Source organism: Ammospiza caudacuta, chromosome 19 (genome assembly GCF_027887145.1).
Source record: "Ammospiza caudacuta isolate bAmmCau1 chromosome 19, bAmmCau1.pri, whole genome shotgun sequence".
NCBI lineage: Eukaryota > Metazoa > Chordata > Aves > Passeriformes > Passerellidae > Ammospiza > Ammospiza caudacuta.
Genome location: NC_080611.1, coordinates 6,145,925 through 6,430,129, shown reverse-complemented (window position 1 = coordinate 6,430,129; position 284,205 = coordinate 6,145,925). Strand labels below are relative to the sequence as shown.

General features: G+C 44.5%; 9 protein-coding genes across 10 annotated transcripts; 5 read left to right on the top strand and 4 right to left on the bottom strand.

The window, feature by feature from the left end:
- Positions 1-5,852: 5,852 nt before the first annotated feature.
- LOC131565991 (myosin-1B) lies at positions 5,853-21,360 on the top strand. The gene is made up of 38 exons (XM_058817132.1): positions 5,853-6,056; positions 6,143-6,286; positions 6,378-6,534; positions 6,847-6,874; positions 6,972-7,086; positions 7,166-7,258; positions 7,357-7,420; positions 7,505-7,603; positions 7,709-7,812; positions 7,899-8,037; positions 9,198-9,316; positions 9,418-9,567; positions 10,196-10,366; positions 10,783-11,092; positions 11,719-11,795; positions 12,093-12,180; positions 12,267-12,384; positions 12,600-12,723; positions 12,806-12,942; positions 13,717-13,972; positions 14,501-14,743; positions 14,845-15,021; positions 15,107-15,252; positions 15,340-15,430; positions 15,521-15,910; positions 16,264-16,390; positions 16,937-17,055; positions 17,370-17,566; positions 17,956-18,139; positions 18,226-18,391; positions 18,563-18,687; positions 18,876-19,184; positions 19,286-19,489; positions 19,903-20,028; positions 20,124-20,294; positions 20,386-20,490; positions 20,758-20,853; positions 21,062-21,360. The coding sequence occupies exons 1-38, from the start codon at positions 5,853-5,855 to the stop codon at positions 21,212-21,214; spliced, it is 5,826 nt and encodes a 1,941-aa protein (XP_058673115.1). The 3' UTR covers positions 21,215-21,360.
- An 8,894-nt stretch (positions 21,361-30,254) lies between these two features.
- LOC131566291 (myosin-13) lies at positions 30,255-61,334 on the top strand. The gene is made up of 40 exons (XM_058817529.1): positions 30,255-30,458; positions 30,555-30,698; positions 30,790-30,946; positions 31,483-31,510; positions 31,601-31,712; positions 35,340-35,432; positions 35,529-35,592; positions 35,682-35,780; positions 35,876-35,979; positions 36,870-37,008; positions 37,424-37,542; positions 37,641-37,790; positions 37,874-38,044; positions 38,377-38,686; positions 39,757-39,836; positions 40,364-40,451; positions 41,125-41,242; positions 41,776-41,899; positions 42,335-42,471; positions 43,149-43,404; positions 43,992-44,234; positions 44,894-45,070; positions 45,704-45,849; positions 45,935-46,025; positions 46,782-47,171; positions 47,264-47,390; positions 47,774-47,892; positions 48,856-49,052; positions 49,530-49,713; positions 50,545-50,710; positions 51,461-51,585; positions 53,046-53,354; positions 53,444-53,647; positions 54,901-55,026; positions 56,089-56,259; positions 56,811-56,915; positions 56,990-57,085; positions 58,031-58,197; positions 60,775-61,004; positions 61,117-61,334. The coding sequence occupies exons 1-40, from the start codon at positions 30,255-30,257 to the stop codon at positions 61,332-61,334; spliced, it is 6,288 nt and encodes a 2,095-aa protein (XP_058673512.1).
- Positions 61,335-71,240: 9,906 nt separating this feature from the next.
- Positions 71,241-152,466, top strand: GAS7 (growth arrest specific 7). 2 transcript variants are annotated; one of them, XM_058817554.1, is made up of 14 exons: positions 71,241-71,452; positions 103,730-103,853; positions 113,827-113,898; positions 114,948-115,033; positions 118,235-118,288; positions 126,383-126,472; positions 128,976-129,091; positions 132,937-133,011; positions 135,566-135,644; positions 137,225-137,353; positions 139,648-139,771; positions 141,931-142,010; positions 143,274-143,372; positions 144,015-152,466. In XM_058817554.1, the coding sequence occupies exons 1-14, from the start codon at positions 71,270-71,272 to the stop codon at positions 144,126-144,128; spliced, it is 1,425 nt and encodes a 474-aa protein (XP_058673537.1). In that variant the 5' UTR covers positions 71,241-71,269; the 3' UTR covers positions 144,129-152,466. The 2 variants fall into 2 exon arrangements, with proteins under 2 accessions (XP_058673537.1, XP_058673539.1); XM_058817556.1 differs by having other exon boundaries at positions 71,270-71,452; positions 103,733-103,853.
- Positions 152,467-160,321: 7,855 nt separating this feature from the next.
- On the bottom strand, positions 160,322-181,680 carry GLP2R (glucagon like peptide 2 receptor). Its single transcript, XM_058817440.1, has 13 exons — positions 181,582-181,680; positions 177,267-177,360; positions 176,870-176,974; positions 175,725-175,846; positions 172,627-172,733; positions 171,890-172,046; positions 170,912-171,071; positions 170,721-170,781; positions 168,670-168,739; positions 168,074-168,162; positions 166,843-166,981; positions 161,973-162,014; positions 160,322-160,630 (listed from the first exon to the last, which is right to left on the bottom strand). The coding sequence occupies exons 1-13, from the start codon at positions 181,678-181,680 to the stop codon at positions 160,322-160,324; spliced, it is 1,554 nt and encodes a 517-aa protein (XP_058673423.1).
- Positions 181,681-184,431: 2,751 nt separating this feature from the next.
- GSG1L2 (GSG1 like 2) lies at positions 184,432-191,242 on the top strand. The gene is made up of 5 exons (XM_058817408.1): positions 184,432-184,741; positions 186,574-186,621; positions 189,813-189,965; positions 190,170-190,281; positions 190,987-191,242. The coding sequence occupies exons 1-5, from the start codon at positions 184,432-184,434 to the stop codon at positions 191,240-191,242; spliced, it is 879 nt and encodes a 292-aa protein (XP_058673391.1).
- A 3,842-nt stretch (positions 191,243-195,084) lies between these two features.
- On the bottom strand, positions 195,085-202,019 carry DHRS7C (dehydrogenase/reductase 7C). Its single transcript, XM_058817217.1, has 7 exons — positions 201,867-202,019; positions 201,231-201,386; positions 198,501-198,613; positions 197,060-197,270; positions 196,725-196,817; positions 196,276-196,431; positions 195,085-195,353 (listed from the first exon to the last, which is right to left on the bottom strand). The coding sequence occupies exons 2-7, from the start codon at positions 201,382-201,384 to the stop codon at positions 195,145-195,147; spliced, it is 936 nt and encodes a 311-aa protein (XP_058673200.1). The 5' UTR covers positions 201,385-201,386; positions 201,867-202,019; the 3' UTR covers positions 195,085-195,144.
- A 2,395-nt stretch (positions 202,020-204,414) lies between these two features.
- BLOC1S3 (biogenesis of lysosomal organelles complex 1 subunit 3) lies at positions 204,415-205,466 on the top strand. The gene has a single exon (XM_058817451.1). It carries the CDS (start codon positions 204,551-204,553, stop codon positions 205,019-205,021), a length of 471 nt encoding a protein of 156 aa, XP_058673434.1. The 5' UTR covers positions 204,415-204,550; the 3' UTR covers positions 205,022-205,466.
- A 319-nt stretch (positions 205,467-205,785) lies between these two features.
- Positions 205,786-208,619, bottom strand: CCDC61 (coiled-coil domain containing 61). The gene is made up of 14 exons (XM_058817432.1): positions 208,568-208,619; positions 207,968-208,128; positions 207,805-207,887; positions 207,552-207,709; positions 207,357-207,485; positions 207,187-207,262; positions 207,023-207,105; positions 206,823-206,935; positions 206,652-206,730; positions 206,481-206,545; positions 206,320-206,389; positions 206,187-206,250; positions 206,031-206,097; positions 205,786-205,943 (listed from the first exon to the last, which is right to left on the bottom strand). Exons 1-14 carry the CDS (start codon positions 208,585-208,587, stop codon positions 205,846-205,848), a joined length of 1,266 nt encoding a protein of 421 aa, XP_058673415.1. The 5' UTR covers positions 208,588-208,619; the 3' UTR covers positions 205,786-205,845.
- Positions 208,620-209,640: 1,021 nt separating this feature from the next.
- LOC131566207 (ADP-ribosylhydrolase ARH1-like) lies at positions 209,641-213,554 on the bottom strand. The gene is made up of 6 exons (XM_058817431.1): positions 213,337-213,554; positions 212,369-212,467; positions 212,185-212,290; positions 211,338-211,417; positions 211,084-211,267; positions 209,641-210,228 (listed from the first exon to the last, which is right to left on the bottom strand). Exons 1-6 carry the CDS (start codon positions 213,527-213,529, stop codon positions 209,853-209,855), a joined length of 1,038 nt encoding a protein of 345 aa, XP_058673414.1. The 5' UTR covers positions 213,530-213,554; the 3' UTR covers positions 209,641-209,852.
- Positions 213,555-284,205: the final 70,651 nt, after the last annotated feature.

Below are 284,205 nucleotides of genomic sequence, written 5' to 3'. Positions count from 1 at the left end.
ATATTGGTTTTTTCATTAAGATTAAAAGTATGGGAAACCCAAATTTCATTCCAAATAGTGACAAGCAGTCAAACCAACATGGTGAAGAAGTGGCATGAAGAGATATCCCCACTCCCTTTCTCTGAAATAATTCTATTTCATGCATAGCACAAAATTATATCCATTCACATGAAGGATGAGTGAGAAGAATCCACATTTAAAATATTATAAGAAAAGAAAGAATAGCTAGGACTGAGGACTCTATTTATAATTTCAATGAAACCTTCCACTGCCTTTCTAGGTTCAACCTTTCTGCTCTGTCCACAACCTACCTAACTGTTCTGTCTGTTTATTGTCATTCTCAACATACTGTGCCTGCTCATTTTCCTAAGAATTGATTATTAGCCCACAATACTGTATTTTGCATTGAGCTCAACTAGACAGCCAACATTTATATGCTGATTGGAAATGTAAGATAAAGTAAAACATTGGTTGGGTAAGGTATCTAAATATTGAGCATACTTTACAGATAGGTAAGTAAATTAGATAGTTTAGGAACACATTCAATGTGTCTAAGGGCCTGGTAAATTAGAAGCAAAGCTGGATAGGTTCTCCTGCTGCTGATAAACTTGTTTTTGCCAGACACAGAGTGGGATACTGACATGGTTGGTATTTTGTGTCAAGCTTTAGCAGCTCTCTCAAACTTGCTGTTTATTTAAAGGCAATCCTAAACATCTTTGGGCATCCCACCAGAACTGTCAGTTCCAACTCACCTTCTTATGTCCCTTTTGGATATCCTTTCTAATCTTTACCCAGTCTACAAGCGCAGTAAAACCACTGCTTTAATATTATAAACATTCATAATTAAATATTAAAATAACATTTGAGCAGCAGATGACAGCTGGAGCTGGGAAGGGACACTACTCCATCCATTGTAGAAATGACAGTTTAGGATCCACCACTATCTCTGGGATTTTTGATGCTCCCCCGAACTCTTTGGGCCCCTGCTGCACACTCTGTATGAGCAGGACCTGTCTTCCTTGTGACTCTGGGTATGTCAAACACTGCCCAGCTGCATGGCCCAGCACAGGATGTGTCAGTGTGCTTCTAAGTGCCCTGCTCTTCTAAGGGCTCATCAGAGACCTCCACTAACACATCTCTGGCTTGTTCCCACTGCATTTCAGAAAGGGTGGCGGGGCGAATGAGGGAACTGCGCTTGAGCTGGGCTGCAAAAAGCTCTCTTCTGCTCTTCTAGCACGTTGCATTTCTCCTCCATCCATAGTTTTTTGCTGTGCCAGAACCCTTGTGTGGACAGATCCTGGCTGGAGGTGGGGCCCCACAACACTCCTGCCCACCACAAATGCCACAAAACGGGTGGAAATGCTCCTGGAGCCAGCTTCAGGAGATGCAGGATCCAAAGGGGGCTCTGCCAACACAGCACAGGAGGGAGAACTTTGTTCTGCTAATGCAGATAATAATAGTAGTAATAGTAGTAGTAGTAGTAGTAGTAGTAGTAGTAGTAATAATAATAATAATAATAATAATAATAATAATAATAGGATTATTATTATTATTACTATTTGTATTTGTATTTCCCCATGTGGCTGCTTACCTACATCCAGCTCCTTCTGCTGCAAAAGCAGGGCATGGGAGGGCAGCTGTGGGAGGTAGGGAGGGGAATAGTGAGAGCAAGACATGGTTGGGCACAACAGGAGGGATGGGAAGCCTCCACCAGGGCCCTGAATTGTAACTATGCCGAGCATTATGGACCCTCCAGGCAGGTGCAAAAGGAATCTGTTTATTGCAAAAGCCAGGCCTATTCAAGCAATTTACTCCAAACATGAAAGTGATGTCTGTCAATCTCCTTCCCACACCCAGGATTACAGTGCCATCACAGAGACACAGACAGCTGAGAGACGAGGAGGAAGGAATTACCTCACTTTCTTATCCAGACCTCTGAGTAGGAGATGCTAAGAGAGACAAGAGCACAACTGGTACAGTAATTGGGGAGGCAATATGCTGTGGGACAGGTGAAATTGCTGAGATGTGACTCACTTCAGATTTCCTTGTTTGTAGTAGGAACTGTATTTTGGAAAGTGAAGACCAATACATGAAAAGAAACTAACAAAAAACCAACCAAACAAAACCCCCAAAACACAAACAAAAAACCCCAGCAAACCAACCAGCCAAAAACATCACACTGAAAAAAAACCAACCCAAAACCAACCCCCCCCCCACGCAAACCCTGAAAAAATCCAGATCTGTTGCATGGGAAGGAAATTGCTTCTCAGTAAAGTGAATGGTTCCAGTGCTCTCTTCACCACTCTGATCCTTGTGAACATAGAACATGACCCCTCTTAATCTGGGTGAGGAATATCACAGACATCAGAACAGTAGATTGGTTTTTTACACAAACTACACGAGGTTCAAATCTCTCTTAAAATAATTGCCTGTCTTCCAGAGCAGCATAGGGTATGAGGTATAGTTTAGAGGATATGAGTTTATTAAATCTTTCCTGGCACACTTATCTTGCAAAAGTAATGCTGAATGACTATCCTATGTTGAGACAGCAGCCATCTCTCCTGATTCCAATGGGGCATATGTCTTAAGTTCAGTACAACACTTCCATAGTGCTGTTCACATGATCTTTGTAAACCTTCAGCTCCAAAAACAAGAATTTGATTCCTGTGCTTTTTGTCTGGATTTAATTGATGACCTTGGGCTTTGAAGCTTTTATCTTTAGGCTAAACTAGTTCTGCTCTTTTATTGCTTCTTTTGTCCATGGTGGCTTGATGTTATCCCACTGGAATCACATCCTGATTTATTTCACAGAATCACAGAATCAGCTAGGTTGGAAAAGACCTATCCTTTGAGATCATTGAATACAACATGACCTAACACCACCTTATCAACTAAACCATGGCACTGAGTGCCACATTGTCTTTTCTTAAACAGCTCCAGGGACTTCCTCTTCTTTATTCAAATATCCTTCCTTATCACTACATTCACACTTATTCTTGCCCCCATTCACTTGCTTTGACTTTGCTCCATTCTAGTCCTTGGTCATTCTTATAATCTCCTGATTCTCACTTCTGTGACTTCTGTCCCTTTTCAGGGGCTTCCTCCTGTACTGGAATTTTTTTCCTCTAGCAGTATCCCTGCCTCTCAGTAGGACCCCTCCTGCTTTTCCTGAGGACTCCGAGTGCTTGCAGCAGGCAGGAGCCTGTGACTTCTCTCCATCCCTACATGTTTCCTACGAGACACACTGGCTCTTACTCTTCACTTTTTCTGTGCGAGTCAGCATCTGATGGATTACAGAACCAATGAAGGCCCTTTCATCTTCTTTAGCACACCCTCCCACTTCCCCCCCCCTTCTCAGGCTTTCTTGTCAAATTATTTATAGGACATTGATTCACAGACCTGTTATGTCTAATTATATCCATTCACTTCTAATCTGAATTGCAATTCTGTTAGGAGTTAAGATTGCCAGAAATGTTTTGACCTAAGAAAGAGGAGGTGGTGGCTACATATGCAGATCAGATCCTATAAAAGTACCCTGGGATCTGTGTGTCTTGTCCTTTCTCAGAAATCTCTAAGGTAAGAGTTTCAGGGCTTGGGACTAGGGAGGTTGGGAATGAAGGGAAACTTGCTCTGCATTCCACAAGTTCCAGTGCATTCCTACGGATGCTCACACTCGTTCAATGGGGGTCTGCCAGTGTCAGCTGGGATTTTCAGTCTGCTTTCCAACCATCCATTTGTTTTCAGTCTCTAAATGTTGTCTGGGGTGCAGCAGTAGGAAGAAAGTTACTTATTCTGTTTCTTAATACTGTTCATCTTCCAATCTGCAAGCCTTTGTCTCACAAAAGGTAAGATCTTGATTTATTCACTTTTTAGGGACAGGTAGAGCTGCTGTAAGGCAGGGTTTCTATGCATGTATGATGGAAATCCTGGTTGTCACTGTATTTGTGTCCATTGTAGAAATACAGTATGAGAATTGGGCTGGATTGATATTATTTTTGTCACAAGATTCTTAAAGAGAGTGATCTTTAAAGTACTGATCACCGTGGCATTGCCTACACTCTCTCCAGGGATCTCTAGCAGATACCAGATCCTGGAGAAACTGTCCTGAGGGGAAAAATACTAACAAAAAAAACCCCATCAGAAAGTACTTTCCAATTATTTGGGGTGTTTTTTTGCATTTATCTCAAATATCAAGGGTCACTGGCACTGACTGTGAAGCAACAGGAAAAGAAATATGTATTTGAATAATGTTAATATGTTCTTTTTCACATGGAAGCTTGAGGAATGTGGTTAGAATTTTGTGTATCAAAACATCCAAGTGCTAAAAGCAAGAATTTCAGTCTGAGCTTCCTTATAGGCTTGTTTCTGCCTCTGAAAATATTGCATAATTGTGACAAAATTATATAAGCAAATATTTGTAATCATAAAGAACTGAATAAATGATGATACCTATTTGGATTACTGGAATAAGAGATATGGAACAGCATCTAAATTCAGTTTTAAATATTTGCACTGAGGAAAAGAAATTCTTTGTGTTTACTTTCTATGGTAATTTATGTTAATTTTGTCAAATATTGTGACTAGAACATATCCCTCAAAATTATAAAATGTCAACAAGCAATCCTGAGAGGAATATAACCAGCATGCTTTGAATCAGTGAAGGACAATTAGCATAGCATAAATTTCAGGAAATGTCAAACAAAACAAGAAAAAGCAGGAAATGTCAAACAAAACAAGCAAAAGAAAATAGTTTAGTACTTTAAAAAGTCAAACTACTAACATATTACATATATATATATAAATGTATATTTACCTAAAATAAACATTATAGTTTTTGATAGTATCATAAGGATATATTGTGAGAAAATAATCCAGTGTCTATGAAATAACACAATGTACAATATAGGTATTGTGTTCAAATATAAACTAATATATTGTAATATATAATAGCATTATATATATACGGACACCGTATATACTAAGATATATATTATAGCAATCTTATTCCTCCTAGGAATAGTTGGCATTATTCCTGTTATTCCTGTTAGGAATCTTGTAAGAAAATGTGAGATAATATAAGCAGTGTTAAAATTGCTGGTGGAAATCTGGCACAATTTTTCAACCTTCTGTGATTATTTTGTGGAATGGTCTCATTTGAGTTATAAAATATTAATCAAGTGGAAAAGCATGTTAGAGACAAAACCAGCCAGGAAGTTGCACCCATTCACTTGAATTGACAACAAAAATTTGTGTGATGAAGTTTGCCTTTGACCAAGAAGACAAAGTAATTTCTTTTTGTTGTTGTAAAGATTATTCATCCTAATATCTAATCTAAACTCATCCAATTTCAGTTGTGAGCCATTCCGCTTTGTTCTGTTGCTCCAAGCCCTTGTCTAAAGTTCTCCTTCAAGTCTCTTGGAACTCCTTTAGGTAATGAAAGGTTGCTGGAAGGTCTCCTTGGAGTCTTCTCCAGACTGAACTACCCCAGTTCACCCACCCTATTTCCAGAGCAGAGGGGCTTTACCCCTTGGAGCATCTCCATGGCCTCCTCTGGATTCACTCCAAGAGCTCCATGTCTCTCCTCTGCTGGGACACCAAATACAAAAACACAGAAAGCACTCTTCTGTAAATGTCCAGTAGGAATAACAATCTGACCAGAGAAAAATAATAGTAATAGAAAAAAAATTGTAGAAGAGAACTCTGAATTAGCAGAAAAAGAGAAGGCAATTTAGTTGACATCTAAAGAATAGCAAACAAATGTGCTATAGGAGTGTTTGTTCCATCAGACACTATTTTAATACATTCTCTATCCTCACAGACACTTGCTGCATTACGTGTTGTAAGCAGCAGCCATGTCTACAGACGCGGAGATGGCCATCTTTGGGGAGGCGGCTCCTTACCTCCGAAAGTCAGAGAAGGAGAGAATTGAGGCCCAGAACAAACCTTTTGATGCCAAGTCATCTGTCTTTGTGGTACATGCAAAGGAATCCTATGTGAAGAGCACAATCCAGAGTAGAGAACCAGGAAAAATCACTGTCAAGACTGAAGGGGGAGAGGTGAGTCAAAAACAAGGCCGAAGGTAAATATTATCTGAACACTGAGCTTTTCAGAGACACATGTGGATCTTTTGTTTCCTTGAAAGACCCTGACTGTGAAAGAAGATCAAATCTTCTCCATGAACCCTCCCAAGTATGACAAAATCGAGGACATGGCCATGATGACCCACCTGCACGAACCCGCTGTGCTGTACAACCTCAAAGAGCGTTACGCAGCCTGGATGATCTACGTAAGTGGCAGCAGCAGCTTCCTCTGGGCAGCCTCAGGAGCTGCTGGGCCAGGCTCAGGGCAAGGCAACGTGCTGTGTCCCTTCCTTGCAGACCTACTCGGGTCTCTTCTGCGTCACTGTCAACCCCTACAAGTGGCTGCCGGTGTACAACCCCGAGGTGGTGTTGGCCTACCGAGGCAAGAAGCGCCAGGAGGCCCCTCCACACATCTTCTCCATCTCTGACAACGCCTATCAGTTCATGCTGACTGGTGAGTGGCTCTGTCTGCCTCAGGGGCCCTGGGCCACTAAATTATCTGAAGGGATCCCCTGTCTCAGCAAAGTAAAGAGAATTTTTCAAAACTTTCTTGGATCTGACACACACATCTATTGGAGTTTACTATCGTCATAGCATTGTTTCTAGTGTTTTAAATTAAAGGCTCCTCTGTACTCAGTGATGTGCTTTGGAAGGGAAAGCCTGGTGTGCTTTGACATCAGGCAAAACATTAGACTTACCTGACTATGTTTCATTCTTCCTCTGTTGTTCACTGAGTTTTATGTACTGTGTTTCTCCTTGTTCACAGATCGGGAGAACCAGTCCATCCTGATCACGTAGGTACCCCCCTGCGCGGGTCCCTGCGGGGCTGCCCGGTGCCAGGGCCCCTCCTCCCTGACCACGCACCCTCTGCTTCTCTCTTGGCTTTGGCAGCGGAGAATCCGGGGCCGGGAAGACTGTGAACACCAAGCGTGTCATCCAGTACTTTGCAACAATTGCAGCCAGTGGAGACAAGAAAAAGGAGGAGCAGCCCTCAGGCAAAATGCAGGTGAGGTCCCAGGGCTGGAAGCCTGCAACTACTCAATTTCTTGATGAACTAGATCATGACGAGAAGACTTCTATTCTAGGGGACGCTTGAGGATCAAATCATCAGTGCCAACCCACTGCTGGAGGCCTTTGGAAACGCCAAGACTGTGAGGAACGACAACTCCTCACGCTTTGTGAGTTATTAATTGGTACAACTGTCAACACCAATTGGAATATTCTTGCTGTCCAGATTGGTAAAATAAATCTCATTTGACTTTCCTGCTGCTTTCAGGGTAAATTCATCAGAATCCATTTTGGTGCCACAGGCAAACTGGCTTCTGCTGATATTGAAACATGTAAGACACCTTTCTGGCCTGATCCCCCTTCCCTCCAGCCTTCCCCACTTCTTGTGCTTGACTGTGTCTTACCTTCCTTGCCAGATCTGCTGGAGAAGTCCAGAGTCACTTTCCAGCTCAAGGCGGAAAGGAGCTACCACATCTTTTATCAGATCATGTCCAACAGGAAGCCAGAGCTAATTGGTAGGAAAGATCACTAACTCCTCCATGCAAATGTCATGGAACAACTTTGAATTCTTTTCTGTGACAATTACATTTGACATGGCTCGGTTTTGTTCTTCTTTTCAGAGATGTTACTGATCACCACCAACCCCTATGACTACTTGTACGTGAGTCAAGGTGAGATCACAGTTCCCAGCATTAACGACCAGGAAGAGCTGATGGCCACTGATGTGAGTAGCCAAAGTTTTCTCATGTGAAGTTTCATTTCTCTGTCCTTTAACAGCTGGGGTACTCACCTTAATAACTCTTTTGTCAGAGTGCCATTGACATCCTGGGCTTCAGTGCTGATGAGAAAACAGCCATCTACAAGCTGACAGGGGCTGTCATGCACTATGGGAACCTGAAGTTCAAGCAGAAGCAACGAGAGGAGCAGGCAGAGCCTGATGGCACCGAAGGTACCAGCACAACCCATCCCAGAGCACAGGAGATAGTGAACACTCACTGAGTTGAAGGCAGCATGTGAGGGTCAGAATGATTGACTCAGCCTGTGCATTTCCCCAGTGCCAGTATTGTAGAATAGCTAGAGGACTTTGCTGGAGGAACATGACACAGTGGAACCTGTAGAATATTTTGAACAAAGCAAAAATTTTATCTAGTAACTCCTAAAGCATGCTTCTGCCTTCTGTCAGAGTAGGAGTCAGGCAACAGTAAAGCAAACTTTGCTGCAGCCTTGAATGGAAGCTTCCCAGACTTGGCGCAGAACCTGGAACAGCTCCCAAGTACTAATGAATAATTATATAATTACAGCAGAGTAGCCTATATACAATCACAGTGTCCATATACATACATATATATCTACAAAACTGAAATTTTCTTCTTGTTTCATTTTTCTAGTTATGTATGTGCCTTAAATGTCTTGTTGGAAATAACACATAAAAGCAGCTCAAAATTAGCATCTGTGTATAAATCTTACATAATGAGTTTTGGCCTTCTCACATTGAAGAACTCTGTAAATAGTATTGGTGTTTGCTATCAGCCTTACTGTGGGACAAGACAGGCAGCAAATTGGAAAGTGATGACAGAGTATATGCTGTGCTGTGGTGCTTGTGTTTGTTAACCTAGCTGCAGATAAAATGGGAGCTGGAAAAGACTTAATGTGTTTGATATTTATCCTTAGGGACAATATAATTCCACTATGGAAGTTGTACAGGATATCCTATTCATACTTTTGACATTATACCTCACTAATCCACCTCTGTCTCTCCAATGACAGGAGAGTTTCACTGGCTACAATTTTCAGTGCAGTGTACTTGAATATCAACCACTTTCCTATTCTGTTTATTCAGAAATTGCAACTGTTTGATCTGCCATTTTCATGGCCCTTGGTCCTTTTGTCTGTCTAGTCTCCTGCATGTTCCCTGTAGAAGTATTGAAATAATATTTACCTTTATTAATCATATAGATTAAATCAGAAAAAATTAGCAAGTCAAGAAAAACGAAAATATTTTAAAAGGACATGGTAACGTATATGAGGCTCCTGTAGAAATCTGAATTACTGTAAGACCCTTTCACTGGAGAGCTAATATCTGATCCTGCTCTATGCTTGTTTTCTTAGTTGCTGACAAGGCTGCCTACCTGATGGGTCTGAACTCAGCAGACCTGCTCAAGGCTCTCTGCTACCCCCGAGTCAAGGTGGGGAACGAATACGTGACCAAGGGCCAAACTGTGCAGCAGGTAAGAGACAAGTGAAAATAGAAAAAAAAAAATTACTTGAATTAAAAATTTTGAACTCCTCTTCTGCTGCATATGGTGGCTTTCCTTTAATCTTTCCTTAGGTATACAACTCAGTGGGTGCCCTGGCTAAATCTGTGTTTGAGAAGATGTTCCTGTGGATGGTTGTTCGTATCAACCAACAGCTGGACACGAAGCAGCCCAGGCAGTACTTCATTGGTGTCCTGGACATTGCTGGCTTTGAGATCTTTGATGTAAGAGGACAATTTCCATAAAGCGTTCCTGGAAGAGGCATTAGGAAATTGGAATAATTTGGGGGGTTGGGGTTTGCTTTATTTCAGTTATGGGTTATTTCTATTTATTGGATAATCCTGCTTTTCCTCGAGGAACAGTACCCTTCTGGTTCTCATTGCATGTAGTATCCCACAGGGCTGTATTTATTTGTAGATGTTTGTTGTTGCATACAGAAATGAAAATTACATTGAAAACTGCTGAACAATTGATAAATAATAAGAGAGAGGCTTTGAGGAAGTTAAAATATGCCTTTTTAAAGGAAGATTTTGTTAATACTGAAGCCAGATTCCCTCTGAATACTTGGGAATAGAGAGGTAATGTAAAGAAATTCAAATTAAAAGCTGGACTTGGACTAAGCTCTGCAGATCTATTCAGAGCTCAGAAATATGTTGAGACAGTGCCAGGGCCCAAGAGGTTAGATCTATTAGAGAATGGAATATGCCGGTCGCCTGTCCAGTTCCAGCACTAGAAATGCAAGATTCCAGTCATGGAGCCCTTAGTGGGATAAGAATAAAGCCTATTGGAAGACAGAAGTGAACTGAAATTGGAACTGAAATTCACAAGAAAGTAAATCTTTGCCTTCTGCAGTTCAACAGCCTGGAGCAGCTGTGCATCAACTTCACCAATGAGAAACTGCAACAGTTCTTCAACCACCACATGTTCGTGCTGGAGCAGGAGGAGTACAAGAAGGAGGGCATTGAATGGGAGTTCATTGACTTTGGCATGGACCTGGCTGCCTGCATTGAGCTCATTGAGAAGGTTATTGACCCCCACATACTTAATAGTTTTTCAGTTATAAAATCTCTATTTTAATGTTTCTTGAGAAATTTTCTGTCTCGTTTTAAAGAAAGAGCATATAGGAAGTTTAAACTCTTCCTTATATCTGAATGCTACTACTTTCATTCATTTTGCTTTCCACTTTCACCAAACAAATACAAAATTATTTTCTACATGCTAGATCTTTATTACATCCCAACCCTGAATCTTATAAGGGAGCTTGTTTTTGTATAACTGATGGCATATCCACTAACAAAATGCCCTTTCTGAGAAACATAAGATTACACATACTGAGGAGGATTTTTCAGTATAACTTTTATCTTCCATTCCTCTTTCTTACATACATTGCCTCTGTTTCTTCCTTCCACATTTTCGTCACATGTTGCTATTCCTCCTAGCCCATGGGCATCTTCTCCATCCTGGAAGAGGAGTGCATGTTCCCCAAGGCAACTGACACCTCTTTCAAGAACAAGCTCTATGACCAGCACCTGGGCAAGTCCAACAACTTCCAGAAGCCCAAGCCAGGCAAAGGCAAGGCTGAGGCCCACTTCTCCCTGGTGCACTATGCTGGCACAGTGGATTACAACATCTCTGGGTGGCTGGAGAAGAACAAGGACCCTCTGAATGAAACTGTTGTGGGGTTGTATCAGAAGTCATCCCTGAAGACCCTGGCCTTGCTCTTTGCATCTGCTGGTGGGGCAGAAGCAGGTGATTTCTTTGAAATCAGTTCTACTGTAATTTACAGAAAACGATATTAAAATGTTGTAACAATATTTCGCAATGATATTTACATTTCTAAAATTGAAAACCCAAAACCTCATAATCTAGTCTAATAAAGGATATTACTCCTCCCTAGAGACCTTAAAAGATCTGTAGGTTTTAGAATGAGACAGCTGTACTAGCACATTAACCCAGTCTAGCTGAGAAGTCAGATTTTTGCAATACGGGCCATTCTCAAATAATTCAGTGAATACAATCAAATGTGTCAACATGCTGTTAAGTTTATGCATACCCTTAGATGTAAGTCTATATAAACACTGCATTTGGTGTAATTACTAGCTATTAGTTTAGTGCCTCAAATATCTTTCTATGTAAAATATTATGTTTTGTTTCCCACCTGCATTTTCGAAATTTCAGTTGGAAGTTATTAGATTTCCTTCCACAGTCATCTGAAAAATTCAAGTATCCTTTTGTAACTTTAACCACAGTCTGAGTTTGCAAATTTTGATCATATTATTATTTTTGCTAGAGTTTTAAAGATGAACATACAAGGTTTTCCAGATTCTGTGTGCTTTTGTTGTTCACTTCTTTATAAAAAATTTTTTACTTTTTAGAGAGCAGTGGTGGTGGTGGCAAGAAGGGCGCCAAGAAGAAGGGTTCTTCCTTCCAGACTGTCTCAGCTCTCTTCCGGGTACTGTAGAATAATCATTCTAAAGTTACTGTATTCTTTTCATGAAAAGAAAATCAAAAAATTCAGAAATGCTTTAGATTTATCTAATATATCTTTGTGTTCAGAAACGATAAAATCACTTGCTTCTGGTAAAGAGGAATTCTTACTGAATCTTGGGAAGTATTCTTTCAGAACTGCCCAAAAGTTCTGTAAAAAAAAATATTGATCACGCTTTTATTGCAGTGTTTTTATTTCCACCTAGTATTGAGATTGTGTAAGTGACACTTCTAAACCCGACACTTTGTTCTTGCTCCTAAGGAAAATTTAAACAAGCTGATGAGCAATTTGAGAAGCACACATCCCCATTTTGTGCGCTGTCTTATTCCTAATGAAACAAAAACACCTGGTAAGTTGTTAAAGTTCAAAGGTGTGATATATCTGATCTTCTCTGTGCAGTAAAATGATATACAATTTAATTCTGTGATTTATTAGGTGCCATGGAGCACGAGCTGGTGCTGCACCAGCTGCGCTGTAACGGCGTGCTGGAAGGGATCAGGATCTGCAGGAAAGGGTTTCCCAGCAGAATCCTCTATGCTGACTTCAAACAGAGGTCAGATTATGTTTTATCACCCTCCACCATATCAAAAAATGCTAAATCATTTGATTTTCCTAAATGTTTTAAGTACTGTGGAAGCTATCTTTAGGTATACAAAAGTCATTTGCCCAAGTGAGTCATCCAGGTTGTTTCTATAGCTATTGAGAAAAAAAAAAACAGACATTTTCAAAGGGCTATTATTTATTCCTTATCGTCCTCTGATTCCACAGATACAAGGTGCTTAATGCCAGTGCCATCCCTGAGGGACAGTTCATCGATAGCAAGAAGGCTTCTGAGAAGCTCCTTGGGTCAATCGATGTGGATCACACCCAGTATAAATTTGGACACACCAAGGTACAACCCCCCCATTCACTGCCTGCCTGGGCTTTGCTCTCTCCATCTGACAGTGATGTGCTGCAATATTGTCTCTCTCAAGGTGTTCTTCAAAGCTGGGCTGCTGGGGCTCCTGGAGGAGATGAGAGATGAGAAACTGGCAGAGCTCATCACCCGCACCCAGGCCATGTGCAGGGGTTACCTGATGAGGGTGGAGTTCAAGAAAATGATGGAGAGGAGGTAGATATTGACTTGGATTGCTGGGCCAATCCTTATCAGATACTAATGGCATGAACAAAACTGAAAATAAGCTGCTTCACAAATAATCTCATTTATTTCTCATTAATTCAGTTTGTCAATATGAAAGTATATCCTGAAAACAGAGGAAGTAGAATAAAATCCCAACTTAGGGAAACAATTTTTTTTAATACTTTGTTGCTGAAGTTTTTAAATGGCTCTATTATATGTATGTCGAACAAATCAATATCGAGTCTAAGCTAAATATTGTAGGACACTGCTAAATAAAATGAGAGAAAGACATATTTCTATCATAAGAGAAGCATCCTCTTCCCTTTGATAAATTTCATAAAAGTGATTAAGACAACTTACAGAAGTGCTCCTTTTCATTGGCCATAAAAATGAGCCAAACACCTGGACTCCAAAACCATCCATACTGGTTGATAGTCTACATAAAACGAGGAGATTTTCAGTGGAAATCTATATATATAGTATATAAAATGTGATCTAAATATTATTAAAAATGTATATGGAATAATACATGATAAATATTTTACACATAGAGATATACAGAACTATATATGATACACATATACTATACACAGATTATATATATATATATATTTATATATATGTATATACATATTTATATATATATATATCTATATATAACTAAAAAGTATCAAACTTCCTGATATACATACTAATATATACTGTTAAATATGTTTTATAGACTTTAAAATATTTACCAAAATATATTTTGTTACTACTTTTCAGGGAGTCCATCTTCTGCATCCAGTACAACGTTCGCTCATTCATGAATGTCAAACACTGGCCATGGATGAAGCTCTTCTTCAAGATCAAGCCCTTGCTAAAGAGTGCAGAGTCTGAGAAGGAGATGGCCAATATGAAGGAAGAGTTTGAGAAAACCAAGGAGGAGCTTGCAAAGTCTGAGGCAAAGCGGAAGGAACTGGAAGAGAAAATGGTGGCCCTGGTGCAGGAGAAAAATGACCTGCAGCTCCAAGTGCAGGCTGTGAGTATTGCTAAAGTTTTTTGACTTGTGATGTTCTATATAAAATCATCCCAAATGTCTCAGTAAAGATATATTATCCCAAAATAGCAATTATTTTAAAAACATACACATATTTATAAAATGGGAAGAAAAACCACATAGAATTGCTACCTTAATCTTTATAGAGCTTTATATACTATACAATTTTGATATGTTATCAACTGACCAGTTAAGGTTGTCTGGAGGTCCAATTAACACATTTTGTTTGGAGAATCCCAAGTGAATTCAGATGGAGTAGGAAGAGCTGAGAGTGTCAGGTATTTATCGGGCATTTATGGTCCCTGTCTCTTCAGGAAAAATGGTGATGAAAGTTCACTGCTTCCCTTCTTCCCTGAAAATAAGAATGTAGCAACAAGAATGTCCTTAAAACTGTAATTTCAAGCAAGTAGCTGGATTAATCTGATGGCATTTAGATGTCTACAGCCTAAAAGTACAACCAAGCCATCAGCCCCAGGTTGAAAACCTGTTTTGTTTAAATGAATCATGTAGGAAGCTGATGGTTTGGCCGATGCAGAGGAAAGGTGTGACCAGCTCATCAAAACCAAAATCCAGCTGGAAGCCAAAATAAAGGAGCTGACAGAGAGAGCAGAAGAAGAAGAAGAGATGAATGCTGAGCTGACAGCCAAGAAGAGGAAGCTGGAGGATGAATGTTCAGAGCTGAAGAAAGATATTGATGACCTTGAGCTAACACTGGCCAAGGTGGAGAAGGAAAAACATGCCACTGAAAACAAGGTATGAGGTAGAACCTGTCACTCGCACACTGGAAAAGACTTGTCTTGTTAGAAAATGTTAAGCACCATTTTCTGTCTGTGCTTGATCCCTTCTTCTCAAAGGTGAAAAACCTGACTGAGGAGATGGCAGCCCTGGATGAGACGATTGTGAAGCTGACAAAGGAGAAGAAAGCCCTCCAAGAGGCGCATCAGCAGACCCTGGATGACCTGCAGGCAGAGGAAGACAAAGTCAATACTCTGACCAAAGCCAAGACCAAGCTGGAACAGCAAGTGGATGATGTAAGCACACAGATATAGAACAGGAAGAGGACAGGTATGGAGTCCAAGCTGGCTGGCAGAGCCCTGATGGTCTTGCTGTGTTTAGCTGGAAGGGTCCCTGGAGCAAGAGAAGAAACTGCGCATGGACCTGGAGAGAGCAAAGAGGAAACTGGAAGGTGACCTGAAGCTGGCCCAGGACAGCATCATGGATTTGGAGAATGATAAGCAGCAGCTGGATGAGAAACTGAAGAAGTAAGTGTGGCTCTGGGGCACCTGAGTGCTGGGCTGCAGCTCTTGTCTTGTTTCTTTGTGCTCTAACATGGTTCACTTGTCCCAAAGGAAAGACTTTGAAATCAGCCAGATCCAGGGCAAGATCGAGGATGAACAAGCCCTGGGCATGCAATTTCAGAAGAAGATCAAGGAGCTGCAGGCAAGTCTTTGTTCCTTTTGCCCTGCCTTGCTCAGGCTCAGCTCAGGCAGGAGGAGGGCACAGCTGTGAAGGGTCCCTGCTGTTCTGCAGGCCCGCATTGAGGAGCTGGAGGAGGAGATTGAGGCAGAGCGAACCTCTCGCGCTAAAGCAGAGAAGCATCGCGCTGACCTGTCCAGGGAGCTGGAGGAGATCAGCGAGCGCCTGGAAGAAGCAGGAGGGGCCACAGCAGCTCAGGTGGAGATGAACAAGAAGCGTGAGGCAGAGTTCCAGAAGATGCGCCGTGACCTGGAAGAGGCCACGCTGCAGCACGAAGCCACGGCTTCTGCCCTGCGCAAGAAGCACGCGGACAGCACAGCTGAGCTGGGCGAGCAGATCGACAACCTGCAACGAGTGAAGCAGAAGCTGGAGAAGGAGAAGAGTGAGCTGAAGATGGAGATTGATGACTTGGCCAGCAACATGGAGTCTGTCTCCAAAGCCAAGGTACATAAATATTTCTTCTCATTAATCCGAACAAAATCAGATATTTATATTTTAACATAGAAATTTTAGCTGGCCGTATTTTAGAATAAACTATTGCACTTTGCAACTTCAATGTGTGTTTAAACATTTCAGTATTATTTAAATCATTTGATCATACCATTTCATCTGCCCTCCAATGGGCATGGAATATACAGGTGTTGGAACTGGGGACACAAACTTCATAGAAGTATATATCAATTAACTGACAAATTTGGGCTTCTGAATCATTCTTTCTTCATTTATAAGACTTCATATTCTCACAAATTATGGGTTGAACCATTAAATATATTTCCTTCTGTTCCTCATGAAAACAGGCAAATCTGGAGAAGATGTGTCGTTCCCTGGAAGATCAACTCAGTGAGATTAAGACAAAGGAGGAGGAACAGCAGCGCATAATTAATGACATTAGTGCTCAAAGAGCTCGGCTACAAACAGAATCTGGTAAGACATTCGTGTTTTTAAGAGAATACTGTATATTATATGAGTTCTTAAAAAAAAAAAAGAATAAAACTCAGCTGGAGTCTTGGAGGACTGGACATGGACTAAGTTGAACCTGAGCCAAAAATGTGGTTTGTGATGAAGCTGGCCAATAGAACCCTGAGTGAATCCTGAGTTGCGTTAGGAGAGCATTGCCAATGGGTTAGCGGAGAATGATCGTTCCCCCTACTCATCACATGAGGCCTTGCTGGGATTGCTTGGCCTTGTTAAACCTCCTGAGATTCCCATGGGCCATAATCCCTCTGGATGGCAGTGTGGTACTCATTCTGTAAACTCAAGGCTTAATGGAAACATAGAGTAAGGCTAGTGGGATTTAGCATGACCTGTCATTTCTAGCCTCTAAGAAATGGTGGTATCTGTGATTAGGAATCCAAGAAAGAAGTAAAAGTTTGTTTGACTCAAAATATTTACATATGGGCATTTCTTATCAAAATTAAAATTTTTACGTAAGTCATAACAAATTTCTTTTACTCATCTGAACACTCCCAGGTGAATTTTCACGCCAGGTAGATGAGAAAGATGCTCTGATTTCTCAACTCTCAAGAGGAAAACAGGCTTTCACCCAACAGATTGAGGAACTGAAGAGGCATCTAGAGGAAGAAATAAAGGTAAGAAGGCTCTCCAAATTCTGAGTTGTCCATTGGACTCCTTCTTTCTTGGAGGAGCTTTGGATATGAATGAAATTACAGAATCAGAAAGATGAAAGGGAGGGAAAAAACCACATAAGTAATACAGAGCAAGCCTTGCCATACTAGTTTTGTTCCTTCTTCCTTGCAGTTTATATGTTAATTGTTTTGCAGATTCCCAGACCTCTGATTTTCATTCAGTAGCTTGCCATTACTCATAGCAGAATCAGTGCATTTCTGCCAGGAGATCTCCAGGATATTTCCATTAATTGTTCACACTGCTGTTCTTCCCACAGGCCAAGAACGCCCTGGCACACGCCCTGCAGTCCGCTCGCCACGACTGTGACTTGCTCCGGGAGCAATATGAGGAGGAGCAGGAGGCCAAGGGGGAGCTGCAGAGAGCCCTGTCCAAGGCCAACAGTGAAGTGGCCCAGTGGAGAACCAAATACGAGACGGACGCGATTCAGCGCACGGAGGAGCTCGAGGAGGCCAAGTACGTGGGGAAGCAGAATGGGAAATGATGGGAGAAGACTGAAAATGGTCACGGGAAATTTGAATCTCTGAGAATGGCTTAAGACAAGAATGGGAGGGAAGCCAGGGTATATTGTCTTTGTAAAAAAAGGGGAGAGAGGGAGGAAGAGAAAAAGAGAGAGATTGGAAGGGAAAACATAGGCTTTAGGACTAGATGTACTAAGACAGGCCTAATCCTCCATAAGTGAAAAGACACAGAAGTGATAGATCTTGTTGGCTGCATGCACGCATGGATAATAAAAAACATTGTGGAAAGCATTTGGATCAAAACCTCCAAAGTGAAAAACTCATGACAGTAAATAACTGACATCATTCCAAGCTCTAACGTGCAACTGTGCTTGTCTATCCCAGGAAGAAGCTTGCCCAGCGCCTGCAGGATGCAGAGGAGCATGTTGAGGCTGTCAATGCCAAATGTGCCTCTCTGGAGAAGACAAAGCAGAGGCTGCAGAATGAAGTGGAGGACCTGATGATTGACGTGGAGAGATCCAATGCTGCCTGTGCTGCTCTGGATAAGAAGCAGAAGAACTTTGACAAGGTCTTTTGGCCTCCAGCACCAGCACTCCTGGCCAGAGCAGGGCCCTGTGATGGCCACAGCCCTACTCACCCCCCATTTCTCTTCAGATCCTGGCAGAATGGAAGCAGAAGTATGAGGAAACGCAGGCTGAGCTGGAGGCCTCACAGAAGGAGTCGCGCTCTCTGAGCACGGAGCTGTTCAAGATGAAGAATGCCTATGAGGAGTCCTTGGACCACCTGGAAACAATGAAGCGGGAGAACAAGAACTTGCAGCGTAAGTCCCTGGCCCTCTGCTCCTCCCTGGCCTTTCTCACTATCAGCCATTCCCACCATTGTTCATGGCTCTGTGCCTGCAGGTCTGCAGAGATGCCTGTCCCCTTGGTGGGACAGAGCCCTTCCCACTCTGCTCTGTGCCTGACCATGCCATTGATCTTTGTTCCCACAGAGGAGATTTCCGACCTCACGGAGCAGATTGCGGAGGGAGGAAAGGCCATTCATGAGCTGGAGAAAGTGAAGAAGCAGATTGAGCAGGAGAAATCTGAAATCCAGGCTGCTCTGGAGGAAGCTGAGGTACACAGCAGTATTTCTTGCTGTCTTACATGTCTTGGATCTCTGTCTTGCTTATCTCATTCTGAGACAAAAGTAGAGAAGTGATCTTATAAAAGTAGAGATATTATCTAAACATAGCACTCTTTTTACTTAGAACTTCAGGTTCAACACTTGTTACATGAAAAGTATTCTTATTTTTTCTTGACCAGGCCTCCCTGGAACATGAGGAGGGGAAGATCCTGCGCCTGCAGCTTGAGCTCAACCAGGTGAAAGCTGAGATTGACAGGAAGATAGCAGAGAAAGATGAGGAGATCGAACAAATGAAGAGAAACCACCAGAGGGTTGTGGAGTCCATGCAGAGCACCCTGGATGCTGAGATCAGGAGCAGGAATGAAGCCCTGAGACTGAAGAAGAAGATGGAGGGAGACCTGAACGAAATAGAAATCCAGCTGAGCCATGCCAACCGCCAGGCTGCAGAGGCACAGAAGAACCTGAGGAACACTCAGGGAGTGCTCAAGGTCTGTTCAACAGAAATTACCTACAGAGAAATATCTTGGTTAATACTTTCAGTCCACAGGAGCTCTAAATCTGCTTATAATTTCTTTCAATGGCTCTATAGGACACCCAGATCCATCTGGATGATGCTCTCAGGTCTCAGGAGGACCTGAAGGAGCAGGTGGCCATGGTGGAGCGCAGAGCAAACCTGCTGCAGGCTGAAGTTGAGGAGCTCCGGGCAGCCCTGGAGCAGACAGAGCGATCGAGGAAAATGGCTGAGCAGGAATTAATGGACGCCAGTGAGCGCGTGCAGCTCCTCCATAGCCAGGTGAGGTCATTTGGTGAACATTTTCATGCTTTATTCCAGTCACCACTGGTTGATCAACTTGGAGGAAGATGGTCCTCTTTTCTGGAGTATTCATCATGTTACTAAAAAAAATATTTGCTGAAAAAAATGTGTGCACTGGTGACTTTTCCCTTACTCTGTTTTTATTACTTTCCTGTGCTAGCCTTGGTGAATGAGATGTGGCACAGAGTATGTTTCTAAGACATTTTCAAATTCGTGAAAAATGGAGAAAGAAAGAAACCAAAATGTCTTTTCCCCAATGAAAAGAAATTTTACTAGAAAATTTCTGGTATTGCTTTTCCATTTATTTATGTCTTCATTTATTGATAATCCTGTAATGTTCTTGATTTCAAATAATGAACTTACGAAAACAAACCTCTGATGCTGCTCAACAGAACACCAGCCTGATCAACACCAAGAAGAAGCTGGAAACGGACATTTCCCAGATCCAGAGTGAAATGGAGGATACCATCCAGGAAGCCCGCAATGCTGAGGAGAAGGCCAAGAAGGCCATCACAGATGTGAGTTGGACACTCCTGGCATTGCTGATGGTGAATGTACTCTGCCCAAAATATCTCCAGCCCCAAAATGGCTTTGACCTTTTTTCTCTGATCAGGCGGCCATGATGGCAGAAGAGCTGAAGAAGGAGCAGGACACCAGTGCCCACCTGGAGAGGATGAAGAAGAACCTGGACCAGACAGTGAAGGACCTGCAGCACCGTCTGGATGAGGCCGAGCAGCTGGCACTGAAGGGAGGGAAGAAGCAGATCCAGAAGCTGGAGGCCAGGGTGTGTAGGGCTGGGGCTGTGCCTGAGGGAGCGTGTCCCTCCTTGGAGAGACATTGGCAGGGCAGCTGCAGGGCTGGGCTTGTCCTTGCAGGTGCGGGAGCTGGAAGGGGAGGTTGATGCTGAGCAGAAGCGCAGCGCTGAAGCCGTGAAGGGTGTGCGCAAGTACGAGCGCAGGGTGAAGGAACTCACCTACCAGGTAAGGCAGCAATCTTCTTCGTGTTGGTACACTCTTATTCCTGAATCTCAAAACGTAGCCCTGAAAGATTTCTCTCTGTCCTGAGTCTCACATACAAAAAGGAGAATAATGTAAGCACCCAAAGATTACTACCTTTCCAGTCATTTTAACAATATACAGCTTATCATGTCTGTCTTACTGGGCAGCAAAATCAAATAGAAATGTTACTCTTTATTTCATGTAGAGGAGGCTAAAAGAGAGGTTTCTCTGTCTTGTCATTCCCTTTAGTCTGAGGAAGACAGGAAAAATGTTCTCAGGCTGCAGGATCTGGTGGATAAACTGCAAACTAAGGTGAAAGCTTACAAGAGACAAGCTGAGGAGGCTGTAAGTATTATTGTGTTCAGTCAGTCCTTATCCAGCTGAAAGTGGATTCTGTGTTGGTGTTTTCCCCTGTGTAGCTCTGTTTGAACCCAGCTCAACATTGTGGTAGTAGGTCTCTGCTTCGTTTCGCTTTCTTTATTTCATATTTTCACCTAGCAGCTTTACAGTGTAATTGTTTTAACACCTGTTTTATGCTTCCTCCTATGTCCAGGAGGAGCTGTCCAATGTGAACCTGTCCAAGTTCCGCAAGATCCAGCACGAGCTGGAGGAGGCCGAGGAGCGGGCTGACATTGCAGAGTCACAGGTCAACAAGCTCCGAGCCAAGAGCAGGGAGATCAGCAAGAAGGCAGAAAGCGAAGAGTAAATGCCTCTAGTGCTGTAAAGTGAGAGAATTGCACAAAATGTGCCGTTCTATCACTTTTATTTGTAGTCACTGCTTTGTCCTTCATTAATCTGTAGATGAATAATGCCTGCATAATAAAAATTGTAGAGCTTATGCCATGTAAATAATGAGAAGTTGAGTGTTGCATTTTCATCATTATCCTGAATTCTACTAAGGTTTACATTTTTCCTTTCTTATTTTAAACTTATTTATTCAATTAAAAATCTTGCTTCAGGTATTTCAAAGTGTTTCAGCCACTTTTAAAGTGGTCCAATCAGACATCATGCTTTGTTCTCACCAGGAAATTTCATCGCATACTTCCTTAGCTGAGAAAATAACTTTTTTCTCTGAAACAGAATGCAATTATCCTTTATAACTGTTGCTTTAGGGATAAAATAGATATTATCTCAAATGTTCTGGCCAAGCAATAAGAACTTACTACATCTTCCTTCTTACTCTCACTTAATCTTTTAAAAACTTATTACACCTTCCTTCCTACTCCCACTTAATCTTTGATTTTTCTTTTAATTCTTGTGTCTTCTTTGCAAGATCATACTTCAAGTTAAATTTGTTCAATCCTTCAAGCCACTTTGAAACATAATTTAGAAGACTTTTAATGCTAAAATGAGATCTACTTTCAACTTTTGTTCATGAAATTGATGTGCAAACCAACATTCCCAGGGCAGCATAGCCAGCAACCTCATAGTCAATTGGTCATTGTCTATATTCTGTTTCCAAAACTACCCTGAACTTTCTAAACTGGTCAGGCAGACACTTACCTCCTATGAAGTAAGGAGTCCTGATAACTTTGTCCAATGTGGCCTCACTCAAAATGTGGATTTTCATCCTTTGTGGATATCAGCAAACATCAGAGAAATCCAAATCTCTTAAAATCCACATTGATCGTCCAGTGTTTCATGCTAATGTGCCCCAAACTGATCTATTAACAAGAGCCTGGGTTACTCTTATCTCCTGGCATGGGTTGTACTGTCAGGGACACCTTCCACTAGACCAGGCTGGTCCAAGACTCATCCATCCTGGCCTTGAACACTTGCAGGGATGGGACAGCCACAGTTTCTCTGGGCAGCCTGTGCCAAGGCCTCAGCACTCACACAGGTGCTTCCTAATATCCCATCTAAACCTACTCTCTTTCAGTGGCAAGCCATTGCCCTGTGTCCTGTCCCTCCATCCCTTGTCCTCAGTCCCTCTCCAGCTTTCCTGGAGCTCCTTCAGGCCCTGGAAGGGGCTCTTAGGTCTCCATGGAGCCTTCCCTTCTCCAGGTGAGCACCCCCAGCTCTCCCAGCCTGGCTCCAGCCCTTGGGGCACCTCCATGGCCTCCTCTGGGCTCTCTCCAGCAGCTCCAGCTCCTCCCTGTGCTGGGGCAGCTCTGCAGGTGGGGTCTGACCTGAGCACAGGGGCAGAGGGGCAGAATCCCCCTCCCCTCCCTGCTGCCCACCCTGGGGGCTCAGCCCAGCACAGAGGGGATTTCTGGGCTCCAGTACCCATGGCCATGTTGGGCTTCTTGTCAACCAATACTCCCAAGTGCTTCTCCTCAGGGCTGCTGTGGGTCCATTCCTCACCCAGCCTGTAGATGTGCCTGGGCAGGCAGTCAATGCCTTCACATGTGTGTACATATACATACAAATACAAATATCCATATTTATACATGCCCAGTGACCCAGCTCTGCACCTGGCTGCTGGCAGGATGGCAGGGGAAAGGTGAGGCTGGTGTGGGCCCTCAGAAGGCAGGAGGGAGGAGCAGCCTTGCTGTGACAGAAGTTCATTCCTCCACACTGCATTTGCTGCCAGACAGCTCCAGCAAAGCACAGTGTTGATGTCCCAGACACAGAATATATTTCACAAAAAGCAGAGGGGTCCTTAGCAGCAGGCAAGGCCCTCCTGGTGCCCTGGTAATCCCTGCTGAGGGATGTTTCATAACCTGCTAGCAGGCTCTGTGCAGAAGGACAGAAGGGTTTAGGGGACATTACTGAGTAGGGCTGTGAGGTTCATCAAGGACAAAGAGCATCCCAGGAGGTATGGCCCTAATGCAATAAATACATGAATAGAGCTGCTGCACTGAGCTTCCCCTGGGAAGGTCCTGGGATTTGCTTTAGATCAAGCCACTTTGGACACACAGACACCATCCCCAGGGGGACTTACATTTCTGCAGCAGGATTATCAGCCTGTCCTTGTCCAGGATCACTTCTCAAAATTATCTTAAATAACATCACAGACACAGACTTAGCTATACCTTCTCACATGCCTCACAGATATTCATTAAGAGAGTACCATCTGCTGCTCCCACCTATACACATATTTTTTGATTTCCCAATAGGTTTGTGGAATGCTACTTCCCTTTACAAATGCTCTCATGCTCAATATGTTTATTTATCACTGTGTCCTCAAATTCCAATCATTATTAGCTTCTACTTTTTCCTAGTATTGGCGCTAGGTCTAGCAGGCCACCATTCCCTGAAACACTTTTCAAAAATCAGAATTTTACTAGACAACTTCCAGATCTCCAGAAGCAAGACAGCTTTAGCGAGAGCTCACACACTACAGCCAACAGCCCAGATGTTGCATTTCCTTGCTTTTAGGGAAACTTTGGGTAAGTACCCTGCACTCTTGGCCACCTATAAATGACTATTTTTGTTTTCTATTTTGCAACTGGCAGGATGGACAATCCTCATAATTTAATTAGCTGAAAAATTCTAGTATGGAACTCAAGCCATTTTTATCTGAACACAGATTTTTTCTGCTGCTACTAGATAAAAATCCCAAATATGCAGTATAATTTGCTTTTGTGCAAGGAGACAGTACAGATATGAAATCAGCTGTAAGTGGGAACAAACAATATGCTTTATTTCAATTGCTTCTGCCTCTACTTCTGTTTTTGCTACCGGAATGTCTTGGATAAAAAAAATATAAAAATTGGTTTGCTAGCTTCAGAATGGCAAGGTAAAAATAATAGCCTGGTAATTAATTTTTTTCAGTTTGGTTGCCTCCAAAAGGGCATAAGGAAGAAGAAGATCTATCATTTAAGGTGAAATTGCCCTGCAATCCACAGGATAATAAATAGTTCTTGTCAGTAACTTGCACAGAATATGGATTGCTGCCAACTTTGCAACTGCTGAAACAACCTGAAGATGTGATCATGCCACTGCTTTATGCTGGGGGAGGAAAAAGAGAGAAATTTAGAATGGACATCCCCTTTCCCCTAAAATATACAGTATAAATCATTGGCTATTCTGCAGTGTTCAGTAGTTAGCTGAAAGATATCTTCAGTGCCCATGTTCCAGTGTTATAAAAGAAGCTTTTCTAGGCTGGGGGTAAGTGACAGCTGTGAAAAAAAAAAAGCTTGCAAATATATTTTTAGAAAGGAATCCCTCAAAGATTGTCATTAATTCAATTTGGCCTTGGTGCAGTGTAAACTCATGTTCAGTGGTGCAGAAATCAGCATGAAATATACACTTTTGACAAGTTTGGGTTATCTTCCTGTTCCCTTTACACAAATTAATCTTTGTACTTTCATTAGAAAAGAGTATCACTTAAAGACAGGCTCAAAAAATCAAAGTACATATTTTCAAACTTCAATACATTTGTTTCTATTAAATGCAGGAAGGTGTACAGCTCTCTGATTATATACAGTTTTTCTGGCAACACTGATCATTTGAGCCTAAAAGTCATCAGGTCTAACCTGAGAAGAGCTGTGGAGGAATTCTTGCTCTTTGTCCATTTGGGCTGAAGACCAAAAAGCTTTCAATAAAACAGGACACCACCAAAATAAAATGTGGGGTTACCATGGCAGTAAATCTCAGTGAGTCATGTTATGCACCTTGGGAATGGTGTCTCTTCTCCTCCTTTTCTCCAAAACCAGTCCCCTACAACTTTGCAAACACATAATTCAAACCACAGGGAACAGGCTTTATCCCATGAATGAGCATGAATAATGCTCATCATAGAATGTTTTTGTGGTTTTCAGAGACCTGCATGAACAGTGAAGGATAAAATCCAAACTTACAGAATTTTTAATGAAGATCAATGATCTTAAAGGCCGGGCAACTTTGCATCCGATGTAATGGAAGGCTCCTACACAAAAAAAAATTACATTTTCAGAAGCTTTTTGAATTGATGGGGGACACAAGAAGATAGTTGGCCCTCTCCCCCTTTCAGTCTACCTGGTGTGCTGCAGCAAAAGCAACAGAATAACCTGTTAAGAGGGAGTGATAAAAGGTCTGAAAGGTGATGGTATCAGGAGCAAATGCACATGTGCCTGAAGGCCCAGGGAAAGGGGGTTGGGTATGAAATGTGAGAAGAGCTGTACTAGTTTAGACCAAAATGTCCATCTGTCCCCAAAGTATCAGATAGTTGCAGATACAGCAGCTGATCTGTCAGGGGTTTGGACACCTCGTACGGAAGCCTTGCTTCCCTGGCCACTTGTACTGGGAAAATGATCTAAATTATCCCTTCATGAGCATCCACTGGAAAAGCTGCTGGGTAACTGTCACAGGATCAAAGATTTTAGTGCTGGAACAGGTGTGATGTGAAGCCTAAGTCCTGCCAGAAAACAAACACTCTGCCATCCACCAAAAGCAAAGAATTCCTGAGATAGCCAAATGAACAAATCTGTCAGATTGTGCTTGGCATGCTACCCAACCTTCCAGCTCCCAAGACAGGCTGACATTTATGGAGCACACAGTTTGAAAAAGCCAGAATTATGAGAGCTCCTGAAGATGTTTGTAATCGACCAACTTTAGCAAATAGGAGAATATGTATAATTCCAGGAATAACAATTTACAGAAACCATGCAGATGAATCTGCTGGTACAACACATGTTTAGAGACTGGCACAATAAATGTGTGGTCCTTCCCTCGCCAGACAAATTGCTGTAATGTGGGAGACCCAAACCAGGTCTTGAGATTGTTAAAATGTAAAAAGTGCCTGCAATTCTGCTGTTGCAACCAAATTTAAAAGCTAATTTCAATGTTTGATACACAGCACTTGGCCGAAGAAAAATACAATAGTGATATTATCTCCACATCTGCGTGGTGTCATTGCCATTTCAGAAAGCATCTGTGCTCACACTTCAGGTCAGACTGGCAAAGACTCTGGTTTAAAACAAAAAAAGTAATAAAAACACTGAAAGACTTTCTAGAAAGGACTCAAAAAAATCAAGGGAAAAGGCCTAAGTGCGATTCCTCTCAACACTGCAGGAATCCATTTTCTCTTGCAGAATCCAATACAGATGCCTTTTGTTCCCAGTGTAACTAAATCATGGACACCCTGAAGATAACCCAAAGCAAACAGCCAGCAGAGCTGTGTAAATGCACCAAAGATGTTCCCCAGACTGAGCAATGTGAAACAATGACAACAATCCATCTGACAATCCATCTCTTCCCACAGAGGAAGCTGGGTCATTCACTAAGAGGTGGTTAGATTTCATGGCCACTGAAGTTTAAGTAATTTTCTGATGAAAGTTCCTTCTGCCTTAAAATAAAGAAAAACGAGGTAACGATGACAAATCTACTTTGCCACCGCATCTCCTGTACAAAATCATCTTGTGGTAAGAGTGTTTTCCAAAGATGTGAGAGACCCTCAAGACTGTTACTTTTTACACTTTCAAATGCCTTCACCAAGCAGTGTGGCTGAGCAGGTTTGGTTCAAACCAGCTCCTCTCTTACCATTTGTCAGGCAGGGTTTTGTCCCAGCATGTTCTCAATTATTCCTCCCTTTCTTACTGGCCCAAAAACCAGTCAAAACCAGTCCTTAAACAGCTAATCTGAAAGAAGCAGACAATCCCTTCCACCTTCCTTTACAGAGCAGCTTACAGTCATTGTGGTTTGACATCCAGCCTGCTCCATGACAGCCTGTGCAGGACAGTGGGGTGGCACAAAAATCAGGCACCTTTCTGCAGGCTGGCCTTGAGCATGCCTTGCAAACCCACAGAAAAGTATAAAAAGTTTGCCTCAATAAATCCCTCTTTTTATCTAGCAGCATATGTAGACAAACAGGGAGGATAGAAGGGCATCCATTAATGTTATATCCTTAATGAAGGAATTGTGCACAATTAGAAAAAACCCATCCTGCTGATTAAGGCAAACCCTTGCAGTGCAGAGCCAAGTGTTGCCTTATCTGGCTTTATCAGAGCTGTCTTTGGGTTCCTCCATCCTCCATCCTGGCACAGATCAATGTGAAAAGGACAGGTCAGTGCAGCTGACTCCATACAACCTTAAACGAATCCTGTCCCTGTGTAATTAGCAGAGAGATCAGAGCTACAACACGTTTACAACTAAAGAGTAAATTATTATTGACCAAAAATAGAGCTCTGGAGCGCTGTGTGGGCAGGAGATAAGGTATAAAGAGCTGCAGCTGAAGGCAACTTTGTGATTTGCTACCTCAGCATCTCACGGTAAGTGCCATCCTCTTGCTTCATGCTCTGACCATGACCATCTCCACAGATCCCAAAAAAGGTGGAATATGGGTTTTCTTCTCAGTCCCCACCTCTAACATTCCAGGCCATGCTTTACATGCAGAGTCCAGGTGATACCACTCAAACCACTCCAAAGTGGTGCACAAGCAGAAGCAGGAGAGTCACAGCCTGCCAGTCCTTGGAAGGGCCTTCTACCAACGTTGCTACCTCCCAAGTCCTGTGTAAGGCACAGGAGGACTAACTCTGAGGGCAGTTGAAATTGAATGGGATTAAATATTTAAAGCAGCTAATTTTTTCCTGGACATCAGATTTGTTTCAAGCAGCTCACAGAAATGTGGGGAGGAACACAAGACTATGTGGAATTTTGCTCTAGGTCAGGATTTTTAAGGCACTGTGTGCAGTTCAGCTGTCTGGAGAGGCTGCACAGGGTGTAGGAATGTTTGATACGGCATAAGCTCAGGACAATGGACTGGTTTTGATGGACAATGGACTGGTTTTGATGTAACTCTCTCTGTCCTTTCTTTAACCATTCCACACAGGTTCTGAAAACAGATTTCCTCGTGGGATCTCTGAAGGTAGGGGATTAACAAATAACACAAATACCTTTGCTGACTCATCCTGAGCAATAGGTAAAGCTCACCCAAACAATGGAAAGGGGAGATGCAAAAGACAGTAGAACTAGGATCACTGGAAAGGATGTATGGTGTTTTAATCAACGTGAGCAATAGTCACAGTTCTTGGCAGGAATACTCCATGTATTGGGAAAGAAAACTTACAGATGCTCAAACTTAGTCAAGAGGGCATGGTAGACAGAGATAGGAATGGCTTTTTGTGGTGTAATCTTGAATTCTGGGATTTATAGATTGTTAAAATTCATCCCCTGCCCTCTGCACAGTTGCTGGAAGCCTGAGGTTGTGTTCGGAGAGGAGGCTCAAAGTAACACTCAAGGAGTAGTTTTCTCTGGGATGAAGTTCTAGAAAATCATTTACTGACTTTGGTTTATCACACAGGTAATGAAATCCAGATTAAGTTCAGAATGATTTTGTCTCCTGCCTGATAGACAGATCTGTTCATGTCCAACGAGTAACCTTTACAGAGGTTTTTGGGGAGGGTCAGAGACTGGGAGTGTGCAGCAGAGCACAGGAGGAACCATCCACGCATCTGCCTTCTATCCTAAAACCAAAAAGTGCTCACTGAAATTGGAGCTGAAAGGGATGGACGCACAGGCTATTCTCCTAGGGGATGCCGCCTTGTCTGTTCAAGAATGTGCAAAGATCTAAATTTTACACTATTTCCTATCAAAGACATTCACTAGTTTAACAGATTGTGCCCTTTTTTCAGGGCACAATCAGGAATTTTCTGATTTGCCTTGTATGATGGCATTTTCTGATTTCACTTTTTCACAGACACTGTGAAGTACCTTCTCTCTTTCTTTCCTACTGCTTCTCTTGAGCCTCACAGACACAAGATCACATAGGCACAAACTCTGGGCTCTGTATACACAGAATACTACTTTCAAAGTAAGCTAAAGGTTCTGGATTTTGTGCTTTTGAAATTCCTGGCTGTTAAAAGCTCTTGCATGAGTCAGTCCCTCAAAGGTGCAGATCCTGCAGGGTGCAGATCACGTAGAAGACAGCTTTTGCTGAGAGAGATCTGCACTTCTACAACAACATGTCCAGAAGTAGCATTACAAATGTGTTGAAGAATTTTACTTGGTATTTCAAAAAATGCAAAATAAAACTGAGCATAAATCAGTTTTCTGAAATATTTCTACTAGACAAATCCTTAAAAATGTCTGGTACGTATGAATTGTCTTTTAGTGATTCATAACTAATATAACACGTTCAAGCTATAATATGTTCAAGCTATAATTGGGATTCTTTGAAATGTTATGTCACATACTTCTTTACCTAAATACTATGTTATTTAGTTAACACTGTTCTTAATTATTATCTGTAATATACAAGATATTCCTTTATAGGCCAATTTTGCAACATAACAGGAAAAGAGGTTTTATATTTGGTTCACCCAATAATCAGGTTTGGCTTAAGATAGGTGATGACTGACATTCCAAATTTGTTCCAGTGCTTGGTATGGACAGAAACTAGTTGAACTTCCCATGCTTGGTATTAAAACATCAAAACCAGAGGGTGCTAACATACCTCCACCTGGAAATCACATGTGAGAGCCACTTTACGTGACTCACAGAGCTTACTTTCGTCCAAATTTTCAGCATAATCTCAGTGGCTTTGTGAATGTGGCTTTGAGAAGGATGTGGCTGTGCAGTGAGTAGAAGGTGAAGATAGAGCAGGACCAGCTTTTGAAGACTTCTAGCTTGATATTTTCTCTGCCCTCACTTGGTCACATAGGCCTATTTAAGGATGATGTCTTCAAAGACAATCCGGCTACAACAGGAATTTTCTTTATTAGCACTTTTTCAGTGGATAAAAAAAATTGGGGCAGAAGTTAAGTGCCTCATTAGTCCTCCTCTTCCTATTAGTCATTGAGCATGACCATCGTCCAGATAAATGTAAATTACAAATGCACAAACTTTCTGCAACTTTTCTGCATTCCTCCAGAGCAGCTGCAGCCATGAGCTCAGATGCAGAGATGGCCATCTTTGGAGAAGCTGCTCCCTACCTAAGGAAGCCAGAGAAGGAGAGAATTGAAGCCCAGAATCGCCCATTTGATGCTAAGACAGCCTGTTTTGTAGTAGATGACAAGCAAATGTATGTGAAGGGCACCATACAGAGCAAAGAAGGTGACAAAGTCACCGTTAAAAAATGTGATGACACAGTAAGTGATACCATTGTTATTCCTATGGGATCACCCAGTACAGACAGTTCCCCATTTTAGATTTCTCCTGTTGTTCCCTTCTCTTTTTCTTGCTAGACTGTGACTGTAAAGGATGATGAAGTCTTTCCCATGAACCCTCCCAAATTTGACAAAATCGAGGACATGGCCATGATGACCCACCTGCACGAACCCGCTGTGCTGTACAACCTCAAAGAGCGTTACGCAGCCTGGATGATCTACGTAAGTGGCAGCAGCAGCTTCCTCTGGGCAGCCTCAGGAGCTGCTGGGCCAGGCTCAGGGCAAGGTAACGTGCTGTGTCCCTTCCTTGCAGACCTACTCGGGTCTCTTCTGCGTCACTGTCAACCCCTACAAGTGGCTGCCAGTGTACAACCCCGAGGTGGTCACTGGCTACCGCGGCAAGAAGCGCCAGGAAGCCCCTCCACACATCTTCTCCATCTCTGACAATGCCTATCAGTTCATGCTGACTGGTGAGTTACTTGGCAAGAGTGGAAAACCTTGATAAAAATAGGGCTGACTATTTGGTCAAGGAATTTTTGGTTCTTCTCAGTGGTGCCATAGTCCTACAGCACAACGCAAGATCACACCATGAAAATCTTGATGGTTTCAAATCATCAGATAATAAAGGAAAAGCTGTAGCTGGCTCTATGGCTTTGTGCCTCCTCTCTTCATAAGGAATTTAAAAGAGGAACACAGCAAATAATCTGATTATAATTAAACAGTATTTAAGCCACGATCTATGTGTAAAAGAAAAGAAATAGTAAGTGGGAAGCCTTGTAAAGAATCACTGCTTGAAGTTAAATTTTGGGCTACTTCATCCCTGTCTGTACCCAAAAGAAAAGTCCAGATCCAAACTAATGTGTATTAATGCATCACTTACCTTAGTTTGTATGAAGGTGATAAATACTGGTATAACACAGTTCTTTCCCTTGAAGTCAGTTGTATCTGGGGAACCAACATCCTCCACATCTCATTTGAGCAGCTCTTTCTGTGATTTTGTTTTCAGATCGTCACAACCAGTCAATCCTTATCACGTGAGTATGTTCTGGTACGAGTGACAAAGCTGACAGAAAAGTGATTATGTTTCCTGTTTCCCGTAATAATTAATAGTTTTGTTCCAACAGCGGAGAATCCGGTGCAGGGAAGACTGTGAACACCAAGCGTGTCATCCAGTACTTTGCAACAATTGCAGTCACTGGTGAGAAGAAGAAAGATCCACAGCCCGGCAAAATGCAGGTATGACATCAGCTCCCCCTTCTAGTATTTGCCAACACTGAGGAGGAAGTACCAATGTGCATTTTGGGGCTGCAGTAATATCTAAAGGCAGGAAGTGCTGTGCAGCTGAGATCACAGTCAGGATGCACAACCCAAGCACACCTATGCTCATTTATCCCTGATGACCAGCCTCAAATCTGCTGAATTCTTATAAAACCATTTTGTCCATGTAGGAAAGCCTCTATTTACACAGGGGAGTCTTTACCAGGGAAGGGGAGATAATGTTAGACAGCAGCCTTCTCTGTGCTGGTTGTCCATCTACATGTCTATCCTTCAGTGTCCTTGGAGATCCACAGCACCTGAGTGCTGAAGGTGAAAAGAGAGCAGCTGTAGGTACACAGGAATTGGGGCTGGGCTGTGTGTGGCACAGTTTGAGGTCACTGGGGCTGTGTGTGGCACAGTTTGGGGTCACTGGGCTGTGTGTGGCACAGTTTGGGGTCACTGGGATGGGGCTGTGTGTGGCACAGTTTGGGGTCACTGGCAGTGGGGCTGTGTGTGGCACAGTTTGGGGTCACTGGCAGTGGGGCTGTGTGTGGCACAGTTTGGGGTCACTGGGGCTGTGTGTGGCACAGTTTGGGGTCACTGGCAGTGGGGCTGTGTGTGGCACAGTTTGGGGTCACTGGGGCTGTGTGTGGCACAGTTTGGGGTGATTTGGGCTGTGTGTGGCACAGTTTGGGGTCACTGGCAGTGGGGCTGTGGCCCGGCCTCATCCCCAGTGGGTGCAGCTGTGAGCAGCAGGTGAGCAGCACTGACAGCAATGAGCCAGGGAGTGCCCAGGGGTGCTGAGCAACCACCACAGGGAGCAGAGGGCACACAGGGGCAGTGCAGGAACACAAGGCTAAAGAACAGGAAGGACAGATACTTGAAGCCTTCTGAAACGATTTGATGTCACTCTGTATGGACAAATGCTTCTGAAATTGAATGGTGACACTCTGTGTATCGTGGCCATCTCAACTACCACACCTGCTGTGACAAGAAGTCAGTTCCCATTGGCACATGGCTGTGCTATTCCTGGCCCTTGGCTCATTCCTGTTGGCAGGGAAGTGCAGGAGGTCTGCACTCGAGTGGCTGTGCTGAAGTTAAGCATCATTTCACTTGCATCAGGCAGTAGCTTCCACTGGCTGGTTTTTCTGTCTGTGGTCAACAGAATAGCCCAGAGGGACAGCATGGGAAAAGGGCTGGATTTGGGACAGCTGGAACCACTTCCCTGACAGTCAGAAAGTCACCTCAGAAAGGATCCTTGCAGGAAAAAAAGTGCATGCCTCGATGTCCCTTTGCTGAGCAGCACAGCTGTTGCAATCTGAGCCCACTGCTGCATTTGCAAGGCACAAACTTCATTCCCCATCACAGAACAAGCAACAAACACCCTTGTGGCACAAGTGTGTGCCAACACAGCCTGTGAGATGCTCATCAAAGCGTGGGACATGTGTCAGCATGTTATTTGAGTCCCCAGGGGCATAGTGGAGCTTAAGGAGATTCCAAGGCTGAATATTCTTTCACTCAGAGGCAGGTGTCTGTGATTGATGGGTTGTTGTGGCCAAGGCAAGTTCATCACAGGCACTCTTTCCATCAGCACCATGTTAGAATCTCCTGGACTCAGCTTTCATCAGCTGCTCACTATGCCAGACTGATCTCAGAAAAGCTTCAAGACAGCTGAGACATGTACAGGCCATGTGTGATAGAAGGAAAATCACCTGGCTCTCAGACTGGCAGTAATCTGTTCTGCCCTCTTCTGAGTATTCACAGAATATTTTTTAGCATTCCAATCTCTGTGACAATAGTCACAGAGACTATTACAAGAACATTAAATAAAACAGGTTATGGTTCTGTGTAGCACAGCTTTCAGTGGCAGATACAAGCTGAAACCAGATGCCAGGCAATGGTACAGGAGTAAGGGATGTGTCTAACAGCACTTCCTCAAAACATGGTCTCAGCCTCCAGCACTTTGTCACCCAGCCTGTAAACAGGAGTCCAGAATGAACTTATGGAAAGAATTGCCATGTTCTTCCACACTGTTATCCATGTACAGTGCTCCTGTTTTAGTTCCCTGGTTACAGCTGTGCATTCAAAAGAGGCTCGGTGTTGGTGTAGTCAGCTGCACTGACATGTCCCTCTCCTCTCCTCTCCTCTCCTCTCCTCTCCTCTCCTCTCCTCTCCTCTCCTCTCCTCTCCTCTCCTCTCCTCTCCTCTCCTCTCCTCTCCTCTCCTCTCCTCTCCTCTCCTCTCCTCTCCTCTCCTCTCCTCTCCTCTCCTCTCCTCTCCTCTCCTCTCCTCTCCTCTCCTCTCCTCTCCTCTCCTCTCCTCTCCTCTCCTCTCCTCTCCTCTCCTCTCCTCTCCTCTCCTCTCCTCTCCTCTCCTCTCCTCTCCTCTCCTCTCCTCTCCTCTCCTCTCCTCTCCTCTCCTCTCCTCTCCTCTCCTCTCCTCTCCTCTCCTCTCCTCTCCTCTCCTCTCCTCTCCTCTCCTCTCCTCTCCTCTCCTCTCCTCTCTAGAGGACATTATGCTATGGATAAGATATTTTGTTTTAAAAAAGATACAGAGCTTCCTATGCTACTGTGTTGCTTTAATTTTAGAGGTCTGTCCTCACGGCGGATTAACAAAATCTAATTTAAACCTGCTGTGCCATCTGCAGACAGTGCTGGGAACGGCAGTGCCTCACCCCTGTGCTCAGAGCTGCACAGAGATGCAATTACTGCATGCACAGAGATGCAGTAACTGAAAAGGTGCTGCTCACCTTTCATCTGGCATAAACAAATTTATCTTTTTTTCCTTCTTATTCTTGGTTTTCCATATCTTTTTGAAATTATCCCTGGCAACACTTTCATGCCCAGGTTATGTAGGATCAGTCATGACTTTGTTAGAGTCAAACTAGTGACTCTACTTCCTGGACTGTATTGCACCAAAAAGGAGAGAATAATGTCACAGAAGCTTTTTTCCTTCCATAGTTTTGCTCTTACCAAGAGAGATACAGCACAATATCAAAATTTACCTGTTGATCATTCTTTCTGCAGTAATGCAGCAGGGAAAAAAAAAGTAATTGAAGAGTCTCTGTTCTCTGCTTATCTAAATCTGGATTTGAGTGTCAGGCTTTGTCCATGTCTCAGTTTTCAAAGAATGTCAAGAGTTATATTCCTGCATCCAAGAAGGCTGCTGTTGTTTGAATGTAACTGCAAAGTTTTACATTCTCCCTTGGTAGGTGTTTCCTACCAAAGTCTGTACTTCTCAGGCTTGAGCAACCTTCAAAAAACTTTCCAGATTTCTCACATTTTCTTCAGCTGTCAAGACTTTTGTGAACAGGAATGCAGAAACAGCTCTCATACAGGTTTCAAATGCCCTGAACTCCACTGCAGTGACTTTGTATGTGATACACAACATGTGGTATCAGGTATAAGAAACAAGCAAAACACAGATTTGTCTTTCAGCACTCTTCCCTTTGAAACCCATGGAAATATCCGTGAATGTTGGCTGATTAAGAACTCTGTTAATTTTTAGGTTTAAATCATGTGTGACGTGTAAAAATTTTCTGTAATATCCTTTTTGCAATATTTGTTAATTACTAAAGTGATAAAGAAGATTTTCTTCTGTGACTAGGGAACTCTGGAGGATCAGATCATCCAGGCCAACCCACTGCTGGAGGCTTTTGGCAATGCTAAGACTGTGAGGAACGACAACTCCTCACGCTTTGTGAGTTCATTTCAGATTTTTTGGAAGGAAGACATTTAATGCAAGTCTCATTCATTGATCGTCATAACCAATGGTTTGATCTGCTCTGCTTGATAGGGAAAATTCATCCGGATTCACTTTGGACCAACGGGCAAGCTGGCCTCAGCAGATATCGAAACCTGTGAGTGGGAGCAACTCAGTGCAAGCAGAATTGATGCATTTGCAACCTCAAATTTCTCAAGAGACTAACAGCACCTCTCTTTTGGTTAGATCTCCTGGAAAAATCCAGAGTCACTTTTCAGCTGTCCAGCGAAAGAAGCTATCACATTTTTTACCAGATAATGTCCAACAAGAAGCCAGAGCTCATTGGTGAGTGCCAGCAGTGCTGGGCTTGGCTCAGTGAGTGCTTTCTCTTGCCACTGTGACCTCCCCAGTGCCACTAAAGGTCACCCACACACCTGCAGATCTCCTCCTCATCTCCACCAACCCCTATGACTTCCTCTACGTGAGCCAAGGAGAAGTCACGGTTGCCAGCATTGATGACAGCGAGGAGCTGCTGGCGACAGATGTGAGTAGAGCAGATGAGACATAAACTTTAAGGAATTTAGAGATTCTAGAGGAGCTAAGATTTTAGTTAGAGATAAGCTTGATTGGAGTTAATTAAAATAAATGGGTAGGCCTTGATGAAGTTAATTATTAGTAGTTAACTAATAATTGATTGCTTATCAACACAATGTTTGGTTAGCTGGGTTTATAATGAAGAATATATAAACTGCTAAATAGCTTTTAGGAACATAAGACAATTGTAGGCCTCCTCTGTTCTGAAACCAATTGAAGTTGGGGAATGGGAGTTCTACCAAGGGTTCATTTGTCATTGAAAGGGTAGAAAGGTCAGAATGAGGAAGATTTCATTTACTTCCTCATTTTGGGACCCTTCCCCATGGAAGGGACCACGGACCCATTTCAAGGAACAAGCTATGTATGCTTAGTAGCTTTTGAACTAATTACCGTACAAAGCAGGGAATGGGATGTACCAAAGTGATGAATATGTATTTGTATTTTGGGTACTCAATACTTGTATAGATAAAAGGACTCTGTGATCACCTGTAAACTGCAGTGTGTATTTGGGAGTTATCCCACAATAAACATACACCTTCTAACATTAAACTGTTAGAGAATTTTTGTCCATCACAGTTGGATATCGGTACTAGATCAATATCCATATTTCCTTAATAAATCACAGAGCACAGCAGAGCTGAGCAGAGCAGAGCAGAGCACAGCAGCCCTGCAGCCAGCCCAGCTGCAGCCAGGGGGGCCTGGCCAGTCAGACCCAGCACTGCTGGCCGAGTGCCATGGGACTGGGATGGTTCTGGACACAGCACAGGCAGGGACACAAACCCCACCTGCCCCTTGTGCTTCGGCCTTTGTGCTTTCCCAACCTGCCTGTTGCCCCTGCAGAATGCTGTGGACATCCTGGGCTTCAGCCCTGATGAGAAGGTGGGGATATACAAGCTGACAGGGGCTGTCATGCACTATGGGAACATGAAATTCAAGCAGAAGCAGCGGGAGGAGCAGGCGGAGCCGGACGGCACAGAAGGTAGGGCTGATTGCAGAGTTTGCTTGTGAACTGCACCAGCAGAGAGCCAGCAACCCAACCCCACAGAGTGCCCAACTCTCTGAAAATTATTTTCCCTTCCAGAAATTAATTTTTATAAAGATTGTTTCAAGTTTCACAAAGTCTGTAATTTAATTTATGCTCTACAAGGAAACAGAAAGACATGCAACTTAAGCATTGCTGCAGCCCTTTATGCATGGACACAGGATTGTGTTGCAGCTGAGATGTTGCCTTTGGAGCAAGGGGAAAATTCTCCATGACACTAGAGAGAAGCTTCTCTTGATAACACATGAATTTGAGTTGTGCCAAAAGTAGGATCCTTGTAACAGAAACATCCCAGAGGACCAGGACACTTTTCGTTGTCCCTTCTGACCTCGTTTGCTATTTCTGGTCCTAGTGGCTGACAAAGCTGGCTACCTGATGGGTCTGAATTCTGCTGATTTGCTCAAGGCTCTCTGCTATCCCAGGGTGAAAGTCGGGAATGAATATGTAACCAAAGGACAAAATGTCCAACAGGTATACAAACAGCCCATCAGCTTTTCAATTTCTTCAGTGTTCTTTCAAATTTAAAGCTGACTCAACATTTGTTGCTGCCATGGCTGTGCCTCTTACAGGTGTACAATTCAGTGGGTGCATTGGCTAAATCAGTCTATGAGAAGATGTTCCTGTGGATGGTTGTTCGCATCAACCAACAGCTGGACACGAAGCAGCCCAGACAGCATTTCATTGGTGTCCTAGACATTGCTGGCTTTGAGATCTTTGATGTGAGTTACTGCAGGTACACTTGCCCACTGAGGGCTGCTTGAAACTAAATGGCTCTTACTTTTTTGGTATTTTGAATTTTTAGTTCAACAGCCTGGAGCAGCTGTGCATCAACTTCACCAATGAGAAACTGCAACAGTTCTTCAACCACCACATGTTCGTGCTGGAGCAGGAGGAGTACAAGAAGGAGGGCATTGAATGGGAGTTCATTGACTTTGGCATGGACCTGGCTGCCTGCATTGAGCTCATTGAGAAGGTGGAAAAAATATTTTCATTGTAGGAGAATACATTTCTTTTATGATAATTGATTTTACTTCAGTCATTCTTGAGGAAACGATGCATTACTGTTGAATTACCTTTTCACATCAAAATAGGCAGCTTATGAAACCAAAGCTTTTGGTACAACAGTTGTCTCTGCACAAACAATGATTTCCTCAACAATGTAGCTGGGATGGAAGGGAGAATGCCTACACAATGTTCAATTGATGACTTTAACAACTGCCTTTAAACAGTGAGGTGAACAGTGAGGAGCAGTAATGGCTCCCCTCCCCACCACTTACCTCCTTTATGTGTTCATATTTCTCCCAGCCCATGGGCATCTTCTCCATCCTGGAAGAGGAGTGCATGTTCCCCAAGGCAACTGACACCTCTTTCAAGAACAAGCTCTATGACCAGCACCTGGGCAAGTGCAGCAGCTTCCAGAAGCCCAAGCCAGGCAAAGGCAAGGCTGAGGCCCACTTCTCCCTGGTGCACTATGCTGGCACAGTGGACTACAACATCTCTGGGTGGCTTGACAAGAACAAGGACCCCCTGAATGAAACTGTTGTGGGGTTGTACCAGAAATCATCCTTGAAGCTGCTGTCCTTCCTCTTTTCTAACTACGCTGGTGCAGAAGCAGGTAAGTGCCTTTTCAGCGATGGCCAAGAAGGCAAAAATCAACTAAAGCCTCCTTCTGCTTCTCCTCTCAGTGGTATACTCAAGGCTGCCAGCCCCTAAGGTGACCTTGTGTGCATCCAGATATGCCAAAGCTAGGACACCAGCATGCAGAACTGTTGGAAACACCACATTTAAGTGCTGCAGAGAAATAAAGCACAGCAAGTCCAACCCCAAGTGACAGGAGGTGTATGTTTCCTGACTGTGCTGTGAATCACCTGCATGCTTACTCAGCCACTAGACAGGGGCAAAATAAATGTGCAAAGTGCAAGCATTTTAGTCTTTTCACTTCTTAGAGTTTTGTTTCTTGAGGGGAACTGGAAGAACAGAAAGGTGACCATGGCATGATTTCGTATCCAGCTGAGAAGTCCTGGTATTGTAATGGAAAAAGAGACAGAGAATAAATTTAGAAGTCCTGTATAAATCTCGATTTAATTGGCTTCACAGTATAGCAACCATGGAAAGACACTGAGCTGCTTGGACTTGCATTTCTGTGACTAAAATTTGCTTCCTGTTGTAACTCAGAATAGAACTGTACTCTTCACTGGGAATATTGGATTGGGAGATTTTTCTATAGAAGATCTCCCTTTACTAAGTGGATGCCCGGTGCTCAGTCTCACATTTTTAAGGTCTTTCACCTAATTTATAAAAATTAAAGGGATTGTGTAATAGTGAAAGTAATATGTGACCAGAAGCACAGAGTACACTGTTAGGAAACTTAGGTCAGGCCACACTGTTCCATGCAAGCAACCTAAATCTTGCATTTAGATATCTATGTCTATGTCTATGTCTATGTCTATGTCTATATCTATATCTATCTATATGCATCCTGTATTTATATATATATTTATATTTATAAATCAAATGTCCCACACACTGATCAACAACTATCTAGCAGCAGTTCACTAAACTCTCAGGGAGCAGCATGTCAGTATTTAAAATGAAATATTTTATTGGTCCGTGGCCAAAGGAAGATGAGGCCTATGAAATGTACTGCATATTCTAACTGTTCACCTCCCATCTACTTCTTCCAAGGTGACAGTGCTGGTGGTGGTGGCAAGAAGGGTGCTAAGAAGAAGGGGGGCTCTTTCCAGACAGTGTCTGCTGTGTTCAGGGTATGTGAATTTCTTTTTACAACAGCCATGCTTCCTCAAAATGATCTGAGGGCTGGAATACCTATCCTAGAAAAACAGCTGAGAGAGCTGGGGCTGCTCAGCCTGGGGAAGAGAAGATTTCAGTCACATCTTATTCTGGTTTTTCAATATATAAAAGGGGGCTTATCACAAAGACAGAAAATTACCTTTTACCGGGGGCTGTAGTGACAGGGCAAAAGGCAATGATTTCAAACTGGAAGGTAGATTTAAACTGGATATAATTAAAAAAAAATCACTCTGAGGGTGGGGAGGCCCTGGCACAGGGTTCCCAGAGAAGCTGTGGTTGCCCCATCCCTGGAAGTGTTCATGGCCAGGTTGGATGGGGCTTGGAGCAACCTGGGATAGTGGGACAGAGATGCTGGGCTTGATGACCTTTGAAGGCCTCTTCCAAAACAAGCCATTCTGTGATTCCATAACTCCCTGAATTTAAATCAGGATGCAAAAGCTTTGTAACTTGAAGCTGAAGCCCTTGTTTTGTTCTATCCTAGGAGAACCTGAACAAGTTGATGACTAACCTGAGAAGCACCCATCCTCACTTTGTGCGTTGTCTGATTCCCAACGAGACCAAGACACCTGGTAAGTCCACCCTCATGTTCTGAAGACATGGGACTGGCAGGGATTGGCCTGTTAATCTTCCACACCAACTTCCCAAACAGCTCATTCTGCATGTGAATCCTTTTGGGAGTTGGCCTGCAAGACAGTAACAAGGGGAGCTTTTTATGTGTTGTCTACTGTGACTGAAAAAATTTAAGCATTACATGGACCATTTACTCAGTTTTGCTTATGTGTGTATCTGCATCTCTGTTTAATGTGTGTACAGAACTGAGGGTGAAAAAGATGGGTTTGATTACAGCTGATAAAATTGCCTGTTGTGGGCAACAGCATTAGAAAATCCCTTGTCTGGATGGCACTACACTGTTCCATCTTTGCCTGCATCCAGTGAGGAGGCTGATGCTGTTGAAGATTTTTCAGTTGGTCTCCTAAAGCACCACCCTGCCATTTTTTGAGAAATGTGGCCTGATGGCTTTGCACAAGCACTGCTAGCCCTTGTGTTCTCAGTAAAATTCACTGATGCAACTCTCTACAACATATATGAATTGAAGGCATGTTCTGTCTGCACTTCCGGCATCTTTGAGAGCTGCTTGAATTAAAAAGAAAAAAAAAATATAGGAGATAATTCTGAAATGCTAATACACATGAAGATTCCCTGGGATAAAAATGGGATCATGATGGATGTATTTTGTTTAAGGTGCAATGGACCATTACCTGGTGATGCATCAGCTGCGCTGCAATGGGGTTCTGGAAGGAATCCGAATTTGCAGGAAGGGGTTTCCAAGCAGAATCCTTTATGCAGATTTTAAGCAAAGGTAGGTCCTCAGCACACAGCTCAGGTGACATGTCTGATGACACTTTCCCAGCCAGACCAGATTAGTGGCACTGGAGGGAACCAAGGCAATAATTCTGTTCTGAGGTCACCCCAGTGTTCCCCTCTCTGACCAGACCAGAGATTTCTCTAAACATCAGAACCAGAATAATTTCTAAACTGAAGCCAGTGCCTGATGACTCAAAGAGATGCCAAACTTTTGCAGTATAATGAGTAAGGTGCCATTATAGACTACTCTTGGAGTCTTCCAGAGTACAGATACAAAGTCAATCCACAAGAGCCTCCTCACAGTGCTCTGTCTCTGCATTGTGTGCCTTTCCATCATCTTTAAAATGGAGACAACTAAACTTGTTCATGGGGGCTCAGTTGCCATAGATTGCTAAATCAGAGCTGTCTGCTGTTATAGTTAAATACATCTTCCATGCTGCACTGGTGTGAAACAGACCCATGATATAAAATTATTCCTGTTTTCCTCACCCTCTTTGCAACCAGTTCTTGCAACCTGTCTCACCACAGGTACAAGATCCTTAATGCCTCAGCCATTCCAGAAGGCCAATTCATCGACAGCAAAAAGGCTTCAGAAAAGCTTCTTTCTTCCATTGATGTTGACCACAACCAGTATAAATTTGGCCACACCAAGGTAAAGTCCTTGTGGAAGAGTAGGTACAATTAAGCAAAATATTTTGTTTGTTGGAAGTATTTCTTGCATACTAAATCAGCCTTCATGATGATTATAAACAGTCCAACCATTCTGCCCTGGACAGGGACACCTTCCCCTATCCCAGATTTCTCCAAGCCCTGTCCTACCTGGCCTTGGACACTTCCAGAGATGAGCTAAATTTTCCATAAACTACAGTGGAGCAGACATCAAATAACACTGCAATAATATGATTAGCTCACATACAGAGTGACTTGTCGTGAATCATATGAACACTGACAGAAAATTTCTCTAGCACTTAAACCCTTCCTTGCAGACATTTTTTTTTAAACCACCTTGTACTGCCCTGCATCAGCTGTCAATGGCCATGCATCTGCCCAAGCCTCAAGCTGTTTGACCCTTTGTTTTATGTTCCAGGTGTTCTTCAAGGCAGGTCTCCTGGGACTGCTAGAAGAGATGAGAGATGAGAAGCTTGTGAGCCTCATCACTCATACACAAGCTATGTGCAGAGGGTACCTCATGAGAACTGAATTTAAGAAGATGAATGAAAGAAGGTAATGTAAGAAAATGCCAGCAATTGTACTGTGTCAGACCAAAGGTGCATCAATGTAATATATTGTCTCAGGCAAAAAGCTGCCCTTGGGGAAGAACCTTAGAAATTATTGGGGAGCAGAGCAAGTACAAACAATCAGCTCCCTCCTGACAGTCTCACAAATTCTGGCAGGAGCTGTTTAGCATTCAATTCCATAAAAATGCTTCCTTATTTTTCAGAAACTCTTTTTCAGTCTCTGTCTTAAAAATTTCTAATATGGTATTTGCTATTTTGAGTGACCCAAAAAGCATCAAGCAGCTATTTCCACAATCCAGTAACTGCCAGATTTGCAGTCTTAGCAGCAGGACTTCAGCCATATCAGTTTTCACTGTGGTATTTACCTGACCGCTCCTGTTTTCCTTGAGACTGAGGAAAGCCTCAGAGATTCCCAGTCAATATGGCAGAGAAGTCTGTCTGTTTTGTAGTATTCCTTCCTTGTATATTCAGACAATAGATATTATTCAAGATACTGAACAAGCCATTCTGCAGCAAGGGCCAAGAAATGACTCTTTAATAAAAACAAGGGAGATGAGGGAAAAAACTTCTTGGGGTAAATCCTGATGATGTGTGGAAAATAATCAGAATATGTTTTCAGATTGAGTCTCACCACCCTCATTAACTGGTTTCATATGTTTTCAGAGAATCTATTTATATCATCCAGTACAACATTCGTGCATTCATGAATGTCAAACACTGGCCATGGATGAAGCTGTTCTTCAAGATCAAGCCCTTGCTGAAGAGTGCAGAGTCTGAGAAGGAGATGGCCAACATGAAGGAAGAATTTGAGAAAACCAAGGAGGAGCTTGCAAAGTCTGAGGCAAAGAGGAAGGAGCTGGAGGAGAAGATGGTGACCCTGTTGCAGGAGAAAAATGACCTGCAGCTCCAGGTTCAGTCTGTGAGTAACCTCAATTTCCAGATTTACCCCACTTCCTCTTACTCTGCTCTTCTTCTTCTCCTCTTTTCCATTGTCCTCTATAAACAGGCACGTCATGGGGACAAAGCCTCCACTGCTTTGTGTCTGGTCTTGTCCCTTACACCTAAGCAAGCTGCAAAGCAGACACCAAACACTAACACCAGTAAAAATACAGGAGGTTCCAATGCTATCACCAGTGGAAGAATCAGACATTCCACAGTGTATATAATGTGGTGACTGATTCTGGATGAAATACAGGCTATTTCCACATCTGCTGCCACTACAATATGGAGCTTTTCTGTCAGAGGCAGGACTTAAACTGTGGAAACTGCTTTTCTCTGGAATACTCCTGAACAGAGACTAAAATTGCACTTGTCAGGTTCTAAAAGGTAATAAAATATTACATGGCCAAGAGCAGTCAGGTACAAGTGGACTTGTCACTTGTTGCCATGTGCTTTCAAATCAGTTCAGTTTCAAAAAAACCAAGCATTGTTGCACTGACCAAGAGTTTTTAATGTCTTTTGTCATTTTTATGATAAATATAATGTGCCTTCAATGTGTTCTGATAGGAGAGTGAAAATCTAGCTGATGCTGAAGAGAGATGTGAAGGACTCATTAAAAGTAAAATCCAGCTAGAAGCTAAAATTAAAGAGCTAAATGAAAGACTGGAGGATGAAGAGGAGACAAATGCTGAACTGACAGCAAAGAAGAGGAAACTTGAAGATGAGTGCTCAGAGCTGAAAAAAGATATTGATGATCTTGAAATGACTCTGGCCAAAGTGGAAAAGGAGAAGCATGCAACAGAGAATAAGGTGACAGAGGAATCAGGGAATTATTCTCCCCCAGAATGTGCTCCCATTCAGCTTGTCAGTTTTGTGGAAAAATGTAGCCACTTATTCATAGAATAAGTTCTGTGAATAGAAGTGAGATGTGTCCAATGCATAGGAGAGAGGTATTTTCACTTAATCAGCTGACAGAATTTTTTCTATTAAGTATCTTTATCATGTTATCATGGTTTGTTTCAGTTTTAGGGAAAACTCAACATATTTTTGGCTGTGCTTCACACTTGACCATCTCTTTTTAAAGAACATGAATTGCTGAGAAATCACAGCTGTTTTCACAGCAAATATATGCAGGAAAGAGATTCCTTGAGCAAGAGAAACTCAGAGGGCTTTTGTAAATCCCAATGGGAAAAACTTCCAGAGGCAAGGAAAGATCTAGCAGGTTTCACTATAAATTTCGTAGGATAGGAGTGGGGATCAAAAACAACTAAAGCAAGAATTCCTATCGCTGCAGGACCAGAGAGATGAGACTCTCAGGTATGAGATATGCTGCTGCCCTCATGGCAATCAATAGAAACATTTTGCAGAGAACATTTTTACTACATCCATGCAAGGATGCAGTCACTGTGTTCTCACTCTGCCATTTCTCAAGGCATCCCCTCATGGGATGGATGCTGGCTGTCTGACAGGTAAAGAACCTCACTGAAGAGATGGCAGCTCTGGATGAAAACATTTCCAAACTCACCAAGGAGAAGAAGGCCCTCCAGGAAGCCCACCAGCAGACACTGGATGATTTGCAAGTTGAGGAAGACAAAGTCAGCACCCTCACCAAAGCCAAGACCAAACTGGAGCAGCAAGTGGATGATGTAAGTAGAAGGTTTTGGGTTAAATACAACTATAACTATAACTATAACTAACTATAAGTATAAATGCTGTGACAGATTACAGTACACTAGAAATCTGTAGTTTGGAGTATAAGCAACATCTAAAGCAGACAAGTCAGGTCTAATAATTTCAGCCAATAAACCACTGCTAATTTACAGGAAATTGTGGAATCCAGCACAACTTTCATGTTAATCACAGGGCATTTCAGCACTGTAGACTTTTGTGATCTGATTTAACTCATTAGCTGAAACAGGAGACCTGTGACAGTTTGAGGTTGCTGCTGTTATTTATGTGCACATATACTACAGGAAGTTATAAATACTGGGAATTTGTGTATATTTAGCAGTCTATATGCTAGGAACTGCAGCTACTGGGAAAATTTAACTTCTGTTTTTTCAAAAACTGGTGTTTCAATATTTCATATGTGCACAGTCAAGTTGTCGACACCTCTCTCATGGTGAGAATGCAGCACACAAGGAGATGTCCTGGTTATTGTCTGATTATTTGATTATTTTCTCTATTCATCAATTTCCAACTTAGTTAGATTTTTAAATCAAGCATAGTTACTTTAAAGTATAATTTATGTATGTCACAGTATGTTTTATGTATTTTAGCTTGAAGCATCTCTGGAACAAGAGAAGAAGCTGCGAATGGACCTTGAGAGAGCAAAGAGAAAACTGGAGGGTGATCTGAAGATGTCTCAGGATTCCATAATGGATCTGGAAAATGATAAGCAACAAATGGATGAAAGGCTAAAAAAGTATTACACTGACTTATTGTACTCTGAATTCTGAAATTCATGTTTATCTTAACCACACTGAATTTGCCTTCTTGTTCTTTAATAGAAAGGATTTTGAAATTAGCCAGCTGCAAAGTAAAATTGAAGATGAGCAGGCTCAAAGTTCTCAGCTGCAAAAGAAAATTAAGGAGATTCAGGTAAAGTGAAGGAGGTATTAATAATTTTAGTGGCAAGCACAAGTTTCTTAGAATTAACTGGTATTTATTCTTAGACCATTTTACAAAAATATTATCCCTCACATGAATAAAACCATTAATATGGGACTCTGGGTGCTGTTCCCATCTCAGCACCCTATAGTAAAAGAAAAGAAGAAAGGATTTTATCAGAAGGCCAGCAAAGAAAGGAATGGTAATACAATCTTGTGACTGACCAGAGTCCCAATACAGCTGGACCTGTGATTGATCATCAAGTAGAAACAACTCACATGGACCAATCAAAGATGCACCTGCTGCATTCCACAGCAGCAGATAATTATTGTTTTTCTTTTCCTCTGAGGCTTCTCAGGAGAAAAAATCCTGGCAAAAAGATTTTTCATAAAATATGTCTGTGACAAATGACCAATCACGGTTCAGCTCTGTCAAGAGTCTGGAGAGGGTCACGAGTTTTCATGATCATTCTTTGTAGCATTCTGTCTGTATCCTTTCTCTATTCTTTAGTATAGTTTTAGTATAGCATTCTTTTATCTAATATAGTAACATAAAATATTAAATTAACCTTCTAAAAACATAGAGTTAGATTCATCATTCCTGATGAAAAATACCCCAAAAAATACCACAGTACTTCTCTTTAGAAAGAGAAGTATTAATGGATGTGAATGTTTCCTCTTTATTCCTTAGTGATAACTTTACATCTGTCCATCCTAAAGCCCTCTTTTAACCAATTAACTCTCATAGGCTCGGATAGAGGAACTGGAGGAGGAAATCGAGGCAGAACGCGCGATCCGCGCCAAGTCTGAGAAGCAGAGAGTCGACCTGTCCAGGGAGCTGGAGGAGATCAGCGAGCGCCTGGAAGAAGCAGGAGGGGCCACAGCAGCTCAGATTGAGATGAACAAGAAGCGTGAGGCAGAGTTCCAGAAGATGCGCCGTGACCTGGAAGAGGCCACGCTGCAGCACGAAGCCACGGCTGCCGCCCTGCGCAAGAAGCACGCGGACAGCACAGCTGAGCTGGGCGAGCAGATCGACAACCTGCAACGAGTGAAGCAGAAGCTGGAGAAGGAGAAGAGTGAGCTGAAGATGGAGATTGATGACTTGGCCAGCAATGTGGAGTCTGTCTCCAAAGCCAAGGTTGCTGCATGGGAAGGAGTATTTGTCGTTGTTAGCGTTGTTCTTCTGAACAAATGGATGAACTGAGGGATTTGTTTCCTGCCTCTTTGCAGAGTAACCTGGAGAAGATGTGCCGAGCTCTTGAAGACCAGTTCAGTGAAGTCAGAGCCAAAGATGATGAACATGTGCGGCTCATTAATGATCTGAACACACAGAAAACACGCCTACAGACTGAGAATGGTAGGTCCCTTGATCAAATGTAATATTCCAGTGTCAGTCCACTGCCTGAATGCCCGTGTGTTTTGTAACATATTCATCACTCGGGGATCTGAACAAAACTCAGAAAGTAGAATCTCCTCCTGGTGGCAGTCATAGAAACCTGCCCAAGGAAACACAAAACCAAACCAGAAGCAGTGCTGACAGTCAAAATGATCATGTGAGCTTGTGGTCAGTTTGTCTTTTCTTTGATGTCAGCACAGCTTTTCCCATCAGTGGGAATGCAATGACTACTCTCCCTTCAATTTACTATGTTATATCTTGCAATCCCACATGGCTAGCTGCTCTCATAAATTCGTTTTATGTCTCATATCTCTGTGTAAAAAACAAAACCTTTCTCTTGTTAGGTGAACTTACTCGGCAGCTGGAGGAGAAGGAGGCCTTGATTTCTCAGTTAACTCGAGGCAAACATACTTTCACTCAGCAGACTGAAGAGCTGAAGAGACAACTAGAGGAAGAAAATAAGGTGATTTGCTTTAATTTGAATCAGCACAATATTTATTTTAAATTTATTTTAAAAGAAATGAGATTTCTCCTCAGAGAAGGGACATCAGAGTAGTGAAAATTTTGAACTTTGCCTTGGAATACAACACAGTGAGGAGACATTAAAAATTAAATAAGTAAGACAGTTTAAGCCCTTCTCATCATGTATTCTGAAGATCAAAAACATGAGAGAAGTGAAAGAAAGCAGCTCTGTGCCTATAGGCAAAGCAAACAGCAGCAGTCAAAAAAAAGAAAATAGAGCAGCAGTGCTTGCAATTTGTCTGTGGGTGGATTTGTTTTGCCTCTGCTTGAAACACCTGGTGCAGATGTGGTTGAAAGGTGTTATCACCCCAGACAAGATGGGCAAGTGTCACAGACATCTTTCATGAAAAATCCTTTTGCCAGGATTTTTTCTCCTGAGAAGCTGAGAGGCCTCAGAAACAAAATGTAAACAAAAATTAACTGCTGCTGTGGAATGCAACAGGTGGATCTGTGATTGGTCTCATGTGGTTGTTTTTACTTGATGACCAATCACAGCCCGGACATCTCGGACTCTCTGGTCAGTCACATGATTTTATTATCATTCTTTGCTAGCCTTCCAATGCCTCCTTTCTCTTTCTTAACACAGTTTTAGTATATCATTTTCTTTTAATATAATATATATAATAAAATTATAAATCAGCCTTCTGAAACATGGGGTCAAGATTCTCGTCTCTCCCCTCATCCTGGGGACCCTCAAACACCACCACAGACAAGCACCCCACCCTGTTTAACAACATCAAGCCTGAGACACATAATGCCTAATGTTATTCATTTTGCTCCTTCTGTTTCTCTAGCATCTGCAGCACATGGACAGGGAGATATGAATATTTTATCAGACTAGAGGAAAAATACCCAGTCACAAATTATTTACGTTCTGACGACTTGTTTCATTTTTACTGCCAAGGCCAAGAACGCCCTGGCCCATGCCCTGCAGTCTGCTCGCCACGACTGTGACTTGCTCCGGGAGCAATATGAGGAGGAGCAGGAGGCCAAGGGGGAGCTGCAGAGAGCCCTGTCCAAGGCCAACAGTGAAGTGGCCCAGTGGAGAACCAAATACGAGACGGACGCGATTCAGCGCACGGAGGAGCTCGAGGAGGCCAAGTATGTGGAGGAGTGGCTTGGAGCAAGTAGAAGGATATTTAAGCATAATGAAGGCAGAGCTGAAGGAAACCAGAATATATTTGTAGTGGAAATTTGCACAGCAGTGTGCTTGTTAATGTATTGGAAGTGAAAAGGGGGGTAAGTGGATATTTAAAGGAAAAGTAGGGGTGGAGGCTTAGGGGTGTCCACATAAAGGAGGATTCCAGTGCATTGAGTTAATCATAGTAGTTGAAAGAGCACATTCTTTACCCTTTCAGTATTGAAAGCATATTTTTGGTCCATCTCCACATTGGTACCATTCTTATCCTCTCAATCTATGCACCACTTCAGACTGCTGTGCCACCCCCAGGCTCCTGGCACCACAGCATTATATATTGCTCTCTGTGCCCATCTTCCCCATTCCAAACTCCTTCCATGTCCATTTTCTGAGAAGGTCAGAATTTTCTTTTCCTCAGAGCTGAATGTCCCATCCTGCAGGAAGAAGCTGGCCCAGCGCCTGCAGGAATCAGAGGAGCAGATTGAGGCTGTCAATGCAAAGTGTGCTTCACTGGAGAAGACAAAGCAGAAGCTGCAGGGGGAAGTGGATGATCTCATGATTGATGTGGAGAGGTCGCATGCAGTCTGTGCAGCATTCGATAAAAAGCAGAGGAATTTTGATAAGGTTTGTTCAAAAGACCATGCCAGACCTAAACACCATTAGATATTTGATAGGACAAGACAAATTCTGAAATTATCAAAGTTCTGCACTCACATTAAAATAAACTGCATCTTGCCCAAAGCAAAATTATGGTAAGGACCCCATAGTGGGACATATGGCAAAGTCATTGTATAAGTAACCTCAGGTGACCACAGAAAATAATAAATCAGCCTTCTGATAATCTTAAAAACATGAAGTCTTCACAAGGGAGACTCGTCAAGCAGATTGAGTACTCACACGCAAGCTAAGAAGCCCCAGTGCTAGTCTGCCAGCCTCAGACTCATGGAAAGTTCCAGCCTTCAGTGCTCTTACTAACATTTAAAAGAATCTGCACTGTTGGACCAAGTGATGCTGCACAGCCCTGTGTCTTGGCATACCCTTGTGTGAGTGAGAACACTGTGCTAAAAAAGGATCTTACAGCTCTGTGGTATCAAAGTGAGGAGAGAATTGGTAGAGAATGACCTTTCTTGGTGGGCTTGGTCCAGGACTGACTCCTGCAACACAACCCAGCCTCACACATCCTTATTCAGACCAAATACATTATGTTCAGGCTGGTGTCAAACCAAACTCCTTCCTGACAGCTTGGGGCATGCACTAGTGTTGGTTGAAGAGGCAAATTTAAGTAGATCTCACCAAAACAACCAGAGCATGCATCACAGGGAGTTATTGTCACAGGCAGAGAACAGTCCAAAGCAAAAGGCTGTTAAGATAGGCCAGGCCTCTTGCGTTCTTGTCTATAAAGGTGCAGAGAAGGAGTGTGTGTCAGAGTGGGTCATTCTCCTCCTGTCCCTCCAGATCCTGGCTGAATGGAAGCAGAAGTACCAGGAGAGCCAGACTGAGCTGGAGGCTGCCCAGAAGGAGTCGCGCTCCCTCAGCACCGAGATCTTCCGCATGAAGAACGCCTACGAGGAGATGCTCGACCAGGCCGAGACAGTCAGGAGGGAGAACAAGAACCTTCAGCGTGAGTTCATGTGTCTGTCACCTTGGATTCACTGTGAATTTCTGGACTGCCAGAGCTCTGCCTCTTCCCAGGGTTTTGTTCTTCATCATTTTCCCACAAAGGTGGTGACTTCCTTTCCTGTTCAGCTGATCATAAAGTCACCTGCAAGCACACACTTCCACCTCTACAACATCCTGCTCCCTCAGGATGTTCCCCCTTCTTCACACCATCATAATCCTCTGCAGGGATGAGGACCAAGTTAACTGAATAGACAGAAATTATGATGATACTCATTTTTTTTTCAGATTGCTTCACTCACTCACTGCTTCTAGAAAAAATCAGTCTGTCTCCTGATTATTGGAGGACCATGCAGCCGTGCCACAATGGGTTGGCATTTAATAAGCAAACTAATTATAGAAAGGAAATACAACTCAGATCCTTTTTGTGAACTGAGTGATCACTGGGAATTATCTGAGCATAAAGAGATCAATCAAACATGACTGTCTCTGGAGATGTAATTTCACTACCCAGAGGAAGCTGACATTGTTTTCTGAGCTCACTCAGTTGGTCCCTCTCATTTTCAAATTGCACACTGAGCTGGGATGTGCAGGTTATCAGAAATAAAGATTGCACATAAGATGTATTATTTTTCTCACTGTTACATCCCTTTACACCAGAGTCTCTTTTGTCATTCCCACTGCCAAAGAGCAATTGCAGGTGCCACTGATCACACTGTCTGAGAGGAGCTGAGTATGTGTTTTCTGGTTGCAGAGGAAATTTCTGACCTGACTGAACAGATTGCTGAGTCTGGAAAAGCAAATCATGGGCTGGAGAAAGCAAAGAAGCAAATTGAGCAAGAAAAGTGTGACCTACAAGCAGCATTAGAAGAAGCAGAGGCAAGTGTCCTCAGTCAGGGGCCTGCTTTTAAAGAAATTGCGAACAGAGAAAATTTGGGGATGTATTTTATATTCCTGCTTATCCTGAAACTGTCCCAGAATTGCAGTAAGCAGCACAGACAGACCAAAAAGCACAGGGGCTGCTCCCCTGCCATACCAAAGGGGCATTCCTTGTTGTGCTATCATGCACAAAACCCCTTCAGGCCCTGGCTAAAATTGAGCTCATTTGGCACCATTTATTTGCATTTGCTTCCATGGAAGGCTGTAGAAAAGTCTCTGAAATTTAAAAACTCCTAACAGTTTTGTTTCTAGCCTTCTGCTCTGTATCTTCCCTGACTGCCTCTTGGAAAAGATTTTATTATTTCTGTATGACCACATCTGATACTCCACAAAATATCTTTGTGAGCACAGAATTAGCTTGTACAGGATCCCTAGAAGTCTTTAGTCAACTTCCTGGTCAAAGAAGGGCAACTTTGACCTTACATTAGGTTGCTCAAATCCTTGTCTAATTGGTTTTCATAATTTTCAAGGATGGAGATTTCAGGCTATTGCTGGACAACATTTTCCAGTACAACATCATTCTCAGAGTTAAAGATTTTTACCCCTGTATGCAGCTAGGATTTCCCTTGTATTGACTTTTAACAGACCTTTTGTCTTTTTGCTGTTCACCACCAAGAAGATCTTCACTTGATTTTCTCTTTAACTCCTCTTAGGCAGAAAAAGAAGAATAAAACAATCTTTAGATCTCACTAAATGGGTGGGCAGTAGGAGCAAAAGTTATTGTGGTCATGTAATCCATCTACTCCAATTTATGCATCTAAATATAATCAGTCTAATCCTGAATTAATCAACATTGGCTTATTCTAGAAACCAAAAGGAGAGTCAGGCACCTCTGGAAAATATGTTCTAAAAAGGGATGCCAGGGCTGCATCAGCTGTTTTATTCTCTGCATGTGCTTACTTCTGTCCAGTGGGTGGAAAGACCCAGCCTCAGGATTTTCACTGCTACTACAACTGAAGCTGGATGGCACCAGAGGGAATGGAATGAGTTCCAGAGGGAAAGGTTGTGTGAAAAGGCAAATTGGCCACACAGTCACTGGGATGGGACAAGGCAGAAATCAGCATGGAGATGTAAGAGAAGGCAAGCTGCTTCTGAGCAGGAGGCTTGGCTGTCCTATTTTATATTTCCTCATGATCTGTTGTCTCTCCAGTATCACCACAGCCTTCAGTGCCCAGACCTTGTGGTGTCTGAAGCATTTTCCTAAGGAATATTATTCCTAAATTACCATTGAATATCCAGCTGGGGTACAGTGAGTATGGAATAGGAGTCAGATTTTTCAGTGCTTGGTCTTTAAAGGTCCATGTTAGGGTCCTTCCTGCTGCAAAGGGTCACATTTCTGCATGGGCATTTCCCAGCAATGGACACTACAGAAACAAATTGTAATATTTCAACCCTCACAGGGCTCTTTAGAGCATGAAGAGGGGAAAATCTTACGTGTTCAGCTGGAGCTGAACCAGGTGAAGTCAGACGTTGACAGAAGGACTGCAGAGAAAGATGAGGAGATTCAACAGCTGAAGAGGAATCACCAGAGGGTATTAGAGTCCATGCAAACCATGCTGGACGCCGAGGTCAGGAGCAGAAATGATGCTCTGAGGCTGAAAAAGAAGATGGAAGGAGACCTGAACGACATGGAAATCCAGCTGAGCCATGCCAACTGTCAGGTAGCAGAGACACAGAAGCACCTCAAAGCTCTGCAAGGGCAGCTCAAGGTAGGCACCACAAGGCTGCTGCCCCCTGAGTCTTTCCCATTGCCTCTGCTCGCCTCTGGGTCTCACATTTGGTGCTCTCACCTTTCAAGGACTCCCAGCTCCATTTAGACGATGCCCTGAGGGAGAATGATGACCTGAAGGAGCAGCTGGCTATAGTAGAGCGCAGGAATGGTCTGATGACAACTGAGATGGAGGAGATGAGAGCTGCCATGGAGCAGACGGAGCGAGCCCGTAAGGTGTCAGAGCAGGAGCTCACAGACGCCAGCGAGAGGGTGCAGCTGCTGCACTCACAGGTATTTGGCACCTCCTGGCACCACAGGAGATTTCTATAGGCCTGTGGGAGTGGCACGAACACAAACTCACAAATGGGAGTGGCACAAACACACTCACCTGCTGTGTGAATCTCAGAGAGTAGTTGATAATTGCAGCCCCGAGATGTGCAGGGCGTCTCTGTTTTGGCCTGCGCGTCCAAAGAAGGAGTCAGAGCTCTTCAGTTTTTCGGTCTTGAAGTTGTTTATTAATTTTTATCTATAAAATTTTCCTTCTGCCCAGCCGAGGTCTGCTCAGCAGGGCAGCCACAGGCGCTCTGTGTTGTCCTTCTATACTACAAACTACGTATAACATATTTACACTTAATTCCCAATACCCATCACCTATGTTAGACAGTGCACTTCTACTCTAAACCAATCCCAAAGTGCCAACTGCAGAAAATGGAGAAGAAGAAGAAGAAGAAGAAGAAGAAGAAGAAGAAGAAGAAGAAGAAGAAGAAGAAGAAGAAAAAGAAGAAGAAGAAGAAGAAGAAGAAGAAGAAGAAGAAGAAGAAGAAGAAGAAGAAAAAGAAGAAGAAGAAGAAGAAGAAGAAAAAGAAGAAGAAGAAGAAGAAGAAGAAGAAGAAGAAGAAGAAGAAGAAGAAGAAGAAGAAGAAGAAGAAGAAGAAGAAGAAGAAGAAGAAGAAGAAGAAGAAGAAGAAGAAGAAGAAGAAAGGCTGGACACACCCAAGTTCCTCCATCTTGTCCCCATAACCCCCCTACAAAAAATCCTAAAATCTACATTTTCACCCTGTGATAATTTTATTATTATACTATTTAAACCTGTGTGACTTTCAGGTCCTCATTCAAACTGTTAACTTGCTCCAGGGGTCATAATCAAATCCCCAGGTGCTCTGGGCTGTGTGCCAGGGTCTCTGTGCCCCCCGGCGGGGTCCTCGGCAACTCTGGACACCCAGAGGGATGTACTGAGTTCTGAAATGTGGAACAGTGGGAGCTGGAGGATGAGGTGGGGCTGGATCAGCTGGGGCAGGGACCAGCAGGTGCCTGGCAGGGCTCCCAACCCCACTCTGGGCTCCCTGGCTCAGGGGGCACCAGAAATGCAGCCCCTGTATGAACCATGCTCACGTGGCTCTCTGCTTCTGATTCCCTCAAATGTGGAATGCACGGGGACTAGGATCAATTAAATATTCTAGGACTCTGAATTTTTAGGCAGCAGCTCATCCCACACTAATTAGTAAAGAGGGAGGGAATGACCTGTCTGCTGATTGCCCCAACAGAACACGAGCCTCATCAACACCAAGAAGAGACTGGAAGTGGACATAACTCACTTACAGACTGAAGTTGAAGACAGCATTCAGGAAGCCAGGAATGCAGAGGAGAAAGCAAAGAAAGCAATCACAGATGTGAGTCCTCTTGCTCTTCCATTTTGTGCTACCACAGTTACTTTTCCACTCTAGAAAGGCAGCAGTCAGATGCAGGAGATCCAATTCTTCAGCAGAAAATATCTGTGACACACAGTCCCTGCCTCATGCAGACCTTGCCCTACCAGGGGTCACAGAAGACCCCTCCAGAAAGGGTCCTCATGTCCTACTAGCTGTCTGTATTGAAGAGGAATTCTCTCTCCCCTTCCCCATACCCATTCACTTTTGCTTCCAGAGTAAATGTAGTAGGCAGAACAGATGGTGGCAAAATTGTAATAGAAAAAGAGTAGTTTGAAACAAAGGCCTGTTCAGACACAGCACAGAAAAGCAGAAATTAAGAATAAAATCATACACAATTCTATACAAATGCTAGATGTAAGAAAGAAAAAGAGAGAATATAAATAGTTCATTTAAATGAGGCTACAGGTTCCACGTTATCAGAAATAACAGCACCTGGGACCATCTAGGAAAGGTATAGGAAAATTAAACTGAGAAGAATGGTGACACTATTGCATTAAGCCCTGGTGCACCAGGGTTTGGTCCTGCCTGCCCACCAGCAGCAGTGCTGCAGGATCCCTGACTTCTCTGCTGGGCCACATCTATCAACCCAGCTTCTGAGCACCTCAGCAGGCAAAAACTTTTCACTGCAGTTTGAGGTACTCAGGGTCATCTCACTGGCAAAAATTGCTTAGATGTCTGACTCTGGCAAATTTCAGATAGCCAGACACTCAAAGTCATGAGGAAGCCCAGAGATGCAGGGTGCTAGCTGATAACACCTCAATTTTGACTGACTTAAAACGTAGAACATTGGTACCAACGCATTTGCACGCCTTGATTATTTTTTTCTTTGTGTCAACCCTGTCTGTTTTCTGAGGTGAAGCAGTTTTAGAAACACAGACTTTGAGAAAGAGTGATCCTGTTTGTCGCAGCCATGGGCACTGAGAATGCGCAGAGTCCCTCACCAGTGTGAGGCTGGGGGTTTTTCTCATGCACCCAGAACTGCTGGGATGGAAATATTTGTAACACAACTGTGACCACAACCAGGCGGCCATGATGGCAGAAGAGCTGAAGAAGGAGCAGGACACCAGTGCCCACCTGGAGAGGATGAAGAAGAACCTGGAACAGACAGTGAAGGACCTGCAGCTTCGTCTGGATGAGGCCGAGCAGCTGGCACTGAAGGGAGGGAAGAAACAACTCCAGAAGCTGGAGGCCAGGGTATGGTGAAGATTTGGGTAGATTAAGGTGAAGTTTCTAACTGGGCCCTTCGTTGGTGGAACCTCTTGGGAGGGTGGAAACAGGGAGAGCCCCAGGTATCCCCAGCAGGTTTGGTGAGAGCTGTGATAGATATGCCACCTTACATCTCTAGTTCAATGCCTGTGGAAGCTGGACAAGTGGAAAAGGAATAGACAGCAGCCAGGTTTCCATGCTGTCCCCAAACAGTATTTGCCACTGCCACTCCCAAAGATAACAAATGAAAGACAAAAAATAAAACAGATTTTTCCTATTTACCTGGTGAACATTCATAGAACCCACCCTCACCTGTGTCCATTTACTCCTCTCTGACAGATTTAAGCCTGATTTTCACTACAAATTCTCTAGGTATGCACAGCTGAGTTCCTTTTATAAACAACTATTGGTTCACACACTTTGTCATCACCAACATAACACAGGGAGCATATTTTAGCTAATCTAGACCCAAGAAGCAGCTGCAGGGCAGCAGGATCAGCAGCCATTCTTGCCATCTTCACCATGATCCTGTGTTCCAGATTCACGAGTTGGAAAATGAGCTTCACTCTGAGCAGAAACGAGGAATAGAATCCCTGAAAGGAGCTCGCAAGTACGAACGGAGGCTGAAGGAGCTCACCTACCAGGTACATCCTCCCCCCTGCCACGTGGGCCACCTCAGTTCAGCTGCCAAGGCTGACTCCTTTTTCACTTCCTACAGTCTGAAGAAGATAAGAAAAATATTCTTCGGCTCCAGGACTTGGTGGACAAGCTGCAGTTGAAAGTGAAAGCCTACAAGAAACAGGCTGAGGAAGCTGTGAGTGGAGGACTGTTTTCAATGGGGCCTGGGTGGAGATTTCTGAAAGCTGGGATCCCTAGATCATTAAATTATTGAATACTGAATTTGACAGGGCAGCGAAGGCCACACTGCCTTTGAATATTCTTAATTATGGCTCACAGCAGAGCGGGTGTAGCTGTAGTTCTCCTGGAACTGGTGCACTTTTGGAGCTGCACAAGCCAATTTTCCCACCTGGAACAGAGTGGGGTAATTGTTCTGCCACCCAGGTGGACATGCTGTGGGTGATACTGGATATAAACACAGAGTACTGGCAATGAGGCCAGCACAGGTGTCAGTGGTGGCAGGGTATCACTGCCTGGGGTCTCTGTACAAATCACCAATGGGACAGGACTGCTGGGAACGTGCCTTGAGCTGTTTCATTTTCCAGCATCGCTCTCATTACATGGGTATGACAATGGGAAGATGCCACCAGCTCACATCCCAGCCAGCAGACTAAGAACTTAATGTTACAACTTACTTTAAAGGTTTTTTGACCAATCACACAAAGCAAAAGCACATTGACAGTAGTTCTATCCAACCACCATAAGCACAGGTACCTCTGGTTAAAAAATGCTTGCTTATTTCAAATACAATACCTGCTTGTGAGCCTTAAAACACAATGTACAGAGCTCCATTATTAAGCTTAGAAATTCCTATTATCTCACTAGATAAACTTTTCTGCAGCTTAGGGAGTTAATACACAGACCATTGTTCTATTTGTCCTTACTTTTCTACTTATATAATTTTTCTGCTGACCAATCTCATGGCTACTGCTTAGCTCTAACCACAGTTCTGCTGTCTCTGAGGCCTGCCTTTTGCAGCTTTCCCAAAACCCTCTGATTTTATGGATTCCCACAGTTCCCCCTCTCTGGGGATTCCCACAGCAGGGCAGTGACATTTGTGCCAATGCTGTCTGATTTTCAGGAGGAGCAGGCAAACCTCAATCTCTCGCGGTGCCGCAAGGCGCAGCACGAGCTGGAGGAGGCGAAGGAACGAGCTGACATTGCTGAAGGGCAGGTGAACAAGCTGAGAGCCAAAAGCAGGGACATGGAAGGCCAGGTGAGTTGGAGGCTGCAGAGAAGGACCTTCTTGTGCTGGTGGTCACTGCTCAAACGGCCACAGCTGCATTCTTCCCACTCTTTTACTGGAGTGTCCTCATAAAGAAAGGCCAGGAATTGTCACTGTCTTGGTTTGGAAAGATAGGTGTCTGCTAAGGAAGGCAGGAGCTTCCCCTGAAATGGAAAATGTAAACCCCTTCCCTCCAAATTGCTATAAATTTGAAATTAGGGGCTCTCAGGCGAAAATATGGGAGTAGGAATAACAGTTCTTTATTAGGGAAGGAAATAAAAGGATAAAATAAAGAATGCAGTAACCAAACCAACACTGCCAGAGTCAGAACCCAGCCTGACACCCTGTGGGTCAGGGTGTTCGCAGCAGTCCCATTGGAATTGTGGCTCAGCCCTCCTGCAGTGTCAGGGCTGGTTCTGCTGGAGCAGGGATCCTGTAGAGAAGGATGTATTCTTCCTCTGAAGATCCAGGGGCAGAAGCAGCTGCTGCTTCTCTGGGGAATGCAGTGGAGAAGCTGTGCTGGTGTTCCAGAATCTCCAGATTCTATCCAGGTAGGAATGCTTGGCTCTTCCCTCTGGGCTCACATCTCCCAATGGGATGCTGTAGTTCTTATCAGCCATGCAGGGACATTCAATAGCTGTTATCAGCAGATGTCTGCCCTGAGAGAGGATTGGGTGTGGAAGAGATAAGGAAAACTGCCCAGTGAGCAGAAGACAGCTGCCATACAGATGCCATACAAATAGAATACATCTTGTCTTGCAATCTGGGACAGTCACTTACTCAAAGCCACTGCATTTTGCAAGTTCTTTTGGAATCAGACCAGATACAATCAACCCTAAGAATCCAGGTCTTTCAGCACAATTGGGAGATATTACTTCTTCATTACAAAATGGCAGAACAATTGCAACAGCCACAGACTTGAAACAAGACCACAAATAACTCAGTTGCTCCAGTACCCTCTACATTATTTTCCTTTTTCTGTACTTAGAAATCAGAGAAATGAGGTTCCTGACCTGAGCTGCGGCAGGCTCCCTCCTGATAAAGACTTCTGTGGATCCAGCAGATATCCATTACTTTCTTCAAGTAACCCGGTGTGCTTGTGTGTAACTGATATATTTAGCCAGCCTTAAGGTGAAGAAATCTTATATATATATATATATATATATATATATATATATATATATGTATACTTATATATATATATAAAATAAACCTGGGTGATGCTTTAGTGACTATATGGACTGTTGATTCACTATGAGATTGACAAGTATCTTTCTGTGCATCTCTGTGTGTCCGTGTGTCCCTGTGTCTGTCCGTTTGTGTCTGTCTGTCCTTGTCTGTCTGTGTCTCAGCATCCGTGCCCGTATCCCAGTCTGTCTGTTCCTGTCTGTGTGTCCCTGCCTCACAGTCTGTCTGTCCATGTCTGTCTGTCCATGTCCTCGTGTCCAACTGTCCGTGTCTGTCAGTCTGTCTGTGTCTGTCTCAGTCTCTGTGTGTGTGTGTCTGTGTCCGTGTGTCCATGTGTCCGTGTGTCCTTCTGATGTGTGTCCATGTGATGTGTCCATGCGTCCCTTTGATGTCTGTGTATGCCTCTGTCCGTGTGTCTGTCTCACTGTCTGTGTCCATCTGTCCCTCTGTTTCCATGTGTACGTGTGTCCGTTTCCCGCTGTCTCTGTGTCTTTATGTGTGTCCCTCTGTGTCCATGTGTCTGTGTCCATGTGCCCGTGTGTCCGTCCGTGTGTCCATGTGTCCATGTCCCGCTGTCCGCGTGTCCTTCTGTGTGTCCCTCTGTGTCCGTGTGTCCATGTATCCGTGTGTCCGTGTCCCGCTGTCCGTGTGTCCTTCTGTCCGTGTGTCTGTGTGTCTCTGTCCGTGTCCCGCTGTCCGTGTGTCCTTCTGTCCATGCGTCCGTGTGTCCCTCTGTGTCCGTGTGTCCTTCTGTCCGTGTGTCCGTCTGTGTGTTCCTATGCGTCCGTGTGTCCATGTGTCCGTGTCCCGCTGTCCGTGTGCCCTTCTGTCCGTGTGTCCGTGTCCGTGTGTCTGTCTGTCCGTGTCCCTCTTGTCCCTCTGCGCGCTCCGTGCCCGCGGGCGGGCGGGAGCGCTGCCAGGCGCAGCTGCGCCGGTGCGGCGCGAGGGGGCGCTGTGGAACCGCCGGCCCGCGGGGGGTGCGGGGTCCGGGGGAATACGGGGGGTACGGGGGGTACGGGGTGTGCAGGGGTCCGGGGGGTACAGGGTTTACGGGGGGTACGGGGTGTGCAGGGGTCCGGGGGGTACAGGGTTTACGGGGGGTACGGGGTGTGCAGGGGTCCGGGGGGTACAGGGTTTACGGGGGGTACGGGGTGTGCAGGGGGGTACAGGGTTTACGGGGGGTACGGGGTGTGCAGGGGGGTACAGGGTTTACGGGGGGTACGGGGTGTGCAGGGGGGTACAGGGTTTACGGGGGGTACGGGGTGCGCAGGGTGTGCGGGGGGTACAGAACGTGAGAGGTGCGGGGGGTACAGGGTGTGCAGAGGGTACAGTGTATGCGGGGTGCAGGGGATTGGGATGTGCGGGGGGTACAGGGGACCGGGGTGTGCGGACTGAGCGGTTCTGTTTCCAAGAGGTGCGGCGTGCAGGGTGTGGGGTGTGTGCGGGGTGTGGGGGATCGGGGTGTGCGAGGGGTACCGGGGCTACAGGGGGTGCGGAGGGTACAGGGTGTGCGAGGGGTACAGGGTGTGCAGAGGCTACACGGTGTGCGGGGTGCAGGGGATACAGGATGTGCGGACTGAGGGGTTCGGGTTGTGTGTACTGAAGGGTTCGGGGTGCAAGAGGTGCGGTGTGCAGGGTGCGGGTGTGTGCGGGGTGTGGGGGATCGGGGTGTGCGGGGGGTACAGGATGTGCGGACTGAGGGGTTCGGGCTGTGCGGACTGAGGGGTTCGGTGTGCAAGAGGTGCGGTGTGCAGGGTGCGGGGGATGCGAGGTGCGGTTCGTGCGGGATGCCCCAGACACGCGGTTGCTGAGCCGCTCCTTGTCCCCGAGAGGACAGAGCATCCCCGCCGTGCTGGGAGCGCACCGCCAGCCCCAGGGGCTCCCCGTGGCGTCTGAGACGCTCCTGCACCGGGACAGGATCCCACGCTGCCGGCAGGTGCGCCAGGGTAGTGCCAGGGAAGTGCCAGGGTAGTGCCAGGGCACAGGCCGTGCTGGCTCCTGGCCGTGCTCATGCTGGGCTGTGCCCCGTGGCTGGGCTCAGCCCGGTGGCCCAAGTGACAGCCACAGCAGCAGTGGCTCTGGCTGCTCTCCTCACTCCCAGTGCTGTCTCCAGGCGCCAGTGCCATCACCCACACCTGCTGGTCACCCCAGCCAAGGCTCCTGCCTCCTCCCATGCACATCCAGCACTCTGTGTCCCTTCCTCTCATGACATTCCTTTCTCTTCTTCCGTGTATTTATCTGTTAAATTGCTGCCATACGTTGTTTTCCATTTAGATTTCTGTCGTCTTCTGTCCTGTGTTTTATACCCTGTCATCACAGCTGGCTGTCACCCATGCCTCCTGACTGGCCATTCATCCTCTCATCCACATTTGGGCTCCTTTGTGCCAGTCAGAACTCCCTGGCACGTTGTTTGCTGCTGCCCCTTGGACAGGGCCCTGCCATCAAGCAATGATCTGTTTGTCAAGCTGACAAAAATCATCTCATTGTTTCATTCCCCAGCTCCATGGCTACCTGACATCTGTGCAAACCCAGGGCAGCACAGGGAATATTTCTGAGTCTGCTCTGAGGTGCCCTGACCCCCAGGGCAGCACTGACTTTGACCCTCATTCATGGAGAAAGTTTCCCAGACTTCAAGATAGACTGGAATCCACAAAATTGTGAAATAGATTATAAAGAGCAGTGTAAGTGTATCACCGAGTGAGAAATTGAGGCTTTTGGATTTTTAGTGTGTTGTGGATGGAAGCAAGATGGAGGGCACAGGGTGTCACCCTGGGTTTCTTCTTCATGCTTCTCCTTCCTTCTTCTCCATGGGTTTGGGAGGCATTTTGTAGTTGGGTGGAAAAATCCATATTGCAGCTCTTTGAGATCAGTTTTTGGGTTAAAAGTGAAAATAATCCAGGTGTCACTTCTTAATTGGATAGTTTAATCTTAAAAGACCTGGTACCAAGAGATTGTTGGCCATTTTGTGCCTTCTAATGTAGAGCTGCCAAACTCATGTTTGTGAGACTGTTTTACTGATAAGAAATAATAAACACCTGAGTCTGAACATGAATTACTGTCTCAAGTGCCTTCAATACAGACCCAGAGACACCCACAACTGGTTCCAGCCATCCCCAGCTCTGGCTGGCCCATCCTGCAGTGTGGCAGGAGCTGCTGTCAGAGATGCTCAGCCTGCTCACAAACAGCATTCCCTGTGTCCATCCTGGGGTGGATGGGTGTGCTCAGCTCACAAACAGCATTCCCTATGTCCATCCTGGGGTGGATGGGTGTGCTCAGCTGCTCACAAACAGCATTCCCTGTGTCCATCCTGGGGTGGATGGGTGTGCTCAGCTCACAAACAGCATTCCCTGTGTCCAGCCCCGGGTGCAGGTCCTGCCCTCGCCGTCTCACATGACACACACACGATGATGATGCTCTCACAGCACAGCTGGGCACGTTAGCACTGCCTCTGCCCTGGCCAACAAACACTGCTGTGATAAGCACAGGGCTGGCTGGCAAATCAGCAGATTATCAGGGTTTAGCCTTTTGTTAAACACCAACCTGTTTGTGCATAAAGGAAGAAAAAACTGCAGGCAGGAGAAACAGCTCCTGCATGGGGGTTTGGTTCTGCAGGAGTGTTCTTGGGGCTATTTTTTGCTCTGCTGTGATGAAGGCTGAAAACATATTTATAAAGCCTTTGTCTGAGTAATGCTTTGCATTCCCAGAAGTTTCCTGATGTGCTTCGTAGTCCTCATAAGACTTCCAGAGCCCTCTGAGTCCTTTGCTTGTCCCTCAAAAAAAATGTGGAAAGCTGGAAAGAAGTTGAAATGAGATAACTGCTAAGTTTATAAAATGAACTTTATTTATTTCTTTAAGAACAAGTAATGTACTATTTTTCATTTAGTCAAACCGGAAGTGACACGAAATATAAATATCTCCTCTACTAGGAAATTAAAAAAGGACTCTTTATTTTAGAACAGTAACAAAGTAGCTGATTAAGGGAGATGGAGCTGTGTCCCATATCAATGTATCCAAAGGATAATTCTTGCTAGTTTGCCTGGATAATTCTTGCAACTTTGCCTATCTGCAAAGGAGGGTTTTTAATCAAAGGGAGGATTAAAATGCTGATTTAAAACCACACCATGCACACACGGAGCTCATCCCCTCTAGGCATGGTGCCTGCTCCTCCTTTGAGGTCCTGGGGGAATGGAGAGAAGTGGGATTCATTCCAGGGCCCTACAAGATTCTCTTTCAGGCCTGTAGGAAAAGAGTAACTCGTGCTGAGAGTTAACAGCCCCTTGCTTAAATCTGTGACTGACATAAGAACTTTCTGCAGAAAACCCCAATTTTCAGGTTGAAATGCTGCTCCCATGTGCCACTCTTGATCTGTACTTGTATTAGCATCAGCACAAGAGGACTCAGGGTTTGACCCTTTCCAAGCCCATGATAAATTTGGTTTAATTCACCTCATATATTTACTCTGTGATAAATACAACCTCTTTATCTTTTCAACCTGTGACAAAACAACTCCATGCATTAGGACAGAGTGGAGACTGACTGCAGAGTGCAGCCCTGCAGTAAAGGCCTTGGGATTCTGGTGGAAAACAAGCTGGACCTGTGTCAGCAGCACTCCCCTGCAGCAGCAACACCCACCAGTCACGGGACTGCATCAGCAAGTGGTCAGCAAGTGCAGGGATGTGGTCACTCCCTCTGCCTGCCTCGGGGCAGGCTGCTTCTGCAGCACCCTGTGCAGCTCTCACACACACACAGCCCATGGTGAGGGGGATGCTGACACGCTGGAGAGGCTCCAGCACAGCCCCGGGACCAGCAGGAGTCTGTGCTGGGTGAGGAGAGGAGGTGGGAATTTAGGGAAGGCTGGGGGATCGCACTGCAGAGATGCTGCTGCAAGGGGGGGATAAAATTCCAACACATCCAAGCTTTTCCTGCAAGTGCACAGTGAAAGGACAAGAGGCAATGGGCTCATGTTGCCAGCCAGAAAAATCCTTTCCCAACAAAGGGAGCACCTCATTTACCAGGAGAGTGCTGCAGCCTTGGGACAGGCTGCCCAAGGAGGTTTTAGAATCTCCATGGGATTTCCAGGATACATGTGGTCAAGACCCTGGAGTGACTTTAGCCAGCTTGGAAGTTAGCCCTGCTTGGAGCAGGAGATGGGATTTCAATGCACATTCTTCACTGACCCAGCTGAACTCACTAACCTAGCAGGAAGGAAGTTGCACTCTGCAGCTTGAGGACTGATCAATTCACTGGAAAGGTCGAGAAGCACAGACCTGATACCTAGAGAAACTTCAAAATCTGAGAATAAAATTACTAATTAAATTCTAGTCCAATTGAAAACTTGTGTTTATTGTGTTTATTTTGTTGTATGTATGGTTTACACACCTGGAATTTCCTTATAATTACATTATGAAGATATGTCCATTTGTTTTAAACTTTCTTGATCATTTTAATTTTCGTTCCTCAGACAGTTTCCTTTCTGCAATATAAGAACCCTGCAATCTTTTCTTTCTACAGCAGTGCCACAAACTAGAACCTTCCCCACTAGTTGGAGAAGCGCAATTGATCTTCAGAAACTCTTCCTTCTGCTTTCAATCTGCCTACAAGAGACTGCCTGATAAAATCCTCTGGTTGTTTCCTTCCTTTCAGCTCTTTCCTGAGTACCCAAACCTGACTAGATATTTGAAGCAGAGATTGTTGTGATTTTTTTGATACCCAGATAGTCCCTACAGCCTTCACAGAGTTTTTGGGCAGCTCCAGGTCCAGGTGAAGCTTGCAGGGGGTCAGGAATAGTGACCCTACAAGACAAGGGACTGGAGACAATAATCTGTGGGGGCTCAGGAGAATATAGGAGATGGAAGAGTCACCAGTAAGATCCTCTTTGGAAAATGCAGTGAGGAGAAGCTGGTCACAGTGAGCAGGGCTCAGAGGCAAGCAGTGGATGTGTGATGTCCTCTGACAGAGACAGTTTGCTGCCAACCTGCTGTTGGCAAATGTGTATCAGCAAAAGCAGGTTTTAAAGATTAAAGCTGTCAAGGGAAAACTAAGGCTGAGTTTTTCCAAGAATTTATGGGATTGGATCCTCATCTTCAATAGTCCTCAGGACGAACTTGCCTAATTCTTGCCTAATTCTTCAAGACTTTCCTGTATGAGTCATTGTTCATGGCAGAATAGCAGCTTTATCCACAGATGGCTGTAGAACAGAGGCACCATTGAGAGGCAAACACTGAGACATCTATGTCCTGCAGATACAGGCACACACACACACATCAACAGCTTCATCCACAGAAAGCAGTCAGTCCTGCTCAGTGTGTTCAGGCAGAATCTCCACTCTTTCATGACACAAGAAATCCCTGATGGAATTCAAGTAATGAGCAATTCATGCTGAAGAGGAAAGCTTAGTGTCGTGGAAATATCAATGTCCAGGCTAGCACACCCAGAGGGAGTTTGGCCAGAGGGCTGCCTGCCTGGATTGTTCTCCTTAGCTGGCCAGAAGCCTGGTTCTCCATGGGCTCAAAAGCGAAGATCACTCTGGGATCCAGCAAGCTGCTGCAGATTATCTGGCAAGCCCAAATTGTAGCACTAAGACTGATACCAAGCCAGAGAGAAGGACATTTGAAGGAAAGTTTGGGTGCTTTCATCAGAGTCCTCTTGAGGTGTTTTCCTTTTTTTCAAGTGGTTCTCCATGTAATCTTGGACAAGCCCCTTAGTCCCTCATGCCCACATCTCCATGTGCAGGTAAATTTCAGAGTCATGGTTCAGGTTTGGACTCCAGTGCAGCTCTTAGGGGATGAAGGTCACTGTGGGTGGGTTGAGCCTATGGCTGTGGGCCAGCACAATCCTCAGATGAAACAAACAAGGGACAGGCTCCAAAATACCATGCCTGCACTGGAAACCCTTGCTACAGAATGTTATGCATGCCAAGAGTTTGCATGGCCTAAAAAAAATGACTAGCCTCAATAATGGAGATGAATGGGGAATGATGTGACACCACCTCTAACTGGGGAAGACATGAGCTACCATTTTCTGGAAATGAAGAGCGTGTTTTCAGAAAGGTCTCTCTCTACCTGTCCTTTTCCCTAGATTTCTGCTGTTTGATATTGCTGGAGACAAGATAATAAACCAGACAGATCCAGAGTTATTTGTCTAATGTTGTTGTCTAAGTTAGAAGCTGAGATCCATGTAGTCACAGCTTATTGTTACTAATACTGCAATTATATGACTGATAGACAGTGCCTTTCTTCCTTTCAATGACTTTTCCACTTAGCATGAAATAGTTAAACATTGAATAAACCCAAAACCATTAAACATTTAATGGCCTAGTGTTTATAGAGCTGGAAGAAGAGAGGACAAAGCTACAGCAGTGTCTGCTTCAGCAAATAAAGGTGGTCTAAAATGAGGCCTGTCCTCCGTTTGTGGGCACACTGACCACCATGAAGTGCCCTGGATGCACTGAATGTTTAGTTTGCAGCAAGAGAAACAGCAGCAAGACAGAGGGAAACTCTGATTTTAAATCCTGCAGCCATCTAATAGAAACACACAGCTGAGACTGAGACTTTTCAGATCCCCAAGAAGTGAGAGGTGAACACTGAACTGCTGGAGAGAAGGTCTGGCATCACTGTTTCAAACAGGGGTTTGTGACAACTGGCTGCTGCTGGCACCTAACTCCGAGGCAAAGTGTCAGAGTTATGAGTCACATTTCTAGGCCCAATTACTGCCTGTCATGCAGCAGGGTGGGGCCTGCCCTGCCTCTCAGTAGGAAATATGTTGACTGGAATTAGGCTGATGTTATCGGAACAGTTTGTTATTCTCAGCCTGCTTCCAAGAAAGGAAGTGAATGGAAGCAGTCATCTCTCCAGGTGAATTATTCTGGCAGAAACATCCAGTTGATTCCCATGTGAATCACCACAAGCTGTTGTTCATGTAATACCCCTGTCCATTTATAGACAGAGAATACACTTGTTTATGTCTGATTCTAAAATAGTAGATACAGCTCTGGGCACTACTTGGACAAAGATGACTAAACCTGCCTTGGAACATCACAAAATTTTACTACAACCACAGCCAGGCAGGGCACTGCACATCTGACTTCATTTTCAGGGCTGAACTTGTACAAAGGGAATTCCAAGGTCAGCAGAGCCATCTGAAAAACTTCTAAAAGCAGAAACCAAAGGTAAAGCCAAGCTGTATCCTTTGGTTTTTTAAAAAATTCATGTTTGAATCACATATTTGATCAGATGAACATGACTCATAAATCCAAGTCCTCTGCTGAGAATGTTTGAAGTCCTGGATGCCTGAATTTCCAAATGTGATTCTCATGAGTGTCTGGTCTAGGACATTCATTCTCTGTAAGTCAATGACCAAAATGAGACTGTAGACCAGATGAAGTTTTGTTCTGAGCCCCTGGATCTGTTCTGGTATTTTGGCTGTTTAAAGCACTGAGAATGGCCCCTTCCACCAAAAACTTTTAAGCATTTTAACAACTGAAAATATCTTCTATGTACACGCTCAGAACATTTGCTCTCCAAAACCAGAATTAATTTCTGTAGTCTCCTAGATATCAAAGGTCATTTAAAGATCCAGTGCTACATGTAGCTTCTTTTTAGTCTCTTTCTTTCCTGGTTCCCAGCCTCAGGAGATGTGGTGGTGCTGCCTCTTGAAAGCAGGTATGGCCAATCAATTATTCATGGAAATCTCCAATCCATCTTGGTTATAAAGCTCTCCCATATACCTGTGCTAACCCATTCTCATTGGAGCTCTGCAGAATCTATTCTGAGAAGACAGCTGGAGTCATTTAGATCTTTTTCACAGGCTAGACAGATTGTCAAATACTACTTTGAACAAAAAGAAAAAAAAATTGACCATTCTGCTCCTACAGCTGTCAGGTGTGAGCCTTCTTCTGGTACTCCCAGGACGTTCTTAGGTCCCTCTTCAGGAAATCTGCCCATCTGCACAGGGCTTGTTGCAGTGATGGCCCTTTAAGGCCCAAGAACAAGATGTGAAATCATGGAATGAGCTCTCTCTCTCTCTCTGACTGGATGACCACAGTGGAGGTTTTCTGCAGTGTTATGTGAAGTTGGCTCTTTCTCATTCCTAGACAGCATTTCTTGACACTAGGATTTGTTCTGGGATGGCTTCTCTACCTCATCATAACCCTGGCTCTGATATGCTAGATAAAAAAGATGCCTATGCTAAGAAATAATTCTCCTCACACACCAAGCTTATCCCCTTTTAACATCCTTCACAATACAGATATTACATGATGCAGAAGCAAGCACAGGTCCAGCCAAGCCTTTGGCAAGAGCTGCTCTCTGCTGAGGAGGCAAAGCCATCCTGCAAGCTGAGGAGAAGGACAAAACACAGCTCAAGAGAGCCCAACCTGGTCATTATCTCCAACATAAAATGAGGATTATTTATGGAACTGTTCAAGAGATATTTACCTCCAGTGACTAAAAGGTTTTCTGCTTACAGACTGGACATTTGTACACAAACCAAAGGCAAGTCATAGTAACAGGTTTAGAAAGAAAATTTAAAATAAAAATTAGGCAAGTGTTTACATTTGGGTTTGCCTGCTAAAAAGCTAAAGTTTGTAAAGGCTTCAGGGAGGAGACAACCCCAGGACTGACTGCTAGAGGCTTTCCCATCAAGAGAGTTGCTGCAAAGAAGAACAGAAGCCTGCAAAAATATTAGAAAGGGAGAGAGTGAGAAAAAGCAAGTTGAAAGTAGAGGAAAAAAATATCAAAAATAAACCAAAGAAAATACTGAAGCATTCTGTCAACATCAAACATAAGAAAAGCAATATTCAAACCAAAATAAATTATTTTACGTGAATGCTTTAAACTATGTGGATATGAGTTGCAACATAGCAAAGCTGGGTGTGTATATGCTTTAGAAAAAGAGAGGATTTTGTTTTGATTTCAGTTCTTGCCATCTATAAATGGCATTGTTAGAGAATACTGCTGATAGATGTACCTGGAGGTGTGCCATGATATCAGGTCTGTGCAGTTTTGCCAAGCAAGGCACAGCTGCTGTGATAATACCACATAATAGATCATAGATCAGTAGTTATCAGCTTAAATACATATCAAAAGGGGATGATTTTAAGCAATTCATCACAATCCAGAGAATCAAAAATAGAACTGTGAAAAAAGGCTGAAAATTGTTGAAAGAATCCTAATAAAACATCCTGCAGAGCTCAGCTCCGATCTGTGCTAAATGAAGGACAGCTACATTGAAAGCCACCTTCTGAAAGGTCCAGGAGAAAGGCCACAAACCAGGGTGCCACACAGAGGTGCTCACACATGTGAAATTCACACACGAGCGGCAGTCACACACACATGAAGCAAGGTGTGCACTCAGACAGGTGTGTCACATAAGGTCTTTATCTCACACCCTGGATCGTGTGTGACAAATGCACACGCACAGTGAGTGTCCCACATCAGAGGGGTCTCACACTCACACAGACAGCATTCTCTCCAAACACACACAGTGTCTGACTCAGGGTGATAGTGTTGGCGTTGGACACGCACGGTGGTTCACCCACCATCTCACACAGGCGCTGCACACACACACAGGTGACAAACACACAGCGTCACAAACGCTTCAGGCACACTCAGTGTCACATTTGCTGCCTGTCACTGACACACACAAGTGTCCTGTTGTCACAAACACGGCTGCCTCTCACAGACCTACAGGTAGGCATCACTAATGCACCCACGGGGTGACACAGCATTTGTCCCACACACACACACACACACAGAGACCCACACAGAGGGGTGTGGAGCACACAAGCAGAGAGTCCCTCAGAGCAGTGTCTGTCACACGCAGATACACAGAAGGGTGTGGAGCACACAGAGCGTCCCTCGGAACGGTGTCTGTCACACACAGCCATACAGAAGGGGTGTGGAGCACACAGGCAGAACACAGAGTCCCTCAGAACAGTGTCTGTCGCACACAGTCACACAGAGGGGTGTGGAGCACACAGAGCATCCCTCGGAACAGTGTCTGTCGCACACAGAGGGGTGTGGAGCACACAAGCCGTACAGAAGGGGTGTGGAGCACACAGGCAGAACACAGAGAGTCCGTCGGAACAGTGTGTCACAGAGATACACAGAAGAGGAGTGTGGAGCACACAGAGCATCCCTCGGAACAGTGTCTGTCACACAGATACACAGAGGGGTGCGGAGCACACACAGTCCCTCGGAACAGTGTCTGTCACACAGATACACAGAGGGGTGCGGAGCACACAGAGCATCCCTCGGAACAGTGTCTGTCACACAGATACACAGAGCGGTGCGCAGCACACACAGTCCCTCGGAACAGTGTCTGTCACACAGATACACAGAGCGGTGCGCAGCACACACAGTCCCTCGGAACAGTGTCTGTCACACAGATACACAGAGGGGTGCGGAGCACACACAGTCCCTCGGAACAGTGTCTGTCACACAGATACACAGAGGGGTGTGGAGCACACAGAGTCCCTCGGAACGGTCCCTGTCGCACACAGCGGTGCTCCCCGTGCCCTCTCCCCCACGCTGTCCCCCCGTCTCGCCCCTCGGGTCACTCACTCGCGCTCCCTCTCGCTGTCCCGTCCCGCCGACACGGGCGCCGCACGCACCGCCCGCCCCGCGGCCCGCGCACCGCTCCTCCCGCCGCTCCCTCCCTCCCCTCTCCCGCTCTCCCCCTCCTCCCGGCACTCCTCCTCCCTCCCTCGCCCTCCTCCCCTCGCCCAGCCCGTCCCGCCTCTCCCGCCCCACCCCGAGCCGGCGGTGCCCGTGGGCGCCCGGCGCCGGCGCTGCTCGGCTGCCGCTGCCCGCGCTGCCCGCGCCTGGCGCCCGCCGGGCCGGAGCGGGGCCCCCTCAGCCGAGCGGGGCGGGCGCGGAGCGGCGGCGGCGGCGGGCGCGTCCCGCAGGGATGTCGGGGACCCGCTGCCAGGCGCTGTACCCCTTCTCCGGGGAGCGGCACCGGCAAGGGCTGCGCTTCGCGGCGGGCGAGCTGATCACGGTGCTGCAGGTGCCAGACGGCGGCTGGTGGGAAGGGCAGAAGGAGGACGGGCTGCGCGGATGGTTCCCGGCCAGCTACGTCCAGCTGCTGGAGGTAGGACCGGGGCCGGGGCCGGGGCTGCGCCGGGCGGGAGGGGCCGGCCCGGGGATGTCCCGCGGGGGAACCGGCGGTCCCGGGGGCACACGGAGCCATGGAGGTCCTGCCGTTGGATCCCCCTCGGCATCTCTGAGCCCCGGGCAGGTGTCCCGGGACACGGAGCCATGGCCGTGCTGCTGTTGGATCCCCCTTCACCATCGCTGAGCCCCGGGCAGGTGTCCCGGCACACGGAGCCATGGCCGTGCTGCTGTTGGATCCCCCTTCACCATCGCTGAGCCCCGGGCAGGTGTCCCGGCACACGGAGCCATGGCCGTGCTGCTGTCGGATCCCCCTCAGCATCGCTGAGCCCTGGGCAGGTGTCCCGGCACCTCGGGCTGAGGCTGCCGGGTGCTGTCGGATCCCCCCTCAGCATCGCTGTGCCCCAGACAGGTGTCCCGGGGCCACACGGGGCCATGCCCGTGCTGCTGTCGGATCCCCCTCAGCATCGCCGAGCCCCGGGCAGGTGTCCCGGCACCCCGAACTGAGGCTGCCGGGTGCTGTAGGAATCCGCTTGCCCGGCCTCTCTCAGGCAGCCGGAGCGTTCGGTGCTGTGCCTGTAGCCATGGAGAGCAGAGCTGAGGTGTGTGACGAGCTGCGGGTGCTCCGGACGCTTGGCTTCTCACAGTGGCTGAACAGCAGCAGGGGTCGGTGGCTGCGGTGATGCAGCCCCTGTCCGTCCCTCACAAGGGTCGATGTTGGGCAAGCCCCACTCCTTCTCATTTCCTTTCACTGAACGTGTCGTGGCTTTATGTTGTGGAAGAGGTGATTCGGGTCTAGAATGATGGAATCACAGAATGGGTTGGTTTGGAAGGGACCTTAAAGATCGTCCCATTACACCCACTCTCACATGAGCATCCCCTTCCACTAGACCAGGTTGCTGCAAGTCCCATCCAGCCTGGCCTTGGACACTTCCAGGAAAAGCCACAGGTTTTCTGGGCATCACCACCCTTGCAAAGGAGAATTTCTTCCTAATGTCTAATGTAAATCTGCCCTTCTTCAGCTTGAAGCCATTCCCCCTTCACTCCATGCCCCTCTCCAATGTCCTTCCCCAGTACCTGTAGGTACTGGAAGACTCTCTAAGTTCTCCCTGGAGCCATCTCTTCTCTCCCTCCGTTGCAGGAGTTCCCCAGCCAGCTGCAGACACCTCACTGCCCTCCCTACCTGCGGCATGGCTCAGGGAGCCCCAGCAGGGTTAAGGCTGCTTGTGCAGACCCATGGACTTTCTGTAGGATACTGAAAAGTTCTGTCAGCTTCATTCATTTTCAGGGCCCTGACAGCTGGGATGACAGTTGGATTCCCACCTCAGGACTGCTTGTGCCTGAATGTGTTTATGGCTTTCAGTCCGTGCAAACAAGGCTCCATGTGAGGGTAAAAAATATGTTAATGAAGAGTTCCTTTACAATTTCTGCATGTGAATTCTGAAACATCTCATACACTAAAGCAGGAATTTGCCATGACCCCATCAGTCCTCTCCTTGATGGCCATGCCCTGTTGTAATTTGGACCTTACACTGAGGCTGGGGGCATGGCAGTGGTGTTGGGAAGCATCTCCCTATGGTGACTGGGCTGAAGCCATTCACAGCTCATTTCTCAGGTCAGCCTCTGCTTGTCCTCCCCTTCCAAGGGGAATCAGCCAGCAAGGCAGGCAATGCCCATCCCCAGTTTTCCATGCACACCTCCCAAGGAATCCAGAGAAGCAGGAAGCAGAGTCCTGAGCAAAACCTGCCCACCAGCTGCATGTAGAGTAATGCTCTATGAGCAAAGGATTCTATGCAAAAGGACATTTTGCCCACAAATCTGGTGCTGCCTTTTCATTTCTCTTGTCCAAATCCATGATGCTTCCATTGATTTCCTGTTTCTTATTATTTTTCCTGGAAAGACAGGAAAGTAGAGGCAAGAGTTGCCCACGCAGTGCTACAAGAGTGAGGCCGTGGACTTTCCCGTGCAACTGACACACTTGGGATTTCTTTCGTTAGTTTCAGAATGTGAGAGTCCTATTGTTTGTCAGTTTTGCCACCTACAAGATCATTTTTTGAGAAACGTGAATGTTTGTGGTTTCACAAATTGCTAAATGTTTACACATCTAGGAATCTGGGAGTTGCTTGAGGAAAAATGTATCATGAGATGTGGAAGATTCTGCTCAGCAGAGGCAGTGGGGAATTGCTTCAAAATACCGTAGCTTTGCTTTCCTGTCAGAAACTCTTGTTTCTCTGCTTAAGTTTGAGCAAGTTTCACCATGCTCAGATTGGTGCCCACTGCCCCTAAATGTGCCTTTCTGACCCTTGGCTTGTGTATCACCGATAGCTTAGGTGGAGACCACTTGTCCACACAGCCTGTCCCCCTTTCTCTTGGAGAAAGAAAGAAAGAAAGAAAGAAAGAAAGAAAGAAAGAAAGAAAGAAAGAAAGAAAGAAAGAAAGAAAGAAAGAAAGAAAGAAAGAAAGAAAGAAAGAAAGAAAGAAAGAAAGAAAGAAAGAAAGAAAGAAAGAAAGAAAGAAAGAAAGAAAGAAAGAAAGAAAGAAAGAAAGAAAGAAAGAAAGAAAGAAAGAAAGAAAGAAAGAAAGAAAGAAAGAAAGAAAGAAAGAAAGAAAGAAAGAAAGAAAGAAAGAAAGAAAGAAGAAAGAAAAAGAAAGAAAGAAAGAAGAAAGAAAGAAAGAAAGAAAGAGAAAGAAAGAAAGAAAGAAAGAAAGAAAGAAAGAAAGAAAGAAAGAAAGAAAGAAAGAAAGAAAGAAAGAAAGAAAGAAAGAAAGAAAGAAAGAGAAAAATGGCAAGGGCTGATTGTGTTCACTCTAGATCATGTTTTCCTTTTCTCCAGAGGTGGTACCTAATAAGGACTATGAGCTGGAGTTAAAAAATTCATCAAATGAGAGCCAATGAACCAAATCCATGGGACCACAGGTACTTGGCACACATCAGGGTGGATGTGTGAGAAGGAAGCTCTGTGTGTGTCTGTCTCTCATGGCTCTGTCTCTCTGTTCAGGTAGCCTTTCCCTTCTCTGTGGGTAGCTTATCCCTTGTGTGCAGCGTGCTCAGGGTCCTGATCTAACTGAAAGATACCACAACAGGAATTCTGTCCTTCTCTGTTCTCTGATCCGAGTCCCTGCCCAGCCACACTGACATGGGAACTGGTGTCAGGGAGGTGGTGACAGTGCCTGTCCAGATGGGGCCATGGACATCAGTCCCCTTCCTGTACCAGCCAGCCCTTCCATAGGCTTTGGGTGGCCCTGGCCTGCAGGTCTCAGCAAGGTTCAGTGCTCTGTCCTCAGCTGAACCTGACCGCACATTGTTTGAAGAGGAAGATGTTGCTCTCTCCCTCTGCCCTCATTTCCCTGTGCCCAGTTTACCCCAGCAACTACTGGTGCTCTCTCTGGAGCCTTTTCTGGAACGTGGCTTCCAGGAAACAAAGCCCTGTGCCAGAGATGGATGTTCCTGAGGCATTGTTGCGTTTGCTGCCTCCTGTGTTCTTTTGCTAGCAAAAATGTCTTTTCAATTCATTCATCACAGAAGATCAAGGAAAGGACCAAAAAAAGTGGTGAATGTGGGGCAAGAGAGACATAGAGAGGTAAAGAGATAAAGACATTTGGCATTGTTTTCTTTCCTGCTCCTGTGGCTGCTGCAAGCCCACAGTGGAGGCTTAGAGGAAAACAGGGATGGCAGGAAAGCATCCTGCTCAAGGCAGCGATGGAAGCAGTGAGAGCTGGAGGAGCTCATGGTAGGGACAAGCCAGAAATGGCATGTCTCTGTGAGCTCTGGAGAGGATGCTGCTGTCAGGGAGGAAAGAGGGAGCATAAACCAAAAACTGATCAAAAGCAGAGAGCAAAGGGAGAAAGGGAGAAAGGGAGGGTATTGGCTTCATGGGGGGTTCCAGATGGGTTCCCTGAGGCTGGGCTGGTTGGGAGCAGTTGAGGAGGCTGCTGTGGTTTTAATCACAGAATCACTGAGTTGGAAAGGACCTTTGGAGATCAGCTAGTCTGGCTTGCCTGGCTGTGTCTGTTGGGTTTTCAGTGTGTGCAAGGGTGGACACACTGTTCTGGACAATGTATTCCAGTGTCTAACTACCCTCACTGTCTTTTCTTGTGTCCTTTAAAGGAATTTGTGTTGCATTCAAGGGAGTTTCCCTGTTTTAATCTGTGCCCATTGCAGCTCATCCTTTTCCTGAGTATCACTGAGAACAGTCTATATCAGTTTTTTACTGTCCCACACATAGATTTTTATTCACATTGATGACATCCCTCTCAAGCCTTCATGTCTTGATGCTAAACAGTCCCAGTTCTTTCAGCCTGTCTTTGTATGACAGATGCTCCAGACTCTTAATCATCCTCATGGCCCATTGCTGGACTCTCTCCAGCGTGTCCTTGCCTTCCTTATGCTGGAAAACCAAGTGTGGTTCCTTACACTGCTGTAGACAGTAGGTTAATGGAAAAATGGTCCCTAAGCAGTATTTCCTGAGCGTGAGAATCCATGGACTCTAGAGCAATCCTGAAGACTGCTGTCAGTTTGGTTTTGCTTTTGCATCATCCTTCTGCAAGCTGAAGGGCTCAGGGCAGGAGGATGTTGTTGATCCATATCCTATTGAGTAGATACCATCAGCTTCAACCCTCACCTCTCTTTTGGTGATTAATAGCTATGGCAGCTGTGAGACCTGCAAATCTGGGATTTGCTGACCCTTTCCTCCCTCCTGTGTGCTTTATATTTTTGCCTGACCTTTTGACCATTGAGCAGAGCCCTACAGGGCCCCTCGGTACCAGACTGTCACAGCCCCAGGTGAAGCAATTGTCCTTCCCAGCCTGGAGCAAGAGGGACTCTGTGCAGATGCAGGTGAGGAGGTGGTGAGCACAGAGCCAGTGGAGTGTGGTGTGTGATGCACTGAGGGATTTCTCAACAGCTCCTGTTCCTTACCCTGAGGCTGGCTGCCTCCTCACCCCAGCTGCATCAGGGTGCTTGGGATGGTGAGGTGTGTAGAGAGATCTCTACAGCTCCACATGTAAGAGCAACCTGGCACAAGGCTCAGGTGCTCCAGTTTGTGACAACCTTCATGGTGCAGGGCAGCACAGATGTTGAGAAAGTGGGGTAGTGTGTGTTCCAGGAGGTGCTTTGCATGGGACCCTCTGGAGAAACCTCTGTTGCGTCTGCTTTTTCTAGACAAGTGATTTTGGAGTATTGGAGAGATGGATCATTCAGTCACATTTGCAAGTGGTTTCTCTGAAAACCTATTTTTGGCCCTTGGTTTTTTTGTATTTGTAGTTAACTAGAAATCACTTATATAAGCAGCAGCAGCAGCAACATATGCAGATTTGCTGGAAATTGTCAGCACTTTTTATAGCTTCAGTCATCCCACAGATGTAAGGCTCTGTATGAAGCACAGCGTGTGCTTCCAGAATGGATGGAGGTGGCTCTGGAATCTGACTGAGCGAGCTGCCACTGATCTTATCTGTACTCCACAGCTTGATTTACCAGAACTGTGAGGCACTCAGGAAGGAAGGAATGGTGTGCTTCTTCTCCCTGGTGCAGGCTTCACCTGCAGCTGTCAGACAGATGGTTCACTGCTTCCACTGCTGTGTAATCCTCACCTCACCTAAACCAACCTGGGACAAGTGGAGATGTGCAAGCAGCTGAGCCTGGACGTTGTTGCACATCCAGCTGCAGGAAGCATGGCATGGCATGGCACAGATTGCTTCCTTTGTGGTGCCTGGGGAGTCGTAGAGAAAAAGGATGAAAGGAATGCACAGAAATTAAAATTTTATTTTAATTTTGTTTTTAAGAGCCTTTTAAAATAATAAAATTTAAATAAAGAGCCATTTATTTATTTATTTATTTATTTATTTAGTAATAGCAGCGAATGTGTCGAGGATTTCCGTGCTAAACTGCTCTCTGCCATCCTGGGGGCTGTATGATGTCAGTGATAGGTATTAAAAGGGAGGGTGTGTTGGTACCTGTTGCAACAGAGCTTTTCCTGATGCACAAAGGAGAATAAAGTCGTGTGTGCACCTGGATGGCTGTGGGTACCTGAGCCCTGAGCTATTTGTGCATGGTGTCTTTATCTCCTGCACACAGCAATGGCGCTTTGCTTTCTCAGAAGGTTCTTCTACATCCTTGGAGTTTGTTGTCTCACTCTCTCTCATTCTTCCACCTCCCCACTCAAAAATCAGCTTAACATAAAATTCATGAAGAGCCACAAGAACTCTTGTGAGGGGATGTGTGATGATCTCAGGCACAGATGTGGCTGGTGCCACTGCTTTTTTCTGAGGATATTCTGTGGAGCAAGTAACGCTCCAATCTGTTGTCTTGGGTGCTGGGGAAGGAATCTGGTGTTTAATCTGGCGTGATAAGGCTGTGGGTGCTGAGCCCCAAGAGTGGATGGCATCACTGCCAGGCTGGTCTATCTGTCTCCTGTCTCCTGCCCAGGGGTGCTGGTGACACCATCCTGGGTGTTCTGGCCATTCTGCTGCCCCTGGGAGCTGGTGCTGGGGCAGCAGCCAAAGCTGAGGTGGGGATGGCATTTCCCCTGGTGTGGAAGATTGGTTTTCATTCTCTTGGTGCAGGGCTGGCTCCCTAATGAGGGCAGAGGGAGAGGTTTTTGTGGTAGAGATTTGTGTAGTTGGGACCTGCTGTGGGTGGTGTCTCAGGGAAAAGGTGAATTTCCCAAAGTTCAGTGCTCACAGACGCTGAGGCCGGTCTGCTCTGCGTGATTCAACGGCAAACTGTTGTTCAGAGTGCTCATGAGAGAAGTGACAATGAGAATCCTGTGGTATTGCCTTGTGGTTTAGTTTCACACAGGCTTTTTTCTGTCTTTGACTTTCTGTATTTTTGAGAGTTGAAGCTTGTGATCATCTGACCACTGATATTTCTGGCAAATGTGAATGAAATCAAATATAAAAGGGTGAGGAAATTATGTTTTGCTGCCAGAAAAATCGCTCTTTAATCAAGTTCTGAGGGAATTTAAAGCCCCAGGAGAATGTGAAGGGGATGTGAGGCTGCAGTTCACAATCCCTGTTATCCATCCAGCAATAACTGTCTCGCTCTGTTGGAGTAACAGATAAAATGTAAAAACTGAATAGTACCAAAAATAGCCAAACTTTGTGCAGAGAAGGGTCTTAAAGATGGTTGTGATATTTTTTATGAGCTCTTCTGTCCCCTGCAGAAGTTGAGGTGTTGCAGGATCTGGGCTCATGGGTGCTGCTTCTGCAGCAGGTGAGAACAATCACACTGCTGGCCTTACAAAAATTGCATAGGACAGAATTTTTAAAGATGTTTTTCCTTTATCCTTAGCTAAAAGATGAAAAAGTGCCATGGAAGGCTTAAACTGGAATGTCTCTTATGGCCTGTGGATTACAAAAAGAGTCCAAAAACAGTCTCCCTGCAGATGTCTGCCTTCTAGATGGGCAGGATTAAATGAGTTGCTGTGCACCTGCAATTTAAGGGTGGATGTGGAGCAACCATAAAAAATGTGGATCATTTAAAGACTCACTTGAAGATTGCTTTGTTCCCTAAAGAATTTCCAGCTCGTTCTGTGCTCTGAATGGGGCACAAGTCCTGTAGGAAACTACAAGAGTGATTTCTGCACTCAAGTCTCACTTTCCAGCTTGAGTGCAAATTGCACCTTCGGTGCCTTGAGTGTTTTGCCACAAACAGAGGTGCTGAATGTACCACACAGCACTCTATACTGAATGTCATTTAAAAAGACACAGTAGGAATAATGAGAAAATGCCAGATACTTATTTTCTAAAAACAAAGCTTTATTTTCATGTTCAAAATGGAAAATTTGGCTCTGCAATCAAGACCAGAAGATTCTGGCAGCTTTGATAGGATTTAGTTTTCTCTACTTATTTCGCTTTTACTTGTGGGATAATAAATGACCAGGTAGAATTAACTAGTCATTTAACTAACCAGATTAAACCTGTGTTTTATGCTCCATGATTCCTTATCTTCCATGGTTGCTTATGCCCATGAAGCACATTATTTTCAGTATTGTGTCCCAGTACTCATTAGCAGAATCTGAAATGTTTGAGTGTGTTCTCAGGACTTGTTTTTTGTTATTTTGTTATTTTATTTTTGTTATTTTGCTGCCTGCAGACGCCAAGTGCTATCCCAAAGACAGGACATTGTCTGTTTTGGAGAAGCTCCACAATAACAGCAGCAGGTAGTGTCTGTTCTGAAAATATTTGGGTCTGTTGCAGTTGTTTTCATTGTGGCCATGCTACAACTGAGGGCAGGAGGAGTTTCTCACTCTGTGTGTGTTCTTCCTGTTCCCTCCGTTGACAGCAAAGGGAGCCAGCCACTACTAACTTGTGTTTGGGATGTTTGACATAAGGCACTGATGTTTCTGTCTCTGATTTCTGACACCCCCAGGGAACACTCATTGTGGGCAGCTTTCTCAGCATCCAGCACTTGTGGACTGTGCCTTGCTCCCTGTGCAAGGCAGATTGCTGAAATCTCCCAAAAGCTGGGGCTGGGGTGCAGTGGCTGCTCCCTGTGTGTTCATTCCCAGGACCCTGCACAGCTCTGCCTTTGCAGACAGGGACAGACCTGGGGAAACCCGAGAGCAGCATAATGGAATTGATGGTCCCCACACTCTGCTTTGCACACTGGCATCAGTTCATGTCACTTCAAAGTGTCATTTGCCATATTTAATAACCTGTCACACTCCATTTTATTGGTATGAGCCCTTGAGTATGCAGAACAGTGTGAAACCAGGGCCAACAGTTTGCTCAGCCACTGTTTTCCAAGTCTGTGCTTCAATTAGTGTTTGTCTTGAAAAATTTAAGTGTGCTTAAGCGTATTTGGAATTTTTTGTGTTGCTCCACGGTGTAAAGCAGTAGCTGTTGAGAGGAGCTGCCGTGCAGGGCTGGTATGAGGCAGGGCTGTTCACAGGTTTGCCCTGTACCTGCAGGGCAGGTGAGCAGGCTCAGTCTGTAGCACGGGGTGAGGCATGGCAGAGCCCCTTGCATACCTGCCATGGCTGCACAAGTGCACTTGTGATGGAGAGGGAGAGCGGGCTGTACATTTTCCCCAGACTCCCTCCCTGCTGTGGGCTCTCAGTACCTGCTGTGGTGACTGCCCTGGGGAGCAGTGCTTTTACAGGCGTATGGAATAGCAGAGAAAGCTTTTTGCTTGTACTAGTAATCCAGTTTTCCACATCACGCTATCAAAATAGCCTTTGTACTAGCCTAGTACATCTGTGGTTTGCTTTTTTGCTGGCACATTCCAGAAAGGGGTGCCATGGGTTACTCAGGAGCTGCCACTCTGCATTTTGTAGAGTATATCTGGCAGCAGAATAGGCCAGCATCTTTTAACATCCACTTTTGTCAGCATTTGTGAGCAGTCCCCTCAGTGCTCAGCCATCAGCATGAGGCACTTTGGAGTTAATTTTGGCTGACTGACAGATGACTTTGGGCACTAATCTTTGAGCTCCTCAACAGGTGCAGATGCAAAGGTTGAAAACCTTTCTTTGAGACCTGTCTGGCATTTTTCCTGCACTGGTGGTTGGTAAGAGTAGACTGTGCAGGCTGTTCTTGAGCCACAGATATTCCCACTGTGATGCTGGCAGCAAAAGCACCGTGGTCTTCCAGGGTTTGTTTGAGCCCTGGGTTTGTTTACTGCACAGATCTCTCCGGGCTTTCCCAGCTCTGTGGCACTTGGAATGGCCTCTGCTGCCACAGTCTCCAGGAACTAAATCTTCCCAACTTTAACTCCTTGGCTATCACTTCATGTGCCCACATCCATCAGTTCTTTGCCTCTCTTTGCACTGTGGAAAAAGCCCTCAATAACAGGAAATTAGAAGTAATAAGTCTTGGAAAGACCTGGGGTTCTGTATTGTAAAATGGATCAGACCAAGATCCATAAGGAAGGTGTGTGATGTTCCACAGAGTGCTCTGATGAGATATTCCATGATTTTCAGCAAAGAAGGGACACAGCAGATGTGAAAGCTGCAGAGGATCAATGTTGCCAAAGCAGGGGCGAGCTGAAACAGACTCATCACAGACAGAGAAAGCAGGAGCTCCTCTGGGCTGGAAATGGAGCCTGGAATAATCAAACTGTCCCATAAGTACTGAATTTTCATATTTGAAAAATATGAAAACACACTCAGCAAGTCCATCAGGGGGTAAAAAGGAGAAAGGTGTGAGAGTGGGGAGGAGAGGAACAAAAATAAGAGTCTCAAGCTTTTCATGTGGTCTTCCCAAACTTTCCCCTTTGTTTTACTTGGAATCACAGTAAAAACTTCCTTGAAATCTGCTAGCTCAGGGTTAAATGTCATTGTTTACTGCACCTGCAGTGTCCTTCCTGGCAGCTCAGCCCTGCCTGTGGCTCCTGTTCACCCCTCACAGCCCTTCACCAGGGACAGGCCAGGCAGCTCTGAGACTGCTTGAGAAAAATGCAGCAGTGGAATGGAAGCATGGAAGGGGTTAATGTGGAGCAGCTCCCTGGGCTGCTAAAAGAACAGCTTTTGTGGAAGTCTGAGGGAAGGAACAAGGATCTCTGAGCTTGACATTGTTCGGGACATGAAAACTACAACAGGATTTCAGTTATTACCTCCATATGTAATGCTTTGCATTTATTCCCTGTGTGTTTTGTTTGCTGTGTTGTTGCCTGTTCTTTGAGCTCAGAGCTCGTGTAAACAATCATGTATAACCTGAACATATTTACAAGACATTTCTCACCTTCCTGAATTGTCTGAGGAGCGACTGGCATCATCACTCCTCAGCCACATAACCAGACCTTGGTGGCTCACCTTTGGTTTGAGGAAGACTCTTTTTTTTCTGCTCTTTGCCTTCTGGCTTATTTATTTCTCATTTTGTATAGTAGTTTTTTCAGTCCTTGTCTGCTTTTTTTCTCCTGGAAGTCTTCATAGAAAGGAGTTTATGCTGTCACAAGCACACCTGGTCTGACAACAGGTATCAGCACTCCCAAGGGTACCACACAGAGCTGCTCCTGCCACCATGGCTACAACATTGCTATTGAATTTATTGTCATTCTGCTTAGTTTGACTGTGGTCGTCCGTAAGCACTTTCAGAATGTTCTTTTAAATTGGCTGCCTGGATCTGCTTTGTCTTCCTGATCCTTTCTAATTCACTTATTTAGCCCTTTGCTCGTGTTTCCAAATGAAACCCTGTAGTTGCAGTCTGCTGAAATTCTCCTCCTTGAGCCATTTCCACAAAACCACAAAGCCAGACCTGCAGTGACAATCTGGTGCAGTACAGGAGCAGTTCCAGTTGCTACAGAAGTGAAATTTGGTCGTAGAAGAGGCAGAGCTGGAAAGCATTTGGTAGTGGGGTGGATGAAATAATTGGTACAGAGGAGTTAGGAGGAGAAAAATGGAGATGAGGAGTGACAGAGTTTGCAAGGGCTGACAGAGAATGAAGAATTAACAGAGTTTGGATTTGATACAGATATGGCAAGGTGCCATGTAGAAATTGCACAGAAGAGGAATTGTATTTCCTAGGAGTGAGAAAATGCTTAACTCAGAAAGGAACAGACAGAAACTGGTTTGATAGACGTAGTTTGTTTTGTAGCCCTGAAGAACTGTGTGCAGAATTCAGTTTAAAAATGCTGCTGAGGGCTGTGTGTGCAGCACACAGCTGAGCACTTCCAGCCCTGCCCATGTAATGAGCTGCCTGAGCAGCAGATTAGCTTCTACTGTGCCAGCTGCTGTATAATAGGACTAATTCATTACCCAAGGCCAAGTAATCACTCTCAATAGCAAGATTTAGGAGAGCCTATGACTTGTCTCATTGCTCTGCAGACTGCTGATGATCAGTGATAACTGAGACCAAATGAAGACTGGGAATAACCTCAGTCTGTTACAGAATGGAGAATAGAACTTCAGGTGTTTCCAAAAAGAAATCATGTGTAAATCATCTTTTGGACAATAATTTTGCCATGAACCTGAGTCAGTGAACCCCTGTGCACAGTTCCTCTGAGCTGCACTGCCCCAGGGTTTGGGGATCCCTCACCCCAGCTCCCTGCTCTGCTCTTGCCCCGCACCATTTACTGAGGCTGAATATGAATCTTCAGTGAGGGACAAAGCTTTCCCTCAGTGCTTGCCAAAAACATAATCGTGGGCCAGCAACATAATTCATCTCAGGGATGGGACTGTGGCATATTCTGCTGGCAGTGCTGGGGAGGAGGTTTTGCTGGTGCAAATCAGTGTTCCCAGCACACTGTGATCCCTTGGCCAGTGTGCTGTGTGCCTGCTCATGGAACAGGGCATCTTCCAGCATGTCTCTGATACCATCCTTGGGAATCTTGTTGGTTTGGGGGTGGCACTGTCCCATCTCTGAGGTGGGACTCTGCTGGAGGAGGAGAGGAGGTGTGCTGGCCACACTGGAGCCCCACACTGGGGACAGGGAACCCACAGATGGAGACCACCAACCTCAAGTAGCACATGAAAGGGGAAAGGAGCTGAGAATGCTGAATGCTTCAGCCCTGGCTGCATTTTTTTACTCACTTAGGTCAGAGAGCTTGATCACAGATCTCCACCCAGTGATGCTCAGGTCTTTATATCACAGTCTTCTAAGCTTGCCCACAGGGATTTTGGTGACACATGGAATGAAGGTGGCTGCACTGAACAAAGCAGCTTTTTGCTGGGCAAGATGTGAGTCTCTGGAAATGGCTCTTTTGTGATTTTAGAATCAGTAATACACAAGCAGGAATGGCTGTAATCCCTGTGTTAGCACTGTCGGTGCTCTGTGTGTGTGTCCCTGCTGTATGCAATGGTGTTAGAGCTGCAGGGCTGAGCCCTCTCCTCCCTTCTGCTGCCTCCTGCAGCAGGAGCTCCAATGCCCTGCCTGGGGTCAGAGCTGTGCCCTGGCAGCCTCTGAAGAGCCACTCAGAAGCTACAGCCTGTTTCCAGCCCAGAATCAGGCCCTGGAGTGAACAAATCCCAACATTCACTTCTGTGGTAGGGAATTTGCTTTTGCTTTCAGTGCTGGAGCATCCAGTGTTTCCCTGTGGTTAGAGGCAAGTGACCTTGAGAACCTTTTACTCCTCCTTTCCCCATGGCAGGGAAATGCTCTGGGGAGGTTGATGTGACCTGCACATCCCTCCCTGTGCAGGGATGGGATGTTTGCTCCTCAGCACGAAGAGAGAGCCTCATAAAGGTTTCTGCTCTTTTCTTAGCTCTGAGGAGTCACACTTCAGCCACCCTGCACCTTCATCCTCTGGGGCACACCCCTCCTTTGGAAGAGCCAAAATCAATCTGAGCCATCAGTGCTTTACTTGAAACAGCAATGATTGTGGCTGCTGAGCTTTGCTCTGTACCAGGGGGTTCTTGGGGCTGCTCTTTTCAGCGTCTCTGGGGGTACCTGCTTGGGGTGCAAACCTGTAACCCCACAGAAATGCAGCACTGGCACCATCAGACAGCTGCCACAGGGGTTCTGCCTGCCAGGGATGGCACCAGGCTGGATTTGGGCCATGATTTGTCACTGTGGCTCTGTTTGGGTGACACACAGCTCAAAGGGCACACACCCACGAGCTTCTTATGGTTTGAGATGCAGTGCAACTAAAATCCTTCAAAATAATTTTTCCTTTACTAATTTTATACAATTTTTTTACTAATTTATTTACTAATTTTAGTAAATAAGGCTACAGCTTGGCTTTTGATAGCCTGTAGACCCAGGATGTTTCATCCTGCCCTGTGGAGAGCAACAATTGTCTCTATCACATAATGTATAACTACCTCAGCTGCCTTATCAGAATATTCCTATGGAGTACAATTGAATTACTGTTGATCACAATGTAGGACACAATTTTTTCCTCTCTTGTAGGCTTTTTATTTTATTTATGATGTTGCCTTCCTTGGCAACGTCCACAGTTTCTTCTTAAGGCGAGACATTTATTTATAACTAAATAAAATGACTGTGTTTATAAAGGTATAAATTCTTCATTATTGTTCATTTTCCCCCTCTCTGTGCTAGGCTGCAGCTCCAGCAGTAGTAAGGCAATATCTTCAGCGGAAGGAGTTAAATTTGCCACCCCAGAAAAGAGCAGGCCAGATCTGAAAGCTATTCCTGTAACAGAAATTTTGATCTCAGCCCCATTTCCTGTCTAAAAACTTTTCTCTTTCAGTGGAGATCATGAAATGCTACAACTTTTGAAATGTAACATTTCCACTTTTGAAATTTACAACTTTTGTTCAGAGCTTGCTGAGAAAATATCCTTCAGCTCCAGAGGTTCCCTCTGTCAGGAGCCCAGCCTGAGGAATAGCAACCACAAGTTACAGCATAGTTTCAGTTCTCTATGTTATTATAATAATATAATGCACTGAAGTGTGCTGCCATTGTGTAGCAGAGCGGGATTAATTAGGCACTGGATTCAATACATTTAAGCGTGCAAGACAACTCCTAGAGGGAGGCCAAACCCAAGACAACCTCTCAGATTTCCCTCAAATAAAACAGGTATTATTTTTCTTCACATGGTGAGATCCTGCAGCTGTGCAAAATTCACCAAAAAACATTCCTTCTGTAATTCTACCAACTTCTTCCCCTCAGTGCAGTCAGTGACAGGAACGTGGAATGAGCAGCCCAGAGCTGCTGCAGCAGGAGCAGCCCTGCTCTGCTGACCCCTCTGAAGGGCCAGTGAGGGTGGGAAAGGCAGGCACTGCTTTTGGGGGGCTGCAGGTGTGCACGGGCAGTGCCATCCTGCACATCCAAGGCTGCTGGGATGCTTTGTTCCAGTTCAGCAGCAGGCACAGAAATACTGAGAGTTGTGAGAAGAATGTTTGGGCAGGTGTAGACATGGCAATGCTCTGGGCTCCCCTTTAACCCTCTGATGGTGCCTTAACCCCATCTGCACCCAGCAGCAGCCCCAGGAAGGCCTCTTGAGCCTCGCCAAGCACTGGTGCAGCTCTCAGGGCTGGTGTTTTCCTGGGGTGGCTTCTGTGTGTGTGAGCTCCCGAGGCCACCGAGCAGCAGGACCTGTCCAGAGTGGACACTGAGGGAGGGCAGAGGGGGCAGACCCTGCTGGCAGCCCGTGCCTGCCCTGTTCCCCTGTGGCTGCAGTAGCCTGGTCTCCAGGCATGCTGAGTGTGTCCTGTGCTGCTCTGGATGGGGCTGGAGCAGCTGGAGCACACTGGGGAAGGTGGCACAGGTGGCACCAGAGCCTGGGCACTGACAGGGCTGCTCCCACCTCCTGACAGAGGAGTCCAGCCCTTCTGTGCAGGTGATGCAGGAGATGCTGATTTCTCCAGAGGGGATTGGTGTGGGTTTATGCCTGGCAGGAGCTGCCCAGAGCTCGCCAGTGTGTCACACACATCTTTTATGAAAAATCCTTTCCTTAGGATTTTTCTTCTTGAGAATCTGAGAGGCCTCAGGAACAAAATGTAAACAATGATTATCTGCTGCTGTGGAATGCAACAGGTGCATCTGTGATTGGTCTCATGTGGTTGTTTCTAATTAATGGCCAGTCACAGTCAGCTGGCTCAGACTCTGTCTGACACACAAGCTTTTGTTATCATTCTTTCTTTTTCTATTCTTAGCTAGCCTTCTGATGAAACCCTTTCTTCTATTCTTTTAGTGTAGTTTTAATATAATATATATCATAAAATAATAAATCAGCCTTCTGAAACATGGAGTCAGATCCTCATCTCTTCCCTCATCCTAAGACCCCTGTGAAAACCATAACACCAGTGGAAAACTCCCGGGATGGGGTGAGCAGGGGCTCCTCCCTGCCTGGTGGGGGCTGCGTGTGTTTGGTGTCACTGGCTCATTTTTAGCCTCCAGGAGAGGAGGATAAACCAACCTCCTGTGCCAGGTGAGCAGCTCAGGGGCAGAAACTGATGAACATGGCTGCAGTTTCTTCTTCTCTGCATGGAGTCAAGCACTACACACTTCCTCAGGAGCTGCTGTGTGTGCTGTCACCATCCTGCTGCCCCAGGAGCCACCAGAAGTGCCAGCACAGGCTGTCCAGGGGCATGGCAGGTTTCTCATAAGCTCCAAGGATTGTTTGTGCTGCTGTGTTCCAGCATGGACAGGTGAGAAGCCTTGGGGCAGGAACTTCTTAATCCTGCAGACAAGAACAAGCTCATCCTTATTTCAAAAAGACAGAACACTGATTTTTACAGCCAGCTGAGGAAGAGAAACTCCTGAGGTCAGACTCTCCAGTGCTTTTTCAGATGTCCAGGCTGAAGGAGCTGGGTTCTTTTTCTCCCTGGTGATCAGAGAGCTGTGAGCACCTGCTCAGCTGAGCTCTGCAGTCCTGGCTGGAGCAGCTCTGCCTGTGGATGTGCTCAAACAGGCTGGATGGCAGTCCCCACGAGGAACCAAACTGAGATGTAGTTTTTGTGTCTTGCCAAGCTGTTCTTCTCTTGCTAAGTCAGAGAGCAGGAGCCTGAGGGTGTTGTTATCAATCTGGAGCTTGAATTCAGCATCTGTTCTGCATCCTCTTGCTTCTTTCCCGGGCATGAGGCGAAGGTTTGGTGTCCAGGAGGTGGGACCTGCCTGCAAATGCAGGGCTGTGCTCAGCCTCCCCATTCCCTCCTCCACAAACAAAGCTGCTGCAGCAGAGCAGGAAGGTGCAAATATGATTTTTACAGCCCAGAAAGCAGCTCTTGGGTTTGAATTAAAATTTTCCATAAGTTTTGTTGTTTTTTTTTTTTTTTTTTTTCCCCCACTTTGCATCTGCCTGAGCCCAGCCCAAGTGTTCAAGTGTTCAGGCAGCTGGGTGCAGCACCACAGGTGGCACAGAGAGGTTCCCCAGGACTTCACTGGAAGTCTCAGAAGGGAAGTAGCACAAACAGGGACGTGCCCTGAGCTGGACGAGCTCCTGACAGAAGGGACCCTGTAAGAGCTTGGCGCTCTGTGTAACATCCAAAGAGTGTTTCCATGGCTGCTGGATTAGCTGTACCAGAGGCTGTGCTGCAATACTGGCTTTTTCATGCTCTTCACAGGGTAGCAGCTTGTGAACTGGAAATTTGGGATAATTTATTTTTATGTTAAGTGTAGATTAAAAAATTGAATTCTACCCTTTTTCAGAAAAGCATATTACTTAAAAACCCCATGGAGTTAAAAATCCCATCTAAAGTAGTGGAATATAATTGGCAGACTCAACAGAACTTTCTTGTATTCCCTAGTTTTAATATTTTTTTTTTTTTTGCAGTCCCAGGCTTCAGAATACCTCAGCTGCAAATACTACTGTAATTCACATGCAAAAGCTTGCAGAGGTTCATGTGGAGAGGGTTTAGAGGCTAGGAATGATTTCTTTATGGCTCTTTGAGGTGATGGTGTCCAGGTAGTGCAGGGTGGCCAGAAAGCACCTTTGCTGTGCTGGTATTATTAAAGGTTTCATTGTGAATGAAACCTTTAATAATACCAGAAATCAGAATAATCAGAAATAATCAGAAAAAAATCAGAAATAATCAGAAAAATAATCAGAAATAATCAGAAAAAGTGTACCAACCCCACCCCAATTCTTAACTTTCAGCTCCAAGTGTTGATCTTTCCTAAGCAGCATTTTCTTATTAGATCATGAGATTATTTCTATAAGGTTTTATTTTCTTTTTAATACATGATGTCATACTTTAAATAATGTTTCTGTTTTCATATCAAACGTGTCCATTCCAAGCCATGTCCCAGTGGAATGTCAGCATGGTGTAATCTTTGGGAACAGCTGCTGAGGATACATATGTGTGCCTTATACACAGTCACAGTCAGAAAGGCTGAATAGTACCTACATCATTTCTTATAAAGAGTTATTTGCTATTTTTTTAAAGAAATTCAACCTTTACTGGGGCTTTGATACCACCTCCATCCTGAACCTTCCCATCTGCAGGTTAAATTCATTTTCCTCTCTCCTGTGAGGGATGGGAAAATAAACCACCCTTTTCTTTTTGGCATGTCCAAGACACTTCCCTTTCATTCTTTATTCCTGCCCTCTATTAAACTACTTTTTTCTCTTTCTGTTCAGGTCATTTTTTCGTAGATCTCCAGTTTTTACTCTCTTTTGGACTAGATTTTCCATGGATTCTCAGAGAAAATTAGCAAATGCTCTGAGATTTACGAGCCAGTTCTTCAAAAGTCTATCAATCTCAGAGTTCTCCAAGTTATTCTTTCCCTACTGCAGGCTGAAATCTTTGTAGCTGGTATTAACTTGATGATGGAGGGCTTTATTAATAAATGACATTTTGGTGAGTATCCTGAACATGGTCATTCATGGGTAGCTCTCCTCTGCTGCTGAGCTTCCACTGGTTCTTTTACTTGGCCTTCCTCTTAATACACATTTATAAACTATTTCCTGTTGCTGCTAATGTTTCTCTGCTGATTTTATCTACTTCTGCGCCTACACTTCTCTGCTTGTCATAGGAATAACTGGCAGCTTTTTTTAATTTAAAAGCAGTCTAAAAGGTTCCTTCTCTTACATGCACAAAGGCTTCCCATTCCCAGTGACTTCTGATGTTTCTGTATTACAATTACTCAAATTCACTGATGCAGTAACAGGTAATTATATGCTGTAATGGACATAGGAGGAAGACAGATATTGAAATCCCCAATTCCATAAACAAGATTAACTTGCTACGTGTAGAGCTATCAAAACAATAGATTTTCTTTATCTGCTTTGGGAGTGTGGTTTGATGAATGTGGACTATGCAGCAGTGTCTGGACCACGTTGGAAATGCTTGGAAATCCTGTTGGCAGGATAGCCCAGGGATTGAGGTGCCAGGCAGTTTTAAAATGGCCATTTTATTCAGCATCTTTATCTAGTGAGATAGGAGACTGGGAAAAGAGAGGGGGTGGAGGACCCAGTGACATTCATTGTGCTCTTCTGAGGATGCTCAGTTACTGCACAGAGCAAATTAAAATCCATCAATAACTTTGATGGATAACTTTAGTTTCCAGGGATTTCCCCCTGCTGGCTTTTTTCAGGGCTTTTTGCTCCTATTTGCACTTTTTCCAAGCTGAATATTGAATTGATATTTCCTGGGTGTTTCTGCCTGCTCCATTTTTTTTTTCTGCATGCACCTGACCCCTGTGCGGTTGATCCTGTCCCAGCAGCAGGTTTTCTGCTCAACTGCCCCTGCTGCCACTCCCAGCCTTTCCTTGAGGTCTGCCTTTGCCATCCCTCATCTCTGCAGTCCTCCCCACCACTGGCAATGTGCTGCCTTCAGTGTTATTCTATGCTTATGTGGACCAGGACTGAAGGAATTCCCCTGCACAAATGTGGTGACCTGGATATTCTTCTTCTCAGATGAATGGAGTTTCATTAAAAAGAGCCAAACCAGGAAAAGGAGATCTGAGCTTCCTTCAGTGTGTAGAGGGCCAGGAGCAGCAGCTGTGAGGACAAGAAACAGGTTTTTTACCTCAGAGGTAGGCCACTAATTAGAAGGTGAATGTGAACAAACCCTTTAATTTCAGCCAGAGATAAGAGATATTCAGTTCATTGCCTGGTCTGGTGAAATGGCTGCTCACATTAAAGCCCTGGGAAGGTTGCATGTGGGAGAAACACACAGGTGTCCTCTGCTTGTGTCCTCCTCCAAATCAGAAAGGCCAGTGGGAGCAGAACCACTGTGCAGGGATGCTGGAGAGGGACAGCAGCTGCAGAGAGCTGCTGGTGCTGCTGGGTTGATGAGAACCAGCTCAGTTCTTTCAGGATCACAGGGAAGAGTGAAGCAGTCAGTTCCTGCAGAGCTCTGGAGACCCTCTGCTGCTCTGCCCACCTGGGGCTGCTTTACCTGGGTGTCACGCACAGGCTGGCCTTGATCTCAGCCAACAAACAGCTCTGATGTGGCTGCCCACACCTTGCTGTGGGACAGGACTGGGGCAGGCAGGCAGAGATTGCTGTGGTCCTGCCTGAGCAGCCCCCAGAGTGGCTGAGCCCGGTGGAGAAGATTTTCGCTTTTCTGAAGGACATTTCAGTGTCCTGTCAGGGTACAGAGGCAGCCCCACACTGGCATCCTCAGAGAAGGGCCCTGGAGATGCTGCAGGTGCAGGGATTGGTGTCAGTGGGGCTGTCCCTGTCTGCTGAGCCCTGCTGGAGCCTGCATCCCAGCTGAGAGGGGCACCAAGCATTCTGCACTGCCCCCAGAGCCCCTTGGCCTTCCTGTGCCACCCTGTCCTGCCAGCAGGCATGGGCACATCCCCTGCTCTCAGAGCTGCCTGTTTGTCTGCCTGGCTGCTTGTCTGTCTGTCTGTCTGGCCGCAGCAGCAGGCAGGGTGAGCCACGGCTCCTGCAGCCTCCTTCAGGCGTGCCAAGGGCTCAGAATGACCTCCCTCCCGTGCTTTATTTTGTTGTTTGTTAGTTTGCTAGTTTATTAACATTTGTAGCAGCAGCAGAAATGAAAAAATAGAGGTGGTGTGTCTGTGTGAGTGCATTGTGCTGCGGGGTTACAGGCACAACAGCCACATTCCCCACGCCTGAGAGAGATTACAAGGGAGGGCGCAGGAATGTGCATCTGGCAGCACTTTGTGTCTTGGCCATTTCGCTGCTTTCTCTGCATCTGAGGTTCCCAAAGTTTTGGTCATGGAGGGCCATTTAATCCAGGGAACAGATTTCCTCTGCAGGGAAACACCATTCAAGAGGAATTGAGGGTGTTTGTAAGTAAAAGGTTGCTGCTTGAAAAAGTAGTAAAGCAGGGAACTGCCCAACCACAGCAACAGAAGGAAGCAAATTTCATTTTAAAGTAGAGGAAAGTGTAGCTATAATATGCCAAAAGATTGCTCATGGCCTGGGGCCAGGAACAGAATCTGAGCTAACTATTGCAATTTTGTTTTAATTTCATGGGGTTTTAGATAGTAATTATAATAAAATTATCAGAAATGTGGATCATTAAACATAGGGTTCTCAGGCACGTTGTCCAACATTCTTCCTAAAAGAGAGAAGATTAGTTAAAAGCTTTTTAAAAGTGGTTAAATAAATTAATGCCCTATCCCTGGAAGTGTCCAAGGCCAGGTAGGGCAGGGCTTGGACAGTCTGGTCTGGTGGAAGGTGTCCCTGCCCATGGCAGTGAGTTGGAGTGGGATGAGCTTTGATGTCCCTTCCAACCTGAAGCATTCTGTGATTCTGTGATAAATACAGACAACTAACAGGGATTACTCTTTGGGCACTCTCAGAATGTCCTTTTATTAATTTCTCATGAGAAGAATACATGACAAGATCTCCAGAAACTTATCTATGATGCTTTTACTTGCTTTTCTAACTTATAGGTACATTACTTGCTCCAGACTGTTTCTGTAAATACATTTTTGGCAGATGACTGCAGCAAGGTTTGAGGTTGCTGTGCCTTAGCACTGCTCTGCATACTTGTGTGTGCTTGTGGGAGGGAGTCTCTATTTTAAGGGAGAATCCCTTCCTTCCTGAAAGGACACTAATTATTAGTTGTTATCAAGTGATTTTATTGTGTCTGGGAAGCTGCAGAACCCAGCAGTAGAGTGTGGCTTGTTAAAACCCTAGTGATGTGTGAGAAATGAAGCACATGAAGGGATGCCCTGGCACAGATGGGAGAGAGGATGCTGGAGCTGCATTGTTTGGAACTGCTTCCAGCTGCTGGGCTTGCAGAGGATGCAGCAGGAGGATTGCAGCACAGGTAGGGAGAGCACTCAGCCAGGCTGAGCTGCCTGCAGTGCACAGGCTGGAGGCCCCACATTAAAGCATTTGGCTTTATTCCCAGATGTTCCGTTCCTCCAAGCCCAGCTGCACTCACAGGCACAAGAATTCCAGAAGGCAGCCATGCTGCCCAGCTCTTTGTTTGCCCTCAAGCCTGCTGAGGGTGACTTTTCTACCCCCCTTTTTCATGCCACAGCCCAGGGAGGGGGGTCAGACAGCCAATTTCAGTCTGTGGGGAGTTTATTTTTTAACTGCTTCCAGTCACCCTTCCGGGGCAGAGCACCTGGAGCAGGCAGCATGCCCCCAGCTCCCGGGCTGCCTCCCTTGCCTCTGACCATCTCGCTGGTGTGCCACGCTCTGCAGTCACCCAGGGAGGGATTTGTCCCCACGGCAGGCCATTCCAAACTGGAGACAAGCAGTAATGCTGCAGCTGGCTTGGTCTGGGCTTGTGACTCTGTGCTTCTGGGGGTGACTCTGACAGTACAAGGTCTGCTCAACAATGGCCCTGTTGTGCCTGGATGGCAGAACAACACAGCCCTTCAGAGTACTTGGCCCTGGTGCTCTGCCTCATACCAGATGCTGGTGTCAGAGACAGAGTGGCACATCCCTCCTGAGAAGGGTGAGCCTTGTAAAAAACTTCTCTGCTCCAGGTTTCCCACAGCAGAGTCTCAGGCATCCAGTTCTGGGAAGATAATAACTTAATAATTGAGTGGTACAGTGCTAGAAACAGCCCTTAACAAAGGAATCCCTGGGCTTTTACAGCATTACAATCCACATGTCATTGCAGTGGTTGAGTACAGGGTCTCCTGCTGTTCTCTGGCTCCTGCAGAGTCCCTGGGTGACCAAACACGCCCTGCTCAGCCCTGCAGGGCCCTGAGCCCTTGGTCAGGGGAAGGGTCAGTGTCCTCAGTGTCCATTCCCAGCCACTTGCCAGGGGCTTTGGCCATTCCCCCCTCCTGGCACAGCCTGCAGGTCCCAGCTCAGCTCCCCTGGAGCACTGGGGGTTCCACAGAAGGGAGGAGGGCTCCTGCTGCTCCTGGGCTGCCCTGGCACAGCACACATCCAGCCCAGGGCTCTAGGAGGGCTGGCATGTGCCTCACCCCCTGTCTTTCACCTTCCTCTGCCCATTCCTACCCTGCCAAGCCATGGTGTGATAACTCCTGCTTGGGGAAGCCTTAGTGTCCAGGAGAGGCAGCTCCTGACAGCCCGTGGCAGAGCTCTGGGTCTCCATCTCACTGAGGGGATGGGGCTGTGACTCAAGTACTTCATGTCAAACTCTGTCACATCGGAGTGGGCTGAGTTTGCACAGCAGCATGCAGGGCTTTTGCATAGAAACATGAAACTGTGCTCATGGCAGCTCTGGATCTCTTGAGAAATCAGCTTCGTCCCAGCTGGCCACATCCTGTTCTTTTGAGACATTGTGGCAGGGAGACAGCATGGCTTCATTTTCTGATGGCAGAAAAGCAGCAGAGCAGGGCTCTCAGTGTGCCTGGACCTCCAGAGCCCATACCCACTCTGCTGGCTGGCAAAGGAGATTCCAAATGTTAACTCTCTGAACAGCAAGAAACATTGGTGCTGAAAGGAAAACAGAATGGGAGTGTGCTAACTTCTGTATTTCTTTTGGGGAAGAAGGAAAAAGACTACAGCTAATTCAGAAAAACTCCTGGACTCCTTCAGGGGAACTGGCTGCTGGGAGGGTTTGCTCCACGTTTCAGGGGGCAGCTGGTCACAGATATGCTTGGGAATGGGTAAGAGGTGTCAGCCCAGGCCTTCTGGCATTCTTTCACTGGATTTTTCACTTCTGGATTGTTCATGTGCTGACTCCCCACAGGGGTGTCCAAGGCCACTGTTGATGCCAAGATCTGCCCCTTTTCTCTTCAGTGCTTGTTTCTTAGACAGGACAGACTGCAGTCACCATCCAGGGCATGGACAGACAAATGCCATCACCAGCTGCCTATTTAACTGGTTCTTTGAATCTCTTACCCTTCATCCATGGTTTCATCCCTTCCCCATCTTTGTTTCTTCCTCTAACCACCCACCCCTCATCATCCCTTGTCTTGTATAACACCTCTTTCCCTGCATCCCTCTGTCCCTGAGTGGTCTAGAGAACTTTTCCTGTGGCTCTCTGTGATGATTTTCACCCCAGAGCAAGGCCCTGATGGCTCTCACCACAGGGGTGACTGCACAGAGTGCTGTGTTTGTGAGATTAGATTATCTCAGCTCCCATCACTGGCCCTCTGTGTTCTGTTCCTGTTCTCTCTGCTCTGTTTGTGGAGCTGGACCCTTCACAGAATCACAGATCCCCAAAGGATGGAAAAGTCCTCTGAGATCATCAAGTCCCCCATTAACCCAGCACTGAACCATGTCCCTAAAAACCCCACACCTGCTCACTGTCTGGGCACTTCCAGGGACAGTGATTCCACAGCTTGCCTTGGCAGCCTCTCCTAATGCCTCACAACCCTTCTGGTGAAGAAATTTTTCCTGATATTGCAGCAGTCTGTCTACAGGAGCCCTCATTCGCCTTCCAGGGCCGTGCTGTAGAAGCTGCATCCTCATGGCTGCCTGATGTGACCACCCACAGCTTTTTTCCTGTCCAGTGTCAGTATGGCTATCACCTGGCCGTGCATGGCTCAGCTGGATACAGGAGAGGGGCTACTCAAAGGGAATTGGACAGATTTGTTCATTAATGATTTGTCTGTTAGCATAGAAGGGTAAAACAACTGTGTGTTTTCCTGGGGGTGATTCCTGAGCTCCCTATGGTCACTGTGTTCTAGATGGGCTTTCTCAGAGCAGACACTGTTCCCAAGTGGCTGTCCATGCTCTTGGGCACCTGGTGAGAGGGTGGTGCTTCATTTCCCCCTTCTTGGTTGCTCTTTCAGTGCCAGATCTCTGCACAAAGTGCTGAATGCTGTCACCCCCTGAGAGCAGCCAGAGAAAGGAGCACAGGAGAGGGAGCAGAGCTCAGGCAGAGCAAGAGGCAGAGGAGGCTGACAGCCGGGCTGTCCTTTGCAGGCTGCTCTCACCCTCCTGCTCCCTTACCACTCCCCAAATCCCTGCTGTCAAAGGCTTTTTATTGTCTCTTTGCAACCCTCTTCAAATCAGGGCCCCGCTCCCAGTGCTCTTTCTCCACACTGAATCTCAATCCTGCCATTATTTTTATGCTCCCTACTCCTTACACCTGCCTAGCTTCCCTCCTCAGCCATGCCCAGTGATTGCTGTGGCCAGGCACTCCCTGAGTGCTGCTGTGCCAGGGAGTGAGCATCGTCTGTGGCAGGATCTGGAGCAGACCTGTGCCAGGAGCCCCACGTCACCCACCAGGGCCAGGCTCAGCTGCAGCTCCCTGCTGGGACCTTCCCAGTCTGGCACATGGCTCTGTGCACCAGGCACATGTTGGGAAGGGAGGGAGAGGGCTGAGCTGCACTGCAGTTACTCAGATTTTTTCCCTTCTGGTTTGACAGCCCCTATTTTGAAGGGGTCGGGATGGGATTCACAGGTCAGAGGATTTCTCTTCCCACTCATTTTGGTCTCTCACACAGCACTGAGGCAGAAAACATCACCCACTCCATCTCCTTGGGTCATGCACCTTCAGAAACAGCTTGTTTCTCCCTCATTTATGGTACTGATGGAGAAAAATATCCTACTCCCAGAAGGCTCCTTCTCTGCTAACACAGTGCTTTTCATGTGCCTTACATTACAGCAAAGTGCTGGGCACATGCCTGTGCCACAGCCAGGGACCTGGGTGGGTGACAAGGGAGGCTTTTGGCAGCTGTGGGTCTGGCTGGGGACCAGGCAGAGCTGGCTGGGAAGCATGCACACTGTGTTCCAAACCAGACAGAGGAATGCAGAGATGTGGGAGAGCTGGCCACCCTTCTCTCCTGGTCACAGCCACCAGCAGCTGCTGGGAAGGTGGCAGAGATGGCACCAAGGAGACAGAGATGGCATCCAAGGAAACAGAGATGGCATCCAAGGAGACAGCTGTCGTAGACATCTCTTTGTGAAAATCCTTTCTTAAGATTTTTTTCCCCTTCTGAGAAGCTGAAGCCTCAGGAACAAAATGTAAACAATGGTTATCTGCTGCTGTGGAATGCAGCAGGTAGATTTTTGATTGGCCCATCTTAGTTGTTTATAATTAATGGCCAATCAAGGCTGAGCTATCTCGGACAGAGTCCGAGTGAGCTGCCTTTTGTTATCATTCTTTTCTAGTCTATTCTTAGCTAGCCTTCTGAGGAAACCTTTCCTTCTATTTCTTTTTAGTATAATGTAATATATATATATACATATATGTATATAGTTATAATGTAATATATATATATAGTAAAATAATAAATCAAGCCTTCTGAAACACAGAGTCAACATTCTCGTCTCTGCCCTCATCCAAGAACCCCGGTGAACACGGTCACAGACAGCAGCTGCAGGGAGATGCAGGAGTTATTTAGGAAGAAGAAGGAGTGAAGCAGAGTGCCATGGCACAGAGGAACCTTATTAGCACAAGGAGGTTTTTAAAACTGGGAGAAGTGAGAGCTGCCCAGCTAAGGTGGAATGTGGGGATGTGCTGGGCGTAGTTCAGCACGCAGCTCCAGCCTCAGCACTCTGAGATGCTCCAGCTCAGCACAGGAGGGGGACTGGCCTCTGGTGGCACGGGAGGCTGGTGCCCAGAGCAGAGGGATGGCACTGCAGGGCAGGGCCACCCATGGAGGGTGACTTGTCCCCAGCTGAATGTGCCATCCTATTCAGCCCGAGGGGAGCTGTGCTGGTTGCCATGGCAACCAGGACAGATCATATGACCCGTTCCACTTTCTATATATAAGTCTGTTTCACACAGTGTATGTGACTCCATGGAAACCAAATGTTGAGCAAGAAAGATTGCATAAAAATGAACAAAATACAGAATGACTCAAAGTACGAGGCACAGAGAGGCTGTGGGTAGGGCTGAGGGGTTTGGGGGTGCCCCAGGCCTTGTCCTGAGCCAGAGCACAGGCTGGGACAGGCATCAGCTGGAGCCAAACACAGACCCCTCTTTTTTAACTGCACCATACAGCACCCTCCTGTACCTAAAGGGGCTCCAGGACAGCTGGAGAGGGACTTTGGAGTGACAGAGAGCAGGTTTTGATGAGCTTTTAGGGAGAAACTCCTCACTCTGAGGGTAGGCAAGCCCTGGCACAGGTTGCCCAGAGGAGCTGTGGCTGCCCCATCCCTGGCAGTGTCCAAGGCTGCGTTGGACAGGGATTGGAGCAGCCTGGGGTAGTGGAAAGTGTCCCTGCCCATGGCAGGGGTGGAATGAGATGAGCTTTGAGGTCCTTTCCAGCCCAAACCATTCTGTGATTCTGTGGTTCTGCCTTTTCTGCACCAGGGCTGACACACACCTTTCCAAAGCTCAGTGATCACGCAAACTGCAGTTAGAAAGATAAGCTCAGTGCTGTCAGTGCAGAACAAGCTGTTCCCCACAGCACAGAGCCTGCTCTGGGGCAGATTCATCCATTCATGCTGTGTCCTTGCATTGCTCCTTGCAGGGAGTTTCCCCTCCATGGTTTGCCCATTTTTCTGTCACCAGTGATTCTCCAGCACTGCTTGTTTGGGCACTGTGGCTTTCCTTGTGCTGCTGGGCCTGCAAGTGTGACTGTGGCAGCAGCAGGTGGCTGTGCTGATACTGCCCCACAGCCAGAGGCTCCTCTCCATTTGCATGCTCTGCTGAAATAGGATCACAAAATCACAGAAGAATTTAAATTGGAAGGGGCTTTTGGAGGCCTCTAGTCCAGCCCCTTGTTCAGAGTTAGATCAGGTTGCTCAAGGCCTGAACTTGTGGTTTTGGGATTGTTTTGCTTTCCTTTCCCTGGGGCTGTGTGTTGGGAATTGCCCCTGGTGTGAGCTGTGCTGGAGCACTGTGCAAGCCCATACATCTTCAGGGAGCTCAGCCTTGTCAACACACAGATGTTTCCTCCCTAGGATCCCTCTTTGAAGGAGAATGGGGATTTCCTGCAGTTTGAAAATGGGAAGTCATTTTCCTCTATTGAGCAAGGCAGAACTTGCCTCAGGGTCAAGTCATCATGGATTGAACTGATGTGTGTAACTCCCTGTTACCCCACTTTGCTGCATAAAACTCTCGTTGGCTTTTTTCCATCCCTGGAACAGAATCACAGTGCCAAGGGCTTTTCCAAAGGAACAGAATGAGTTGTGCTGCTGCTAACTTGATCAAGAAGATCAGGAAAGAAAAGAAAAAGAGAACAGTCAGAAAGTCAGAAGAGATGGAGTGGGAGAAGCACTCTCCACCTCCCTGCTGCCCTGTTCTGAGCTGGCCCAGCCAGCCAGAAATGTCAGAGCTCTGCCAGGCAGCCCCTGGCTGCTGCTCTTCTCCATGTGAAGCATCAAGGATGTCTGACCCAGCTGTCCTTCTCTTCAGACATGCTTCTAGACTATCAGTGTACAGCAGCACACAGATGGAACAGTATTTATGTCCTGGTCAGGGTTGTGGCCCTCTGGGGTGGCTCTCTGCCCACACAGGTTGTTCTGTCATTGCCATCCCTGGCCCTGTGCCTGTGGATGCAGAGGATGAAGCACAGAGAATGGTCAGGTTTATGTACTCTGATCCAAACAGCAAATCCTTCTGTCTCTTGTCAGTGCTGCTGTGCTGGATTAGGGGAGTTAAACCCACAGATCTGTTGTTATTCCATGTGCTTGCCTCTGCTAACTCTCTCTCTCATCTCTCTTTGGTGCTGAATAGCACCAGTGCCCATTTGTTGCTCATTTCTGTTTGCTCTCTGCTGTGCATTTATCAGGAGAATTCCATCCCTGTGTTTCTGCAGGCAGCAGACAAAAACCATCCCTTGTCACACAGAACAGACCTGTTGGGTGGCTGGCTCTTGTATATTCCCCTGCTACACAGAATTCTGATCCTAGGAAATCTCGTGGGAGAGAAGTGCTTGTGCTGTGTGATTTTGATGTTTTGTGAGACACTTTGATCCCTTTTCCAGCCCCCCCAGCACAGATGGAGGAGGATTTCACTGGGGTCACACATTCGCTGCTCACATTGTTCAGGTTTCCTGTTTCCTCGAGCTGTGTTGCAGACATCCTTTCTGGGTCCAGATCTGCCTGTCCACCACCATGGTGACACCAGCTGGTGACACTTCCAGCAGTGACAGTGAGGGGAGTGGCCTGAACGTTTCTGAGCTCAAAGGCTTTGTGGGAGTTGGAAGATTTAGAAAGCAGAAGGGACTGCAAGCCCACCCAGCCTGAGCTGGGGCAGGGGTGTCAGGCTCCTGCCTTCTTCTCTTTATTGGAATACAGCAGAACTTCTAGAAAGAGGCACTTAATCTTGATGGAGGAACCACAAGAAGTTTACAGCTCCCTGGTAAGCCTTGATACTTATCCTCATGATTGGCAGATTCTTTTCAAGATGAGCTTTTCTTCAGCTTCCAGTCCCTGCCTGCTGCTCTCTCTTTGTTAGCTTGCAATGCTCTCTGCTGACACCTCTCCTCTCCATGCAGACATCCTCTGTTGTGATTTACTGTTCTCAGAAATTATCCTGGCAATAATTCCCCTAAAACAGGAACAAGAAATCAAAGTAACAGCCCAGTGTTGCTGATCTAAGGAAGAGGTGCATCTGCACATGGGTACCTCTAAGCACTTTCCTTGGTCCATGTGGCTGGGAGCAGGGGTGCCCTGCTGGGAGCTGGGTTTGGAGAGCTCTGGAGCCTGTCTGTGGCTGCTGTGCCAGATGTGGAGCTGTGCCAGATGTGGAGCTGGCCTCTTGGAACAGTCTGCCAGTCACCTGTGCAGTCCCATGGCCCTGTCCTTGCTGTGTCCCAGCAGCAGGATTGCTGTCATCACACACCACAGTAACCAAAGCTTCTCCCACAGAGGTGTGCAAACAGGGTCCTGGTTTGGCTGTGCTGGTGAAAGAAGGGGCTGCAGATGGCCTGGCTGGAGCAGGGCTGTGTCTGCTGAGAAAAACAGAGCAAGAAAATCTCTCCTTTTCCTCAGATCTCCTGTTTTGGCAGAAAAGGGACAATGTGCTACCCACGATGGCCTCTCTGGCACTCTCATTGCTGAAAGGATGGCTTGCTGAGTGTGCCTAAATTATGTACTAATACATTATAATTATAATTATAATTATAATTATAATTATAATGCCCAGGCCCATGTGCATCTATCCCAGATCTCATCATCCCCCTCTATCTGTGCCAGAGCATCCTGGGCTCCTGCATGAAGAGAATAGGGCTTGTAGTGATATGGCCAGGGAGAATGGCTTCAAACTGAGAGAGGGTAGGTGCAGATTAAGACATTAAGAAGAAATTCTTCACTGTGGGGGTGCTGAGGCCCTGGCTCAGGCTGCCCAGAGAAGTTGTGGCTGCCCCTGGATCCCTGGAAGTGTCCCAGACCAGGTTGGAGCTTGGGATAGTAGAAGGTGTCTCTACCCATGGCAGGGGGGATGAATGAGATCATCTTTAAGGTCCCTTCCAGTCCAAACCAGCTGGTGATTCTGTGATTCTGTGAGGAAACCTGTTTGAAGTCACGTTTTGTTTCTTCTTCTGTTCCTCCCCTATGGCATTTTCAGTTCCTCTTTCCCCCTAAAGCTGCTGTAGGAGTTGGAGTCCAAGTGTTGTTGGGAGGGGATTGCACTGGGACCAGTTAGGGACTCTAACACAGGAGTGGTCCCAGCATTGAGTGGATTTTCCTCTGCAGCCTCCATGGGGGGATGAGTCCTGCCTGACAGTGAGCTGAGTCACACTCCTGTCTCAAACAAAGGAAAGGAATCCACACATACTCCGTGCTGTCCTGGTTTCAGCTGAGGTACAGTTAGTTTTCTTCCCAGCAGCTGGCACAGTGCTGAGTTTGGATTCAGTGTGAGAATAACATTGATAACACCCTGATGTTTTAGCTGGTGCTCAACCCTAAATGGAGGACTCAGTGTCCTGTGCCAGCAGGAGCTGCAGAAGGAGCCAGGAGGGAGCAAGGCCAGGACTGTCCAAAAGGATATTCCACACCACAGAGCTGGGGGAGCTGTTTGGAGGGGCTGAATGCTGCTCAGGGAAGGGCTGGGTATGGCTGTGTAATTGTCCTGTGCATCACTTGTCTTTCTTGGGTTTTATTCCTCTCACTTTTTGTTTCCTCCTGTTTCTTTGTTATTATCATCATTCTCGTTATTATTATCATTATCTTTTACTTTATTTCAGTGATTAAACTGTTCTCCTCTCACAAACTTCACTTTTTTTTCTGGTGCTCCTCCCTATCCCAGGGGTGGGAGGCAGGGAGTGAGTGGCTGTGTAGTGCTGAGTTGCTGGCTGGAGCTAAACCACAATGCATGCACATAAAAGCAAACTGTTTCCTCATTGTTTGCAAGAGCTTCAGCATTTGGCAGTGCTGAGATTCCCTCTTGTCTGTCATTGATAGAGACTGCTGCGCTCACAGCACTTCTTGATTGGCAAAATCAGAAGCAAAGGTAGAAATATTAGTAACCAAAAAACAGAATTAGCACTGCAAAACATAATGCTTGTGTACTTTTTGAAATGATGCACATTTTGGCAGGGACTACAGCTGAAACACTGTTTCCATCCAACATTTGCTGGTGTTTACTGTATACCATCCCCATCTGTCTCTTAGTTTAAGAATACAGCCATGGCACTCACCTGTGAAAGAGCTCTGCTTTCCCTGCAGTGCAGCAGAGACACATGGAGCACTCTGAAAATGTGACTGAAAGGATCTTGGGGCAATTCAGAGCTTCCCTTGAGCAAACTGCTAATATCTGTTCTGGCAGGGCTCTGGTGCTGACTGTGCAAAGTGGAGGAACACCATGGGCCCCTGAAGTGATCTGAGCTTAATGGTGACCTGCTTGGCACATGGAATCACTGTAGGGTCAAATTAAGGAGAAAGAGCAGTGGAAATGGAGGGACTTCAGTTCCAGAAGGGAAAGAAGGTGTTGGGTACAGAAACAGCAAGAAGCAGCAGAAATGTGTGAAATCTGGATCTTCTGAAACAGAACCCAGGGCTGGATTACCCCAGACTCCTCTTTGTGAGGTTCTCATGCACAGCAGAGATAGTCTGGAGTATCTTTGTTGTTTTCAAGGCCAGATATCCATGAAGGGAATATGAGGGAACCAACCTGCTGCCGAATCCTTCTGGAGCTGGTACACTCCCCCACTGCAGAGTTTACTTTTCTTCAGTGTGCTTTTGCAAACAGTAACAGGGGACCAATAATGCCATGGTGGAGGAGCTGTCCCAGCATTTGTTCCAGTACTCTGTGCCATCCAGCGGAGTTTACTGGGACAGAGTTTGGTTTTGTGGTTCAGGTGATGGTGCCTCTGTAAAATTAATGGTGACAGCACCTCCAGTGCTTTGACCCCCTGGTGTATCCATGGGAAAGTAAAGGAGGGCCAGATGCCTGCCTCTCTTTCTCAGACATTTGATCATTTCATGTTTTGCATTTTTCTGCTCAACCAGAGTCATTTTTCTTGGACAGCTCCACATGCTCTTGGGACATTAAATACAGAGGGGTTCATTTCTGTCCCAAAGGGTGATTTCTCCAGGGCAATGCTGCTTCCTGTTCTGGATGAAGCTAGCACAGATGAAGAGAGAAATGGACTGAAATTCTTTGGGTATATTGGAATCTGTAGAATGCCAAACCACATCATTTCCTTCCAGCTGTGTGTCTGGTTAGACTTTATGTTATCTAGATATTGACTTAATAGGTTGGTTTTTTTTTTCTTTTCTCAGCAGAAACCCAGAAAGGCAACTCCTCAGCCAGGAGAAGACACCTTGAACGGGCACCTTCCCCCAGGCTGGCAGAGCTACATGTCTCCCCAGGGTCGCAGGTACTATGTGAACACCTTCACAAATGGTAAGTGGGGGTGGCTTTCTCTTGGATTTGGGTTCCCCCCAGATGAAGGAAGGAATGATGAATCTGACTCCATGTTCTCAGAAGTCTAGTTTATTATTTTATTGTACATATTATATTAAAGAATGCTATACTAAACTATACTAAAGAATACAGAAAGGATACTTAGAGAAGGCTAAAAAGATAATAACGAAAAGTCATGATTCTCCCCAGATTCTCAACACAGCTTGGCCTTGATTGGCCAATGAATGAAAACAACTGACACCAGAAAATCAATGAAACAATCATCTGTTGTTAAACAATCTCCAAACACATTCCACATGTGAGCACAACACAGGAGAAGCAAATGAGATAAGAATTGTTTTCCTTTTTCTCTGAGGCTTCTCAGCTTCCCAGGAGAAAAATCCTGGGCAAATGGATTTTTCAGAAATGTGAATGGCACAGCTTTCCAGTACATATTTCACCATACCAGCCCAGATCTGTTTCAGGAAGTCATCTTGATAGTTGATTTTGATAACAAAAGTAGCTGCAGAGCAACATGATCCTGACACCATACCTGAAAGAAAATACAAGATTGTGACACTCTGTCGTCTTGATTCTGATCATCAGAAGATATCTGAAACATTGACAAAAGACAGAGGGTGTAGAGTAGAAGTGCCCCTGTCATAAATGTTTTAGAATCTGAAACACTGTTAAAGATACAATTTTTACCACATTCCCTATTTCCTTTGCCTGGAGATATTTATGTCTATATATACACATCCATGTAAAATAGTTTGATAGAACATCAGATACCACTAAAGCACCATTGGGCAAAACAGAAATGATGAAGGTCGCACTCAGCTTGTCCATGGAGACAAGGAAAGAAAAAACACATGTATTGGGACAGCACAGACAAAGCTTCCAGTCTGTATTTGTGTGTTCTATTCCCTGTCATGTTGAGAAGCAGACTGAACTCATGATCTTATCACCTGCTCAAGACCTGTCAAACTTGTACCACCTCCAGTTCACCCGAGACTCTGTGTCGACCTGCTCCTCTCATCGTGAGCTCACAGCAGCATTGCAAAACAGGGTCTTGTGACCAGCAAATACACATTTCTGTAGTAAAGAGAATGCCAGAGTGACAGGAAGGAGAGGACAGCGGGAGCTGACCATGTTCACAGGGAAATTGCAGCCATCAGGAGTGACATTCTGGCATTCCTTTATCTCACAAAGGAGAGCAGTGGGCACTTCATGGTCTGTTCAGGGGCTGATGTGTTTTATTGCAGAAGCTTTTGGCCCAGGACTTTGCCAAGTCATTATTTACTGGAATTTGATGCACTCACATCTTACAGGATGCTCCCTCCAGAAAGTTCATTTCCATTTAACTCTGCCTCCATTTCCAAGCACAATTTGCTCTGGCTGGTGGGCAGCATCCCCTGCACAGCTGGGGAGATCAGCAGGAGTTAGATACCCATACCCACTGCACTTCAAATTCAGGGCAGGATGTGATTCTACTCAGTTCTGAGCCATCACTGGGATGGACCCAGACTCACTGGGTTGAGGCCAGGTAAAACCAGTAAGAGGCAGAATCAGTTTCTCTTGTGATAAGAGCTCCTATCACAGAGACCCTGCCTCAGAAAGGTGAGGGACTGGGACGAAATTTCTCCATAATGTCAGTCAGTTTTGTATTTCCCTCAGAAAAGTGACAAGTAATATAACAAAGGCCAATTGCCATATCCTGCCTGGGAGCTCAGGCCAGCAATCAGGAGATTTCTGATTCCTCTAGGAAGGGAGGATAACTTTGGCACAGGCTGACCAGGGAGGTGGGGGAATCTCTGTCCTTGGAAAATCTCAGAAACTGGCTGGCCAGAGCTGTAGCTGATCTGCTGTTAGCAGTGATCCTGCTCAGAGAAGCTAGGCTGAACACTTCCAGAGGTCACTTCCATCCAGTCTTTCTCAGGAGAATGCCCAACCCACCTGTGGTTGTGCACACAACCATTACAGTGTTGTGTGGTTCTCAGAATAACAGCATGTGAGAGAGGGTGGAAGTGGGGTTTGTTTCTGTGTTCTGAGCCTTGCTGCAGGGATCACTTATTCAAGTTCTGTTCAGATGAGAATCTCTTCACCAGACTAATCCTAAACCCACTTCCATCATTGAAAGGCTCTGGTGAGAGGAGGTGTGGGTCTTCTTATGGGGTGGCACTGTGGCTAAACATTCACCCAGCATCCAGGCAGGGTCTGTGGGAAGGGGACCTGTGTGAAGGAAGGCATTTCATTGATGGGAAAACAGGTCTTAAAAGCAGCAAAGGCAGTTTGAAAGCTCACTAAAGGGAAAAACAAAGCAGCAACCATAGTTAAATTACAGTGAGCTGCTGCAAAACTGTTTGCCAGCTCATCCTCAGAGCATGGTCATCAATGGTCCTTTGTCCTGGGGGAGTTTGTGCTGAAGGGAATCCTGCAGTGATCTGCCCGAGAATCCATTCCAGGCAACATTTCCAGTGATGAATGGCATGTTGACATTGAGAGCACTTATTCAAAAAATAACTTTTAACTGGAGCTGGGAGGGAACACGGTGTTCTCTCCTGCACAGAACAGGCTCAGAATTCACAATCGCCCTGGAATAGGAGGATGCTGTTCAGTAAAGATGCATTTAGGATCAGAGATTTCACCAGAAATAATTAAGTGGCAAAGACAGGCAATGGAACAGTTTACAGATGAAGACATTGGGGCTCTGGAGGATCTGAAGTTGAGTGAGAGCCAGCAGTGTTGTGCTAGTACAAACCAGCCAGCATTTTCCATTGTATAAATAGGAGTGTTGTCTGTGAGGCATGAAGTAAGCCTCCAACTTTACAAGGAAATTATAATGCCTCAGCTGGAATATTTTATCTTGTTTGGACTCTACACTTCAGGAAATATGTGAGTCAGCTGGATAAGGCCCAGAAGAGAGTAGCAAAAGTGATGGAAGATGTGAAAAACATAGCCTGTGGGGGAATGCTGAGAGATTGGGGATGTCTGCCCTTAGAAAGCAAAGATATGGGCAGGGTTGTGGAAGCAGGTTTTAAGTGCATCAGTTGCCATTCAGGAGAATGCTGTTTGCAATGCCTGTCATCGCCAGAAGATTTCAATTTCAACTTCAATTTTCATCTCTAGAACACATTTCAATTGCAACCAGGACAGCTAACCCTTCCAAGCTCTGTTGGGAGTGAAGTGTGGGAGTGCAGAGTTGCCTGGGAGTCTCTATCACCAGAGCAGGTTATGCAAAACCATGAAAATTCATGGTTGGCCTTCTCTGGTATAGTGCAGGGGCAGTAGGACTTCCTGAAATCCCTGCCAGGCCTGTTGGTTTCAGTCTGTAAGGCCTAAACTACACGAAAATATTTATCAATATAGAAACTGACAAACGCCTTCAATGGAAGTTGTTCTTTATTTGTTGTCTTTGTATTTCCCCAGTTTTTACAATCATCATGTTTAACCAGGCTCTTGTCACTCATCTGCTGGTTTGCTTTTTCTGGTTGTCTGAGTCAAAGAATCTTAATATGAGTTCAGAGGAGCTTTTCATTTGCGCTTCTCATTTGCAGCTGTGCTGGATCTTCCCACTGTGTTTTGGGGCAGGTCCTGCCCCTCCATGGACTGTCCTGCCCTGAGCTCTCCAGGGAAAGGCAGGATCAGGCAGGAATGTCTGCAGGCAGCAGCAGAGGGTGGGCTCCACACCGCAGCATCTGTTGGGATGGGAGCAGGGAGGGACACAGCCTTTGAGGAAGGTCATCTGTGTACAAGATTTGGTGTGGTGGAGCTCTGTGCTGCTGCCCAGATGAGCCCTGTGTGTAATTCTGTGCTCTCCTCCTAAAGAAAAGAGGTGTTGGGTCACCTGTCTGTTCAACAACTTGTCTTTCTGACCTTGCCTGGTGCAGCATCTTCTCTACCTCAGTGCACAAGTCTTTTTTTGGCTTAAATTGTTTTATTGCTCTTAGTGCTTGAACTATTCAGAAGTGGTAACACAAGTATCCACTCACATTCCTGAGGAGGGGAAGTGGGATTTTAGGGTCAAGTAAAATCTTCATTCTTCTGAGCCTTCAAAATACAGCAGATGCCTCCCTTCTTGTGAGGCATTACTATTATTGTCACCATTGTTTGCAGTGGTTGATGTCCTTCCACACTGGGATAATCTGCCTTTGTTGTACATCTTGACCCTGAGATGAGCTCAGTTGGTCAGAGCAGGGTGCTAATAATGGCAGGGTTGTGGCTTTGATCCCCATTCACCTTAGAGTCTGACTCCATCATCCTTCTGAGTCCCTTCCAACTCAGATTATTTTGTGATCTTATCTGATTGTTACAGTATTTCCACCATGTGTTGTTGTGTGGTCTGATTTTCATTGTCTTTACAGGAAAAAAAACCACAAGGAATTGGTTCTTAACTAGAAATAAATAGAATATATATGAGACAGTGTTCTTCTGTGGAAAAAAATGTTAGGAAAACCAGTAATGAAGGAATTGGAGTGACCCTGGAACAAACAGATGTGCAGAGGTGACAAACAGCACATTCCTGTCTGTCTCCACTTGATATCCCACCAGATAAACACTCCACATTTATCATCCTTTAAAGCAGGTTCAATCCTGAAACCATTGTAAGGGCCTCTGAGCTAGATATGATCTGCACAGTGAAACCCGGGACAATTTCAGTGCACCCAAGGTTTTCTGAGCATGGCCTTGCCACAGGAGGGATGAGTGTACACCAGTGACAAATACAGCTGGGTAATTCCTTGTGCAACATCCAGAGCCACCCCTGCCATGGCAAAGCACAAGACAGAGTGCCCAGAATGCACAGCCACTACGTGGTTAATGAGTTACTCAGTGCCTGTAGGAGGGGTTTTCAATTGTGTGTGGGTGGTAGATTCAGCAAGAAAATATTTCATTATGCTGAAGAAATTCTCTGATGGGCTGCAGCTGCAATACCTCTTGCATTAGTCAAACAATAGCACTGCAGCTACCTTGCCCATCACATTAAAGATGAGTTGTGTACTTGTGACACCAGTGTTTGTGTGGCTTACTGCCACCTTGCTTTCACAGTTGAGGCCAGCTTTATGTGGTGTGTTCTTATTTCCAGCCTTTTCTTGTCTTTTATGTAAAGTCCTTCCCATTTACTAAACAGCATTTTATCTCCTGGAAAGCAGAACTGCTGCTTTTGTGTTATCTTGATCCTAATTAAAGTTCACATATTCTTATCTTCACAAGCATCATTAGTGAAATGCCACCTGCAACAGTAAGTTCTGGGGCAGTCCTGAAATGTGTGGCTGAAAGAGGTCATTTTCTTAGAAGTTCTCTGAGTTGAGGGGTTTTATTCATGCCTCACCAGCTATGGTCAGCTCCTGCTCCAGCTAAACTTATGAACTGCAGCTCAAAGATTAAGTCATCTGTGGAGACACCAAAGATATGTCAAGCCATTTTTATTACATGTTTTTTCTCATACAGTTAAAATGTTTCAGTGACATTTCCCTCTGATACAGCTAAAGGGTGGTTATAGGAAGTTGCCTTGGTAAAGTGGCCTAAAACCTAGAAAAATAAAGCATGTCTCAGAAAGTGCTGGAAATAGCATTATTATCCCTGCTAAGCCTGCAGTGAAGGGCTCCCTTTTGTCACATGGTGTTTGCAAAAGGAGGGGCATGGGAGATATCCCACTAATCATTTTGAAAGATCAAGTGAGAGCTCTTGTCAGCAGCTTTTCCTGTGCTGTGGAGGTGGTGACAAGCACCTCTCTATTCCACATGGACACAACAATTCAGGAACTCCTGCTTGGTGCCTTCTCCATGGCTCCATAATGAAACTGTGGAGCATTTAGCTCCAGAAATGGAACTACACATGACACCATGCTGAGGTACTAAAATGAAAAGAATATAAACACATTTGTGAGGGATTGTGCTGGTACATAAAGCCCTGGCCTTTGGCTGATGTATGTTCAAACTGGAAAGCAGCTCCTTTGACCTTAGAGTGCTGCTGAATTCATGGAAGAGGGACCAACAATTCATTCTTCAGCAGTCATGGTATGATCACAAAAATGCTTCAGGATATTCTCAGAAGTTTCTTGACTAACACAATTCCCAGAGTGTGTGGCTCTCTGACACATCATGTCATTTCTCATTCTGCCAAACAGGAGTGAACTTGCTCCCCCCAAACACCACAAAGGTTTCCACTTTTCCTCTGGTAGGAAATGTTTCTCCACTTCTGTGGAAACCCTCTCTGGCTCCATTGGCCGCTGGAGCTTGGATCTCATAATTGTTTTTCCTTTTACTACGTCATTGCAGTTTTAACAAGTGGTTTTCTCCTGCCTTGCTGTTCACTAACTCAATTCCACAGAGCCACAGAGTGGTTTGGGTGGGAAGGGACCTTGTGCCAGCTCCCTGCAGGGGACACGTTCCACCAGACCAGATGGCTCCTGGCCCTGGCCTTGGGGATCTCGCAGGGCTGCAGTACTTGTTTTTGTTCACAGCCCTCCTTCAGAGTCTGCAGTTGTCTGCTGGGTCGTCTCTCTCAAGGAAACTGCTGGTTATTCCTTCCCCACACTGCCTAGATGGTCTAATTAGCATGTGGCTGATCAGGGACGACAGAACTTGTTGGTGTTGGTCTGCCAGTGCTAAGTTGCACCCAGAGTGCAAGGCTGCAGCTTGACTGGAACATCCTCTGGGGAAAACTGTGTGGGATGTCAAATCTGGGCCAGTATGGAATCTGTCCTTAAAGCCATGATCACTGTTTTACCACAGGGTTACAAGCAGCCTTCTGATTTTCCAAGCACCAGGACTGTGCTGGTATTCCCAGACAGGACTGTGCCTTCCCTGGATCAGACAGTGCATTATCTCTCAACAAGCCTTCTCTGTGTCTCTGTAAAAAAAAGCCATCCGCCCACTCACTTCTAATCCCCGCTCTCACTTCTAATCATGACTGAGCTGCAGAGAAATCTGTAATGTCACAGTTTTACCTTGGTAAACGTAGTTGCTTCCAGTAGATGGCATTCCAGCCATGCAGTCCTGATCCAGATTAGTTCCTGTCCCTGCTTGAGCTGCCACAATAATCCCTGCACAGAAGGAGGTTTTTTTTTTCCTCCTAATGCTCAAAATAAATGGAGTTAAAATGCTCTTGTTCATTTCCTACCTAATTAAAGATGTTTTTTTCTATTTAATGCATTTTATAGCATTGGGGTTTTTTTCTTTATTTTTCAACGTGCTTAACTCCAAAGCCATTTTATTTTGGAAAATTTGTCAAGACACTGAATGTTTTGGATTGGATTCACAAATCTGCTAACCGCTGGGCACTGCTCTTTCATGTGTGAATTTTTTGCCCTCAGGTTATGTGTCTGGGTCCTCTGTGTGGCACAGGGAAGGAATGAGGCACAGCAGCTCCACAACAGCCAGCAGGCAGAGCAGAGACCAGTTACAAGGAGCAGCTGGTGATTGTCACAGAATCCCAGAACATTCTGAGCTGGAAGGGCCCCCAAGGATCATCGAGTCCAGCTCTGGAGTGAATGGCCCATACAGGGATCAAACCCACAACCTTCATTTATTAGCACCATGCTCTGGCTGACTGAGCCACGGCTCTTTAACCAATTAATTACATTTCATATATATTTGGTGGGTTTTTAGGTGCATTCCTCTGCAGGGTCTCAAAAATGCTGGAGACAGGTATGCTTGTGTGAAACCCCCAAGCCAAATAGGAAGGTAGCTTGTTTTACTGCTAACATCAAAGTCAGTACTGGCAAAAAAAAACATTTTAGTTCACTGACTGCAGTGGGGCTCAGTATCAGGGGGCATCACAGTCCCTTCCCACAGATCTCAGCTCACATTTTTAATTAATCAACATTTTAAAATAAAAAAAATCTACAAGACACCTGTGTCATGGACATATTTTCTGAAAAATACTTTCGCTAGGATTTTTCCCTCCTGAGAAGCTGAGAGGCCTCAGGAACAAAATGTAAACAATGATTATCTGCGGCTGTGGAATGCAACAGGTGCATCTGTGATTGGCCCATGTTGGTTGTTTCTAATTAATGGCCAATCACAGTCCAGGTGTCTCAGACTCTCTGGTCAGTCACAAGATTATGTTATCATTCCTTTCCTTTCCTTGCTAGCTTTCTGATGAAATCCTTTCTTCTATTCTTTTAGTATAGTTTTAGTATAAAATTTTCTTTTAATATGATATATATCATAAAATAATAAATCAGCCTTCTGAAACACGGAGTCAAGATTCTCATCTCTTCTCTCGTCCTGGGACCCCTGTGAACAGCACCACACACCTGGGTACTGTGTTATTTACCTTTGCCTTACAGTAAATGGAAATTAGAATTTATTTAACCATGCACTTGTGGATTGTAAGCCAAGACAAGCTGACTCATAAAAGGCAACTCTTTGCATTTGATTTTGCCTCTGTTTAGTTAAGACACTTCTCAGTTCTTCTTCATTGACCTAGTGTGGAATTTATTTACTTACTACCCAGTTCACAAAAATAAGCTAGAATTTAAATATTCCCTCGTGATTCAGCAAAGCTTCTAGTTCAAGTTTTGCTCTTGTAATGGAAGAAAATGCTCAAAGTATTTTTCTTTGCAGTCAAAAGCATGCTGTGGCTTAGGGAGGGGGTGAGAGGGGAAGGATGAGGAGGGCCAGGGCATGTACAGGTGTGTGGGTGGCACCTGCTTCCATTTGGGATCTGTAATCCTGAGTTCTTTCTGAAATAAGGAACCTCACACAACCCTTGAGGACACTTCTGTGCATATATATACACACATAGACATTTATATGCCTATAAATACATATATGTATATACATATGTGCATGAATCTATGTGTAAAAATAGTTTTTTTATGGTTGTTGAATCATATTAACATCCTGCTTGATGCCTAAATAAGCACTGACCCAGGACAGGAGGCCTTTGTTGCCCTGAGAGAGGTGTTCACTGCCAGCTCTAAAATCCTCAAGGGCTCTCCTCCATCACTTCCTGACCATGTTCATCCAGAATATTGACACAGGTGCAGGATTTCAGGCTTTGGCAGAATTAGATGGTTGCTGATTGGGATTTGGGAAACAGCAGTTTCAAATGAAGCAGCCAAAGTAGTCCTCAGACTTTTTTACTTGCTAATTTTCTTTTTATGACTATTACGACTTGCTAATTTTCTTATTGATGCCATCTGGCAATCAATTTTGTTTAGTTGATTGGGATCTGAGATGTGCATTCAAAAGGAATGGTTCCTTGGGCTTCCTGGCTGAACTTCTCTGGAAGTTGCTGCTCTCACTCCACTGTCTTCTGCTCACAACTTCTAAAAAGTTTGGCACTTAAGTCTTCTGTCTTCAGCATGTGGTCAAAATCAATTTTGCATTTGCTGAGATGAGCAGAATGGTAAAACTACAAAGGCAGCTGAGGGGGGAAAGCAGCAGCAGCAACCTTTGGAGTGTCACAGCTGGTGTGACAAACGCTTGCATATTCCTGCTGCTAAGTGACTTGAGTGGAAAAAAAGGAAATTTTCCAGGAAAATATTTTTTTGGGGGGAAAAACCAGTGCTAAGGCTTGTGTATATGACTGAAAGCACATCTGTGAGTCACTCACAGCTGCCTTCCATGGAGAGAGCAGGGGCAGAGGCACTCTGTCCCCAGGCTGAGGACCAAGGCTGGCACCTGGCAGTGCCCACAGTGGGCTGCAGGCAGTGCCCAGGCTGGGCTGGCCTTCAGTGCAGCTGGAAAGGCAGCCAGTGCAGCCAGGTGAGTGTTCCCAGGCAGTGACCTGGAAGAACCAGTGATGCAGCTTCAGCCTGCTCTGTCTCCACCCAGCCCAGCTGGCAGCTGCGGCAGGAAGAGATGAGGAGAGAGAGGAAGGGCAGGGAGGTGCAGGCATCTTCCTCACAGGGTGAGAACCTGGTTCAGAGGGCAGTGAGGGTCAGACCACTGGTTTATGTGTCATAACTCTGGTATTTGTACCAAAGCCTCCATCAGCCTGACACTGGTGTTTCCCTTCACAGAAACGACGTGGGAGCGGCCAAGCAGTGTGCCAGGCACTCCCAAGAGCCCTGTGTCACAGAAGACTTCTGCAGGTACTGTCTGATACTGTGCCTGGCTGAATCTGCTCCTCCACCATTCAGCAAAGCAAAGGAGAGTGCTGTGATACAGTGGGAGAGGGACTTGATGGACATATAGAATCATGGAATGGTTCAGGTTGGAGGGGACCTTAAAGATCATCTCATTCCACCCACCTGCCATGGCAGAGACAGCTTCCACTCTTCCAGGTGATGGAATATGCTCCAAGCCTGGCCTTGGACACTTCCAGGCAACCAGGGGCAGCCTCAGCTTCTCTGGGCACCCTGTGCCAGGGCCTCACCACCCTCACAGATTGTCTCTTAATCTCTGATCTCAGTCTATCCTCCCACAGCTTAAAGCCATTGCTCCTTGTCCTGTCACTCCAGACTCCTGCCTAATGTCCCTTTCTGGCTCTCCTGTATCCCTGTCAGGCTCTAATGTCTCCTCAGACCCTTCTCTTCTCCAGCCTACATGGTTGTGAGAGTGTAGCAGAGCAAACATGGTGGAGCTTTCCCTCCTAGTAGTTTGTGTGAAGATTGTGCATTTCATTGTGACCAAAGGATTTATAATGTAGTTGAGTATCTTGTTTCAACACTAGTTTGAGCATTATTCATTGCTCAGTATATTAGAAAGAAAAGGCAATTTGTAGTTCCATGCAGGAACCAAAAACATCTTGCAAGGCTTGCTTTCTTTACATGAAAACTCCCTTGGACCAGTACTTTTAGTGGATGCCAGGTGCCCAGCAAGCCACTCTGTCATTCTCCTCCTCAAGTGGATGGGGCTGAAAACTACAACAAAAGGGTTGGGATAAGGGCAGAGAGACATCACTCATTATTATCATGGGCAAAACACACTCCACTCAGTAAAATGTTTAATCTATTACCCATCAAATCACAGTAGGGTGATGCGGAATACAACTAAGCCTTAAACACTGTGATCTATATCTGCAATTCAGTTATGGGATTAATTTTTAAATTTGTGCACGTGGGATTAATTTTTAAATTTAAATCTTAAATTTCATTGGCTATCAGCAGCAAGCCTGCTAACTCTCCCTCTGTTCTTGCAGTGAATGGCTACTACGTCTCTGGGTCCCCTGTGCACCAGCTCGACTCGGGTCACACGAGCCTCCGAAAACCCAGTGGGGACCCCCAGGTAAGTTTTTTTGGGAAAAGCCAAACAGCAGGATCCAAGAGTATATGGGTTTCTAAGTAGTTTAGGAATCCACCCAGGGCAAGAAGTCAAGAGGTCATTTTCTTTTAGAAACTCTCAGATCAGACAGATTTTTGTGTAGTATAGTTAGGCTTTGTGTCCAGCTGGTAAAACAGTAAAAAAAGCCAAGATGCTTTGGAATTTTTGTCCTATCACTCCTTTCTGAAAAATCCACCAGGCCACTTCAGTCACTATTAGCAACCCTATGAATTTTCCTGCCACTCCAGCCTGAACCCTGGGCCTGTGTCCAGCACAGTCCTCTCTTTACATTTGCACATCCGCCCATGTCTGTATCTCATTGTATTTTCCTGCAGCTCCAGCTTTCCCTCCCAAAGACAGTATTCACAAAGAATTCATCCAAAGCTTTTTTCTCAATGACTTCATCCACTCTGGCCTGTCCTTTCACAGCCCCTCCTCAGTGCCTCACCCAGCACATCACCCCGAGTTAACCTACAGGATGCTGGCCTGTGCACCTCCCCTGCCTTTGTCCAAATTTCCAATAAATATCTCTGCACTTTCGCTTGCAACACGTCATATCCCTGGGAAATTCTTCCCCACAGATGTGGGGATGCAGATGCAGCACAGGGCCCTCTTCCAGCTCCTCCCATGAAACTCTTTGCTCCCTGCCAAAACATCCCCATATGACCATGTGACTGCCACAGCTGCTGGATCACACTTCCCCACCCTCTGGCGTTTCCCCCAGTGGTCCCAGACCTGACTTTTCTGTTCCTTTCTCTGTGAAAGTGATGGTTCCTTTCACAGTGCTAAATATCCCTGGGGAAATGCCTGGCTTATTGGTGTGCTGCTGCCATGTGGACCTGGCCTGCCTGGTGCTCTCAGTGTCTCTGACATTCTCTGTTTCTTGGGCTAAGTTTTGTGTTGTCTGACAGTGGTCCCACTTTGCCTTGACCCTCTTTTCTCACATGCTACCTCTTAAGTAGTTCCTTTCACCTAGGTCAGTATCCCTGGTTTAGATTCATGGCATTTCTCATGATACAGTCCAGCTCTTTGGATTCTCTGTTTCTTCTGCATCAAACATCTTGTACTAACTCCCTGTGCTGCTGTTTCTCTGAGCAGTTTGCCTGGGCTGGAGACAGTGAGCACCTAAACTAGGTCAGAAGCATTTCAGAATCTGATGTAGTGCATTACCAGACACCCCTGTCCACATATCTACTGTGACTCCCTCAGAGAACCCAGAGAAACTTGTAGGCTGTGACTTCCTTCAAAAAGTCCCTTGTGAATCTTTTTGCCAAAAAAAAAAAAAATTTCTCAAGGCATCTGACTTCCATGTTTTTGTAGTTGGCATGGAACACAGATTAACTTCTGCAGAATTTCCTTTGTAGCAACATTTGCCACCTTCTGTTTTTACACTGCTGCGTCTTACTCAAATTCACAGACACCTTTATACTCAAATTTACATCTGAGATCCATGAGGAGTCAGAGTCACAGAATGGTTCAGGTGGAAGAGACTAAAGCCCATCCAGTCCCATCTAGACACCTTCTACTGTCCCAGGCTGCTCCAAGCCCTGTCCAGCCCGGCCTTGGGCACTTCCAGGGATCCAGGGGCAGCCACAGCTTCTCTGGGCACCCTGTGCCAGGGCTTCACAGGGAAAAATTTCTTCCTTCTGTCCCATCTAACTCTGCCCTCTGGCAGTGGGAGCCATTCCCCCTTTTTCTATTGCTCCAGGCCTTTGTCCACAATCTCTCTCCAGCTTTTTGTAGACTGACCTCATGTACTGCAAGTTTTCACTGAGGTCTTCCTGGAGCCTTCTCTTCTCCAGGCTCTCTCAGCCTTTGCAGTCCTTGCTCAGCTGACTCAAGCATCAGCCTGTCAGAAATCCCTCTCATGGCTTTTCTCACTCCCTTCATTGCCTCCATGGTACTTTCTTTCCACTGCTCCTTTATTACAGGTTTTTCCAAACTGAACTCCTGGCTTCATCCCTGCTTTGAACCTGCTTTGAATTAGTTCTGAATCCCTGACTGGCTGCTGGTGGCATTAATTCTCAGAACAGCTTGTGTCTACGCCCTCTTGGGAAGCTGCTTTTCCTGGGGGCTGAGGCAGCTTCTGCAGAAGAGTCCTGAGTAAGGAAAGCATCTGACCATAAACCTGTGGTTGCAAGAAGCTGTTCTGCATACCCTCAAAGTCTTTTTGGCCTGTCTCTCTCTCTCCTTGTGTGTCTTGGGCCATCCTAAGCTGCTCTGCTTTGACTGCTTCCTTGTCTGTTCCTGGCACGGGCTGTCTCCCACTGTGGAGCAGCTCCTAAGCTTTGGCCAGGATGCTTTCTTGGGCCTGGGCAGCAGCCACCATGCAAACAAATGCTGGCAAGGTCCCTCCAGCAAGCTCAGCCACATTTCTTGGAAACAGGTCAGGGGGTGGGGGGAAAAGCCACAACTGAGAACAACGCGGAGCTATGCTCTGCTGGGCACTCAGCCAGACCTTGTTTATGGCTTCCTAGAGAGCAGCTAAATGCTGCCCGTTCGAGTTGCCACAACTGCCACCAAGGGGACAGCAGAGCAGCCGTGGAACTGCACGTGTGTGGTGCTGGCACCTTGCTGCTGCTGGGTGTGGAGTCCCAGGACGAGCACCGCGTGGGATTTGGGGTGGGAGTCCCAAATGATGCCAGCAGCAGTCACAGCATCTGAGCCCCACCTGCGACAGGGACGGGGGCACTGGGGCACATTTGTGTCTCTGTCCCCGGGGGGATACGATGCCACCATTCCACAGACAGGTAGGAGCTGCCTGATGGCAGGACACTGTCACCATCAGTGGTGGTGTCCAGCACTGTCCCCAGCAGTGGATGTTCCCATCCCTGTCCCCGTTCTCGCACCCATCAGAGCAAAGTGACACCCATGGGACACCAAGACTGCTGTCCCTGTCCTCGGGGGGGGTGTCACGCCGCCATCCCACGGCGTGGCAGGACACTCTTGGCACCCCCGCCAGCAGTGCCACCGTCCCAGCGGCGGGGGCGGGAGAGGCGGAGCAGCGAGCCGGGGCCTCCCGCAGCTCCCCCTCCCTCCCTGCCTGCCTCCCGGGCCGAGCCGAGCCGAGCCGAGCCGTGCCATGGGACCCGCCTCTCCCCGCCCCGCGCAGCCATGCTGGGCTCCGAGAGCGGCCGCGATGATGCGCTCCGCTTCCCTCCGCAGAGCCCGGGCTCCCCGGCGGCGCCGCGGCGGCAGAGCAAGGAGAGCAGCCTGACGGTGAGAGCGGGGCACGGGGCTGGGGGGGTTCGTGGTGGGCACCGGGGCTGGGGGGGTTCGTGGTGGGCACCGGGGCTGGGGGAGGTTCGTGGTGGGCACCGGGGCTGGGGAACCGCGAGGGGTTCGTGATGGGCACCGGGACCGCGGGGATTCCGTGATGGGCACCAGGACTGGGGGACCGCGGAAGGTTCGTGATGGGCATCGGGGCTGCCCATGAAGAGCACCGGGACTGCAGGACCGCGGGGATTCCGTGATGGGCACCGGGGCTGCGGGGATTCCATGCTGGGCGCCGGGTACCGCGACTGGGGGACCGCGGGGATTCCGTGCTGCGCACCGGGGCTGGCGGTATTCTGTGGTGGGCACTGGGGCTGGGGAGCCGCAGGGATTCCGGGCAGTGGGGATGGGGAACCGCGGGCATCCCATGCTGGGCACCGGCCTTCGCAACCGCGGGGATTCCGTACTGGGCACCGGCGCTGCGGAGGTTCCGTGATGGGCACTGGGTCTGGGGGACCGCGGGGAATCTGGGCAGTGGGAATGGGGAGCCGCGAGCATTCCATGCTGGCCACCGAGGCTGGGGGACCGCGGGGGTTCCGTGATGAGCACCGGGGCTGCGGGGATTCCGTGATGGGCACCGGAGCTGGGCAACCGCGGGGATTCCAGGCAGTGGGAATGGGGGACCGCGGGCGTTCCATGCTGAGCATCAGGCACCGGGGCTGGGGGGACCGCGGGGATCCCGTGCTGGGCACCCCGTGCCGGAGCATCCTGCCCTGAGGATCCCGTGCTGGGCACCCCGTGCCGGAGCATCCTGCCCCCGCGGCGTTTTGGTGTTCAATCGCCGCTAAACCCGCGGAGGGTTTGGGATCTCTGCCCTGTGCTGGGGTTCAGGCACGGTTCTCCGTGGAATAGTGGTGGTTCCAGGATGAGCAGAGGGAATGTGGTGCCTAAAGAGGTGCCTGGCACTCTGACCAGGTGTCCTGAAAAAACTTCCTCATCTGATCATCTCCACAACAGTGTACTGGGAGAAGGACTGAAGAGTTAGAGGAAGGCAGACAGCAAATTTTTTTTTTCCCAATCTGTATTTGAGGTGTCTAGGAGGTTTCTTGTGCCAGAGTGTCCAATTAAAGATTTCTGATGGAAAGTACAGGCAAAGGTTTTATATTTCAGTGTGACGTTAATCTTACATTTACTTTTAGTCTTTATAATTAAGTATAACTGGCTCAATGATGAGACTTTTTACAAGAACATGTAGTGACAGGACAGGGAGCAGTTTAAAATTGAAAGAAAGAAGATTTAGGTTAGTTAGTAGGAAGAAATTCTTCCATATGAGGGTGGGGAGGCCCTGGTACAGCTCTGGCTGCCCCTGGATCCCTGGAAGTGTCCAAGGCCAGGTTGGAAAGGGCTTGAAGCAATTTGGGGTAGTGGAAGGTGTCCCTGCCATGGCAGAGGGGTGAACAAGATGGGCTTTAATGTTCCTTCCAGCCTAAGCCATCCTATGATTCTATGTTATGAATGGAAATGTTCTCAGTTGTATGATGTATCTCACTTTACAGACATTAATAACTTTAGTGTGCTTGGTGACCTCATCTGGAAAACAATTAGCACTTGTGAGCTCTTCAGTGCAGGACAGGTGATTAAAACCAGAAGGGAAATCAAAATAGATGAATGAAAGTGGCTAGTAATAGAAAGTTTTATTCAAATGGAAATCAGAAGAAATGAACAGATAAATTAATTTTCGGCAATAAAAGCTAGGCAATTCTTGCAGCTGCAAGTATTGGCAGGGTATCAAGTCCCTGAGAACAAAAGGAATAATTTAAAATTATACATCCTTGTTAGTGTTACTATGAGGAGGAGATTGTTGTCTGCATTGTCACGTGCAGCCTGCAGATTTATTCATTAGTGGGCTGGGTTGCTGGTGACAGAGACCAGGGCTCAAAAGGAGCACATAGAAGTGCCTGTGACTGAGATGTGAGTCAGCCACTGCCATGCAGGTACAGTGTTCTGGGGCAGGAGGGGGAAATCTTCAACAGTTTTTGAGAAAAAAACACTTCCATCAGTGATTTTAGTTATAAAAATAGGCTGTTACCGATGTTAGTACTGGCAATTGGTTTATTGAGAGTGTGGTGTGCTTTGAAGCAAGTACAAATCTGGACGTTCAGGCGTTTTTGTAGATGTCTGGGAGAATCGGCTGTTCCAGGGCTGCAGTGGCTGGGGCAGGAGACATGTCCCAGCCCTTGAAAGGAGCTCCTGCCTGCTCAGATTGGGGGGTTGAGATAAATCATGGGCTGGGCATTGTGTCCAGAGGGACTAGGCATGGTCACACTGGGTGGGGTGCATGAGAGCAAGAGGAGGAGAGCTTGTTTTCTGCAATCCCTGTTCCTTACAGGGCTGAGGGCTCAGGCTGTTCTCTCAGGATGGTTTTCCATATTTACTGGCCCATGTGCCATCAGGTAACATCTGCAAAGCAAACTGTGTGTTATGTCAGGGTCACTGGCTGTGCATTTCTCCTGCAGAAGCTCAAAGCTTTCAAGTGGGATGAATCAGATAGACAAAAATAAGCTAATTTTAACAGCTGTTTGCTCCAAGCCATTGCTTCCATCAAGGCAGCATTGTGAAAAATGAATCTCATAAGGAGTGTAAACTGTAAAACAGTGGAAGTGTTTTTCACTGTCTCCTAGGAGGTTCTGTGTGCTCAGTGCCACTCAAGCTGACGTGGGGATGTTCTCAGCAGAGCTGCAGGGCATGTCCTTAGCTTGCTGTCAGATGCTTTTCCTTGCTCTGTAGCTGTGCTCAGGCACAACCTCTTCTTGCAGAGGGGAATTCTGTGATCTACTTTGAGGCTTTTGGTCCAGGAAACCTCCCTTCAAAGCAAAATCCTGTGGCACACAAGCTGCAGACATCAGGTGATGTCCAGCCAAGCTGTTGCTGCGTCATCGCCTTCAGCAGAGGAGTGGGAGCATCTTCCTCAGGATGCATCTGCCTCCTCTGCATCCAAGTGGCATTTAGCAGCGCAGCTTCTGGAAACCCTGAAGGCAGGTGGAGCTGGAGTATTTCCCATCTGTGTGCAACCAACCAGAATAATCTGGTGTTTTCTCTTTGGTCAGTGAATGTTACTGACATGGTCTTCCATCTTCTTTGGAGGAGAAACTCCAGCTGGGTATATCAGAGTTATGAAACTGCAGGTGCGTGGTCTTTGCTGGTTTTACAATTAATTTCAAGGTGCACTTGCTGTTTTAAGGCTGGATGGTTTGCTGGCTGATTCCTGAAGCCTCTGGTCTGTGGAAGCTGGAGATATTTACAATAGGTAAAGGAGAGCTAAATGCAGAATGTACAGGGGGATTTCACCTGAGGAACAGATCTGTGTCTTACTTGGAAGAGCAGGAAAGCTGCCTGATTATAAGGTATTTCTGAGTGTGGGTTTTTTTCTTCAAAATTCTCTAGTGCCTTGTTGGGATAGTGCAGGACCTGGAAAATGCTGGTGTTTGGATTGCATGTGCTGGCCACGTCAGTGAACAGTGCTGCAGATGGGAAGAGGGGCAGCCTGTGCACAGGAACTTGGGATTTCCTGCTCTCTGCTCTGTGTCTGGCAAGTGTGACACACACAGGGCTGTGATGAGCACAGGTTCAGCCCAGGTCCCCCCTGTGCCCTGGGGCTGACTATGGTAGATACTGTCACAAAGCCCTGGTTGGACAGGGGCCTGAATTATCTCTGAACCTTTCTACAGATAAACCAAGTGGAGAGGCCTCCTCCACACTTTTGGCAGAATCTTTCCTTTGAAGTAGGAAGGAATCAATGGATTTGTTAACAGTGAGGACTTGAATTGTCTGTTCTTCCCTTCTGTGGTACCATAGCTGCAGCATCACCCTACCAGAGCTAAAACCCAGGGCAAACTCATGGTGTTGAAGCTGCCCAGACACAGCCTAGGCATTTCCGGGCTTCCCTGTCTGGGGAGAGTTCAGACTGCCCAAGCTCTTCTCCAGCCTTTGCATTTGGCTTTTTTTACCCAAATGGTTCCATTTGCCATATGAACTCAATGTTGGATGTTCTACTTTCTGAGTCTCAACTGAAATAGTAAAAAACATACTGAAATGAGGCAATCTGGGACAGCTCTTCTGTGTTTAAGGTGCTGAGAATGTGTAGAAATCAAAAAATAATGTGCATTTTTAAGTTGAAGAGATAAGCAAAAATGTTGCCCTGCTTTAGTCACGTGAGTGTGGCACAATAAGTTCTCCTGCTCTCTGCTCATTTATTTATGTTGTGACTGATGTAATAAACATGTAGTTGATTATTTAAGCTTTGATCAAATTATTCTTGTTTTATTCTTGTTGCTTGGCAATGTCTCATTTACTGGTGAGTGACTTCAAAGCCTGTAGAGACTCTGAAATCCAGGAGATTAATGTGCATGTCCAGCCCAACAAAGTTTGTTGTTCCTGTGCAAATCCTGTGCATTCACCTGGCTCCCTGGGTCTGTTCCTCTTCTGTCACCCTTTTGTGTCTCAGACATAATTAAGAGTCACCTACACCATAAACAGCTCATTTTGTCATTATTGCCAGTGCACTCGTGGGAAATAGGAGCTGGAATATTCAGCTGTTAAGGGTACAATTGCATCTGCTCATGATCAGTACACAGGCAAAAGTATTTTAATCCATTGAGTTTGGCACACAGCTTGTCAAGAGAAATGCGTTTGTGCTGCTTGTTTGATCCCCTCTGTGTGTGTCCTCCACCAAGCTTTGTTTGTCACTGTGTTTTTTTCCTTCTCTGACTCTGATCCTGCTGTCCCCTTTAATCCAGTGGCTCCCAGACAGGTTTTCTGGTGCCACTCCTGGCCCATGGCAGCTGGAAAGACAAGCTGCTGTCCCCTGGCAGGTTTGCTCAGCTCTTCCTTGGGGTTTTGCCCTGCTGCTGTCTTGTCATTAATTTTGCTTTGTTGCAAGCTGACAATAGCCATCATTTTGACAAAGAGGCTGCATAAGAACTTAATATCATGGTGAGGCTGATTATCACCTCACCTGTCCCAGTGGAGCTTGTGGGAATGCAATGCAGGTCATCACACCTTGTTTTCTCTTCGTGCTCTGTGATTCCATCATTATCTGAGAGACCTGCTTTAATTTGTTTTGTTTCTTCCTGGCAATTACAGCTCTAATAGTCACCTTCTGCAAGCTTTTGTTGGGCCTTGCTGGCAAGTCAGCATTATTCAAATATCCACAGTGCCACAGGTCTGGATTTGGAGCTTGCAGGGAGCCTGGACAGCTCTCAGGGATGTGAGCAAAGTGTGATCTCTCAAAATTAGTGAGGGCAGTGCTCCTTTGCATGGAGGGAATGTCACTGTCCATGGGACTGATGGAGCTGTCAGACATGGGGACATCACCCCAGGTGCTTTGGCTGTCCTCACATCACTCAGCTCATCAGTGGCTCCAAGCTGGTGAAGCTGAGTGGGGTTTTTTTCAGCTCCCTTTGCTTTTAGAAGGAAGAAAAGGAGCATTTCAGAAGGGGGAATGCCACCCTGTCACACCACTGCTGCTCAGTGCCAGCCTGGTGCTCCCCTCCTGCTGAGAAATGCTGGGAAATACCAATCCAAGAGCTCTTGTTTGAGTATAAGCAATCTGGGGTAATGAAAGGAAAGAAAGATCACAGGATTACCTGTGTAGTCCTATGGAATTTTTAGTAGTATTTCTAGAGTTTAGAGAATTTTCATGCCCCCTGCTGGGACTTTGTGTAAAAAGATGTAAATTCTGTTAAATTCTGTTTACCATAAAATTTTTGTTTGTGTGTTTGTTTGTTTTTAAGATTGTAAAAGCTTCTGAGTTTATTTTTTGATTCTGGCACCAATTCCCTTTTAAAAGTGATACTAGACCCCAGTGGCCTCATGACTCTTCCCAGACAATTCAGCATCATTTCCAGACAATTCAGCCTTTAGAGAAGTGAAGAATATTTTGATTTATTCCTAGAACTTTGAGAAACACTTGAATTAACCCTGCTTTCATCCCCTGCTGATGTGCACACTCGCTGTTCCACTTGCTGCTGCATTCCTGGAGTTCTGTGCACTGCAGTGAGACACTGTCCCCAGTCCAGCCCTGGCATTTCCAGTGACTCTGTGGTTATTGCTTCAGGACATGGACACTCACTGTCACATCTCTAATCAGCAGCTTCCAACTGACACAGATTCAGCTTTTGTGGAGCAGGCACTGCCTTTAGCAGGGAGTGGGAATTTCCCATGCTGGTTCTCTTTGCAGATTTTTCCAGCTGCAGGATACAATTTCTGTGCCACCCACTATAGACCACCTCCCTGTCCTGGTGTGCAGTGCCACGACACAATGATCCAACTCAGGATATTCTATATTTCTATGGTTCTGTGATGCCCAGACTTCTGTTAAAGGCTGCAGAACACACTTGGGAAGTGCAGTTGGTTAGAGCATGGCCATCCTGCTCTCAGCTGAGCTGGTGCATGACTCTTCTGCTGGGGAATCCAAGGGAACAGGGAAGGTGTTTGCAGTGCTATGCTTGGCACCCTGTAGCCACTGGAGGCCAGCTGTGAAAATTTTCAAAACTCTAGAAATACTATAAAAATTCCATAGTTGGATGGAGGTGCCAGCTCTGGTTGAGATAGCTGGTTCTGGCTGGAGATGCTGGTTCTGGTTGAGGGTTCTGGCTGGAGTGCTGGTTCTGGCTGGAGATGCCAGCTGTGGTTGGAAGTGCCAGCTCTGACTGGACATTGTGCCTCTGGTTGGAGGTGCAGGGTCCCCAGTGCATGGTCACTGCCTGCAGAGCCCAATTTTCTGTCTTTCAGGTCAGTTTGGAGCCTGGTGGGAGCTGGAAGGCAAGACACATGGTTTAGGCTCTAGCTGAGGTGACAGCCAAAGACAGCACAGGTTCAGGGTGCTCAGCCTGCTTTGGGGTGGGCTTGGCAAGCTCTGGCAGGGTGATTTATGTGGAGCAAGCTCCTGCACTGTTACAGGGCAGCTGCTGAAGCTCCAGCCTGGGCAGAGGCAGCAGAACCAGTGTGGGTTTGTAGGAGCAGCTTGTATCAGCTGAAGGCTTTGTCTGCTGTGCTCTGGAGTGGTGGGTTTGTGCTGTGTCAGCAGCCACATCCTTTCTGATCCTCTCTGGATAGCCCAGAGGCAGATTCACTGCATGCCTTTGGGTCTGCCTGTGCAGCTGTGCTAACCCTACCCACAGATTTGTGTGGATTTCCTGTGAGTTAACTGATCCAAAACAAACCCCCACCCCCATACAGATACATCTGTGACATCCCAACCCCAATACCTCTTGATCCCTTGGTGAATCAAGTGCTTTTAGTGTTCCCATGAGCCTGAGAGGGGCTGATTTTAGGGAACCTGCCCAGCAGGGATTTGGGGTGAGCATTACAAACTGGCAGTGAGCTCTGACTCGTGCTGGTGCTTGCTCTGGGAGGCTCAGCTGTGTCCAGGGTTGTTCTGCAGAATGTTCTGCTGTAGCTGTGGTGCTCGTTGCCTTCACTGTGCTGTTAGCAGGCTGCAGTGTTCCACTGGGATAGCTTAATGAGTGCTTGGATTTTCTGATGCTGTTGTTTAATGAGCGTGTGATGAGTCCTGTCTGACTGATCTCTGTGAGCACTGAAGGTTCACTGGCTCCAGAGAGCCCCTGCTCTTTCTACCCAGAGCGTCACTTCCATCTGAAAAGGTCTTAGACACAGATTGAAGGGCTGTGCACTGATAAAATAATCCCTTTTTTTGGCATCCTGTAGGAGACGGCATAGCCAAGGGTGTTTTGCACTGACAGTGCTCTCTGATGCTCACTGTGTTTCACACCAGGGTTTTTAGCACAATTTTCAGGGATTTGGGAGAACTCCCTGTGTGGTGCTTTCCAAATGCAGCAGGTTTTCCTCATGTGCAATGGGTAGTTGATTTCCCTCTGAGCCAACACTCCTGCCTGCAGAGAGCAGCATTCTGGGAATACTTTGCTGTTTCCATGCAACAAGCAGTTTTTCTGCCCTGGCATGCCTTCACTGCGGATTTTCTGATGGATATAACTTTTTATTTATGTATTTCTCATTAACAGCTACATTTCATTACTGTCTAACTCTTTTTTTTTTTCGCTTTTGTATTTTTTTAAACAGATCAACTGTGTGACTTTCCCCCACCCTGACGTAATGCCAGAGCAGCAGTTGCTGAAACCTTCAGAGTGGAGCTACTGTGATTATTTCTGGGTAAGTGGGCAGCCAGCCACATGCCACATGCAGCTCCAGAGCTTCCAAGAAAGTGGAATAAACAGTTTGATTTGTGGTACAAGGTAAAGGAGAATTTGGGCTGAGATACAGTGTGTTCAGGGAGTACCACAGAGACTGGGGATGCCAGGGAAGATCTCCTGGAAACATCTGACCAGTCTGAGATGTGGCTGATCCATCAGAGAAGGAAAGGCATGGGCAGTTCCCAGGAGATGGATTTGCTCAGGAAATAGGGAGGATGTAGGAGAAGCCACATATTTCAAAATAGCTCAGGCAAAAGGGCAGTGCAGGAGGAAGGGAATAGAATCACACAATCCCAGACTGGTTTGGGTTGGAAGGGATCTTAAAACCCTCCCTGTTCCACCCCTGCCATGGCAGGGACACCTTCCACTGTCCCAGGCTGCTCCAGGCTCCATCCACCCTGGCCTTGGGCACTGCCAGGGATCCAGGGGCAGCCACAGCTGCTCTGGGGCTTCCCCATCCTCACAGGGAACAATTCCTTCCCAATATCCCATCTAAGCCTGCCTTCTGGATGTGGGAAGGCATTCCCTGGGTCCTGTCCCTCCATGCCTTGTCCCCAGTCCCTCTCCAGCTCTCCTGGAGCCCCTTTAGGCCCTGCAAGGGGCTCTGAGCTCCCCCCAGAGCCTTCTCCTCTCCAGGCTGAGCAGCCCCCATTTCTCAGCCTGTCTCCAGAGCAGATGTGTTCCAGCTCAGTGGCCTCCTCTGGACTTACCCCAGCTCCATGGATAGCAGAATGGCTGGCAGGGAATGTGATCCCAGTGTTACCAGAGCCTTGAGAGCCAGGGATGCACAAGGAAGCAGGGGTGCCCCTTCTAAAGCAAGTTAAAACCTCTTTGTTAAATTGTACAGCTCCTTCCACGGGGTATTCCAGAGGTCAGACAATGAATGCCTTCTTTGTAGGGTGAGGTCTGTGAAGGACAGGCCAGTTTATAGCTTGAGTAGTTTTAATGCAGCCTGGAGCATGCAGAGTCTTCCATGGCTGGTTCTGTGTGTGCCCCCTTGTGCTCAGGTCTCTTTTCAGGCTCCTGAGTCACATGAAAATGATGCTGTGGTCCTTGGAGTGTGGAGCTGATAGAAAATTATAGAAAATGGTCTTCCAGTGGAAAACTTTCTTTCCACCTGAATGTTTTTCTGGGCAGTGAGAGGAAAACTACAATGGAATGAACAAGTACTACAAAAGGAACCAGCAATGAAGCTTTTAGGAATCTCATGTATATTTTCTGTTCAGCAATGAAGCTTTTAGGAATCTCATGTGTGTTTTCAGTTATTGGTTATTGAAGTGTTTCCCTTTTAATAAAAAGTGTCAGTGTTGGAGGCCCAGCAGAATGTCTCCTTGTGCCTGCTCAGTGCTGATGGCAGGGCGTTGCTAAAATACACTGAAAAAAAAATTACACATATTTGAAAATGGTCACGTTACCACAACATTTATTCAGTTCCTTCCAGTCTTCTGATCCCAGTGGACCCTAAATAATTAATGGTGTACTGACTGATTTTTTTGTACATGTCTCACAAAAGTTCCTGCCTCATTTGGTCCTCCCTGTTCAAGCTCAGCCTGTGCTTGGTTCCATGGCTTGGTCACATCTTGATTTCAATGAAACTCTACTCACAGCTCCTTACTTCTTGCAGACTTTTATCCTCCCATAACTCTGCTTGCAGGAATTTCCTCTTTGGCCTTGTCATGCTCTGCCCACAGCTCAATTCTCCTTCCTCCATCATCTCCACTTCTCCCACTGGCTCAGCCTGCTGGTGCCTGGCAGGGCACCCTGCCAGTCTCCTGCTTTGATTAATCTGGCATTTTCCTCTGGCTGCTTGTGCAGCACGTGGGGGATCAGGGCAGCACTGGGGGAGGTGTTCTCTGAGAGTTTGGGTGTTGGAAGAGGGTAAGAAATGAAATAGGGAAGCAGGGAGAAAACTGTGTTGGTTCTTGAAGCCAGTGGAGCAAGGGTTTGTGTGAGAAACAGGCAGTGAGGGATGGGATGTGCGGTGGCAATCTGTGGGATGGGTTTGCCTTGTTTTACAGCAGATTTATGCAGACTGGCTCGGTTTTCCTCAGTAAAAATCACAGTTGGCAGGCTGCTAAAGGTGTTTTAGGGCTGGAAGGAGCAGCCCTGTCCTCCCCTCTGCCCCAGGAGTGTTCCCTTGTTCCAGGGCTCCTGCTTTGGGCAGGCTGAGCCCTTGGGGCTGACCCTACCCAGGTGTGAAAGGTGCTGGGCAGGAATGACAGCAGGGCTGCTGCTTGGCCCCCACAGCATCCCTTTCTTGCTAAAGATAATTGTAAAACTTCCCTTTTTAAATTTAAGAAAATGAGCAAGAAGGATGTGATGCTATTTCTTTGAGAGGGTCTGAGGTGCTGTAGCCACAGCAGCTCGGAGGGCAGGATTCCTCAGGCACCACTGCTGGGAGCCACATCTCTGTGGGTTTGGCCTCCAAAGGTTTTTGCTGAACTTCCTTTTATTTCTTTCAGGCAGACAAGAAGGACTCACAAGGGAACAACACAGTGTCAGGATTTGAAATTCTTCTTCAAAAGCAGCTTAAAGGGAAACAAATGCAGAAAGAAATGGCAGAGTTTGTTCGAGAAAGGTAATTAGCACTTGGCTATCAAATGAAATCTTTATTGCACTTGTTTTCTCCCCAGTTTAGATATTCCTTAAATATGTTAAGGCTTAAACTGCATAAAAGGTTTGCTACAAGTTCTTACTGAAGATTTAATATTTCTTTAGTGTTCATCCACACTTTCCAGTTCTCACTTGTCTGAGCTGTATTGCACAAAGGCTGTCTGTCAGAGGGAACCAAGAAGGTTTTAAGCAGCACATTCAAGGAAAAAGTATAAACAGGAGAGAAGCAGAGTGGAGGTGATGTTTAAAAGGGAAATATTTTGTCTGAAAAGTACAGAAGCAATTTGTTCACATGCAGCATAGGCACAGTTTCCTAGAGGAAGATTTAAAAAAAAACATCACTTTGAGCTTGGTAATAGAACCACAGGATGGTGTGGGATGGCAGGGACATTAAAGTTCATCTCATTCCAGCCCCTTGCCAGCTGTAAGTGCAGGGACACCTCCCACTGTCCCAGGGACACCTCCCACTGTCCCAGGTGCTCCCAGCCCCAGTGTCCAGCCTGGCCTTGGGCACTGCCAGGGATCCAGGGTGGGCACCCTGTGCCAGGGCCTGCCCACCCTGCCAGGGAACAATTCCCAATTCCCAATATCCCATCCATCCCTGCCCTCTGGCAGTGGGAGCCATTCCCTGTGTCCTGTCCCTCCATCCCTTGTCCCCAGTCCCTCTCCAGCTCTCCTTTAAGCACTGTCAGAGGCTCTGAGCTCTCTCCAGAGCCTTCTCAGGGTGCAGTTCAGTTGGGCAGAACTTGCAGATATTTGCTTCATTTATAATTTGTTTTGTTTCTCCCTCTCACCTCTTTTTTCATGCTAGGGATGTGGCAGAAGTGGGAAAATGCAAAGAAGTGGGAAAATGCAAAGAAATGGTGGCAGATACACTCACATGAGGTTTCTGTAGCCTTTGACATCACATAATCCAAGAGGCAGTTATAGTGGGACCAGAGGTAGAAGAAAGAACAACCTGGAACGTTAAAAGTGCAATTGAGAAATAGGAATGCTAAGGGAGAGGATGGGAAGGCAACCAGAATTATGATAGCAAGGGAAAAGAGGGGGAAGCTGCTTCAAAGGAAGTAATATATAATGAAATTTGACAGAAATAAAAGCAGGAGGCATTCAAGAGGAAAGGAAAGTTGGTGTGAAATTAGAGAGAGCAAGGAGAGCAGCTCTGACACTGTGGGGAGGAGTGGCTGTCCTCAGCAGAGGAAGGAAAAGACCCACTGTGTGCTGGGAACAAAAAAATGTTGGGAATTGAATGTGAACAGAGTCGGGATGGGAGTTACAGAAAGATTATTACATTTTTCATCTGTTTGTAACCAAGGATCAGGAGTGTTCTGTGTGGAAAAGGAGGAGGTTGGTATTGAGCTGGAGGGATTATTCATGGAAACAGCTCAGACCATCAGGGGAACCTCAGCTAAGAGGGATAAAATAAGGTTTTCATGATGACCATCAGGTGCCTTGGGGAGCACGAGACCACATTAATTAAATACTGGGAATTTTTGTGTCCAGAAAAATTCTCTTTGTACAATCAGCCTGCTGGAGGTGAGTTCAGGCAGCTGTTAAAGACAGCCCTTCAATAGGAAGCTGATATAAGACATGATAACCAGACATGATAACCAGATTTCTTCATCAAATATCCAACAAGAGGGAAGCTAACTGCAATTTGGTTTATCAGGTAGATGATTTTACAGGAGCTTCTTGTCTATAGTGATTTCAGACTGAGCAATTACATGTTCATTCAGTTCTGTTTGACGGAGGTGGGGTTTTAAAAGTCAAATAGTCAGCGACTTTGAATTTTAGGAAGACAGACCTCAAGAAAGGGAGGAAAGTAATTAATAAATATACTGAACTGAAAAATCCAGGGTGTTGGTGTGAAAGAAGGTATTACTTTAAATCAAAAGTGAGAGTAAGGTCCAGAATTTGCATTCAGGAAAGGCTCCAAAACACCAAAAAAATCTGCACACTGCCCTGAGAAGCACCAAGTATTGAAATAGTGTTTCCATTAGCAAATTGTTTCCATTATTCACTTTTTAATTAAGCAGTGCTCTGTTTAGAAAATGTAAGTTAAATAGCAGATTATTTAGTTTCTGCCATGTTCAGCAGATCCAAATATGCACCTTTCACTGTTTGTCTGAGCAATTTATGGAAGATTTCTGCAGTCTCTGCACTACAGGAAAAATAATTATGCTTCTGTTGTCTGATAATTCCATTGTTCCCTCCTAATCTGGAAGAACAGTGTAAAAAGACTCAGTCACAGTCTTTCCTCAGTGGGAATTATGGAGCTGTCTGTCAGATATCCTCTACCACCTTCTCTCCCTGTTCCCCCTGTTGTCTTAATCTATTTAGTTCCTTCTTGCATGGCAGTCACATCAGATCATCTTCGCCTCCCTTTGCAGCTCTCTAGTTTTTCTTCATCCACCATAATATGTCATGGCTGAAATTATTTGAGTGTGGGCACAAAAAGTATTCTTTTTATCTCAAATGTGCCCCATAAAAGGGCACTTGCTCAGGCAGCTCCTGCAAAGGGGCCTGCCAGAAATACCCCACCTTCTGAGGCTGTGTGCGTGGACAAATAAAGACACTTCAGAGCAGGTTTTGTGCACAGCTGGCACAGAAAAAGGAGTATTTCTATCTGGGGGACTCACAGTTCTCTCAAAAATGTTCTGTTGAGCGAGCTGGGTTGAAAACCAGTGAACAGACAAGTGTTTGCTGTGCCTGGGAGCATGTGCACCTTGCAGTTTCAGTGGCAGCAGAAGATGGTTCCAGGCAGGATTCCCATCACCTCTGCACCAGCTGTGGGTCGTTCCTCCCTGCTGGGCTGTGTGGCAGCGCCTTTCTGTCACAGACACATTTTATGAAAAATCCTTTCCTGAGGATTTTTCCTCCTGAGAAGCTGTAAGGCCTCAGGAACAAAATGTAAACCGTGATTATCTGCTGCTGTGGAATGCAACAGGTGCATCTGGGATTGGTCTCATTGGGTTGTTTGTAATTAATGGCCAATCACACTCAGCTGGCTCGGACTCTCTGAGACAGAAGCCTTTGTTATCATTCCTTCTTTTTCTATTCTTAGCCAGCCTTCTGATGAAATCCTTTCTTCTATTCTTTTAGTATAGTTTTAATATATATCATAAAATAATAAATCAGCCTTCTGAAGCATGGAGTCAGATCCTCATCTCTTCCCTCATCCTCAGACCCCTGTGAGCACCGTCACACCTTTCCTGCTCTGCTCCCTTGCCCCTGGCAAGCTCAGCTCCTGTCCTGGTGCCTCCAGGTGGGTGAAGACCAGCACAGGGCAGTGGGTGAGAGGAAGGGGCTGCTGCTGCCACATCCCTGCCACGATTGTCACCCATCACAGAGAGCAGGAAGCATTTGCTGTCCCCAAGGAAGGTGCACTTCATCCCCCCAAATCTCATCTGGGTTTTTCCTGGGTGGCTGCACTCCTTCATTTTTGCCTCAAGGATGTGCAGCCTCACATTTCACAGCAGACTGAAGCACGTGCTCCTGGTTTTGCAGACAGCAGAGCAGAAACACTCTGTCCTTGTTGCTGGCTCTCCAGAACTGGAGCTTCTTCAGCTAATTTTGTCTCACATGCCGTCCTGCATATAGCCCTGCTCTTGCCTCTGCATTTTTAGCATATGGGGGGAGAAGACTGCTCATCAAACCAGTGCTGCCAAGCCCTGGAGACTGAAAGGAAAATTCCTGTGGCAAAATCTGTTAAAATGCAGAGAATTTCTTGAAATTATGTGTGTGGGTTTCTGCCTTAAAGCTTACTTACTGCTGTCTTTTTATTTTCTCTCTGTGTGTATGTGAGTGTAGGATAAAGATTGAGGAGGAATATGCTAAGAACCTGTCCAAACTGTCTCAGAATTCCTTGGCTGCTCAGGAAGAAGGGTAAGTGTGTCTCTGTGAATTTCACAGAAGACGAATTTTAATATAAAAGGCATTTCTCCCACACAGGTACAAGTAATTTTCCCCAGCTCTCTCCCTCTGAGTAGAGGTTTATTTAGATTAGCACCCTGGGCATGTTAGGGAAGATGGAATTGCTTCAGAGTTGTTTGTTTGTTTTTTGTTTTTTTTTAGGTTGTTACTGAGAAGTTTTTTAGGAATATGTGTATAAAACGTTGCATTTCCAATCAGGTTTATATGCTGTCCTTGTTGTAGGCAGGACTGGTTTCCTTCCAGGATTAGCATGTATTTCAACTACTTTGGAAATGGAAGAATATATAGAATATATATATATATACTACTGAGAGTAGCTGTGTAAGGTCAATGCTGGTACAATCAGAGCAGCACAGACAAGAGGGAGGATAAAGAAGTCTCTTCTTATCAAGGTTCTGGCACTCCAAGAAAAGCAGCAGACTGCTGCTTATTTCCAACATTTTACACTTGGGAAGTTATTAAGAAGACATTAGGCAGTGCAGTTCAGCCTGAATTGCATTTTTTCAGTATTAATGCAAAGGCACCACTGCTGAAGGATCAGAACTTGGTGGCTCTGTGTGTTTCACCACAAACCCTCCGAGCTCTGAAGGCCAAGCTGGAAATGACTGTCTTCATTTTGGCACTGAAGCTGCATGAGGTGTTTTGCTCAGCTTCCAGGAGGCAAGGACAGAAATTCCAAGAGGATAACTGGGCTGTTACTGCCCTGAGCACCTACACTGGGAATGGTTTCTGTCCTCCTTTCTCCTTAGGGCTGGATGCTCAGCTGATCTAGCAAAGCTAAACCCCTTTCCTCCCACATCTTCCTTCCACTTTCTCCTACCCCCAATGGGAAAAGGAGGGAATGACTGAAAAAATGAAAGGGAAGGAGACAAAGTAGGTGAAAAGAAAATGAATGAGCACTCAAGCCTAAGAAATGTTGAAGTAGAAAACTGGAAAGGACATGGAGCTGAGAGCACTGTCCAGTGATGCTCTCCCAGATAGCAGGGGTAGTGTCAGTGGGAAATGGGCAGTGGGAGAGGACCTCAGGGAAGGAGGAATATTCTCTAGGTGTGTCTGAGTTGTTTAACTGATGAACACCACATTTGAGGACTCAAGGCCTTGCAGCAGCCTCAGAGGTGACAGATCATTAGTTTGAGATTGCAGGTGACAGGTGATTTTTCAGGCTATCAGGAACAGTCAAATCTCATTATCCTTGAAAAGGGGATGGGGAAGAGATAGAAGGAGCCAGGAATTGTAGATCACTCAGCTTTATTTAACCTGTGCAAAGTGGAAGTGTAAACCATCAAACTTCCACTTAAGGGGAAAAATTAGATGCAATTGTTGTATATGCATAGAGAGCCATGCCAAGCCAACCTAAATTCCTTCAGTGATGGAGTAAAAGACTAGGTCAAGCCTCACAGCTCTTAATTTAGTGTTGCTTTTTGTGATGGGAGATTCTCGTAGGCAGACAAGAGAAATGGTGGCCTAAATAAAGCTTAATGTGCAAAAAACTAGGTAGGAAAAACCCACTGCTTACAGAAACTAAACTGCAGAAAGTAACTGTGGAATGAGATCCCAAAGGGTTTGTCCTAAGTCCAGGGTGTTTTAAAATGTTTTTGTAATGAACAACCTGTGATAGAAGAAATTATGGATTTACTGTATCCAGAGATGTGACAGAGCTAGGAGGGTTGGTATGTGTAACTTGAGGAAAAGGTTGCAATTCAGAATTCTTGTGTTAAAATTGAGAAACTAACTGAAAAAAAAAAAAAAAAAACTAAGATGCATTTTAATGAGGACAAAGCAGCGGGTTTTATACTTTCACAGGATGTGAAAGATACAGTTACATAACACTTTGTGGGAGAAGGATCTGGCTATAGTGAATCACAAGCTTATTCATCAACAACTTCATGCTGTTGTCTAAAAAGGCAATCACATTGAAATATGTAGAAGAAAGAGTGTCTGATACAAAATAATCTGTTACCAGTTTAGCCCCTGGAGTTGCACTGTACTGGGGACAGTGTAGTTTTGGTTATGGTGCTTTAAGAGGAGTCTGGGCCGTTGTAAAGGATCTGGAGGAGTGTGCCTCAGCTGCCACTGTCCTGGAAATAATCTGAAAGAAAAAGACAACGGAGAAATTTCCAAGTGCTGAAAAGCTTTTCCACAACTTTTCACCTGAAGTGAAAATCTGCTCTCTGAAGTAGGGTGTAAAGTAGAAGAGGTAGAAAAAACTGCATTGGTGGGAACTTCGTTATGGTGAGGATGAGATGCTGAAGGGTCTTGCTTAGGGAGGCTCTGGTGTCTCTCTAAGTGGAGATTGTCATAAACTGGGTTTGCAAAGATCTGCTGCAAACAATGCCAACACAATTCTGCCTTGGTCACAAAGGTTGGGCGTTTTCTCAGACTTCTATTACCATTTTCCATGATTTTGCTGATCAAGATATGGTACAAAGTGCTGTGCCAGATTTCTCTGACAGATCCACAAGGAGAGGTGGGGAAGGGACTGATCATTGTCCTGCTCTTCCTTCAGCACACTGGGAGAAGCTTGGGCTCAGCTCAAGAAGAGTTTAGCTGATGAAGCAGAGGTTCATCTCAAATTTTCTTCTAAGGTAAATGGTTCTTTCTTTTCCAAATATTTTTTTCCCTGTATTGGTGGGCCTCTCCCTTCAGTGCATGTTAGTGGGGGAAATACACAGGCATGTGGTACAATTTTAGGAGAATTAATAAGTTGGTGAACAAACTTGCTGAAACTCTGTCCAATCTTCCTCCCAAAATCAGTTTATTTAGTCTACCTGCTGAGTAAATCAAAACACATCTAGCTTTAATTTTTCATTAAAAAGTAAAACTGATTTTAGATGTTGTTCACCTGGACTCTGTGTTCCAGCAGTAAATTGAACTGGTGCTTGTACAATTCACTTCTGCAAAGGAAGAAATGAAAAGCAATATTTGGCTTCTCAACAAGAATCTACTCTACTTGTCTGGAAGGAAGAGAACAAGAATTCTGGCTTTTTTTGTACCATTAGCCTTTCTCAAAAGTCTGCTGGGAGCATCACGTTATTTTGGGGTTTTATCTCAAGTGATGCCCAAGGAGATTTCTTTTACAAATTATGGTATTTATCTGGGTTTTTTCTACCACATGTGACATGCTCTTGAATCCTGTTGCATTCTGTTAACCTCTGTGGGTGTTCAAGTTCAATTCAGTGGCAGATATCTCAGCACAACAGCCATGTTCTGGAGGAAAATTATAGCTCTGCACCATTTGTAAGCAATTCAGCGGAGGTTACTCAGGCAACCAGCTGCTGCCTTGGTAACCCACTGCTCTGCCTTAAACTTCGACATCAGGGCTGTAATTAGTGAAATACTTTTTGCTCCCCATTGTCCTCCTGAATTGTTTTCCAAAAGGAAGAAATGCACCTTGGAGTGATATGTGTGTGTAGGCAGGCCAGGTTGAGAGGGGCTTTTCCATTATTTTACTTCTTAAACTCTGCACAAAAACTCCTGCAGCATCCTCCAAATCCTTCCCACTGTTTGTGTGCAAACAACAGTGTGAATGTGGCACTTTAGGGGCAAGGTTTAATGGTGGACCTGGCAGCCCTGGGTTGTGTATTTGCCAGGAAATGCCTGATGAGGGCAGGAATGATGAATCTGACTCTGTGTTCTCAGAAGGCTAATTTATTACTTTATGATACTATATTATATTAAAGAATGCTATACTAACTATACTAAAGGATACAGAAAGGGTACATACTAAATGCTAAAAAGATAATAATGAAAATAGTAATAAAAATAATGAAATAATAATAATGATGATGATAATAATGATAAAAGCTCGTGACTGTTTCCAGAGTCTTGACACAGTTTGGCCCTGATTGGCCAATGGATCAAAACTACTCACAGCAGAATCCAATGAAACAATCACCTGTTGGATAAACATTCTCCAGACACATTCCACATGAGCAAAACACAGGAGAAGCAAATAAGAGATAAGAATTGTTTTCCTTTTCTCTAAGTCTTTTCAGCTTCCCAGGAGAAATATCCTGGGCAAAGGGATTATTTCAGATAATGTAGATGCCACACCTGGGTTGACGATGGGATTTGATGATCTTGGAGGTTTTTTCCAGCTGTGGTTCTGTGCAGAGCCAGGGATTGCTGTCTGGCTCCTCAATTCTTCCTTTATTTTCCTTTCCAGCTCCAGAGCGAGGTGGAGAAGCCCCTGCTGAACTTCAGAGAGAACTTCAAGAAGGACATGAAGAAGTGTGACCACCACATCGCGGACCTGCGGAAGCACCTGGCCAGCCGCTACACGGCTGTGGAGAAGGTGGGAGCAGGAGCAGCCTGCAGGCTTTGAGACACCAAACTGCTGCTTTGAGCAGAGCAGCTGCCCCTTGGAGAGTTTCAGCTCTGTCACAGCTGTTCCTGCTGAGGACTTTCACTGTTTATTGAAATTAGGGTGCTCCTGACGCAGGGAATGATTGGTATCTGACTCTATTGATTCAGAAGGCTGAATAATTGCTTTATTAAACTATATTATATTACATTATACTATACTATACTGTATTGAAGATTACAATTACTATTCTTTAAAAGACTACTATTCTTTAGTATTCTTTGTATACTACAAAGAATACTAAAAGATACTAAAGAAAACTCCTGTCTGAGAAAGCTAGGACACAGCTTTGAGTGATTGGCCAAGGAAAGAAAACAATCCTCAGCAGAATCCAATTGACAAATCACTTCAGGTCACAAACAGTCTTCCTAACACATTCTACATGTGCATAACAGCAGGAGCAGCAAGTGGAGATAAGAATTGTTTTTCTCTTCTGCTCTCTGTGCTTCTCCAGGGAAAAACTCTGAGAGAGGGAATTATGTCTCTCTGCTCAGGGAATGTGAATGCCACAGCTGTTTGCTGTGCTTTGCCCAGCCCCAGAAATAGTTTGGCGTTTAACTGAGATCTGGGAAGTGGGGGGGCAAACATCTCATTGCTGAAGTGGCTTTTTGGTTCATCCTCCCCTTGCCAGCTTGGGGCAATAAATTTGAGGCAAACACTTCTGATTAGTGTGCATCTGTTGTCCTCAAAATGTAGAGCACCTTGCCTTAGAATGGCAGCAGGGTCAGGTCAGAGGCTCACCTGGCTCTGTGGCCAAAAGCAGCTGGACCCTGACCTGGGAAATCACCAGCCCTTCACAAGAAACATCCTCACTGAAAAAACCCACACAGCAGCAGCAGCAGCCAGTAATGGGCTGATGTGACACCAGCCAGGAGGTGGCTGAGGTCGTGGTGGAGGGAGTTAGACCCACAAAATGTGATCTCCCAGCAGCAGCTGGCAGAAATGGGCATGCTTGTGCCTCAGCTGCCAAATTGTATCCTCATGAGTTTGCTTTTGGGTGTAAATTGGAGAGGAAAATACCATTCCCAGTCATCCCCAAAGCTGTTTGTGCTTTCATTAAAGCTCAGCAGGAGTTCCCCAGGGACAGAACTGTGGCAGGATACACAAGGTCCTTAGGCTGAGTGTCTACAAGGAAGGCATTTTTCTGCAGAACACCAAGTTCTTCACACTCCTATCTGCAAAGCAACTCAGTAGCAATACTGGGAGTAGTGAATTAGGAGTAACCCTGGGAAGAAGGAAGAGCTGTGACTGCAGTGCCTGTGGAGCACTCAGCCCTCGCAGATTGCTCTCCTGCAGCTCCCTCTCCAGACTTGCAGGACCCACCAGGGCCTCAGAACTGCACATGGAAAAAATTCCAGGAATGTTTCAGCAGAGCTGTAGCATTTAGGCTGGTGTGACTGTAAAAAACTGCAAAGTTCTAAGAAAATGCAGACATCCAATTTAGTTTGAAACACTGCTACAGTATAAAGAACAAATGTGACACGTTTTATAACAAATCCATGCAAAGCAAGTGATTTTTATCTATCTATCAGCCTGCATGTAACAATGTTTATTTGTTAAGGTACTTTACTAATTTACATGTATAATATATATTTGTACTGATAAATCAGGTTTTAACAGCTTGAAGAACTTCTGAGTAAAGTAGTTCAAGTCACCAGTTGTAACCAGGCCTCAGGTTCTTGATTTCTACTGTTGGCATGAACCTGAGCAAGTTTTTCTGAATTAAAAAGTCCCTAATTAAGTTCCTATTGTTAGCTTGTGATGGCTGTACATTGAGTCCAGAACTTACTTAAAGACAAATTTTGTAAGATACTTGAAATTACTTTAACGATTCAGATCCTAAGAAAAGTGAATAGAAGAGGTGTCCTGGTAATGATGCTGTTTAAGACACTTGAGAGAGGCTCCAGCTCTCTTTTCTTCCAGAAATAATGAGAAAGCTATTAAGAAACAGGAGAGCCTGATGATGCCATTAGTCCTTTGCCTTTCTAAGATTCTGAAGAGTTCAGATGCATTTGTGATTTGTTGGTGGTGACCCCTTTGTGGTCACAGGACACTTTTGTGAACTCCATGGTGTTGTAAGAGCCTGAATCCCTGTTAGGACCCAGTTCCATGCACAGTTGTTGACTCCTCCCTGAGAACCACTTGTGAGAAGGAGTCCTAGGTGGCTGAAAGCAGCTGCCAGATCTTCTTCTCTGTAACTTCTGACTCTTCCTCATTCCTCCAAGGCCCGGAAAGCCTTGACAGAGAGGCAGAAGGATCTGGAAATGAAAACACAGCAGCTAGAGGTGAAACTCAGCAACAAGACAGAAGAGGAAATCAAGAAGGCCAGACGGAAGTCCACCCAGGCAGGTGAGTACCTGTGTCTGTCAGCACACAGCAAGAGCCAGGGGGCATCCATCCATCCATCCATCCATCCATCCATCCATCCATCCATCCATCCATCCATCCATCCATCCATCCATCCATCCATCCATGTGGTGCTTGGTTTTAATGTAAAAACAAAGGCTGTTGTACTTGCAGAGACCCCCTGTGGCAGGGAGGAATGATGAATCTGACTCCATGTTCTCAGAAGGATAATTTATAACTTGATGATACTATATCATATTAAAGAATACTGTACTGTACTGAAGAATACAGAAAGGATACTTACTCAATGCTAAAAAGATAATAATGAAAACTGTTGACTCTTTCCAGAGTCCCAACACAGCTTGGCCTTGATTGGCCAATGAATCAAAACAACTCACACCAGAATCCAATGAAACACTCACCTGTGGGTAAACAATCTCCAAACACATTCCACATGTGAGCAAAACACAGGAGAAGCAAATCAGATAAGAATTGTTTTCCTTTTCTCTGAGGCTTCACAGCTTCCCAGGAGAAAAATCCTGGGCAGAGGGCTTTTTTTCAGAGAATGTGAATGCTACAAAAGTCAAAGTGAACCATGCTACAGATCTGTGTGATGTTAAATCCTCAGAAGAAACAAGCCTAGTTTTTCTGACTCAGATGTCACAAATTATTGATAATTGAGGTGAGAACAGCAGAAGTAGGGTGAGTTATCTGTCTCATGAAGGTGTCCTTAGATTACTGAATGTTTGTGAACTTCCAGAGTCAGATTCAGAGAAGCTTAGCTGAGGGTGTTTCTTCCATAAATCACAGTTCCTTCCTTGGTTCATTCCTAAATCACACTCACCCACAACTTGGTGGGTGCCTATTACACTTACTATTACTGTCTTTTTCCTTGAAAGTGATGTTTTTCGGTTTTTTCCCCTCTGCTACTCAGTGACTAAAATAATTTCTCTTCTGGGAATACCGAGGATATAGTAGTGTGTGCTGTCTTGTACTGAGGATACAGCCAGTTGCTGTGACCTGTGCACGTTTTGCAGAGGCTCAAGTCACATCTGCAGGACCCATCAGGAACTTTGAGATCTGCAAAGCTGATACATGCAGCTCAGTACCTTGGCTGAAAATAAGTTTTAGCTAGGCCTCCCATGTTTCATCCCTCCAACAAGGGATGTTTCTTGGCAGAATGGTCCTTCAGAGTTCTGAGGATTTTAAAACTTCAGGATAGGTGTCTGGGCTTTAAGGAGTCTGGGAAGAGTCCTTGGAAGTGTGACCAAGTGTACAGGCAATCATTTGAGGGGAAAGAAAGGTTATGATTTAACAACAGGAGGTTCTGTAAGAGATGTTCTTTATCACCTGAAAATTCACAGTCTCTCTTTGTTCCTTGTGTCCTTAGAAATTGTTTATAATCAATTTTTATTGAATAAGCAAGGGGGAGCTGAAGATCAGAGAGGGAGAGAGAAATTGAGCCTCATTTAAAGAACAAAGAGAATTTCCTAGCTGCAAAGCAGCAATCTCTGAAAATTGTTTTCCAAATTTGCCACCTGTGTTTCCCCCTTCATCAGTGCAGAGTCCTGTAACAAAGAAAACAATGGAAAGAACTGCAACTTCTGCTGTTATTGCCCTGATCACAGGAGCTGGAGCTCAGCTGGAATTGGGCATCTCCAGAGGCTGGAGAATGCATGAGGCTGCAAATCAGCGTCCCTTCATCCAACAGCTGGGGCCTGCTGCATCCCTCTCCTTTGAGACAGAGAACTCTTGGACAGCAGTCTCACCTACACAGTGCTGCCCTGCAGTTCCATAACTCACCATTGTTGATTTCCCATTTTAATTACTTTATTTTTCAAATACAACTTTCCATCCATGGCTTTTTTTTTAACTGAAGTAGCTTGCCTTTTTTTTTATATATTTCTGGGCATTTTGTAAAATACTACTCTTTATGCTTATGTTTTTCTTTCAAAATCTATTAATTCTCTCCCTAATCACCTGCTTTTTTGCCATATATCAGGTGCATGCATTTAGTTGAAATGTTGGTCTGTGTAGCAGAACTTCTCTGAGCTCCACCAGGATTCATCTTCAAACCCTTGAGGTCTACAAAACCTGACCTGCACTTTCTTTCTGAGCTCTGGCTGGACAAGACTGATGTGTTGTTGTCTCTTCTCTTTCAGGGGATGACCTGATGCGCTGTGTGGATCTTTACAATCAAGCCCAGTCCAAGTGGTTTGAGGAGATGGTGACCACCACTCTGGTGTGTAACATCTAAAGCTACCCTTGCAGAATTGTCATAGCCTCCAGTATTCATCATTCACAGCTAGTTCAGTGTAAAGCTCTGGGGAAAATGGGGTGATAAATCTCACATTGTTTGTCCCACTCTCAGTCCTAAGAAAAGCTCATCAGTAGGGGAGAGAAGAAATAATTGTGTCTTTGCAGAAGGCATTAAACCAGTTCAGGGCTGCTTAGGGGCCAGAACACTCAAATTGTCCTTGAGAAGGATGAAGTAATGCACAAGGAAAACACAGAAAAACACATGATAAATCGCCAAATCCATTTATACATTCATTAATTTTTCTGTTCCACAATTTCACAATTTTCTTTGAAGTCTCCCCAGAGCCATCTCTTCTGCAGACTTAACAGCCCCACTTGTCTCAGCCTGGCTTGCTGCAAGCTGCCTTGGAGCATCCCTGTGGCTTCTTCTGGACTTAACCCAGAAGCTGCACATCCTTCTTGTGCTGCCAAGCCCAGAGCTGGCTCCAGGTGGGATCTCACCAGAGCCTCCCCTAAGGGCCCTCCAGACCCTTTTTTGTATTTGTGGCCCTGCTTTGGACACAGCTTAAGGTCTTTTTTTTTTTTTATATATTTTCATGCCCAAAACTGCATATAGTGCTCAGTGTATTCAGTCCAGAAGGACTAAATGCAGATTTTGGGGTATAATATCAGAATTCAGAAGAAGCGGGAGGCAGAAAATGTCAAGAGGAAAGACAGAAATCATGTGCATTTCCAACTAAAGGTCTCTGGGTTCTGCTTACTGCCATCTGAGCAAGGTGGAAGCTTGTCCCAGCTCATCATCTGGTGAGCTGTGCTCTGACAGGTGTCAGGTTGGAATGGGGGTGTTCTGAGCCATCCCCCCAGTGTGCTTTCTGCTGCCCCAGGGAATCACTGGAATTTCTGTAGCTAGCAATAAAGCACACAAAATTTCCTGCAGGAACAGATTCCCTCTTGCTTGCAGCATCTCTGAAGGCAGTGCCTCCACTGTCTGCCTTGGTTGTCTCAGTTTTGGAGCCTTTTGGAAAGGTTTGACCTTCTTTTCTGTTGCTAGGCTGAGATGACTGCTGTTGCTTGCTGTTTCTTATTCTTTGCAGAGCAGAGGAATGTGCAACCACAGAGTCCAGCTCCAAAGCATGACCCTGGGGCAGTATGGCACCTCCTGGCAGCCTTTTGTGTATCCTCCTTTCTCTGGGCCTCCGAGCTCAGGTTCCAGTAAAAATATGGACTTGTTTTTCTTCATGTCCAGGAGCTTGAGAGACTAGAAGTTGAAAGGGTGGAGATGATTCGGCAGCATCTGTGCCAGTACACACAGCTGCGGCACGAGACAGACATGTTCAACCAAAGTGTAAGTGTGCTTTTGTTTGCTCTCTGTGCCCTTCACTGCCCTCCAGCTGAGCTGAATTGTCCCTCCTGGCCTGCTCTGACTGGCTTTTTCAGAGGATGTGGGGGAAGTGTCTGCAGCAGTGCTGCACAGGGCTCTCTGATCACATTTCATGCAGCTCATTCCTGAGGGAGACACAACCAGCTGAGGTACATTTGGCCAGCATGAGACATTATCAGCTCTTCCAGCATGATGCACTACTCCCCATGAGGTCTTCTGTTTGTGCAGGGAAGATGCTGAATTTCACTATTGGAAAAGGCAGTGTATAAATATATATATTCCTTATTGAAAACTGGCCATTTATCAAATACTGAAGTATGGGGGATCCATGCTGACTCAGTACAGTTGTGTTTGGTGTAAGGTGCAGGAGTCAGAGGCTGCCTGGCTGCTGCCTGGCACAGGAAACCTGTCTCTGCTTCTTCAAGTCTCCCTCTCACAAGGCTGCACGTCCAAACCTGTCCTGTCCATCCAGTCTCGCGTACGTGCAGCTCTCACTTGTCTGCAGATGCAGTGTAGGCATGCCCACAGCTGCTCTGCATGTCAGAGCAATGACTCTCTGCCTGAAGTGTGCCCTTGACATTTGTATTCTTGTTTTCTTCATTTCAGACAGTAGAACTCGTGGATCAGCTGCTTCGGAAAGTGGATCCTGCCAAAGACAGGGAACTGTGGGTAAAAGAACACAAAACCGGAGATATCCGACCTGTGGACATGGAAATATAGACTGATCTGTGGTTGGATGGGATGAGTCCACTGAATTAAGCAGGCTAACGTTTGTTTTTAAGGGTCAGAAGAGCATAGGGAAAAGGTTGTTTCACTACCAGACAGACACCTTGTAATTTATGCCTGTACGGGCTATCTCTGTTCCATTTAGTCATTACAATGGTCCTCGTTGTGCTAAGCCTTAAGCACCAGACATTCCAGGGTGAAAAAAAATCAGATGTGTGCTTCCCACCAGAGGTTCCCAATTGCACGCAGCTTCCAGGAGAAATCTGCTTCCTGGCACAGAACGTGCCCTGTTCTCCAGTGACTTTGTGCTCCACCCCTTGCATGATTATCTCTATCCAGTATGTTAGAACAGCAGGCAGAGAGCCTCTGGCCAGCAGGGAGATAACTGAATATGATGCAGGAGGCAAGGAAGTCCTGATCACCAATCCCAGGTCTGTCACTGACTGCTCTCATGGCCATAGGCAAATCAATTCACTTTCCTGGCTCCCCCATTTATGAAATCTGTGGGTCCTGCAGCAATGTTGTGTGGATGCATTGCTGTCATAGAACAGTCTTTCACCATGGCAGTGAAGTGATGGCCCTTCTCCCAAAATCTGTGGAGAGGATTCGTGTTCTTCCTGTTTAATACTCCCTCTCAGGGATGCATAAACCCATTTTCACGATTTCTGTTGTCGGCCAGTCGGTAAGTTTGAAAGTTTTACCATCACAGTTTTTAATCAGGAAAGACTTGGTTGTACTATACCTACCTCATTAGCTGTCAGAGTGCCCTCAATGACAGAAGGAGGTCGTATTCCAAGGAATAAATGAGATGTTTAAAATTTTTCCTGCTCATGCAAGGTGTTTTTCCACAGAATCTCCTTAAAAACAGTCCTCGAATAGTTTACTTGGCATTCAGGTTTAAATTTCCTTTGTTGGTTTCTTCAGGTGAATATCACAGACTTTAGGTATTTTTAATTACTGGGCTTGTCCCATTAAATTTTGGCTTTTATCTTTTTGGAGCCTGATTTTCAAAGGTGCCATGAATATGTGATACTAGATTGCATTCAATGTAGATGTAGGTGCCCAGCACTTCTGTACCATGTGAGTTTTTCTGTTACTCTTAACTGCAAACCACCAAAAATTCAACACAGCTCTTAGCAAATAGTGTTGTGTAGTTTGGAGACTGTTTTTGAAAAGGTATTTATTTTCTTCTGCTGTTATTTCTGATGGAGTATTCAATGTTGCTGTTAATATATTTTTTCAGCATTTCATACAATGCGAAAGTTCTTCAGATTCTTGCTTTAGATCCAGGAGAAATCTTGATTCTCACCACTGTGGCCTTTACTCAGTGTTTACTGTGGTCTTAGCTACAATATCCCAAACCACACTATTTCATTTGATCCACACTTCTGCTCCATTTTGTCTCACTGTTACTGTCTTTTTCTCCCCAGCCCCAGAACTGCATCCTTCTTTTGTTTTACTGCTATTCCAGATTTTTGTTCACCATCCTCCAAATGCTGGGATTGGATCATTGGGAGTCAATATTCCTCTTTACAAATACAAACTGAGACACAGGAAAGTCTTACCTGGAGCATGTTTGTAACATTGCTGCAGTGGTGATTTTTCTGGTTTATTATTTCTAAATTATTATTGCATTTTTCTATTGGTCGCTTTTTTCCATCCATCTCTTTACTAGCACAGGTTTATTCCTGTCTTGCAAATTCCTTCACAACCCATCCTCTGCTGCCTCATCAACCTTTCCAAACCCTCAGCATCCTTTTGGCAGTGGGAGTGCCATGGCTGCTGCATGCTCAGGGTCACTGATCCTGGTGTGACATTTCTGTGCTGCTCTTCTTCTGCACATTTGGGAATTTGGACTCTATTGGACTCTCTTTGGACTCTTTTGGGCTCTGTTCTTGGTGTTGGCAGAGCTCACTGTGCTGTGAGCCTCTCCTAAGCTCCTGCACAGAGCACTGCAGCACCAGCTGAAGGGTTTGGTTTACTGAGTGTCCTCCCTGGAATCCTCTTCTCCTTCCTTTTTCCCTCAAGCAGGGCAATTGATGATCTCTCCTTTTTAGTTTTTCTACTGATTCACTCTGTCTTATTAATTTTTGGCCCTATCAGTGTGTGCTTCTAACTCTTACCTTGCACTTCAGAGGACAGGCACTTTTTTATTTGTTAAGCCACAAGTGCAGGTTGAACTTGGAAAACTTCAGTGGCCAAAATAATGTGAATACATGAAAGCTGCATTTCAGGTTTCCCCCTGTTCTTGGCTGTATTGTAAATTGGAATGAGCAATCTTGACAATGCCTCAGCACATTCTTGTTTGGATTGCAAAACAAAGCTAGTTGTGCACTTTATACAGTATTCTCCTTAATAAATACCTGAAATAAGTTAGAAATTACACTTTATTTTTCCTCTGTCTTTAAAGATGTTTGTTACTTTACCTCTTTTGGACTGGAAATGCTGTCCATTAGCACAGCATTTATCTGGGGACTGTAATGTGTTTTGGTTCCTCTGCTAAGGTGTATTTATGCTGCTCTAAATTCTTAGTTGCAGGGTTTGTTGTTTTTGGTTGGTTGGGGTTTCTTTTTTTTTTTGCAGGGGGGTTGGTTTTGGGGTTTTTTTTCCCCTTTTGGTTTTATTTTCCAGATAGTTTTCCTGCTTCTAGTTGTCGTTTTTGTTTTTATTTTATTTTTCCTTTTGGTTTTATTTCTAGACAGTTTTCCTGCTTCTAGTTCTTGGTCCATTTTAAATGTTTCAGGGATGTGAGCTGCCCAGAACAGCAATTCTCTTGGTGGAGTCTGTATCTCGTTTTCACTTCCACGAGCAGAGGAGAGCACAGGTACTTGGCTGTTGATCATTCCCAGCCCCAGGAGACTCTGGGTTCTGCTCCACAGGTGAGATGCTTCGCCCACAACACTCCCATCTGTGTTCAGTGCAAGTTTTGCTGTTGCCTATAAACATTTTTCATCTCATTTCTTTCAAAAAATTATATTCCCTCTTGATGTGCCCCTGCAGATCAGAGTTCCCTGGCCCATTCCCTTTTCTCACTGATGGATTTTGGATAGTGATGCCTTCCAGGTCAGGGCATGCTGGAGTTCCCTTGCTTCTAACAGGCAGCATCTTCAGAGAGGGCAGTGTCACACTGAAAGGAGCCGGGGTTCCTGCTCTCACAGGGAACTTTGGGAGTTTCAGGATTGCTCTGTCTTCTACTGGGTTTCAAAAATGCAATGGAGTCTGTCTTCATGCTCATCCTAAACAGCTGCTTCTCCAGAGCAAACTCAGTGTTTTATTGGAATTCCAGCATGTGTGGATGGTGCATGATGCTGCTGCAGTGTAGCTGAGCAATGGAATGCCAAAGGAAGTCTCTTGCCTCCAGCACTGAGCTTGGGCATCATCTCACTTCAGCTGGCACCTCACACTCCTGGTGTGAGCTTTGGCTGGTTGAGTCACTGTGGGGATCAGATTGGCAGGGTTATCTCACATCTCTGCATGCTCTGAGGTCACAGCTAGGTCAGCTCTCAGCTAACACTGTTTGCTTTCACTGCCAGAGGTAGAAAAGGGGGAATTTCTCTCTGCTCCTTAGCAGGTAGCTCTGCTTGCCCAGATCTGTTAGGCCACCCATGTTTTGGGAGTGCTGCCACATCTGTGATCTCCCTCTTGGTCTGAGTGATGCTGTCACACTCTTGTCTGTGCTGGAGGGTTCTCTGGCATTTTCCATTTCAGCCAGAGCCTTTTGGCCCTACTCTGGGCTTCCTGAACCCCATGGCTTCAGATCAGTGCCAGAGCTGGTGAGGTGCTTTTCCAGCTGTACACTCAGCTCCCATACAGAATAAGAACTTTTTATTCATCATCCAGACCCTCCTGCTTGTGTCTCCAAAGCACAGTTGAACATCTTCAAGGTATTCTTTCAGCTTTTTTCCTGCCAGAACTCATTCTGGATCCAGTGCTGTTGGCTGATTCCTGCGGGAGTTGATGAGCTGAGAGCAGTATTTTACCACATGGGTCAAGTGCACTCTTCTCCCATTAACAGCAAGATTCCAGTTTCTTTCTTGGAGCAATATCCCAAAAAGGCCTAATTCTCAGTTTGCCAACCTGCTCCAGGTTCAGTCATCTCTGTAACTCACACCTGTTCATCACTTCTATGGGTTGGACATCTTCTGAAAGACTTTTGTTGCTCCCTTATGGGGACATTGGTTCATTATTGGACACTGGAATTGTAGAAGATAGCTTTAATTTTTTTAAAATTTTAAAATACTGTAACAGCAGTGAAAATCACACAGAAATCCCTGATATGTTTCTAGACTGCCTTTCCCCCTGTGCAGTCACTTCTGAGCTGCTGGGGGGCAGCTGTGCTCCCCCTTATTGCACAGATAAACACTGAAATCACACTTGAGTGCCTGACAGGCAGCATGCAACCTTGTGCACTGCTTCTTTTTCCCTTTATGCAGCTTTTTTTTTTTTTAATTTTGCTTGGATTGGGGTTTTTTCTTTTCCCCTAGTAGGAATTTTCTGTGGGGCATTCACAGGAAACTTCTTTATGCTTGTAGCAGTTGTAGTTTCTCAGGCTTTGTTAGAACTTCCTGGAATTGTCCTTGTTTGTAAAGTCATTATTTAGTATTGACTGCAAGTTAGGCTTCTTATTTAGAACTGGGCATTCTTCACCTGTTCTTTGGAAGTGCTCAGCACTCAGAGATTTCTTGGAATACAGCAGGGAGCTAAGAGGTAAGATTCTTTGAAAATCAGGCTAACAAACAGAAATGCACAAGCCTCTTTATTCCTTACTTATACTCAAGTACATGGATAAAGTAAATAATAAGAAATGAGAAATAATTAACGTGTAGCTGCTCTCTGTGCAGCTGCTGTAGTGGTTTTGTGTGGGGCTGCAGGCAGAACACACCTCTGGGGTCTGGACCCACAGATGATCAGCTGTAAAAGCTCAAATCCATAATTCAGTGACCAAGTGGCTCTGCCCATCCATTTCTTCATCACACGCAGGGACAGAAAGGGCACTGCTTACCCAGGTGGGTCCTTCACTACCAAGCACCTTAAGAAATCCAGACAAGCACTTTGAAGGTCCCCCTGGAATGAGTAGATGTGGCTTCTTGATGTGGTTATTGGATGTTTCCTTCTGAACTGAAAGCAGATTTAGTGTTTCACAGCATCTCCTGTGCTCTGTCCACTAGTGCAGCCTGCTGGGTCTGCTCCCAGAGATGGCAGCAGTGTCCTGAGGCCAGTCCTGCTCACCCTGACAATTACATCTTCAAAAGGCAGTGTCAAAAAGGCAGTTTTCAAAATAATGAGCTTTTCAGTTCACAGCCCTCTCTGGAAAGCCTGCAGGCTGTTTGCTCCCCAGTGTGTGTTGAATTAGCAGAGTGCTGGGGCAGAGGTTGCTGGAGCATTGGCTCTGGGGAGTCGCTGCTGTGTGGACATTGCTGCCATCCTCTCCCAGGGATGGGGAGCAGCCACAGGCATCCAGAGGAGCCTGCTGGTCTCATCTGTCTTAACCAGGTGGGCAGGAGCCACAGATAAATTCAGATTAGAGCAGGAAATGCTTACCTCAGTGGCATCTCTCTCAGACCCTGATGGGCACTGAGCAGTGATGATAAATTCAGATTAAAGCAGAAAACACAGGGCAGGAGGATGGGTACCTCAGTGGCATCTCTCAGACCCTGATGGGCACTGAGTGATGATGATAAATCCAGATTAAAGCAGACACACAGGGCAGGAGGATGGGTACCTCAGTGGCATCTCTCAGACCCTGATGGGCACTGAGTGATGATAAATTCAGATTAAAGCAGACAAAGGGCAGGAGGATGGGTACCTCAGTGGCATCTCTCAGACCCTGATGGGCACTGAGTGATGATAAATTCAGATTAAAGCAGACACAGGGCAGGAGGATGGGTACCTCAGTGGCATCTCTCAGACCCTGATGGGCACTGAGTGATGGTGGGTGAGGAGCCCGTCATTGTCCAGTCCTGCCCAGCACTGGCAGATGAGTGCTGCCTGTGGCTGTGGCTGTTCAGAGCTGCCCAGCTCACACCATGCCAGGCCAGCAGGTGCCAGTGCTGCCCTGGGGAATGGAGAGGGGCCCTGCTTTGGCTGCCCCAGGTCAGGTGTGCTGAGCCTGCTGTGCTTCAGGAGCCTGGAGCACACGGCCCTGCTGATGAGGCGCAGGGGGAATGAAGTCTTTCCTGGCAGCAAATCCTTGTCTTTTCCTGAGAACACTGTTGGAAGGATAACACCCACTGCTTTGTCTTAAAATAGATTTTATTCATATGAGTGGTGCATCATTCAGCTCTTTATTTTCCCCTCTCTGTTGTTACTGTAGCCCTCCATCACTGAAGTACAACACCTTTAGTTTTGAAATTTCATAGAACATACCTGTTATTTCCATGTGCTAACCGAACTTCATGCTTTTGGCTGTTTTCTGAGAAGTTTACGAGCTTTTTTGGAGAGGTTATTTTGGGTTTTATTTTGGAATCTTTTAATCAGCCACCAAGTTTGGAAGTGTAATAACTTCTTCTTGTGCTAGCTGCAGCTTCTTTTTCCTTCCTGAATGTTTTTTTTTTTCTCTGAAGGGACCAACACATAGCACAATTCAACTTAAATTTATAACCCCATGCATTCCTCAAGGCAGAAACCTTTTGTGCCTAATGATGCATCTGAGTCTAAGAATTATACATGGATAAAATATTTTGTAGACCAATTAAAAAAATCTTAATTAACCACATAATAATCACAGAAAAAAAAATATAGATTTGAGACATGCAAATTTAATTCCCTCAACTTACATTAAGTTGAACTATTTCAGGTGTGTCATAAGAGACAAACTCAGTGGATATTCAGAATAAAAGCTTTCCAGGTTCAGTGAGTGGACAGGACTATAATTGTGAATATATGCAGTCTTTTAGGGCTACTGATTTAACAAGTAACTGAGTAATGGCTTGTATCACAACCCTATTAAAATTCTGCTAGTAAATGCCCTTCAAGTGCCTCTTTAAATAGTATCTGCTACAAGCATGTGAAAAATACAGATTTACCCTACAAATTGCCAGATCTCAGGAGCAGCCACAGTGCACAGATCTGTGCAGGATTCTCAGCCCTTTCCTTGCTCTGAATTGTGCACCCTTTTAGGACAGCCCCATCTCCAGGAAAGCTGCCTTTGGCTCTGGGAATTTGCTGTCCAGCTCAGGCACCCTAAGTTCTCAATGCTGAAAATGGAATAGAAAAAATTAGAATTTGAAAGCAACTGCATTGAAACTAATCTTTGGACCCGTGGTCTCAGTAGAATAAGCAGGGAATTCTGCATAAAAATAGTATGCAGTGATGATTTTGCATAATAGAGATGTTACACTTTATTGCATAAAATTAATTAATAATAATTTTAAAAGCCCACAACTTTATTTTTTTTACAGCAGAGAAGGAATGATCTAGTCCTAGAATTCAAAAGCTGAATGTGATTTCAGGGATCTCACATCTGCTAACAAAATAAGCAAAGTCATGTTAATCCCAGAATTTGGCAATGGTTGACCTGAAATCCCTTTTTCCTTTGGAGGTTTTCGATGAAATGGCTGAGGTTATCAGAATTGCCTAAGGAATTTGGATGTCCATATTCTTTTAGGTCAAAAACACTCTTTAGGCACAGCAGCCTCTATCCAGTAGGAAAACAGCAGGTATTGGTGTTGGACAAAATTTCTTTCTCCTCCTTAGATAATTCCCTTGTTTTCTGCAACACAAGCAGTGAGAATTCCCCTGGGCAGTTCTGCAGATGCTGTAGCAGCAGGGATTCCCAGATACCAGGCATACACTAAACCAGAGTTTTCTACCAAAATTAAGTTGCTTATTTGGTCCTTTTTGTGTAAGATTTTCCTAAATACTTCTAAATTTCTAGGAAAGTTGTCTTTTGCCAGTACTAATGACTTGTTTTTACAGATGCTTAACCAAAATTTTATAACCTCCCATAAATTTTGGCTGACTAGACCCCTTAAATAGTTTATTTATCACACAGCCTCTGTCTGGGTTACTAGTAAATCTTGGATCATTGTGGAAATTCTAGAATGGCTTTTGTTCCCTAAGGATAGATGAAGGAATCGCTTACTGAACTTAAGTTGAATGAAGAAAAGATTTAAGGGGCAGATCTTCAGCTTGAATAAACTGGCAGGGTTCAGTGGAAGCTACTTGATGTCAGCTGTGGATCTTGTCCTTCAGTGTTGAAGGCATTTCCTATATGTAATTTTTCTGTCTTACTGTAAAACAATTTCATATGGTTAAACTGTATTTTCCTATATTGTTCTGCAAGTTTATATACACCATAGTGCTCATCTCATCTCCTGTAAAATAAACTGTACAGAGACACATTGAGCATGGAACTGTCTTTACCCAGTTGCTTTTTCTTCTCCCACAGCCCCAGACCTCGTGATCAAAGGCCCTGTGGGGTGCCACATGGACTTTATGATATTTATTAATTACTATTATATTTATTTATTACTGTTATATTAATGCAGCTTGATTTTGTAGCCACATCACTGGGGTGTGATTTTCTTGTGCCTACCCTTTTCAGATCTTCACATGATATTCAGACACGTTTGGTTCCTACAGGTTTTATTTTCAATTTTAGTTATTTTTCTGGAATCAGTTTAAGAAACACGTGTGGTTAAGTGGTTCTTGAAGCAAGCAAGCTGCCCATGAGCAGCCTGAGAGCAGCTGCCATGGAATGGGTGTGTGGTTTTTATGTTTTAAGGGATCTGGAGCTTTTCCCCACCCAGTCAATCCTTTACTTTCATGTTTCACATGCAGCTGGAAGCTCAGTTGGAAACACTGCTGTAAAACCTTGTTAATAATTTTTCTCCTGAGTTAATATGCATGCTGACAGGTTTTCTGACAAAGTCAAAACCAGGCCTGCCAAAATCCTGCCTAACCCAACACCTGCCTGTGCAAGGGGGCTCAGAGCAGCCGGGGGTCACAGTTCTGCAGGGTGTGACATGCATACATCTCAGAAACCTCTGTGGAGATGCTTTCTGGGCATTTTTCCAGTTTTGAGCTCATGTAAAAACTGGTTTCTGCAACCCCCTGCACTCTGTGCTTGTGCATGGAGGTGGGAAGTGGTGGCAGAAAGGAGAATTCACTGAAGGTTAAACATTGAAGAAGTTCCAGGCAGAAGCTTGGTTTTCACAGCAGTGTCTTTACACCTTGTCCAGAATTGCCTAAATCTGTTAAAAAAAAACTTCAGAAGGCTGTTTCAGATTCTGGTGCATGGTGTAGAGCAGCTGGTGAGTACCCTGAGCAAAAAGCCCTTCCTTGTGGAGGACTGACACAACCTGGAAACCCAAATTGGGGAGATGCTGAACAAACCTTTTGCTGCGCTGGTGTAGCGGTGGCAGAGGCGTGCACACTGTTCTAGGAAAGGAGAAGACACTGAAGGTTAAACACTGAAAAAGTTCCAGGTGGAAGCTTGGTTTTCACAGCAGTGTCTTTTAAACCTTGTCCAAAGTTGCCTAAATTTGTTTTAAAAATCTCTCAGATTCTGGTGCATGGTGTAGAGCAGCTGGTGAGTACCCTGAGCAAAAAGCACTTCCTTGTGGAGGAATTTGGCACGACCTGGAAACCCAAATTGGGGAGACACTGAACAAACCATTTGCTGTGCTGGTGTAGTGCCAGTGCCCAGAAGAACATCCCAGTTAAGGACCAGAGCAGGTATTGGCAGTGGCAGGGTGGCAGCCTTGCAATCTGCGATATTTACATACAGAAATCTAAATTTTTAACACCATTCTGCACAGGAAAAGCTGTGCTAGGCTTCTGCTGCCATAAAAATAATGAAAAAATCAGCTTGGATTCCACAATGTAACCGAGCCTTTGACTTCTGAGGTCCATCCAAGAGGAGAAGCAGGAGGTGACTGCACCTGCAGATTTCTCAGGCCTGAGTTTAATGCAGTGCTCCTGGACCCATGGGACACATGCTGTGGTACATTTAGCTGCAACCTGAGAGCAAAAAGCACTTCCTTGTGGAGGACTTTGACACAACCTGGAAACCCAAATTGGGGAGACACTGAACAAACCTTTTGCTGTGCTGGTGTAGTGCCAGTGCCCAGAAGAACATCCCAGTTAAGGACCAGAGCAGGTATTGGCAGTGGCAGGGTGGCAGCCTTGCAATCTGCAATATTTACATACAGAAATCTCAAGGTTTAACACCATTCTGCACAGGAATAGCTGTGCTAGGCTTCTGCTGCCATAATAATGAAAAAATCAGCTTGGATTCTGCAATATAATCAAGCCTTTGACTTCTGAGGTCCATGCAAGAGGAGAAGGAGATGACTGCACCTGCAGATGTCTCAGGCCTGAATTTAAAGCTCCTGGACCCACAGGCCAGCCCTAAGGCAGGTAAGTCCTGGTGGTGCTCCTGGGGGCCCTGACAATGATGTGTTGGATCTGCCTTCATCTGTGCTGGCCACTGGGCACACAGAGAGACAACTCTGCCTTGCAGGGCTTGGGATGGACAGACAGGCAGCCTGCAGAAGGTCAGAGATGTTCATGATATTTGCAGTGTTCATTTCATGAAGGATTCACACATGGCCATTGAAATAGGATACCTATGGATGCTGCTGTGAGTCAATTGAAAAAGTTAAACTGGTTCTACAAGGTGGATGGGCTGAAAGGGTTTTTAAACCTTCAGAAGTCAGTGTGACCTGTGTTCTGCATGAGGCCCTTAGGAGTAAAGCTATGGGTAAAGTTAAAGCAGTTGGTTTAACTCAGATCTTGCAATCTTTCCTGGTTTGCTGCATTACCACCATTTCTGTCATGTGGTTTCAAGGAATACAGTGGAAATTTCTGTATTGATGGTCAAACAGCTCAGGGAATTCTATTTGCACAGCTTATTTTGAACTAACCTTGAGACAAGGGAAGTTCCAGCAGTCATGATCCTCTAGCTTGACTGGAACCACAGAAATCCTCATATTTCTTCCTTGGGGAAGTTCTGTCTCAGTCCTTATACAAATGAAAAAAAATTACAAACATGCACTGATGAAGTATTTATTGTAGGGACAAACAGTCCAAGCTCCGTGGTCTGTGCTGCAGGCTGTTTGCACTGTTGTTTTCACAAGCCCCTGAAAGCAGAGGATGAAAACCTTCAGCTCAGATTTGATTCTGACTTCCTGTTTTATCAAGTACAAAACCAAACACTCGAGTCTCCCAGAGCTACAGAAGAAGTTACATTCTTTTTATTTACAGAGCAATATCTTTTTTTAAATTTTTAATTTTTTTTTGACTTAGCAAATGTTTTGAGACTGTGCCACTTGTCTCTGGTTCTTTGCTGAAAGAGACTGGGGCTGGATTTTTTGTCTCATCTGCTTGGATGTCTTTAAGCTGAGTTCTCTGCTCTCAGGCTTTAGGGGCTCTTCCCACTGCCCTTCCACTTTCTGCAGGTTTGTAAAAGGGAGGAAGACTGGATGGGCACTGTGGTAGAATGTGGAAATGTGGGGGTTAAGTCCAGACACCCTCCTAGCACTGCTCACAGCTCTCAGGGGTCTTTCAGTGGCTCGAGTGCCTGCCAATTGTGTGCAGCTGTGCAGGGTGAACAGCCACCACCCGACACCGCAGGCAGATGTGTGCTCAGTGCCTTCCTGACCTTTGCTGCTTTCTGCTCTTCCTCTCTTGATGAACCAATTCATTTCTCACCTCCCAGGTCTGTGAGAAGTAAAACCCTGGATTAGTCCATATAGCCAAGGGTCCTGGCATGACAGTGACCAGTAAGCACCAGTTCCATAGGGAAGGGTGGGAGAAGAAAGCTTGGTCATGAATTACATGGAATTCATTGAGATTCAGCCCTAGATTGCACTTTGATCCTCTGCTCAGGGACTCTTCCCCAGCAGTGTCAGTGCTGGCCTTCCTGACCTTTGCTGCTTTGTGCTTTTCCTCTCTTGCTGAAACCAATTCATTTCAAATCCAGAGTCTTACTTCTCCCAAGTCCATGAGAAATAAAACTCTGGATTAATCTATGTGGCACCAAATTAGTCCATAAGCACCGGTTCCATAGGGAAGGGTGGGAGAAGAAAGCTTGATCATGAATTACATGGAATTCATTGTGATTTGATCTTCTGCTCGGGGACTCTTCCCCAGCAGAGTCAGTGCTGGAATTAAACAGCACTTGACAGATTTTTTGCTTCTCTACAGATAAAATAGATGGACAGTTCAGTCAGTGATTGATAATTGATCTTCTGTGATACCTTTCTCAAATAAAGCCCAATAAATCCACCCCTTTCCTTCCCTGAAAGGAAAAGGAGAAAGGAAAAAGCTAAAAAATTCTTCCTAGTGCCTTTTTGTTGGCTTTGTTCCTTTCCTTAGTTCTTCTAGGTGGTGTTTTGCATCCTCTTTGCTGAGCCAGTGTGATGCACAAGGAAACAGCCTCTGAGGGCTGGCATGTGGCAGCTGAACTTTAATTTCCTGGAGCTAATTGCCATGCTGAAGCTCACAAGCAGCTGCTTCTCACTGTAGATGTGTGTGGCTCCAGGAATGACTGCAGAGATGTCTAAACAGGAGATGACATTTAGCACAGCAGAGAGTTGGTGAGATTTGAAATGGCAGGTGGGAAAAAAACCAGTCAAAAATCCAGAAGGGTGGTTGCTATGGGAGTTGGGAAAGATGATGTTAGCAAAAAACATCACGGAGAATTTTACAGAATTTTCCTTACAGAATCATAGAATTTTCCTTAATGGGAGCTCAGGCTGATGGGAAAAGGGAAGAAAATTCCAGAAACAAATGAAAAGAAGTGAAAGGAAGGGCCAGTATTACCAATTCCAAGGCATAACTGACAGAGCCTTCCAGAATGGAATGTTTGTGCTTTGCTGTTTGAGCCTTTGAGGCACAGGCTGTGACGAAGCAATGTATTTAACAAAGAATGTAAGTACACATGAATAATTAGCATACAGCTGACATCTCTGGCTGTAGGAGGAGCCACTGTGTCTGGAGGGTTGTGCTCCAGGTGTAGTAAAATATCAGAGATTAATGGCCTGTCTCAAGCAGATTACTGAGATGGAATAAATCCTGTAGATATCAGATCAGTTATCACACCACATCTCATGGCAAAGTTCTTCTGACCCCCACAGGCTATTCTGGGCTTGGAATGTGATTTTTTTTTCTTTTTTTGGTCATGCAAGTTTTGACAGAAAGCAAAATCCTTGGCAAAGACAACTCCAAAGCTGCGGCAGTCAGGTTTGGGCATGGGTTGATTTTGAGGATTAATTAAACAATATTCAATAAGACAATGATAATTGTTTTACTGAATGGATTGACTCAGCAGACTCCCAGGACTGTGGGGAGCCTTTATCTCCCACCAGGCTTTCTCCAGAGGCAGTGGATATCTGGGGAGTAAAGGTGAGAAATTAATGGATAAAAGATCTGTTACTGGGTCTCCATGAGCATAAACCCCTGGGGGAATGTTAAACTTTCTGTTACTTGATAATTAGATACATAATTTACATAAAATACCACTTGTAAACAAACACCAGTTTAGGTCAGGCTGTCTCCTCCTCTTGTTTTGTTAGAACAAGAGATCCTATTTCTTGTCTTTCCTGTGAGAACTGGAAAAACCAGGAAATTCTCCAGACACTGAAGAGTTGGATCTGTAGCCTTAAAAGACAGATTGATTAAAAATACAATACACAGACATTAAGCAGAAAAATCATAAATTATCTTTCTACAGTTGTAAGAATATGCCTTAAGTAAGTGATAAACTGTATTAAATAAGATAGTGAAAAGTCTATAATGCAAACTGAAATAATAATATAAATATAATTTATAGCAAAAAGTTTATAATTCAGGGGTGTGGTTATATGGAATAAGCTAAAGAGTTTAGAAGTTATAATAGAAGCATATGTGTGCCTGTGAGTTAAAAGCCCATTGGATAAAAGTATCCACAGTGCAGCAGAAGTAAGTAAAAATGATAAGTTAGAAAAGTAAAATAAACCCTGTGGCAACTGTCTGTTAGTTGCTTATAGAAGAAAGCAATATATATTACTAATAATTTTATTTCTAATATTACTTCTGTATATATTAGAATATATTAAAAATATAATATATAATATATTAGAAATAATATATACTATCATATATTAGAAGTATAATACTATTTCTAATACTTTGAATTTATTTCTAATATATTATTAGAAAGTTATATAATACCTTATAACAAAAAAACCTTGTAACTACTCTTCAGCTATAGCCAAATTCTTACTCCTCCAAAATCTCACTGATTGATGTTTATCTAAACAATAAATTGTTCTTAACTTAAAAATAGTCCCATCCCTTCATTTCTAGCAGTGACAGTGATGCCTTCCCACATATGTGAATTGTGAGGTTCGCTGCTGTCTTCTAGAAATATTTAGAAAGTAGGAGCTTGTAATAATTCTGTAAAATAAATAATGCTGTATTCTTGCTGTTATCTACTTAGAAAGGCACTTTGTGAAGGAATCCATGTGATGGTTGTTTTTGTCTGGATTAGACCTCAGGCCAACAGGGCTTGCTTATATAACAAGAGTTGATTTTTATAAACTGAAAGAGGTAAAGAGCCCAAACACATAATAGAGAGGAGAAAATGCAGCTAGAGGGACTGCTGTTCAAAACACAGAAATTTGGTTTCTTGACCACATGAAAATCTTTAAAATGCAATTAAAAAGTAAACTATTTCACTGAGATGCCATAAAATCTTACCATTTCATTGTCTTTACCACCTAAGTAAAACACATTTGAAATCTCTTCAGTCTCTTTAATATCTCAAACAATGGTTCTAGAAGAAATCAGTGTGTTTTAAATTGAGGAATACACAAAGTGTGCATGTGTGCTGTCTGCTGTTTCCAGTGGCTGCTGAAGAAATCCATTGCAGTAAAATTCTATATAAGCAAACTTCACATTTGGGTAAAAAACACCTTTTAAAACTGCAGATAAATTATTTTAAAATAGATCAAACATTTACAGTTTATTAATACATCACTGAAATATACAACTTGGTATTCATTAAATAGGTAACAGAGATAGAACTGTAAAAGAAATACTTTTTTAAAGCGCCAGAAATAGGTTCTTGAACTAGTGCTAGTCAATGAATTTATCTGTTCTTTGCAATAAAGGAGTATAAATGCCACAGGTTGCATGGCTAAACCTTTGTAGCCTGATAAATAATCAGAAAAGCATTGCTAAGTTATGGAAGTGGAATCATAGAATATTTACAAACTTGATTGCATTTCATAGGTCTCTGGATGAGTTTGGATGTGAGAAATGAAACTTTCCCATGGCTCTTGTTAAATGGAGGAAGAAGGGCTTCACAATACTCTTGGTGCTGTCACAATCCCGTGTTTTTATCCATTTTGGGTCCCCTGGGAGGAAGGTGGAGGCAGCACTCACCACTGTTTTGTCATTAAGGACACGTGTAGGGCAAACCAGAAGTCACAGTGGCTTGTGTCAAAAAAAAAAAAAGAAAAAACCGTAACAAAAATTCTATCAGAAGATTTCATTTGGGCACATTCCATGGAAGTGTTTTGGGTTTTCATCTCATAATGACATATCCAGCAGTAAACTTTAAGATGATGCTCAAAAATGCAAGGAAAAGGCTTGTTTCTTCCCAAGTTTGTTTTTTGGATTTTTTGTTTTATATATATATATATATATATGTATGTATATATGTATATGCATGTATATATAAATATAAATCTATATATGCATATATATATATATAGATGCATATATATATGTATATGTGTGTGTGTTTGGTCTGGTTTGTTCTAAAATTGGGATGGATTTCTTGAAATGGGCTATGATTTCAGTCTGTGAAGGAAGGAGACTTCCACACACATCTCTCTGTTCATGAGCCACTCCTATGAAAAAGGAAAATTGATTTCTCGTGACGTGACTCAAGCCAGTCCCATATGGATGAAGCTGACAAAATGTGTCTCCAGAGCCTGCTGATTTCCAGAGCTCATCCTGCTTCCTTGGTGTATGCTATGGAAACGTCAGCTCAAAGCAAAAACACTCCATCCAGAAGACCTCTTCTCCCAGGCACACAGCTTAGCAACCTCCATTAATAAATCACATTTTTCTCAGCCCAAGACAACCGGAACACCTGGGACATCAACTGCTCCATCCCAGAGCTCTGCACAGCTGCAGCTGAGAGATGAACACTGCTTTTCCTGCTGGCAGCTGCTGTCCCAGGGGAAATCTCCCTAAATCTCACTTTCCTCAAAGACTTCCTCGGTGGTCTCTGCAGTGGTGACCTCTCCCTCGCTGCTGTCAGACATGCTCATCTGGGGAGGGCCTGCCTTGGCCCCTGGGCTCTGCCTCTTCTGCAGCTGCAGCTCCCAGGGCTTGCTCACCTCCAGGCACAAGTGGTGCCTGCTGCCGAGGTGCTGCTTTTTCCTTTTCTGGGAACATTTCCTGAGGTATTTGATGTTTTCCCCCAGGAAGCAGAGCTTGCAGCCCAAGGGATCTGCCAGCAGGAAACGGGACCACTGTTTCTGCAGCTCTGCTTTCACCTGAGGAGAGGAGAAAATAATCATTGGTAATGGCATGTGAGCACCCGGAGTTCCCTAACACAAACACCAGGTGTAAAATGAGAGTTGTGAAGTGCTGAGCTTCCTGCCCCTTTGGGGTTTTGTAGGAGTGAATATGGGGGTGGGATGGTCAGGATGGATGGACAGGGAGATCTCTGAAGCCAGGGCTTGGAAATTGTGGTTTATTGCAAAGGGACAAGTGCAGGGCCCTGCTGGGAGCTGCCAGCCACAGCTCAGAGCAGAAAAGAGAGGTAAAGAGAGTGGAAAAGAGGTTGGGAGAGTGATGTTCCCATTACAATACCATAAATCTTCTTCTGTGTTGAATATTCTAATTCTCACTAACCAATCTAGTACAATATACAAATCCTATAGCATTTCCATACAGCCTATAAGAATCATTACATTCCCATACTGTGTTACCCTAAAAAACCCTACAAACTCCTCTTTGGGCCCCTTCTGCCAAGCTGTAGGGTCTGCTCTGAGCCTTGGGCCTGTCTGCAAGCAGAGGGTGTTGTTCCATCAAAAGGGGATTACCTTCAGTGGCCACACCATTGTTTTCCAGTTGTTCAGTAACTGAGGTATCTCAAAGCTTGCTTTCATTTCAATCTCTCCTATAGTTTCTATATTCTCAAAATCTTTTGCCAGGCAATCATATTTATAAGGCTTTCCTGTTCTGTCTTCCCCAATAGGGTTTATCTTGCACCTGGTGCTTGTAGGGTGGGAACAGATTTGTTTGCTAAATCAATCTGAAGAGTCCAACCTCTTCACCCTGACTTAGGAAGGTTTTTCCTCTGCAAATGTGATGTGTGTGAGTAGTGGCAATCTGCACCTGGGCTAAATGTCAGGGAGAACAGGCAGATTCAGCTTAGAAAACATTTAAAACTAACTGAGATAGAATAATTTTCCAAGGTAGTTTGGGTCAGGCTGAGAGAGCTGGGGTTGTTCAGCCTGGAGAAGATTCTTTAGATTCTTTAGTACCCCTTCCAGGGCCTACAGAGGGCATGTAAAAAGCTGAGAGACATTTTTACATGTGCAAATAGTGATAGGACAAGGGGGGGGCAATGGTTTTAAACTACAAGAAGACAGAATATTTTGCATTTGAGTCCAAACCTGTGCTAATTCTTGCTGTTCTCTTCACTCAAAACAATATTACAGCTCAAAAGAATGCACACATGCTCTCAATAAGCAGAGCTGCTCAGTGTGTTCGTCCTTCTTGGTGTCATTAATGCATTTTACATTAATTCATTTTACTAAAATGTACTAAAATGAACTAAAAGCATTTTAATAAAATGAACTAAAAGCTTCTCTCACAGCATTGTCTTACCTCTCCATTAGCAAAGCAATAGAGAACTGCTACCAAAAAACCCTGTAAGAGAAAGAGAGTCAGAGCAAAAATCAATGTGCAGGAAATACCTGAGGCTCTAATTTAAAGGTGACAATAATGTTAAAACCATAAATTTCAACAGTGCTCCTTAATGTTCAAAAAAGGAAACTAGTTGTCACATTTATTTATTTCTTATTAATTAATGAAGTACCCAGTCACTTGTTTTTGGGCACTTCCTGGGCAAGTGCAGGGCACATTTTGTGCAGATGCTGAAGAATATAAATTTTATATATATATTTATTTATATATTTATTTATATTTATATTTATTTATGTAAATATATAAATGTATAATAATAGATATATAATTAAAATATATATTTATATATTTTAAATATATATAAATTTAAATAGTTATTTATATTTATATATATTATATTATATATATTATATGTAAATATATATTTCTATAAAGTATATATATGGATATATATGTATATATAAAATTATACATATGTTTATTTATAATATATATGTTTATATAATTTCATTTATATATATATATATATATGTGTAAAATATAATATATTTACAGATTACAAACCCCAGTTTTATCTTCATTTTGCTACCACACAATATTGGGGTTTTTCCCAAATTGCTGTTATACTGTGACTGCTGCTATTTCCACGTGGTAAAATAAAAAATATGCAGCTTGGTTTCTCATATTATTATCTCTATGCTTGTTTGGGTTTGTGAATTATTCTACTGAGAGCTCATTTGGGTTCATTTTACAAATTATTTCTATATTAAGTGATTAGTGTTAGCTCAAAGTTCAGCTACATTGTTATGGCCATTTGGAATAGCTGTTTTTTCTTTGAAACTGATTCAGATAAACACCTTAAAAAACCCTACAGATACAACTTGTTTTAAACCAAAATCCCAAAATTATAATTTCCATTTGCCTGTCTCTGTCTGGGTTTGGTCTCAGGCTAAAGCAGCTTACAGGCTGCATCTCAGCCCCACAGAGATGCAGATTTATTCCCCCTGCTTCAGGAAATTCCCTTTTTTGGTTGTCTAAAGGCATCTGTGACACAAGTTCTGATTAAGAGAATAAATACTCTGAGTCCAAGGCAATATTTATATCACAGCTACAAAAGCTGACAGCATTTGATTGTTCCCACACTCACTTTTTTCCAGAAATATTTCTGCTTTGCTCAGACAAAAGTTTAAAAAGAAATCCACATACACAGAGGCTTCAACATTTTTCATTATACCTAAAATTAACCAACAGCATTCTGAGCCTGCTGCTAATTTTCCAGCAGTCCTGAATTATTTGGAGTCATTAATTCCTTCAGCGTACGTGCAATTTATCTGCCACACCAGTGGAAATGGGGACAGGAGAAACAGCAAACAAAATTGCTTTTTCATGTATTTTATTTCTATCAATTTTCACCTGGGTTAATGTAGGAAGATATAGTTAATTAGAGTTAATAATAGGTGATATTAATAGGTGTTAATAATAGCTGATATTAGTTAATGAGTATATTAATGATAATGGGTGATATTAATGATAATAAGTTACTATAGAGTTAAAAATAGGTGTTATTAATAGGTGATAATAATAGGTGATATTAGTTAACAATAGGTGATATTAATGATAATAGGTGATTATAGAGTTAATAGGTGATATTAATAGGTGATATTTATGTTTTATATATATATCACATAAATATATAATGTAGTCTCATCTAATATTTAAATATTAAAATATTAAAATATATTATATTAAATACAAATTCAGCAGCTTAAAAAGCAACTTTTTATGCAGAACTTCTCCTGCTCCTGGAGGCAGTTCTCTTTTTTGGGGGGTGTAGAAAGTTCTTGACTCTGCTGGGTGGTTTGGGGTTTTTTGTTATGGGTACAAACTGTAAATTTGGCCTCACAGGCACCACAAGCAGAAAGAGGATTTAAATTAAACTCCTGAGCCTGGTGAGAAAGGCAGGGGCTCAGCTGCCTGTGAGGCTCCCTGGGCTGATTTCAGTTTGAAATCCTCTGGGAATCTCCTTTGCTGCTGCAGGGTCAGAGCAGGAGTGACAAGCGCTGTAAAATCCCCCCAGAAGGAGGAAAACTTCACTGATTATTTATATTTGATGTTCACCTCATTAAATCCTGGTTTCTTTAATGCTTACTCATTTTTCTCCCAGTAAATTGATTTTCACACTTAGAAAGCTTCCCGGTGTGTTGTGACTTCTCAAACACCCTTTTTCAGAATTATCCCAGTGTGAATGAAAATTATATTAATGATAATGGGTGAAATTAACGATAATAAGTGATTATAGAGTTAAAGAGAATCAGAAATTCAGAATAAATGCTCATTAGCAGAAACACCAATAAGAAAGGAGACATGCACACCTAAGCCTCAAATTTGCTCTTCAGTTTTAATGACAATTGGAATGTGATAAATTACTCATCAAATAACTGGGATCTCTCCACCAGAAAGCAGTGGTTTTTTTCCAGAGGGAAACAGTTTCCATGCACAAGGGAGCCAAGATGTTTAGATTTCCCCATTTCCTAAAGCAAAGCAGCATCCTACCTACAACAGAACTCTTATTTAGAATTTAATTTTGTGCTCCTTGAAAATGTTTTGAGTTAAACCTTCAGCTGAGATCCCAGGGATAATTGTTTTTCTTTAACAAAACAGTTTAACTGCCTTTTTAAACTACTGAGAAGATTTACAGACTAAACAAATGTAATTGGGTACAGTTTATGTGCTTTTTGGCTAATCCCTTCATAAATAATGCTGCAGCTAAAAAAGAGAATCTGCAATAAACATTGGCTGAGATCTCTGGGTATTTTTTAATGGAGCTTTGCTTCTAAAGCATGACATGCTGCCAAGCTCATGCATGTTTCTCTAAAAGGAATGAAGTTTGTGTTCTTTAGCAAGGATAAGTAAGCAGGTTTATATATCAGATTTCTTTGTAGAAGCCAGTAAATAAAATCTTCACTTAAAATGATTCTGCGCTTTTAAAATAACATCTAGGCACTGCAACCTCTCCAAGTAAGGATATTTCTAACCAAGGAACTTATACTCCAACATTAAGGTCCCTTCCAACCCAAATAATCCTGGGATTTTGTGAACACCATGTCAGCAGGCTCCTCGGGGCTGTGGCTCTCCAGGAATTCTCTGCTGTCACCGGGACATTTTTCCCCTCAAGCTGTGGTGTAAATTTTAAATTACAGCCTCAATAACAGTGCCAGAACACTGATGAATACATACACCAGAGCACAGGTGCATATATGCAAAGGGAAAAACCCAGGATTATGACAAACTGTGGGGAAAGTGCAGCACAAAAAGGCTCAGATGGCCTCAGGCTGCCGAAGAGGGCAGCGCTGTCAGAGCAGTGAATTGCTGAGGAGCAGCCACTGGAGCCAGAGAGATTCCCGGGCCTTGCAGCAAATGAAGATTTGGAAATTGCTGTCCTGGCAGGGCAGGGAGATGTGGGTCCAGGACAACTTTAGCAGGTTCATTAGTAGTCTCTCAAAAATTCATTATTTAGCAGGGCTGCAGCACTCCAGACAGACAGACAGACAGACAGACAGAGATGTCTGTGCCAGTGCCCAGTGCTTGGCAAACTGGAGATGGCTCCATGAGGCACAGCCTGTGCATGAGTGGCCATCTGAGAATCACCCTGAGCTCCAGACCAGCTCACCCTGGGGCCTGGGCTCCTCGGAACTCTGTTTGGTTATGGAATGTGGCTCCTTCAGCCCAGTGCTGCAGCTGAGATCCACAGCCACGCTCCCTCCCTCTCCTCAGCTTCTTCCTGCCCCAACCAAACCAAGGCAGGGGTGTCACGGACATGTTTCATGAAAAATCCTTTTGCTAGGATTTTTCTCCTGAGAAGCTGAGAGGCCTCAGAAATGAAATTGTAAACAATGGTTATCTGCTGCTGTGGAATGCAACAGGTGCATCTGGGACTGGTCTCATGTGGTTGTTTTTAATTAATGGCCAATCACAGCCCAGCTGGCTTGGACTCGCTGGTCAGTCACAAGATTTTATTCTCATTCCTTTCTATTCCTTTCAAGCCTTCTGATGAAATCCTTTCTTCTATTCTTTTAGTATAGTTTTAATATATAATTTTCTTTGGATATAATAAATATAATAAAACAGTAAATCAGCCTTCTGAAACATGGAGTCAGATCCTCATCTCTTCCCTCATCCTGGGACCTCTGCAAACACCACCACACAGGGGGACTGAAGAGGAGCCAAGTGCCTGAACACTGTAAAACACCCCTGACTGGGTGGGTGAGAAACTTCTTTTCCACCTGCAGATGCTGCTCCATTTTTCTGTTCCATCCTGTGAGGGCTTTGACAAATTTTCTCCTAAATCTAACTAAAAATGGATGCAGCTGTACAGAACTTTTGTGAGCCTGCACCTGGCAGTGTCACTCTGCAGGTGAACAAACATCACTGAGGAAAATGGAGCCCAAAGCTTGTATTACATTCTCATGATTATAATTTTGGCTGGGAGTATTTTAAATGAACCATTTTAATCCTATTTTCAGGGGTCTGATGAGTTTTTACCTACTACCAGAGAACACCTATTTTTTTTAATGTCAAACTCCTTTTTTGGTATTTGGGACTATCACACTTATTTATGAATGTTTTATCTTGTTACTGCAACAGTGTATTTAGAGATATTGTAGCTTGGGATATAATATTGAATCCAAATTCACTGTAACTGTGGTGAGCAGCAAATGCAGATGGATCTATGAACCAAAAAAGCAATATTTGCAAAACACAAAAAAAAAAAAAATTAAAACACTAAAACCAATATTTTCAAAACACAAAAACCAATATTTTCAGGACTTACATGAAATGAGCTCATTGTCAGCTGAATGAAAAGTCTTATATGTCTTGAAAGTCCTTCCACCTGTTCATCAGTGATGAAGGTAAACACAAATTCGTGGATCCCCAACAATGGAATCAGCACAAGTGTAGATCTTGCCAATCTTAAAAAGAAAATGTTTGATTATTGTATTTTTTTAACATCCTTGGAGCCAAAAATCAAAAGCTCAGAGACAAATAAATTAATCCAAAATCATGCCCTCAATATTCTGACTTTAAAATCGTAGTAGAAGTTTTGTGATTTTGGTAACAATGTAGGCATAAATCTGTGGAAAGTCTAGTTAAAAGGCTTCTGTAAATGAAATGTATTCCATGGCACATCCTGGCCAGAATATAATAATTCTGATTCTCTATCAGGCCAGAAACATAGTGCTAGAGGGTTTTTCTTTTTCTCCCCAAATTTTGGTGACAAAGGGAAAGATGTGTCACAGCAGCAGAGGCACAGGAGTAACAGGAGATACCTGAGGGCAGAGATCTCAGAAAGAAAAAAGAAAAACTTCTGTGAAAATGCCCCCAAAACTCAGCACAGGTGCTGAGCTGCCTTTGGTCCCAGATATGGAAATGTCTGGGGAGCCTATTCAGAATATCTGTTCAGAATATTCAGAATATCTATTCACAATATAGCTATTTCCCATATTCCGGATACCTGTTACTCCTGGTGGTGGTGGGTACATCTTTAGGGGAAGCTGACAAGTTTTTGATGTGACAAAATGTTTAAAAAGGGGCCAGGACTTTGGAGGAATAGACCCTCTGTTAACAAAGTGACCAAATTATTCTTTGTCTACTTAAAAAGAACCAAAAAGCTCAAAAATTGCTCTCCTCAATTTCATTAAAAGACACCTCATAAAACCTTGAAAACTTCACCTCAGACCTAGAGTTACCCAATTGCTCAGAGGCCAAAAAAGTTCCACCTAAGTAATTCACTAGAAAAAGAAGAGAACAAAAGAAATAATCACATTTGTAAAGTGGTTTAACAAAAACCTCTTACCCCTGGCTCAGTTTTTCCTCTTAAAAAGTTTTGTTATTTTGCCTTTTATTAAACTTTTTCTGTTTCCAACACTACCTCAATAACCATCCTACTAATTTTATACTGTTCACAGTAGCTAAGCTATCTCAAGTGTGATAAATTCAATAAGAGCTCATAAGACCTAACTCAAGAAAAAGCTGTCAGGACTTCTGTGTCATTTGTTACACACCTGTATTTGTAGTCATGGAAGGTCATTTGCTGAGCTTTCAGTTTGGAAATCAGCATTCTGAGAATTTTTAAGAAGATGACAAAGTTAACCTTGAAGGAAAACACATATGGTTTACTTAGAGCAAATGTTATTACACTCATCAGTTAACAACTAAATAAATGTATAATTGATATTAATCACCTGCAAAATTTGCCAACAAATAACTGGAATGCAGCTGGGCTGAAGTTTGAATACAAGCAGGTTATTGTCACATAATAAATATGCAAAATTGAGTAACTTTGCATTGCCTTATTCAGCCTGGCATAGAATTTGATACATAATCTTCCACTACAAAATCACATTTCATGTTTTTAACACAGAACCCTGCTTCAACATTTTCTGAACAAAACTTTATCCCTTCTGTCATATTATGTGAAAATTGAAATATTATGAAATTATTGAAATATGAAATACGAATTATTGAAATATAAAATATTATTTTGATATTTCTGTGGTAGGAAACTGTGCCTTATTTGTTCCAAAATTTTGAAGGACAAAAATGGCACTAATTACAAAGAGCAAAGAGGGGAAAATAATACAGGTTATATAATTCTTACTGCAATGGAAAACAACATTGGTCCTCGGATGATCCACCAGATCCCCATGTGTTCATTTGTTCCCCAGCACCTGGAGAATAACTTTTTATTTTAGTATAATTTATATTTTAGTATATATATTTTAGTATAATTATTTTGATAGGGAAAAAAAATAAGTTAGAATGCTCACATAACTTGTCCATTTATTTCAAAAGGAACTTGGTGAAGTTCAACATTTTCAGGTGGCCCCCAGAAGAAATGGATAAAGCTAGGAAGAGTTTCACCAACAGCTCTGAAGATCTTTTCACATCAATGTTGATAAAGGTTTCCCTGGACCATAAACTTCAGAACTATCTATCAAACTCAGTCTTTGAATCCACAAAACATAACACCAAACCCTCAGAATGGAAAAAATACTACTTGAATTATCTATCTGAAACTGGAGACTGGAAATGAATGAACTGGGAATTGTGACCATGCTTCTTGATCTGATAAAAAATGTGCATGCAGTTTGCTTGCAGCTGTCTCTTTTTCTCCTGCTTTACCCCTCTGATTTGTCCTATTTCTTCCTGCTAATCAGCCTGAGGTTCTGTAAGACCTTGGCTTGTCATTTAGAATTTATCTGACTCTGTAAGACCATAATTACGGCTTGGATGTTGCTTATTATCCATGTTGGCATTGCAAATAAAATTCTCTAGAAACCACAAAGAATAAAGGGAGAACAAAAGATTCCATACATAAAGGACAAATGTGAAAAATGTGTTTTTTATGATTGGCTTTTTGCAAATATTAAAATGGATATTATATGTGTTATGCTAGAAAGGGATGCTGTATTAATTTTCTTAAGTAGTGTGTTAAATATAGTTTTGGGTTAAAACCTGAAGAGCTGTCAGGATTCAGAGGAAGAAGCTGACACTGACAGACAGAATCCTGTATTTGAATGGAATTTATGCATCACGTATGAGGTGTATGAATATGCAACAGGCTGTTGCTTTTAAGGGTTAATCCTCTGTTAATGCGTGTCTTTTTTGGGCTTATTTTGCCCAGAAAGAGAGACCCAGACCATCTGTAACTCTTTGTTTCTATTGTCTCATATTATCCTAAATCCTAATTGTCCAAATTTTTATTACTCTAATTATATTACTCTTTTTATAACCACTTTATTACTATTAAACTTCTAAAATTCTAAAAACAAGTGATTGGCATTTTTCACAAAAAAGTTTATGGGCTGTCACCAAGAGCATTACTCAGAGCAGGAACTGCTGCTTGCTGGTTCAAGTTTCTGTCCCTGATGCCCTCAGCAAATATCACTATCAGGTTTGGCCATGAGCTTCCATTAAAAATTACTTTTTTTTTTCTTTAAAAAGTGGCAGTGAATATGAAATAAACTCAAAGTGTAGGTGGTCGATTTCCTTTGTAGTGTAGATTTCTTTTTCCAAGGAAAGCACTGGTCTCCTCTCCTTACTGACAGGTTAGTAAGGCTACAAGGTGTGAGTTGTTTTGCTTAAGTGGCTGTTTCTAAATATTAAAATTAATTAATTTGTTCTTCCTATTCATTTAAAAGAAATTTCTTACAATCAGGATTTCATCTTGATTACCCCAACTTTTATCAAAAAAATTTCAGCATCCAAAGCTCAGCTTACAAACACCTCAACACTTGATTCTGTATGGCAAACTCCCAAAACTGTGACTGTTATGACCACTAGAAGCACAAATTAAAACATTTCAGCTATGAATTAAAACATTTCCTATGGACTGAGGTAAAATATCCAGTTTCCTCATGTAAATGGACGAACATTTCAGCAACAGTGAAAGTTCATTTTACTCCTTGCTAAACGCATAAGGAAATCTGAGAATTGCTAAATGCATAAGGAAATCTGAGAATTGCCAGTAGTTTTTTTTAATAATTTTTTAAAGTTTTTTTTTTTTAATGTAAAAGTACTAAAGGGAACCTTGAAAGTGTAACAAATATCCATAGGTGCTGTATAATCTGATAATTTGCTGGTCAGTTTTTCTGTCAGGTACAGCAAACAAAGTCAGGATTCCAAAGAACAATTTATTTAATAACTTACCCAGTGTTCTCCAGTTTGGATCTGCTTATTCCCCATGGGCCCACAAACAGGATTGGAACAACTGAAAAGAAAAGAAGAATCTATTCCAGCCAAGCTTCTAGAAGTAGATTTTTTTCATTCCTTTACAAAATATCCTCCACTGACTCAGCAAAGGAAAGCAAAATCAGAGCTTGGAGCAGTTGTGGACTCACCCCATCCTATGACAATGTACGTCTGCAGCAGCCTCCTCTCAGACAGCACCACAGTTATCAACAGCGTGTGCAGATAAATCCCTTCCACCAGCAGCCAGAAGTAATTCGCCCCAACAAAGTAATGCATGAAAAACTGGGCAGTCCTGCAGATGATTAAAATCTGTAGGGATGAGAGAACAGGAGTAAATGTAGATGTCATGATGTTCATGTGAGAGTTTTTACTGGTGAGCTGTTAAAATAATAATTAATTATCTTGCAGATAATTTTCCTTGTTGACATGGGTAAGCTCTATTCCTACAACAACATAGAGGAATAATAAATATTATAATATTTATAAATATTATATTATTATAATATCTATAAATATTTATTTATTTTAAGATATAAAAAGTAGATAATGCATATAGCTAATATATACTTATTAGAAATAGAATATATAAAATAATTATTAATATATCATATCTATTATATAGTTATAAAATATATAATGTATATATTATAATATATATACTATATAATTATGTACATAATATATATAATATTATAATATATTATTATAATACACTTTATTATAATATATATATCTACTGTAATGCGTTATTAGATATATATTATAAGATATATAATGAATATTATAATATATAGATATATCTATATAATATACAGCTATAGATATATGTAATCTGTGCCAAATAAAACTACAGATTTCTTTCTAAAGGCTACATGGTGTGAGATGCTTTGCTTAAGTGGCTGTTTCTAAATATTACAATCAATTAATTTGTTCATCCCATTCATTTAAAAGAAATCTCTTACAACAGGATTTAATCTTGATTACCTCAACTTTTATCAACAAAATTTCAACAAAAGCTCAGCTTACAAACACCTCAACACTTGATGCTGTAGGGAAAATTCCAAAACTATAGCTGCTACGAGCACTAGAAGCAGACATTTATTATCAGCCATGAATTGACACATTACCTCAGGACTGAGGTATAAAATCCATCCACTTTCATCGTTTGGTCTTTTTGAGTAAATATTGTTGTACACAGAGTCTTTAATAAGAACTGCTGCAGCACGCAAGATAAAGGATGCAAATAAATTCATATGGATGTAGTTTCTTGTGCAGTGAAGTTTTCTGGGGGAGAAAAAAATAATTCATGAATCCTCCAGAATATGTGTAATTTGCAGAAAAAAAAAATTTTAAAAAAACCAATAACCCAGCAAAACAACTGTTGCATTCATATTGTTGCCATCCATGGATTCTGCTTAGAAATCACATTTTTATTGCTCCTTGGAAAAATACAAATTATTTACATGGGACCAACAGAATGGTTTGGGTTGGAAAGTATCTAAGAGCCCATCTCATTCCATCCCCCTGCCATAGGCAAGGACATCTTCCACTAGATCAGGATGTGATCTTAAAATCTTCCAGGCATGGGGCAGTTTGTGTGGATGACCTCACAGTAAAGAATTTTTGCCTAACACCTAATTTAAATCTACCATCTTCAGCTTAAAGCCATTCCCCTTGTCCTATCACTCCATGCCCTTTGCCAAAGCTCATCCCAAGCTTTTTTTGTAGCCCCTTCAGGTACTGGAACACTGGAAACTAAATGATAATTTATCATTCATAACTAAATGATAACTTCAATTTCATAAGAAAAATAATATGAGTACAGGGCTCTGTACATTTAAAATGCATGTGAATTTTTACTCACCTGAGTAAAGAAAGTATAAGCAGAGCTAATACCAGTGAGATGAGAGAAAAGTAATATCCTATTGTGTATAACAGCTGTAATGTGGTGAGCAGTTTGTGTTCTTCTTCCTGGGAACAAAGAAGGGAAATGTGTTATGTAGGCAAGGGGGACAGGGCAGAAACAGCTCAGGAACTTTGGAGTCACATTTTTGAATAAAGGGAGAGGCAGGCTTCTCTTTTGGATCTACTCTGTGGGGTTTTCTTGCAAAAAGCAGGTCCATTCTGGGAATTTATTTCTGCTGGATCACATTCCTACTTTGTCCTATGTAACTATAAAAAATATATATTGACAAAGTCAATATTCTTTCAAGGAGCCAGGGCAGGATTTGGATCCCTACTCAGGTTACTAATTGTTGTGGTTACTAATTGTTGTTGTGTTGCCAGGGGTTTTGGGATGAGATGAGAGATGAGAATTGACTCAAAGTTCTCAGAAGGTTGATTTGTTATCATATAATATCATATCATATCATATTGATATAGTAAAACTATACTAAGAAAGAGAAAGGAGACATCAGAATGTTAGACATGAATTATAATAAAAACTCATGACAGACTCAGAGTCTGACACAGCTGGCTGGGATTTGTCATTAATTAAAAACAATTAACATGGAACCAATCAAAGATGCACCTGTTGGTAAGCACCTCCAAACCACATTCCAAGCAATCAGATAATCATTGTTTCCATTTCTTTTCTGAGGTTTCTCAGCTTCTCAGGAGAAAACTCGTGGCGAAGGGATTTTTCAGAAAATATAACAATAACACTCCCTGCACTGCCTTTTGAAATCAGTGTGTGACAAAGACACTTGCACCCTGAGTTTCTCTTTAAATCCAAAGGCTTTCCCAGACTATTCCCAGATTTCTCCTGCACAAACACCATTTGTAGCACAAATCAGAGATAACTGAACCTGTGTGTGTGGCCTGGACTCAGCCACTGCCCAGCTGTGTCTGACAATGCTGGGAGCCAGCTCTGCCTGGAGCTACTCAAACAGACTGACTTCTGTTTTGAGTTCAAGGTAAAATAATAATTATTAAATTAGAGCTGTCTTGAATGTCTTTGAACGACAAATGAGACCTCAGAGGAGGAAGGGAACTCATACTCATACTGATAGATTATTATAAACATCCTGAGTTGGAAGGTACCCACAAAGATTGTTGAAGTCCAGCTCCTGGCCCTGCACAAATTTCCTTTCAATTTGCCTAATTTAACATCTATTTTTCCTATTTTTTCCATTTTAGCTGCTTATGTCTGCCTCTCAACTCTTCCAGCTTCCAGCCCAAGGAAAGCATCTCTGAAGGGGCAGTGAGATACAGGATGTGTGGCTTTCATAATCCACATTTGGCCTACAGAGCTTTTCTTGGAACCTGTGTCTTTTCCTCAGTGATTTTGCTGTTTTTCTTCTTCTACTAAAAGTCCTTCACAACTAGGACTTTAGCACTGTCTTCCTGCCAGAAGTTTTCTCTAATAATTCCAATTATTAGAGGAATAAAACCAAATTACTCTTGAAGGGGGTGAAAGAGCCCAGTGTGGGTGCAGGAGATTCCAAGCTGTTAGTCACTCTGCTCCGTGGAAACATTCCAGCAGGTAAAAACCTTGCAGAAATCTCAAGTTATCACTTTGGCTATTTCAATTTTGCCACAACAAAGCACATCAAACCAAGATGATTCCTCTGATGTGTGAAGATACTGGCTCTGGGTGATTTCCAACAGCTTGGGGGGTTTCAATTAAATAAAACAGACAAATTGCCCATATTATTCAATTAAATAAAACAAATGGAATAAAATTTATTCAATTAAATAGAACAAAACAAGCCCACATTTAGTGCTGGTAGGAAAGCTGGTTAAAGCTTTCAAAGAAATTGTCTGCTGTCACACAAGATGAAATAATACCAAATATGCTGATCCAAAATGGTCAATAAACTTTGGAAAACACCCAGAACTTATGAATATTTATTACATTTGCACAAATAAACTGAAAGTTTGGAAGTTCATGTATTTACCATATAAAGAGCTTAGTAAAGATGTAGCAATACACAGAGATACTAAACTAATAATGTTTGATAACCCATCAGTAAAGCAGTGTTATTGATAAAGTAAGAAAAGCACTCAGTATTAAAAAGTAAAAACCAGCGGTGATAGTGCTTACCTAAGAGACTTAATTCTGAATTCCATGGCAAAAGAAGTTTGCCTGACAAAGCCCAGCCCCTGGCCTGACGCAATGTGAGAAATACAGGAAGGATGGCACTGGATGAGGGTGAATCCTGCAGCCTCTACCCAACTTTGAAATACCAATTAACAGCTCATTAAATGCTGAAAGGCTCAGGAGGGGAGCTGAGCTCTCCGATTTTCACAGACCAATTTGATTTGGGGAGATGCTGGCATGTTGCTTGCTTGACAAGTTGCAGTGTTTTCTATTTTATTAGCAGAAAATCAGCCCATGTGAACTCCGGACTCTGAACAGAAAATGTGGCATCTAAAGCAGGAATCCCCTTCTTTAATATTTTCTTTTCAGCTTCTTATAAATGAAATAACAACTTTCCATCTGGTAATTGAAATGAAATCTGAATTCCATGGCAAAAGAAGTTTGCCTGACAAAGCCCAGCCCCTGGCCTGATGCAATGTGAGAAATACAGGAAGGATGGCATTGGATGAGGGTGAATCCTGCAGCCTCTACCTAACTTTGAAATACCAATTAACAGCTCATTAAATGCTGAAAGGCTCAGGAGGGGAGCTGAGCTCTCCGATTTTCACAGACCAGTGTGATTTGGGGAGATGCTGGCATGTTACTTGCTTGACAAGTTGCAGTGTTTTTCTATTTTATTAGCAGAAAATCAGCCCATGTGAACTCTGGACTCTGAACAGAAAATAACTTGTGCCATCTAAAGCAGGAATCCCCTTCTTTAATATCTTCTGCTTCTTACAAATAAAATAACAGCTTTCCATCTGGTAATTTAAATGAAATCTGAAGATGCTTTGCAGGTATTAAATGGAAATGTTTTGTCAGTTACTCAAGAAAGGATTAGGAAGATTAAAGTTTTCAGCTGTAATATAAAACATACTTACATTTTTTTGGAAATGATTTTTCTCAGAACATTCTGAACTATCCCGCCAAATGTCTGTGGAATTTTCCTTTGTTTGCCAAATCCCTTCATCCAAGCAGACTCTGTATACATGTCCTACACTTCCTGAAAGTAAACAGAGTTTCAGTTTGAAAGGTCAAAATAGAGATTTCATTTTTCATACATTTTTGAAACATTTCTACCTCCACAATCGACTCTACACCACCCATACTCAAAAAAAAAGCATAAAACTAATTTTTTTATCTTTGTCAATATATATTTTTTTATATTTACATAGAACAAAGTAGGAATGTAATCCAGCAGAAATAAATTCCCAGGATGTACCTGGTTTTTACAAGAAAACCCACACAGTACATCCAAAAGAGGAGCCTGCAGACATCTCCCTTTATTCATTTTTCCTCATTAAGCTCGTGAATGGGTAATTCATTGACCAGGTTTGTGCAGTCAAAACTGCACAAGGACGTGATCAGGGAATGATCTTTCTCTGTAAAATCTGATGCTGCTGATATTTCATTTCTGTGCACCTTCAGCAGGTGGGTGAACTGATGAACTTTTCTTGGTTTTCACTGCATTTTCCCAATTAAACTAATTGCAAATTTGCCCACAGCATCAGAGGAATGGTGTAGGGAGCCTGGTTGGTGTTTGTTTGTTGTTGTCCTCAACAGCTGCCATCCATTCATTTCTGATCAGACCTGAGCTTTTTCAACCATTTTTGAGTTGAAATTGTTCAAGGGTGATAGCAACAACCAAAATTTCTTGTTTTGCTCAGCTCAGAACTCAGAGAATTTCTTTGTTGTGATGGAGCAGGAGCTCTGTATGAATACAAGACACTGGAAAAAACCTTAAACCATCCATGAAATGTGACCAGAAATCTTCCTTTTGTAGGAATTCAGACAGAAAAAGAAAAAAAGTCTCCATTCCATGCAGGCAAGATGTTTTTGTTTATTATGAAGAGCTGGGTTTGTCCTAAGTGGTTGGCAGAAGCAGTTTGTGAAATTAGATAGGAACTTGGTGTCTTAATGCTTATTGGCATTAAAAAGGATATTATTATTTATATCAAATATATTATTATCTAATATATTTAATATATAATATAAAAACCATATTTTAGTGTCACTTTCCCATTACCATTTTCCAGCCATGGCAAATATGAAGGACAAGGAACAGAGACATTTCCTGGGGGTGAGTAAGGCCAGCAAACAAACTGATCAAATGTCCCATTGCAATGTACTCCTGGGGAGAGAAGCAAACCAAAGTTTGACAAAAAGTTGTGCAGACAACGAGCAATCATGGAAACCACTCTGTGCTGCTCCAGGGAACCTGAGAGCTGCTCCAGAGTAATGAGATATTGCACATAAATATTGTGCATGAGATAAGTTTATTGCTTAAAATCACAAGCAGGGTGTGCAGATTCCTCCTGATGGATAGCTCCAAACTCTGCCCTGTGACAGGGACAGACATACAGCAAGACAATATTTGCATATTCATCATTCTTAATAAATTTCTTAATTGCTTAATTCCTTACCACTATCTACAGATGATTCCCGCAGCATTTTCAAGCATTCCTGTTTGTATTTGTTCCATCCAGTCGTGGTTTTTTCCAGCAGAGAACCTTTGGCCTGGGAGTGAAAATGCTGTACATGAGAAAAATCAGTTAGAACCTTTTAGTCCCTAATGACAGGTTGCTTTCCATTACAAGAAATTCTGCTCTGAAATGAGAGAAATGAGAAATGAGGAGAGGAGAGTGGAGGAAAAAATGATAGGTTAAAAAAGTCTTTAACACATGTTGGTTGTCCTGATGTTGTCTGAGATATATAACCAGCACTATATATGGCTGTGAACTTCACCTTTGTTCCTTTAAACCTATGGGTTTTTTTTTATTTTAATGAAGAAAAAGCATATTTATTTACTTTCAAAACAAGAACAGGGTTCTGGTGTCTAGCTCTTAGGCAGGCTCACTATTTCATGCATGTTTTTACTGTCGTCTGCTCAATACCCTGCTTTCAGTCTCTCATCTCATTTCCAGACACCCACTTTAAGCTTGAGGGAAGCAGAAAAACTAAAATCATTCTTCGGTGGATGGGCTTGCAAGATAAGGAGAGAATATTTACAGCAGCCATGAGAAAGGAATGCATGTTTCCAAAATAAAAAAAAATAAGCATCTTGACATTTCCCTCCTGCAGGCCCCCAAATCCTGGGAGCCAGGGGAGATTCCTCAGACACTGGTGGGTCAGTGAACCCCATCTGGAGAGACAGAGCCCTGGGGATGACGCATTTGTGACAGAGCTGCTGGGCTGCAGGAAGAACACTCCAGTTTCTGATAAACAAATGTGTTAAACGGCCAAAAAATGCAGAGGGAACCTCGCTGTGGCTACCTGGCAGCTCGTTGGGTTCCGTTCCTGGAGAGGAGGAATGTTCATGGAAGTGAGGAACTCAGTGATGCACAGCTATGGGGAAGTTCCTGAGCTGAGGAACAGTGATGCACTCTCATGGGGAATGTTCTGGAAGTGAGGAACTCAGTGATACACAGCCATGGGGAAGTTCTGGAGCTGAGGAACTCAGTGATGCACACTCATGGGGAAATTCTGGAAGTGAGGAACTCAGTGATGCACACTCATGGGGAAGTTCTGGAAGTGAGGAACTCAGTGATACACAGCCATGGGGAAGTTCACCCAACAAGAGTGAGGAGCAGGTTAGGTCTAAATGACAGTTCCACATCACTTCCTGATGGAATTGTCCATTTCTTTAAATCTGAAGGCTCAGTCACAGCCAATATCTGGTCACTATTGGTGTAAATACTTGTGAGATAAATTTGTTTTGGTCACATAGCCAATACCTGATCAGTCTTGATGTAAAGACTTGTGACATAAATTTGTTTTGGTTACATAACCAACGCCTGGTCACTATTGATGTAAATATTTGTGAGACAAATTTGGTTTTTGTCACATAGCCAATGCCTGGTCATTATTGATATAAATATTTGCAAGACAAATCTGTTTTGGTCACACAGCCAATACCTAATCACTATTGATGTAAAGACTTGTGAGATAAATTTGTTTTGGTGGTCACATGGCCAATACCTGGTCACTCTCCATATAAATACTTGTGAGATAAATTTGTTATGGTCACATAGCCAATGCCTGGTCACTATTGGTGTAAATATTTGTGAGATAAATTTGTTTTGGTCACACAGCCTTTGGCTGCACTCTGACAGATCCAACTATTGTATTTGTGGGGTGCCCTGATGAAGGCAGGAATGATGAATCTGACTCCATGTTCTCAGAAGGTCAATTTATTGTTTTATGATACTATATTATATTAAAGAATACTGCACTAAACTATACTAAAGAGTACTTCTTTACAGAAGGCTAAAAAGATAATAATGAAAACTCTCTCTCCAGAGGCCTGACAAAGCTTGGCCCTGACTGGCCAAAGAGTGAAAACAACTCACACCAGAATTCAATGGAACAATCACCTGTGGGTAAACAATCTCCAAACACATTCCAAAGGAGCACAACACAGGAGAAGCAAATCAGATAATTATTGTTTTCCTTTTTCTCTGAGGCTTCTCAGCTTCCCAGCAGCAAAATCCTGGGTGAAGGGACTTTTCCAGAGAATGTGAATGCCACCCCCAACAAATACCTCAAATACCACAACACAGGTTGTGATTACAAATCGCAGGGAAGTTCTATGATGATCCAAGTTTTGGGTTAGGTACAGTGCAAATTCCATGGTAGAAATACAAACTTCCATGGACATTTCCCATGATCTCAACCAGTGGAAACACGCAGCCCTTGATCTGTAGCTGCCATTTGGCCACTGCTTTCAAAAAAGGAAAATTAAACTCCCATGTCTAAGACAGAAGCTCAGAAAGTCCATGGTGTTTTGCCCTGCACTGGGCATCATTTCAGGTTGTCTGAAGTTTTTTTGGTAAAAAAGGAACTGCCTCACCCAGCCAGCCTGGCCCCTGCTTGCCCTGAAGTTCACCCATGAGGAAATTTAATCAAAACTCCTTGGAAGTGTCTGGATATTTACTGAGATTGCACCAGGAAGACCCCACTCTTCAGACATTTGTTGGATGCAGAAGAAAATGCTGCCTGAAGCTTTCATTTAGGAAATGGATTACATCTGGTTCCAGACCGGTTTGAATTTAAGTTTTTCATAACTGACCACAGTACAGTCAGAATTTCACCTTTTAAATTTTTTATACCAAGCTGGCAGTGAAAATGAAATGTTTCTGTTTATTCAGGCTATGCTCTTATGGACAGAAAAAAGCCCCTTCAATTTAGGCATAAACTAAAAATAAAAATATTTATTCATTCTTTCAACCTTGATCCAGGTTTAGTCTGATGGATATTTTTCCTATCTATAGAGGTTTTTTCCTAAAAAATACAGATATAGTGTATTTATGTATGTATTTGATATAGTGTATTTCTGTATTTATGAAAATACAGATACAGTGTATTTATATATTTTTAGTATTTCTGTATTTATGAAAATACAGATATGGTGTATTTATATATTTTAACATTTATGGCTATTATTCTTTTAAATGTTTCTTCCTTATGAAATAAAATAAAATATAAGGAAATACAGCACATATTTCTTTAAAGAAATTGCAAGAACCACTATGAAAAATTAATTCACTGTGATTAGTCTAGCAAAGTTTTGATTTCACAGAAGAATTTGGAGATTTTCTCTCAGCATTGATGGAACTAATGCTTTGTCTGAGGTGTCTCACAAATCTGAGTTGTTTCAGTCCTATAAAAAGAAGCTCTATGCAGAGAAGCTTTAGATTTGAATTATACAAAAATATTAGGAATATTTTCTTTAAAAATATATATATTTTTCTCCTGGTAATTTTTTCTTTATAAAAATGTTAGAAACACAAATATTGGCTCTACAGCACACACAGCAGCAAACCTACTTTCTCAGAAACCCAAGAAAATGGAGATTAAGGGGGTAGAAATACCTTTTTACTTTGTTTATTGTCCTAATGCACATACACTTCATAAAAATGTACTCTATATATATCTGTGAATTTTATTCAATTGAATTGAAACTTACCAAGTATCAGTAATTTTTAAAAAAAATTATTCAAATCAAGATTGATAATAATAAATAAATAGGAATTATAAAAAGCTACATGAAAATTTCCTTGAAGTGACATTTTCTCATTAAGTACCTAAACCCCTCCTATTTATAAGGTAAGTGAGAAGTGTTTATAATTTTGTAAAGATTTAGGGGGAAAATAAAAATAAAAAATATAAAAATAAAAAATAAAATAAAAATAAAAGTAAAAATGTTTAGTGGATCTGTACAAGAAATAAAGGCAGAAATCCTATACAGATTTATTTGCTTTCTGCATGAAGGTGAGGTGCAGAACAAAACCAGACAGATTTCACAAATTGGAGATTCAGTGCTCACAAGTCAGTGCCAGAAACAAATCAAAGCTGGGTTTAGAGCAGAGAAAAAACAGCAGAAAATAAATGTAACTCATAACAGTATTTTTATCTGGTAGGAAAACGGAAAACCAAATATAGTTCAATGCTGATCAATAATGGTATGAAAAGTGATTGTGCAAATGGTTGTAAACATAATTTATTCACTGCATGAATGAGGATTAATAGAATAAAATGGTAATAAATGACTTAGAGAGAGTTCTGATATAAAACTCTACAGCTTTGCAGCCATTATTTCCCGTGGCTAACTAGCAATAAAAATTAATTGTTATGTTGGAAGGATCTTTGGTACAAAGATGCTTTTTCATTTGTGACAGTTAAAATGCTCCGTGCTAGAACTCCCTTCTATTGAATTTATTAATTATTGAATTAGCTTACCTGTTTCACAAGGAACAAGACCATGAGAGAGCTGGCAGAGGTTGGAGCTATCCTGGTCCAGAGTCCCATGCTGGAACAGAGAGCAAGAAGCGTCACCATCCCTTTCGGGTAGATTTGTCCCCAGTATGCTGCTATTTCACTCTAAAGATCAATTATATTAATTAAAACATAAAAAATAGAAGTAAAAGTGTCTTCTTTTATGAATCCCAGTGTTCCATGAATGCTCCTTCCAACAAGTGAGGAAGTCTCCTGAAGTGTTTAGCTTTGCTAGACTCCAACTCCGCTTTGGTTTTTCTGATTAAAGGCAGAGAGAGCTCAGTCTAAACTTCACAAACTCTGCTTACTGCAGCTCCTCCATTGGCCAATAAGGAGGCAGAAAACTATTAAAACATTAAAGGGCTGATCCTGTCCCTTGAATCACCACAGGAATTTTGCCAGTGATTTTTCCAGAATGCAATCCAGCTCCACAAAAACACAAATACATACATGCATACATACATACATACATACATACATACATATTTATATATCTAAATTCATTTTATATTTATATTTATATTTATATTTATATTTATATTTATATTTATATTTATATTTTATAATTTATTTTTATTTATATTTAATCTATATTTATATATTTATATTTATAGGTATAGTTATAGTTATATATTTACATGTATGTTTATACATATATTTATACATATCTCTACATATGTGTATATTTATCCGTATATATTTATACACACATATATTTTAGATATATATATTTATACACATATATCTATATTTATTTTATATTTATATTTACATTTAATATTTATATATATTTATATATTTGTATGTATCTATTTATACATATCTATATATGTCTATTTTAAATATATTTTTATAAATATTTATATACATATATATTCATACACACCTCATTAAACTAATAAATGATACCTTAAAACACAGAAAAAACTTTGTGTAGGAAACTTGCTCACTCTGGTTGTCTGTCAGAAAACAGCTCACTAAAAGTTGGTTTTATGCTTTTTGATCATATTTTGTCAAATGTGCACACCCAGTGCAGGATCAATGACAATCTAAATGCGACAAAAAGAAAATGCTCCCAGTAGTGAAGTTTTACTACAATTCTTGTGATGTTCAATGTTTTCTTCAAAGCTGCAGCTGCCAGGTGGGTCGTGGCTGTCTTGGTGTTACCTGCACATATTCTGTTTACCCACCTCTCAAATTTATTCAGCAAAAATCACTGCATGTAACACTTTGTTTGAAGGAAGGTCCAGCAAACCTATTTGCTCCTCTGTTATTCTCTTTTTTTTTTTTTTTTTCTTTCACAGTTTAAATAGAACTAACCAATAAATTTATCCTATTTCTCCAATTAAACAGAGCCATTCTTGCCTGAAAAATTGATTTGAAAGTTGTGGTACCAGCATTGCTAGGGAATGAGCAAAACCTGTCTCTGTGAAACATCTCAGACTCAGGTGTCATCCAGAAGGCATCAGTGGTTTCACAGGTCTCAAAATACATTTAATTACAGCCATATGCAGATTAGTCACAGGAACAGAAACAGAGATCAGGGTTTAATCCTTAGAAGGATTTCCCTCCCTCCTGCTCTCACATTTGCTCCCACTCCTGTTCTCACATGTGCTACACCCTTGAGAAAATGCAGGGAGACAAAGGAAATTTTCTAATTTTAGGAAAAAATAACTCCTGGCTGGAGCTACAGCTGCATTTTGGGTTGTGAGATTTGTTCTGCCTTTGCAGACCAGACCTGCTTGGTCTTGCACTCTGTAAGCTGAGCTTTTCATGGCAACCTACAGCAGGCATTGATCCTGTCATCCTTGAGTTTCATCTGCTTCTCCAGCTCTGACATCTTTGGGTAGAGAGTTGTCTTGAAAATCCAAATTATATTCATTAGAAGGTATATAAGTGACTTCAGTGTCTGTCCTGAGGAACCATTCTCCCCCCAGGGCACAAGTTTTGACTTCACAGCTGTAAAATGAAACAGTGAATTACTCTAACACCCACTTCCTTTTAGTTCTTTGCATAACTTACTTGCATCACCAAACAGACAGAAAAAACAATATATATAACATAAGGTGGGAAATGTTTCCTAGACAGAGGAAAAAGAAATGCTGTTTACACAGTGAAATATCAAATAAAGATAATTCAGCATTTTCTCTAATGTTTCACCTCCCTTGGGCAAAACTTGTGTGTTCATGGGCAGTGCCCAGGAAACCATCAAGAGCAAATTCAGGTAATTTAATTATTTTCAAGTAATTATTTGTCACTGGTGGAGCTCTGAACAGGGGCAGTCCCCTTTCTAGTGCTGCATACTGTGAAATGCTGTAGCTGACCAACCAGTTTTAGCTCCTTACAAGTTTTTAATAGTAAGAGTCACAACTGTATTCAATTTAAAGAGCTCAGTGTCACAGGAGCTGTGAGATTTTGTTTACTCCTTAGCTAAGAAATAGAGATTCCATCAGTCTGACTCTGATCAAGGTAAATAGGCATGTTTTGTTTGTATAAATAAAACTTTAGTGATTGCACACTGGGGTGCTTCCAGTGCTTCTGAGTATGATTCATGGGGCAAATGAACATTTATTGTCACACTTCCTCATATTCCTTCCACAACACATTGCTGCCAAGCAACACTGTCCTTTATTCTTAATCTCCCCTGCCACATGATTTCTGGTCATGCCCAGATCTCTGCTCTCTGCCTTAAACTCCTAAGCCAGCACAATTTTCTGGGACGGATGAGGAATGGGATGGTGAAGGCAGGCAGGTGCTTCGTCGGAAATTTGCAGAAGGGAATTTCAGGAATAATTTCTGGTGCATCTCCGGAAGATGCCATCCTCCATCCCCGAGGCAGACAGGAGGCACAGAGCCTCAGCAGCATTTTCTCTGAGTTTCCTCTCTTTAATCTTCTCCATCACAGCTTTCAGCAGCAGTTACTGGTGCGAGGGGACCAGGAAAGTGGCCAAGCCTTTCTGCAAAGGGGACAGCAAAGGGGATCTGTGCATCCGCTTCAACAGCGCCGACGGCAACGGCAGCCAGGCTGTGCAGTACATCTGGGAGACCGGCGATGACAAATTCGTGGAGAAGAAGTTCCACGCTGGCATCTGGTACTCCTGTGAGGAAATGATCAATGAGGAAGGTAGGTAAACCCGTGGGGGTTTATTTAATAAATTAATCATGGTTTTTTTGCTGCTTATTTGGTGTGCCCACCCCTTCTGCTTCATTACTGCCTATGTATTTTATGGTGTATTATGGTTGTTTGTTTGCATCTTCACATGAAATCACTGCTTGAATCTACAGCCAGGTGTCTCAGGGCATATTTGGTTTTTTAAAAGTTGAGGTGTTGGGAAGGATGAAAGTTTGACAAGGAAGTCTCACAGATATATGTATGCTTAGCAGAAAGATTTGTGTCCTTAAAAAGTTGCTCTTCTCTGGCAAAAGGGACCTTAGAGGGTAGTGTATAGTCAATTTTTTAAAAAATTCCTAATAAATTCTGCAAAGAACATGAAGGTGACAGGTTGTGGTGTTGATTTAGTTGACAGGTTGTGGTTCCTGTCAATTAAGTACACATAATCAGATTAAGATTATTTGGTTTTTATTCTACTCACCATAACAGCAAGTTAAATGACACTAACAAGAAAGCATTTCATTTTTCCAGTGGTCTTATTCCATTAGTCCAAAACGAATCCTTGCTTTAAATAATTCCTTCTGATACCCTATGGATAAAATGCCCTAAGGATCAGAAGGATGCATAAAAAAACATAAAAACATAAAAAACACAAACTGAGTTTAAAAAAAAAAATTAAATCATTTGCACTAATATATCTGTGGGATCTAAATTAGTTCCTGGATTTCCTCTTGAGCACAAGTATTTCTGCTTTCTTCCTGTGATCTCACCTTGCATAAATCAAAGCAAAAGAGGATTATTTTCATCCTGCTAAAACATGGAGACTTACTAGCCATAAGTGATGACATTTAATTGGGGCTCACTCTGCATATGTAAATGGTATGAGAATGAAATTAGCTTGCCATTACAGAAACTTTATAGCAAATTTTGTATTTTTGTATAAGGGAATTGCTGGTCCAAGAATTCCAGCATTTATTGTAAAACCAGATCAACATTCAGTTTTTCCCCTTATTGCCCTAATCAGTTTAACAAGCCCAGCTAGAGCAGAACTTCAGATAAATCAAAGCAGCTGTCACCTATGCCATAAAATGAAAATATTTTCACAGTCACCTGTCCTGAAGGACCAGGTTGACCAGAACTTCTTGTAAGTTATGCAGTTTTAAGGGGAAAATGTCAAAGACCAGAGCAAAAGCTGTCCAAAAGACACTTTTATCCATGCTAAGTGTTCCAGGGTTGTGTAATTTGAGCATCTGCTGTGGGAGCTCAAGTTTGGAAGCTGATGTTTTCTGACTGGGTGCAGTTAGGAGCTGGAAAATAAATAAAAAAAAAAAAAAACCAAAAAAACACCCAGCATGTTCAGATCAGAGAATTAATTCCCAGAGCTTTGTTCACAGCATCTGTGCGGGGGGCAGGGGGGCATGGGGAAAGCAAAGCTCACAGGAAGAAATTGGAATGAAGCTTAGAGGGAATTTGTGTGAGCAGCAGCCTGGCTGCTGTGAGGAGAGCAGCCCTGCCCTGACACCAGCACCGATCCCAGTCCTGCAAAGGAATTTTCCCCTCCTGGCTCTCACAGCCACCACCCCATGGAAATCAGTTCACAGCCCTCCTCTGGCTCCTCCAGGCTCTGGTTCTGCAGTGAAATAGTCTGTGAGGACTCTCTGGTTAAACCCCAGGAGAAATTCGATGTACCAAGGTCTCTGTGTGCACTAAAAACAGCTTTTCCTGATCTTCTCACTTTCTGCTTCTACGATAGCTTTTCCATTTCCTTCTATTAATCCCTTTCTTTATATCATTACAGAGTACAAAATAATCCTGAATTTGATTTATTTTTTTCTCTTTTTTAGGTGAGAAATGTAGAAGCTTCATCAGTCTGACTCCAGCTTCTGATCGAGGTAGATATTGCATATTGTTTGTCTGCAGTCAAAACTTTCCTGATCACGCTTACCAATATAAGTATTCTGCATTAAATTAAATTAATCCATTTCAAAAATGCTTTCTTTAATCACAAAGAGTATTTTTTGTCCTTTATTTACTTTTCTGACTTCAAAATGAAGGCAATATGGCTTACAATATCAATGTATGCCTTTCTGAAGACACATCACTTGGATACGAATGGTTTTTGAAATTGGAATATGGGTACTGGAAGTCAAAATTTGGGTATTTTTGCCCTCTGTCTCCTCATACCTCCATATTTGGAGCCAGGAATTCATGGCAGTGTGTGAACATCCACCCAGGAGGTTTGTGTGCTCAGGGGATTGAGGGAGATGTGCTGTGCACCAATTGATGGAATCTGAATCCCCACCCTGTGCCTTACTCAGGGCTGTGGGGACACAGCTCCATTCCCTTCTTTCAAAGAATATTCAACAATTCTTGATAAAAATAATTAATTCTTAATGAAGATCTATAGTTCTTAATACAGAATATTTCAAATATTTTCATAAAACATTCCTGCAGATGCTGCTTTGTGCCTTCCTCTTGATCCTCAGTGTGAAAACACCAGTCCATCACTGATCTGATTTGAACAATCACTTTACAAGTGGCTGATCCAGACAAAAACCCAAAACTCATTCTTCCCAGTGGCTGACCCAGAAAAAAAAAACCCCAAAACTTGTTCTTCCCAGCATTCTGGGACTGGAGCATTTGACTGGAAATGCAATTTCAGACCCTGGAGAAGAAGAAATACTCATTTTCTGAAGGCCACTCTTCCTTCTACCTGCTGCAGCTCATCACAGAGACTTACAGCATCACAGAATTTTGTAGCATGAGAAAAAAATATAAATGAGATATGGGTGTAGTCACACAGGAGTGGGGGGTGGTTTTTGAGAGCTCCTCACAAGGAAAACTGCTGGTGGACACAGAGCTGACACTGACTCTGAACAGCATCAGCAAATGTCACAGGCACTGGCAGGCCAGTGCAGACAGCCAAGAAGCCTCTGGGTACCTAAAAAGCAGAAATCTCCCTTTGGGCAGTGAAATGCTGCGTGGAAATCCTGCCCAGGACAGATCTGTGCTCTGCACATGCCTGGGGGTGCTGTGGGATCCCAGCTCAGTGTGCAGCAGGCTCAGCCCCCCCGAATTCCCCGCCCCTGGCTCCCACACACAGCGCTGCTCACCCTTGTCTGGGGCATTTCTCACAATGGCTCACTGCCCAAAAAATGTTAAAATGCAAATTCTCACAGCTGGAGCAGCCAGCACTGTTGGGCAATGCAACATCTGGAGCTCCTGATGAAAATCCCATTTTTTTAGCGAGACAGATTTCCTGGAGGAACAAACCATGTCCAAGAACACCCACACATAGCCTGGCCCAAAAATTTAATGTCTGAATGGTCCATGAATCACAGAAGTCCCACAGACATTGTCCAAGCCAGCATTTGGAGTTATACACCACACAAACTTTGTCTCCTACCCTAGGTGGTGTCTGATAACCAAGGATGTGTCTCAGCAGTGTTTCATTTTTTAAATTATGATTGTTTGTTTGCGTCTTCTCATGAAATCACTGCTTGAATCTGCAGCCAGGTGTCTCAGGGCATATTTGGTTTTTAAAAAGTTTGGGTGTTGGGAAGGATGAAAGTTTGACAAGAAAGTCTCACAGATATGTGTGTGCTTAGCTGAAAGATTTTTGAATGTAGAATCTGAAGAAGAAATATAAAGTAAAGCAAGTTTTGATATAGAAGAAAAGAATTTCTGAGCCAGTCTTACTGGATAACCAAGGGGGCAAAGGGTGTGTGAGTTAGAAGGGGTTTTTATGGCTTAGAGCAAAGGATAAACCCACCCCAAACAAGAAGATGTTTGTACCAAGCAGAAAGATAGCACAGGCAAACAAGGCAGCAAATGTGGCAAGCAGAAAAAAGGTCTCAGAATTTTCCACTGAAAGAAAACTGAAAAACAATTTCTAGCTTCAACTGTAATGTACTGACTTTTAGTGATTGGAGAACAGTAACATGAACATAGTAATTATAGCAATTATGATAGGCTAGAGATAAAAGTTAAGGGATAGATTGGTTCTACTGTATTAAGATGCTCAGCAAAGAAAAGTATAAAATGCACTGTAACCAAAACCAAAGGGTCTCCAGGCCTGCCTGCAGCTGGAGCTGACAGCTGTGGGCACAGCTCTGTCACCCATGACCCTGGCCTGCTGTGACATCCTGGGTACAATAAACTGCATTTTGGAGAGCTGCCTGAAGTCCCACATGCCTCATTTCAGCTCTTACATTTGGGAGAGACCATTTGCCAGATCTTGCCACAGCAGATTTGGACACAAGGAGGGCTCCTGCTCCCGTCTGGGGGACATTGGCATGCTAAAGGTCAGACAGGCTGAGAGACTTTCATGGCAGGATTAACTTCTTGCATAAGGTGTAATTACCAGATCTCCAAAGAGAGAGGAATTAGCAGATAACTAGGGAAATGAATCTCAGCGAAACCTGGAGGCTGTCTGGCCTCGTGAAGGCTTCTCTGTCTAAAAAAATCAGGATCCTGTTTGGTTCAAAGTTAGGCTTGTGGGGAAGATTTTATTGAATGACTGGAGCCACAGGCAGTGCAGGTGCGTGCATGACCTCCAGGTTGTTAGCTGGGTCTGCTGCTCCTCTCTGCACTCAGAACCATGACACTAACACTTCTTTTTATATCACCTTTGGTTCTTTGTATATTACCTTTGGTTCTTTTTATATTAAATTTGGTTATTTTTATATTACCTTTGGTTATTTTTATATTACCTTTGGTTTATGGTGATTTTAGGGTAGCTACTGAGTAAAAACCACACTGAACCACATTGCAATAAGTGTGTAGCAACTGCTATTCCAATAGGCCACTGCTTTTCCAATAATTATAATTTGAAAGCTAATTATTTACCTAATTAATTAAAATTATTTAGATTAATTTTTTAAATAATTAAATTTATTTTCCAATAATTATAATCAATTTGTCATTGACACTGAAGTCCTCCACAGATGTTCTCATTACCACAGCACCCTCACAGTCCCTGTGCTTCTGTTTAACTTTGCATGAACAATACAAATGAAGAAGGAAATGGTGAAAATCTGAAATTATTTGCTGATAATATCAGTGCTGTTGATTTGGTTTGCAGGGGTTTTATGGCTGTCCATTGTAGCAGAGCTTCTCTACGTGGTTTTGCTCCTGATTGGAAACATTCTGATGTCAGTAGAAATCTGCTACTACAGCTCTGTCATTGATGGGCTGAAGATCAACGCCTTCTCTGCAGTGGTCACCGTGCTAGCAGGTACAGTTAAACACCTCCATTTCACAAAGTGAAGCAAAATTTTATGGGAAAATATTCTTTTCAATGAATTATTTCTTAATGTGATCTATTTTGAATTTTAGATTTGTGGATTTTGCTACGTTTAACTTACCATTTTTAATTTAGTTGTCAGGTGGGTTGCCAAAGCCTAAATAACTGATGTTATCATAACACTGTATTTTTTAGGTCTTCTGGGCATGGTTGCTCACATGATGTACACAACTGTGTTTCAAATGACTGTAAATCTTGGTCCTGAAGACTGGAGACCTCACACTTGGGATTATGGCTGGTCCTATGGGTACTAACTGGTTTATATTTGGTTCTCCTGTCCTGTCACTGTTCCCTGGGACAGAGCCCGACCCCACCTGGCTGCACCCTCCAGTTCATGCTCATGTGGCCATATTTTTACATGCTGCTTTTAATTTCACACATTTTTAACAAATTGTATTTCAATATAATTGTTTTAGTTCTGTCTCCTTAGGTGTTTTAACATTTCAGAGTTGATGTCCTTTTTTCTCTGTTTACTGTGCCATGCATTTGCTCAGGAATGCATTTCAATGCCCTGAACCTCCTTTACCCAGATATTTTATAGTTCTTTTTAACACTTTTGGGTAACTCACATTTTTCTCAGTGTCCCCTGTGAGATTTATACCCTTAATAACTGCACCTTTTAACTTTTATGCATTGCCATTTTTTTAATAAAACCCCTTTCTGATATTAAGCTCTAAGCTTAATAGAGAAGTAAAGCTCAATAGAGCTAAAATAGAGAAACTGGAGATGATTCATTAAACAGGTATGGTAAATGTAGATATTGCAATAAATATGTAGAGCTCTGTAAATGGTCATTGACCAAAATTATTTTTTCCTCACCCAGCCTGTTCATCTTTCCCTAATACTCACCAACACAATCACACATAATCAGTGTTTTCAAAAATAAAATTGAAGGGTTTGAATATGAAAATTCCCTGCTAATTTCTGATAATTTTTGCTTTTTTGTTCACAGCCTTGCATGGACCTCCTTCGCTTGCTGTATGGCCGCAGCTGTCACCACTATTAACAAATACACGAAAACTATCTTGGAATTCAAGCACAAAAGGAAAAAGCTGGAAAGGAGCTTTAGGATTCAGTACAAGTTTCCTGAGTACACAGCTCCAGAGAAGGTTTGCAATGTGTATGTGAACTCTTTCCAGAACAACACAGATGACCCCGCACATGCATTGAGAAGTCTGCGCCACCTGGCCACTATTTCAGTCCTGTAAAGCTGAACCAGATCTCAGAGAATTCTGTAAATTATAATCCTAGATCCAAACAAAATGGTGTTCATGAATAAAATGTCTCAATGTGTAGTATTATTTATTTTTCTTAATAAAGAAATTATATTTCCGTGGATGTTTCAAGGAAGTCTTGGTATTGGAAAAGAAGATTCAGGTGGCTCAGTTCAGATAAAAACAGTGAGACAGGTTCCTCCCAGATCTAGTTTTTAAGTTTTTGACTGATACATAGTATGTGAGTTGGTGAGAATTTTAGAGCATCACTCCATTCTGATTCTTTATTAAAAAAACTAAAACATACCATCCTGAAACCAAAAGCCATGAGAAACAGGGAAGCAAATAAGGCATGTGGTGCATGGCTTGGATAATTTTTTTTATGAAAGGTTCAATCTCTCCAAAAAATCTGTGGACCTCAGCTCATGGTTCAAGAATTTCACCATACACATGATGGATTTGCTGTGAAAGGAAGGCTGGTGGAGGGAACAGGTTTCAGTGTAAACACTTAGATAAAATGAGAAGGCAAAATAAAATCTGGAAGATTCATGAGGAGGCAAAATGAAATCTGAAAAATACCTGGTGGTGGACAGCACACCACTCACCTATGGAATTCTCCAGGAATCATTCTGGGAACAGACTCAGAAAGAATCAAAATTTGATTTATACATTTCTAAATGAAGAATCTCTAATCACATTAAAGATGGGGAGGTGGAAATGATTGTAAATATCACAGATCAGGAACATGGAGCCTCCTAATGGAACTGAGCCATGTGCCTGCTTGGTTGGACACCAGAATATTCCTGTTATTGAGCCCCTTGGGAAACACACTTGTGAACTCTGGGTGACAGAGATCCTACACATTCTACTGAGCAGCTCTGACTTTGGAAAAACCCCTATCTATCTTTATTCAGGCAATAAATACAGTTTCAGCTTGTTCTGCCAGCAGGATCTGTACCAGTTCAGGCTATGGCCAGTGATAAGGTGGAGCTGATAACAGAGAAGCATCATTGAATCAGAAGAAAAACCATTAGTGGTGAGAGAGAAGAGTTTATGTGTATGTATTGAATATACTCAAAAAAAGAGAGATTTCCTCATTGGCAACAGGTCCCAAAGCTTTACTGCTGGAATTGTACAAATTCACTGCTGCAATTGTAGAAAAACAATTTCCTGTACCAAATCAGAGTGCCATGTGTTCCAGTTCATGTCCATTACCTTTTTTATTTCTACTGTGCATATTTGAGAAGAATCTTGCTCCATATTCCCTACACCATCCTCCTAGGTGGCTGCAGATAGCAATAAGGTTTCCTCTTAAATCTTTAGAAAAGTCTGTGTTTATCCTTTACAGTGCTCTGAAAGTGCCATCTTCAGTCCAGCAGGGAACAAAGCAGTGGCCAGAGTTTGGTGCCACTCTGTTAGAAGCATTCTCAATCCCTTGACCAAAACACAAGATCTTTATTCCTCCCCTTGTTTCACTCATTTCTCTGTGATGGATATGTTTCTAACACATTCACCAAGAAAGGAATTACTTCTGATCCCATCTGACTTTCTGCTTTTTGCCTACCCTAACTCTTATTTTACAATAGATTTTTACCCATCTCATGCTGTTCCTGGGTGTGATGGAAGAATTTCCACCTCATCCAGGAACATACTTGGCTGATGCCTGCGATTCCCTTGAAAAATCCAATTTATGCAAGTGCCTCATTTTATTTTTCTTAGCCTGCAGGTCACTAACACAGTCTCTCCATATGCTGCTTCCTCGGGGTTGTTTCTTACAGTGGTTTGCAAGCACATAAAGTGCTGTAGGTAGGCAAGGGCTTTTAAAAATAATTTAGCAGTAAAAATCCATCCAGATCCATTATTAAATCTCAAACTGTCCGTTTTTCTCATGCCTACCATTCCAGAAGCTGTATGGCTTCTGCTGGATATCTGGTAAATAAATTCACCTGATGAAATGCAAGATTCCTGATCCCTATTTGTAAGCCACAATTTTATATTCTGCCTCTCATTTTAACTTTTGACACCCAGTAAGTCCTGGAACCACATTATTTGAAAGCAGAGGAAAAGCACCAGCAGCATTTTTATTCTGATTCATTAGATCCAATCAATTTTGATGAATTTGGCATCTCAGTAAATTTCAGACACAGATTTACAGCAGTCCTGGTTACCAGTGGAAACCAGGTATTTAATGAGAGAAATAGGCACCTCTGGGATGCAATTCATGTTATCCTGAACTCATCTTAATATTTCTTTTTCTTATAATAATATTTTTATGTGCAACATATATCCACAGGTGAGACAGAAAAACAGAGATCAACAAATGAAACAGAAAACTTCAGATTAAATAATAGATTTCCCCAGAGAGAAAAAAATATTGTGTCTGAAATACCAGTGGAGAAACCTCATCTTCAAGATGAGAAAAAGCCACTGAATTAGAGAAAAGTGTGACCCATTTAAAAGGTCATCTAATCCTTCTTTTCTTTTAGGCAGGATAAACTAAAGCTACATTGCTTTTTTACAGATGTTTCATTAATCTCTTCTTTAAAGCTTCTGAAGACAGGCATTTGAAAATTTCTGTGGCAATTTATCCTTTGTGCTTAACTATTCTTAGCAGAAAATGCTGTCCCTGTAAATCTCCTTGGCAGTAATTTTAGCACATTGTCCTACTCCAGCAGACATGGAGAACACTTCAGTCCTGCCTCCTCTGCAGAACATTGCAGGGATATGAAAATCATTCAGATACAACTTTCTAGATAAAAATTCATCTGGGTTTTGAAACTTTCTTGAAGGATATTGGTGTTATTTCACCTCTCACTGCCTTCTGCTGTGGTGCCTTGAACTGCTTACAGTTTGGAAGGGGAATTGTGTGAAGAATTTCTGCTGATCTCTAGAACATGCAAAATGCAGTAGAAGGATTATTCAGCTTATTTTAACATGTAATCCACCTGTTTTTACAACGAAGAAGGACAATAATAGAAATCAGAGAAATCACAGAATGGTTTGGGTTGGAAGGGATCTCAAAGAGCATCTGTGTCATTTCACCCATGGCAGGGACAACTTCCACTACCCCAAGTTGCTCCAAGCTCCATCCATCTTGGACATGAACTCTTCCAGGGATGGGGCAGCCACAAACAATGTTGGTTCATATTTACCTGGGGTGTACTGTGATGCCTGACCCTTTTCTGATGAAATTATGCTTATTCTGCATCTTGCTCTCATGGAAATGTGGAGGACTTGACTGTTGCTGAGTACAGAAACAAACAGAACTGAGATGGCAGCAAATGCCCATTGGTTTGAGGGAGCAGAGCTCTGCTGAGGACCAAGAAAATTTTGAGCAAATGATTGTTTGACTTCCCAGTGAAGGAATAATCACTCACACCACAATAAAACCCCAGTGCTACACCAGAAAATAGATGGAGCTCCAGCAGGAGCTGCAGGAACTGACCCCTCCATCCCAGAGCTGAACACCTCCCTGAGCCAGGTTTCCTGAACCCAGAAGAATTCATTTAGAGCTACAGCCAAAGGTTCATGTCCCTGCAAGTCACAGATATTCCTTTGCCCTCAGAATTCCTGTCATGTTTGGTGATTGCATTATGAATGAGGTCTGTAAGTGCTGGAAGTTTCGTGAACAATGGGACTTTTAGCAGTTTGGTTCCAATGGCACATTGTCATAATCCCTAAAACCAATTTGAAGATGATTTAAATTTAAATTTAGGAGCTAGTCCAGCTGACCCTTCAATGGTGTTCTGCTTCACCTGAAGTTCCTAAATTTATAGATGATTGTGTGTGTCAATGATAGTGGGGTTATTCTACTCACAGCAAGCAGCACAAGTCACTGACATTCAAAACAAAAACCTTTTTTTTCAGGTCAAAAGCAAAGAAATAACTGAACAAAATCAACTTTCCTCTTCTGTCTTCAGCCTTTCCCTAATCCCTGAGGCAACAATGGCAAAAAACAGCTCGGGGAAGAATGTTCTGATGTAAACTGCTGCTCTGGGGATGGGATTGGCCATCAGCACCTCCTGCTTCTTCCTGCTCACCGTGGCAAGGACCTCCTCTGCCACCTCCACGGGGTGCACTCCATAGGACACCTTCCTGAAAAAGACTGTAAATGAGAGAGGAATGAGAGCTGCAGACAGACAGACAGAGAGACAGGCAGATACCCTGAGGGAAGAGTGTTTAAAAGGTAATCAGCTAGTGAATCAGTCGAATCAGTTTAATTTCTTTAATTTCTTCTTCTCTATGCACTCTCAATCCCTTCCCCACTCCATTCTCCTGATCAATATGTGACCAAGATCTTTTCATAATTGAGGTAAAGTTCTTACAAGTCCCTAGGGCAAGGAGCAACCTGAGTGCAGTGGAATTTTCCCTTTGGACCTTTTGTGTCACCCTGATTTTTTTAAGATTTTCTAAGCCTTCTGATGTTTATATTGTTATAATGAACTTTCTCACACACTTTATGTTAATAACATATTGTTTTGCATTCTTCTGTGGAAGAGGAGAAATTGGATGGACTGTTGGTTTGTCCAGTGTCATTGGAGAGGTGGCACTGTCACCCTCCAATCCACTGTCCCTTTGGGAAATCTATAAATGTTGGAGTCAGAAAATAAAAAGTCCTTTTTTTACCTTGGAAAGAGCAGTGAGTCTGTGTCATGTTGTTTCATGTCCTATAGTGACACTGTTGTGCTCTCCTCCCCCTCCATGCCTGATGCCCTGATATATTTATTTTCTCATATAACATTGTCTCATTCCAGGCTCCTTCTCTTTTCACCAGGCTAATATTACCTCTATATGGAGGGATATAGAGGTATTCTTTATAGATATAGAATATATCTATATATATAGATTCTATACCTATGTATAAATATAGAATATATCTATATAAAGAAATATAAAATATCTCTTTCCTTTTGCTCCTCATGCTTGTTCATCCTTTTTGCCATTTCCATCATTTTTCCTTTGTTTTTTAACCCTTGAAAAGCCTTCATCCTGCTTTATGTGCCTCATCTTCACCCACCCAAACTCACATTTCCAGATTGATGCCTCCCAGTTGCCTGGTGCTGGCTGGCGATGGTAGGAGCAGATGAAGGTTGGATTCACAGTGCTGACAGAAATATCAAATTCCTCCATTTCAGCTCGGAGACAATCAAAGAATCCTACAGCAGCATGCTTGGAAGCAGCATCTAGAAGTAAAAAGCACACATATGCATGGTTGGATACATGATTGCATGGAAGGAGGTGTATAACAGAGCACAAATATTAGGGAAAATGAGCATGGAATGATTAACCAAAATGCATTTCTAAGGTAGCATTTTAACTATGCTCAACTGAGTTCCAATTTGAAAAAATTTCAGCCACATACTGCAGTAATGCTAAATTTGGATGCAAATTAGCACTTTTAATAACCTCTGATGAGTGTCAGGGACTCCTCACAGCTTATGCATTAGAATTTATGGTTTTGCAATGTATCACTTACAAGCTGCACGAAATGGAATTCCTATTTTCCCTTGGATGCTATTAATTAGAACAATTTGGCCAGTTCTTCTTGAGATCATATTAGGAAGGATGGCTGCAAAAAGAGAAACACAAGAAAGAGCCACATAAATAAAAGTGTATTTAGTGAAAAGGAGAAAAAAAAAAGTCTAAATACTGAAAGCAAAATATCATAAAATCCAATAGCTGGGAATTGTCTTCTAGACTTCACCTGAATTCTACATGCAGAGATGGCTGCAGTATTGATTAACACATTTAATTGCCAATGTGCTTTAAGTGGTAACAGCAAAAAAAAGAAAAAAAAATATAATAAAATACCTTTGGTTAATGTTATAGGTCCAAAATAGTTGGCATCCATGATCTTTTTATCAAGCTCCAGTGAAATGCTCTGCACTGCTCCTTTCACCTTCATGCTTGCATTGTTGATCAGAATATCCACACAGCCATAGCAGTTCAGGATTTCCTTGGCTACATCTCTGATGCAGCTTATGTCTGTGATATCCAGAAGAATCAGCTTTGGGGCATATGTCTGGTGAGCAAAAGACTCATTTCAGTGGGACTTGTTAGATACAAACTCTATTTATATTTACATTTACATTTACAGTTATAGTTATAGGTTATAGTTATAGTTATAGTTATATAGTTGTAGTTATAGTTATAGTTATAGTTATATAGTTATAGCTATTGCTATTTTTATTTCTATTTCTTTCTATTTCCTTTGATGGATGAGCTACACACCCATGGGGACAGAGGAAAGGTAGGAAGGGTTTGTTTTGCTACAGGTCATACAAATGGAGTTTACTTTTGTATGATTTCTGCAAAAACAGATTTTATCAGCTGTGGGACAGAGGAATGAACTTGAAGTTTTTCCCTTTACTGTATTAATTAGACAATTTCATGCAGAACTTTTAGTCATACTTAATATTTTTGCCTAGTTGAATCTGTGCAGGCTAACATGAACACACTACTTTTGTGGTTATTTATGCAGATGAATGAAACCCACTGAAAAAGAAAAAAGGCAAATATTTGTAGGTCTGATGAGCAATGGCTGCAAAATTTATGTGATGCCTTCAGGAACACCTGTGCCCTGGAACAGTCAGCTGAATGTTGGTCACAGAAGGGAAGCTTTGCCAGGAGCCTCAAGAAACACCTGCCAAAGAGCTGGAGTCCTGCATCTCCACAGTCAGTGGCCATGAGGATAAGAGAATTTTCTTTTCTTTTTTTAGTTTTTTGGTTGGTTGGTTGGTTTTGCCGGGGGGGGGGGGGGAGTGTTTCTTGCCCCTCTTCTGGCCATTTTGGTGTTTTTTTCCTGTTTTTTTTCTTGCCAGAAAGAAAAATCTTTTCTGGGATCCCTTCTATCTGAGACTTTCCCCAAAACAGTGGGGAAGCTCAAAATGAATTTGATCTCTAGACCTGTCTCCCACTCCTTAAGCACATGAATGATATCAAAACCTGGTGGCATTTCCTGCCATTAAATGAAGCATTTGGATCCCTTCCATCCAAATGATCAGGCCAATTGCTCTGCTGAGGATTTCTAGCTGGGTGGCTTGTTCAGAACACAGGAGCACTCAGATGCCTGACAGGAATAGCTCAGGAGAGCAGGATTTTGGCATCATCTCTCTCTGAACCGTTTGCTGTTATTATAATGGTGATCAAAGCCATCATTGACAGCAAATCATGTTTCTTGTACATTTTTTTACTGGATTTAAAATTCCATTCTGTCCCTGAGCAAGGTTTATCCCAGGCTATGGATACCTACCGTGCTGGGGTCTGTCACACTAATTAAGGCATCATACAAAGCTTCCAACTTCTCCCATGTCCTGCCACACAACACAAGCCTTGCTCCTCCTGCATGAAACACACGAGAACATTCTAGGAGAGAAATACATTAAAAAAAAAATATTACAATAGTGGCAAATTGATTTTGTTTATTTTGTTTGAAATGGGATGCTGGTTAAGGTGGTGAATGCATACTTTAAAACTCATTAATTTGAAAATAATATGAGAAAAAAGAAAGCATTGACTTGTGATAGTACATAGGTGAGAAATAAATTAGATTTAATGTAATGGGATAATGCCTGTGTTGAATGGGCTACAGAACAACCCCAGTGCTTGCTGTCCTCCAGGAAACATTTCCTTCAGATTTCAATACCTACAGGAAATCCAGTTATTCCAATCTACCCATTTTAGATTTCTTAAATGATCATGTTAGACTCCTAATATCTGTATGGAAGTATTTATGGATCCACCCTTGTAGTTTTGCAAACCTGTGCAGCTGGAAGCTTTTATTTAAGCAATTTTTTTCATTATTTACAAAAGTCATTTTAAGAACATCTTCCATTTTCTTTTTTTTTTTGTTGTTTTCTAGTATAGAAGGATTTTTAATTTAATGCCCAAAAGAGTATTTGCCAGAACACTTACAGCAGAATTTTCCCTATAAACAACAGTTGAGGCAATCTTGAGGAAAAAAAGGGAAAAGACTTCTATGTGAACAGCAATAAATGTTTAAAGGGAAACCAATGATGTTCTCCTCCAGAACTTCCAGAACTTTTTTGAGTTCCAGCACTCAGAAGAAACAGGAACTAGGTTCCAATAACAATCACAAACCATTGAAAACACCTTCAATCATCATAGATTTGTTTCTCTTTTTTAACTTTGATGAATGTTGCCTTTAGTCCAGAAATTCTGGCGTGTAGGAAAAGAATTTGTCTGTTTCCTCAGAGCCCACATCCACAGCTGGCCCCTGCCCAAAGTCCCTTTTTGGCTCTCTTGGAGCCCCTTTAGGCCCTGGAAGTGGCTCTAAGGTTTGCCAGAGCCCTTCCCTGGGATGAACACCCCACTCTGCCAGCCTGGCATCTTTGTCACCTCCTCTGGCCCAGGGATGCTCTGTGGCTGCTCACCCAGACCAGCTGTTTAAACAGATAAATTATTACACACCCTTGATGCCTTCAGTTTTAGCTTTTATATTTTTCAAATCCTGCACTGCATTAGTGCAAAACTCTGAAATCCTTATAAAGTGTCAGCTCCTGCCTTCACATTTTGGTCAGACAAAACAATTCCTCTGAGCCTGTGATCCAAGGACACACCACAGCCTCAGGCACCAAAAACTAGAAACAAAATTTAATTTGGACGGGAGAGCAAACTGTGGGAGTATGACTTCATTAGCTGAAGCTGTAATTGAACAATTAACCTCTGATATGCAAATAGACCAAACTTATATCTGTATAAAAAACTGGTGACCATCATCCATCCTGGGTGTAGCCTCTGTAACGTTCTTGCACTGCCCAAGGTGTAATTAACTATGGAAAGCCTTTAATAAATACCCACTTTATTCTCTTAACCTTGCCCAATATATATAACAAATATATAAGATATACAATAATAAAATAGGTGGGCTATATATATATATATATACATTTATATAAAAATATATAATATACATATAATATAAATAATAATAAATAGGTGAAAAATATATATAATATATTTATATATATAAATATATATGTATAATATACATATAATATATACAATAATAAAATAGGTGGATCTATTGAGGCCTTCTTATAAATTCCTACTTTATTCTCTAACTCTGCCCAGCCTCTCTTCTAGGCAGCCACTTCTTCCTTGTCCTCTGAATTCACACTGCACAGGCAGCTCAGCTGGGAGCAGGAGTAATTTGGGTGATATTTAAAATATATATAGAGGGGGGAAGAGATAAAAATAGGGAAAAAGGGGTGAGCATTGCTGTTCACAAGAAGCAGGAACTGCTGAAGTGTCTAAGGGCTGAAAAGGAACATGTAAAAAGTAAGGTGACACCTGTTTATGCAGCCACCCTGCACTGACAGCATGTGAAATGAGATCTTACAGTAGCAACGTGCTAAAAATAGCACTCAGTGTCCTTCTGAAACCTCTCTTCTATTGAATTAAATAAGCACAAAGCTCTGCAGCTCCTATGAGTTTACCAATATAATATTTATATAATATAAATATGTAGAATAAATATAATATTTTATTTATACTCTACCTATAATAATATAATTGTGCTATAGATGATATAAAATATATTTATTATTATAAATATAAAAATAAATATGTATGAAACATAAATATATATTAGACATATAAAAACATATATTAAACATATATAAACATATATTAGCCATATTATAAACACAGACTTTTATCATTATAAAGATGAATATAAAAACATTATAATAAAACTAAATAATAATATAGATTAAATTATAAATATAAATATAAATATAAATATAAATATAAATATATATATAAATATAAATATAAATATAAATATAAATATAAATATAAATATAACATAAATATAAATATAAATATAAATAATTATTATTAACTTCTACTTCATCCAGTTATGAATGCATCCAAGGCAATGTGTGCATGTTTGTCATCCAGAGCGTGGCTCTCTGGCTGCTTCTGTTCTGTGCCGCTGAGAAGAAATGAGACAACTCACCCTTGCCCAGGCCAGAGATGGCATCTGTGATCACCACCACCTTGTTCTGCACTGCTGACTTGGACAGCAGCCACCGGACTGACTGGTAAATGTAAATAATTCCACTGATCCCCAGGAGCAGCAATGGCAGAGCAAGTACAGAAAGGATACCCATGGCTGTGGGAAACACAAGATCACATCAGAGTACAGTAATCACAATACACATTGATTATTTTTCAATTATTCCAATGTTTTCTGATCTAGAAAATGTACTGACAGCATGCCAAAGCAGCGACTTGAAACAGTAGGGAGGTGATTTTCCAATCAATGGTGTAATGTTGTTTTTTAATGAACAGGGCAATGTTGTTTATTTGTCCGTTTTCCTCATCTTTGTTTGGTCTAGGCAAATCTTGGTTCCTTTTATGCTAAATTACTGTATGATGGCAAGGCCATAATAAAAGAAAAAAATATATATCTGTACTAATAGGTGTATGTATATTCTATTGTGCCTTGAAGCAAAACATGAAATAAACACTGAACTTTATTCACATTGCTATTATCAGAAAACAGAGAGAAAACTTTTAATCCAAATTTCAGAAAAAACTCACAACACAAGTCTTTTCTGTTCTAAAAGACAGAGAAAATACAATCACTTACCACGGCTATGAAGACTCCAGACACACACAGAGCATTCTATTGTGTTTTTGCAAACTTTTTCATTACAGATTTAATTAGGATCCTTCAGAGTTTCACAGAGCACTGATTTGTTGGGGCTGCTTGCCCTGAGTGAGAGTTGCCATGTATGGCTGGGGACAGAGGCACTCCAGAGTAAATTTAGCCTGCCCAAGTGATCTGCATGCCTGACCTTCCCACCCCACCAGCACAGAAAAGCTCCTGGTACAGAATCAATTCACCTGTAATAATAATATACTATTTAAAAATATAATAATAATAATAATAATAATAATAATAATAATAATAATAATAATAATAATAATAATAATAATAATAATCTAAAATATCATATATTTTATATAAGTATATAATTATATATTATTATATATAAAAATATAATAATTCTTATATATTAAATATATATTGTATATTTATATAATTATATATCATTATATGTAAAATATATATTTATATAATTATATATTTTATATATAGTATTATTATATATATAATGATATATAATATTATATATAATATTATATAATTATATAATATTATATTATTTTTATATATAATATATATAATTGTATTTTATAATAATATATATTTTTATAATAATATATATTTTAAACTTGGCAAAAATTAAAATTAATATTATATATGCTCTGGTTAGAAAGTGATGCTGTATTTATTTTCCTAAGTGGTGTGTTAAATATAGTTTTAGGTTATAACATAAGGTTAAAATGAAACATTTCAGAAAATTGAAGAGAAACTATGTTATGTAAGATTGGTGTTTTTTACATAGCTAAAAAACATGAATGACAGAAATAAATATGTTTCTCAATGCAAAATGGTCACAGTGTGCTGTAATGTACATCAGTTTCTGCAAGGAAATGTAAAAACATTGAGTCATGTCAGGCCACCTGCAGCAACAGAGAGGAAATCCAATTTTTCATCATCCCTAGAGCCCCAGCTATCCTTCTCTTACTTTTAAAGCATCAGTTTTTAATAAACAAATGAGCAGTTCCCTATCAGCAGCTGAGCCAGTTCGTTCCTTTCATGGAACATGATGTGTTGTTTGTTTAATTCAGTCAGGGCTCTGGAAACATCTTTCCTGCAAAGTTGAAACATTAAAAAGAAAAAAAAAAAAAAAAAGCACACACTAGAGATAGAGGACTTATATGAGTTCCAAGTGATTTGTTTCCAAATGAACTAGTATAAAGGTAGAATAAAGGTACAAGAAAAGCAAAAAAACAGGACTAGGAGAAGGTCAATTGAGAGAACTATATAGCCCACAGTGTGTAAGACTGTAAAGATAAAATGCTATCATGTCCATAATGAAAAATTGTAAAGGAAAGCTGCCAGAGTCAGAAAATACAGAAATGCAGGGACTGCATTAACCCAAACACCCAAATCTTCAGAAGCACAGAAACCTGACTTTCAGAAATACCCGAGAAATGTGTTGTGCACTGCCACCTTCAGAGCACTGCTGGGAACGCCAGAGGAACAAGAGTATTTAAAATTGTTCTAGAGGGTGATGCCTTATGCACGCTGGCCTAGAACAGAGCCTGGGCAGAGATAAAGAATAAAGCAGGGATTTATTAAAGGATCTCCTCAGTGGATCCACCTTGGGCAGCACAAGAGCCCAGACAGGGCTGCACCCCAGATGGACCAAAATGCTCCAAAATGCACGACCGGGCAAGGGGTCGTGCATTTTTATCAGTTCTGCTCCATTAGTTTATTGGAGTTAACTGTGCAGTTACAGCTTTAGTTTAATTAGTCCCATCCTTGTTATTTTTTTCTCTTAATTCCACCTTGGTGGAATTGTTTGTGCTCCCGGGCCTGCTGCACCCGCCACTTCCGGGTGCGGTCACGTGGGCAGCGCGTCATGTGACCTGCGGCGCTGCGGGCAGGAGGTGGGAGCGGGACGGGGGGAGCGGGGGGGGCGTGGGATCGAGGGGACCCCGCTGTGGGGATGTGGGGTCACTGTGGGGGCGTGGGATCGAGGGGACCCCGCTGTGGGGATGTGGGGTCACTGTGGGGGCGTGGGATCGAGGGGACCCCGCTGTGGGGATGTGGGGTCATTGCCGGGCTGTGGGATCGAGGGGACCCCGCTGTGGGGATGTGGGGTCACTGTGGGGGCGTGGGATCGAGGGGACCCCGCTGTGGGGCTCTGGGGTCACTGTGGGGGTGTGGGACCGTGCTGTGGGGATGCGGGGTCACTGCCGGGCTGTGGGATCCAGGGGACCCCGCTGTGGGGATGTGGAACCTGCTGTGGGGCTCTGGGGTCACTGCCGGGGATGTGGGACCCCGCTGTGGAGATGTGGGGTCACTGTGGGGATGTGGGATCGATAGGACCCCGGTGTAGGGATGTGATCGATGGGATCGAGGAGGACCCCGCTATGGGGGAAGTGCGGTCACTGCCATGGGATCGAGGGGACCGTGCTATGGGGAAGTGCGGTCACTGCCGGGCTGTGGGATCCAGGGGACCCCGGTGTGGCGTTGTGGGGTCACTGCCGGGGCTGCGGGGCCCCGGCATCGCCGGAGAGGCCGCGCGGGTTCGAGGGGTCTGAGCCCAGGGGATCGGGAGGGATCCGCAGGGCCAAGCCCGGGTCTCCCCCTCCCCTCGATGCCACCCCCTGACGCACCCCTGTCCCCCCCAGGCCATGGCCGCCCCCCGCCCTCCCCGCGTGGTGCCGGGCGAAGCCTCCGAGAGCGACTCGGAGCCGGAGCTGCTGGTGGAGACGGCCGGGGAGGCTCCCGGGGCCGGGCTGAAGGTGCCGGGCGAAGCCTCCGAGACGGACGAGGAGGAGGAGCAGCAGAGGCCGAAGACGCCGCCGGTGCTGGCGGAGGAGCCGGCGGCCGTGTGGGGGGGCGGCCCCTCGCTGCTGCAGCAGCGGCTGCGGGAGGGCACGGGCCGGCTGCGGGGCGCGGTGGGCAGCGCGCTCCGCCACAGCTACGGCAGCGCCGCCCGCAGCCTGGGCGGGCTCGGCGGGGCCCTGGGCCGGGCGCAGGTGACCGCGGCTGCGGCAGCGCACTGCCTGCGCCTGGCCCGCCGCGACCTGCGGGCTGTGGCCGACACCATCGATATCGTCACTGCGTGTCACCTCCTGCCCGACATCCGCGGGCAGCTCTGAGAGGCACGGCCGGGGCACCGCCTGCAGCATCCCCACTGAGTGGCACCAGCGGCGGCACCGACACCTGGCAGATATCCACGGGCAGCCGCCAGCAGCACCGCTGACCTCGGCATCGCCAGTGCCATAGCGGGGTCATCACCAGCAGGACCATCAGTGCAGCATCCTGCCGAGGCTGGAGTTGTGATGACATCGAGTCATGTTTGCAGCACCTCACGCTGACCCTGAAGATCTCACCATGGTGGCGTCATCACCAGTGTACCACGGTGACACCAAACAGTGGCTTTGGCACAGAGACTGCCAGCCTGGTGCCCCAAGACCTGCATGATCTGGTGACATCTTCACTGCTCATCCCCTGGCCAGCTGCCACCATCCCAGAACTGTAGCCTGGTGCTGGCTCATCACCATTGTCCGCAAATGCCACTGTTTTATGTGACATGGAACTGAATAAAGCCATGGTGGTGTCAGAGCCATGCTGGGGAGCTTGGCCAGCACTGTGAGGACAGTAGTGTAGCAGGAGTGGGCACAGAGTAGGGTGACATGGGTGCTGGTGTCACATTGCAGTGGCCTTTGAGTTCACTAGTAGCCCAGGGGATGAGCTTGGTGGCCTGGGCTGTATCCCACATGTCCCCAGCACTGGTACTGTCACCCTCTTGTGATGTCCCTGGTGCCCTCAGTCCCAACACTGTGTCCCTCCCAGGGGACAATGCCCTCACCCCATCCCAAGAAGGACACACTCTGGGGCCAAACAAGGGTTTATTTGGGGACACACTTGTACCAGAACTCCAGAGGACACAGGTAGAGGAGGGTGTGTGCCCCTGGAGGGGTCACATGTGGGTGTTGAGGCTGTCCATGTACTCCTGCAGAGCCTGCAGCCGGGCATCGATCTCAGCCAGCTCAGCTGAGGGCTCCTTGGGACGGTTCTCTGGGGAGGCAGTGCAGGAAAAAAGGGCTAACAAAGGTCTGGGTTGGGGTGTCCCTCAAATATCTAAGGGCTCAGAAGGGGCCTCACCTTTACCAGGGCGCTTGCCAGCAGTCCTGCACGCTGGCAGCTTGTGGCTGGCAGCGGGGCGAGGCGCCTGGGGGAGAGGTTGGGGGTCACCAGTGACCTCCTGGTCACCCTGCTTTGGGATGGAAGGGTGGGACCCCCAAAGGGGCAGCCACTCACCATACAGGGGCTATTGCAGAGTGAGGCGCTCAGGGGTCTCCGTGCTCGGGTCACTCTCCTGTCCCTGCCCAAGGAGCGGGGTTAAAGGGTGCCAGAAGGGATGCCCAAGCATCCTGTCCAACCTCAGTGTTACCTGCAGGGCACGGTCTCTGGGGCTTTGCTGGCAGGGCTCCCTCCCTGGCGCCAGCTCCGGGAGCTTTCAGCTGCAGGGAGAAATGGGGATGGAGGAAGTTGAGGAAGGAGCCCCAGCACACAGTGGGTGCACCCCCAGCCCTGTTCCTGTTCCCCACTCACCAGACGAGCTGCGCCTGTGGCTCCTGGCGGGGCTGCTGCTGCCAGAGGCCACTCCACGCCGCTGGCTGCACCCAAGGGAGATGGTGGTGAGGGGGAACATGGGGCTAAAGGGGGAAGGAGACCCCCCCAAGTACCAGGGAGGGATGGTGAGGAGCTGTCAGCACCGCTTACTTTCTGAGCTCAGCCTCCTTCTGCCGGCGCTGCCGGGCCCTGACAAAGGCAGTGGGGTCGAAGCGTGGTGGGCGGGAGCCTGGCAGGAGGAGGCAGAGGAGGGGTCAGGGTGAGGAGGGGGTGAGCTGTGTCCTGTCTCCACTCCTGGGTGTGTCCCCAAGTGTCCCACACCTGCAGGTGACAGGGACTTGGGCGAGGGGCGGCCCCGGCTGCTCCTGTGGCTCTCCAGGGATGCTGAGCGTCGCTCCTGGGTGCGTGGGGCTGGGCTGGCAGATCTCTGGCGGCTGCCAAGAGGACCAGCACCATCAGGGGGGACAGGGGGACACCCCACGGTCATGAGGGTCCTCCTGCAGGGTTCACCCTGGCCTCACCCTCTCCTGCAGGAGGCCAGTTCAGCTGTCAAGTTCTTCACCCGCAGCTGCAGCTTCTGCTCTGACGCCTTTGCCTGGGCCAGCTTCGAGGGGGAAAAAAAGGCTCAGTGTGCATCTGGCAGCCCCTGTCCCTCCCCAGAGCAGCTCCCACCCTCCCCGCCCACCTCTGCAGCCAGCTGCCGGTACTCGCGCTGGTGCCGGCTCTCTGCTGCCCGCTTCTCCTCCAGTGCCTTCCACAGCCTGTGGGGAATGCCAGGGGGTGGTCTGGGGGTTCCCTCCTCACCCTGAGAGACAGGAACCCCCAAACCCTTCTGGGTGCCCTGGCCCCACTCACGCATCCCGCAAGTGCTGGGTCTCCTCCAGGCGCCGCGCCCGGAGCTGCCCCAGCTGCTCCTGCAGCTCCCGCACCAGCACCACGAGGTCCGGCCGGCCCGCGTAGGGCAGTGGCAGCGGGTAATGGATCCTGGAGGAGAGTACAAGGTGAGGCTGGAGTCACTCCCCCGTGACCCCTGCCTGTGTCCCCTGTCACCTATCGAACTCCACAGAGTAGACCAGGATGAGGTAGCGCTTGCTGTTGAGGGGGGAAGAGGTGGAAGGGGAAGGCCGGGTGACTGCCCCCACTTTCCGGCTGTGCAGGGTCTCCAGGTCGGTGAAGGTGAGCAGCTCCAGGCTGACGGAGTCGCTGCTCTGCAGAAAGTTGGAAAAGCAGGAGGGATCGATGAGACACACACCCCACCCCAGGCACCCCCAAAACGCCGCGTGGGGCAGCAGCACGGCCACACCTGTGTCAGTGCCGACTCCAGCATGCTGCAGAAAATGCCAAACTGCTTGAAATTCCCCGTTTTGCGGGTCAGGTCCTCGATGACTGCAAGGAGCAGAGGGTATTTCAGTCACAGGCAGCCGTGGGAGATCCCTCATCCCCCCCAGGCTCCCTCCAGCACTCACAGGCGGCATCGAACTCGCCCCTCCACAGGTCGCTGGTGCCGTGAGCCTCCACCTCCACCCGCAAGGTGCTGCGGGTCAGGGTCACCCGCACCGTGTGTGCCCCGGGCCGGAAAGCGCACTCGGCCTGCAGGTACCGCGGCTCCGCCATGGCACGGGGGGCTCTGCGGGCACACAGGGGCACCATTGGCACACGGTGCATCCCAGGCACACCCGGGCACCCCAGCAGCACACAGGGGCACCCTTGGCACACCATGGACCCCAGCAGCACACAGGGGAAAGGGGAGCCCGGCTGGAGGGCTCGGGACAGCTGAGCTGCGGTGGGGTCTGGGCTGGTGAGAGCAGAACGGGAGCAGAATTATGGGAACGGACGGGGTGAGAAGGGGAGCCCACAGCCCCACGAGCGGTGAGCGGACGGCACCTCGGAGCTTTTGTTGACTCGGGCTCGATGGGGGCGGGCGCAGCGCGAAGGGGTGGAGAGAACACAGCGGAAGAAGGGGAGAGCCGTGGGTTTGGGCCTGCTGCCTGCGCGGCTGTTCGGGGGTACCGAGGGAGGGGAGCTGGGGATTGCCGGGCCCGCGGTGCCGCTCAGCCCACAGGTACCGGGAGCAGCCGTGCCGCATGGGGGGAGCCTCACCGCCCGCCGCGATCCTCCGCTCCTGGCCGCACCCCGCTCCGCCTCACCGCCCAATCTCATTGGCTGGCCGCGCCCCGCCCTGCCTCCTCATTGGCTGGTTGCACCGATCCCTCCCGCTCATTGGCTGTCGGCGCTGCCCGTCATCGCAGTGCCGTTAGCCGCTCCGCCCTGCCTGCCAGCTTCCCGCTGCCATTGGTTGTCAGGCGAAGCCCGCCTCCTGCTCCCGCTGTGCCATTGGTTAATGGAGCTGTCGCTCATTTTGGGGCAGAGGTGGAGCCACGCCTGCTTGCTGTAGTCCGCCCCTTCTCATGCATCTGAGCGACGTGCCTGCCATTGATCATGGCCGCGGTCTGCTCTGACAGGAGATACGGAACGGAACGGAACGGGTCACTGAGTCTGGGGCAGGAGATCTGGGCTGGATATGGGGCAGCACAGAACCCGAGGCAGTGCAGGAGGGCACTGACAAGTTGTGGAGCAACTGAACCTCGAACCTGATTTTATTAAGCAGTGAGAGACTGGGGGATGCCTCAGGAGGCCGCAGTACTCCACTAGAGGGCCCCAATGTTTAGGAGGACCCCCCCCAGTTGCAACGTTTCCCCCCGAAATGGATGGAAGGGGCAGCCCTAAGGCTCCAAATCCCCCCCAGAACGTTGCAGGGGGGCGCCCATAAAATATTGGGGAGGAGAGCACATATAGTATTGTTCAACACACCCCAAAATTGCCCCTGGGACTTCCAGCTTTGTCTCTTGGCAAGGCAGGGGCTTCCTTCACTCACAAGAGTCCTTAGGAAAGTGATGTTGGCTTGTAGTTTAGGGATATCCTCCAAGCTGAATACTGTTGCAGTTATGGTGGCAGGACGGAATCTGGCTCTGGTCAAGGGTGGGTGATTTAGTGCCGTTCTGCTGGGTTAAAGTCATAGTTTATGTGCCGGTTTGTTGTTTTGAGTGGGTTCATATAGTTCCCACAGCCTCTCATTTAAATTAAGTCCTCCTGGGAGCAGGGGAAGTGGTTCTCGACGAAAAGGGATACAGATCCGGGAAAGGAGTACAAATACCGAGTATAATGGAAAGGGATACAAACACAGGGTAAAATAGTAACACTTAATAGCGGACACTAAAGCAAGTCCTAGAACTCTAACATTCAATATTTAACAACAAACCAACACTTCCAATTAAGACCCTATCAACGTCATTACCACCAAGTAGCAATTACTACTCTGAGAAAGCGCTCTCCTCTCCAGGGCTTCATTTCTCACCGCCGTGCCCCCCAGGCCAGCGTGTGCAGCCTCCGGGCGGCCTCGCTGAGGCGCCCGCGGTACTCGAGGCGCCGGTGCAGCCCCGGGGGCACGGCTGCCATCCCCCGCAGCAGCCCCCAGCAGCCCGCCGCGATGGTGCCCGTGGAATCGCTGTCCCCGCCGTGCAGCACCGCCCTGGCACACAGCTCCTGCCAGCTGTCCCCCGCTGCCAGCAGCGCCTCCAGCGCCACCATGGGCGCGTCGTGGCCGCTGCGGCCCGCCCAGCCGTCCAAGGCCCAGCGCAGGTACTCGGTGTCCCGCTCGGCTGGGGACGGCAGCGGTGGCACCCGCGGAGGGCCACCGCCTGCCAGGAGCCCGCGGGACTCCAGGTACCTGCAGAGAATGGGGACATCCAGGTCACCGGGGACATTGCTGTCACAGACAATGGGGTAACCAGTGAGGCTGGGGGTCACTGGGCTGTGGCTCTCCAGCAGCCCCTGTGTAGTCGTGGTATTTTGTGAAAAATCCTTTCTTTGGGATTTTTTCTCCTGAGAAGCCGAGAAACAGCTTTTCTCCTCAGATACAAAATGTAAACAATGATTATCTGCTGCTGTGGAATGCAACAGGTGGATCTTTGATTGGTCTCATGGGGTTGTTTGTAATTAATGGCCAATCACAGTCCAGCTGTCCAGACTATCTCGGTCAGTCATAAGCCTCTGTTATCTTCTTTTTCTATTCTTAGCTAGCCTTCTGATGAAATCCTTTCTTCTATTCTCTTAGTATAGTTTTAATAAAATATGTTTTATAAAATAATAAATCAAGCCTTCTGAGACATAGAGTCAACATTCTCATCTCTTCCCTCATCCTGAGACCCCTGCGAACACTGTCACACCCCTGTGACCCCAGATAACTGCAGGGACACTGGGGACAATCAGGAAACCTGTGGGGTAGCAAGGCACTGGATACCAGTACCACCAAGAACACTAAATGCCCCAGGAACCCCAGGGACACAGAGGTCACTGTCCCCAAGGATGGCACCTCTGGCAGTGACATGAGGGACACTGGGTGCACCAGGGACAGACTGGGCATCGGGGTCAGCAATGACACCGCTGGAATGCCCTGCCAGGACTGTCAGAGAGCCTGGCTGGCACCAGTGGCACTAATGGACTGAGTCACCTTCTCAGTATCCTCCCCAGCCCCTCCTTGTGCTCCCAGTGTCCCCCCAGAACCCTCACAGTGCCCCCTCACCGGTGCCACGCGTCCCCAAAGAACGGCCAGGCAGCAGCATTGTCCTCCAGGGCCAGCCCGGTGCCCTGCACGTAGTCCCATGCCAGGGGCAGGACCCGCAGCAGCTCAGCCCCCCAGCGCTCTGGGGGCTCACCCCGAGCCCCCAGTGCCCCAAAGAGGGCCACAGCCAGTGCTCCAAGGTACCCTGTGGGGACAGGGGCTTCAGGGGAGTTCTGCTGTCCCCTCCTGCCCTCCCCTGCCAGGCTGGCACTCACCAGTGGGGTGGTGGTGGGTCATGCGCCCGCTCTCGATGCTCACCCGGATCAGAGTCGGCAGTTCTGAGGCGTGTGGGTACCTGCACTGGCATCACACCAGTCCCCAAACTCCTGCTCCTGTATGTCCAGGAATGTCCCCATTCCCAGTCCACCACCCTTGTCCCTGTTGTGCCCATTCTCCCAGCCCCATCACTTCCACGTCCCACTCTTAGTTGCTCTGTGACCTGTGTCCCTCTTCCCTATTGCTGTCCCCATGTTCTCCGTCCCCAGCCTCCCAGCTCCAGCTCCACATGTCCCCAAGCCCTGGACCTTGTCCCCTCCAGCTCCACCAACCCCATATCCCCGCTCTTCCCCCTCTGACATTCTCATGTCCCTCTTACCCTACTCCCATCCCTTCCTGTCCCCTTCCCTCCAGCTCTGACACCCCCATTTCCCCAGCCCCAAACATCCTCATGTCCCCACTCCCCCAGCTCTGACACCCCCTTATCCCCATCCCGTGTCCCTCCCCATGTCTGCCCTTCCACTCATTGCAGCACCCCCAATCCCTGTCCACATCACCCCAGCTCTGACACCCCTTTATCCCCATCCTGTGTCTCTCCCTGTGTCTGCCCTTCCATTCATTCTGACACCCCCACATCCCTGTCCCCACCCTGTCCCTCTGACGTCCCCTTATCCCCATCCCATATCCCTCCCCGTGTCCCCGCGTGGCATTCCTGTATCCCCCCTTCCACTCATTCTGACACCCCCACATCCCCATCACCCCAGTTCTGACACCCACATCCGTGTTCCCCAGTGCCCCCAGGTGTCCCCAGTGTCCCCAGGTGTCCCTCAGTGTCCCCGTGCCCACCTGAGGCCGATGGCCAGGCTGCGCATGGCAGCCCCGCAGCCGGTGCCGCGGGCGTTGAAGGGGATGCGATAGCCCTGGGGCTCCCCCGGCCGCAGCTGGGAGGTGCCTGGGGAGGGGACAGGGGGGTGTGAGGCTCCCTGAGCCCCTCTGCCTCTCCCTGGCTCCTCGGGCCCTCCCTGCTCACCTAGGATGCTGCTGGGTCCGGGCTTGCGTCCCTCCATGTCCCCCATGGCGGCCACGTAGCGCTGAGCCAGCTCCTGCAGGAGGGGTTCCCCCTCCAGGCCTGTGCAGGGTGGGCGTGAGGAACCCGGCCAGGTTACCCAGGCTGGCAGGGAGAGGCCCCATGAACCCCCCCAAAAATTAAGGGAGGGAATAACATCCTCATCGCACCACTCCCAGAAATGTGGGGAAGGGAACACTGCCCCACAGAGCCTCCAAAACTGGAGGGGAAGCAGGATGGGTTTAGTGGAGAAATGGGGAATATCCCTGAGCACTGCAGACTGAGTGAGAAAGGGGGACCCTGCTGGGTTCCCAAAGGAGACCCCTAAGACCCCTGTGAACACCGTGACACCCCTGTGACCCCAGATACTGGCAGGGACACTGGGGACAATCAGGAAACCTGGGGGGTGTCAAGGCACTGGATACCTTCTTACTACCACCAAGAACACTAAATGCCCCAGGAACCCCAGGGACACAGAGGTCACTGTCCCCAAGAATGGCACCTCTGGCAGTGGGAGGGGGAAATGTCCCTGTCTCCAGCACCCAGTATGGGATGAAGGGGCACATAAATGAGGAAAAACACAGACACACTCACAGTGCCCATGCCACCCCCACCCAGAGGAAACAAGGATACACATCCCCCCAAGGCCCCTCAGAATCCCTAAAAGTTGGGGAAAGTGTGATAAAGATGCCCCAAAGCCCCCTCCAGAGCTGGACAATCCCATCAATCCTCCAATTGAGTCAGGGATGCCATGGGGACCTCCCTGACACATCCCAGGCTGTAAGGGGACACCCAGACACCAACCCAAGGAACAAAGAGGCACCCCCCACCTCTTAGGGGACAAACAAGGACACCCCCTCCAGCGCCAGCCTGGGGCACAATGGGGACCCCACCCCCAGGGACCCCTCCCTTTGGGTCACGGTGTCCCCCACCTGTGGCCAGCCCCTCGGCGGTGGCGAGGTGCAGCACGGTGTCATCGCTGACGGGCCACTCGGGGGGCTCCAGGCTGATGGCTGCCAGCCCCCCCAGCTCAGCCAGCTCGCCGTGGATCTGGGGGCCCGAGGTGCAGTACTCCCAGCGGGCACCCCGATAGCCCAGGGCATCCCCCACCCCGCTCAGCACCATGGCTGCCTCGTAGGCCTCCACAGAGGGCACCCTGGGGGAACAGAGCGCTCAGGGGGTGCTGGGGGAACCCTGGGGGAACACAGGGCTCAGGGTGAACCCTGGGGGAACCCTGGGGGAACACAGGGCTCAGGGGGTGCTGGGGGAGCCCTGGGGGAACAGAGGGCTCAGGGGGTGCTGGGGGAACCCTGGGGGAACAGAGGGCTCAGGAGTGCCAGGGGCTGCCAGGGTGTTCAGGGGAACCTGGGGGAAGAGAGGGTTCAAGGGGTGTTCAGGGGGTGCCAGGGTGAACCCTAGGGGAACAGAGGGCTCAGGAGGTGTTCAGGGGGAACCCTGGGGAAACAGAGGGCTCAGGGGGTTCCAGGATGTTCAGGGGGTGCCAGGGGTTTCAGGGGGAACCCTGGGGGAACAGAGGGTTCAGGGGGTTCCAGGCAGGGTGTTCAGAGGGAGCCCTCTCTGATCAGAAGGTTCAGGGGGTTCAGGGGTGAGCCCTCTCTGATCAGGGGGCTCAGGGTGTGTTCAGGGGGAGCCCTCTCTGATCAGGGGGCTCAGGGGTGCCAGCAGCAGGGGAAGCCCAGGGATCCCGGTGCACTCACGGCTCCTCCATGGTGCAGCAGCTGGGAACGCCTGTCAGGGTCAGGGCACGGGGCCAGGGCTGGCCAGGGGCCCTTAAGGGGACCAGAACACCCCGGGGATGTGGGTACAGGGCTGGTATCCCCAAAACAAGAGGGAGAAAGCAGGGAGGGACTCCAGGGGCAGAGGGAAAGAGAGGTCCAGGGGCCTCAAATCTCTTTTTAGGGTCAAAGCTTTAAACTGTGGTAACAAAGCATCCTCTGAAGGCACAAAACGTAACTTCAGGGTACAAAGTGTTTTCAAAGTTTAATTTTTAGGACCCCAAGCCCTCTTTTTAAGATCAAAACCTTCTTTTGGAGGGTCCAAAGTTCTCTTTTACCACTCAAAGGTTCCACTGGACTGCCTGAAGCCCTCTAGTCAGCACCAAAGCTTCACTTCTTGGGGCAAGAGAGGTTTACCTCCATTGCAGGGCCCACAAGGTCATTTGTAGCATTTCACCTATTAATGTTTTTTATGCCTAAAACCTCCATTTTGGGGCCAGAATCCTAATTTTTGGGCTCCCAACCTCTCTTATATCAGCTGTTGCTTTTTTTACGGCACAGAGTTTCATGTTTTGGATCCAAACCCTTATTTATTGGACAGAAATCCTGCCTAGACTACAAACCTACATTGGGATGGTTCTAAACCCCATGTTTCCTTCTGAAGCTCTTAGTTCTGTCTTCCTAATCAGGCTCCTTTTAGGCTACAAAGTCTCATTTTGAGCATCCAAAGAATGTTTCAGCTCACAACTTCTCTTTTTGTGAGTTCCAAGCAGGGTTTTTCCTCTCCAAAGCCTTCTTTTCAGGCAATTTGGCTTTTTTCCCAGTTAAAAAAAACCCCAACCAAACAAACAAAAAAACCCAACAATCAAACCTGTGATGGTTGAGGTGAGGATCTGACAAGAGACGAGGATCTGACTCCATGTTTCAGAAGACTGATTTATTATTTTATCATATATATTACATTAAAACTATACTAAAAGAATAGAAGAAAGGATTTCATCAGAAGGCTAGCTAAGAATAGAAAAAGAAGGAATGATAACAAAGGTTTGTGGCTTGGACTCTCTGTCCGAGCCAGCTGACTGTGATTGGCCATTAATTAGAAACAACCACATGAGACCAATCACAGATGCACCTGTTGCATTCCACAGCAGCAGATAATCATTGTTTACATTTTGTTGCTGAGGTTTCTCAGCTTCTCAGGAGAAAAAATCCCAAGGAAAGGATAAAAGATGTCTGTGACACAAGCCCCTGTTCTTTCTTGGTTGGTCACACTCTACAGAAATTAAAGTGCTACCTCTGACAGGGTTTGGTTCTGAAGGCAAGTTTACTGTTTCATAATGTCCAGATTGATGATCATGAAATAACAGAATTCTCAGTAATTGGTGAAACCAGGAGAGGCACCAACAAAACTTCTGGAGGGCAGATTTTGACCTTGTCAAGAAGCTGATTTGGAAACTTCCTTGGGAAGCAGCCTTTAAAAACAAAGGGGTCCAGGAAGGATGGATGTTCTTCAAGAAAGTAAGCCTGAAGGCACAGCAGCAGGTGTCCCTGTGGGCTGGAAGTTGAGCTGTTGGGGATGACAACCGGCCTGGAGGAGCAGGGAAGTTCTGAAGGAGCCCCTATTCTTCATGTCCCAGCCTCATTGTGGGCAGTGAGCAGCTGGCAGAGCTGGGCAGGTTTCTGCAGTTTCTGTTTCTGGGGGATTCCTTACTGGGAGCAGCACTCAGAGCAGAGTCAGACTGTCACAGACATATTTTATGGAAAATCTTTTCGTTAGGATCTTTTTTCCTGAGAAGCTGAGAGGCCTCAGGAACACAATGTAAACAATGATTATCTGCTGCTGTGGAATGCAACAGGTGCATCTGTGATTGGTCTCATGGTTGTTTGTAATTAATGGCCAATCACAGTCAGCTGGCTCGTACTTCTGTCCGAGACAGAAGCTTTTGTTATCATTCCTTCTTATTCTATTCTTAGCTGGCCTTCTGATGAAATCCTTTCTTTAATATAGTTTTAATATAATATATATCATCAAATAATAAATCAGCCTTCTGAAACATGGAGTCAGATCCTCATCTCTTCCCTCAACCTGGGACCCCTGTGAACACAGTCACACTATTCCTTTCAAGCCTTCTGATGAAATCCTTTCTCCTGTTCTTTTAGTATCGTTTTAATATATCATTTTCTTTTAATATAATATATATAATAAAATAATAAATCAGCTTTCTGAAACATGGAGTCAAGATTCTCATCTCTTCCCTTTCTGACCACATCAGGGCAGTCTGCTGGTGCTCTTTGTGCAAGCTGCTCCCTGCCAGAGACACTTTTGGTACTTCCTGCATTCCTCTTCTTCCTCTCTGGCATTGCACAAGTCCCATCATCTGCTCCCCCCTCCTCCAGGCGGGCAATCTGCCCTCGTCACTGCTGTGGTGGCATGAGTCCCCTGAGCCAAGCACCACCCCGGTGTCCTCTGCCAGCTTGCTGCGTGTCCTCTCTGCCCCAGCATCCAGTTAGGAAAGACATTCAGCAGGACCAGCCCCTGACCCTTGGGAGATGCTGTTTGTTCCTGGCTCCATCCTTGTTGTGGTGTCACTGAGCAGCCCCCTCAGGGCCTGGCCCTCAGCCCTTTTCAGCCACCATTGCCACATCCAGCCCACGTCCCTTCCAGTGACTTAAACTCCATATTTAAAATTGCTAGATGGGCACGTGCAAGCACACAGCTCCCACAATCCCATCACACAACCATCACACTGTGGGTATTTCCAGCAGCTGCCTCAAAACCTGAGAAGGAAACACTGTGTAAATTATTCACACAATGTCACAGCCCACCAGTCAGAGGCATGATGTTCACTGGAAATTGTCATCAGGCTCAACAAAGGCACTTGATGATGTGTCAGGGAATTCTTTATGTTTTATTCTTGCCATAATTCTGGCAACCAGCCAAATATTTAGGCCCAAAAGATGTTGGCTAAAAATCCTTGAATTCTACATTAGGCTTTCACGAGTGGTGGCTGACAAGCCCTTAATTTTGTATAGCATTACTTTTCAATAATTTCTCAGCTCCCACCACAAGCTCCTCAAAAGGACTGGCTAACAAGCCACAAAACACTTCCACAAGCTCCCACAACAAATTTTAGTGTGGAGCATGGGGCAGAATCATTGCCATGCTTTGCCCAGACAAAGCAAAGGAGGCGATAATAAACACAGAAAAGGGAGAGAGAGAACAAAGCTCATCACCAGTCCATAGATCCCATGTTGGTTCTGCTGTGGATAGTCTGGAGCAGGGATTGCAAGACAAAAAAAAACTAGAAAGAGGAAAAAGAGCCAGGGGATCCAATTGGCTTCCCTTTATAGTGAACTTGGTGCCTACCTCTGACACAGCCTAAATTGTTTGTGCTGTTCTCTTCATGAATGCACAGCCAGCTCTTCTGACCCTCTTGAGGAATTTGCCTCAATCTTCTCCAATGACCTTTCCTACTGCAATAACCAGAATGTTTGAGACAAAGCATGCTTAGATCTGATCCTCCACAGCCCAACAAGGGGTTTTAATTCTGGCTTTGGCTCTTCTGCCTGTTGGTTCCAAACAGATGGGGCTTTGTTCACTTCAGATGCTGTGCTGCTGCAGCATCCAGGCTGTGCTTGTCTCACATGCACCTCTGGGATGCTCAGCCCTCCACACTGACAGGTAAGAGTTTGTGATCTCCACAAGCTGGCTCCAGAGGCTGTACTCCTGCCACGAGCACCTGCCCAGCTCCCTCTCTACAGGCAAGGCTTGCACCCAAGCAAGGCTTGGTGCAGGCACCTCCTGGCAGATCCTGTCAGAGAGCCCTGGAGCTGTGGCACTCCTGGGAGCAAGGTCCAGGCCTAAAGGACTGCTTCTCTTCCTCCTCCTTCCTGTTAAATTGCCACAGCTGGCGCTGCTCACGATCCAGCTGCAGAGATCACTGCCCCACTGTGGGGATCTGCTCCTGGCTCTCTCCCTGGCATGGCTCCTCTGACTGTGCATCGCTTTAATCCTGCCAGGCACAGCCTGGGCTGCTGCAGAACCTCCCTGACCCACCGTGGAATGGGCACTGGGTGGTGCTGGTGAGGAAGGCGTTGTTTCTCTCATTTTCACATCCGAGCACCTGGAGGAAAAAAAGAGTTATCTCTGCTTCAGGCATCCCTTGTAGGTTCCTCTGGGATTCAGGCATTTTCTTAGAGCCACAGAGAGAAGATTTCACCAAGGTCACCAGTGGTGAGTTTAATTAAAGTCTTCCCACCATGTCTGCCACTGTCAGAGCAAGTCCACATCTTTTTACCCCCTATGGCCTCCACTTCACAGAATCCTAGAATTTGGATGAAAGAAATCTCATTCCAACCCCCCTGCCATGGGCAGGCACACTTTACACTGTCCCAGGCTGCTCCAAGCCCTGCCCAGCCTGGCCTTGGACACTTCCAGGGATCCAGGGGCAGCCACAGCTGCTCTGAGCACCCTGTGCCAGGGCCTCACCAGCCTCACAGGGAAGAATTTCTGTCTAATATCTAAATATTCCCTCTTTCACTTTAAAATATTTTCCCCTTGCCCCATCACTGCACTCCCTGCCAAGGAATCTCTCCCCATCCTTCCTAGGGAATCCCTTTAAGTCCTCTTCTCTCATCTCCAAAGAGCAGACAAGAGGCACTTTGCACAGGGCAGCACCCTAAATCCCAGCAGGGAAAGGAGAGCTGGAGTGGGATAGCAGAGAAAGGGTGCATTGAAGGGTGCAGGAAGGAATTGTCCCCTGTGGCAGAAACACACAGGAGGATGAGGAGACAAGGAGCTAATCCAAAGTAAGGAAATGTTTTCTGACCACAGGATCCTGGTTCTTACCTGGCATAAAACAGCAAGTAGGCTTGCTGCCCTAGAACTGTGTGGATGTCACAATTATCCACAGACTCATCATCCATCTTGTACCACAGCCCATTGCTGGCCTGCAAGGAAAGGCACCCAGCTCTCAGGGTTTGTCTGTGTCAGAAATTACACAGCTAAAAGGACATACAGATAACAGTGGCATACTGCATGCTTTTTCAGAAAGCTAATAACAATTTTATCAGGAACCCATTCCTTTTTATACTCTAGTTCACTACAGGGGGACCTGATTGGTGCTTTAATCAAAACATCTCACCATTGGCTAATTAAGAAACCACCCTTTTGGTAAACAACCTTATGAGGAAAACAGAACAAACAACATTATTACAAACAGCACCTGTGGATTGTTTCCATTTAATTATCATTATTTGTCTCCAGCTCCCTAAAGCCTCCCAGACCAGCTCATGGGAAAGCTTATCTAGCTTTTTCTCTCTGACCAGACTGTCATATCGACACCTCCACAGCACCAAAGACAGAAAACCGCCAACCCAGGAGCACACAAATCCAAATCCAGCCCCGAAGGAGACCTTCTCCCCCCAAACCTTGGCTGCCAGTAACTCTGCTGGGGAAGTTTGTCTTTCCCAACACACGTTTGTCCCTGTCAGGAGGGAAGTGGCCCCTTACCTTTGCATAGCACAAGAAGTGTCCTTCAAGGCAGGTGTCCCCACTGTGAACCACGATGGCATAAAGGGAGCAGAGGAGGGGCTCTCCAGCTGTGTCTGACATGTATGGCCGAAGGTCCAGGTACTCAGGATACTCCACGAACTGCAGAGAGACCAAGAGGGCTCAGAAATGATCCTCAGCTACCACAGTAAATATCCTTCAGCATGTAATGGCAGCAAACTGCTCTGACTGAGTGCTTTGGCTGAGAACAGAGCCCAACCTCGTCTTTTCATGGGAATTCTCCTCTCCCCAGAAGGGAGCACAAAAATCCCAAAGTGAACATCTTGTGGCAGAGCTTTGGGGAATCTTCTTCTTTGTAAAGAGAAAGTTGCCCTCCAGTTGCATGCACACCTTGCTGATCTTTGTGCCAGTCCACTGGTCAGCCCTTTCCAGGCACAGTGTGAGCACTCGGGGTGCACGATGGACTGTGACCTTCTTGGAGGCAGCAGCTTTCTTCTTACACCTTGAAACCAAGCACAAACCAAGCTGATCCTCTCTAATATCATCCCAATCATTAAGAAGCTATGAACCTGCATTAGCCTTTTAAGCTAAAGAAAGAGGGACTCCCCTCTCCTTAATGATACGCCTCAACTAAACCCCAACCTCTGATTTTTCATCATGCTCACTTCATGACTCACTTTCTCTTTAATCATCCAACCCAAACTCCTGTCATTCATATCAATAAATCCCCCCTCTAACAAACTACCCCTCGTTCCAAGCACTATCCCCTGAACCTGACCATGAACTTAAGCTTCTTTGACCAATTTTCAAGCCCATCCTTCTTAGGAATCCCACTAATCCTCATCTCAGTAACATTCCCAGCCCTCCTATTACCATTCCTGGATAACCAATTAATTACTAACTGACTCTCAACCCTCCAACTATGGTTTATTAACCTAGTTACAAAACAACTAATGCACCAGACATGCACCCCATCTTCCCCCCAAGAAGGCCAGGCAGCCTTTCCCCTGTCTCACACATCCTTATGCTATTTTAAGGTTATTCAGAGGCACATTAAAAGAGTCTTGTTATTGTGCATTAAACGTCCTTGAGAAGATGAGTTCAGAGCCATGCAGCCCCTCATGCAGGATCTGGTGTTTTTGTGTTGTGTGGAATCATCTTACTTGCTACACCTGAAGCACTCAGTCTGGTCCAGCTGCTTGGGTGTCACACAGTCCTCCAGAACTGTGGTGAGGGACGAGGCTGCCTGGAGGAGGGAGAGAGGAGCTGCAGGAAATTCTCTCACCCAAACACTTCCCAGGACAAGAAAACCCAGGCAGCTGATGCTGAAGAGAGCCAGCACTACCCCAGGAGGAGGGAGTGATGCTGAACATTTCCCTCATGTCCCAGGGGCTCCCAGAGTCATCAAGGGCTACCAAAGGCATGCAGGGGTGTGACTGTGTTCACAGGGGGCTGAGGATGAGGGAAGAGACGAGGATCTGACTCCATGTTTCAGAAGGCTGATTTATTATTTTATGATATATATTATATTAAAACTATACAAAAAGAATAGAAGAAAGGATTTCATTAGAAGGCTAGCTAAGAATAGAAAAAGAAAGAGTGAATAACAAAAACTTCTGTCTCAGAGAGTCCGAGCCAGCTGACTGTGATTGGTCATTAATTAGAAACAACCCCATGAGACCAATCCCAGATGCACCTGTTGCATTCCACAGCAGCAGATAATCATTGTTTACATTTTGTTCCTGAGGCCTCCCAGCTTCTCAGGAGGAAAAATCCTAAGGAAAGGATTTTCCATAAAAGATGTCAGTGACACAGGGCCGTCAGCATTGAAAACTGATCCTACCTATGAGCCTGGGAGAGCCAGGTGGGTGTTGAGGGAGAGCAAAGGAAGGAGTAGCAGAATATGCCAAGGCTGCAGAGGGGTTAATGATTGCTATTCCAGCCCAAAGCAACACCATGGGGAGAGCAGTGCCATGGCCTCTGCAGGACAATGAGGACTCTGTGCTTCCCCCTTCCCACTCACCACCAAGCTCCCTTGTGCTCACAGTACAGGTTTTTAAGACAAATGCTTTGGTTCTGGAAAGCTACAGGGGCCTTGGGAATGTCTTGAAGCTCAGTTGCAAACCTCTTACTTTGATATCCAAAGAGACATCCAGGAAGGCCTTGTAGGAATCAACAACTGCTTGGCAGCTCAAGCACGTGACTGGAAGGAAAATCAAATTAATTGACTGTGCTTGTGGGGTTTCCTACATCAGCCATCACAGCACCAGCTGCTTGTCAAAGGTGGACAGAAGGGCACAGACAAGCCAAATAAAGCAGCAGTTGTAGAAACCTACCTCTAGATTTCATGAAGCCCCCAAATATTTGGTGGACGATGGTAGTTTCTTCTGAAGAGACGTCCAAGCTGGAAATAAATGGCAGGGCAGAGAGTCACCTCCTCGGAGGGTTTAGCACTGAAAGGTCTGGACATCAGTTTTCCTTGATGGGAGCACATCAAGGAGTCCAGTGGGGCTGGGAAAATTAAAACTTGCAATTTGCTGGTGCTTACTGGCAGCTCAGACAGGCTCTGTGCATGGCATCGAGCGTGCAGCGCAAGAACTCGTAGGCGTTCTCCTGCCGGCCATACTCAAACTCCTCCCCTATGACTGAGAAAGAATTTAGTAGCTCTCCCCTAGAAGGAGGGAAGACAAAGAAGAATACCTCTGGGAGTGCCTGAAACAACTTACATTTGAGGTCCCTGAGGACAGCGCCAGGCAGGATGGCGGTGGCTGAGGAGGACAGGACCTTCCTGACGTGTGATTCCATGGTGCACATCATGCAGAAGCCTTGCTGCTGGCCTGAGCAGGGGAGGGAGCAGGGACAGGAGCTTCCTAATGGAGTTCTTGAAGTTCTAAGAACAGTCTCCACTTCTTTACTCCCAAACTGCCAGTGTCCCAACAAACCCAGGACATTTGAGTCTACAGAAAACATTCCTCAGAGGGAAATGTTTCTGTGCAGAAATGTTCTGTGCAATAAGCCAAGAGATTTCAGCTTGCAGGGGTAGAAACTTGGGGCTAGAAAGAGGTGCACCTTGATAGGACAAGCATCTTTTAGCTGGTGCTCAAAGGGCATGAGCTCATGGGGCCGACAAAGAAGGGATGCTGTTCTCCTTAACCTGATTCCAGGTTCTGGGACTCCTTGGGATGTGCCCAAGAGATTTACAAGGAGATGTTCCTAAAAGCACTCACAGAAATGTTTCTGTGCAGAAATGTTCCCTGCAATAAGCCAAGAGAGTTCAATTTGTAGAAACTTGGGGCTAGAAAGAGGTGTTTTTCTGAAGGTGAGTGCACCTTGATGGAACAAGCATCTTTTAGCTGGTGCTCAAAGGACATGAGCTCATGGGGCTGACAAAAAAGGGATGCTGTTCTCCTAAACCTGATTCCAGGTTCTCCTTGGGATGTGCCCAAGAGATTTACAAGGCGATGTTCCTAAAAGCACTCACAGGACTGGCTGTGCTGGTAGGAGAGCAGGTAGTTGGCCAGAGGGGGTGTGTAAGTCAGGCACTGCAGGATGACATTGATGTAGCACGTGTTGCCCAGGTTGAACAGTCCTGCTCCAGGTCTCTGTCTTTGCTGCCAGTCCATGGAAATCTTCTCTGGGGGAAAAATCCTTTGTGGCAGAGCCATTCCTTCAGTAATGTCTGCAGGGAAACCATGTTTGAAAAGAGGTGAGACAATTTTTAAGTTGTTCCTTAGAACAATATTCAAATGTTGAGTTGTCTGCAGGAGCACCAAGGACACCAACTCAAACATCAAGGAAATCCTAAAACCCTGCTGACATCTACTGGCAGGGAAGCAGTTTTGGAAAACTCTCTGTTCCCCTGTGTACTCTGCCAAAAATCCATCAAACCCACTCTGATTTCTGGGCCTTCCTTTCCCTTTGGAATCTCGAATTTCCAGGACTCACAGGAGCTGTTCCACTTTGCAGTCATCACTCCTCTCAGGAACAGAGGGGAAACCTTTGGGTGACAAAGTTCCAGAAAGATCTCCTCCAAAAAGATCAGCTCAGCACCAATCCCATCACTTGAAGGGAAAGAGAATAATTGCAGGTCAACAAACTTATTTAGAAACCCCAAACATGACCCACAAAGCACCTTCAGCTATCAGAAAAAGTTTTGGTGGTGCTTGTGGCTGTTGTCAAGGATGAAGATTGCTTGGAAAAAGGCAGGCCCACAGTGGAAGGAGCCTAGATATCCTGAAGGCCAGCTCAGCCCAGCCAGCTTTCAGTGGCTCTCTCCTCAGGATGCCAAACTCTGGGCAGGTGAGATCACAATTGCTGGGCCAGGGCCATATCTCTGCCTCTTTGTGACATGAGGCCACATGGGGCCAATTCCCTCTGAGGCCACAGAACGCCCTGGTTTCACAGCCCAGGCACTTCTCACAGCTGGGAGTCCCTGGAGCAGGTGCTGTGGGCAAAGGGCTGTTTGTCTGTCAGCAAAGCTCTGTCGGAACTCAGCGCATCCCTCTGGGTGTCCAGAGTTACTGAGGACCCCGTCAGGGGGCTCGGAGACCCTGGCACACAGCCCAGAGCACCTGGGGATTTGATTTTGACCCCTGGAGCAAGTTGCCAACTTTGTATGAGGATGTGAAAGTCACACAGGTTTGAATGGTGTAATAACAAAATGGTCACAGGGTGAAAATGTAGATTTTAGGATTTTTGGTATGGGGGTTATGGGGACAAGATGGAGGAATCAGGGCGTGTCCAGCCTTTCTTCTTCTTCTTCTTCTTCTTCTTCTTCTTCTTCTTCTTCTTCTTCTTCTTCTTCTTCTTCTTCTTCTTCTTCTGTTCTCCATTTTCTGCTGTGATGTTGGCACTTTGGGATTGGTTTAGAGTAGAAGTGCACTGTCTAACACAGGTGATAGGCATTGGGAATTAAGTGTAAATATGTTATATGTAGTTTGTAGTATAAAAGGACAACACAGAGTGCCTGTGGCTGCCCTGCTGAGCAGATCTCGGCTGGGCAGAAAGAAAATTTTATAGATAAGAATTAATAAACAACCTCAAGACTGAAAGTGAAGAGTCCAGACTCGTTCTTCAGCCATGTGGGCTGAAGCAGAGACATCCTGCACATCTTGGGGCTGCAATTAACAACAGCAACCTGAGAAGCTCCTGCCTCTTCCAGGACCTCCAGCAGGAGAGGACTCAATTTGCTGAGAGCTGTAAATGAGCCTGGTCATGGTTCAGGCGGGCACACTTGGAGTGCTGGGTGTTTCTGTTCCACCCTTCCCAGCTTCTTCCAGGTTTTTAACCCCCTAAAAATCCCTTTTGGGAGGAAAAGCCTTCAGTTGAGGCAGTGAAACATCTTTGAGGGCACAAACCTAACTTCAAGGCTGTCACTATAGGACATGAAACCACATGATGTGCACACACCACTGCTCTCAAGGTGAAAAAAGAGAAATTTATTTTCTGACTCCAACATTTATAGCTTTCCAAGAGTGACAGTGGATTGGAGGGTGACAGTGCCACCTCTCCAATGACACTGCACAAACCAACAGTCCATCAAATTTCTCCTCCTCCATAAAAGAATGCAAAACAATGAGTTATTTACAGAAAGTGTGTGAGAAAGTTTGTTACAAGAATTTCAACATCAGAAGGCTTAGAAAATCTTAAAAAATCAGGGTGACACAAGGCCCTCACTTTCATTTCCAAAAGCCCATTTTTAGTTCTCACAGACCCAGTTTGAAGACTTTTAGAGGGTCCACACCCTCTTTTACAGCTCAAAGCTTCCACTAAGGATGCCTAAAGCCCATTAGTCAGCATCAAAGCTGACTAGATATTGACATTGTTTCTTAAATCCAGAGAGGAACTAGCAGCTGCACCTCAAGTTTGCAGAGAGGCTCTGTGAGTGAAAAAATTTCTTAGCACAAAATAATTCCTGTTGCCCTTTGGGTGTGATGTAAATAAGAGTTTGTACTTAGAAGGGGAAGATCAGTGTAAACTTTCAGTCCTGACACTGCTGATTTGAAAGCAGGAAAGTTTGCAGCTTGGCTCTGTGCTACTCCCAAAAATGGGGGAATTCTGAGCTGAGCTCTGAGTGTTTCCTTATTTTGCAAGTTGGTTTTCTGGGCTTTTTGAAGAAAAGTGAATTCCAGCACTGCCTCTTCCCTCTAGAACATTTAGTGTGGGACCAACTGTTGAATGTTCTTAGTTTTGTCTCTGTGAGACTGAAAATGCATGAAGGTGCACAGAACTGTGCTGGGACAGATAAAAACTTGGGGTTTTCCTGGTGAGAGGAATAGCAGATTTGTCTTTACAATCAATCTATGGGCCTGCTGGTAGATAAAACTAGCTCTGGAAGATAAAAGAAACAATGGGAAGGATTCCACTGATGGATGAATGAAAAAAGATATTTGCTTTTACAAATAAACTTTAGGTTTGCTGATAAATGAAATTAGACATTGAAAGATGAGAGAAATAATGGGGAAGAAAAACTCTTAAATTCCATAAGAATTAAAAATTAAAAAGGAGGAACATTAGAGGGGAATCTTTGGGATCAGGTGCTTTGGGAAGTCTGAACCTCTAAAGTACCTCAGCCAATGGGGAAAGAGAGAGGGAAATGCAGCTGGGAAATTGGGATAAAAAGGAGGCTGCATCCTCCAAAACTTTGAGAGATCCCAGGGGAATGCCCCATGGCCTCTCCCTTTATTGGAATAAAGCCAGAACGGACTCCTCTGTCTCCTTTTTAGACATAAACATCTGGTGTTGGTAGATTAATTTTCCTGACTCTGGGCACTGTCAGAGCTCATCACAACAACCACACGATAGCGCTGCCGGCTCGCAAAAGGAGGAAAAGCACCGAGATCAGCTGGGAAACACCCGGAGGGCAGAGCCAAGCTGGAAGTGTCCCTGCTCTCAAATAACCTTTGTCAGGACAGCGAGTGTTCCCTGCCCTGCCCCTTCCAAGTACAGACTCTCATTTACAGCGCACCCAAAGGGTGGGACACAGCGTGAATTAATTCCTGGGCTCTAAGAAGTCTTTTCACTCTACAAACTTGAAAACATCCGGTGAAAACAGAGCTGACAAAAGTGCTGAGAGAGCTCCTGCTGCCTCCAGCTTCAGCTGCACCCATCAAACCACCCTGGTGTGCTCACTTTCCTTCTCAGCACTGGGTCCTGTCATAATCCCTCAGTTTCACAGGGTCGGGATGCAAACAGAACACACCAGGCTCTGCTCACACACCGAAGGTACCAGGACTAAAATCTCAGCAGCCTGCAATTTGCATTCCCACCATAACACTTCAACAGGTCTGGCCCACAGAGCTCCCTGCTAGGAGAAGCAATTAAATTCACTAAGGACCACCCAATGCCGGCAATCAAAACTGGTTTCTTTGATGAAGAGAGGAGCTATAGGAAGAAATGGGATTGTCTCCTCCAAAATAGAAAGCATCAAGGGGTTGATCCCATAAAAATGGTGTTACTGAGCTTTACCTGCCCTGGTAGGGCAGGCAGGGACAGGGAGGCAAGGAGAGGCCAGGGGAGAAAGGGCCGGGCAAAGCAAGGCAGGGAATGGGTACACAAGGGATGGGCAGGCAAGGCAAGGACACAGAAGGGTAAGAAAGGAAAGGCAAGGACACAGAGGGGTCAGAAAGGCAAGGCAGGGACACAGAGGGGTCAGAAAGGCAAGGCAGGGACACAGAGGGGTTAGAAGGGCAAGGCAGGGACACAGAGGGGTTAGAAGGGCAAGAGAAGGCAGAGAATTAGCACACAACGCCATGAAACGCAAGGAACAGGCAGGTAAGGCAAGGCAAGAACATAAAGCAGTCAGAAAGGCAAGGCAAGGACACAGAGGGGTCAGAAAGGCAAGGCAAGGACACAGAGGGGTCAGAAAATCAAGACAAGGACACCGAAGGGTCAGAAAGGCAAGACAAGGACACAGAGGGGTCAGAAAGGCAAGACAAGGACACAGAAGGGTCAGAAAGGCAAGGCAGGGACACAGGGGGGTCAGAAAATCAAGACAAGGACACAGAGGCGTCAGAAAGGCAAGGCAGGGACACAGAGGGGTCAGAAAGGCAAGGCAAGGCAAAGAAGAAGAAGGCAAGGCTTTGAAAGGCAAGGCAGGAAAGGAGCAGGCAGCTGAAGGTTTGAAAGGCAGCAGAAAGGAAGGGAGTGGGTAGACAGGGCAGGGAAGACCAGGGGGGCTTTGCAAGGCGAGGAAATGAAAGATAGGAAAGGACTGAGAGTCAGGAGGAGCAGGCAGGGCAAGGCAAGGTGAGGAAGGGAAGAGCAGGCAGGTAAAGGGGAGGGGTGGGTGAAAAAGCACCCAGACAAAGCCAGATGTGGAGGCAAGGCAAGACAAAGCAGGGGGTGGGAAGGAGTGGCAAGGAAAAGCAAGGTTTGGTAGGAATGGCGAGGAAAGGCAAGGCAATGGATTGACTGAAAGCCCAGAGGTTTTTTGAAAAGCAGGGCAGAGAGAGTCAAGCCCAGAGATGGGCAGGCAAGGCAAATCAATGGCAGGGGAGTAAAAACAAGGCAAGGATGGGGAAGAAAGAGATAGGAAAGTCATGGTCTCTGAAAAATGAAAATGAGATTTTTTTTTTTTTCCCACAAGAAAGAAATCCTGTAACCCCAGTGTTGCAGGTGCAGATGGGAGAAATCCTTGCATGTACTGAATTTTGGAGCTGGAATCCCAATTTCAGCCAAGAGCTTCTGGATGAGAGTGGCAATTCTGGAAAGAAATCTCATGGCCCTGGAGTTCCAGGTGTAGATGAGAAACATCTCAGGGAAGGTCAAGGCCAGCTAAACCCATCTATTTTTTTCTGGGAGCAGTCCTTGGAGGTACTAAATTTTGGAGATGAAATAAAAATTTTGGTTTCCTGGATGAGAATGAGATTTCCTCTCCATGTGAAGGAAATAGCACAGCCCCAATCTCCTTCATGTGCAAAGGAGAAACCCATGGGAGGTTAGGGTTAGGGGGTTAGGGTTGCATTTATGAAAGGATTAGGGTCATGGTTAGGGGTAAATGAGGGTTAGGATTAGATTTAGGGAAGGGTTAGGGTTTGGGATAGGGTTAAGGGTGGTTTGGGTTTCAGATTGTTTATGTGGTGGTTTGGTTTAGGGTTGTTTAAGGATAATTTTTAGGGTTATGTAAGGCTTGGGTTTATGGTTAATGTTGGGATTAATGCTATTTTACATTCCAAATTAGGGTTAGGGTTAATTTTAGGATTTGGGATTGGTTTAGGTCTGGGTTTAGTATTAGGCTCTTGTAATGAATCAGGATAGGGTTAGTGTTGGTGTTAGTTTTTGGTTATGGTTAGATTTATGCTTTTGCAAGGGTTAAGGTTTGGGTCTTTTTTTTTAGGATGTGGGTTATGATTATGTTTTGGGTTATGGTTCATTTTGGGGCTATTGAAGGTTTTGGGCTAGGATTATGTGCGGTTTATGGGTGTGATTAGCTTTAGGCTAAGTTTAGGCTGAGGCTTCAGGTTACCATGAGTGCTGTTATTATGTTTAGAGTGATATTAATATTTAGGGTAAAGTTTACTGTCAGGTCTGGTGTTGGGCTCAGTTTTATGCTCTCAGTTCTGGAGAGCTGAGGTATTATAGCTGGAAAACAAAAAGTAAACTCAAAATTGTAAAAATCACCTTGGGTGGGAAGAATAGGAAGAGCTGGGTAGGTGAGCCAGCTCATTAATTAAGTGGTTAATTAACTCATTAGCTTCAGGGGAGTCTGGGGCTGCCAATTGCAATGTGTACACAGAAATAAAAGGCCACTTGGAACAAATGCCCGTGGCACACTGGGTCTGGGGCTGTGCTGGTGGCACACAGCAGCAGCTGCTCATTGGGGTCTCAGCTGAAACCCTGCCAGGGGACAAATCTGCAGGGGTGACATCCCCACAGGACCTGCCCATGGCTTCCAACAGCCTCTTCCACCCTTGGGGCAGCACTTGAGTCCCAGCTCCCAAATTTGGGTGAAAATAGGGGGCAGAGAATCAATCACCCTGTGCTGGCCAGGGCTTTTCCTCACTGCAGGGCTGATCCTCACCAGCCTCTGCTGCTCCTTTGGCTTTTCACCCATGGCTTAAAGCATTTTTTGATAACGTGGGGCTGATGGAGCTCAGCATCCCATCAGCAAGTGCTGAATGGCAGCAGAACATCCTGGGGCAGGCTTGGAGGAGGGCTCAGGCTGCAGCACCAAGAGCAGGAGCTGTGCAGCCCCCTTGCCTTCCCCTCCGCAAATATTTATGCTTGAAGCTTCCTCTCTGAAAGGCCTAATTGGAGTCTAGGTGAGCTGGCACACTCGAACAGAGCCTAATAGAGACATTGCAGTGCTATTAGCACAGATGGTTGTCATATGTATGCAAATGAGGAGCAAATTGAATTTGGTGTCCCCTCTCACCAGCTGTCCCATCAGCACTGGCTCCTGCAGCAGCGCGAGGCGCTGCCGCTGCTCCGCTAATCTGTCATCGCAGATTAATTACAACCAACACATTAATCTTCATTTGTTCCCCCACACAAAGGAGCTATCCCGTGCTTTCAAGTGCACTCTGATGGGACGGGGTGCCCCAACCTGGGAAAAGACGGAAGAAAGGGAAGGAGGGCCGGGCAGCTTCATTAGTGCCAGCCCCGGGGGCTGGGGCTGCTGCGGCCCGAGCGGGGCTTTTGGGCTCCTTCTGGCAAAGCAGAGCCCACAGGGGCACGGGGAGCCCCAGCCACCTGCCTGCAGCTCCTGGGACCCACACTCTGCTCCCCACTTCGCCAGGGCACACTGCTCTGCTCGGCTTTGTCCTCAAGTGACAGTGCCTCGGCTTTCCGGGGTTGAAATGGCTCCCAAAGTATTAAAAAGTCTCTTTTTCCCAGCCCCGTGACCAAAAAAAAGTTGAAATTCATCAGTTCTGCTTTTCAAGGTTGTTTATTTTCTTTATTTATTCCATTCTTTCTCTCACCTGCTGAGATCTGTCCAGCAGGTCGGGTTGTGGCACAGTCCCTGCCCTTGGGGTGGTGTTGGCTTTTCATACTAAGATATATTTACATCTACTGCTTTTTATACTAAGATATAATTAGAACTACGTTTATTTACAATAATTTTCCAATACCTATCACCTATGTTAGACAGTCTGTCTCTGCTCTAAACCAATCCAGAAGTGTCACCATCACAGCAGAAGATGGAGGGCAAGAAGAAGGACAGGACATGCCCAGATTCCTCCATCTTCCTTCTTGAACCCCCATTCTAAATCCCCAAAATTCTACTTTTCCACCCTGTGTTAAATTCACTATCGTTCTACTCAAACCCTTGTGGCTTGTAACTCTTCACACAAAGTTGGGGATTGTTTCCATGGGCTAAAATCAAAGGCACAGGTGTTTGTGACCCCGTGCCAAGGTCTCTGAGCCCCTTGCCAGGGTCTGGAGCCCTCCAGGGCAGCCAGAGCAATGTCCTGGGTTCCTACATCAGTGTCCCTCCTTTCCTGAGCTGGCAGTTCCCAGGGAGTGCTTGGTGTCAGCACAGAGCTTTGCTGCTCCCCAGTTTAAGGGCTGTGCTGGGCCAAGGGGGCCCCTCAGGATGCTGCAACCCTTCAGCAGTGGCACTTTTACTGCTGCCCTGGGTGGGAAAAGAGTGACTTGCTTCAGTCTCACCACTAATTTTGACATTTTGATGAAAAGCAAAATAATTCTTTCTGTTTCTTGGGGTTTTTTTCCCCCCCAAGTGAAAATATTGCAGCTAAGACATTTTACAGGCTTCTGGAGTTAGCACCCACTATGTTTTTGGGTAGAAGTCTAGTCTGTAACATTTTTTTCACCCCAGTTTTCTGCTCTTTATTGGAGTAACCTGTAGCTCTGCTGAGTTCTCCATTAGCTTAGTGTTTGGACTGCTGTCTGCTCCACGTGTGGTCTCTAATGCTGGGATCTGAAGTGTCCCGATGACAAATGTTAACCATGTCTGTTTAATCAAGCTCAAATGCCATGTGTCCCATGGGATGGAGAGATGCTGAAGGAGCCAAGGTGAACAACTTCAACCAGCTTGAGGCAGCAGGAGCTCAGCAGCAACAGACAAACCAGCACTTCCAGCCATCCTGGAGGTGTTTCCACATCTCTTTTTGATCCTGAAACCTTTTCCCCTTGCTGGGTGCTCTACCCCACCACTGTCCAGGATCCACCATTCCTTTTGAGGCCCTGTTGTCCATTTTGGGACCATTTTGGTTCATCTTGTGTTTTGTAGCCTTTGGGCTCTTGTTCTACCCAAGGTAGATCCATTGAGGCCTTTTAATAAATCCCTGCTTTATTCTTTGTCCACCATTCCCTTTGAGGCCCTGTAGTCCATTTTTGTGACCATTTTGGTTCATCTTGGGTGTACCCCTTGGGCTTTTGCACTGCCCAAGGTGGATCCTTTGAGGCCTTTTAATAAACCCCTGCTTTATTCTTTAACTCTGTTCTAGGTCAGCCTTCTGAAGGCATCACATGTCACAGACATCTTTTATGAAAAATCCTTTCCTTAGGATTTTTTCCTCCTGAGAAGCTAAGAGGCCTCAGGAACAAAATGTAAACAATGGTTATCTGCTGCTGTGGAATGCAACAGGTGCATCTGGGATTGGTCTCATGTGGTTGTTTCTAATTAATGGCCAATCACAGTCAGCTGGCTCAGACTCTGAGACACAAGCCTTTGTTATCATTCCTTCTTATTCTATTATCAGCTAGCCTTCTGATGAAATCCTTTCTTCTGTTCTTTTAGTATAATTTTAATGTAATATATATCATAAAATAATAAATCAGCCTTCTGAAACATGGAGTCAGATCCTCGTCTCTTCCCTCATCCTCAGACCCCTGTGAACATGGTCACAATCACATGCCATCAGAAATCAAAGGGGACAGCAGAGATCCCCTTGAACAGCCAAAAATGATGTTTCCAGAAAATCCCTTGCACACCAAGTTGCTCTTGAGCCTCTATTCAGTGTTCTGCTCCATGAGCTGTGCTTTCTGTGACACACAGAGTGTTTCCTCTGGTTGTGGTGTGCAAACTCAGATATTCCTTCTGTCTGGCAGGGTTTGAAGCTGGGAGTGTTTCTATTAACTGCAGTCTTCATCCTTTCATCCCCAGCCCTTAATCCATGCTGGATGTGTGGGCGGGAGTGCCTGGCACAGGGGCAGCATTTGGGGTGTCCCTGAAATTTGTGTATTTTGGCTGAAGCTTGCTTGTGGGCAGAAAGGCTTTTGGGGCGTGAGGCTTCAAAGGGTCTTTGAGTAGTTGTGCTCAGCACTCTGTAAGGGTTGTGTTAAAGTGTCCCCTTTTTTGTCAAATATGTGTCTAGACAGCAAATTCGTAGTCGTGGCCGAAATGTTTCCCTCCTGGCCTCATAAAATCATAGCATCACCTTGAAAACATCATGCTCCTGCAGAAAAATTGCTGCTCTGGAGTTACAAGGAGCACTTGAGCATCACTGTGAGTGGAAAAACAAGAAAAAAAAAAAAAAGTCTGGTTTTCCAGGGAGGTTTTGGGCAGCACGTGGGGCATGGAAGGAGCATGTGATATAAGAGAGGATTCCCATGAAAATACAAATTATTCTGTGCAATAATGTCATATAAGAGGGGAATCCCATTAAAATACAAACTATTCTATGCAATAATGTGATATAAGAGGGGAATCCCATGAAAATACAAACTATTCTATGCAATAATGTGATTTAAGAGGGGAATCCCATGAAGATACAAACTATTCTGTACAATAATACAGACCCCAACTAAATAACTATTTAGTGCAATACAACAATCAGCCTTATCAGAGGCACATCCTGGTTGTTCTTTACAATTGTTCTTATTTGATTGAGTGCAGAAGCAGGTACCCAAGTGCTGTCTGTAGGAATCCATAAAATCAGAGGGTTTTGGGAAAGCTGCAAAAGGCCTCAGAGACAGCAAAACTGTGGTTAGAGCTAAGCAGCAGCCATGATATTGGTCAGCAGAAAAATTATGTAAAAAGTAGAAAAGTAGACAAATAGAACAATGGTCTGTGTATCAATGCTTGTCTAGAATAACTCCCTAAGCTGCAGAAAAGTTTATCTAGTGAGATATTAGGAAGTTCTAAGCTTAATAATGGAGCTTAGAACTTCCTTGGAGCTCACAAGTAGGTATTGTATTCGAAATAAGCAAGCGTTGTTTTAACCAAAGGTACCTGTGCTTATAGTGGTTGGATGGAACTACTGTCAGTGTGCTTTTGCTTTGTGTGATTGGTCAAAAAACTTTTAAAGTGAGTTGTGACATTGAGTTCTTAGTCTGCTGCCTGGGATGTGAGCTGGTGGCATCTTCCCATTGTCATAACCATGGAATGAGACTGATGCTGGAAAATACAACAGCTTGAGAAGCATTCCTAGCAGTCCTGTCCCATTGGTGATTTGTACAGCCAGTGATGCTGCCCAACAATCCAGAGCCCCAGAAAAATCAGATTTCTCCCCTTTTCCCTGCCCATCCTAGCAGGAAGAGCCGGTTCACCCTCTCCTCTGGTTTGCACAGGCAAAGAAATGCAAACACGTCCCAGGAAGGGGCCGGTGCCACCCTGGCCCAGGTGCCGCTGTCCCTGCAGCATCGGCAGCTCCCTGCCTTTGTCCCACCCCGTGTTTGCATTCCAGCCTCGATCCGTGCTGCCCGGGCTTTATTGGGATGCAAACACACAGCGCAGGTGCCCGGCCCTGCTGTCTGGATAAACAAAACTCTGATTTGGGATCCAGCCCCACCTGTGCCCACTGGTAAATGAATGGGGAGGGCAGGGGAGGCAGCTGCAAATTCAAGGCTTTTCAGTGACCCCCAGAAGTGTCTGGATGCTGCCCAAATCTCTGCTAATTGGCCTCGGGAGACTCCCCCATTTGCTGCACCCTCATCATTTTTCTGAGCCGGGGGGGGGGGGTGGGAGGAGAAAAATCCCTGGATGGAGTGGTGTGGGTAGAATTTTGTATTCACATTCAAATGTCACAGGTTTGGGTGGCAGCAAGCAGCTCCTGAGCCTCCTGAGCCCACCTGATGCTGACACCTCCAGCACAGACAGAAGGATGGGACTGGGGCCCCTGGAGGGTTCCAGGCAGAGCTGGAGATGGGGAGCAGCTGGGAGGAATTGTAGCTGGGTGGGTTTGACAGTGAGTAATTCAGAATTGCACTTTGAAAGAGCGAGGTTTGGGGCCTCCACGCTGCTGCATGACAATGAACTGCCAGCCCCAAGGTGGGAGAGGCCTGGGAAATCCATCACTCCTGGGCAAAGCTCCCCGTCTATTACTGCGACCTGAGGGGGCGCAGCTGGTGAGAGAGAGACGGTGAATCTTGTATCTTGATCAGAAGGCTTATTTATTAATATATGATATATAATACATTATTACTATACTAAATAGAATATAGAGAGAGCTTTGCAGAGCAGCTAGCTAAGCTGAGATAGAAAAGAATCCACAACAAAGCTGTGGCCAAGGACTCAGTCCCCTGGCTTGCACTGGTGATTGGCCCTTAATTATAAACATAGAAAATGAGCCAATCAAGGTATTCCTGTTGCATTCCCCAGCAGCTGATAATAATTGTTTACCTTCTCTTCAGGGGCCTCTGGCCTCCCAAAGACGCAGAAATCTGAAAGAAAGGATTTCTGTGGAGAAATGTCTGCGACACCCGTCCCCACAGGCTCTGCCAGGAGCTCTGAGGCAGCCGAGCGAGAGATGGGCAATGCCATGGGGCACTCTCGCTAATAAATGGCAAATATCATGGATATATGTTCAGAGGAGTTCTATAGATTTATAGTTATTGTTTGATAGATTTATCGTTATGTTTAATCACAGTTCAATGGCAAATATGTATAGATGTTAGGAGGAGTTTTATACATTTATGGTTATGTTTTATCTCAATTAAAACACAAAAATCATGCCTATATGTTCGGAGAAGTTTTATAAATGTACAGTTATTGGTTTATCACAATTCAAAGGCAAATATCATGTATATATGTTAGGAGGAGTTTTATACATTTATAGTTGTGTTTTACCTTAATTAAAACACAAAAATCATGCCTATATGTTAAGAGAAGTTTTATAGATGTGTAGTTTTTTTTTTTTTAGTTTTATAATTAAATTTTATCACAATTCAAAGGTAAATATCATGTATGTATGTTTGGAGAAGTTTCATAAATGTACACTTATTGGTTTATCACAATTCAAAGGCAAATATCATGTATAGATGTTAGGAGAAGTTTTATAGATTTATGGTTATGTTTTACCCCCCCTTGTGTTGTTATCGGGGGTGCCCTGGGTTTGGGACATTTGGGAGGGTCAGATTGTCACTGTGGAACACCTGAGCTCCAGTCAGGATTTAAGGAATGATCTCCACCACTGGACAGGGAAGGAGGAGTCAATAGACAGAACTTTGGGAGAGGTTGAAGGGTTAAAAGGGAAAACCTCCATTGTGTGGGTGAGCACACGGTGAGGAAAATCCTCTGCTCTGGGTGCTGTGATATTCTCTCTATTCACTTTTCTGTTGTATTTTTGATAAGTTTTAACGGACCTTTTACATTTTTGGAAGTGAGCAGCATCTCTCACAGCAGGGAAAGGTTTTCCCTGGGTTGAGCTCCCACTCCAGACCCTGGAGCCACCTCAGCCAGAAGAGCAGATTGGGGCTGATGGGTGCTGAAGGTCTTCTCTTCCTCCTGCCAATGTTTGGTTTGGGTCCCTGTGCCCTGACCCATCTCCCCTTCCTCCCTCTGGTGCCTGCTGAGGTCATTGGTGACTTCTCCTGTGGCGTTTGTATCAGCAGGCTCCATCTCTGCCCTGTTTATTGATTTTCTACCAATTTGCAGCTTATCAAAACCTCACCAGCAAAGACAACTCCCCTTACAGCAAATATTGGAGATGGGCTCTGTGCAACCTGCTGACTTTTTGTTTCATGGGACCACCCTCTTCCCAAGATAAGATTTCTTCTGAGTTTAATTCATTTCCCGCAAGAAAACTTAAATATATATTTTTTATGGTTTTTTGTTTTGCTTTTGTCACTTTGGGGGTTTTTGTTTGGTTGGTTTTTGTTGTTGATTTGGGTTTTTTTGGTTGTTTTGTTTTTTGTCAGGAAAACATTTTGCTTGTCTCAGCCTGCTGCATTTGATTCTTTCTGTTTCCTCTTTTTAATTATTAAACACAAATATCTTTTGAAGCAGAGCTTGGTTTCCAAATGAAATGTCAAAAAGTTTTCCTTGAAAATGCCAAGTAAAATGTGTTTTTGTTATTTTCCATTTTGGCATATTTCAGAGGAATATACCAATATTTCCATTTGGTATGTCTCATGTTTCTTCCTGATTTTGTTGCCAAATAACCCAATTAATTTAATGTGAGCTTGCTATTAGTTTCATTAAATTCTAATTCAAATGTTTTTAAAAAGAAATGCTTTCTCTGAAAACAGAGGAAGGGGGAGGAGACAATGCTTGTGGCAGGATTTTGAGTATTGCCTTCTGACGGCACAGCACAGTTTATGGAAGGTGGAAACTGGAGTTGTAAATATGAAAAAAAAACTTTTCATCTCTAACCAGGCAACAGTTTCTCTCAGGCAAATCCCAGAGATCTTACCAAGACCCCAGGAAGGGGCTGGAAATGTTCCCACACCATAAATACACTTGACATCTGCCATGGAACAGTCTGTTGTGTGAAATGGAGCCAAATTCCAGGAATTGTGCATCCATTTTCTACTTTGCAATGCTCTGTGTTCACTTGCTGCTTTCTTCCAGGATTTTAAATACTTTTTTTTTTTTGGAATCTTTTCTCCAGCTGGTGCTCCAGTGACTTTATCTCCAAGGAGAGGCTGTGGTGGGGAATTTTGGATGCTGCAAACTTTGTGGTTTCTGCCAGAATGACAAACTGCGACGGTGTTCACAGGGATTCTTGGGATGAGGGAAGAGATGAGGATCTGACTCCATGTTTCAGAAGGCTGATTTACTATTTTATTATATATATTATATTAAAACTACACTAATATAATAGAAGAAGGGGTTTCATCAGAAGGCTAGCTAAGAATAGAAAAAGAAGAAATGATAACAAAGGTTTGTGTCTCCACTGTCTGTCCGAGCCAGCTGAGTGTGATTGGCCATTAATTACAAACAACCACATGAGACCAATCCCAGATGCACCTGTTGCATTCCACAGCAGCAGATAATCATTGTTTACATTTTGTTCCTGAGGCCTCCCAGCTTCTCAGGAGGAAAAATCCCAAGGAAAGGATTTTCCATGTAAGATGTCTGCGACAACAAACAACTTCTCCAAAGCCTTGTGGCACCTCCTGCGCCCTGGATGGGAATTTGGGGATGGGAATTTGAGATGTGGCTCCTTCCTGCTCCAGGCAGAGGTAAAAGGATGTCCCAGAACCTCCTCTCACACTTCAGACTCGAGCTTTAATGGCCTTTCAAGTGTCTGCTGTTTTCTGGTCTGTGCTCTTTGTGCTCAGCACCTGGCATGTAGAAAATGTGCTGGGAAGGACAAATAAATCATTCTGATCATCCTGATGGTCACAATAAATCACACAGGCCATGGGAATTGCTCCCAAAGAGCCTGGGGAGCCGGGTGTCAGGTTTTGATGAGGCCAGACCCTCAGCTCATGGCAGGTTTTGGTGCTTTACACCAGAAAAACCAAAACCCCGTTCCTGTGTGGGCCAGGGATGGAGGGAGGAGCTCAGGGTGGGCGCATCAGCTTTGGCCTTGCTGTCCCAGCGGGTGTGGTGGGGACATGACAGGTGAAACCAGCCAGCTTGCGATTTTCTGCTTTTAATGAGGGCAGAAAGGAAATAAATGGACTAAAGAAGAGAGCAGGGTTGCCTATCCCAGTGAACTGAGAACTGTGACCAGAGGAGGAAAAAAAACTTTTTAAAAAATTAAAAAATATTAAAATTTAAAACCTTGAAATTTCTATTTTAATTTATATCCAAATTTTTAATTTAAATTTTAAAAAATTAAAAGTTAAAAATAAAATTTAAATTTAATTATTTAATTTTTTAAATTTAAAAATTTTTAATTTAATTTTAAAAAATTAAAACTAAATTTAAATTTATTTTTAAATTTCTATTTTAAATTTAAAAAATTAAAATTAAGAAATACCTTTAAGTTTAAAAATTTCAAATCTAAATTAAAAAAAATAAAAATAAAAAAATTTGGGGAACTGATAACACAAGATTTCCATTTGGCTCCTGTCTTTTGAGCCCGTTCTGCTTGGGATTTTTTTGTTCAACCTGACTAGAAACCTATTATTTTGTTTAAATGAAAGATGATCCTGATACTTGGCTGAGGAAGCCATTGCAAAACAAACCTGCCAGCTTGCAAAAGGGAATTGCAACACTGGGCAAAGAGCAGCTAAAGATGAAAAATCCTGCTCATCTCATAGCCCCAAGCTGTTATTAAGCACCCACAGATAAGAGGCAAAGCCACAGCTCTCCCTTCTGAGGTGACTCATGAGCAGGAATGCTTTTAGCATGTAAAGTTTTCATTTCAGCGATTCCTTCTTTGTGAAACCATGGGCAGCTGCCTGTGCTGTTGGACCTGTTTGCTGTGGGTCTCTGCCTTGCTGGGACAGCTTTGGGAAGCTCACAGCATCAAAGGGTTTGCTCTGGGCAAGGTTTGGAAATAATTTAGATCTACAGGAATAATATTCCTGATCCTGGTGAGCTTTGTGTAGTCTCAAGTGCTTTGGCTTGACCAGCAGCTTCACTCCAGGTAGCCACAAAACACATCTCCATGTCCCAATCCAGAGAAAGTGTTCTGAATGGGAAATACAGAATTTAATTATTCTGGATTAATTCAGAATTAATTAATTTCAGCTTGAAAGGATGATCTGATTCAGGAAAACCAACAGGAGCTGGCTGTATAATTGTAAATGACCTTTCAGATGGTGGTGTGGCATTGGCTTTCCCTTCTTCACTACCACTAAAATGTAGCTGAAAGAAAAGAACTTCAACCATCTTTAAAGTGGGTTGTGGAAACCCAGGGACCCTGGGAATATTTCTGTATCTGCTCTGGGGTGCCCTGACCCCCAGGGTAGCACTGACTGACCCTCATCCATGGAGAAAGTTTCCTAAACTCCAGAATAGATTAGAATCCACAAAAAGTGTGAAATAGATTTTAGAGAGCAGTGTAGGTGTATCACTTGGTGAGAAATTGAGGTTTTGGGGTTTTTAGTCTGTTGTGGATGGAAGCAAGATGGAGGGCACAGGGTGTCACCCTGGGTTTCTTCTTCATGCTTCTTCTCCATGGGTTTGGGTGGCATTTTGTAATTGGGCAGAAAAGTCCCCATTGTGGGCTCAGTTATTGGGTTAAAAGGGAAAATAATCCAGGTGTCAGTTCTTAGTTGGACAGTTTAGCTTTAAAAGACCTTGTACCAAGAGATTGTTGGCCATTTTGTGCCTTGCTGCAGAACTCACATTAATGAGACTGTTTTACTGATAAGAAATAACAAACACCTGAGTCCCAACATGAATTACTGTCTCCAGTGCCTTCGATCCAGACTCAGAAAAACCCACAACTGGGTGGGTGTCAGAAGGAGCCACAGAGGAGAGACCTGAGGTGTGAACCAAGTCTGGATAAAAGGCAGCAGAGGGTAAATGGAACACTTGACTCCCTGCTCTGTGCTTCTGGGAGCATTTCCTTTTAACTGAGTGGCATTTTGTGCTGTGCATAACCTCTTGCTTCCCTTTGTGAGTGTGCTACCCCCTTTAATCAGGGGGATGTGTGACGGTGTTCACAGAGGTTTCTTGGATGAGGGAAGAGATGAGGATCTGACTCCATGTTTCAGAAGGCTGATTTATTATTTTATTATATGCATTACATTAAAACTATACTAAAAGAATAGAAGAAAGGATTTCATCAGAAGGCCAGCTAAGAATAGAATAGCAAAGAATGATAACAAAGGTTTGTGGCTTGGGCTCTGTGTCTGAGCCAGCTGACTGTGATTGGCCATTAATTAGAAACAACCAACATGGGCCAATCAAAGATGCACCTGTTGTTATTAACACTATATTATATCACATTAATACTATAGTATAACTCTACTGTATTAAAGAGATACTGTACTGTGGGAGTTTCAGTTGTGGATTTCTCTGGGTCTGGATTGAAGGCACTTGAGACAGTAATTCATGTTCAGATCAACTGTTTATTACTTCTTATCAGTAAAACAGCCTCACTACTGTGATTTTGGCAGTTTTTCATTAGAAGGCACAAAATGGCCAACAATCTCTTGGTACAAGGTCTTTTAGGAACTGACAGCTGCATTATTTTCCCTTTTAACCCAATAACTGATCAAGTCCAGAAGCTAAAGTTAGATTCCTATTGTGATGGACATTACACTGATTTTGATTTCACTTCAATTCTCAGGACAGGAGGTAATGTGGACTTCATATAACATGCAGGATATTTTCACTATTATTGATGGGTAACGTGCCCAATTCACTGATTTGGGTCTTTGAACATCATATCTAGATATTTAAGATTACCCAGACCTGGAAAGAAGCTTTTTTGCTTCCTCTTGGCCCATTCTTCCTATGTTGCAGAAATAATGGAGGAGATGGAGGTGGAGAAGTCTGGCAGTGTGCAGGATCAATATTTTTGCTGTCCCAGACTCTCTGAGGATTGCAGTAGATCTTCAGCGTAGTACCAGACACTGTTTTTGCCTTTGTGTTTTTCATTAGCTCTCTGATGGCCTTTCAAAGGGAAGAAACACACTGAATATTTGTACAAAAACACTCTTCTCCATCTGGAGGGAGGAAATGATATTTTTTAATGCCTGTGATTAGTCTGCAGTAATTTGTTTGTTTGCCTGTTTGCTTGGTTTTTTTCCCCTCCCCAAAATGAAAGCCCAGAAAATCTTTATTTTTGCTGCAGCCTGAATTGCAACCTTTTGTTTCCATGCCTTGGTAATGGAAGGTTTGTGTTATTGCTGCTACAGCCTTTTTCCAGACATTAAATCAGTAATTAATGCTCTGTTGCTGGAATGTTAGCAGGTTTGAGCTCTGATCTGTGGCAGAGTTTCTCCATCAAAATATGAGAGAGACCTTTTGGTGCTTGCTCTGGGAAGCCTCTTGCATGGGCAGTTTCAGAATGCACTCAGCTAGAAAGGGAGCATAAGGCAGATTCTCCAGCCTGGTGCTCAGGGTGGGCTTTTGGGAGCCACAATTGCTCAGTTCCAGCCCCTGCTCCAATGAATCTGACACTGAAATGCTGACAGTGGAAGCAGCTTTATTAATACAGCCAGCTCAAAGCCTTTGGAAAGCAAGTGTCAATCCTTTAAATGGTGAGATAGCGGGAAATGCAGCTGAATCTTTGGCTAGTTTTTATTTCCCTTTTGGTTTGTAGCTTTTGAGGGACACATTTTCAAGCTCAACATCATGACCAGGGCTAGGAAAAGATGTGAGGATAAACCCTTCCTCTCTCTTCACTCCCTTGGAGGGAATTTTTCCTCTTTATTTTATCAGCCTTTGTATCAAATTTTCCTCTTTATTTTATCAACCTTTGTACCCCTCAGCAGGGGAAACACCTTTTAGTGAAGGCACTTCCAACTCCAGGGCAAAAGTACCATTTCCTCCCCAAAACCCTTGTCTCCAAAGGGGGCATTCATACCTCCCTTTTGCACTTTGCTGACTTCAGCTGACCAATTTTCAAAGGAATAACCTTGAGGTGTGTTTTAGCACAGTTCCAGACGGAAATGATTGCTCATCTTTAGTTTGCAGCAGAGCCTGACCAGATTTGCTCCCACTGACCTTGCTTGAGCATCATTGTCAGGTTATCTTTCCTGCTTTCTCTCTGTATATCAATATTGAATCAACAACTTGCCATTAAACAAACAGGTCCCTGTTGATCTGGAATTTAAATTTCAGCTTTAACCTATTGCTTGGAAAGATTCAGTGATGATTCTCAATTAAAAAATCTTTCAGTGATGAAGAGATATCAGAGCCTGCAGGGTTACAGTGAAGCCCACGGAGAGGATCTGGGGAAAATATATTAATTAATATTAGAGAAGTGGGGTGTCACAGGTAGTTAAATGAGCATTTTAAAATTTATTTATATTTATTTATATTTATTTATATTTATAATTTTGTTTATATTTATTTATAAACAAAATAATCAGCCTTTCCAAAAGCAACATGGCATCTCCATTTATTTAGAAAGAAATTCAAGGAGCCTTCTCTTTGCCACTTGTGGTGCCAAAATAATGAGGTGAGCTGGGTTAGAAGAGTGAAGTGGTTAATTGTAATCTTGCTTTTAAATTCACTACATTTGAAGAAGTCCTAAAAGAATTCCTACAGATGCCTGATTTCAGGCTATCTGCAGTTCAAAACTGCTCTGACATGGTCCCAAGAGGGGCCAACATCATTTGTTCTTATTTTGAATTACTATGAGTAATAGTAATTACTTATAGTAATTAAAAATAAGAATTATAATTCTTACTTTGAATAAGAATTATATTTATATAGAATATAAATATATATAATATATAATATATAATATATAATATATATTATATAATATATATTATATAATATATATTATATAATATATATTATATAATATATATAATATATTATATATTATATATTATATTATATATATAAAATATATATAAAAAATATATATATATATATATATTTGAGTTTTCTTATTTTGAGTTTGAATTTTCTTATTTTGCATTACAGGGTCACGTTCCAGAAATAAGACCACTCTTGAAGAGGCATGACTGCAATTTCAGAAAATAATTCACACTGAATATTTCAGCCTTTGCAGGCTCAAAAGGAGTGGAGAAAATGAAAGAGTCTTTAAGCAGCAGCCACAAGCTCACCTCTGGCTTCCTTCATCCCCAGCTGTAACCTTCACAATGTTCAATTGTTACTCCTCATGTGGATATTTTAAGGATTGGTCATGCCCATGAATACCTTTGTTCCAGCCCATGTCCTGCTGAATGGTGTGATATGATACAAACCATGATTCATAAAAGTTTCTTGGAAGTGGCTCAAGAGAGATTTGGTGTTTTCAAACAGCTTTTTGAAATGTTAATGGCTGTTTAAGAGCAGCACTGAGCGATTTCAGCTGGGGATGGCTCAGTTGAGGAGGTTCTTGAAGCAAGTTTGGAGGAGTCAGAGGGACCCAGAGAAAAGAGGAAAATGGTGTTTTGCTTAAACAGTTTGCAGGAACAGGAATTGCAGCTTCTTTAGAAGGAAAAATATTCCAGTACATTAAAAACCTCTTTAAAAATCAAGAGACTTTCTTGAGACCAGAAACTTATTTATAAGTATTAGTATTAACTTATAAAGTATTATAACTAAGAAATAAGTTGACTTCTAATAGAAGAGTGTTGAGTTTCATATCTCTTATGCTTTACTTTTTATCGAGACTAATAATAGAATAAAATCTTTAAAATAATAAAATAAAATCTTTTAACTCTTACTTAACCTATATCCAACACCCTAACTGTGTCTGGCTCACATTTCTGGGACCAGAGAAAAAGGCACAAGGATCAGGAGGGTTGTGTGGAGAAGGAACCTTGCTGCTGAAGGAGCTCAGCATCCCCATGAGGAGGTGGCTGTGCACGCCTGGCAATGGTTTATTGGCAATGGTTTATTGCCAATGGAACCAACCTTCCCTGCAGGAAACACTGCAAAAATAACCTCAGGAGTGCCCAAAACCCAGCTGTAAAGTTTTCCAAGGCTGCTGGTGCATAAATAACTCATTGCAAAAGCTGGATTTAAAGCCCAGAGAGTCGTGGATGTTCCTCAAGGCCAGAGAGCAAAGAGAGGCAGGGCTGGGGCTCAGTTTATTTCACAGAGCTGGGAAGTCTGGGCTGTATTTACCCAGCTGGAAGCAGGCTTCTCCTCTATTTCTGCCCAGGTTTTGCCTCAGGTGCATTCTCTCCCATTAGGTTTAAGTGGCTGGAAAAGGCCAAATATGTCTGAGGTCACTTTTGGCTAATTAATATGTGCTGATTAATTAGTTTGGGCCTGAAATTAGCTGAGATTTTTTTTTTTTTTTTTTTTTTTGGAATTGCATAGGCAATAGATTTATGAGCACTTCTTCTCCAAGGCAAACAGTAAGTCTGAAAATGCTGATTTTGGGGTGCATTCACCCTGAAAATTGCTAATTGGATTTCTCAGAACTTCAACAGTAACCATTTTATTTCATTTAAATGCATCTTCTCTTCCCTTCTCTTCCCTTCTCTTCCCTTCTCTTTCCTTTCTTCATTTTCCTTAATTTCCCTTTCCCTTTCCCTTTCCTTTCTCTTTCCTTCCTTCTTCTTCCCTTCTCCCTTTCCCTTTTTCTTTCCCCTGGTAGCTCTGACTGTTGCCCAGAGCCATCAGAACCAGTCTGGCAGGAGGCTTCTCACTCTTGATAGACTCTTCTCACATGAAAATTTATGTGAATTTGCAGGGCCCCCATTAGGTGAGTCAGATGTTCAGGGCTGGGAACGTGTGTCCTGCAGAGGGTCTGTTTGTCCCAGAGGAGACAGACACACAGAAACAATCCTACAGCACATCATGCAGGTGGAAACCTCAAAGACTCTGCAACCTAAAATCCTTCAGGATTTGGTTTATTTTTGGCCAAAAATTAAGTCAATGATGTTGACGCACCCCTTCATTCTATTTAATTTCATTTCTGGGAACTGGCTGCTAATGCCTGACCTTGTGTGTTCCCACCAGAGCAGCATTCCCAGGGCAGCAGGAATGTGCTCCACGTTTTCCATGCAGTGTAGCTGAGCCCATTCTGGACTTTCCAGCCCTTTCAAATCCTTCCTGCACCACTGGCCTGTGCTGCTGAGTGGCTGCCCCGTGTCACAGCCCAGGGGGAACCAGTGACACAGTGTCACAGACATTTTTTATGAAAAATCCCTTTGCCAGGATCTTTTCTCCTGAAAAGCTTCATTTTTGTTTTGCTGCTTTGGAGAAGCTTCTTTTTTGTTTTGCTGCTTTGGAATGTGATCTGGAGAACTGTTTACCCAGCATGTGAAATTGTTTTTACTTGGTGACCAATGACAGCCACCTGTGTCCAGGCTGTGAGCAGTCACAAGATTTTATTATCATTCCTTTCAAGCCTAATGATGAAATTCTTTCTTCTATTCTTTTAGTATAGTTTTAATATATCATTTTCTTTTAATTTAAATAATAAAATAATAAATCAGCCTTCTGAAACAGGGAGTCAAGATTCTCATCTCTTCCCTCGTCCTGGGACCCCTGTGAACACCACCACAACACAGATCTTCAGGTTTCAGTTCATTGTCTGGAGTGTTTTTTTGGGAGCTAACACAGACCAGAGTCCTCTGCTTGGATTTCTGCTGCTGTGTGATTGCTCCAGTCTCCAGGTTATGCTTTATAATCCTGTTATTCCAGAGCTGCTTCATAACATCTTGTCCTGCAAGCCTCTTTCCAACTCCTGTTTTTGCAGCTTGTCAAGTTTTTCTTTGCCACTTTCCCCTACAACACCTTTTCCCTTTTTGTGATTTCTGAGCTTTCTGAGCTGCTTCCACATGAAACCACAACCAAATCCTTCCCAAGGCTTCCTCATCCTTTCTGCTGCTTCTGTTCTGTTTCCTGGGAACTTTGGGCTGGTTTTCACACTAAGTATATTGTCCAAGCATTTAATAGCACCTACTTCTTCTCAGCTCCATACTTGAAAGAAACCCTGTAATTTTTAGGTTTTTTTCTCTCTTCACCATCCTGTTGCATGCCAAGATAGTCTGGGGAAAAAAAATGGTTGTATGAAATGGCATTAAACTGGCCTGTGCAGCTTAGCAGAGGCTAGTGGACTTAACTGATCATTTATTTTCTTTCATTCAGTTGTGAAAAGGGTTGTCCAGAGAGCAATTCACTCCAAATGCTTTAGGTCTGGATGACACACTTTTTGAAAAGTGCTTATTTCTCTTCAGCTCCTGCTATTTCCAGCCTGTTGGACTTAAAAATTCAGTGTAATGTTCAACCACTGACACCTCTATTTGACATATTCCTGGACATCATGAGTTGCACTTTGAACAGTGATGTTAATAGTGATGATAACATCTTGCTAACTCTTAATTCAGACTAGACAAGATAGCAGTGCTGCACTTAGGCTGATCACAAGCTGATCTCATCAGCTGATCATTTAAATTTAGTCTGATCAGACCACAAGCTCAGGCTTTTGAGAGGGACTGGAAAGTTGAATTACCTGGCAGGCATTTCTTCCCTGGTTATGCCATGCAAAACTCAGTGCCAAGCCATCAGCATATGTGTCTTCATCTGGCATTTGCAGGTGGTCATGCAAACAGTTTTTAAACCCTTGCTGGGTCTTTAAACCCTGCTGCTCTTGACAGGCATTTCTCAGTGCAAAGTCCTTCAGTGGCCTCTGAGCTCCACACCTTGTGAGCGAGACGTAGCAGAAATAACAGATTGCTGCATGTTTTGCTTGATTTGTGGTTAATTCACGGTGGAACTGGGAAATTAAGGACTCCTATAAATAGCAAGTCTTATATTTACACCTGGGCCTGCTGAGCATGGACCACCTGCAAGGAAAGCAGAGCTGAGCAGCTCCAGCCCCTATGGTTGTGAGCAGGGCAGGCAGAGCTCACTCCTTCCCTTCCTCCTAGGGGGGGAGATAAAGCTGAGTGTGCCCTTGTGGGCAGGCAGGGGCTGGGGGCTGCCCTTGGGATGCAGGAGGGTGCACAGGGATTGGATTTGTGGGGTGGTGGGAAGGAATGATGAATCTGACCCCATGTTCTCAGAAGGCTGATTTATTATTTTATGATACTATATTATATTAAAGAATGCTCTTATTATACTATACTAAAGAATACAGAAAGTATACTTAATAAATTCCAAAAAGATAATAATGAAAACTCCTGACTCTTTCCAGAGTCCCAAAACAGCTTGGCCCTGATTGGTCAAAGAGTGAAAACAACTCACAGCAGAATCCAATGGAACACTCACCTGTGGGTAAACAATCTCCAAACACATTCCACATGAGCACAACACAGGAAAAGCAAATGAGATAAGAATTGTTTTCCTTTTTCTCTGAGGCTTTTTAGCTTCCCAGGAGAACAATCCTGGGCAAAGGGATTTTACAGAAAATGTGAGTGCCACAAAAGGGAGAAGGGAAGAGGAGCTTTGATGGAAGGTTGGATACAGAGATTATTGTGCCAGGTGGAAGGAGGAAGTTGACTTTGCAGGGAAGGAGGAAGAGGGAGTGTAACAAAGCTGTGAGGACATCAGCAGCTGGTCCTCAGAGCCCTGGGGCTCAGGCCATAGAGCTTGTGACTGCTTTAAACATGTAAATATGCTTGGCTGTGGCTCCGTGGAGCTGCATGGGCTCCATCACAGGGTGTGCTCTGCTGGCCCCACCAGCCCAGGCCTCACCTGCTTCTGCTTCCATCTGGAGAGAAAATCACTGACTGCAGTTTGGATGGTGATGGGCTAACGGGAGGCAAGTGACAGACCATCACAGCATTGTGTACAGAGGCTGTGGTTTGAAAACCACAGGTGCAACAACCTCAGGGGAAACTCCCTCTGGATCTCCTCTTTCATGGTAGCTCCCTGCTAGCAGGGCTGAGCTTCACTTTGCATGCTCCCCTGTCCAGCTCAGCCACCTGGTTTTGCAGAGCTGGTGGGAGCTGCACACCTGTAGCAGCAATGGCCTGGGCCAGTCTGGAACAGATGATGGGCCAGAAATGGCGAGGAGACATCCACACACAGAGGAAAGCTCATGAGCTTTGTCTTCTAGAGCTCCCAGGATGGACAGAGATGGAAGAAAGGCTCAAAGCTTCATCCTCTGGAGCACCCAGGATGGAGAGAGATGGAGGAAAGGCTCAAAGCTTTGTCAGGCAGAGCTCAAGAGTGGCTGGGATTGCTGCTGCAGTGGAGTGAGCACCTCATATTGCATATTTACATGTTTAAGTCAGTAAAAAGCTCCATGCCTTCCCCACATGTAGAGCCCATCAATAGCAGCTTTATGCAGGCAGGAGCAGGACCTGGGCACTGGGGCAGCAGCACAGTGTCAGGGGAAGTCAGTACAAATTGCTCCATGGGCTGGACATTAAAGCAAGGAGTGATATCACTCTTAAAATAAGAAACTTCATGTAATGTGCTTTAATGGCTGAATAATTGCTGTGAGCAAAGAAAGAGGCTTTTGTGAGGGAGGATCAGGGAGAGCCAGGAGTGAGTGCTCATGACATCACAGCAGTGCACAAGAGGAACTTTATTCTCACAGCTCCTCCAGAAGGGCTCCTCGAGCTGCCAGCCCCAGATAACTCACTGGGAGACTGGAGAGAAGAGTTAATAAAATGATTGATTTACAGCTGGAAAAAATTACAGCCTGAAAACTGGCAGGCTGACATTGTTTGAAAGATGTGCTAGAAACCTCCCCCCTGCTTTTTTTTTTTTTTTTTCCCTTTATGAGAAGAAGGTCATTTGCACCTAAATTTGGAGCTTACAGCACTTGAACTGGTATTTTTGGGGGGACTCACTGTCAGTCACCCTTCATGGGAAACAGTTGTCAAACCATTATCATCCTAATTTAGCTGTGTAAAAATAGATTTGAAAAGTCTGTACCTTCTTATGGTAGGTTTAAAATATTTTATTTTAATTTACCAGCTGTGGATCAGACCCAAAACCTTTATGTGTTTCTTATTGCAGGGTTTGGGTGCACCATGTTTTCTTTACTTGTTAGGGAAAACTGTCAACTTTGTCTCAACTCTGTATATATTTTTAAGGTGGTTTACAAGCACAAGGCAAACTAAGGGTCCTTTCACAACTTTTGGAGCTGGTCCATCATTTTTTTTTTTTTATATTTACTTTGTAAAAATACTTCTTACGGTTGAAACACATAATTTACTGTTGATAGATACAAAATCCTGGGGACACTGCATTGTGTCTTTGCAGATAAATCGTTTTTTGGGGTTCTTTTAAATATGAAATTTCTCAGGCATGATGGTAGAGGCAGCTTCAGGAGCTGTTTGCAGCAAAAGGCATCCATAAAAAAGAAGATGTTGAGAGGCAGCTCTTTTATGCTTTCAATCTTCAACCACTCATTTAAAACCAGATTTTTATTTTTGGTGTCAGTATGTTTGACCCAGCCAATAAGGCACAAGTCTGGCTTTCAGAAGTCTTTCATGGGCTTCCAAAGACGTAACAAAAATTGCTCCAGACTGGATTTGACTCAGACTAGATGTGGAAAAAAACCCAAAAACCTTCACAAATGCGTGTGTGAGTTGAGGGTAATCGTGTAAGAGGCAATGAACAGAAGTTAGAAGGATGTGGTGTTTATTGCAGATGAAGAAAAAAAGAAAGGAAAATAAGGCCAAACATCAGCAATAAACACTTTGAGGCAGCCACAAACACAGTGACATTATGTCCACAGCTCATCTCTGTTGTTGAAGCCTCTTTAGAAAGTGAGTGTCTGAAAAAGAGCAACACAATTGATGAACTTTTGTCTCTCTCAGGAAGAAATGTAGGCTCTGTGTTGGCTTTTGCATGAGATAATCATCAAGCTGTTTGTATTTTTAGAGAATAGAAAGGACCAAGGTAAACTACAGAGGGAGAGCAGCTGAAGAGGTTTAAAAATTTTCTGCTGTTTGAGTCCAATGGACTCAGAAGGCAGATGAGTTTTACCAAGAACTCACATCTTTATTCCAGACACATTGAGATCTTATCTTCATCAGACAAAATCACTGGTGTACCAACAGTCTGTTATCACATTCTTTTGGAGTCTTGTCAAGTAAATCTACTTAAGGAGTTTTGCTCTGTGCTAAAAACCTCCTAAACAACTCAACAACTCTCCCACGCTAAAAATAGCCCTCAGTTTTACCTAAATCCATGCTGACATGTCAAATTAACTTCATTTCCTCCTTGGGAATGAGAGCCAAGTGATGGCTTTTGAATAAGGAGGCTTTTGGCAGTGTTTGGATTGATGCTCTCCTAACTCAGGGCAGTGCTATCTGGAGGAAAACACCCAGTGGAAGATGTAATTTCAATGCAGACACCTCATGAGAACAAAAATGTTCCTAACAAGCCATGTAGCTGATTAGGAGCCCAGCAATGTGAGAAGTGTAAAACAGGACATTTTAAAAGAACACAAATGCACAAGTACCGCATCAAAACTAATTGACTGAAAAATGGGCTGGCATAAAAATGGATCACTGGTTAAACATGGGCCAAAATCGCAATATAATGCAAATCCTCAGTCAAATCTCAGTCAGGGATGGATGAAGAAAACTTCTTTGCTTCTGGGTGTGTTTGAGGCTTGTTGCTGTCGAGGCGGTCACAACACAAAGCAGAGATTACAAGCAATCTCAGATGGCAACTCTTTATTATTGAACATGATCTTTTATACACTTTCCAATTGTTTATGCTTCTTCTACCTTAACTATTGGCCACAATAAGTCAACATAACACTATTGGTGAAAAGTTACTGTCTCTTCAACTAACTTTCTAAAAATGCTTTGTCCAGCTGCAAAGTTCTCTTATCTTTCTTCAATTCCTCACCTCTCTTGGTCTCTTTGGTTACAGCCTTGGAGAGAGCTCCTTGTCAGCTTCTTCTTGCTTCTCAGCTTGTCCTCTCTCCTTTAGCTCACAGGCCCACTGTTGGCCCCTTCCACAGAGGCTCATCCCAAACCCCACGTCCCCCTTTGGATCCAGCACAGCTGAAGGAGAGGGGAGCTCCAGGCTGAGCTCAGGAGAGCTGGGAAGTGCAGAGGGGGCAGATGAGGAAGGTCAGGGTTTGGTTCAGAGTTGGGCAGGAGGGGACTGTGACACAAAGAGGGGCTGGGGGTATCAGTGCCTGATGGTGCCCTCAACCTGCAGGCACTCATTCACCAACATTAGCATTGCTGGGGGGTCTGCAGCCTGGTGGGGCAGTGCAGTGGCTGAATCTCTTCCTTTCCTCTGGAAAACTCCTTGGATCAGCTCCTGGTGCCATTCCCAGGCGGGCAGCAGGGAGATGTGGGGATGCTCTCCTGGCTCTAGCCCTGGCAGCAAAGCTCCCAGCAAGGACTGGGCAGTGCCACCACTTAATGTCTGTCCACCTCTTTTGTCCTAATCACAAAACTTGATGGTTTTGTGATTCTAGGATTCTTCATCTGGAGCATTCTCATACCAATTTAATTTTAGTGCAATTTTTTTGTATCTTTGTCATAATGTTGTTTCTTATTGAATATTTTCTAACCACAATTAAAGCTTTTGTTTCTTTTTGTGCTGCTGGGCTTTTAGTGTTTCCCATTTCTGGGTAGGTGAGGTACAATGATTAGCAAAGCAATCCTTTAAAATTCCAGACTGATCTTTTTTCTTTAAATTAAACCCCCAACTAAAACAGAAACCAGCAGCTCAGGGGTGGGAGCCACAGGAAGATTATTGTTAAGAAGAGAAGAAAAGGAGGATAAAATGTGCAGCTTTTGAAAAGTCCTTTCAGTAATGACACAGTTCTCTGTGTTTGCAGATGACAGAATAAATTAAAAATATTTCTGCCAGTCTAAAAATCCTGATTTAGGAAGCCAAGGTTGCCTAATGGACTGGAATATCATCTCTATGTTTTCAATTTCCTCCATTTTACCCAAATCATTCACTTCAATAATTAAGGGATAATGAACTGAACAGTTTTCCCTTTTATACCCAACTCTCTCTGGCTGGAGATCCAAAACAATCCTTAAAAATAAAAGGGAATCCTGTCTAGAGAACATGCCTGCAGATAATGGGAATATCCTTCACTTTCCCTCTCCAGGGCTCTCCTGGCTGCCCTTCCATCAGCTGCCATTCCTTGGGATGCTGTTGGGGCCATCCTGGTTCAGGATCATCTGTCCAGACCCACATTCCTCACACAGCCCCATCCTCCTGCCTGGAAAATGGCTTTGTGTCCATCCACACAGAGAACCTCATTGACTGGGCAGGAAGAAAAACGGGCTAATCTTAATTAAAGCACTTTTTAAACTTTCCTTGACCTCTCCCTGACACCATTGCCTCAGCCTGTGACAGGGATCAGGGCAAGGCAGGGCTGCCCTTAGCCAAGAGGTTCTGCAGAAAAGGGGATTTTCCACAAAATCTGCACTTGCATTTTTCAAACTCTAGTGCGAAAGCAAGATAAACCCTGAGCAGTTCATGCAGGAAAACATTCCTAAATCTTTGCATTAAGGCAGCTGGATGGATTCACACCACATGGGGGTAGGAATTTCCCTGGGCAACCCAAGGCCATGAGTGTGACCTTCACTCCCTGTCCCCAGCAGGGAACTCAGTGGTGTTCCAGTGATTCCAGCCTTGGGAAGGCTGAGCTGGAGCAGAGGCTGGGCAGAGTTAAAGAATAAAGCAGGGATTTATTCAAAGCATCTCCTCACTGGATCCACCTTGGGCAGCACCAGAGCCCAGCCAGGGCTGCACCCAAGGTGAACCAAAATGGCCCCAAAATGCACAACCAGTCACGGGGTCTCTCACTGTGATCAGTTCTGCTCCATTTGCATCTTGCAGTTCACTGTCCCATTCCAGCTTTAGCCCATCCAGTCCCATCCTTGTTTTTCTCTCTCCAGCCCACGGTGTTTGTGCTCTTGGGCTGAGATTTGGATCATTTGTCCTTGGTGCCCAGCTGGAGCAGGAATTGTTTTGTCTCCCTGCTCTGTGCACAGAGCACACATTGCCTCATGTGAACCCAGACCCACACACTAAAGCAGCACAGAATGTGAAAAATAGAAAAGCCAAAACCTGAGGCATCAGTGCAAGCAGCAGCTCTCCTGACCCATGACCAGCACTCAGCTCTCTCCTACGAGGAGACTGAGCCACTTCAAACATCTCTGTCGCAGACATCTTTTATGGAAAATCCTTTCCTTAGGATTTTTCCTCCTGAGAAGCTGAGAGGCCTCAGGAACAAAATGTAAACAATGATTATCTGCTGCTGTGGAATGCAACAGGTGCATCTGGGATTGGTCTCATGTGGTTGTTTCCAATTAATGGCCAATCACAGTCAGCTGGCTCGGACAGAGAGTCTGAGCCACAAACCTTTGTTATCATTCCTTTCTATTCTATTCTTAGCTAGCCTTCTGATGAAATCCTTTCTTCTATTCTTTTAGTATAGTTTTAATGTAATATATATGATAAAATAATAAATCAGCCTTCTGAAACATGGAGTCAGATCCTCATCTCTTCCCTCAACCTGAGACCCCTGTGAAGGCCGTCACACATCTCAAAGACAAGGATCAGGATTTTTAAAAGTGGTTTGTGTGACAAAAGTGTCAATCAAAACAGATCAACATTTGGTATTTTAAAATGTCAAAATTCCTTCTGTTTTTTCCCTAAAATCCACCCAATGCCTATTGCCTTCCCCCATCACAGTGTGCTGCCCCTGACCACCAGGAGCATAAATAAATTAGTTATGAATTTTTCCAAGCAGTAAACTTTCTTCTTTGAAAAAAAACACCTAAATAAAAAAGAAACAGCACTATCTAAGAGCTTTCCATGCTGGAGTCTGGAGTCTGGGAGCTTTTCAGAGCCATGAAGTATTTATTCTAGTTTTTTTTTTTTTTTTTTTTTTTTCCATTAGGTCCTAATTCTCAATATTTTATAAGAAATTAGATTATACAGGAGAACTGAGTTTTCATTTTGGGGGAGAATAAAAATCCCAAAAGGCGTTTTGCTAATTAAAAAATGACCACCAAGCACAGGGTGCAAAGAGCATTTTAGATGGAGAGGACTGAGCACAGACTGAAAAAAATCAAAACTGTTTGTTTTTCCTTCAGAGAGGATCAGTTTTAAGAACTGAGCAGACTGCAGTTAATTGAGACTGCTTTGTATTTCACTCCAAAAGCAAAGCAGTGCTTTTTATTCTTTTATTTCAATGCCACTTTTCTCTCTGAGCCCTCCTGGCTCCCCACGTGCCTTCATCCCACCACGCTCCACAGCATTTCCCTGCCCTGTTTAGCGCAGGGCCAGCAGGAATTTGAGGGCCCAAATTTAGGCTGGAATCCCAGGATTGTCCATTCAGACCTTGCAGGCCCCAAAATCCTGATTTTCTGCGATGTGAAAGCTCAGAAAGCTCTGTCAGTGCCAGAGCACCAAATCTTCCTTGGAGCTCCAGGTTCCTTGGCTCAGGCAGAAGGGAGAGGGGCTGAGAGAAAGGAGATGTGTTTTATCAGAGTCTTAAAAAACAGATAAAATGTGATAATTCACTTGTGGGTTATTGGGTTAAAAGGGGAAACAATCCAGGTGTCAGTTCTTAATTGGATAGTTTAGTCTTAAAAGACCTTGTACCAAGAGATTGTTGGCCATTTTGTGCCTTCTAATGAAAAGCTGCAGAACTCACAGTAGTGAGACTGTTTTAGTGATAAGAAATAATCAACACCTGAGTCCCAATTTGAGTTACTGTCTCAAGTGCCTTCAATCCGGACCCAGAGAAACTGATAGTAAACTTATGAGTTTTGTAAGAATGTATAAAAAGCATGCATGCTGGAATAAAAGCAGTTTGAAAATGGAGTGTTGGTTTGTACTGTGACTGTCTCAACGCCAACAACCCTTGGGCACCCACCTGAGCTGTCCTTGGTGGGAACATCCAGACTTCTGCCAGTTCACTCTAGACTGAGCTCTATCAGGGGAACCCAACCTTGGCTTATTTCAGACCTTGCTTATTTCAGACAAAAAAATGTTTGCTGTGACCCACTTCAGTGTCAGAGCTAGCTGGCCTCTCTGCTGGCATATCCAGTGTCACAGATGTCACAGTTGTCCTCGCAGAGCTTTGTGCCTGCCCTGCTGCCTGTGCAGAGGCTGAGAGCTGGAGCAGGGAGCAGCACTCACATGAATGCTGGGGCTGGAATTTGCCATAACTTTTCTCATTAATTGCATTCAAATGTTATTACGTATGAGCTCACTTGTCAACATGAAGCTGTTTCACTGTCCAAGAGGCAAAGCTGGGTTGGACACAAAGAGTGAGAGGTTTGTGCTTGCCTCTGATGAACCAGCCACCTTCTCTCAGCACTATCTCCATCTCACCCCCTCTTTGTCCCCCAAATCAGGAAAGAATTTGCATTATTCCTCTGAAAGCGTTAATTGAGAGGAGAACAAATGAAGTTCCAGGCAATTTGAAGAAGCCTCATTACTGACTGAGGGCTTGTTTTGAATCAATGTCCATCAAAGCAACAATTGCACTGCCCTGGCCCAACACCAGAACTGTACTGGGAGAGACAGGGTTTTGTTCTGCAGGAGACAGTTGTGCACATCTAATGATGCCCACTGCAGCCTGCCAGCTCCTGGCTGATTGCTGCACACTCCAGTGCATCCTTTCCAGCATTAAACCCTTATTATCCAGCAGCAGGATGGAGCCCAGGGCTGGGACAGGCGGGGCTCCACTCTGTGAGGGGCTCCCAGACAATGTCACACTTCTCTGCCTGAAGACCACCCGCAGCAGGAGGTGCCATTCGCAATTAGCAGGGGTTCTTCTGCTTTGACTGACTTTTTCCCAGCTGGAAAAAGAGAGAGAGAGCTCCAGCCTGGGCCAGGGTGAGATGGGAAGGCTTTGCAGAGAGCCCAAAGGGGTGAAGAACTTTTTGCATAGGAAGGGAAGGGTGCGCAGGTTTTCAGCTGGGCTCTGCAACAGCTCCTGGAGATTTTTTTATTTTTCTCTTTCCTCTTGCTTCTCTCCTTTCCCTTTGGCCCAAATTCCCATCTTCAGTCACTTTAGTTCACTGGATGACCTCCTGTATCTCCAGGCATGTCAGCTATCTAAGAAAGGCACAAAAGTGGTGTGGAAACAAGGGAGTCTAAATCAGGTTAAGGGTGTTCCTGCCTCTCTCCATTACCTTTAAGGACATCAACCCATCAATGTTCTGACAAACCCTTCATTTCTCCTAACTCACTGCCTTAAGGTGCTGCACTACCCTGAGTTGGCTGGTAATTATCGAATGGATGAGAAGGATCTCAGGGATGGAAAGAGAAGAGTTTTCCCAGCAGCATCCAAGGCTGTTTGGGTCCAGAGATTTTGCTTTCAGCCCATTTATGCTCCTGGGTGAGCAGTATAAGGGCTATAAGCAGGATAAGGGTAAGCAGAATAAACTGGCCCAGTGGAATTCTCAGAATTCTCCTGATGCTGGATCATCCCAATTCTGTGACATGATCACTGAATTCAGACAGAGCTTAGGGACACCCTGTTAGGGGTAAGGACAATCATTTTAGCCACTTGCTTTGTGTTTGCTCCTTGTCAGTGATGCTGAAATAGCAGTGTGACAGGAAAGGAGCTGGGCTGAGCCTGCTGTGGGTAAAAGCTCTGAGCTCTGCATGTGCAGCTCATCACCAGCACTGTCCTCCCACCAGTGCCCAGCTGATTCAAAGTGCTCCTCAGACAATCCAAGAGTAGCTGTTTTCTCTAAACATTTACAACAACAAAATGTGCCTGTGTACATCAGCAGAGAGCCAGGGAGAGCCACAGCAGCTGCTCCCACATTCCTGCTGCAGCTTGTGTATATCCCAGTGCTTTTAAAGCAGATATTTACATTTTCAATTTTGGCTTCCTGAGGAGATTTGGCCAGCTCCAGGCCTGGTGCAAAGAGGGTGCATTGCCCTGGCAGGGCACACTCCTCCCTCCAGGCAGAGGGGGGACCTGGGGTCTTTTTGCAGGACACACACATGCATCTCCTGCTTTGCTTGTGACACTGAGTGAATTGTTTATATATTTAATATATTCTTTAGAATATACTATTTATTTATTTATTTATTTATTTATTTATTTATTTATTATATAATGTATATAAATAGTTTATATATACATTTAATATATTTTATATATTCTTTGGAATAGATAAATTATATATCTAATATATATCTAATATAATATATAATATATAAAATAGTTTATATATACTTTTTAATATATTTTATATATCCTTTAGAATACATAAATTATATCTCTAAAATATATCTTTATTTATATAATATATATAATATATACATATTTATATTTATATATATACTTTTTAATATATTCTATATATTCTTTATACAGTCTTTATTTATAATATATGTAATAATATATATATTTTATATATACTTTTTAATATATTTTATGTATTCTTTATATATTCTTTATTTCACATAGATTTGTAGCTTTGTAGTCTATTATTGTAGCTTATCCTTGTTTCCCAAGGCAGAAAGACAGAACACATTCCAAAACCCCTGTCCTATCTTGGCTCTCCTTAGAAACCAAGGTTAACACCAGCTTTTCAAGGCATGTTTTTTATAAACAACATTTAGTCCTCATCTGAGGGAGGAAGATTTAGAACTGGGGGATGACTTCACTGAGTGTGCTTCTAACTGGGGATTATTGTCAGATATGATAATTTGCAAAATCTAAATATATAATATAAAAATTGCATATGTGTTATGCAGGGTGTGCATTTTTTTCCACCTGACAAATGATGCATCTAAGGATCCTTATGTAAAGGTAACCCCTTTTATCACCCTAACTGTGTCTGGCTCATAATTCTAGGAGCAGCAAAAAAAGGCATCAGTTGTCCTTATGAAAAAAGGCACTGGCACTTGGCAGCCTTACTGGAGTGTCCAGGCTGTGCTCTGTGCTGGACTGATACCTAATATATTTATATTTTTATATATTTTATTATTATTATTTAATTTATAATTTATCACACCATTTTGGTGTGATAAATACTATTTTGTGTGATAAAAACATTATTTGAGGGCACTCATGCCATCACCTGAGGTCCCTGGCAGGGATGCTGCTGAGGGAATGTTGCACATCATGGAAGGCTGAGAGCCAAGGAAAACCACCTTGGACATCCCATTTTTACCTGCAAACCAGAGTGGCAGCACTGCAGCTCCTCTGCTTTCAAATTGAGCACAGCCACTCACAAAAGTTCAGAGGTTTTTAGAGCTGGAGAAATTGTGGTGGCTTCAGCAATGAGCACCAGCCCCTCACAAAGGATGCAGGAAACAGTCTGGCTTTCTGCTCAGCATGGTTCTCACCAGCTCCTTCTAGGAATTAATGAAGCTACCAAAGGCTGGGAGGAGAGAAATTGCCATCCAGCCCATGCTGGGCTCTGGGGAGCTGTGTTTTTATCAGACAGCATGTGATAATTTCAGTCTTTCCCTCCTTAGTGATGTCTTGGAGCAGCACAATTCCCATCTCAGATGAGGTCTGACTGCCCAGAGGAGCAGTTCTGCCAAGAGAGCAGAAGGACAGGCAGAGTGTGTGTGTCCTGCCAGGATCCCAATCCCCTTGGGAAGGCTGCACACCCCAGGATGGGTGGGACACTGCCAGGGGAGGTGTCTGCAGCCTTCTCACTCCTCCTGGCATGTATCACCATCACATTTTCTGGAAAAATCCCTTTGCCCAGGATTTCTCTCCTGGGAAGTTGAGAGATCTCAGAGAAATAGGAAAACAATCCTTATCTCATTTGCCTCTCGTGCGTTTTGCTGCTTTGGAATGTGTTTGGAGATTGTTTATCCAACAGGTGATTATTTCATTGGCTTAATGTGAATTATTTTCACTCTTTGGCCAATCAGTGCCAAGCTGTGTCAGACTCTGGAGAGAGTCACGAGTTTTCATTATTAATGTTTTAGCCTTCTGTAAGTATCCTTGCTGTATTCTTTAGAATAGTTTAGTATACTTTAATATAATATAGATCATAAAATAACAAATTAGCCTTCTGAGAACATGGAGTCAAATTCACCATTCCTGCCTTCCTCTGGGAACCCTAAAAATACAATACTGGAGCTCATGGGCATGGGTTACAATGAGTGCAGTCCACAAGGTTAACACTTTGTTTGTTACAAAATATAAAATATGTGAGACTGCTGGGGCTGGTTTTGGAATCTCAGAGCTTTATGATTTCTGCTAACAACATGCCTTGAACTACCAGCAGGTAATTAAGAAGGTCAAGAGAGGAGGAAAAGGGCACTCTGGGGTTGTATCTGGTGCCTCCACTTCCTTCCCTTCTTTTTCCCTGCCTATCCATGGAGGGGATCCTCAGAAAATATACATTTATATTTGTTTCATTGCAGGTGGTTTTTTTTCTTTGGATGGAAAGATAAAAACGCCTTTTCACACAATGAGACACAAGTGATCTTACATATTAAACAAAATGCTGACTGTTTAAGGCCAAAACCCTCCAGGGGGGGATTTTTAGAGCATTGCCTTAGGACCAGAAGGGAATTGGAATATCCTGTGCAGTGTGATGAAATATCCTATAACTCCTTCTGCAGGGCATGATCCCATAAACCCAGGTGTTCCCCTGGTAGAACACAGGGACCTCCTTCTCTCCCCCAAGCTGCCTCCCATTCACTTTAATTATCTGCTGTTTAATTTACCTGCACCACAGCAGGGATCTTGCATGCTTGGTCACCTTTAATGGCTGCTCAACAGGAGAGATTTAATTAAATTAGCAAGTTCAAAAACAAAGCTGGAAATGAAGGGAAAATAACCCTGGCATGTTAAACATAAAAAAACTTCATCACTTAATAGTGACATTAACAAATGATCCTCACTACTAATTTTCCAAATGACCAAGTCTGATATCTGATGGAGATACAGGGAATTCTGGTAATTCGCTTTTAATCATTTCCCTTCACATGATGGAAGATGGGAACTGCTCACCAGTAACACGGTGCTGGGCCCAAGGGGAGAGGCAATTCTTCATGGGAGACAAGCTCAGGTTTTGTGTTGGAGCAGCATCAATGTGAGCAGAGAGTGAGACAGGGAGAGCAGAGTGCAGCAGGGCTTTAATCAGAGAGCAGCTCTGGATTGCTGCTCAGCTTTGCTTCCACGTGGCAGCACCTCCAGAGAGAACATAAAGACCTGAGTGCTGTAAAGCACTGCAATTTCATAGCAGTTAACAGCAAGAGACCATAAAATCTGTGTTGCTTTTTGCTTCAGCCTCCCCTTGAAGATCCATCTTCTCGTGCCTACGTGAATCTCTGATGAATCCCTGAGAGCCAAGAGTTTATTTATATTTCTGTTTGCTCTTCCCCTGTTAACTGCCACCATCTGCTTTCACCTCTGTGAGTTGTGCCGTGCATCCCATCTTGGACTCTGCTTTCACTCCCAGATTTCATAAATAAACCTTACAAAAACAGGCAATGGGAGCTGGCACTGACTGCAGCATCTCCCTCCGTCAGTGTTTGACGTGGAGGAGCTTTGCACTCCTGTAGCAGCTTTATCTTGTCCTTGCTCACCTTTCAGAGCAGCTGCCCCTTTGTGTCACATTCACATTTTCTGAAAAATCCCTTTGCCTAGGATTCTTCTGGGAAGCTGAGAAGCCTCAGAGAAAAGGAAAACAATAATTATCTCATTTGCTTCTCCTGTGTTTTGCTACTTTGGAATGTGTTTGGACATTGTGTACCAACAGGTGGTTGATTCATTGGTTTCTGCTGTGAATTATTTTGACTTATTGGCCAATTGGGGCCAAGCTGTGTCAGACTCTGGAAAGAGAGTCACAAGATTCATTAGTATCTTTTTATCCTTCTGTCTGTATCCTTTCTGTATCATGTGATATTTTATAAATATCTTATAATAATATTAAATACAATAATATTTAATTATTATATTGAAATATAATAATATTTTTATTGTTTAATAATAATTTAATATTTATCACACCATGTTGGTGCAATAAAAACCATTTTGTGTGATAAAAACATTATTTATCACTCCATTTCAGTGTGATATTCTTTAATTATTTTCTATTTTATCATTTGTAATTTTATATTTATCACACCATTTTAGTGTGATAAAACCCACATTATTTATTATGTCATTTCAGTGTGATATTTTATAAATATTTTCTATTTTATAATTTGTAATTTTAAATTTATCACACCCTTTTGGTGTGACAAAAACATTATTTATCGTGCCATTTTGGTATGATATTTTATAATTATTTTTTATTTTATGATTTTATATATATTATATTATCTATTATCTATTATATATTATATCATATTATATATTATACATTATATATTATATAATATATATTATATATTATATATCATATATTATATATTATATATTTTTTATATAATGATTATTTTATATTTTATAAGTTATCACACCAATTTGGTGTGATAAAAAACATTTTGTGTGATAAAAACATTATTTATCGCGCCATTTTGCTGTGATATTTTATAATTATTTTCTAATTCCTAATTTGTAATTTTCTATTTATCACACCATTTTGCTGTGATGTTTTATAATTATTTTCTATTTCCTAATTTATAATTTTCTATTTCTTACATCATATTTATGAAATTAATGTATGAAAAGCCCAGCTGAGGCCTGCAGCGGAGCCCTGGTGCTGCTCACAGCTGGGGCAGCTGCTGCTCAAAGCCTCAGTTTGGTTTAGTTTAGCTTTCAAAGGCAGCATGTAAACATTCCCAGTGAGGACACTTCTTCCAAGGGGCTCAGCCAAGTGGGCTTTCCTTCTCCCTGTTTATGGGAAAGCATTTTGTTTAGATAAAAATCAAACAAGCAAATCCGCACATTCCTCTCTGGCACATCTCAGCCAGCCCCTGGGATGGAGATTTAGCACAAACTCGAGGGAAATTTGCATTATTAATCCTTAATTTCACCCTGGCTGTGTGTGTGTGGGGCAGAGGCAGCACAGCCTGGTTTAGGTGATGGGACAGGGTGGGAAACAACACTGGTGGTGCAGCCTGAAAACCAAGAGTTACCTGAGATCCATCAGAGCAGAAATTCCTCTATGAAGGACTCAAACCCACCCAAAAGCTGAGATTGCTTCCACTGTGTCCTCAAGAACTATGGAAAAAGAGTTTGCAGCCTGCAAACCAAGAGTTACCTGAGATCTATCACAGCAGAAATTCGTCTTTGAAGGACTCAGACCCACAGCCTGCCTACAGCCCAGGTTAGAAAATCTGAGATTGGTTGCACTGTGTCCTCAAGAATACAAAATAAGAGTTTGCAGCCTGCAAACCAAGGTTATCCTGAGATCCATCACAGCAGAAATTCCTCTTTGAAGGACTCTTCTTGCCCATGACTCAAACCCACAACTGCCTACAGCCCAGGTTAGCAAAGCTGAGATTGCTCGCACTGTGTCCTCAAGAAGTACAAAATAAGAGTTTCCAATTCTGCCCTTCAGGGCAGGTTGATAATTTATTTCTACATGAACACCAGAAAAAGAGATTTATACCCATGTTGTACCACTCAAAATAGGCTTTAAGTGAGAATTAATTGCTACCTGTACCTCTGAGCAGGGTGAATTTCCCCTGGGCCTGAATCAGTTCTGCCCAAGCCTTTTCTGCAGTTATTATTTCTTTCATTAAAGGGCTCTAGAAGAAGGGATGAAGATCTCCACTGAGAACAGCTGGTTTAATTTTTGCTCTTTATTTATAACAACTCAGGTCAACATCTGATTTCTGGCAAGCAGAGCCCCAACATCTGCAGGAGGAGAGGCCTCTGCCTGCCCCAGCTTGCTGGAATTTTCCAGAAAAAGGGAGATATTTCCCCAGCTAATGGGAGATATTTCCCCAGTTAATGACAGATATTTCCCCAGCTAATGGGAGATATTTCCCCAGTTAATGACAGTCTGTTGGGGTGGGGATGGGGTGACCAGTGGTCATTTTTTGGATGCACAGCTGGGTGTCACAGGACAAGTGATGGAGGGAAAACCCAACCTGGTGCAGAGGTGGACTCCTCAATCATGCTCCAAGGAGCCAGGTTTTATTTCTGGTCCTGCTTTAAGGAACAGGAGCCTCCTCATCTCATGTTGGATGTGTCCAGTTTGCTCCATGATTTATGGGAAGGGTCTGGTGTCACTCTCATGTCCCCCCTACCCTGCAAAGATCTACCAGAAACACTGATATCATGGTTTTATCAGCAGCAAAGACCCCAGAAGTTTGTGCAGCAGGTCAATAAATCAGTTTGTCCCCACAGCTGAGGAGGACAGGGTCCAGTGTTAAGTGGCTTCTCCAAGTCATCCATGAAATATCAAGGAAAAAAAAAATATCCTAGCCATACCTAGCTATATTTCCCTTAAAATGCTGAATGTCACTGCTTTTCAAGTCAAAATTGAGGAAAGAATCTCTAGTTGGAAAATCCTGGAAAACACCATCCGCCCTGGCAGAGGAGCTTCCCACAGTGACACCTCAGACTCCTCACAAGCCACAGAACATTTCCCTGGGAGCTGCTGGTGCAACCTGGGCATTGTCCTGCTCACACACACAAATCCTGGGTACCTGTGCGTGTCATGGGTGACCTGGGGGCTGAAGCATCTTGGTGGTCATCCATCCTGAGCATGAGCACCACCATTGCCTTCTTAAGGGCTGGTCCTTCACCTCCCTACCCTTAGGATTTGACCCCAAATGATTCCAAAAGTCATTTTGTAGCTGATCAGCATGACATGAGACAGTTGGGACGCACCCCGGGAACCTGCAGGTCACTGATTGCTTTTCCTCTGATATTCACTGGGGATGAAGGTGAGGAACAAAAGCATCAGGACCAACCTCACTGTCACAGACATCTTACATGGAAAATCCTTTCCTTGGGATTTTTCCTCCTGAGAAGCTGAGAGGCCTCAGGAACAAAATGTAAACATTGATTATCTGCTGCTGTGGAATGCAACAGGTGCATCTGGGATTGGTCTCATGTGGTTGTTTCTAATTAATGGCCAGTCACAGTCAGCTGGCTAAGACAGAGAGTCTGAGCCACAAACCTTCGTTATCATTCTTTCTTTTTCTATTCTTAGCCAGCCTTCTGATGAAACATTTTCTTCTATTCTTTTAGTATAATTTTAATGTAATATATATCGTAAAATAATAAATCAATCTTCTGAAACATGGAGTCAGATCCTCGTCTCTTCCCTCATCCTGAGACCCCTGTGAACACGGTCAAACCTCACCTTCAACTGGATTAATGGACTGGTTTAAACCAATCAGTTAAAATTATGATTAATAATTTAAATTTGATTAGATTAATTGTCATCAAGGTGAAACCCCCAGACAGAGACATGGGAAGGCCTAAAAATAGTTAAAATCAGTCTGAGAGACTCACTGGAGCAGTGATCAGGCAGCTCTGAGCCCCCCAAACCCTCCCCATCCTCACAGTCCAACCCCCAAACAAAGGGAGCCAGTTCCTGATGGGGAATATGCTGGGCACCCTCAACAAGGAGGCATTGCAAGGGTTAAGGCTCTTGGCAGCGTTTCAGTGGCATGCTGCAATAAAATATTTTATGGCATTTTTACAATATTGTGCAATGGGATTTCCAAACCTCAGAAGAAAACAGGGAATTAAAGCATGATGCAGCTGAGCAGAGCCAGCCCAGCAGGTGAGGGTTTATCAGGAGATAAACCCTCTCCTGTCCCAGCCCTCTCTCCACCCTGGCTGCAGGCGGCTCCCCATGCCCTGGGCCAGCCCAGCTCCCCTGGTGCTTCCTTTTGGTGTGATTAAAAACCATTTGGTGTGACATGTCAGAACCCAGGACATTGCTCTGGCTGCCCTGGAGGGCTCCAGACCCTGTCAGGGGGCTCAGAGACCCTGGCACAGAGTCACAAACACCTGAGCCTTTGATTTTAGCCCATGGAAACAATCCCCAACTTTGTGTGAAGTTACAAGCCACAAGAATTTGAGTAGAATGATAGTGAATTTGTCACAGGGTGGAAAAATAGAATTTTGGGGTTTTTAGAATGGGGGTCCAAGAGGCAAGATGGAGGAATCTGGAGGTGTCAGAACCCAGGACATCCCTCTGGCTGTCCTGGATTGCCCAAACCCCTGCCAGGGGGCTCAGAGACCCTGGCACAGAGCCCAGGACCCCTGTGCCTTTGATTATGACTCATGGAAAAAATTACCAACCTTGTATGAGGATCTGCAAGCCACGAAAGTCTAAGTAGAATAATAGTTAGTTTGTCACAGGGTGAAAAATGGATTTTTTGGGGTTTTTAGAATGGGGGTTCAAGAGGCAAGATGGAGGAATCTGGGCGTGTTCTGTCCTTCTTCTTGTCCTCCATCTTCTGCTGTGATGGTGGCACTTCTGGATTGGTTTAGAGACAGAGTGTCTAATATAGGTGATGGGTATTGGAAAATTATTGTAAATAAAGTACACGTAGTTAAAATTATTTCTTAGTATAAAAAGCAGTAGTTTCAATTATTTCTTCGTATAAAAAGCCAACACCACCCCAACAAGGGCAGGGACTGTGCCACAACCAGACGTGCTGGACAGATCTCAGCAGGTCAGAGAGAGAATGGAATAGATAAGAGAAAATAACCTTGAAAGGCAGAACTGACAAATCTTGACTTCTTCTTTGGTCACAGGGCTGGGAAAAAGAGATTTTTAATACTTTGGGAGCCATTTCAAGCAAAGAAAACCAAAGACTTCCTAGCACATCTGGGCTGGGTTTGTGTTTGTGCCACATATTTCCACAGTGAGCACATCCCACATGTTGCTGCAAACAGCCCCCAATAAACACCAGGGCCAAGTGTGCCTGGATATTACAGCATGTTAAACACCCTCCATCCCCAGCCATGGCCTCCTAGTGGATAAATAAAACAATAAAAGAAATAAAAAATGACATCTCCTCTTAAAATAACACAGTAAAAGTGAATTTCCTCTTGAGATGGGTTCCATTGTCCATCAGGTTGGCTCTGAGTCGCAGAGCACCCAGGCTGTGGGAGCGCTGTGCCCAAACACAGGAGCAGAGGGTTCTTCTGATCATCTCTCACTGCTCCAGAAATGATGTTCCCCTTTGGATGTGCTGGAGAAGTAGAAAATTTGGCTGCAAATCCAAGGTAAATTTGAGCAGCAGTGTTTCTGGTTCTTGTGGATAAAAGAACACTCCTTACAGCATGCAGGATCTTTAATCCCCAAAGCTGGGTGGTGGAAAAGGCCTCTTTACCTCCCCCAAGATCTTCATTCCCCATTTCAACCCTTCTGGTAACAACATGGGGCAGGAATTTACTTTTAAAGTGGTTCTTCTGTAATCACTTTATTCCAGGAACTGGCACTCCAAGAAAAATCCCAAACATCTTAAAATAACACAGTAAAAATGACATTTCCTCTTGAGATGGGTTCCATTGTCCATCAGGTTGGCTCTGAGTCAGAGCACACAGGCTGTGGGAGCATTGTCCCACACACAGGACATGGAGTGGCTCAGGAGCAGAGGGTTCTTCTGAAGATTTTCTCTCACTGCTCCAGAAATTATGTTCCCCTTTTGAATGTGCTGGAGAAGTAGAAAATTTGGCTGCAAATCCAAGGTAAATTTGAGCAGCAGCGTTTCTGGTTCTCAGAACTCCTTACAGCATGCAGGATCTTTAAATCTGGGTGATGGAAAAGGCCTCTTTACCTCCCCCAAGTAAGATCTTCCTTCCCCATTTCAGCCCTTCTGGTAACAACATGGGGCAGGAATTCACTTTTAAAGCGGTTCTTCTGTAATCACTTTATTCCAGGAACTGGCACTCCAAGAAAAATCCCAAACATCACAAAGCTTGGCAGAAAATTGTACAAATTGGCAACACTACATTCAGAGTGAGGCAAGCTAAGAAAAGCCTAATCCAATCTTATGCTTTAGAGGAACAGCATGGTGGAAACAGAGAAACAGACTGCCTGGGGTGGCTGGGAAAGAAAGGCTTGTCCCAGCATGGGATGTGTGCAGGTTCTCAGCAGAGCAGATTCACAGAGGAAGCCCCAGTGTTTGAACCTCTGCAGGCACAGACATCTCCTGCCACGGCTGATTTGGCTGATCAAACAGAGCAAATCCCTCTCTCTGATCCTGCTGATGGCTCTAAATTGCTTTAACCATTGTGAAATGAGCCACACAATGCATTTTCAATGTAAGCAATTTTCTTTTTTCCTCTTTAAGAGCTCTTTGGCCTGACTTCAGCGGGAGGTTCACCTTGGAAGGTGCTGCTGAGGAGCTGGGGTGTGTGAGGACTCACCTGAATTACTTACACTCTTTTGTTTCTTCCTCTGGATTACTGAAATGCCTTTTATCACACAGCTGTGCCCAGAGATTCCTTGCTGTGGGTGCTGAACCACCTCACACGAAGGCACCTTTGTTTGGGAGGGTTTTATTAGAGCCTCGTTAGGCAAGAGGGTGACCTGAATGGGGTCAGATTGGGGCTGGACACCTCCTCTGAGGGCATCTGGCTCTTTCCAAAACAGGGTCTCCCTTTGCTGCCTGATGGAAAATGTTGGGAGTTGTCACCTCCCCATAAATCCTGGTTGTTCCAGCTCCTCCTTCTCTGCAGCTCCACTTCTCCAAGCCCAAGCAACTCCATGGGTAGAAGCAACAAGAGTTGTGTCTCATTCACATTCTCTGAAAAATCCCTTCACCCAGGATTTCGCTCCTGGGAAGCTGAGAAGCCTCAGAGTAAAGGAAAACAATTTTTATCTCATTTGCTTCTCCTGTGTTGTGCTGCTTTGAAATGTGTTTGGAGATTGCTTACCCACAGGTGATTGTTCCATTGGATTGGAAGAGAAGGTTTTTACAGGTGATAGGAAGGTAGGAGGGGACGTTTTGTCCCCCCTTTCTGTCACCCTGGTTTTTAAAGATTTTCAAAGCCTTCTGATGTTGACATTCTTGTAGAGAACTTTCTTACACACTTTCTGTAAAAAACTCATTGTTTTGCATTCATTTATAGAAGAAGAGAGAGTTGATGGTCTGTTAGTTTGACCAGTGTCATTGGAGAGGTGGCACTGTCACCCTCCAATCCACTGTCACTTTTGTAAAACTATAAATGTTAGAATCAGAAAATAAACTTCCCTTTTTCCTTTTCACGTTGAGAACAGTGGTGTGCTTGTGTTCTTTCATGTCCTATAGTGACACCTTTCAGCTCCTGTAGTCCCAGTGAGTAATGCAACAATGCAAAACTCTTCCCTTTTGCCTGTGGACCTATCCAGCCTCCCCCCAGCACCTCACAGAGTGTCCAGCATCACCTCCAGTGGTTTCCCTACAACAGGAGGGTTTTGATGCCCAGCTTGGGCTCCCAGAGCACCTGCAGCTCACCTTGAACCCTTTTTCCATCCAGGATCCTTGGAAAGCATCTGCTGGTGGCAGCAGCTTTCCTGGCAGAGCTGAGGCTGGGCCTGGACTCCTCTCTGGGCACCCTGGCTTCCAGGCCAGCTGCTATCAATGGCATCAGAACTTGGATTACATCAATTCCTGTGACATTGCCCAAATGAAACCCTGCTCCCCGAGGGCGGCTCAGCTTCATTGGCTCTGCTTGTTAATATTGTATTATTGGCAGCCAGATGGTGCAGGGACAGGCAGTTTTCATTCATTTCACTGATATCCCTCAGTGGAAAATTATTTCTGCTTATCTTTCATCCTCACGGGCTTCAGCTGGAACAAAGTGTTGAGTGCAGCACCCTCCACCAAAGTCACCATGAGGAAGTGCCTGGCTGGCAAGCAGATGTGAAAAGGTCTGTCTGTCTGTCTGTCTGTGCTGGGTGCAGTTAAAACAGCTCCATGGGATGGCTGGGGGAGTGGAAAGAGGTGATGGCTCCTTCTTGCCAAGCCTGGAGAACACCTGGAGTGGTGCTGCTAGAAGGGCTTTGCTCCTTGCTGTCACCATGATATTTTCTGAAAAATCCCTTTTGCCAGGATTTCTTGTCCTGGCAAGATGAGAAGCCTCAGCTCCTCCAGGTTTTGCTGCTCTGGAATGTGGCCTGGAGATTGTCTATCCAACATGTGAATTGTTTTTAATTAATGGCCAATCACAGCCAGCTGTGTCAGACTCTCTGGTCAGTCACAGGTTTTTATTATTGATTCTTGTCTGGCCTTCTGATGTCTCCTTTCTCTTTCTTTAGTATAGTTTTAGAATATAACGTAATATAACGTAACGCAATGCAACACAACATAACATAACATAACATAACATAACATAACATAACATAACATAACATAACATAATATAGTATAATATCAGCCTTCTGAGAACTTAAAGTCAATTCTCATCTCTCACCTCATCCTGAGGACCCCCACAACACCACAACACTTTTCTCCTTTTGTTTCTCTGTTCCTGACTTCTGCAATGGCACTCAGAGCTTGCAGCTTTGCTCAAAACACAAAGCCTCCAGAAGCATCACCAAAAACTTTCTAGATGAAGTCTCCTGGGATCTACAAGAAGTTTCTGAGCCCATCAAAGTCTAAAGCTCATGGGAAGTTTAGGTGAAACACCAGGAAAAAATTCTTCACTGAAAGAGGAATTGGCACTGGAATCATCTGCCTGGGGAGGTGCTGGAGTCACCACCCCTGGAAGTGGATGTGGCACTCAATGCCAGGGTTTAGTTGATGAGGAGGTGTTGGGTCATAGGTTGGACTTGATGATCTCAAAGGTCTTTTCCAGCTTGTGGAATTAATGAATTAATTCTGTGATTCTGTGCAAGAAACCAGCCCCAGGTTCAGCTGAAACTTTGGTAAACCCAGGTTTAAGGTTTGTTCAGCCTCAGACATCTCATCCTGGGTAAGGCTCCTGATGTGTCTGGACCAGCCCAGGTAGCAGCTGGGACCTGCTGGAGGACAGAGCAGCTGAGCCCTGGTTTATTTTATTTTATTTTATTTTATTTTATTTTATTTTATTTTATTTTATTTTATTTTATTTTATTTTATTTTATTTTATTTTATATTTTATATTTTATATTTTATATTTTATTTTATTTTATATATTATATGTTATATTTTATATTATTTTATTTTAAATTTTATTTTATTTTAATATCTTATAATATCTTTATATTATATCTTTAATATCTTATTTCATATTTTATTTTATATTATTTTATTTTAATTTTATATTTTATATTGCTTTATTTTTATTTTTATATTTTATTTGATTTATTTTTTATTTCATTTTATTCTATTTTATTTTTATTTTCCTGCTGACCCACCAGTGAGTGCTCCACTGCCACGACCAGCATGTGCTCCCCAGGTCAGCCACTCACCAGGAACATCACCAGCAAAATAGCAAACAGATGTCATCCAAGATCATTCATAAATATTTGATAGCAGCCTGTGAGCCCTTTGGTGAAAGACAGAGACCTCAGCCCTGCTCCAAGCTAATTACTGAATGCCAACAAATGTTTTTAATTGGCTTGGTGGCAGTGACAATGTTACTGACAGCAGCAGAGAGAACAGCCTGCTGGTGTGGATTTGCTTTGCTGTGGATACCCCTGGTAATAAAATGTAAATTGAGGGTGATGCATAAGGGTTGGGAACTTCTGTTGTGTCTCATTGAATTAACACATAAACCCAAGGAAGGATGGAGAGTGAGGGGATGCAGGGAACTGCTGGGAGGACACTTTGCATTTGGTGTTTGCAGCCAGCTGGAGCCAAGCAGGCAGCGTGGAGTGAGGAAAGGGATAAATTCCAGGAATCTGACCTGTGTGCTGTATGAGTGCACATCCTGAACCAACAGGGTGTTTTCCAAAAGGGGTCCTGCTGCAATCACAGCAAAAATCCCATTTTCTCAGCTCTTTCTCAGTGACAGAGGTGTCAGCAAAGAGGAGATATGAAATGAAGGGGGAGAGGGTGCAGGATTCAAAGAGGCTTCTGTTCCTGGGCTCCATGTATTTGCCACACTCCACTCGTTTCCAGAGGCTGCAGAGCTGTCCCCATGTCACCAGGGATGATGTGACACTTGATTTGTTGCTGTTTCCAGAGCATTTTGAGGTCTTTGTTTGAAAGGAGCTTTTATTAAACTTCCTGCATGCTAAGAACTGCCTAAAACTAATAAACAGGGTTTAAAGAAAGCGATTTGGGGACATGACAGCAGCTTGGTTCTGTGTGCTCCTGGGTGTGTGTGTGTGTGTGTGTGTGAAGTGCCTGCAGCTCACAAATTCTCTTGAGAACCCCCCTCCTTTGGGAAGGAAAAGACTCCTACACGAACATAAGACTTGAAATGGCAATATTTGATATGCAAGCATTAATCTCCTCTTCAAGCAGCCCGTTTATTAAAGCTGGGCAAGTTTGGTTTTTGAAGGCGGTTTCTCAAGATGTCATTATCCTGCTGCTGCAGCAGATTAGCGGATTGCTGGGAGGATGCAATTTGAGCTCAATTAATTCTGCTTCAAGTCCCAATTCAGTGGTGCTAAATAGCTCTCAAGGCCTCTCATCAGGCTCTCCAGCACTGCAGGAATGCTGCCCTGGGACTGGGCTTGCACCCCATGCCAGGCACTGTTTGCACCATCACTGCCTCTTTTCTAGAGGACTTTTTTTGCTCAGTTACTCAGCCTTGCGTCCAGGGAGCAAACACTGAGCTGGTCTTGCAAAATATCAACCTCAGCATTCAGGTTTTTTTTATTTTTCTATTGGTATCACTTCCCTCAAGTCAGTGAAACTGTTGGCACAGTCATTCCCACGCCTGCTCGGATACAGCGATGAGAGGGAATGGCAGAGCTAAGCAGATAAACTAAAAAAGCAGTGAAATAAAAGTCATCACTTCACAAGCAGGGTTTGGTTTGCTGTTTTTTATTCCTTGGGTAAGACTTTTCCTGACTGACATAAGCAGGATTAAACCAGAGCACTGATTTAACCTGCCCTGCCCAGAGCCTGCAGATCCTCGCTTGTGTGCTCGGGTTTGTGTGAGCAGAAATTGGGGTCCTGATAAATCACAGCTCATCCTTCCAGGCAGGAATTGTCATTTCTTTCTATGTCTTTGCAAAACTGTAGGAACCCAGAACATCCCTCTGGCTGTCCAGAAGAGCCAGGGGGGGCTCAGAAACCCTGGCACAGAGCCCAAAACACCTGTGGGGTTGATTATGACCCATGGAGCAAATTAGCAACCTTAGATGAAGATCAGCAAGCCACAACAGTTTAGGTAGAATAATAGTGAAGTTATCATGGGGTGGAAAAGTAGATTTTGGGGTTTTTAGAATGGGGGTTCAGGGGGCAAGATGGAGGGAACTGGGCATGTCCAGCCTTTCTCCTTCTTCTTCTTGGCCTCCATCTTCTGCTGTGATGGTGGCACTTCCAGATTGGTTTAGAGTAGAAACTCACTGTCTAACATAGGTGAGAGGTATTGGGAAGTAATTGTAAACATTGTACATGTAGTTTTTAGTATAAAGACATAACACAGCCCTGTGGGCAGGCAGAGTGCCTGAACTGTCCTGCTGGATGGACCTCAGCAGGGCAGGAGAAAGAATTTTATAGATAAGATACAATAACCAACCTTGAGACCGAGAAATGAAGAGCCCTGAGTCTTTCTTCAAGCGTCGAGCTAAGAAAAGAGACTTTCAACATTCTCAGGGTCACTCTGACCAGCTAGAGATCCCGAGACAAAATATGTAAAACTGGGCCTGGAGCCAAGGCTGCCCAAATTATTATTAATCCTGACCTAGGTTACAAACAGGTATCAAGTCCATTTCCTTCACTCCTATCCTTCTTCTCTCCTCCTTCCTTGCTCTCCCTCTTGTGCTCACAAATCCATACTGCACATCCTCTCTCCTGCCTGCAGCCAGCATCACTACAATGAGCCTACCTTATTTATTTATTTGTTTAATAGGAATTCAGACCTTACCAGGATATTTAGCAGCCTCCCAGTCTGATGGATTTATTTTCACTGGATGAAGGAAAGAGAGGAGAGTCTGGGTACCAGAAGGCATCACCATCAGCATGGATATGGAGTATTGGACTTTTGTACCTGCTTTATTTCTGAGCAGGGAGGATTTCTGTGATGCCATCTGAAGGGGAAGGAGCTGGGGCAGGTGGAGGGATGGAGCTGTTTGCAGACATGCAGTGCTCAGGGGGTTTTCAGCAGAGAGAGCTGAGGATCCATGACAAATCCAGAGTGGTAAAACACTGGCTCTGCTTGCCTGGAGAAGCTGTGGCTGCCCCATTGCTGGAAGAATCCAAGGCCAGGGTGGGCTTGGAACAACCTGGTCTAAAGGAAGGGGTCCCTGCACATGGCACTGGATGATCTTTAAAAGCTCTTTCAACTCAATCTATTCTGTGATTGCATAGAAATACACTCTGAATTGTCAGGTGGGACCGCAGAGCCCAAACAACAAAGGCACCAGCTGAAATGCCTGTGTTGCTCTCCTCTTCCTTGCAGCCTTCTGGATGTCTGTGGCAGCTCCTCTGCCACCACACACCGCCCATGTCCTGTGGCATCACAAAACCCTGTGGCAGGCACAAAAATGCAGATGCTGACATTTCCATGCCCTAAGCTTGATGCTGTCATTGACAAGTGTGCCCACAACCCCCTGGAGCTGGAAATGCTCTGCACGAGCCAAGGACTGTTGTTAACAAGATTAGATATCAGCATTTATCACACCGAGGGTGGTCAGGCACTGAACAGGCTCCCCAGGGCAGCAGTCACACTATGCCTGACAGACTTCAGGAGCATTTGGACAACAGCCCCAGGCATGTGGTGTGTCCTGCACAGGGCCAGGAGCTGGATTTGATGGTGCCTTGCCATGGGCAATGCCATGGGTGACTCTCACAAATATCATGGATATATGTTAAGAAAAGTTTTATAGATGCATAGTTATTGTTTTATAGATTTATAGTCATGTTTGATCACAATCAGAAGGCAAATATCATGGATATATGTTAAGAGAAGTTACATTTGTAGTTATTGTTTTGTAGATTTATGTTTGATCACAATTAAAAGGCAAATATCATGTATAGATGTTAAGAGAAGTTGTATAGATGTATAGTTATTGTTTTGTAGATTTATAGTTATGTTTTATCACAATTAAAAGGCAAATATGTAGAGATGTTAGGAGGAGTTTTATGGATGTATAATTATTGTTTTATAGATTTACAGTTATGTTTGATCCCAATTCAAAGGTAAATATTATGCATATATGTTAAGAGAAGTTTTAGAGATCTATAATTATTGTTTTATAGATTTATAGTTGTGTTTTATCACAATTAAAGGGCAAAGATCATGTATATATGTTAAGAAAAGTTTTACACATTTATAGTTACTGTTTTATAGATTTATAGTTATGTTTTATCACAATTAAAAGGCAAATATCATGGATATATGTTAAGAGAAGTTTTATAGATTTATGGTTGTTTTACCCCCCTTGTGTTGTTATCAGGGGTGCCCTGGGTTTGGGACATTTGGGAGGGTCAGATTGTCACTGTGGAACACCTGAGCTCCAGTCAGGATTTAAGGAATGATCTCCACCACTGGACAGGGAAGGAGGAGTGGACAGAGGGGTCGAAGGGTTAAAAGGCGAAACCTCCATTGTGTGGGTGAGCACATGGTGGGGAAAATCCTCTGCTCCTGGTGCCACAGTATTTTCTCTATTCACTCTTCTGTTGTATTTTTTATCAGGTTTGATAAACCTTTTACATTTTTGGAAGTGAGCAGCATCTCTCACAGCCCAGATCAGCCCCCTCTGCTTGCAAGGTGCTCCCATGGCTGGGCAGGTTTGCAGCCACCGATGAAGGGACTGGATCAATACACAATCTGTCTCTCCTTTGTGCCTGGGAATCCTTCCAAAACCATTCGGTGCTGGGCCAGGCCCTAAGGAGGATGCTGCAGCTGGGGTTCATGACCCTGGCAGATGCCTGCTCCTCTGAGGCCACCCTGCCTGTCCCAAAACCCCACAGGGGCATTCCCAGCCCTTGGGAAGGGACAGCAGGGCTGGGATGCCAGCACAGGGATATCACTTTACCATCCTGAGGCAGCACAGCCACCTGTGCAGACCCTGCAGCTCCAAACCAGGATAATCTTCACCCTGCAGTGGGATCCCAGCCTCAAGCCCTTGAGAGGAACAGCAGATTTGTCTTTCCAAACCAGCTGTGGCTCTGCTGGTGGGTAAAACCAGCACTGGGAGATAAAAGAAACCATGGGAAGGATTCCACTGATTGGTGAATGGAAAAGGATATTTGCTTTTACAAATATCTTTGATAAATGAAATTGGACATTGAAAGATGAAAGAAGCAATGGGGAAGAAAAACCCCTAAATTCCATAAGAATTTAAAATTAAAAGGGAGGGTTGTACATTAGGGGGGAATCTCTAGTATCAGGTGTTTTGGGAAGTCTGAACCTCTCCAGTACCTCAGAAATGGGGAAAGAGAGAAAGGAAATGCAGCTGCCAATATCACTGGAGATGTTCTACCATTAAAATGATAATTACTGACCTACTGAACAAAACCCACCCTTGCCTCAAGCCTGGCTGGAGCACCAACCTTCCCTTCATGATGCTGCTGCTGGAATGGCAGAACTCCACAAATCCCTTAAACAGGGGGTGTTAACCCCTTAACTCCACCAAACCCCTTAAACAGGAGGCTTTAACCCCTTATTTCCACCAAACCCCTTAAACTGGAGGTTCCAAAGGGCTCACCCAAGAGTTTCAACACCTTAACTCCACCAAACCTCTTAAACTGGAGGTTTTAACCCCTTAACTCCACCAAACCCCTTAAACAGGAGGTTTTAATCCCTTTATTCCACCAGACCCCTTAAACATGAGGTTTTAAACCCTTAACTCCACCAAACCTCTTAAACTGGAGGTTTTAACCCCTTAACTCCACCAAACCCCTCAAACTTGGGGTTTTAATCCCTTAATTCCACCAAACCCCTTAAACTGGGGGTTTTGACCCTTTAATTCCACCAAACCCCTTAAACTGGAGATTCCAAAGGATTCACCCATGAGTGATCAGCTGCACAGCACCATCCAGAAAGAAAAACCACCTGGCACATCTCTAGAGGGATTAGATCCCAAAAGAAAGTGATTTCCTGATGCTGAGGGTCTGTCTGGTTTGTGCAGCAGCTCGAGGGGACACTGGTGGCCAGCTCTGTCCCACTGCTGGCCATGAGCTGTGCTCAGTGAATCCCTGGCCATGATTCTCATGCAAATGGGCCAGGCTGCAAGAACAGATGTGAAACGTTTGTTTCTGTTCTTGCTGGCTTGTAAAGAAATAATGCAACTGGAATGGGGTTAAAAAGGGGGCCAAGCAGGGTGTGGGGGAGAAAGTTTATAACAATGGCTTCTCCCTTGGTGGCCCAAAGTGGTGGAGTTTATGTCAGGCTGTGCCAAATTCCTATCTCTGAGTGAATTGGACCAGCCCAGTCAGGCTTTGAGGTAGGAGCAATACACAAATATTATAAATATAGGGAAGTGTGGAAGCTGTGTCACGTCCAGTGCGGAGCCATCAATCATCCCCTTCCCGTCCTCAGTTTATAAAGTGGTTTTTGATGGTGCTTAGGCAGTTTACAGCAGCTGTGTGGACAGGCTGGAAAAGCTGACTGCATGCTCCAAGTATTCCGTGTCTGCTCTTGGGGAGCAGCAGTTATGAGGTGCCCTGGCAGGTTTTGTTGATATTAGCAGCCAGAAAGAAGTAAAATCCATTGAGGCAAAGAGACAGGCAGCTGGAAAGCACAGCTGACCTGATGGGGGTGCCCATCACCTTCCTGTCCACTGCATTGCTCAGGGCAGGGCTTGGGGAAACCAGGATGAGGGGAAAAAAACCCAGAGATGTGATGGTGTTCACAGGGGTCCCAGGATGAGGGGAGAGATGAGAATGTTGACTCCATGTTTCAGAATATATATATATATGTATAAAAAAAAATATATATAATAAATGTTTCAGAATATATATAATATATTATTATACATAATATATATTCATTATATTTAATATATATAATGTATATTTTATATTATTATATATAATAATATAATTTTATAATATTTATATTATAAATAATATATATTCTTATATAATATATTATAATAATGTATAATCATTATTATATATTATAAATCATAAATTTGTTGTTTTTATATTTATATGTTATTGAAACTATACTAAAAAATAGAAGAAAGCAATTCAACAGAAGGCTTGAAAGAAAAGGAAAGGAATGGATGATAATAAAATCTTGTGACTGACCAGAGAGTCTGAGCCAGCTGAGTGTGATTGGCCATTAATTAGAAACAACCACATGAGACCAATCCCAGATGCACCTGTTGCATTCCACAGCAGCAGATAATTATTGTTTTTATTTTCCTCTGAGGCTTCTTAGCTTCTCAGGAGAAAAATCTTGGCAAAGGGATTTTTCAGAAAATATCATGGCTACTCAGAGGGACACAGTGTGTGGTGATCTCCATCCTCTCTGAGATGTTCTTCATCATGGAGCTGTAGTCACTGAGCTGCCCACTCAGATATAGATGTGCTTTAAATGAGTGTGAGGCTCTTTTTCTGCGAATATCCATGCAGAGAAAGCCTTGAAGAAGCAGAGCCCTCAGTGAGAACCTGCCTGATGTGCTCAGAGCTCACACAGTGCAACCACATGGGTGTCCCCCACAGCAAAACACACACCCACACCCCTGCCCTTGCTCTGAGTGCTTTGGAACACAAATATTTACACAGAGAGAGGAGAATCCCTTGGCAGCACAGTCCCATCCTGATCTGCCCTTTTCCCTTCTGTGTCCAACCTGCTGGGAAGGGTTTTACACCCAGACCATTGGTGCATCCCTGGCTGTTTTTTCCAGCCTTTTGGAGGCCTGGTTCAGCCCTCAGTGCTCTCCAAGCATGGCCTGATACCAAATTAAGTCCACTTAAAGACTGCCCTTAACTTCAGAGCTGCTTGGTTGAGGTTTCACAGAGAGACAAAGCATTTTATGGAGGAACAAAGTGAAGCTGGGAGTGAGCAACTCTGACCCCATGTAGGGCACCCCTTTCCAGTTGTTGGGGTCATTTTTACCAGCTGGAATGTCCATCCTGGACTGGGGACACCTTACCAAGTATATATATATTCATCCAAGCCAACCCCAGTCCACAAAACACACCACTTTGCCCAAAAGCACATTTTTAACAGAACCAAACCATTTTATCAGCAGTTAGTAGCCAGCCTTCCCTGTGTGTTTAATGAAGAACCATAAATGCAGATTTAGGGTTTAATTTTCCTTGTATTGTTTTCATTGCCTGATTTTTTGGGTTTTTTTTTTCTTTTTTTTTAATGGAGAATAATATTAAAAAGCACAAAAGGCCTGGAAGGTATTGATTGTTGTTCCACTCACAAGTGTATCAAAGCCAGCACAAAGCAGCACGCAGAGCACAAATAAAACGAGGCACAAACAAAGGTAATAAAAGAGACAAGTATCTGTTTCCAGAGCACTGGAAGAGCAGCAGGAGTGTAACTACTTCATGTTCCAGCTAATATAGCTGTCTGCAGTGATCCTCAGGAAGCTCCACCAGGCAGCACTTTATAGGTTCCCCTTGGAGAGCTCCTGTAAATATTTGCCTGCAGTGGCCGAGGGCTGTTGGGAACATCCCAGGCTGCCAGCCCCACAACAACCCCACAGATTGGGGTGTCCAGGGCACCCCCAGCACCCTGTGGGTGTGGATTCAGACCTTACCAGGATATTCAGCATCTTCCCAGTCTGATGGATTTATTTTCACTGGATGAAAGAAAGAGAGGAGACTTTGGATACCAGAGGGCTGCTTAAAGCATCACCCTCAGCATGGATATGGAGGAGGTGACTCTTGCAGCTGCTTTATTTCTGAGCAGAGTGGATTTCTTGAAGGGGAAGGAGCTGGGGCAGTGGAGGGGATGGAGCTGTTTGCAGCCATGCAGTGCTCAGGGGGTTTTCAGCCACTTCAAGCATTGCCATCAGCATGGATATGGAGGAGGTGACTCTTGCAGCTGCTTTATTTCTGAGCAGGGAGGATTTCTTGAAGGAAAAGGAGCTGGGGCAGGTGGAGGGATGGAGCTGTTTGAAGCCATGCAGTGCTCAAGGGGTTCCCAGCACAGAGAGCTGAGGTCCCATGGGGGCTGCAGACCCATCACCCTCATCCTCCTTTCTCCAAATGCCCAAACTGCCCTGTGGCAAACCCAGTGGGGTAAAACACCAGCAGCAGGGCAGCACAGGCCATCTCAGGATGTGCTGGGTAATTCCAGGAGTGGTTTTGCAGGGTGGGAGCTGCTGATGCATGAGCACTGGGGTGTCAGAGGTTGTTTCAGGTGTGAGGCTCCCCTGTGCGTGGCTTTGTGCTCAGCACAGTGTCCCCACCTCTGTGCCTGGCCTGGCTCTGCAGCTGGCAATCCATTGTTCCCCACAGCTGATGTCACATTCAAATTTTCTGAAAAAATCCCTTTGTCCAGGATTTCTCTCCTGGGAAGCTGAAAAGCCTCAGAGAAAAAGGAAAACAATTCTTATCTCATTTGCTTCTCCTGTGTTGTGCTCATGTGGAATGTGTTTGGAGATTGCTTACCCACAGGTGATTGTTCCATTGGATTCTGCTGTGAGTTGTTTTCACTCTTTGGCCAATCAGAGAAGTAAAGAAAGTGGTAAAGACAGAGAAGGCAAGAGTGTGGTAAAGAGAAAATGAGAGAGTGAGGAAGAGTAAAGAGGATGGGAGAGTGAGGTTCCCGTTACAATACAATAAATCTTCTTCTGTGTCAAATATTCTGATTCTCACTAACCAATCTAGTACAAGATACAAATCCTACAGCATTTACACACAGCCTATAGGAATCACTACATTCCCATACTGTGTTACCCTAAAAAACTCTAAAAACTCCTCTTTGGGCTCCTTCTGCCAAGCTGTAGGGTCTGCTCTGACCCTTGGGCCTGTCTGCAAGCAGAGGGTGTTGTTCCATCAAAAGGGGATCACCTTCAGCTGGCCACACCATTGTTTTCCAGTTGTTCAGTAACTGAGGGATCTCAAAGCTTGCTTTCATTTCAATCTCGCTTATAGTTTCTATGTTCTCAAAATCTTTTGCCAGGCAATCATATTTATAAGCCTTTTAATATTTCATATTTATAATCATATATATATATACATATAAATATAATTCTATAAATATAATCATATATATATATATATACAAAAGCTCAGGCAAGAGGGGAGAACATGGTCCTGCTGGCCCCAGGGCTCCATTGCCCTCTCCAGCCTTTGGGAAACACTGCTGCTGGCATGGCAGGCTGAGCCATCAGCCAGGCTCTGCCCTCCTGCATGGCACAGGCATCCCCTGAGCAGGATGGGCACCTTGGGAAGTGCAGGACCCCATTCACAGCAGCCAGGCACCGTGGAGTTCCTGCCATGGCTCAATTCAGCCTCCTCCTCTTTCTGGTTCTTATTAATTCATGCTCCTGCTCTGAGGCCTCCCAGATGTCCCCATGCCTTGTGCCAGCTCTCTAATCAAGTTGGCCCCATCCCAGCTGGGCAGGAGCTATCAGGACAAGGTGCATTCACTCTGTGCCATGGCCAGGCAGCAGGGACAGGGATCTGTGGCCTCCAGCCCCTGCCAAAGCAGGACTCAGATTTCACTGGCTTTCTGCTCTCAGCTCTGCTTGCTTTTGGGCACAGGCAGTGCAAATTAGACAGCAGACCAAGTCATCCTGTCAGGTTAGGAGAGTGCAGAGTGAAAACAGTCTCTCAAAACTTTTCATTTTTCCTTTTTTCCCTGGTCTACATGGTATTTCCTGTGAGTATTTTTGTCCTTCCAAAAGAAAAAGTAATATTAAAAACCAAAGCCAAATCTCATCCCTACATTTTTAGTGTCTCTGGCTCAGTATTTCAAGACATCTTTTCAACAAAACTACCAGGACTGGAGTTGATGATCAGCTCTCCATCACCTGTCGCATCTGCTTGGACTCTGTGGATGCTCCCTGGGGATGCAGCTCCTGTTCCCAGTGTCCTCATGGCCTTGCTGCTGCCCTGAACACCCTGGGATGTGGCAGGGCACAGCAGCAGCTCCTCCAGGGCTGGGACATGGCAGGGCACAGCAGCAGCTCCTCCCTGGCCTCTCAGCCTGCCCCAGGCTCTCCCTGCACACCTCAGTGGCTCTCCAGAACAATGCCTGTTCCTACAATCGGAAAGCGAAAAGCCCTTGAACTTTCTGTCTGTTTTCAAGGGGGGGAAAGCCCAGGAGATTATTGGGATCAATGGAGGATTTGGGTAGAACAGGAGCTGTCATTGCCTCCCTTCTCTGCCCTGGCTCTCAGATCCTTGCCCACTGCTGGCCTGTCCCCATTAGCCATTGTTCCTATTCATTTTAGATGAAGGGGCTTTTGTTGTGGGAGCCGATGTGGGGTCACATCACCCCCTGGTTATCAATCTGCTTCCCTCTGCTCTGTCCCATACTCCATCTCCCCAGCACAAAGGGATGTTTTCTTCAGCAGCAGCTTCCTGACAGGCAGGGCTTCCCTTTCCCTTCAGACCTTATAATCACTTGTTAAGTTGCTCTAGCCCCGGGCTCCCGGGCCCTTTTCCACCACAGTCCCAGTTTAACCCCTGATCCCATCTGTGCCACGGGTCACTGGGAAAGGGGAAAAAATACAGCAATCCCAGTGGGGCTGGCACGGGCTGCTCAGAGCCTCCGAGGTGTGAGCCTTCCCCTTCCCCAGCTGTGTGGAAGCACCTGGAAACATCAGATGGTGGAAGCAAAGCCTTCAGCTCTGCTTTGCCAAGGGGACAGATAATTTTGGTTTAAGCCAGAGGTCTCTACTGATGAGCAGGTGTGTTTTTTTCAGTGAGGAGCATCCCAAATCAGCCCGTTTGGAGAGGGAAGCCTTGCTGCTGAAAGGAGGATTTTGGCACCAGGCAATGCCAGGAGAGGAGCCCCACTCACCCCCTCAACACCCCAAAATGACTGGAGCAGGGTGGAGGCATTCCTGGGGGGGAGCCAGGAGCGCAGCAAGCACTGTAATAAATAATAAAACTGCAGATAAAAGTTTAAAAAAATTAATAATAAAAATTTAAATAGATAAAAGGAGAAAGGAACAGGGAGCAAGTGCAAGCAGGAGCACAGAGGAGAGGGAGCCTGCCATGCCAGCAGCATCCCATGCCAGCAGCAGGGCTGGTGCCAGGGAGCTGTGAGTCACAGCCATGGGCACAGCCACACTCCCCTCCACCCTGTCCCACTCTGGGGACATGAGCAGTGCCCATGGGGCCAGCACAGGCTGCAGAGCTGCCCTGGGATCCCCCCCAGGCTGGGTCTGTGATGGGTGCAGTGAACAGCTCTGAGATGGGCAGACAGAAATTTAAGGGGCAAAGAAAGAGCCTGCTCTGAAAATGTTAACTCAGTTGTGCAAGGGACTGAGTAAAATGAAAAGCAACTTTTGCTGCAAGCTCTAAGTTGTTAAAAACCCTGAAGTTATCCCTGAGAAGGGTTATTTTTGCAGCAGGGCTAAAATAGATAAGAGGAGTAAGTTCTCAGCGCTCGATGTCATGATCTCAGCCACATAATTTCTCTGGCTTTATAGTACACTGTTCATCAAATGCTCTATGTAGCAAGAAAAACTCATCCAGAAATAAGGTCCAGAGCAGTCTGCTGCTAGTAAAGAATCTCAGATTTGCAGCTGTACTAACAGAGCCCACAGCAATACGGGTGGAACCATTTCCCTGTATTGCCCTTTCTAAAGCATTAAGACACCTTCCTTCTTGGAGAGCTGCTCCTGGCTGCAGAATTACTGGTGCCTTCAGCCCCAGGAGGCAGAAACCATGAGTCAGGGGCTGTAAAAATATCACAAGTTTGCCTTAAATATCGTTGGGCTCTTTTAAATATAGATATATTTAGCTTATTGCTTTCTAGACACTGAAACTTTTTATACAGGCTCTGGTCATATTTTCCCCAGTCAGCCAGTGACTCTTTAAAGGAAAGCTCAGATTCACACAAATATTTCCAGGAAAAATGCTGCAAACATAAGTCTTGCAACACAATCCCAGCAGATACATGCTCTAAGCTCTTTCACGCCAATTTCCCTTTTCTGGTTTTCTCCATTTGAAATTACCATTTTTTTTCAAACAGAAAGTGTAGCACTGTTCTAAGTGTCTAGGAAAAAAGTATCATAATGAGAATAATAAGAAGTGAAATCACTTTTTCCCTTCTGCAGGGCCCAGTCCAAAGCCCATTGATATCAGCAAAGTCTTTTCATTGACTTCAATGAGCTGGATCAGAGCACAGATTTATAAAGGCATTTAGGTTCCTAATGATGGAAGTAGCTGCCTAGAGGTGTCGGTGGCCTAACCTGCTTACAGCATTTTGTAAATCTATTTATATTTTGGAGCATTGAAATACCTGAAATGCTACAGTATCTTACAACAAAATCTAGTAGAGTAATTCGCTGCAAATAGCATTTGTTATTAATTTTGCTCTGTTTACTATTTGGAAACACATTTTTATTAGCCAGCCAGCTCTGCAGATGGCTGATTATAATTCAATGCAATATTTTCTCCCCTCTTTTCATTGCATAATTTCTGGATACACCAGCTTTATTTCCAAGTAGTTGAAGTTTAAGTCCTCAGCTAGGTCCACACCAAACAGAAGGAAAAAAAAAAGGATCTAAGTCAAGTGTTTCATGTGCGAGTTTGTTTGAAAATTCTATAATCTATGACAAACATTTCAAATTAAGAGGGCATTCCCACAGGCAATGAAATAACGAAGCCCTTAGAATCAGGCAGCCACGGAGCTGAGAGCTATTTCCACATTTTATGTACTCTCAGAGGAGAAGAGCAAATTCCAACAGCAATATCGTGTTGCTTTTGTAGATATTTCTTACCGATCGTGGGCCAGATTCTGCAGCCAGCCCAGGGGCAGCTTGTGCAAATTAGGGGGGAAAAGTCTGATTTTGGGTGTTTCTGTGCTATGTTCTGTACGGAGCTCGGTGGAACTGTTGGTTGTGATACCATGAGTGTGTTTTACACCCATCAGAGCTTTAGGGGGGCTGCTCTTCCGTGCAAAGGTATTTGTGTCTGTCAGGGTGGACTATTGGGC

Excerpts from the sequence above, each read along its gene's own strand:
- LOC131565991 (XM_058817132.1), top strand. The coding sequence starts at position 5,853 with ATGTCTACAGACGCGGAGATGGCCATCTTTGGGGAGGCGGCTCCTTAC. Across the intron at positions 17,567-17,955 it reads GAGGAGCTCGAGGAGGCCAA|GAAGAAGCTTGCCCAGCGCC; the intron begins GTACGTGGGGAA and ends TGTCTATCCCAG. Across the intron at positions 18,688-18,875 it reads CTGCTCTGGAGGAAGCTGAG|GCCTCCCTGGAACATGAGGA; the intron begins GTACACAGCAGT and ends TTTCTTGACCAG.
- LOC131566291 (XM_058817529.1), top strand. The coding sequence starts at position 30,255 with ATGAGCTCAGATGCAGAGATGGCCATCTTTGGAGAAGCTGCTCCCTAC. Across the intron at positions 41,243-41,775 it reads TATGCAGATTTTAAGCAAAG|GTACAAGATCCTTAATGCCT; the intron begins GTAGGTCCTCAG and ends GTCTCACCACAG. Across the intron at positions 41,900-42,334 it reads ATAAATTTGGCCACACCAAG|GTGTTCTTCAAGGCAGGTCT; the intron begins GTAAAGTCCTTG and ends TTTATGTTCCAG.
- GAS7 (XM_058817554.1), top strand. The coding sequence starts at position 71,270 with ATGTCGGGGACCCGCTGCCAGGCGCTGTACCCCTTCTCCGGGGAGCGG. Across the intron at positions 71,453-103,729 it reads GCTACGTCCAGCTGCTGGAG|CAGAAACCCAGAAAGGCAAC; the intron begins GTAGGACCGGGG and ends TTCTTTTCTCAG. Across the intron at positions 135,645-137,224 it reads ATCTCAAATTTTCTTCTAAG|CTCCAGAGCGAGGTGGAGAA; the intron begins GTAAATGGTTCT and ends TTTCCTTTCCAG.
- GLP2R (XM_058817440.1), bottom strand. The coding sequence starts at position 181,680 with ATGGTGACGCTTCTTGCTCTCTGTTCCAGCATGGGACTCTGGACCAGG. Across the intron at positions 172,047-172,626 it reads CTTATACTTTCTTTACTCAG|AAAACTTCACTGCACAAGAA; the intron begins GTGAGTAAAAAT and ends TTTCTCCCCCAG. Across the intron at positions 168,740-170,720 it reads TCCAAACTGGAGAACACTGG|GTGCTGGGGAACAAATGAAC; the intron begins GTAAGTTATTAA and ends GTTATTCTCCAG.
- GSG1L2 (XM_058817408.1), top strand. The coding sequence starts at position 184,432 with ATGCCATCCTCCATCCCCGAGGCAGACAGGAGGCACAGAGCCTCAGCA. Across the intron at positions 189,966-190,169 it reads AGTGGTCACCGTGCTAGCAG|GTCTTCTGGGCATGGTTGCT; the intron begins GTACAGTTAAAC and ends TGTATTTTTTAG. Across the intron at positions 190,282-190,986 it reads GATTATGGCTGGTCCTATGG|CCTTGCATGGACCTCCTTCG; the intron begins GTACTAACTGGT and ends TTTTGTTCACAG.
- DHRS7C (XM_058817217.1), bottom strand. The coding sequence starts at position 201,384 with ATGGGTATCCTTTCTGTACTTGCTCTGCCATTGCTGCTCCTGGGGATC. Across the intron at positions 198,614-201,230 it reads CATCTCTGGCCTGGGCAAGG|AATGTTCTCGTGTGTTTCAT; the intron begins GTGAGTTGTCTC and ends TTTCTCTCCTAG. Across the intron at positions 195,354-196,275 it reads GGAGGCATCAATCTGGAAAT|TCTTTTTCAGGAAGGTGTCC; the intron begins GTGAGTTTGGGT and ends TCTCATTTACAG.
- BLOC1S3 (XM_058817451.1), top strand. The coding sequence starts at position 204,551 with ATGGCCGCCCCCCGCCCTCCCCGCGTGGTGCCGGGCGAAGCCTCCGAG.
- CCDC61 (XM_058817432.1), bottom strand. The coding sequence starts at position 208,587 with ATGCGGCACGGCTGCTCCCG. Across the intron at positions 207,710-207,804 it reads TGGAGTCGGCACTGACACAG|AGCAGCGACTCCGTCAGCCT; the intron begins GTGTGGCCGTGC and ends AACTTTCTGCAG. Across the intron at positions 206,731-206,822 it reads CAAGTCCCTGTCACCTGCAG|GCTCCCGCCCACCACGCTTC; the intron begins GTGTGGGACACT and ends TCCTCCTGCCAG.
- LOC131566207 (XM_058817431.1), bottom strand. The coding sequence starts at position 213,529 with ATGGTGCTGAGCGGGGTGGGGGATGCCCTGGGCTATCGGGGTGCCCGC. Across the intron at positions 212,291-212,368 it reads CGGACCCAGCAGCATCCTAG|GCACCTCCCAGCTGCGGCCG; the intron begins GTGAGCAGGGAG and ends TCCCCTCCCCAG. Across the intron at positions 211,418-212,184 it reads AGCCTGGCCATCGGCCTCAG|GTACCCACACGCCTCAGAAC; the intron begins GTGGGCACGGGG and ends ATGCCAGTGCAG.